The 288,358-nt window shown below is 39.3% G+C and overlaps 1 protein-coding gene across 5 annotated transcripts; it reads left to right on the top strand.

The window, feature by feature from the left end:
• Nucleotides 1-113,751: 113,751 nt before the first annotated feature.
• Nucleotides 113,752-253,088, top strand: CENPW (centromere protein W). 5 transcript variants are annotated; one of them, XR_010883758.1, is made up of 5 exons: nt 113,752-114,110; nt 119,298-119,411; nt 169,235-169,385; nt 180,772-180,927; nt 181,420-182,324. XR_010883758.1 is itself a non-coding variant. In XM_067293758.1 (4 exons), exons 1-4 carry the CDS (start codon nt 114,018-114,020, stop codon nt 251,546-251,548), a joined length of 381 nt encoding a protein of 126 aa, XP_067149859.1. In that variant the 5' UTR covers nt 113,752-114,017; the 3' UTR covers nt 251,549-253,088. The 5 variants fall into 5 exon arrangements, 4 of the variants coding, with proteins under 4 accessions (XP_067149859.1, XP_067149861.1, XP_067149858.1 ...); XM_067293758.1 differs by lacking the exons at nt 180,772-180,927; nt 181,420-182,324 and adding an exon at nt 251,526-253,088; XM_067293760.1 differs by lacking the exons at nt 180,772-180,927; nt 181,420-182,324 and adding an exon at nt 208,910-208,941.
• The last annotated feature ends 35,270 nt before the right edge of the window (nt 253,089-288,358 follow it).

Below are 288,358 nucleotides of genomic sequence, written 5' to 3'. Positions count from 1 at the left end.
TCCATGTATTTGCTATTTGGATGAAAGATCACATTTTCTAACTGGAAAGATCCAGTGGTCCTTAAGAGTGTACTGAAAATATATGAAAGAAAAACTGATTTGTAAATTAATGAGGAAATTCAAAGTGACCTATAAAATACACATTCACAATATACTGCACATTCTGTTGAACAAAATACATTGAAAAAGTTATGTAAACTGTTTGGTACCATGAGCCAACATTCAAGCTAATTTTTAAATGATTGTTAATTTTTTCTGGACAGTTAGTATGATCGTCAGGAGAAACTTGAAAGGTTGTAACCTGCATCATTAGTTTCATTCACTCTGACTTGTCATTTGAAGGGAAGATACTCTTTATTTTATATTGAACTACAGAAGACACCTAAGAAATTAAGAGAATTAATCCTTTATTGTAGTGGTTATCTTCAAAGCTTGTCTGCAAGATTTTTTCCACAACAGACCCGAGTGCATTAGGTTATCCAAAGAAAAACTGAATGTTCGTGATTCCTAATGTCAAGAAAGGCCAATTCATCTACAGAGCTCTGCTAGCCTGTGAGCACCTCTGATGCTAAGACTAAAATGTACTCATGGCATTTCATTAGAAATGGAAGGTAATTGGTGCTTATCACTCCACATCTAAAAGAGGTGCCTGCCTTATTTAACTCAGCACTGTGATGAGTTATTCAGAATGAGAGATGCAAGAATAACATTTAATTTTTAGGAAAGCTTTATCTTATTAATGGCAGTCCTTCACAGGAGTCATATGAGAACTGAGATGTCATTTAAAACTTACTGTCCTTCCATGTCACCTTCAGGCACGTTTTGCCAGATCTGAAATCTAGAGAAGTGTTGACACTACTCTCTCACTCCAGAGAGAATAGACCATTCAAAACCTGTTCTATCACTCAGCAAAGCTGTGACAAGGTGAAGATAAAATCATCACAACATTTCAGAGAGTCTGTCTTAGCCTTCTTCACAGGATATGACACATCAGCACAAAAAGAGAGGACAGGGTAGTGAGGTAACTCCAACATATGCCTGGAAGATTATTTTCAAAGTTTTTTGTTTGTTCTTCTAGAAATGAATTCCCACTCTATGATGATGGATATTTTTGGTCTTAAAGGTAAGAAGTTAGACTATCAGATTACTGGCTACTAAATATGGACAACTGATCATATTGGCTATTCCAGCAGCCTGTGTTTTTATGTCTGTGTTTAACTCTACCTTTCTAGCTTCACTGCTGTGGATGGATACTGGACTGCTATTTCTAGATGAAATTAGAATAATAGACGTTAGAGATGGAAAAATACCTAATGCCCTATTCCTCTGTAGCTGCCAAATAGACTGTATTAAAAAAATGCAGGCAAATATCTTCCATGGCAATCTTTTACGATGAAATATTACATCCTCTTTGTAGTTTGGGCAGAGAGCAGGAAATCTAACCACTTCTTGGGTTAAGATTTTGCCCGTCTGTATGCTTGGTACCCAAAGCTTTTATTATGGTACCAGTTGCTTTTTGCTTTGTAGATTTGGAGCATCTGGAAAGTTGGATAGGATTGTTTTTGCAGTGTCCAACCAATAGTCTGTTGTGCTAATACCTTAATTCTGAAAAGGGGATCAAGAGTATTTGTTGAATCACAGACATTAAGTACCCAATCTCGAAGGTTGCTTTATTTATAACTCAAACCTCAAGTGCTGTAATTTTGCAGTAATCGCTGCCTTAACGGTAGGGGTGGTGCTGGACACCTCTGTAGTTACAAGGGCTGCATGTACTTCACTTTGACTCTGTCAAAAATGTAATTGTTCTGTATGGGACAAAGGGGGTGCATTTCTTCCTAATAATTACTGTCTGGTGGCTGTCTTATCAGATACGTATTTGCATTGTTGCTTCTGAATTCCAACAGTTCTTAATACGTGATTATATGAAGTATGGATGAAATACACATAGGAAAGTATTCTTGTCTGCCAGGTATCTCATTATTAGAAGGCTTTGGGTGTGTGTGTGTGTTTGTAAATCTGGACTCTATAGAAGTAACTGAAATGCTTCATTTAGGTTATTGAACCTGTAATAGAAAGAAAAAAAAAACTTACTTAAGCTGTAACAGCTTAATTGTTTTTCAATTGCTTGTACTTTTTCTGGCATTTAAAGAAAAATGTCAAAGAATAAACTATAAAACCAGATGTATATCTCCTGAGATTTAAATTGTCCACTTTCCAGGGACATGGTTTAATTCTCCTCCCACTTAGTAATTTTACACTGGCGCAAGTCCTTTGGATAAGAAAGGGCAATAGACCCCTCCAAATTATTGTTCTTATTTTGAGCTGGAAACTATGGAATCTCATGAAATCTATAATCTCATTAATTATGATTATATATATTTATTTTTTAGTTTTGAAAGCTGGGTAGTCTAATTAATGTCCTGGAGGTGAGCCAGAGGAAGACTTCAATGTATGCAGTTTTGCACACGCTTAGGTGCTTAGCCAGCTTTGGAAATTATTATAGGTAAGGAATTACTGATGACCAAGCTTTTCCACTCTCTTCCCATTCCTCCCCCTCTCCCTTTCCCACATCTTTACTTAGATTTCAGTTAGTTCAGGTGTGCTCTGTTACATAAATGTCTGCCTGAAAAAAAACACCTTTGCTTTGTGCTCTGAAGGTCCTAAGACTTTGGTTCAGCTGGTCCTTGTGAGAAAGGGGTTTCTGCCAGTGCTGGCCCTTGTCAAGGTGAAGTAGCAGGAGCCTAGAAAAGGTAAAGGGTCTCCTCTTAGCATGTGCCTAGGTGGGCTGTTAAAAGGGAAAGAAATCTGTGCCTGTGTGTCATAGGCTATAAAAGACGCACGTTTTCCTTTTCTCCCCCATCGTGGATGGAAGCCAGAGTTGGTCTGTTGCATTGCTTTAGTATGTGTTCATGCCTTTCCTGTTGAAATATTACATTGTGCCCTGAGGCACAGGGTTTAAAAGGACCAAAATGTGACATGTGCTTGGCTCCAAACGTGGCTGCTTCACTCCAGTAAAACAACCCACCAGCCTGCAGGTGGCAAACCAGCCCGTCTCAAACCCTGGCAGACCTATACTGACCTCTGACAATCTGAGTTCTCCTAATGATTGTGGTTCTTCTTCTGGGAACATACTGTGGTAATTCAATCAGGTAAATGATTGGAATCTCTATTTATAATGTCCAGTAGAGCAATAAGGTGGGGTAGGGATCTAAAACCCAAAGGAAATAGGCTCTGTTTATATGAATTGGAAGAGTCTGAAATCCCAAGGTCTCATCTTGTTCTAGTTCCTTTGTGGATTCACCTTCCTCTTTCCTATTCATTACTTATGACAGAATGAAGTTTACCAAGACCTTTCATCTTCCTGACTCCTGTCCTAGAAGCAGAAACTCAGGATGAAGTAAGATCTACGCCAGCTTTGGTTTCTCTTCTATTCTCCATTGGTTGTCATCTGAATATTAACTACATCGATATATATACTATAACATATATATAGGAGAAACAGACACAAAGTATGTTTTCTACTAAAACAGATCACTTTATTTAGTATGGAAACCATGACCTTGCCTGTTATCATTGGTTTAAAATATGACTAATTGTTTGGACAGACCAACAATTTAGTTGGATGGTTGACTAAGGAGCACAAGCTGTTTAAGAGTCAAGTAGTTGATTTGGATGTTAAAACATGATCAAATATTATTACAGTCGTGTGCGTGCCTGAAAATTGAGGGGAAAGATTTTTTTGTCTTTTTTTGGCTGAATTCTTGGCTTTCTTGGCCGAGGAAATTGTTCTGTGTCAATCTGATTTGCAAAGAAATTGCTCAGTAGAGACCTGTAACTGTTTATTAGAAATGCTGAGGTAATACTGAGATTAGGGACCTTTTGTTAAAGATGGAGGACAGAAATTGTTTTCCTTAAAGAGTCTGTGGAATAAAATGAACCTAGACTAGTTCTAATTGCAAGAGAAGAAATTTGAAACTGAAAAATAAAGGGTCATTCATACAGATATTTCCAAATCCATTTCTAGTGCAGCTAAGATTTTGGGAGGGGGTGATCTGTCTTTTTCTAAGGTTATATTTTTCCCTTCTTACGCTATCTTTAGAAATCATATAGCAGAGAGCAGGGCTCTTTGTAATCTCTTTGAATATTTTGAATAAGATTAAGCTTTCTCAACCGTTCTTAATTGAAGAATGATGTAGTCATATAAAAAATCCAAGAACCTTTTTGTATGCCGCTCTATCCCCCTCTGTTGGATAAAAGGGTCAGTAATATGTAAGAAAGTCTTTGGCATTTTGACTAATTATTTTGCAAAATCATAACTTCATCTTGTAATCAATTTGATTAAAAATGTTAATAATAGAAAATGACTTTATGCATGCTGATAGGTCTTGCCAACCCACAGTCCAGCAGGCAATAACGCTTCCCTGTGAACTGCCTTGGAAGCTATAGGTATGTTTAAAGAAATGTGTAGTCATGTTACCAGCCACCTCCTGATGCTGTAGAACCCCCAGTGTTTCTATGGTCCTCAAGCTAAGTGTCAAAGATCAGAGATAGCAGAGCTGTGGGCCCTAACAACATACAAGCACTCTTCCTTCTTTCTTCTTTTTTTATAAAATTTCTGCTTTTGAAGTTCAGCTGGGCAAAGTGCATATACATTAGAATTGCTGCGTAACCCAGAGTTGGGAAGCAAATCTAGCATTTCCCAAACAAAGGCAGGAGACCAATTTTAGAACAGGAGAACAGTCTCTTTTCCTGTATTTTGCCTGATGGGATAATTGACATGAGCCTGGGGAAACAGAGAATACTTTCCTGGTTACATCTTGAAGGAGAGCAAAAGTATTAAGAAGGACTTAAAATACCATTGTGCTTAGGCCTTAGCTAGCTTTATGAGGCAGGCTGCAACATGTACATGAAGTGATAACAAGTCAGCAGAAACAGAAGCAATGCAGATAAACTTGTTCCACAAACCAAAGATTTTCAGGCTGATTATAGTAGAAATCCAAGTTTTTTGTTTGCTTGCTTGTTTTTGTTTTTGTTTTTTTTTTTCCAACTAATTGCAGCACTATGGCTGGCATAGCCTCTACTATAAAATGTGGGAAATCAGTTTATAGAGCTGTATTAGGAGGTGATGTGTCAATTATACCATTTTTTTCTAGCCTTGGGCTGCCTCATATTAGAACTACTTTCAAGGACTGTTCACATTGTAAAAGGGGCTAGGTTGTTGTCTCTAATGTACCAAAGAGCTAAGTAAAACTGAAGCTTTGAATGCACATTTCTACCTACTTGAACATGAGGGGATGTAAAGTCTGCAAATGAAGTTTACTGCTAGCTAAGAGACTGAGTGGGGCTAAAAAGAAGGCATTACAGTAACACACTATTTAGAGTTTAGCCGTCTGATTATACTCATCATTTCTTAATCTGTCCCTGGGTCTGGTTATAATTTGCATCTTGAGCAATCATATTGCATTTTGCATTTGCATAATGCATGTTATGTTTTCTTTTTCTATTGTTAAACCTGTTTTCATCTTACACATTTTTCATTCTTCTGCAGCCCGTAGCCAGTGATAGATGAGAAGGTTCAAATGCAGAAGGTCAATTAGATTATTCAGTGTCCATCTCTGCCAGCACAGGATTATTGCTTTCATGGTCTGTTTGCTATTGTTTTGTCCAGTCGATTGCTAAATAGGCTCTATTTATTGGACAAAGTTTTGCCACCAATAACACCCCCCATAACCTTAATTATAAGAATAGAACAGTATGGGGTATTATTGGGTGGGAGATGGCCTCATATGGTCAGAAAAACTGACTGTTTTTTAACTCTTCTTATTCAGGTCAGACTCAGTATGTTTTCTCTAGTCCAACAGATTTACTGGTGAAATTGAACATCTGTATCAACATCACTGTTCAGGTCCTGCTTATCTAAATCCTTTTATTCCAGAATATTCTCTTATCAGAAATCAAGTTGGCTATTGGCATGGGTCATCATTAACTTGAAGGCTCTTTCATTTATTCAAGAGCATCAAGTCATTATGGGCAAAGGGAGTTGCAGTTTGCTTTCCTGTGGTTTCAAATGTAATGGTGTATCTAGCAGAGAAGCCTTTCTTAAGGAGGTAGATAAGAAACTAGTGAAAATTACTTGCCTACAGAAGGAAGTAAAGTTTCACTGGCAACCACAGAAATAATAGAAATCAACTGAACCAAAGACTGGGAGTAATGCCATATTGCAAACATCATTATGAAAATGACTTAGTATAACCAGAGTGCACATTTCAGTAATCTTAAATATAATAAAATCCATAATACAGGTCTGGAGCATATATAACTCAAACCAATTTCAGAACAATTTTCCAAGGTTAGAGTTTAAATAATATTCTATATTTGACGATAAGGATAGTAGTTTTAATTATTTTAAAGCAGACTTCTTCAGAGTCTTAAGGTCCACATACCAGCCTGTTGAAATCAATGGAGAGATTCCCTGCAAGCACTATACACCTGTCCATAATAAAATATTACCTCAATATATTCTGCTCATGCAGAAGCTATAGCATTTTTCGGTTAGCTGAATAAAATCACATAAATATTCTTTGGGGTAGTTTTTATTTAGATATAGCTCTTAGAGCTGATTTCACATAAATATTACTCTTACACGCTTCATAAGGAATCCTAAGGAAGAACTAAATTTCTGGCAGGATTCAACAGATACTGCATCCAATATAAAAGAAATGTACAGCTGCATTTCTCTTCCTCAGGGAGAGCAGAGCCTTCTTGCACAATGTAGCATGAACGAGAAAAGATAGCACCAAGCTTGTCTGTCAGTTGTCCATGTCTAATACAGTGGTGACAAAATGCTGACAAACAGCTGGCTGTGAAACTCTTACACATGAAGCATTTACAAAGCTCATCTCCATCTTCATATTACTATGAGTAGTATGGGCAACTATGGGATTGTTGTGTTAGTATCAGATGGTAGATTTCTTAGGGGATCTAAGCACCTAAATCCTGATTTATAGGTACAATTCAAAATCCATGCTGTCTACCTGAACTTCTATTTGTTGTCATGCCTACCACAACTTCAGTCTTCACGTAGCCGATCTTTTCAGAGCACCACCTACATCTGAGTCCTTGCAGGAATTCTCAAACAAATCATGTCTTGCCCTATCACATCCATAGGATTGCCTTCGTAGTTATCCTCAGACTGAATCTCCCTTTTGCAAGGCAGCCATAAACTAGATTTTTCACGGTGCATCAGACAGATGTTACCTAATACACAGAAGGCTGATCTGAGAAGAGGGATGTGTTTGCAAACTCACGCACTGTACCTGTTTAGAACAAACGTTTGAATGCCATACTCTCATATCTGCCATAGGCATTCTGCTCACTGCTTTAACTGGTGTGTTAAGATGAGTCTTTCTCAGTTTCTCTTGTTGAAGCCATTTCACTTTGCACAGTCCCCTCACCTCATAGGTGAGGGAGAGGGAGCAGGTAGACCTGTTTTGATGCAGGTGCTCGCATGTGATGTGGGGGAGTCAGGACCTAATCCTTGCCACAGATCGGGCAGCATGGAGATTTGAAACAGGTTTCCCTTCTTTGTAGAGAGTGATCTAACTATCAAGATACTGAATGGGAGGCAAAGAAAAGAACAAAGTATCTTTTTGTGGCAAAGGGTTAAATATGCTTGAGCACCTAGCTTCAGGAGCAGATTCAAGACTGAGCAGAGGGAGAGAGATTTTTGATGTCTCTGACTGCAGTCCTGCTCTGTTCTTTGGTTTCTCCAGGCCAGTGTAAATAAATTCATGCTCAGTGTGCTAGTTGCTAGGAATACTATTCTAAGGCATCTAATTCTCCCCAGGAATTGTATCTTGACTGTCTAAATCCTGGCTGAGGAGTCTGCTAGGCAACAGGAAATCTACAAATTAAAACATTGCAACATCTAAGTCCCTGGCTCTACCCCAGCTTTGCTGGGGGACCCAGTTTTCATCTGTTTGCCTATGAAAAATACACTCAGATGTGTATCCTTTCTCTTGCATCATTTAAATGATTCCTCATGCTTCCCACCAGTTATTACTTTTATTACCCATGTGCAGTCACTTTACTGCTCATTTTGTTCATTGTAACTCAGCTAGTAGCACTCTTGTTCCTTGATCCCCCCAAATGTATGGTTTAAGGTCCCACATTAGTAAAAGTTGCTTACATTTAGGTGGGCTGAGACCTCCAGCTCCAGCTCATTTACTGATTGCAGAAACGGACTGCCCTTCTTGATTCACTGGGTTGGATGGATTCTCCTCTTCCCCACCTCTAGTCTTTTTTCCTTTCATGTAAAGAAGGTGAAAGAGCCTGTGTTCCAAGTGGCTTGCTGACAGCAATCAGTATGACACTAGTTGTCTCTGCTTCTGCCTCCAATTAACTCTGCATGGTCCTCTCTTTATGAATCCAAGAGTTGTTCGCTGTCCTTGCCCCACAGCTCAGTAACAGCAGCACTAACTTAGTGTCAAGAAGGAGCTTCACTGCTAGAAGTGTTCTCTTTGAGATGATGTAGTAATCTGTGGTCCTGTAGTCTAAACACAGAAGTACCTGTGTCAAAGTGTCAAGTATTCAAGTGTGTGAATGGCTGTTCAGAGACCCTGCAAATTCTTCTTGAAAATCAAGACTGAATCTTCTCAACATTTTTTCTCCACTGAAAAACAAGTCTGAGTGTTCAAGGAAATTTGTAGGCATTGCCACTTGGAAGATTCTGAAGTACTCAGAGACTCCCAAATTTTATTTGCCAGGTTGAATCCATCTACTCCCCTCCAGACCTTTTTTGGTAGAGAGAATTTTCTTTTTTGACAAAAGGAGAGGAAGGTGCCTTGCCTTGGTTGAAGATCAAAGCCAGTCTTTTGAAGAAGGCATAAAACAACAAAAGTATCTAATAAATGGTGCTATTTATTCTTAGGATATATTTTAGTGTGGGCAGGAGTGTGTGTGCCCTCCCTGTTATTGATTTCTCTATTCTTCTGTAATAGTGTGATACTCAGCATTAAATAAGCTTTTCTTTCAGAAGACATGCCTGCAGAAATATGAGAGTGAATCACTGATATTCTCACTAGGTTTCTCATGTTGACACCATAACAAACATTGCTCTGGGGAACTTTCATCAGCCTTCTACACTAGCATATTAAGAAACAAGCAAAATCTTACCAGAAAACCAGTGTTAATATTCATGATTTCTTAGAAATAGACTATAGAAATGCTAGTGTGGGGAGAAGACTACCTCTGCATAAGGATATATAGTCACCCACTGAACCTCTGTTACTCAGAATGCAGCAAATGGCTAGCTTCTTGCTTAGCAAGCCTATAAAGTAACCTTTAAGAATAAAATAAGACAGACCCAAAAGGGCTTAGAAGGGATTTAGGCACTTCCAGCTCTAGCTGCTTACCCAGTCTGTGGGACACCCTGTTTGAAGGACTGGGGGAGTGTGGGGGTGTGGGTGGTTACCCCACCTTCTAGGAGAAAAGAGTTACCTTTGTGGTGTAGTCTTCCTGTTGATGCTGTTGCGTTTGGGTTCAAAGGGTTCAATTATAACATTCAGAGGAAATATCAGAACAAGTAAGGTTGTCTCACCAGGCTGCTAGACCTCTCCAGAGATTGTGGAGAGCTGGAGTCCCATCTCCTCCTACACCAAATCTTTCAGACAGAGACAGGAACCCAGCTCTCACCCTCCCAGGTGTCTATTCCTCAGCAAATACTTCGTCCATGTGTAGCAAAAGAGCTTTTGTACGAGGGGATACCCTATGGAATGGAGAGAAGGTCATGTTTCTGAGTAGTAGGATGTGAAGTTAAACTGAGAAGCTCAATTTCTTGTGGGAGAAAGGTAAATCATACCTTTTTATGTTTAAAAACATATGCAACCAGTGCAGTGCTCAGTGTTGCAGTGTTTCTGTTCTGCTTGTGAAGCTGGACCTCTGGTCTGTGTAACTGGGAGACAAATAAATTCTGGATTTGGAAGGACTCGTCCTGAGCCACAGGAATAAAACTTGTTTATAGCGCAAAAGGTAAGATTTACTGAGCACTGTCATTATTAATAGTATAAACCTATGTAACAACTTACTCCTTTCTAGCTGACAGTTCCCTGGCCCATGCTAAGCGTCCTGGACTATCATCAAGGACATTGTTATGCACAACATATTAACAGTATTGCTCCAGATTTTGATTACATCTCTCTCTTTTTTCTTTTCCAGTTTCTTGTTCCCATGTCTGCTTCTTCCCACTTGGCTTCTTCCCCTCTCTTCTGGCTATTTGGCTGCCAATTATTTTGTGTGTGTGTGTGTGTATGTATGTGTGTGTGTGTGTGTGCTGAACTCCTTGGCTCCAAATTTGTAAGCAAACAAACTGACTTTTACTGTTTCCTGTCTCTGGGCCCCATGAATGGCTGGCACAGGCAGACATAGCCCTACCTACTGGCATGGAAATGGCACCTTTTTCTGCCAAGGCAAAATCTAACCTTCCCAGGAGAAAAGGGACTGCGTCCTTGGCCCACAGGAAACCTGAGCAAGCACCAGACTTTTGCCAGTACGACTGTACAGTGAGCATGCCCTTACTGTTTGTGTGCTGCTGTGTAATTGCTGCACCTAGGGCCAGCTATGACATCCTGAGAGAAAGGCAAAGGCTAGATTGCCCCTTGACTGATGTGTTGAGCGTTCCCAGGGGAAAGGGTGGTGAGTAAAAAGGCTGGGTTTTGTTTTGGGTGACAGGGAGTGTCCCCTTTGCTTTTTGAGAAACAGCACTGTGAAGGGCAAGGCTATTACTTACATTTTTATAAATAGAGAGCTATACAGTAAAAATTCTGTAAGGTTGTAAATAATGAGAGGATTAGCATTAGGTGCCTGAATTCAGTTCTGCAAATAAAATTGGTTATGAAAAGTATTTCTGTTTGCATTGGAATGAAATTGCTGAGCCATGACATACCCGCTCCTGGGCAGCCTGCTCTAGGTGACCCTGCTTGAGCAGGGGGTTGGATCTGAGGATCTCCAGAGGCCCCTTCCAACCCCAACTATTATGTGGCTCCCTGATTTTCAGAAACGGCAGAGCCATTCCAAAACTGAGCAGCCCAGTGATTAGGACACGTGCCTGGAGCCAGGGTCAAACCTTCCACTGGCCTCTTTATTGCCAGGATCTGAATCCTCTGATTCTCCAGACCAAGAGATCAGAGTCTGGCACAGTATTTGCAAGCTAGAGCTCACCACTCCTGAAAAAGACAGTGTTAGATTGTCAGCTACTGTAAGTTAGCATTGAAACCAGAGGAGCTTAGTAATATACATTAGCCTAGTAATATACATCTGCTTCATAAAATATGCCAGATTTAATGATAATAAAGTTCTTTAATTATTGTAACTCCCCAAACTTTAGCAGTCAACAAATTTAATATGCTAATAATATTTGTGACAACAGGGGGCTTCCTTGGAGCTTAGAATAAGGCTGGAGATAGAATCAACTATATTTCCTGGCTTTTGCTAGTATATATATTGCATTATATATACTATATACATAGTGTGTATATATATATCTTATATATTTGAAGAATCATTACACCAAAATCAAAGGTGGCTGGAACAGTCTGGCAATTAAAATTGCCCTGTAAATTCAATATAATTCAGCTGCATAAACTAGGAAGTCTAGCTGCATAATTTAGATCTAATCTAACCTATAATTCACAGAGCGGTGTGTAAACTGCATTAGAAAAAATGGATTCATTTAAAATAAGATGTGATCTAAAGCATCTGATTTTAATAATTGGACAAGTGCTGAGCCAAAGGCCTAGATTTTCTGTTTATCAGCAACTTTTGTTGCTTCATATGCAAATTTGATAATATAATGAGCGTTGGGGCCTAGTTTGTCCTTGAGTGTATGTGCAGTTCTGGCTGACCCCAAGGACAGACATGGGATATATATATCCAAAGGCAGAAGTGGGCCTCTTCATTTGCTCTACATAAATCTCAGTCTTTAATGACTTTAGGCAGAATGTTCAAATACTTAAATGAACATTATTCTTGAACATGAAGTTTTAATAGTGCACATTTTAAGTTTATCATCAACCTGTATAAATTTATAGCAGATGAGGGTCTGGTACATAATACGTTATCTGCTTTGAAATGAAAGCCTATTCCATGATTATGGAATCAATCTTGTATGTGTTAGTTCTTTCAGAAATAAAGTCCTAAGTTTATAACTTGCTGGGAGAAACTAATGATGAACAATACGGGTAAAATGATTTATACTACAACTATATACAGTTTAGGTACAGCAGCTGCAGCTGCCACGGTCATTTTGCTTTTAGCTTTCTGTCAGTGTAATTAGAAAAGTATAGCTGGAGTGCTGTATTTTAATTGCAGTGTTAATTTCTTGGGCTACACGTTAGTTGCACGTAAAAGCTGAAATCTTTGTAGTGGGAAATGAAATAGTTACTGAACACGTTTGAAAGCCTTAAAATTCAGAAAAATACCAAAATGTTTTAAATGTGTATTTAGTCAAATATAATTTCAATAGCTTGAAGTGTATAATATGGCCACTTTTGTTTTGGATTCAAAATAGCTAGCCTTTGCTTTCTGTCTAGAAACTGTGCACCATTGTAGTAGGTTAACTTTCTCACAGGACAGGATGGAAAGGAGCCACAAAAGTGTAAAAAGCACTTGTAATCTTATATGAAATAAGTGATAAAGAAAACCCCAACCCATACTATTTTAAGCAAGGCTGTTGTTGGCTTTGGCTCTGTTGCCTGACAGTGACACCTGCCGGGGCCAGCGAAGCCCTGGAGCCAGGGACCCGTCCCTGCAAGTGCCTGTCTCTGAGTCACTGCAGCAGCTGAACTTGGGCTAAATTGGAAACAGAAATACCAACTGTCATGTCCCCCGTACGCTCTGCTTTTAAGCCAAATGGTAGATGGAAAAAAAACACTACCAGATGTTCTTATGTTATTAATATTATGATTATTATTATAAATAATATTCCTTATTGGCTGGATTTCACTCCTGGCACATCTGGAGCACACATGCTTGGGAAGAAAGCACCGGGATCCTGCTCCTCCCCGCCGTTTCCCTGCCCACCTGTAAAAGGGGCCCGGCAGACCCCCAGGCTGTGCGTTCTCCGAGGGTGAGGGGGCGAGAAAGCCTGAACTGGGGGTACGCATCCCAAACCGGGCAGGGGTTCACGCGCCTCCCTGCCCCCTTTGCCCTTCCCTTGGCCGCAAGACGTACTGCCGTCCCTCGAAGGAGAGGGACCCCTGGGCTGTGCGAAATGCCCGCAGGGCCTGGCGGGCAAGGGGACAGGGTCTCTGCCCTCCCTGGCAAATAAATCTCTGCCCGCCGGCATGCCCCGTACCAGCCTTTCTGGTGGGCTGGTTTGGGTCTACTGGCAGCCCCGTGTCACTCACCGAGTCCGGGCCTTCCTCCTAGCTTCTTCTTTCCACCAGGGCTTCATCCTTTCACCCACAGCCCTGCTGTGAGAGCTGTGTTCCTATGTAGCCCTGCTTGGGCAGGCTGCGAGAGGCTGTTTGGGAGCCCCTCGTCCTCAGGCCGATGCCCCGGCAGCCGTGTCCTGGGGATGCCGTCCTCTCCCCACAGTGACCTGCCGAGCTCCCTTCGTCTTTCAGCAGATCCTGAACCATCCACCTCACAGGCAAGCTGATGGGAATTTGTTATTCACTGTGTTGGAAGAGTTTGAAAACTTTTCCTCTCTCAGCCTCCTTTTCATGTCTTTCTGATGCCTACTAAATCCATTTTCTTCTCCCTGGGTTACCTCTGCTTTTCTACCATGAAAATACAAACATTTATCTCTTTCCAGGAGCAAATGGGGCCATACTGTGACTCTCCAGTGTTATTCTAATAATATCAGTACAGTTCTTCATGGTATCAGTGGAAATTTACTGGCTAAACCTCCCTATCTACCCTTAGACCTGAGACTCTCCAAAAATATTTCTGTGTAATTTTTCCATTTCACTGAGAAATGGACTGGTTTTGACAATGAAAATTAAGAGTATGGCATCACTCCAGTGTGGGTCTCACCGTAAGCTCCAGCAAACTCTGGGTCTTAAGGATGCGCCAGCTACAGACAGTGTTTGACATAAGCGCCAAACCATTGCTGGAGTGGAAATTATCCCATTATTCTCAGCGTAGGCCAACTGCATAAGAGAACAGGAACAAGAAGAAAAATAGTGGAGGAGGTGATGACAGTGGTTCATTAAAAAATAATAAAATACTAGAATACTATTAACTGTCGCATAACAGTATTTGTATATCTCTAAGCTGAGCAATCACAGCTCCAGTATAAATAAATGGAACTTTATAAATGGACTTCTGCAGTCATACTAACTGTAATAAGACAGTGTATTCTTAATTATTATATTGTGGTGACATGCAGAATGAGTAAAGCACTTTCCATGCATACAGGAAGATGCTGCGCCTGTCACTACAAGTTTACAGCCTACAAGAAACAAAGTACATTACTCTGAAGTCAGCCCTAGGCTGAAAGTGCTTTCCTCTTCCTCATGATGGAGTGGAACTGGGACATGCCAGGTCTGAGCTTTGCTTGTTATGTTTGGGGAAGAGCTTTAATCAGCTACAAGATGCTAATACCTGCAGGGGCTATTTTTGCTACTAGGCAATTTCCTTCAACATGCCACATGAGGTCTACCTGCGGGCAGTATGCTAAGGCTGGCTGTGTGCAAGGCATGTATTCCCTCTGCCCAGCTCTCTGCTGGGGAAGCAACAGTGCCCAGGCTGCTGGGGGCTCTGCATGTTTTCCAGGCGTGATAGCACCGACCCGCTTCCCTTCCTTGCATTCCTGGCCGCAGATGGGAGAAGTATCTGCCACAGCTACTGAAAAAGGGTAGTATCTGCTGTGACCAGAGCGGTACCTCCCAAAGTCAAAACACAGCAAGTGAAACCCTGGCCAAAACAGCCAGCTGCATTCTGGATGAAATCCTGGCTGTGCTGTATGCATTAGCTGTTTTTTTTCAAAACAAGACCAGTTATCACATCTGGCTTCAGGTGCTTGGGGTCTGTGTTGGAGCTATTCTTCTGTCAGTGGCTACAATAATAATAATAATAATAATAATAATAATAATAATCTGTTTTATCTATGCCTTGAGCAAGGATCATCCTATGCAATCAGCTTTGCATGCAATTGAGGTTTTTGGGGTATATCTCCTTTTCTATCTGGTAGGTTTGCCCAGACAGAATTAAAGATTTTGCACACTGGTCATGGGTTTTTCAGTCTGTGACTATGTGGGGACACTTGGGCTTCTGGAAATGCTTGAGAGAAATGCGAGGGTCATGCACAACTGTGTAGCACACCTGGGGAGGGGGGAACCCCACACTTTGCAGAGAGCTCATGTGTGGGCTGCTGTCTGGGAATCCTGGCTGGACCTTGGCAGCTCTCGCAGCTCTGAGGTTGCAAACTAAAGCAGTTCATCCCTACAGGGTCTAGCTTGGTCCCTTTCCTTTCCTTTCCTTTCCTTTCCTTTCCTTTCCTTTCCTTTCCTTTCCTTTCCTTTCCTTCCCTTCCCTTCCCTTCCCTTCCCTTCCCTTCCCTTCCCTTCCCTTCCCTTCCCTTCCCTTCCCTTCCCTTCCCTTCCCTTCCCTTCCCTTCCCTTCCCTTCTTCTTTCTTTTCTTTTCTTTTCTTTTCTTTTCTTTTCTTTTCTTTTCTTTTCTTTTCTTTTCTTTTCTTTTCTTTTCTTTTCTTTTCTTTTCTTTTCTTTTCTCTGAGGAACTGAATAAACCAAGTATGTGTTGGTAGAAGTGGCTTCTCCAGCCATCTCGCTTTCCCCCAACACACTGCTGGAAAACAAAATCGGTGTTAGTTTAAAGCCATAAAGAAGCATCAGGAAATCTTTTTTCTATTAAATCAATGAGGTATGGCCATCAATGTGAATAAGTCATAGACATTGTGCTTGCCACCTGAGAGATGTTCGCTCATCCTACAAAAACAGAGAAAAGCAATTAGGCTAAACAGTGGGCAAATGGAGGGGTAAGTGTTTGCTTCTCTCTTCCTTTTCCTGCTGTTTTAGAACACAGTAGTTTTCTGCTCCAAATGGAAAATAAGCATCATTACTGTATTCAGCCTTGTTTTGTGTTAGATGCTTGTAAATCTTGCTAATTAGCTGTAGAAAACATAAAAGCTCAGCATCATGTTTTAATCATAAACTCCTCGGGCCACTGATGTTCGTGTTGTTCCCTGGATCCTCATTTCCATGTACAAATTACTGAGGCCATAACATTTTGGCAGCTCATCTCTCATGCCAATGACATTTCAAACACAATTATTGTTTCAGTAACTAAGCCACAAGCATACACCTACAAAAAATAAGAGTATAACATAGCAATGGAAGGTTCCCCATCCTTGTATTAGTGGAATATTAAAGAATCTTCAAAGTCATTAAATGCAGGTTTCAAATACAAAGCCTGGCTGGCAGATCAGTAAAACGATTTTCCTCTTTTCTAAGGAGCTAAAGAAAAGTTCCCCAATCAGCAGAGAAGGAGGATATGAAACTGTAAGCATTTAGACACCAGCGTTAACATGCTGAGAATTTCTGGGGCAGTCTAACAGGTCCAAGACATTATGGATACAGCTGTGAAATCAAACCTCAGCTGAATTCTTATCCAAATCATCATAAATGAGGTCAGCATCTGCTAAGACACTGGATAATAATAGCTTGCTTAATTATTCTTTTGGCCTGTAATTTAGTCCAGACCAGCTTTACTAGTGGCAGTGGTGGAGGGTATTTTCCAGTTCTTTTATGTTCCTGTGATTAGTGAATAATGCCCTCGGTATATGTGCATGCATCTAATTTTCACTTTTAACTTTAATGCAATTTAACATTGTCAAAATACATATTATTCTTTGCTTCTCCAAATTTTGCTTCAGCACTTTCAAAGTAAATATTTTGCTTAAGAATGTGGAAAGCCTGTGCCTGCTTAATGATGCTTTCTCTGATGGGAAAAAAAGAGCCCTTCCCTGCATCATGGCAGTGCAGCATCGCTTCGGAGACCCTGGTGCTTGTTTCAAGGAGGATATAGCCACAGTACAGACTGTCCCCCAGCTGCCCAGCCTGTCCGTCTGCCAGCAGTGCCTGCCCTGGGGCAGCAGCGGCCAAAAGGCATAGGTATTTGTGTCTCGCTTCTATAGTTTTCATTTTGAAGCACACATTGGTGCCATTTTCTGTCAATGTGGAGAGGATGAGACCGTTCTAGCCTGTGACAGATGAGCAAGGTGGACAACCAGGGATATCTGCTTTTGCTATTTCCATTCAGTTTGCCTTAGCTACGGCCCAAATAATAAAGGAGGAGTGGGATAATGGAATATGAGTTTCTCCTTTTTTTTCCCCCTCTCTCTCTATTACATGCTTTGTTCGTGTCCCCTGTTTTTTAAGAGAAAATACAGCAGGTAATCCACCTATTCAAGATTACAAAGGATGTTCTCTCCTCCTGTGTTCAGAGCTGGGAACAAAAGCACCCTTCAGAAGTAGGATCACAACCCTGGACTTCAGGAGAGCAAACTTTGGCCTCTTCAGGGACCTACTTGGAGGAATCCCATGGGTTAGGGCCCTAGAAGGAAGGGGCCTTCAAGAGAGCTGGTTAATATTCAAGCATCACTTCCTCCAGGCTCAAGAGCGGTGCATCCCTATGAGTAGGAAGTCAAGCAAAGGAGGCAGGAGACCTGCATGGATGAGCAAGGAGCTCCTGGCAAAACTCAAAGAGAAGAGGAAGTCTACAGAAAGTGGAAAGGGGGGACAGGCCACTTGGGAGGAATATAGGAATGTTGTCAGAGTATGCGGGGATGCGACGAGGAAGGCTAGGGCCCGTTTGGAATTAAATCTGGCTAGAGATGTCAAGGACAACAAGAAGGGCTTCTTCAAATACATCAGTAGCAAGAGGAAGACTAGGGAAAATGTGGGGCCTTTGCTGAATGGGGTGGGTGCCCTGGTGACGAAGGATGCAGAGAAGACAGAGTTACCGAATGCCTTCTTTGCTTCAGTCTTTACTGCTCAGGCCAGCCCTCAGGAACCCCAGACCGTGGAGGCAAGAGAAGAAGTCTGGAGAAAGGAAGACTTTCCCTTGGTGGAGGAAGATCAGGTTAGAGATCATTTAAGCAAACTTGACACACACAAATCCATGGGCCCCAATGGGATGCACCCATGAGTGCTGAGGGAGCTGGCGGACGTTATTGTTAAGCCACTCTCCATCATCTTTGAAAGGTCATGGAGAACAGGAGAGGTGCCTGAGGACTGGAAGAAAGCCAGTGTCACCCCAGTCTTCAAAAAGGGCAAGAAGGAGGACTCAGGGAACTACAGGCCAGTCAGCCTCACCTCAGTCCCTGGAAAGGTGATGGAGCAGCTCATCCTGGAGGCCACCTCCGAGCATGTGGAGGACAAGAAGGTGATCAGGAGTAGTCAGCATGGCTTCACCAAGGGGAAATCATGCCTAACCAATCTGATAGCCTTCTATGATGGAATGGCTGGCTGGATAGATGAGGGGAGAGCAGTGGATGTTGTCTACCTTGACTTCAGCAGGGCTTTTGACACTGTCTCCCATAACATCCTCATAGGGAAGCTCAGGAAGTGTGGGCAGGATGAGTAGACAGTGAGGTGGATTGAGAACTGGCTGAATGGCAGAGCTCAGAGAGTTGTGCTCAGTGGCACAGAGTCTAGTTGGAGGCCTGTAGCTAGCAGTGTCCCCCAGGGGTCAGTACTGGGTCCAGTCTTGTTCAACTTCTTCATCAATGACCTGGATGAAGGGACAGAGTGCACCCTCATCAAGTTTGCTGATGATACAAAACTGGGAGGAGTGGCGGATACGCCAGAGGGCTGTGCTGCCATTCAGAGAGACCTGGACAGGCTGGAGAGGTGGGCAGAGAGGAACTTCATGAAATTCAACAAAGGCAAGTGCAGGGTCCTGCACCTGGGGAGGAATAACCCCCTGCACCAGGACAGGTTGGGGGTTGACCTGCTGGAAAGCAGCTCTGCTGAGAAGGACCTGGGAGTGCTGGTGGACACCAAGTTAAGCATGAGGCAGCAATGTGCCCTTGTGGCCAAGAAGGCCAATGGTATCCTGGGGTGCATCAGGAAGAGTGTTGCCAGCAGGTCGAGGGAGGTGATTCTCCCCCTCTACTCAGCCCTGGTGAGGCCCCATCTGGAGTACTGCGTCCAGTTCTGGGCTCCCCAGTACAAGAGGGATGTGGCACTACTGGAGCAAGTCCAGCGAAGGGCTACACAGATGATTAGGGGACTGGAGCATCTCTCTGATGAGGAAAGACTGAGAGAGCTGGGCCTGTTGAGCCTGGAGAAGAGAAGGCTGAGAGGAGATCTTATTAACGTGTGCAAGTATCTGAAGGGAGGGTGTCAAGAGGATGGGGCCAGACTCTTTTCAGTGGTGCCCAGCAACAGGACGAGAGGCAACAGGCACAAACTGAAACACAGACGCTTCCATCTGAACATGAGGAGAAACTTCTTTACTGTGAGGGTGACAGAGCACTGGAACAGGTTGCCCAGAGAGGTTGTGGAGTTTCCTTCTGGAGATATTCAAAACCTGCCTGGACGCGATCCTGTGCAACGTGTTCTAGGTGACCCTGCTTGAGCAGGGGGGTTGGACTAGATGATCTCCAGAGGTCCCTTCCAACCTCAACCATTCTGTGATTCTGTGACCCTTCAAGATAGATAGGTTACATTTGCTAAAAAATTGGATTAAAAAGTCACTGATCATGAGTTTCTGGTTAAGTCTTATTTTTTGAGCTGTTTTCAGGCAAAAGTGAAAATTGAAAGCTGGCAAAATTACAAGATCAATAGGGTTTACTTAAAATGACTCACCAATTAGCATGTCTGTGGCTTTTAGTAACATTGTATTCTTGCCAATCACACTGGTTTAAACTTTCCCTCATATATAAATTACACACCCAGAACCATGTCTCTTTTCTCTTCTTTTCTTTTCTTTTCTTTTCTTTTCTTTTCTTTTCTTTTCTTTTCTTTTCTTTTCTTCTCTTTTTTCCTTAATTTCTTTCCCTTAATTTTCTTTTCTTTTTTCTAATTTTCCTTAATTTTCCTTAATTCCTTTCCCTTTCCTCTTTCCTTCCCTCCTTGCCTCACCCCTTCCTTTCCCTCTCCCTCCCTTCTCTCTCCCTTCCCTTTCCACAGACTCCTGCATTGGGTATCTCTGAGTGAGACTGGCCTACAGGAGAAGCAGATACACTAAAGTGTTGGTAGCATGTGGGACTGAATCAGAGACCTAGGAGAGATTATGAAAGATTATTTTATGAGAAGATGTGTGGCCAAAATTTCTCGTTTCAAGTTCAAACTCTACAGGGGGTTCCTTTTAGAGGATCAAGGGAGAGTTGTGGTCTCTTCTTTTTTTTTTTTTTTTGAAGCAGAGCTAGCTCCTGTCATCTGTGCTTTTGTCACCTTGTGATTGAACTACTGTGGAGAGCTCACAGGAGGTTACACCTAAGAAGTGTTTAGAAGAAGAAGGTGCAGAATGCAGCTGATGTTACATGTGGATGGTTGGACTCAGAGCATCATGTACTAGCAGTTTGTGGACAGCTTTAGCTTGCACCAAGTCTCAAATCTAGTGTAAATTCTCTGCTTTAACTAAAACATATGCAAACAGCTTGGAGCTTGCATGCTCAAGAGACTGTTCTCTGTTTTTGACAGTCTGTGTGTGTGTGTGTGTGTGTGTGTGTTTGTGTGTGTGTGTGCGCGCACGCACACGTGTGCACGTGCACATGTATGTGCATGGATTCAGCCTGATACTCTTCATGAATCTGAGATACACAATCAAGTTACTCTGGCTTAGTGAGCTAGGATACATCAGCTGAATTGCAGTAACTGGCTGTACATGTGCTCTTTGCCCATGAGAAATGTCAGACAAAAATCCATTTATTTAAACCTCAGTGAAGGCGGTTAAAGGCACTGTGTTTTACCTTGCATTTGCCATGCACGAAGAGTGCTCACACAGACACTCACCACATGGTAACTCATTAAGCAATGGGAACCTGATCATGTGTCTGAGCCCTTGTTCAGTCTGAAATAGGCCAGATTTGTTGACCTTCAAGGCACACTGCAAACCACATCATTCCTGATAGGCATTTACAGAGGTTATGAGCCTGGGGAACATGTGGTTAAAAGGGAACTAGGCCATGTATCTACATGGTTTCATTTTATTCTTTTTCTTTTCCTGTGTGGCACATTATTTTATTTGCTATGAAAATGCCTACGGCAATTGGACAGGCACTTTTCTGTGTGAGAGAAATCTAAAGAAATTAAAAGTTTTCAAGGGGCTTAAACATCATCTTGTGTTTAGCTAAGATGAAACTTAACAACAACCTGGACTTAGATGAGTTTATATACAGGAACATAAAACTCCAGGGTGGTCTTAGAGGGTCTGCTGCATCCACACTTCATCTATAGAGCTCTAGCTATTTTTTACACTGTGAGTTTGCACAGGTGTCTGCATAATTTGGCTTTGAATATACTCATTTCTTGTGACACCAGACGGAAAAAATCACATTACACCAGCTTAGCCTGAGATCAGTTTGCTGGGTTGGCAGTTAGGAGAACATCTCTTATGAATTGTTCTCATCTGATATAGAAAGCGGGGAGACCATCAGACTCTGGACCCCTCAACACCATTTTTACAGACTTACTTTCCAAGGCTGACCTGCCCTGAAAATGACATAAGAGAAGAGCCCACACAGTGAGTCAGTATTGGAACTGAGTTCCTGGCGCTCAGTCTTGTGTTCACTCTGCTAAACCACACTGAGATTAAACCAAGAGAGGCAAAGAGGGAGCTTGGATGTGAGGGAATTTAGCAGGGAACCTGCCTTGACTCATTAATGGAAAATTTTGAAAACAGACAGCAGCAGTAATTTTATTATATTTTTTCCCCATGCTGAAACAATTTGTATAGTAGAGTCATTCCCTGGAAAAACATTTCTTTAATTTATCTTCTTTAATTATTGCTCATCTTTAGCAGCATCTGGTTCTGATATTTTATTAGAAAGTTTGCATGTTTGAACCAGGCCTGGGTGGTATTTCATTTTTTCTTGTTTCCATTTTCTACTGTGATGGTACTTCCCATGGTGGGAAGAGATTGGCTTTGCTTTATTTCATAAGGCATAATAAATCATACAGACATTCTACTTTAACATCATTATTACCATGTAAGCATGCTTGGAGACATATCCGGCAGATTACTTAGTATATTTACTTGCGGTTAGAATGCCAAGCATTACAAATAGCAGATTGGGTTCCTGTTGTGAAGATGTGCATGCTGCTTAGGGGAAGACTTACTTTCTAGCCAAGATCTTAAAAACTGACTAGTGATGTTGAGTAGCTTATGATGTCCAAAACAAAGCCTGATTTTTGAGAGAACTTTTTAAAATTGGACTCCTTTAATATGTCTCAAGTTGTGCACCCAAAGCATGAGGTACTGAGCATCCAAGTCACTGCTGAGATTTTGAGCTGTGGTCTCTATGAACAGCTGTGGACAGAAGAGGAAAGGCTGCCGTTCTTATAGGCAAGTTCCTCCTCTCTTACTGTTGTTTCTCAAGACCAGCTCACAGCTAACTAACAAGATGTTGCTTAGATTTTTTAAGGCTGACAGTCTTATGTTTTTGCTGCTGATTCTTTCTCCAGCTAAATGTTGTTTTCTTTATGAATGATCATATATGGCTTCTTCTAAAGTAACCCAACAGTCTGGAACAGAAATCATCTATCAGGTAATGTTAACTCACCCGTAACAAGAAGTTTACCTGAGTTTCTGAATGGGAGAAAAGTGTCTTTTAAAAAATCACAGATATAAGCTACCAGAATTTTAGAATGAACTAGTGTATCTGAAAGAGTAAAATTGAGATTATAAAAACAGCTATTAAAGGAGATCTTTAGACAGAAATAAAGAAATGCAGATGTCAGTTGAAGTTTTCCATACCTTACAGTATTGTACTTTCTTTCCAATGGCATCTGCTTCCTCAACATGCTGTACTGGATTTTGTGGTGTATACTTAGTTTGTGGTCTGCCTGTTTTCCTTATCATGCAATGTTTTCTTCTGGTTAGATGATAGAATTATGGCCAGTGTGGTAAGGGTAAATTAAATATGACCTAGTAGTCACTTGTCCTTATACACATAAGGCAGTGAGCACTCACTGTTGTCCAGCAAGGACTATGTGCTTCTTACTGATGCACAGCTATAATGTCCACTGAAATCTCAATGAAATTTTGTCTTAATAAGCAGTTTGGTTTTGGAAGAGGACAACTGCTAGTCCTAAAATGTAGCATGGAAAAGTTGTGCTGTGAGGATACGCTCAAATGTTTACAAGGAAGATATGCATTAGCACATCTTGTTACTGCCCTGGAACTGGAAGGCAGGAACTGACCAGGCCTGGTGCCTACTGCATTGCAAATGTGCTGCAAAATAATGAATAAGATAATAGTTTACACATGATTTTGAGTGACTTACTTAAACTAACCTCACTTACTTATTTGCAGTGGAGCAAGAGTTACTAGGTCCTAGCAAGATGTGGTAACTTCTTCAGCAACAATTGTGAATGATTTCTCATGATGGTACAAGCCTGGGCTGTGAGTCTGTTTGAACTGGAACCCACTCATGCTGATTGCAAGGAAATCAATGCCTCTGCCTCTTTGGTGTGCACTCGGCTATTGGGCAAAGCCCACAGCGGGGGAAGAAAACAGGCTGGCTCAGACACTAGGCAGTATCTGATGCTCTTCTTAAAAGAAGAGACATGGAGAAGCCAACTGCTAGAGCAGGACCAGGATGAATCAGGACCAAGTGGGCTGTGGATTTTGCAAGGTGACTTCTATATCTGCAGTTCCACCAGAGTTTGCTACTGGGAACAGGGTCTTGAGCCTCATCTTGGGCACTGAGCCTTGCCCAGCTGAGAGAGATTTCAAGAGTTTGGGTCTCTTCTATCCTTGAGTTGCCAGGGGCCGCGGTACAAAAGAAGAGGTTTCATGAAAAGGTCCAGCCATGTTTGGATGCCTGTGGACTTTCCCTCAAGGATGTTGTGATAAATGGTGCCCACAAAATGACAAAACCTCTTTCTAAGTACTGTTACCTTTTTCAACAAGCATTTAGAAAACGTACAACTCTTCTCCCATCCTCCAGGTTATCCAAAGCTCTGCCCTTTTGGCAAATAACGCAGCTCTGGCTTCTGCAGACACTACAATGAGTGCCTGAGTCTCAGTCTGGTGCCCCTGAACAGCTCCCCAAGATCTCCCTTGGCTCTGAAAAGAGAGTCCTGCTGCCACAGCCAGAGCTCCTTTGTTCTTCTCTTTTGTCAGACTTTTGGCTCCGTTTCCCCCATCCAGTTCAGTAGGCCCTGCAGGAAGCTGAATTGGACTCCTCCAAGCCCATGACTTTCCCATTGTCCTGTGTAAACTGCAGGGCTGGCCAGGTTCAAGCCATTTTTCTTCCCTTCTGATTGTTTTCCTTACAGTCTGTTATTAAACTTACCAAAATATTTGTGCAATAAACAATTATTAGGCCAACACACACTGTCAAAATTATTACAGAGTAGCTCTAAGTCCGTTATCCTGCACACTACCTAGCCAAAAATGCAACAAGTTATTCCCTTGTCCATCACACATATGGATGTCCCTAGGACATCATATTTATAGTGACACAGAATGATTAATGTAGAAGAATGCCTATCCTGACATCTACGCTCTTATGCTCAGACTAAGCCATCTATAGGTTCAAGGATGTTTTCAGGAAGGTTTTATTAAATGGATTTGAACTGGGGACATGTGGCAATGTTACGTTTTATTCTTGGATGATTTTGATCTTGTTTCACTGATTTTGGAACAACGGTGAACAATTCACCCAGCTCTGAGGCAAAGTACAGATAGGCAGCTCAGCTTAATCAAGGATATAAAATCAAGGTACTGGAAGGCAGCTGTCATCTGTTCAATGGGCTGTGTGAAATGCACCATGCTAGAGTCTCACTGCACTGGCTAGAGAGCATAAGCTTTATATCCAGATCACAAGAAAAACACATCTCCAGAGTCTTTGCTGGATCTTAACAGGCAACCCAAAAAGAAGACAAGCACAGACACTAAAGTGCTCTTTCATCTCTAGTTGAGTCCCATCCAGGACCTCCCCTGGGACAGAAGTACTTTTTCAGTAAAGTTAGATTTATGGTGAGTGTGGAGGGAGGAATGCATTATGGAGAGGAGAGTCTAGAAATCCCACTCATATTGGAAATGACCTGGCCTCCCACCCAAATGGGACTGAACCCACTCCAAGACATTCCTCCTGTCCCAGATACCCCATCTTGGGGGATAACAAAAGACTTCATTTTCCTGGGCTGCCAAATGAATCATCTTTTGCCCCGAAAAACACACTAAAATAGAAAGAAACAAAAAAAGCTTCCCTCAAAAAGGTAGAAAATGGTCATGTAATTAGTAAGCCGGATTCTGCACTGCGTTTTATGGCTGTCACAGATGTAAATTTGGCCTTGTGGTTGAAATGGCAACAACTGTAAACTTCAAAGCATAAATTCCTCCACACTTTTTTAATAAGCTTCTACCCTCACCACCAGACAATCTAGATGGTCCAGCTGAGTTTCTCAATTTTCAGTACTTTCATGCGTGAAGTAGAAGCTGTTATTTCCCAGTCTTGTTTAGGACACAGCACTCATCCATTAGAGGGAAGTTTTTCCATATTGCTCACTGACAGGATATGGAAGGAGTGAATATTTTGCTGGAAAGGCCACGGATTATTCCCTAACAAATTGAGTATGGTATCTGTGGCTTTGCATGAACATCAGCACTTATTTGTCTCATCGTAATCCAGAATCACCGTGAGATATCTGCTCACCACAGAGGACGTGTAGGCAGATTAGTGCACTCTTTCCAGGTATTTTTCTCTCGCTTTCTGTTGATTCACTTACTTACATAGGAATCCTAGTGCTAAACCTCAGTAGAGCATAGAGTCCCCTCTTGCACTGTCTTCCTTTTCAGCCTTCTTATGTCTAAAAATAAGTGGAGAAAGAAATAACTACACCGAGAAATTTCGGCTAAAGGTCCCTTGGCTCATTCATGGCTTATTTAGTAAGCACCTGATTTACTGTCAAGAATTTCTTTCCTTTCCTTTCCTTTCACTCTTTTTCTCTCATGAGCCTTTCTGGTTGAGTCCTGCTGAATTTTGATTGTATGCCACTTGGATCTTGGATCACACCTTCACAAATTTTGGGAAGAGACTGCTACATTTTCAGCTCTCAGAAACAATCACAAACAAAAATAACCCATATTTATTAAACATTTATTAAATAATCTATTTAATAAATCTAATTGAATGATGTGGGAACATTTTGACCATGATTGAGGTTGACTTCAGGATCATAACTCATGAGTTGTTTCTGGTCAGTACCCTGGTCTATAGCTCCAGGAAGTTCCCAGATACAATGAAGAACCATCAGGATCTAGGTCCAACTCATTGTCGTACCTAGATATTTCACCTGTTCTTGTGTCAATAGTAGTATACTTCTCTTTCAAAGGGGCCATTCCCCACTTCCTCCTTATCCTATTCCAGTTTCTCTGGAGAAAGTAAGGGAACCCACTGTTAGCACTGGAGACTTGATCCCAACACCCCAATACTTCTGATTGTAATTGCCAATAAAGGTGTAGCTCAATGCTTCATTAAAGCAAGTTTGCAGATAACAAGTAGGTCATCTTGGGAAATCTGTCCACTTGTAAGGCAGGTAGTGTGTTCTGAATTCATTTCCTTTCCTTACTTTCCATATCTTTGACTGGACCTGCATTAGAGGTGTTAAGAACAGATTAGACATACCACTCTCAGCTGTATTTAGCCTGCCTCAGAACAAAAGGATGGAGTAGATGACTTCTTGAGATTCCTTCCAGCCTTGTTTCTAGGATGTTTATGAACTTACTATGCTAGGATGAACACACTGTGCATAAATATTATCCTGGTCTTTATGTAGGTTGCTTGTGAGGCTGTTTATTCAAGTTGGACCCCCATACTCCTCCTGACCATTTTTAGTCTATACATGCTGACAGTGTTCTTCAACTCAAGATGCTTCTGAATCATTATGCCTACTGCACATTTCGCTTTCATTCATTTTATTTCCTTTTCTTGTTAGGATGTCCTCTTTCTTGTTTGGATGTCCTCTTACATATTTTGATTCCAGGAATCATCTTATCCCTTAGTTGCTTTTTTATTAGTGGGAAGATCTCAACTATAGTTCAGTTAGATCATGCCGAACAAGAATAAGGAAAAGCTTTCAGACAGGGTTCCTTCACTTCTCCGAATATAACTTATTCTGGAGATTCAGCTTTGCTATTTTAGGTAATAATAATGGGTGTATTGATAAAAATCCTATGCTAATTGTTTCAGATCATTGGGAAGCTTGTATTAATGCAGTAAGGATAGTAATGCCATGAGTAACTACCATCCTTATTCAGCTGAGTCTCCTTATTCAGCTGAGCAAAGTTAAAACTTTGGAAAGTTGGTTTGTATCTATTCTGTGGAGTGATTGAGATAAATAACTGAGATGGCTTTTTTTTTTTTTTTTTTTTTTGTTGGTTGTGCCAAAGTCCTAGATAGATCCACAGAAGTAGCGTTTAAAAGGAAGAAGTGTTCCTTCCCATCACATGGTAGGAATAGCTCCTGCCTAGGTAAGCCAGATGATGTATTTCAGAGGAGAGACTAGGACACTGCAGCATCAGTGATAAGTCTCATCTACTGAAATGTTAGAATTCTCTCAAAGATGTATAGAAAAGCCATTTCATTTTGTCTCTGAAATTTAATCTGGCCAGCTGACTGAATGGATTGCAGAGCTCTAGTTTTGAATGCCTTTATTTTGTGGGGAGCTGTTGTTTTGTAGGGATGTTTCTACTTATGTCAAATAAACGTTATTGCTATTTAATATAGAAGCCAGATACCACTGTCTGCATCAGAAAATGCTATATTTTTGGTACACTGGGATGCCAAGTGTATATGGCTACATGTATATGCTTCCTGAAGTCTCTGTTCTGGTACCAATATTGAATAAAAGTACTATAAATGTCTTTAGTGGAATATCTATAGCTAGCCAGAACACTTATACCTGCAAAAAACTCTTATTTTGCATTCTTGACAGATCAGAAATGCAGTGAATCCTCAGAAAAAAACTTCAAATCTGTAAGAGTAGTGAATAATTAAGGTGCAGATTACTTTTTTCTAGGAGAAGAATGAATAAGGTATTTATAAATGACTTCTCCTGGTCTGCTTCAGTCACAAATATTGTCTGCAGAGTATGGGGCAAGTTAGCTCCAGGCACATGCTCCCTGTCCAGATTAGGAGAACTCTAGGGGCACTTTGCAGTTCCCTTCTGGGCCCTAAGCCTGGGTTTCCACTGCATGGGGTGGAGGGGACCAGTCTGCAACTGGGTCTGTGCTCGACACAGTGTTGGATGTAGCTGGCATGAATACCTACACAGAGGAGCTAGGAAGTACTCCCAGGTCCTGCAGGACAGACATGGGCAAAATGCCCAGTGCTTGTAAAATGTTTTGAAGCAGAGATAGATGATAGATAGCAAATCTTGCATGCTTAATACTTACAAATTACCTTTCCAAAGACACACTTCCTTCCTTTCAGCCAGCTGTTCTGCCTCAGCACTCTTAGCTGGTAGTCTTCCAGAGCTGCAACGAGTTTAAATTAATTTCCTGAAAAGTCCTGCTCTTTGCTGCAGTTTTCTTATCCCTCTATCCTGAAGCTCTTTTAACTGAGTCTGCTGTGCTTTACAAGAGAAAGTTAGTTGAACTAAGGCATTCTCAGCAATTCTTGTTCTATTTCATAATAAACTTTGATGAGAAAAAGGCTGGTCAGTCAAATATCTTCACCAACCTTTTCTGCCTATTGTTTGCTGTCAAAACAAAATGTTGTTGAGCATTTCCTTGTCATTTGTATTAAGTGGGTTTAGGCAAGGGCTCAATCTAATGCTTAGCTAAGGCAATAGATTTCTTTCATTTATGGGCTTGTGGGGGCATTGAATGAGCCCCCAATCTGCATGTGTGGGTATTTTTGCCATGGAAGTTGAAAGCTTGGGAACTGAGGTTGGAGCCCTAACACATGAGAAATGAAGAACAAGAATACAGTGGTTAGAAATGGGAAATCTCTTTGAACTGCACCTTCACCATTTCTCTGCTTCTCAAACGCTCCGGAAGTCTGCAGCAACAGTGACAGCTTTTGATTGTTTGCTGCTGAGGCCGGAAATGCAGGTACTCAGCACATAGGTGCTCGCACCACTCCCACTCATCCTGGTGGCCACCATGTACTGGGGGCATGGACTGTGTATGGGTGAGCAATACAGTACCGAGGGAGGACAGTCCTCAATCTGGTGTGTAAGATAATGTTCTCGGTCCTCAGTTCTGTCAGTCTGCTTGGGCAATCTTGCACACAGGTCTTTACCTTACTCTTCATATGCCTCAGTTCTTACCTGTAAAGTGAGAATAACAACATCTTACCTAGGAAAACAACTATACTATACTACAGCAAATGTCCGTCCAGCCCACTATTTTCCCTCTGATAACATCCAGGAGCAGATTCTCAAAACAGAAGTTCTTGGTCACAACCTTGGTGATTTATGTGGGAGTTTTTAAAAGGTGACTTAGGATTTTTCTATCCCATCTCTTTATCAGTGGAAGAGACAATAAGTTTCCTCCTCAGCTGTCATAATTCACAGCCTGGCATATTAACTTAAAACATGTCATTCTCACTTCACCTAAATGCCCTGGTCTGTGACCTGTGACAGATGCATGCTCTGATTCATGGTCTCTGCTGCCTGGTGACTGATGACTCGTGGGAACAGTAACCTCTTCAGCCACTGCTGCTAAATTTGACAAGGACTGTGAATCAGAGCCCTAAAATAGGGCAAGTGAGTGAATCTCTCTGCGCATCTAGCTGTGATTATGCTTCATGTACATACACAGACTTCACACACAACCTCCCCTTCTAGGTTATTTGTATAACATAATCATCCCTGTGTGTTTGAGAAATGTTTAACCTTTCCTTTAAACCCATCTGATCATTTTATTCTTATTTAATGGCAACAGCTCTGAAGTGTCACAGGTGAATTTATTCCTAAAAATGCCCTCTCCAACTGTGCAATGCATTTATTTCAAAGTCTAATGGCCTTCCTTTCCTTTCTCACTGTGCAATCTTTATTAGGGTTTTCCATGATTAATTCTGGAACAGGAACATGAAAGGGGCAGCTCTCCAAGAATGGCATTGTCTGCATTCACTCTCACATGGATTTTTTTATTTATTTCTTTGTTAGAAGATATTTCATTCAGAGAATTCCTGCTGAGCTTTTTATTGCAGAAAATTAGGGATCATAAATCGTCCTTCAGAAAACCATAAATCCAGTACTATTGAAACATTCCATGGGCAGAGCTTGGCTCTTTGAAGAAATCACTCCTTTTTCTTGTATAATTTATGAGCTTTTTTTCAGCATGGGGGGATTTATGCTTTAAATTGCTCACCAGGGTTTTACTGAATATAATTTGCTAGCAAATTTATGTGAGCCAAATATATTGCATTTTATCCACAATTATGAGCAATAAAATTGATGGGGCTTTACTTTTCATTTTCTTCTGGCAAGCAGAGGAAACATGAGTTTATCCTGAACTTGGAGTGAAGTTTCTCAGGGATACACATGTACAATTAAAAAGAAAAGAGTGTAGTCAGCAAAGCAGAGGTGCCATTTTAGAAACTTTATTTGGTGTATGGGAGTAGGCAAGCTAGATTTCTCATGCTCCAAAGGGACTGTAAAACACTGAGGAGCTGAGTTAAAGCCACTGAAGCCTATGACACACATTGACTTCTGCAGTGTTTGAATCACACCATTGGGAGGGAAGGTGAAGATAAGCTGTGTAAGAGCTGCTTGTCTTTCCAGGTCCCTTTGGTTCTATTTTCTGTGATATTTTGGTCTTCACTTGGTTCATCCTGGTATATTCAAAGGCACAAAGCAAAAAACCTATCTTCTATGATTTTTTACTGTATCTAAACTGTATTCATTTCAGTGTGCCTAGTTTCCTTAACGATTTTTCCCACTGATGCAATATAGGATTAAAACTCCACGTATCATTAATCTCCCTAATGCAGAACTGTCTTAAAATATACCTATAAAGTGCTCCATGCCCTGATTCTTGACTGGGCTTCTAGATGCTATCTTAATACATACAAAGAACAGGCCAGGTTTCCAGATACTGTTTTCTCAAAATGAGACTTCTAAATCCATAGTTACTCTCATAACATGGTCTGATGCAAATCTCACAGCTTTCTTCTCACTTGTTTTGTGACACATCCCCAGGCAGGACCAGCTTCATCCACACCAGGTATTAATATTCCCTTTTGGCCATCAGGTAGGAAACCAGAATTGTTCCTGTTATGAGGTTGGGGCGCAGGGCAGTTACTGAAGTTACTCAGGATGCTTTGATAGCTCAAGGCATTGAATTTGAACCTCCAAAAGTCCTGAGACATCACCCTCAAAGCTGCACTCGAGTTCTTTGGGGCCACAGTGCATTTCTTCTGCCTCTGTTTTATATAGTGGAGGCCTTTTTCGTGAGAAGATTTTGGGGCAAACAGAAGGGGGAGATCAGAAGCCTGAGCAGAGGTGCATGAGGCCCGAGACGTGGTGTTTTGAGCAGGGCTGCCTAACTCCTGGCACAACTCCTGTGGCTCTTGGGTTATCCAGGGAACAGGGCGGGGGCTGATCTACCTCATCACCTCGCAACAGGAGGGAAATCTCCTGCTGTCCTGAGGGAAGCATTTGGAGGAGGCATCCTAAGAGGGATCCTAGTAACTTTTTCCTCCCTTTTTGGCCTCCTCCTTCCGATTTTATATCAGGAGGGTTCAATTTGGCACAGAACGGCTACCTTGAGGTTTTCTTTGCATTAACGGAAAATTAAGGCTGCAATTTCAAATGGGCAAATCACAGGAAATTCAAAGTTTAAGGCCAACACACTCTTCCAGCTATTTGTTCCACAAAAGTCCAAACTCTTGGTATGGCGCGTTAACAGTGAATTTCCTGTCTGGCTCATGCCTATTTTTTGCCATAACCATATTATTATTCAAACTTCCTATAGGTTCTGTACTTAATGTACACAGAGTGATGATCGCTGGGGCCATAATAATGAAATATTACTTTCTTAATGAAATTTCAGTCCCAGCTCATTTCATTGCTGACATTGAGGTGACTGCAAATAAACACTTTCCAGAAGAGTCAGTTAAATGGCTGCATAAGCAATTTATCAAATACTGCAACATTTAAATAAATAAAAAAGAGGTATTCAAGTGTGGTATATTACTGCCTGTGGCTTTGTTCCCAATAAGCTCACTCCTTGTCTTTCTAATAGTTAGATTCCCACTGATAGAAAACAAATCTCTCTCCAGCTTGGAGAATTTTATCAGATTTATCTCTGAATGTCAGATCAATGTGTAGGAAACAAATGGAGTCAGCAACATGATTTAAATTAGAAGTCTAGCAATTTACAGTCTCCACTGGTTTCTCATAAACCTTATTAACGTTTGGCATTGGGTACCAAGGAACTATAAATAACATTCCAAAAGAACATTTATATCTGCTTAGACTCTCATTGTATGTCTTCAACACAGCTTAAATAATGTCAGTAATACCTTCATCATGAACAGGAAATGAAAAAGTTACCCCATACATGTTTTGTCTTTTAATCAAATATTATTTTCTCCTTAGAACTGCAGAACTGTTTTCTTTTTTATTTTATTTTATTTATTCAAAACTTATGGCTACAATTTCCACTTGTTTTTCTAGATCTCAGCAGGGTACAAAACCCTCCCATCTGAACAGAGCTGAATAATTTCTTCACATCTTGCTGTCCAGTCCTTCCCTCCTTGCCCTTAACCTTGGCTGCTGTTGCAGGCCATGTTCTCTCCTCGGCCACGTGGGCAGGGGCAGCAGCGTGAGCTGGGTGAGGAGGAAGAAATGTGCTGCCAGGCATTTCTAAAATCAGGTCTGATGGCAGTGGAGTGGGAGATGAGAGAGATTTATAGGTACCCTCCCCAAGCTGTCCCCACTCATATTCTTAATGCTCTTTTTTTTCCCCTCTCATTTTAGTCTTTGTTCCTGTCTCTGTGGAACAATTTCATTTCCTTCCTTTGAAAAACAGACCAAGATTTTTTTTTTCCACCCAACACCTCCCAGTGCTCCTGTCCAAAATTCATCTCTGTTCTAAAACCATCTGTTCCCAATCCCAGGCACAGTCCTTGTTATTTTGATTGTCTCTCTTAGCTGGAAGACTAGTTCTTCAGGAAAAGATGTGGAATCGCTGCATGTTTATGAAGCACTGTGTTAGGGCCAGGCTCTGCCTGTAACAAATCTCACCTAGGGTGGGATTCCTCAGACCAAATGTCAACATCTACACTGTAAACAGCTGAGCCAGTCAGCAAGGCAGCTCCTCATGCTCAATGAAAAGACATGGGCATTTTGAAGCAGTGATTTACCTCATCTCAAAATAAACATCTAAGTGAGGAAGACAAATTGTGCCCCACAAATGCCAATTTCTCTTGAATGACTGTAAAGGAAGATTGAGGTCAGCAGCCAAAATATAAATGTTTAAAGCTGGGTGAGATGAATCACACCCTAGAGTATACACGACATATTGTTATTTCAGACACATTGGTATGGGCTTTTGTTTCAAACAGCAGAAGGTACCTGACTGCCCTGGAGGCACGGTTTAATCCCATGTCTATAGCTTCCTACCATACTGAGTTTACCATCCTGAAATGCAAGGAGGTGCAAACAGGTACATGTGGGCAGGAGCCCCTTGGGATGGCTCTACATCAGGGAAGGTCTCTGCCATCATAACAGAAACAGCAGCAGCAGGTACAACTGCCCCTGCTTTCCTGTGATGAGCAATTGCACTTTTGGGGAAGATAAAGAGAAATGCCACCCCAAAGTAATCAAATTACCTGCAGCAATGTGAATGAAAAGTTGTTGCTATAGAGAATATCTTTGCTGGGGCAATTGCCTCACTTCTGCAAATGAGGCAATGGCAGTTCTGCAACTTTTGTTACCTTGGAGGCCGAAATAGAAATGATACTGAATGCAAGCTCTGAAATATAGCTGTGGAACAGTGGCATACTTGCTTGATCCATTGTACTGCAAGAAAACTCAGTGTCTGTGTAAAATGGTTAGTTGTAAATGGTCTCTACACCCCCTTTCCCTTGAAATTTGAGAATTTAGTGGGCAGAAATGTCAGCTAAAGGGAGATCTACTTTTGCTTGGTCAGTGAAGTCAGAGCGAATATTTTGTGGTGGAACTGGCACCTAATCATGTTGCTGATATCAAGTAGCCAAACAAAGCAATAAAAAAGTAATAGAAATAGTGGAAATATATATATAATACATGCATACAATATATACAGTACCTATAATAATGACAAAAAGATTAAAATATGCAACAGAGCTAGTGGTCTGGAAAAGAACAAACAGTAGAAAGAAGCAAAAATCCAACATACATTGCCCATGTGGACACTGTAAAAATAGAAATAATTCTCACAGATATGCAGAGTGGATTCACTTGAACTAATTTTACAGTCTTACCTAGTCCACAACCATAGTCAATATAGTCAAATATACAGTCAATGCAGTCAAAGAAAAGAAATAGTTATGTTGGGAGAGCTATTTGTGTTTAAGATGTCTGTCTTAGGAAGAGGTGAACTGTATTTTCAATTTGTCTGTTTCTCCCCATTAACTATAAAGTGAGTTTAGGCAACTAGTCCAGGTGCAGATGTCTGTTGACATCTAATAGGGGGTGCGATGAGGCTCGCTGGCAGCAGCGGAAAAGACGGCACAGCATGCCGGGAGCGATGCGATGGCCTTTGGCTGTGACTCCCGGTGGAGAGCTAGGACAGCGGCTGTGCAGCCAGCCAGCCCAGCACCCTGTCCCATACAAAATTTCTCATCCATGAAGCGAATCCCTGTGGCTGCCCTCAGCACCCCGCACAGCCTCGCGCAGCCCCGCTGGGCAGGGCAGCCCTGTCTCTGAGGCAGTGAGGAGGTTGGCACACAGCTGTGAAGCTTCACTTGCAATTTTTATGTTTTTAGCCTGGATCCTAGTGAGGCGCTTAGATTCAGAAGGGTCTTTGGATCAAGAAAAATGTGCCCAAGGCAGAAAAGGAAAGAATACAGACAAAAGCTAAAACCCACAGAAATGCTCAAAGAAATATTTCGAAGAGGTGGCAATTAGATTTAGCTCCTCAGAATGATGTGATAGAGTTTCAAGGGCAGAAATATTTGACATTCAGTAGCACAAGAGCTGGTGGAAAATTAATTCCAAGAATGCCTAGCCATAAAGCCAAATGTTTCTTCACCTACAGAAGTCAATTGCAAGAAAAACAAAACCTTTAGCTTGACCTTCAGACAACAGTTAGTGGCTGATTTATGGCTGCTGTTTTCCAGAAACTGGACAATGCTTATGAAGATATTGAGAAGCCTGTATAATAAATTATATTTTCTTTGAGCCTCAAGGGATGTAGCCAATTTTCCACTTTAAACAAGCTCCACTAGGGTGTCCTTTTGTTAGCTCTAAGAATTAAAATCAAACAAAACAACAGCTTTACTGTAACATGTGGTTTAGCAATGGACCTGAGGCTACTACTCAATATTAAATCTCCACAATAAAAAAGAGGAAAAATTACACACTTTGTTACAGAAATTACATGATAACTTCATTAGAAACCTCTTTGAAAATAAAGCTAAGTACATGGTAACTCAGTTTTCCACTACCAAGTTATCTCCTCACTGTGACTATTTGAGGGGGATTGTTGTGTTCTGTGTGGGAGTCAGAAGCCATCATTGCAAGATTCCTATAGGACTTCATTCAGAGTTATTTTTTATTTTTTTAAGCTTTATTTATTTTATTTTTTTTTGCCCAGAACACTATCATCTTTAGTAGCAACCATTTCTAAAAGTGTCTTCAAAACTACATGGCACTCACAGTGCAGAGTTTATGCTGTCAACGTACAAGTGGGATTTGTGACATTTTTTGAAGTGCCAAAGTTCCATTTTCAAAAGGGATTTAAGAACCTAAGAGCCCAGCTCAACCTCTCAACTACTGCAGCATAATAGGTTACCATGTGTCAGCTAAGTAGCAATACTTCTCCGTGCGTCTGCTTTCAGTCTGTGGCAGCTCTGAACTTACCTCATAATATGAGAGGTTTAAATTAGGTCAAATTACATTGCATTTGTATCCACACAGACATTTACTGCCACTCAGCTTATGCACAACCTCTGGTAACTTCTGGCTGGACAAGTTACAGTAACCTGACCATGTGTTTGATCTCTAACTACCACTCAAAGTCAACAGGGCTTAGTAACAGGGGCACTTTTGAAAATTTTATTCAGAAACGGGCAATTGTGTGTGAAGCACCCATGTCTTATTTAAGGAGATCCTAGCAATTTTAGGAATACAACAGCAGGCAGCCTGTAACAGCATGATACTTGCTAAAGCAGCTGCATATCATCAGATAATCAATCTGGCATTTGTCTTTATGCTACATTATGTGATGAAACACCTTCATTTGCAGGTTTACTGCTTGAATTTGCTTTAAAACCTTTTCTGTGGAAAGTGTATAATTTGTGTAATGACATAGACAAGGACGAGGACTCTTTAGTTCATCACAGGCCCACCAAAAATCCCAGTAACAGAGCAGTCCAACATGATGACTTGCAAGGAGAGTTCAGCCCTGGGGACCTCCCAATTCAGCTGCCGTTTAGGGCACAAGATGTTAATGCTGGAAACACAGAAGACCCTGGACAAAGCGTGCAATAAGATGTATCTGAGGGGGTGGGTGAGGTGCTAAAACAGTCTGGGTATGGCACAGAAGAAGGTTGCGGTTGTGTGCAGACATTGCAACATAGGTAAGTTTTACAGAAAGTTGTAGAAGAGCAGGGAGCAGTGCTATAGGCACTAGGCAGGGGCTGCACTGTCATTTGCAGTTGGGGGCTTACTACAACCCTTTCTCACAAACTATGCTGAGAGAACTCCTACCTTTCAAGCAGCAGCCCAATGCTCAGAAACTACTGCAAGGATGGTACCATGCCTTTATTCATGGGGAGGGACAAGCAATGCCCTCTCCAGGAACTAAAAGTAATACAAAAGAATTAATAAAATCCCCCAGTGTTAAACCAATGCCGATGAAAATAGTCTTTAGAAGTTTCTTATACTTTCACTCTTCTTTTACACCCTGGAGAAATGCAGCTATGCTACCTTGACCTGGCTTAGATACTTGATCAGACAGGAAATTTAAGTAATATAAAAATAAGCCCTGAACTAGAGAGGGCAAAACATTTTTCACCTGAGAGCTGACAGGCACAAGACAAGGACACAGAGAAGCAGGCCTTGGGGAGCACCTGAGGTATTTTAGAGCAGCCAGCATTTCCATGTGGCTGGTCACCCATGAGTTGCTGATTGTTTTTCCGACACGTTTCTGAAATGGTCTCATTCTGGACAATTAACACTTTGCTTTAAGAAAACTAACCAGCCCTTTTATAACCCTGTCATTGTTCTAGAGACAGCAGAGCAACAATGGTTGAAACAAGGTGAAATGCCTATGATTTGTGTGAGTAAAAAGGCTGTCTGTAGAAACCATCAGAATGTGGCTTTGTTCAGAGATATCTTATCCTGGAAGAATTTCCTTTTACAGATACAGTCAGGAGTTATTATGCTCCTGCCAGCTCTATAAGCTTTGGCGGCAGATTACAGATTTTTAGCAATTCCCTATTGCCTTGTCACTTTGCTTGGCTAGATACCCAGCTCCTGGGTTTGCCAGTGGCCCAGAAATCCTGTATGAACAGCCACTCTTCCTAAGTGGCTGGTTCTGCTACGCTTACAATGTAGAGCCAGCCTGCACATTTACAGGTGGTGTCTTGCATCTGCAACTTGTTGGACTTGCAGTAAATGCTCCAACCAACTGACATTACAACTGGACTGAAATCAGACCTTTTTGGATTGCCAATAAAAGAAGGCCTCCTTATGGTATATAGCACACACACATTCCGATTCAACCTGACTTTAATTCTCTACTAAAATGAGAGGGACTAGGTATGAATGGATTCAAAGTGAATATCAGAGGATTGTATAGATTTTATAGTTGATCTTCAGTCCATGTTGATGAAGCAGATTAATATAAGCATAACAAATTTAGAAATGGGGAAACTGATAGAGACATTCATGTTCAGTACCATTCAGGTCCTTAAGTTGTCAGGTGAACACTTAAAGAGAAAAAAAATCATTTTTTAAAATAAAACTAGTCATCTGCAAGGTAAGGAGAAGGCCTAAAGTGTCTCACACTATCCAGAAGCTTAGCAGTCCTGCTCAGTGGCTATTTGTAAAAAAATATTGGTCTAGTCCTGTGTCCCAAGCCACACAGGGAGTCAGTGAGAAGAGCCAGGTGGGAGCTAAGGAGTTTCTAATCACTGCTTGTGTTTTTCCACTTCTAAACCAAGTTTCTGGTCTAAATATAAAGCGAGCTGTCAAGTAAATGCACTCACGCCATATGCTAGAAACATCACAAAGCTTTGTTGGCCATATAAATATTGCTGCACATGGGAGCAATAAGTCTTTCTTGAAAACCAAATAACTATTCTGATCTAAATCAATCAGGCCTGTGAAAGACAGAAAATCCTCCCCTTTCAGGAAATGGCCATTCTGTAAACGTTAGGAATATAACAGAGATTTAAAAAAACATACTATTTGGCCCCTCCCCTTCCCAGATCTATTGTTTTTAAGTGTGAGCTATGAGTCTTCTTTTGCCAAGATTTTAGTCCAGAGGAAACATCCCTGCCAGTGATATAACCCCTTACAGATAGGAGTCCTTAACTGGAAGACAGCCCTCCTGGCCGATGGTGTGATCACTTCAGAGCTCATAGTGAGGTGTCTGTCAGATTTTCCCTTCATTTTCAAGGTATGACATTTTGAGAATTAACTTCAGGAGAAATAATTTTTAGAAAGTTGGGCAGTCACTGCTTTTTCAGATGCATAACGTAAGATCTAAAGGTAATGGTATGTCTCCATGTTCAGTTTCTAACTGCAAAATCCACTGAAGGCATAAGGACAGTTGTCTCAGAGTAGGTATAATTTGCTGGTTTGATTTAAGAGGAACTTTGGAGCCTTTTGAGCAAGTTATTGTACAAAAAAAAAAAAAAAAAAAAAAAGGCACCATATCAAAAGGAAGCCCATACTTCAGAAACATTACCCGTACCTCAAAGATAAGTAACAAAGATGCATACAAGGGCAGGAACTTTCACTTTTATTTGTACAACACCTTTTGTGACAAGATTTACTAATTTCTGACCAGAACTCTTAAATACAGTGGAAATACAAACCAATACTGATAACAAGGATACACTAAGGTGGCCATAGGCAGAGTGAGGGAGCTCAGCTTCCTCTGCTTTGCCAAGGCTTTTTCTGGCCTTTCCTCATAGCTCCTCCTCCACTCAGGTCATCCCGGGACAGGTTTGCAAGCTGTGACTGCGTCCCTAATGACACCCCAAACGACCCCGGCCAGGGCTGCCGCGGCTCTGTGCGGGACTGGCATCTACATATTTCTCTTTAAAAACAGCTGGCTTCCTGCAGACAGGAATGAATGAAGCCTAATTAGCTATGGTTTGTGTCCGGTGGCTGAGCAGCTTGTGTGTCGGAGAAGGCACCAGCCCTGACTGAAACCCTTCCCGAGGTGAGAGCATTTCTGGGACTTGCTCCCGTGCAGACCCGCCGAGCTCTGCTGACTGGTGTGAGTCTGCTGCCGCCTTTCCCTCGCGCTGGGCATGTCTCCGAGGCCTTGAGGACCTTCACGAAAACTTCTTCTCCATGGCAGTGCTCGCTCAGACATGCCTGCAATCAGCAAATAGGTTCAAAAGTTGTTCAGCGTGGATGGGAAGGACGGCAGGCAAGTGTGCATGCCGATGGAGTGGCTGCATTTGCTTTGTTTCCAGGGAAGGCAGACGAACAATTCAGTGTTTACAATTTTAAATATTATGATTGCAAATGCAATGATCCATGTGGGATAATATGAAGGAGAGAACTGAGGGTCATGGGTTGAGCTGGAAGAACACAGCACAGTGAAAGAGGGGGATTTGCAGCTGGAGTCTTCAAGTTCAGCCACCAGTGTGGTTATCATTAAATGTTGCAAACAGAAGCCAAAATAGGATCATGTGATAGCACAGCTCAATTTTTAGAAGTGGTTCGGGGTTTTTTTGTTTGTTTGTTTGTTTGTTCAACTAGCATCTGACCGCTTCATCCTTATCATGATGTCCTAAATCTACTTTGCATATAGAAAGTCCTTAGCAAAACTCTTGCATTCTGATCAAAGCCAGCGTAGGGAAAAGGTTAAAGCGCAAGTTATAATGCACGCAGCTTCAGTGAGTTCTGTGTCACATATGCATGTATGTATATAAACAAAATCCTCTCTGCATGATGCACTGACAGCGGATAAGATTCATGAAGTGTCCTGGTCAGGAAACAGCGCTGCACTGACAAACCCGTGCAGTGCTCTGTGTGCTGAGTGGCATGAAATGCCCAGCTGCAGACCAGCACCGTCTCCCAGGCAGGCCTCTGTACTAGTGACTTTGCTGAGCCCTGGAGCTTGCAGCCATTTTTTTCACATCTTGAAAAAATATTGTGAAATCTTTTAAGATTTTTCTTCAATAGTAGCATAAAAAGAGATTACAATAGCCCCATTGCCTGTTTATTCATTACTTTACCCCCCTAATGCTCCCATGCAACTCACTATTAAAGCACTGCTGGAGCCACAATGTATCTTTCTGGACACAGAAGAGAGCTGTGCTTTGCTCTACATCCTCACCACTTACAATTTTTATTTGGTTTCAGTGGACTTGTCTTTCTCAGACCCTTCTCCGTATTCCTGTTGCCTCCCTGTGCATAGATGTACCTTCAGACCCAAGGTCTTCTGCCTGTCCAGTACCATACGAGGCAGAGTTACCCAGGGGAATCTGCCTAAGCATGTTTCATGGCCAAGGCTGATTAAGCTTGTTTCTCTATGTGAGTGGCTGTACAGCGCCTGCACGGTACCACTGAACAGAGCTGCACTGTGCTGCTTGGGGAAACTCCAAGATTGGGAGTCTGTCTCTAGGCTCTGCTTAGTTATTTTTCTCCCACAAATTCCTTCTTTGCCTTATTCTCCCCTTCCCTCAGACCTTTTTCCCTGTTCTGCTCCCCATCATTGGTGATACTTCCTCCTTTGTTGCCTAGACTCTAGTGGTTGCATGTATTTGTGCTCAGCTACCTGATTATTTTTATTTCCTTTCTTCCTTCTACTAATTTCGCCATAACTCAATCCATCTGCTACATCTGACTGATGGGTGGATGAGAAGGCTGTTTTTCAGTTTTTTTTTTTCTTTCCTCCTTAAAAGGGCAGTGTTTTACAGAACTCAGCATGAGAGTTTCAGTGCTGTCTAGAAATTTCCAGAGAACATGTTCTGTATCATTTCATTACCGCTCAGCTATTTGCTGGTTATTATTAACAAATTTGATTATGGTGGGTCAAATTGTATGTGAAATATACAGTGTTCCCTTTCCCTCGTTCCTCCAAATAGCTATTTATGCCAGTCATGTACTGTGCTCCGAGCCAACAACAGTCCCAGGGCTGCCAAGAATGCAGTTGAAGCGGGAGTCTCCCATATTTTCAGCTTTCCACTTGCTCACTAGCCAATGTCCTCAACTTGCCTTGACTACCAGCTCCCTCACCCCCATGACCTGCTCAGCCCATGAAGTGCTCTCCTCTTCATCCCCAGGCCCTCTCTCTGGACAAAGGAAAGGAAAGAAAGTGGGAACGCAGGTGCAGAAAAAGGCAGCTTCCACACTAGCTGTGCACCGCTCCCACTCCACCAGCAAACGTTCCTCTACTGCTGGTTGGCACCTAAAGCTGTCAACGTTTCTCATTCCTGCAGGATCCCCTGCTCGATGCACAGTGATTAGTCACCTAAACATGCTTCATGGTTGTTCTGCCTACAGATGGCAGGTGGCGATACCAAGATAAGCTTTGCAGCAGTTCTCCAACTGTGGATGCCAGATGGTGCTTCTTGGACAGATACAACCATAAAGCCATCTTTTCCTGACTCAGCTTGGCTTCCACAATCTCAGCTGCTGTCACAGCGCTGAAAGACCGTATCACAACAGCTTGCTCATTATACACTATGCATTTTACGGATGGTTTATTATTTTTTTTTAATGCAGATGTACAGAGAAAGACTTCCTGACTGATAGGTAAGCATAACTTTGAGGCCATGTGAAAAAAACATCAAAGCTTAGCACTTTGATTAACTTTCCTGAATGCTGGATTTGTGTATAGCAGAGAGGAATTCACCCCATAGCCTGTGGGGAAGCTTCGTTTTTTGAGTAGCAGAATGATCTACCATCTCAAATATTCAAGAAGGACTGAATAGTTGGCCAACGTGACTGGTGGCACCTCTGTTTTGTCCTGTTCTTTACCCCGCACTGATTTGCTGCTGTGAAGTGGAGTCAGAGATGAACCCCTGGGGTGCAGCATCCTCCCATGCATGCAACGAATCTGCAGTTGTTCTTATCTCATGGGTGATGGTAGTGTGTGGCCAAGGGCAGTGTGTCTACCAGTGAAGGTGGGGAGGGTTCAAGGATTTCCCTCCTGCAGAGGTTAGGAGAATTTCACCCAGGAAGTTAAGAGAGTGCCTTAATAGTTAAGTGAAACCTCTCCAACATTAATTCAGCTTTCTGGCTGACATTTTGACACAACATATATGATGGAAATCAGCATTTTAATTTCTGCAGTAACTGCCATAATGCAAAAGCATTGTTCAGAAATTTTCCATTACTGTCTGGAGTGTTAAGTTTTTATGGTGCCATATGCATTTGCAGTATGGACAAGTTACAGTTGCCATGGGAATGTTAGTCATGAAATTCTTGATGTCTCTGGGCTTAAAAATCTCAAATGAATTATAAAGGAGGCTTGTTTGCATTTCATTCCCTTAGTTAAAGACAGAAAAGAGAATTCCCACAACTCTTTGTGACAAAATTTGCCAAACAAACACCCCTTCCTGTTAAAGCTCTGTTTCACTTTTTTGCCAACAAATCTTTCATATATCACTTTTTACTACAATGAGAGTAAAACTTTCTTTTGGACAGGTCTGAGGAAATGCAATGACCTTTCAGTCACTATCATTTTCCCACTAATATTGGTTCAATATGAGTTCTGGAAAGGTGAAATTGTGTTCAGGATATGGAGTGAGAGCCCTGCAAGCTAGGATCTATTGCTAGTTTTGGGCAACCTTGAGCAACTCCCCTGGCTTCTGTTTTTTTGATTTTGCCTTCTGTAAAATGAAGCTTTTGCAGCTTATTCACCCTGTTTTTTTCCTGGGTCTACTCAATAGCAAGTCTAGAATGCTGTTGGAAGTTTGGATGAGGCTGAGGTAAGGAATTAAAAAATGCAAGTTATTATTTATTCTGTGTAAGTCGGTTATGCCAGAATATGAGGACCTCAGAGCTGCTTTGGGAATTACAAAGGAGAATTTTTCCCCCAGAAAGGTATCACAATTTTCTGTTTGAAACCTATGGTTCCCCTTACCTCAACTCCCACTTCTGCTTTCCCATTAGCACACGTTGCCTGGCATTCATCAGGATCCTCTTCTTCTTGTTCAGTGAGACAGTCCCCAGCATGCATACTACTGAAAGGTTTCATGCCCTTGTCTGTGCACTGAGATTTAGCAGTATCTCATGAGAATTTCTTAAATTCTCACAACATTAAGTGGGAGAGGAGTTTACTGTTATCACAGTCCAATGATGTTTTTGTTTATCTGGGAACACCTCTCTTTCAGAAAAATTTTTGGAAAGTGTCTGAAACTTTCAGTCCCCTCTCCCCCTGCCCCCCCCCCCCCATTAAAATTACTTCTTCATCTCCATTTGGCAGCAAAATAAAAAGGTCTCGGGCCTGAAGACAACAGGCAACCCCAGGAAATCAATTCTTTTTTTTTTTTTGCATGATAAGAGAATAGTTGCTGGAACAGAAACTGACCACAGTACAGCCACAGTACAGCTCTTTCGAGTTAATCTGCTTCCCCTATGGACCTCGTTCCACAGAGCAGATAACAATAAAGGACTTAACAACAGGGAATGTTGTGTTCAGAAATGCACTGTAAGGCTCCATGTGTATTTGAAGAAGACCGCAACAAGAACTGTAGGGTCTGAGTTAACACTCCTAAATGGTGTTGGTTGTATGGGCAGAAAAAACTCAGGTTAAAGCGTTTAGGGTGCCTAATAACCCATTATCCTCAAAGTTGTAGTTTACAGGCTAGGTGCACATATGGTAGGAGTGCATTCATAGCATAGCAGGGTATTTGCAGGGCTTGCAACTGCAGTATAAAAAGTTATTTTGCACTCAGGAAAGACATAAGGTTGTGTTTCTATTTTAAGCATTTTTAGATGCATGTATGAAGTGTGAAATCATACTAGTGACTTGCAATCTTTGAAAACTGCATTAAAGCCAGTTTCAGGTGGAAAGTCTCTGCAGTATACAGCTAGGGATTGTAGGGGTGAATTCAGTATGTAAAACAATACAGAAAGTTTGGGAGCCACAGGCACTAATCCTTGGTTCCTCTAGGGGAAGGGTGTGAGATTCCTTAGGGTAATTTGCTGGTATTATTGTACAGTGGTGTAAGGGTCACAGGTCCAAGTGAGTGGGTTGAGATGGGCACTTGATTTTCAGCATATACATGTATGGATGGGTAGAAAGAGAAGGGACATGGGAGCTGTGAACCGAGGTCACAGAAGAGGCTGAGAGCCAGAGAGAGATGGTGGGAAAGGGGCATAGACTGAAGGTAGTTGAAAAAGTGAAAAAGACAAAATGAAAGAGGGGAAAGAAAATACAAAGCAGAAAAGAGTAAAGTATAGACAACAGAGACACAGAAAAGTTGGAAAGCATATAAGACAAAAAAGAACAAGACTGATTAATGAATTACCTAGTCATTAACAGTGACCAAGAATGAATGATAAAATACTGAGTGAAAGGTGCCTCCAATCTCTTTTATCTTTCAGAGCTCTCCATTATGGACCCTGGCATTTCAGAAATCTGGTTAAATTGAGGAGGTTGGACAGAAAACTGTGGAAAGTAGGTGTCTCCGTCAGCCCATTTCTACCACTTTGTGCATTAATCACTAAGTTTTGTAACCAGGAAAAGAAGCATTCATTTTGGGAAGATGAAGAGGCAAGGCTTGGATATGAAAAAAGGGTTTGGATGTAGCTGTACTGGAAGATGGATCCAGTGACCAAATGTGAATGGAAAAAAAGACAGAAATGCTTTACCCTTCATTAACACCTTTCAACTCATTTATCCCATAGCGCTCTACAGATATGTAATTGTGACTATGGGACCGATCCAAAGTTGATTCAAGCAAATAGGGTGTCTTCAATGAGCCTTGTACTGAGGTTTGTTCTCTTTCAAATGAAAAGAATACTTTAGATTTAACAGTTTGGGTTTGATTCTTAATAACACTTACAATGTTTATATTTATATATTTTTGTATATCTCTCTCTATATATTTTATGTTTTCATTTTCTGAAAATAATGTGATCAAAAAGGTGGAGGGGAAGTTGGTCTAGTGTACGTAAGTAGGACTGGTTTCTGAAAATGTCAGACTGAGATTTGTATTACATGTGAATTTGTATCTGAGAAAAATCAACACAGAGTAAAAAGAAGAAAGAGTAGTAAAATACGACTGAATTGTGCTGTGAATAGTATTGTTAAATGAGAACGGAATGTGTGTTCACAGTCAGAGGAGGAAGCATTTCACCATCCTGAGTTCCTGAAGAATTCTTATTTCTTAGTTTTGGATCGGACATCATTCTTCCAATCACTCCCCAAACATGTCCTATACCGGACAGTGTTAATACACCTTTTAGTTCAGAGAATATGGATTTTCAATATTGAATGTTATCTGAATTCCTAAATGTCTGTCCTTTCAGGGTTCCATTTACATCTACTCAAGTGGCCTTAATTTAATGAATGGGATTTACATGCTTGATTACAAAAGTGAAATTTGGTTCACTGGAGCAGACCCTTGGCTAATATAGCTTCAGTGGCATTGTGACATCTCTGCCAGTCAAAGGTCTGACCCATAAAGTGCCAGTGGGCTTAGTCCCCTACCAAATGCTGTGTGCCCTTAACATCTTCTAAAATTGCTGGCAGCTGTGTTAGCCTGACACCTGACAGAATTGTTTAGCATCTTGAAAGCCTGAGTCCTAAACTGGCTTCATAATGTACTCCTTTTGGCTAGTTTGCTTTGTCTCCTGAAAAAAATCACAGGAAAAAAATCATAAAAATTATTTTACAGCTGGAGATGGGACATAAATGGAGCCTTTAACCAACCCCATCCCCTCACCCAAATTTAATGATTCGTATAAAATGGAATGACATCCAAACCACCCTCATGTTGTTTTTGTTTTTTTGCAAAACCAAAACCTGAGTGATGAGGTTTTGCAAAATTCAAACCCAAACCACTCCAGTTTGTCCATTATAGACATGAGACTAAACTCAGAACCTTTTATCTGGGCCCTCTATTCCCTCTGGACTTTGGTGGTTTGGCTAAAAATGGAACCTGGATTTAAACCATCCCTGATTTGGGTTTTGCAAATCACAACCTGACTAATGTAGTTCTTCAAAACCAAAACCATAACATGGCCTTCTTGTTCCATCCCTAATTAAGTTAAATGCTTTGCGTCCAGAGCATTATGGAGACTGAAATGTACAGAAGAATATTATCAGCATCAAGCAACCTTTTATTTTTTCATTCCCAGAGGGCCTGATCCTGAAATCACAAAGCCATCTTGCCTGGTCAGATCATCCTTGTGGGCACTTGAAGACAGACTTCTGCTTTGAAGAGGGCTATTGTTGCTTTCATTGAAAATACGGAATTAGCTTCCATTGAATTCAGGAGCAATGAACCTTTTCTGACTTCCTGTGTTTCCTGGGTACTTTGTTATGCCATGTATGTGCAGGTAATCCAATCTTTTCTATTTCAGGAGGGGCTGAAATTGAGCAAAGTTGTCCATGGTTCCTGTCATCAGAAGAGAGCAGATCTTTTCTTGCATTACAGTAAGGCTTTTTCAGCCTCATACCTCACCGAACTCCGGTATCAGAAGAAACCAGACTTTCTGTACGGCATCTTTTGGCATTTCTTACAGACTCTGCTATCTTGCCACTCTTCCTAAGAGAGTGACTCTTGGGATAAAAACAGCCTATGCATCTTCTACGACACTCCCAGAAATCTTCTTGGGTATGGCAAGTTCTGCAAGGATTTTATGAAAGCCTTAGTGCATCCTGGATATTTTGCTTTCGATGGATGCATGTCTTTTCTTAGTTTTATCACTTTCTCTGCCTTCCTTTACTGCCATGAGCAGGGCTCCAAAGGCAGTGTTTTTCAGCCTCTGGTCTGTAGACTGCTTTAAAAAGGTCAGTAAACGGTAACTAAGAAAAGCAATCCTAGTGTCAAGGATTTAATGCAGTATCATGTACTCTGCCTCTCCAGCATGACATTTTAGAGGGTCTGCAAATAGAGAAAAGTCTGAAAACCACCCTCTGTGTTCACAGAGAACCCTCCTGGAGATTTGGGAAGGGAGAGCAGTGCTACAGGGAAACCAGCTCCACCCTGGCTCTGCAAGGAAACAGAGTGGCCTAGCTCTCTCCCTGTAGAGAGACCTGCTGTTTTCTTAGTAGCTATGCTAACAAACCAAGAATCCTTTTTCTAGGTTTGTAGAATTGTTGCATGCTAAATATGAGCTAATGCTTCACTTTATTTATTTAGCTGGATCCCATTTTCTGGTGCTCTGTTTTTTTACTTCATGCAGGTAAATTGTTACTTCTCTGTAAGCGTTTTGCTGTTGTTGATGTTCTCTGATAATTTTTCTTTTTTTCTTGTGTGAATTTCAGTGGATCATTTAGAAGGAATAATTGCAAAGGAGAGATTTTTAAGAACAACATAGGCAGATTAAAAAAAAAAACAAAACCCCCAAAATGCGCTTTAAATACCAAAACTGTGACTTAGCAGTAACAGTTTTTACTGTCTACTCCAAATGCTAAGACTTGTGTCCTTTTTGCAAGGCTACAAGCTACTCTGAGGAAAAACAATCACAGAACTGGAGCAAGTTGGACATTTTACCAGATAGCTGGCACAATTACAATTATACCACAAGTCAGCTTGGACTAATAAGTTGAATGAAACTCAAAGCTCAGTGTCTTTTTTCGCCCTAAGCAATGACTTTTATCCAGTATGTTCTCTTAAAAAGAAACAGGCTAAAATCTAAGGACAAAAATGCAATCCTATGTGTCTAAAGTTAAACAACTAAACCCGTGCCGGCCGTGCCCCCCTGCCCTGCCCTCCAGCCCCAGGGGAGGGGATGTTGTGGGTTCTTTCTCTCTTTTCATCCACAGGGCAGGGCAGGAGGAAGAGGAAGAGTTTTGTTTCATGAAAAGAACGAGAGAGGGATCTTCTTCCTTTCTCCTCTTCAAAGTCAGGGAGGAGGAGGGAGTTGAGGTGGGGGTAGGGGAACAGAGGGAGGTCATGAGAGAGGGTTGTACCTTCTCTTTGGCATTATGGGCTCCCTCCAGCGAACTCCACCACTTTGTTGTTAAAACAAGTAAAACTTCCTTCTGCTGCCTTGTATCTTCCTGTTGACCCAGACCATCTCCCTCCTATTCTTCATTCAGTACCACCAGAATGTATTGCTCTTCAGCTGTCCCACCTGTTGGACAGTTTGCAAGGGTGGGGTGGAACAGTAAATGTGCATGCCTTATGTGCGGGTCTCTGTAATACTGCACATCTGGGTAAGATTAAATAAAGCCGGGGCAGGAAGCTCCAGTATAACAAATCGTACAAGCCATAAGAGCTCAGTTTGGGCCCTGTGCATATGTTTTCAATGCTAATTTGAAGCAAACCTTTTCAGATTCATGCTTTAGTGTCTGTCCTTTTGCAATGTCTAGAAGTGATGTAACCCCATTGCCTTTCATCCTTAGGACCATACTGTTGCTTGGCCTGTCCTGTCCAGGCTCTTTATACAGAACCTTATGGTTAGCAACACTGACATTTTCCAGTCAGATCAAACTCCTTGCATACCTCTTTGTCAGGCTACCACTAGAAATTAGCTCTGGTGCGGAGCCAGGCCCAGCCCTAGAAGTTTATGGAGGTGGGGAGGAGCCCAAACCTGTTGAGATTCCCTATATGGGCTTGTGTACAGCTGCTTTGGAAGGGGCTGGGCATGGGTAGGTCTGAGTGCCATGTTGCTTGAGCCCCCTGGCAGGTACCCTGGGCTCGGCTCCTCCTGAGCATGGCAAGGAATCTGAGCCCAAGCAACAGCTGTAGCAGTGTGGCTGGAGTTGCAGAGCTATCTCTTGCTCCAGCTGCTCATGGCATTGAGCTAGCCTTTGTGAGCTAGAAACAAGTTGGACAAATGTCAAGCCATGGAAAAATATGACTGTTTCAAAACTTGCTGCTCTAGAGTAAATGCAAGGTAAAAACATTGGGGGGTTATGTAATAGAGCGCACTATATCTGGTAGGTTTGATTTAGAACAGGCTGGATAGTATTTTGCCACTTCTCTGCCCTCCACCATAAAGTCCAACTTTTAACAAGGTTAGGATAAACTCCTAGGGAGACCCTCTGATTATGTCCAGAAGCTCAGTTCCCTGGTTGCCCTATAGCTCTCCTCTAGGTATGAGCAGAGAGGAGCCAAAGGGAGCACCATCAGCTGAGGGAAATGAGGATGAGGACAGCCATCCTGAGAGATACTGATGGGGCAGGTCAGAGAGGAGAAGTTTTAGAGTTTAGGCATTTAGTTTTTCAATGAGAAAAAATGACATAGAAAGAAGTCACCTGTGAGAAAATTCCCTTCCAATGACAGTTGTGGTAGAAATATTTTCAACAAGCCCGTGCTCCAGACCTGCTTAATACATTTGATCGCGTTGCCATGTAAAGCTCAGTTCTAAAAAGTTGTTGAAAGCATTCCTTCAGAGACGAGCTGTCCTTCCTCCCATCTAGCTGCCATGAAAAACAGGCTTTCCGCTATCAGATGCAGAACCTTTGAGGCAAAACTGGCTTGAACTATAAAGTTAATAGCATGTCCATAAATAAGTGAATTATCATCAGACATTTTGGTGGATCTCTTAAAGTATTTATTTTTTAGGGGCAAATTGTGTAATGGGTTTTCCTCAAACCTTAAAGTTTTAGTGGGCAACAAAGAATGTGGAGTGGAAGCTGCTTACCAGATGTTTCACAGCCTTGAGAGATAAAAGGAGGTTGTTTTTACAAATATAAATGGTGATATAGTAGTCTGCACTGTGTAAAATACATATTTTTATTAAGTCATTATGCAGTTGGACAAATAGTTTTCCATAGTTCACAATCAGAACCTGTTTAACTTGCCTCGATTCAATTGCCTGAATTTTTGCCAGTTCTGACTGCTTCTTTTTCACCTTATGATGCTGGAAAACTTGTTAGGATTTTTTTAAAAACATCCTTGATTTTATTGCTTTAGTCATTTAAAATGATATCATCTTTTGAAACTTAAGATTAATCTAATAAAGTTGATCTCATTAATAGAGTGCAAAAATATCCTAACACTCCAAAGTGATTAATCAGATTGGGGAAATGGCTTACTGCAAAAGACATACCCAAAGGTAACAGAGAATTCAGTCCTGAACTCCTGTAAATGAACTTGACTTGAGTTCAGGAGTGCTGCACTAATTTACTAGCTGTTGTGGAACTGGTCCTTAATTTTTAAGAGTCAAACAATTAGTATAAATTGTGTGAAAGTCTTTAAAGCAGTGGAACAGCAAGAAGGTAAAGGTCTATTTTCCCATATGATCTACCATCTCTTTTAAAATTTTCCATACTATGTTCACAACGTGAAAACCTTGAAATCTTGTTTCTGTTTTCAGATCATAGTAGATAAAGAAAACTCAAGAAGCAGGTAACATGCTCTTGCCAAAAGCAGTTGGGAGCTTCCTGGTTACTCTGGTCTCAAACAGGTTTTCCCAGGAGTTTGTTTCCTTTTTGGGTCTGTAGGTTTAGTTTGGTTGTGTGTGATTAATGCAGTCAAACCATTTAGAGCCTTTTGGAGAAAAAGATTTCAGAAGAAGAAATGAGAAAAATATCTAATTTTTCTCTAACCCCATCCCAGACCAGATTTTTTTTTACAGCCTAGTATTAGCAGGATGCCTAATTTTTTTGCTATTCAAAATGGTTCTGTCTTTCATCTGCTTTGCATAGATGTAGGTGACCACAGAAAGCAGAAGGATGTGAAGTCTTTGCCTTGATCTTGCAAGAGAGGGGTGACAGGAGCCTGAGCAGACAGAAGGTGGTAAGTTTTTGTATTAAATCACCTTTAAGAATACACATAAGGTACTTGTTTTTATTAAGCGCTGGAGTCAGGTGGCTCACAGTAAAAATCATGGGCAGATGAATGAACTGGTCTGGAATAACAGACTCCCCCAGGCTTCTGTCTGCAAAATACAGGTTATTTCTAGAATTGAAGCTGAACTGAGCAGTACAATGCTGAAGCATTTCTAAAAGCTTTCTGCTACTCTGGTTGTGATCAGGAGCGAAAGCACGGGTCCTGAGATGCTATTAAAAATCATAAAAAACAGCTGGTAAAGACTGCTTGCAAAAGATTTCTAATCCAGGGTTGTGAATTCTATAGCTTTGGTTAGGCCTAGCTTTGAGAATTAATCAAAACTGAATCTGAAATTAGAACTGTCAGACTTGCCTGTTGCTAGTGCTATGAATTAAAGCAGCATTATCTGTATCAGCTCCTTGTAGCTTGTATGATATCTAATAGAAATTGCAAAATTGCCTTGCGCCAGAAAAGAATTATTCTGATTTTAACATTATGTGACCACACAGTTTGGTTTAGGCAAAAGGTTTAAATTAATTTAAGGTAGAAATTAAGACAACGTAATCCAGTACTGTGCTTTAGATGGTGCACCATCTAAAGCACACCATCAAATATAAACCCCACACATTTTGAAAATAAAGCTCTAGTTCTTGAATTCAAACCTGTGGGATTATACTCTACAGTTTTGACTACATATTATTTGCGAGATTTAAGGATCTTCTGTGTTTTCTTCCTTTTTATTTTTAATCTAAATGAGAAATAAAGCCATAGAAATAAATGGAGCATTATTCTTGGCTTTGATTCAGTTTCAGATCCAAACCTTGAATCCTCACTGAAATGTAGCAGGTAGGATCTAAAATGCTGCTCTCTTGAACTGTCTTTGGTTAGAATATGCTGCATTTCACATCAATCAATGCAGTCACTGCCTCTGAACGTAGCATTTTATGCATGAATAACAGATGAGTTTTAAAAATCCAAGGCTGTCTCAGTAATTTGTTACATGGGAAAAAAATATCAAGAGATATTACTAGAGAATATAATCTGCATAATTTTGATATCCTGCTAAGAATGAATGGACAAAACATGAAATGAGTAAGTGGATCTTTCTTCCTTTCTTTCAACCAGCTAGGGAATCAGAAGTAATTTAAAGGTCTCAGAATGAACCAAACAAAGATAAATAATTGCAGAAGAAAACTGGATTTCCTCCCATGAAAATATGAAAACAAGAGGAAAGATTTCATTCAGGATAAAAAAGAGATCAATGAAAGTTTATTGCTGAAAGGTAAATCCACCTATATTTTCACAGAGATTTAAATGGGGGCCCAAGAAACTTTAACAAGCAATGGAAGATAAAAATAAAGAGATTAGACACATCTTAAAATAATACTCAAACTGGTATCAGAGTTACATTTCAATGGGAAAGTCTGAGCAACAAAAGAATTGTATTTGTTGTTTGAGAGATCTGTAAATAGTATTAGGAAAACACAACTGCTTCAAAATTACATATTAGATGACCCTAGGGCAAGACAGTTTGTTGGTGTATGATTTATTAGAAGTATCTTGTTTTAAATTCTTTTTATTTTTTAGTCTTCTGTTTCTCTGGAGTAGGATGCAATCAGCTTTGTGCAATGCCCCCAGTCATAATGTCACACATACAGCAATAAGGCCCTTAGAAGCAATAGTTAGCATATCGTGTAAGTTATTTTTTATTTTTTTCTGAATAATCCTATGAAATAGTGGCTTTGTCACTGTTTCATTTTAGAAACACAAATTCTGCTGTGAAAGATGCATCCACTTCTGCATTAGAAAGTGAGCAAGGAAAGTTACAAAGTGCAGAACAATTTAGAATATGAGCAAGACCTCTGAGCTAGAAGGCTGATCTCATTTTGTATGCTCCCCTGCCAAAAACGTTTAGCAAGACTGTGTTTGGGTTTGAGTCTAGCGTGATGCTTCATTGGAGAGATGTCTGGCAGCTCCCAAAAGATCACAGGGGATATCAAAACTCAAGCAGCAAGATCCTCCTCCACGAGTGGAGGATTTAGATAATATTTTCTTATAATCCTTTGGCGTGGTTTACTCGCTGACTCCATGCCTGCTTCTCTAGAGAGTATATCCATTGCTCTGAGAGTCTTGCAATTACTGAAACACCAGTGTGTTGCTTTTCATAGTGCTCCTTTACTGAGCTCTACAGATAGTCTTCCCAGGCCAGCCTGGAACATGTTTCTCCTTTAGACAAAGGGTCCTCTGCCTTGTCTATAATTATCCTTCTAAGACCTTTCCATAAAGCCCAGTTCTTTGCTACTGAAGCCCTTTTAGCTCATTCAAGTTCTTTGTGGTATAGCAAATATTTTTTCTGCCTTTCCCAGGAAATGTATAGTCTCCGGGATCCCTACCCGGCAAGTCTAGTTAATGCTGTTATGAAAGAGTCTCACGGTTATCTCAGGCCTGGAGAAACCTGTGATCCAGCCTCCCTGTATGAGGCCATGTAGGAACATGAAGAAACGTCCTGACAAATTGTCCCCACACTTAAAATTTCCAGTGTTTTCTATTGCCAAAGTGCTTCCAAAGGCTTGGCCGCAGCTGGAAACATGTAGGCACAGTATTTTCTATTTAGGAATTACATAGGAAATTCTATATACATTGTGATAAGAAATACTACCTATTATATTAAATTTAGGTGAAATTTAGGCTTTCTGGAACTAAGTTATTACAAATGGTAGGTCAATGCCCTGGCATCTCAGGGGTTATTTTGCTGCTCTATACACACAGACAAAGCCGTTGTCTCCTAAGGTCAATAGCAAGAGGGCAGACGAAGCAGCCTTCTGAGTTTTTCAGTGTTGACTGTTTCCATGTAGCTCAGGTGCTGCTAACGCTGGCCTCTTCTGTGTAAGCACCAAAGGGTAAATTCAATTACCATGTCTCCTCCCCAAGTGAGGTAACCAGACATCCCAGACTCTCTGCTTGGCCAGAAGACCTGTGATTTTTAATAGCCATTAAAAATATATTTATTTTTTGCTGTTCTTGGCTGATCTTCTCCTTTCATGCTGATTAACAATGCTCTGATCTTTTACTACTGCCTTTTAGTAACATAACAGCCTTCCAAGATGGAAGAAGGCCATGCTATTCCCTTAACTAGTGTTTATGTACCCTGTAATAATTTTTCTTCCATGGTTGCTGCTTTTGCTAGTTTTTTCAACAACCTATTCCATGCCTTTTATTTTAAATGTAAAGGCACTTCTCTTAATTTTCCACAAGGTCTTTTATTTCCATTTACTTTAGAGATTTGGGTGTTGCTTCTTCGTCTGCAGTCCTTGCAGACATTTAATTTACCAGTTGCAATTTTATGACATTACTAACAATGTCTCCTTTTGTCCTAACTCTGATATGTATTCTTTTGATTAATTTCAGACTCTTTTCTGTTAACATGGAGCAGCATGGCTCAGGGAGTGGGTAATGGGAAATGAAAACTTTTGCAACTATCCCACTTCTCCATGTCTAGACTGGGGAAGTTAGCAGAATGTTTTTGTATGAGAAGGTTCTTTTTTTTTTTGCATTTGATCACTCTAATTTTATCCTTAAAAAGTGATTTTAATAGCTGTCGGAGTGTGACGTTGCTAATGAAAATGAAGAGATTGCTATTCCATTCTACAATTAAAAACAAGCATGTGCAGTGATGTTATTAGAAGAAAAATTCTGCAAGTGTAATTGATATTTTCCTTTCCTATATTCTATTTGTTTATAGTGCAGCAAAACAATTTACAGCTAAAACAATTGCGTGTAGCAGGCAGACTGTTTCAAATGAAATCAAATTTGTTTTTCCAAGTGGCACACTGTGAGACCTGTTGAAGATTTAAGTAGCAGACACATATATATGGATCCCTTTAATGTGCTGCTTTTTTAATAAGAAACCCTACATGAATGGAAACTTTTGAAAATGCACTGTAATCACAGAAATGTTTCAGCTTTTGCAGGTGGGCAGAGGAAATTCTACTTCACTGTATAAATCACTTAAAAATGTCTTAGCTTGCAAAGCTTCTGAACTCTGCTCCCTGAAGTATCAATGGATTACGGGTTTTATGGAAAGAGACTGTGGATTTTGGGTATTAAATAGGAAGATTATGAGGGGGCACATGGCACACACATGAAGAAGACCTTGTGGATAAAGAGATTTATGGAGTGGAAGATTTTTAGTCTCCCCTTCATGACTTGATGTCTTCATAAAAGAAAAAAGCAACAAATACTCCTCTACCAAAATAGGTTGCTCTTTGGTACTGCTGCTCTTGGTGTTTTATCTCATATTCTCTTGGTTTAGCTTTGTATCAGTAGGTTCCACTCAGGTTAAAATTTGCTGGAACTCTGATGCTTTTGTTCTTACTACAGGAAGAGTTATCTTAATGTCTCTGTTAATGTAATGGCAAGGTCACAGATGTTAGTGGGAGAAAGAGGTAGAAAAATGACCAGGAGCATTTTATCTCTATCAAAACACTTTTGAGAAGCATCTTTGCTGTATGTTTGAGTCAACCCCTTTGGCAATGACCCTAACTACATTTGGAGTCATTCGGTGGTACTCATCTGAACCTAGCAAGCTACTGCTTGTGAAGGTTTAGGGATGTTCTATTTCAATGTTGGTTAACAATAAAAATCTATATTCTGTTTTTAGTAATAATGGTCTTGTTTTGTGTTCACAGAGTGTCTGCAGGGTCTGAAGCTTCGTTGTGCTCAACATCACATGTGAACATAGAAAGCAAGAGGTCTGATGGTCTTACAGGTCGAAACAGAAAGTACAAAGCAGGGGAAAGGCAAATATCCCTGTTTTACAGAGAGGGAACTGAGGTCCAGATACTCCAGAATTCTTCCTTCTTTGTGCATCTAAATCTCACTGAAATCAGTGTGAGGTAAACACCTAAACGCCTCGACACCTGTCCTGGGAAACCAGGGAACATCACTGCTGATATTTGGCTGCTCATGACAAAGAAGTGTGAGGGCAGCAAGTAGAGGCCTGTTTCCAAGATGAACAATTACTCTGCTCCACCAGCATCACTGGAGCTCAGAACTACTTCTGAGAGGCACTCCTGTGCTCTGTTCACAAGGCTGTGCCATTACCTAAACCCAAAATTAACTGTAAAAATTGAGCTGAGTAAAAACTTGAAAGATACTTGAACCAAGACAACTTTTTCTGTACAAGAATGAGCTTTATTCATAGTGAATAAATCTCACAGGATCAAACCTGTAGATAGTGAAAAGTAAACGAGATGTTAGCAATCCACTTTTTAATCACATCAGACAGTTATTAATAACAGAGCAGGAGGACAAAAGGAATAAGTTATGCTGAGTATCTTCTTTTTTTTTAAAAAAAAGCTTAATAGAAATATTATTTTGATTTGCTTGAGTTGCTCTTTTCCTATCCTGCTGTCTTCATCTTTCAGCTGCCAAGGGCAGAATGATGTGATTCACAGACTTTTTAATTGAAATTGTACACAGCCAAATCAAAAGACTGCTGCTCCCTTGGAAGCTGATGACAAAATTCCCATTGACTTCAACAGGAGCAAACAGGAGTCTATCAATGGATAGAGAAAAATACAACATCAACCCGGGTGATCCAGAAAAGGGCCTCTTACATCTGTAGGACCCTGATTAATGTCCTACAATACCTTATCTTACTGGCTCTTGAATACCTGCAGATTTTGCAGTCATCTGCCTTTCTTGAGAGTCTGTTCCTCTGCCCAACTGATTTTAACTTCTGATATTTAGCCTAAACGAAACTCATTGTGTCAGGCTGTTCCAGCTTGCTTTGCACCTTCTCAAATGAGGACTATTTCCGTTAGTATATTCTATATATGGGAAGGTCTCGTACAAAATCTGATTTGAATTTTTTTTTTTTGTTTTAAAGATTACACCAATGTAGATTCCCTTCTGATCACCTTCCCTCAAATCTTTCATGATTTACCTATTCTTCTATGAATATTCAACACTTTCTCCTACCCTAAATGCATCTCTATGTAGAGTGCTGGATGTATGACTGTAGCCTGCAGGAATAAAATGCCTGATCCAGGAAGGTGCTGAGTGGTTTAGTGTGATCCAGCAAAGCACTTAAACATTGCTCAAAAATAAAGCAAGTGAGTAATCCCAGAAGTAGAAGACAGTGTCAGTCCTTACATGCTTTATTACTGAGTGCAATTCAATAGACCGGTCAGCCTCCAGCTAATAAATGGGAATGTTTGCAGTGTAGCTGGCAGTACCAGGGCTGTCAGACATACAGAGAACAGGGAGACCAGGCCTGTCTAGCAGAGCTTTTACAACGTTGACAGAAGGAAGACTTTTTCTTTTTCTTTTTTTTTTTTTTTGCGAGAGATGCTTTAGTTAGGTGTGTGTTCAAAATCTACGTCTGAAGCTAATTATGTTGTCTCATTTTGAATATTACTGAGATGCCTGGCTGATCACTGAGCTTACTAGAATGATCGGTGATCATAGACGGCAGTATAGATGGGTTATTGCCTATTTTGCCACTCAGGAAAGATGTTGGGTTGATTAGAGCCAGAGACTGAGGCTAACTCAGTAATTCTCAATCTCTTCCAGACTGTGACCCCAAGTCACAAGAAGAGGGAGTTTCAGGATTCCTCTTCTCCAGTCATAATAAAAGAAAGGTGTTTCTTGCACATGTGTATGTTTCCCTTCAGACTTATCAAATCCAGTAGACTGATTTAACTATTATTTGTCCACTGAATGGATTAAACATCTGCAACAGAGGAAATATCATCTCTTTCACATTCACTTATAGTGGAGTCCTCCATGGCTTTGTAAGCCAGTGATCTCTAGATCTACCTCACTGCACTCTTTTACACCTCTCTGTCTGAAAGCAGCCTTTCCAGATATTTACATTCTACTAGATTACCTCTAATTCTTCTCTTTTCTCTGTGATAGTTTATCCTTGCTGATTTGTGGAGAGAGTTGGTTCATATAAAAAACAAATAGAAGATTTTGCAATTTTAATGTGAGTGGGTTATCTGAACATAAAATAAGTTTGATTTTCAGGAAGAACAGCTAAGTGCACATTCAAAGTCTACATGATAAGAGATCCTTGCCGTGTAGGCAGTTATAACTCCTAACACCTTTTTGATGCTGTTGATCAGTTAAAATGAAAACAATCGAGTCAGTTCTGCTAAATCCTCAGCCCTCGTGCTTTTGGTGAGCAGGGCAGGACAATGTACTATTGCAGAGAACTGCACTAAATATCTGCACATATATTTGTAAATGTAGATGCACTGCAGAGCAGCAGATTTGCTCATAAACATATGGAAACTGCAAAAGGAATACTATGTCCCCCTGAGGAAAAGTTTGTTATAGGCAATCCATATGTTCTTTTTGACAAACTTTGTTTCATTTTATAAGTGCAATTTAGGCTATTTTGGTCAGAGACCTCGCTACCCTGTATAGTCAGGTCTGCTGCCTTTACCCACAATTTCCATGTTCGAAGTTATTTTTCCTGGTTGCTTTTCCTATTTGTGACACAGAACCACAGGCTGAGGACATCTGAGAGGTAGAGATGGGGCAGCTATTCAGAAGGAGGAGGGTTGGCACAAGAAGGGTCCAACTCTTCCCTGTTCTTCCTTCCAGTCCTTTTGGGACTGAGATGTTTATAGAGTGGCAGGAGCACCATATATAACAGTATATAATGATTAACATTCATTTCCGCCTCTCAGTGGCACAGAGCCACTTTCTCCCTTTCTCCCTGTAATACCAGTAATACTACATTTGTGCTGGAATAACTCAAGGCTTTTTATGCTAGTTGTGAAATTATATAGACAGATGTTGATCTCTTTTATCCAGGTATACTCTCTCTGAAACCAGTACTTCTCCAACCACCTGCTCTTAATGCAGTAATAAAATCTTGAGGGAGAGAAGAATGATATTATGCTTTGTCTAAAATCCTAAATCAGTTCTCAATGAGCCATACATTAAATTTACATTCTTCTTACTATCCTGAATAGTGTGACATTTTTTTCTGGTCTGCTTAAATGTATCAACAGATCTGTAATTGACAATAGCAAAGCACTGCATCAGATCAAATGATGGGTAAAATGCAGTTTTGCCTGGAAAATTTCATAAAGACTTTCTTTCCTCTCCTCCCTCCAAGTTTTCAAATGATGCTGTATAATTGACATTTCCCACTGGGTAAAAAATAACTTGTTCAGCTGAGATAAATTTGATGTGAGAGAAGAGAGAGCTGTGAGAGCAGTGAGAAAAATGCCTCCTGTATTTATACTAAAACGATGCTCCAAGGAGTTAAACAAAGAAATTCAGATTTCTCCAACATCTGCTTTGTATCAGCAGAAACCAAAAGCTCATAGCAGTCTGGCTGGATCATTACACTGTGCCTGTGCATGTGTGCATTTTAACTTCCCTTGACATTACCTGCGAGGTCACTAGCTTGAAGATGCTCCTATTACTTCACACACATACAGACACACACAAAAAAAACTGTGTTAGGTGTATTATCTTCATCTGCTTAGCCTCCTCATCCTGTTTATTGACAATATAGTGAGCTGTGCCATCTCTTATGATCAGTCAGGTCACCTAATTTAGGTACCTACCTTTTCCTATAGCAGACCTTTAGGAAATGTTAGGTACCAGTCCCCACTCAGACATCTCATTGTATACCTTTCTTCTGAGGACAGGTGCCAAATGGGAGAGGGGGATCGGAGAGATGCTCCTTTCACATAGCAGTGGCTACAGTGTTCTCACGGGCAGCAGGACGCCTTGAATGCTAGGGGCCGCTCAGCTGGACTAGGAGTGAATTCGTCTCTTTTTTATCTTGCAGAAGCACCCTAACTGCCAGGCCATACTGCTCTCCCATATGAGAGCATCTGCTATTCCATCTGTTGAGGGTGAACCTCAGGAAAAAGCAGCAAGAGACATCTTGACTTTAGCTGATTAGTTAGATCACTTGATAAAGGGAGGGAAAAAGCTGGGGTTTAGACCCTACTTCTTGGGATGAGCGTGCATTTTGCTGCAGTTTGTCACTGGTTTGTTGTGGATTAAAGAAAAAAGGCCTGGGAGAAGGGACTAGACCTTTCAATCATCTCCCCCCAGGATGGGTGCCCTAACCACCAGCTTATAGTCATGTTCCCTGTTGTCTTTTCTCTGGCTGCCTAGGTAGCTCTTCTGTGTCCAGCTGTGCTGGGGCTCAGTTTCAAGAGGGAGAACAAAGAATACCCTTGCCCCACGCACCCTATGATCTGGTGGTCAGAGCACTTTGCTGGGAGTGAGTGGACTTAATCACTTTTAGGCTGATCAGTCCCTTCTGTTTCCTGCCTGGATCATTTACTATCGGAAAGGCAGATACTGACATCAGTTCGGACTGTCTTTAACTCTTCATGCTTCTCCTAGAGACTGGTGCAGTGTTTAGGTGCAGTATTCCTGCACCAAAACTAGCTTGCAGCAGACCTTTATGTGCCTGTCTCTCTGAAACACGCACTTATGAACATAAAGAAGTGAATAAAGATGGAAATGCCCAAAGAACACTTAAATAAGAAAGCCAAATTAATCTGGGTTAAATAGTGGAGGCAGGACCAGATTACCATTTGTGCAAACCTGCTCATGTCTCTAAGTAAGATATAAAAGGATGAATCCCACCCTGATCATCTGCAGAATTTCACACACAGTGCCACTCAGGATATCATCCTGAAGTGCCCCTGTCCTTGGAAGAAGCTGAGACTCTTTTAGTCTCTTGGAAATCCATATAAGAATTCTTGTTGGTTTAAAAAGAGGCAGAACATGCTTTGGAGACCTGTTTCTGTATTCACAGAACTGGGCATGTGTTTTCTATGGTTTCTAATTTCCACTACTTTGGTTTCATTTCTCCTTCTTTGAATGTAGGCAGGGCTTTCACTTGAAGCTTTCTTGGTTTTACTTTTTTTGGAAATAAAAATTTCAAGTCACCCATGAATCTTATGGCTTCTTATATCAAGAAAAAATGCTTAAATATGCTCCAAAATATTATGTGTGATATGCTTCCAAAGTTACTTTTGGTCTAGCTAGCCATCATCCTCGTATGTTATGACATATTTTAATTTTTGCTAACTTTTCAGAAATGAGCTGAGGGTGTCCCAGTTCAGTTATTTATTTTTGTACCTATATATCCTTTACAATTAATAATATTCGAAAGATGCTTTTTGGTTTTCCCTCCTTCCAATATAGGTCATTCCTGTGATGTAATGGTGGGCAGGTAGTTAAAGAAAGAGAGAGAGATGTATGGATGTGCTGTTTCCACACCTCTGTAGTGTGTACTAACCAGAGCAGAACGTTTCAGTGACTAGTGCAAGAATGACTTTGGGCACCCAGATCAGATTTAGGCACGCTCAAGACATGGAAATACCAGGTGTAGTCCCGAAGGAAAAATCTCCTCACTCAGCAGGAGATCTTCCCTGGGCTTCCTGGCCTCCGCAAGCTGCTTGTTGAAGCAGGTCAGCAGAAACACTGAGGAATGACCCCGCAGAGAGACACGTCAAGCCTAGTGACTGAGCCGCTTTTCTTGACAGCTGAAAGCAGTGGGTTTGAATTCCTTATTTCATGAAGTGAGCGGCTTTTATGCAAAGAAAAAAAAAGGCAAGAAACATCATCTCTTTCACTGATGCTTGACTTTCACCAGTTTGGAAACAACCAATGATGTTTCCTGGGCTAAAAGTAGCTAGTGAGCATTGCTCAATTATTTTAAAATCAGTGTGGATTCTGCAGGACCTCCTATGCATTCCCCCCTCAGCTCTTTCCTCCCAGAGCGGGCAGGAGTTTAGAGACATCATCGTTCTCACTGTTCCCAGTGGGGCATTTCTATGCTGCTTCCCACTAGGCACATAGATTTTTTGGACCATCCTTCAGAGGGACATTGCACTTGCATCCTATCATCCAATGTATACTTTTGTGCCTAATTCTGGGGTTTGAATTCCGCTCCCAGGGCTGGGAACCTACACACTGGACAACACAACACCTAGCTTCTGTGTCCCTGTGTGTCTCCTCCCTGCTTTTTTTGGATCCATGTCTCAGTACCTGTTATTCCTCTTTCTTTTCCAATTGCATTTAATCTCATTTTTTGTCTATGCTTTGGTTCTAAGGACATGTACTCCTGCAATGCAATATTGCGCTGTTGTGCAGATCAAGAGAATGTGCTGCACTAGTGGACTTGTAAGCTGTTCCATTTTAACTTTTAATGTCAATAATATGTGATTAGTAAAAGCAGAAGAAAAGTTTTTGAGAACTCTTTGGAGAGCCTCAAATCAGTGATGGAAAGCAGGAAACATACATTTCCTATCATACGATTTTTCTAATTTCCAAAACATATATAATTATGGCCAGTCCTGTTTAAATTATACTCTGGAAAAAATTATTTAAATAGTAGGCAATTCCACTGCATTAGAAAAAAACTTATGGCTGGATGAGGGAGGCTGTGTCTAGCTGCCTAGAAATGTGGTTGAAGTTCTGACCCTGCTGAAAGGATCAGAAATCTGTGTTATGCCTGCTACGTGATATTTGCATACAGCTGATCAGGGACAGTTTTGCTGGGAAGGATAGAAGAGGAGGGCAGTAGTGGGAATAGTGGTGGCAGCAGCAGTGGCTAAAGTTAAAATATTTAGGATGCTGAAGGCAGCTTTTCAACCTTCCTGGTGCCTGCAGAAGTTTAGGAAGAGCCCATCTCACACTTGCTTGACTTCTTTAGAAAATCCAAAGGATTATTCCCTTTCTTGTTCTTCAGAATGTTCTTGATAGAGCTGGATGGAAAATTGTGCATTTCAAATATTTCTGATGTGTCTTTTTATTTCTTTATGAAATGTGTTGCCATTTCCCTATCATTCTCTTCTGAAGGAAGAGGACATTCTTAACACTTCTCTCCCATAATGCATTGTTAATGCTGAGAAGTTTGGATGGTGGCATTTTAATTAGCAGACAGATAAAATATATGCTTGGAAATACCCTTGGATTATATTTAACCCAAAGAAATGTATAAATTACTACTGTAGCTGTTTCCAGCCCTATTGGCACAAATTTAGTGGACCCCAATGGATGAGCTGGTTTCAAAGTCAAACCAGCTTCTGCAGTCCTAACATCAAGTCCCTGTAAAACAGTCATGTGCTCAAAAATAAGTAGAAATATCTCCTTCCTTTTTGGAAAGGCCTGGGAGATGATGCACAAAGGGAATTCCTGGGAAGCAACACACCAGTGCTTGAAAGTGTGCATGGGGGAAATGAGTGCTACCTGCAAGCTCTTGTATCTTGAATTTTGTACTTGTGATTCTGTTTTGGAGCCCAAGGCAATGCCTCATTTTGTTGGGCCTTTGAATCTTCAGCTGTTTCCGTATAAACTATGCCTGGGTGAAGGAAAGTATAGAAAATGGCTGGGGCATCAGAGAAAGGTAAGATACAGGGATACCTAAATGGTTTTTGCTCTTCTCTCGTGGCAGAGACCAACAGGCCAAGGACGTCTGTGTTAGCTGATTGTCTCCAGTTGCCTCTGTGCTCTTCATTTCCCATGCATATGCAGTGTTTGGAAATTTGTAATTCATTTACTACACACATTGCACCTTTGCACTAGTTCTAGTCAGTGATGGCCAAAGATGATGATGACTTTGATGGAATTTGCTGACTGAGGGATGTTTAGGTGACACAGGTTGCTCTCAGTTCATGTAGATCTCCTCACTGCATACCTACAACAAGGTCTTTGGGAGAGCAAGGGAGTGTGGAGATGAGCTATTCTTTGTGCTTGAAGTTTAACTCTGCTCACTGAATTTGAGGTCTTTGTTTTGGTGGCGTTGCCTGAGGAAAACTAGCACTGCTCCTGCTGTACTGTGCCAGTGGTGGAGAGGGCTCCTCAGGGGTCATATCTCAGACAGATATATTTAGACTTCGGTGTAGTACCTTTAAACTGTTGGATAAACCTCACTGATTCTGACTACCTGTGTACTTAAACAGAGGCTAGCTTTATGTGCTGGGTTGGACTGGTGCTATAATGAACACTAAATGACTTAAATTCCTTCCCTTCCTCCTCCTTTTTTAAATCTGACAATATTTTATTTTTAGAAAGAGCACAAAGAAAGCAATGGTGAGGGGAAAGAGGAAACTGCTACCAGTGCTAAAATCTTGTTTTAAATTATGGACATAGTAACAAGATGCATCGCCTTTTCTAGTTCTGCAGATTAATGATTGATTTACCAGGAAATGTGATGTTATCACAAATGTGGGACCTAATTTGGATTTTGTTGCTTGGGAGTTGCCTGGGTGGGAAAGGAAAGTGGGATCCAGCCTTTATTTTTGCTCCTTTTCTCAGGCTTGGAAACGTACATGTTCAAATAACATTTGTCTTGCTCCATTTGCACGTCATTCCCTTTTGCTGAAACAGACCAAACAATATTAGTACAGGAAAGCCCAGACTGCACGCTTACTCTGCTCTGTCAGGCAGTAGCTGCATTTTAGAAGGAAACCGCAGTACAAAAGTGGGGTCTCAGGTTCCATACAGTGTATGCAAAGCAGTTTCATTTAAAATGTCAGGTTTACCTTGGCAAAACCACTCTTTAGTAGGGATTAAGGTTGCAAAAACCACTGAATCATACTCTATGTTTCCGTGTGCCAGGTCACAAACATAATTTGTAATGTTGGCCCTTATCCGTCATCACATAACGTCTGGCATACTTTTTCTTTCCCCCACTATGAGTGGAATGAGAAGGTCTTGGAAAATCATCTGTCTGAGTAGCTGTCCTGATACAATTAGAAGGAAATCTTGAATTTCATCTCTGGAAGATTATGAAGTGAAGGGGGAGGAATGGGATGGGTATGGCAAATTACCAGAGCTTTTGGTACATCAATCTGATCATGACCCAAAAGTTTGAAGCAAAAAAGTGGGGGTGGCGGGGAGGTGGGGATCAGACAATTCAATTCAAAAAAAAATGTGTAAAGATGACCTCAAACAGCCAAATTTGGATCTAAACATGAGTTTAAATTTCAAGCAATCCTGAACTTCTGGGATATTTAGTGGTGGGAGTTCAGTTTGGCATGCATCTGGTGTCAAGGAATTGCTTTTCTTTTTAAAAGCTTCTCAGAAATCATAGTGAATGAAAGGCAACTCTTAGGTGGGAGTTGTAGGGTAAGGGAAAACAGCAGACAACTGGTTGGAGGTTATAGCTATAGATTAACCAAACGTTAGCAATGATGATCTCACAAGTTAATTTACACTATCTTTTTGCCCTGCGTCTCTTCACATCCGCACTACAAGTCAAGGACTGCTGTCCTTAGCCATGCTTATTTCATGACACCTGTATGTTGCATACAGTCTGCTTTTGCTGTATTATTCAGAAATCTGCAATGGCTGATCTAAACTACCCTGACACCTGTGGAAGGGCAAGAAGGACCTTATTTCATACCATGTATTTTTCTTTATGCAGGGGACATTATGCTTTCAATAACTTTCAAACAGACCTGCAAAAGAAACGGTGTACTTCAAACTTTTGCAATAGGCATGTTCTCTCTCTCTCTCTCTCTCTCTCTTTTTTTTTTTTTTTTTGGTCAGGAAATGTGTTACCATTTTTTCCACCAGCTGTAGCATGGGATATTAGATGCTCTGAAAGCAAAATAAATGCTTAAGGCTTCCTTCCTCTGGCACTTCATTAATGCCAAGAAGGAAGATGGGTAGTGTTGCTTTAATTAGCAGACTTTTGTTAAAAGAAGAGGTTGGAAATACCTGATCACAGTTTTACCCAGCTAAAGAAACACAAAAATTACATCCCAGAACAGAACATTGCCTCTAGCAAGGGCAGCACTTACAATATATTTGACTATACATGTCTTACTTTACAATTTTATTCCTGACTCCTGCTGGGGACTGACTTAGGCCTTGAAACATGAGGACTGTGTTTCCTGTACTAACTAATTTAACTGCTTGGTGGCTTGGCATCACTGGGATATTTTCCCCCCTCTCTAAACCTATGTAATGTGTAGTCTTTTGTTAGGTTTATCAGATATCTGTTGCCAGAATATATGGTAAGTTTTTTTTTGACGGTCCTGATTCTTTACTATTCAACCAGTCCTGCCTAAACCGCTTTTCTTTTGTGTTTGCTATCAGTCTTTGCCCTCTGAAAATCACAGTGTTTGGGCACTGACAGGGTAGTGGTCTGTGTGAATATTTGGTTTCCTCATGGATATTCTAATATCCATTGAATTTCCCAGGTGTTCATTGATGTGTAGAAGAGCATGTTTTGGCTGCATGAGCAGGAATTTCTTTACCCATTGCTGTGATGGATGTTGTCAGCATAAACACAAAGGCATTCCTTCATGTGTTGGGTGTATGTTTCTTTGTAAGGCACTTCTACAGCATACTGTTCCATGAGAAAATGTTATTCTGAACCCTGGCAGCAAGTGCCTGCGTTGTTTCTTGAAATAAGAAGTTTTCTAATATTTTCTTTATGTTTTTATCTTATCATCATCATTATTACTGTTTTTATAATTTATGTAAATGTTTTAATTCTGTTTTGAGTTCCCTTGAGCTCTTCCCTAGAACTGTTCTGGTCTGCTCCGCAAGCACATCTTAGACGGCAAATTACAAAAAAACGATTTCTAAATGGGATGCATTTGGGGTGAAGAAAGAAAATTGTAATTATTCCAATCAGGATTTGAGCAGGCCACCAGAATTAACAGTGCTGCTTTTCCGAACGTGCCACTGTTTTGATTAGCTTATGTGCTTATACAATCCCCCTTGTGGCAGTGACCATAACTAAATGCTTGCAACCTCAGGCAGACAGCTATTAGAGACCATCCACAATCAGGCAGCTATTTAAGTTTTCTTCTCACCCAAAAATCTACAGCACCCAAGTGATGCCAGCTAAATGTTTGCTTCTGTGGGAGTGTTATCTCTTCCTACCATTCAAAATACTTCTTTTGCAAAACAGTTTATATTCGATCTATTAATAATGTTTTGAAAAAGTGTATTCTTCAGCGCATTCCTTTGGGAATGCCAAAACCAGCCCTTGCAACAAAAAAAATCCTAATCTCACTGGCCACTTGAGGGAGGTGGTGTGTTGTCTGGATGGCTGAACTGAAACCAGTTTTCTTACTAGCTTGCGATAGAAATAGCAAAGTTTTAAATACTTTGCGGGCAAAAGGGAATATTGGACTACAGCAGTGGCTGTTTTTTCTCATGAAGCCACTCCCCGTGCAGTCTATGATAATTCATTTGTCACTAGCCAGTTTCTGCTCACTGAAGGGCATAGGGTCTACAGAAGAAAGAAAAATAAAGTTGGACCAAGTCTTTGTTCTCATCAGAAATGAAAGAAAAAGCAAAATCTAAGATAGGGTTTTAAAAGATGACAGTATAAAATGCAAGATTACAATGGCCATGAAGTATATTTTTCAGAATAGGATGTTTACTGACTGGCCTGAGCTCAAGTAAAATTATAAATGTAAAAATTCTTCATTCCTCTAAGTGAGTTATGTGTAATACTCAGAGACCTAACCTTTTAGCCCTTCCTCTGTCTTCCCTTCCGTCCCCCGGATGTTTGGCCTGGCGGTGCTGCGGAAAGGCTGAGGTAAAGACAATACAACTGTGATACAACATTTTCACATCTGAAAGACTTGGAAGTGAGCCTAGAGTTTGGGAGAAATTAAAAACTGAAACATTTCAAAATTATTGTCAGATCTGGGGTTTGGGCCCATCTCTTCAAATAAAATCAGGGGGGAAAAAAGCCAAGCAAAGCAAGCAGTCCAGTCCTCTAAATTAAAACTCTGTTTGTGTGAGGAAGCTGTGAAGAATGGAGGAATTGTAATTGCCCAGCTAAACCAGCATTTTGTCACCAATGATGGCTAATTTCAGATCCTCTGAAGAAGGTATTCTAAACTCTGTAGTAATAATAATCATAGAAAAGGGAGCTCGAATGGACTGAGAAGTGGAGAGAGCAAAACTGAATAAAACAGAACATAAGGTCTTACCAACCCTGAGTAGAACAGAAGATTTTGCCTGTCTTTTCTCATGTTTATAAGTCCTAGCGTAGTGTTTGGACTTTCCACAGCAGGATGATGGGTCTGATTTATACTCAGACAGCAATCCTTCACAACCCTGAGATCCTTTTCTGTATTTGTCCACCTAACCAGTTGTTCTCCGTCCTGTATCCGAGAAGCTGATTCTTCCCGGCTACGCGTAGTACCTTGCATTCTTCCTTGTTGAATACCATCCTGTTTTTTCATATAACTTCTTCAGTTTTCAAGATCATTCTCAGCCCGTCAGCATGTCTGAATCTCCACCTGTCATATTTATTGTCTACAAATTTAATAAGGACATTCTGTATTCCATCACTTAGATTGTTCATGAAAATACGCTCACTAAATGAGATTTTCCCTAAACCCTGGTTAACAGAGATTGGCTTAAATCTAAAACTGAGATTTAATCGTTCTCCTAAAGCTCTGTATCTGCTTACTAGAACTCAGGATAGTCTTCTATATTTAATAGAATTTTAATTGGTTGACCTTTATGAAACCCTCCCCAAGAAACAGGATACTGAAAAAGTGGGTAAGTACAGACTTTTTTAAAGATGTCCTTGTAATTGTGTAGCCTGTTTTCTAATAAGGTCAAGAGGACTAATCTGTTTGGTTTAGAGGAAGCAAATCAATGAAGAGATTAAGGCATTCTAAGAACAAGAAGGCACTTATGAATGAGATAATTCTCTCTCTTCTGCATGTCATTTAAACCTAGTTGATCAGGGACATGAAATCCACAAACGGAAGCCTTGAATTTATTCAAAGAACTATCCCTATAGAGCATCAGACTTCCTACCTAAAATATTCTAGATTTAGGAATCTGTGCTCAGTGTCTCCATAGGTTATGAGCGCTATGGAGGATTTGTGTCTCCTGTTTATCTGTCACTTTTACTTTGGCATCAGATGACAAAGTTTGAACCCGAAATCCAAAAATAACTGCATGTTTGCAGATTACTAAGAGACTGAAGTCTTCTGGGAAGTGTGGTTCCTGAGTGACGGTTTTGACATAAATAATGTTCAGCCTCCATATTAATAAGAGCATGTTGGTGAAGTGTCAATAACAATATCCTGTAGCTGAATAAATTACAATAATCTTCTCTTCCTCACCAATAAAATAGATATTTTCCTACACACTTATGTCATTTTGGCTGTTAATTTTGAAAAGGTCTCTCTTGTCTTATATTTAGCTGGCAATATTTTAAGAGGCTGTAGACCCTCCTATTCTCCTTCACATTTTTCTGCATCCTGCGCATTTAACTGATGCTTTCTTCCATGAGAATTCTTCTGCTTGTAGAACTCCCTATTGCATCTTAACCCAGTCATTTGTAGCTGCCTTTTTTGAGTTCCTAAAATACACTTCTAACAGGACCTAGAAACACTTGTTATTCCCATATGAAGGAAATAGACATGTTAGGTAACTGACAATGAAAAAAAGTAATAAATAAAAAATGTTTAAAGTGCTCCATACAAAAATAATAGTTTCAATATGGATGATGTAAAATATGCATAGTATATATTACTTTTTGATCTCCACCAACACTTACCAAATAGTTAAAATATATAGACAAATACATCTAAGCGGCCAGCAAACGATACTGCAAGCAAGATACTTATCAATCTACTGTGTTTTTTAACAGAGTTAAGTTCTAGTTTGCCTAATACAGACTTTCTTAAGTATTGTCTTTCTCTAACATCGTAGCATTTCCAAGTAGTTGCTTTCATTGCTACATAGCATTAGGTAAAGGCAGAAAACACTGTCTGTGTTGTTGAGTTCATCTGTCGAGGTTTCTTGGGCTTTGGTTTTTAAAGATGAAAGCCAGAATAGTCTAAGAAGTTCATTGTCTCCCTCAGAAACATCTACTTTTTGGCATTCTTAGTAGATCTAATGATCAAATAACATACTTCTCTAAGTAAGGAGGCAGTTCTCAGTTGCTGAAGCTCTAGTTTGTTTGGTTTTAATAAAAGACCAATTAAAATGTTGTTTAGAATCAAATTTTTATCTGAATTATTTTATATTCCTTTAAAAAGGAGCCAACAGCAGAAGGCTGCACCCACTGAATATTAGGAGTAATTCTTTTATTAAATTGAGGGACTAATACTTTATCATCCGGCTATTAGTTTTACATCTCAGAAAAAAATCTTATAACTCATATAACAGTACCTGTAAGTAAGATGTCTAACACACACAGATGAATAACATGCAGACATACATTCCTTAACTATTATAAGAATGTAATCAACATTCTTGTCCACTCAAAGATTAACACATATGTTATGAAACATTGTAATACTAAAATATGCACACAGGTATTTGATCCAAAAATATTACTCTCATAAGCCAAGTAAGACTTATTGGTATCTAGGTACTTGGAGAAGAATAAGCATATGATTTGTGTGAGCCCTTTTCTTCCTTTTTTTTCTTTAATGTGAGATACCTAGATAAGTGCCATGAAGGAGCAAATTTAGAAAATTTGTCATCTAAAAGACAATGTGATAGCAGCACAGCAGGGTAACTCAGAGTGTAACCTGCTAAAGGGTTCATGTGGTTTATGTTTTAATTAAACACACACACACACACGCGCACACACACACCCCTTAGTTGAAGAATTCATTTGTAAATATAACCGGTAGTAGTTGTGCATTTTATTATCCCTTCTTCTGATTAGCTTGTCACTTTATCCTTCATTGTCTGATCACTAAAGAAAAGGGCTCTTGTATGGCTGGTGTTAAAAATCATTTTATATTCACATCTATTCAAGACAGTAGAGAGAAATTAGACACAGCAAAAGACTTCCGCTGTGAGCTATGGTATGGTGAGATTTGTTACACTTAATGCAGAAACACAAGCCATTCTAATGCCGCTGCAGTGCACACACTGTTTCCAGAACTGATTGATGACACTTCCATATATAGTTAGGAGTAAGATGTTGGTTTTGAAAATAGAATTAAAACTTTCCCTTTTTAGGAGCAAGCACTTTGGCAACACAACCAGCCCCAAGTACATTAGTTCTTTTGGTCAAAACATTAACAGGGTACTTTGTTAACAAAATGTTCAGGTCATGATGAGGTCAAAGCATGAACTGTAAGACTTTTTAAGAGCTAAATGTTTCCAAATAGCACTCCAAGTTGAAAGTGCTGAAATTAAAGCTTTTCTCCTGTAAACAGGGTGTTGCTGAGCTGAGTAGATGTTGTTTATTTTTTTTTAAATTACGCAGCATAGGTGATGGGACTGCACAATGACATGTGTCCCCTGAGAAGATGCTATCAGAAACACTGGATTGTAGCAGCAGATTGCTCTGAAGAGATGACAATAAAGACATACGTGCATCGACACTTTCTGTCTCTCTTTCCAGCTTGATTACTATTTGCATGTTCTCCAAAATGAAAACTTTGTGCAACAGCATATTGGCTCAATGGTAGACATGAATCTGATATTCTGATCTACTTAGTAAAATAACAACTTTTCCCCTTGTATTCATGCCTCTGGAGTGAGGGCTAGATTCTGCAAATGCCAGTGGACATTAATTCCTAGTGGGATGGACTATCATGTAAGTGACAGCTCACTAGTTGAACTAAAGGTAGCACTGGCTACCCCATGACATTGCAATGAAAAGTGAGATGTGATTTTGGATACTGTTTTAATGTAGAAATTATTTTACTTTGTTACTACATTTTTAGTGGCGCATTTTGTGCAATGCAGAGGGTAGATCATATATAACATTTACAGAGTATCTACGGAAGTACAAGGTAGTTCTTATACAACTAAATCCATTCCTTACCCTTCACAAGAACACGAATCAGCAGCAACGGTGCAAGGTCTTAATGTGAAACAAGTCTGAAAAGAAAAGACATGGCTATGAGCCTATGAATTTTGAACAGAGAGAAACAGAAATGAGTGCAATTGCCTAAGCTCTGCAGGTGAAGCCATCATGTAGTCTAGGTATGTTTCCAAAATTGTACACGAGTCTGTACAAGTTTCAGATTACCCAAAACATTTCAGGTTTGTTTTGTTGTAAGAAAAGATTCAAAGCATGGGAAATGCTTACCCAAATGTTTTTATGGACCCTGAATCAAGCATGATAATGGTAACTCTAAAACCACCAGAACTGCTGCTTGCATCTAGAAACATAATGTTATTATAGTAGTGTGTCTAATTTGCTTTGTACACCAGAGAAAACTGACATGAAAACTGTTGAAATAAATGGCATTGAGCTAGCATTGAGCTGTTGGTTTTGCCTGTTGAGCCACCAGTGGCTTCTCAGTAGAAGTTACGGGGCTTCGGCATCATGGGCTTAAGAGACGGAATTGCAGTTTTGGAGACTGACCTGGGTTTTGCCATGGAAGCAATGAAGTTGAAGAGAGCGTAAATTGGCATGTAATTTGTGTAAGATAATATTTTTGAGAATATAATATGAAGTCGTAGTGCTGAGAGAAGATTTTTTTATTATATATGCTTTAAGATTTAATCTAGAGATTTCTGCACTTAGTGTTTACTCTGCATTTATCCCTTTATGTTATAAGAGTAAGCAATAGGTAAGAGAAAAATATGATCTAGTGACTGAAAAACAGCAACACTTAAAAATTAGATGAAAACAAATAGTTTCCATTGCTTATTTCTAATCTCCTGACTTAGAAGTGATGTTCAGTCTAATATACAGAATAAAAACTACATTCAATGAAGATAGTGTCAATAACACATTTCTATTTCTTTCTTTGCTGTTGCAGAAAAATTGTCAGTGGTCTAAATAACTTTTTAGTTTTAATAAAAATATAATTCCATCTTCTCCTCATTCCTAAGTACAAAATTATGTTATGTCTCTCATCTTGGATCTTGCTTAATTTGAAAAAGTCTGCCTTATTGACATACAATGCTAATTAAAAAATACTAATAATACTACCAATAAATAAATTAAAAAAAAAAAAGCTTAGACCAAACGGGGGAATCTGAAGAATCACTGACAGAGCCACGGACAATGAAAGCACCACCATAAAAGGGAGGCTATTCTCTGGGGTTTCCATTTTTAAATTCTGTCCCTGACTTCTATTGCTTCAATACAGTATTTCGAAAAATTGAAAAAAGAAAAGGGGAAAAACTACATTTGGAACATAGACTTAACTATAGGAGGGTGCAGATCTGCAGCTCAGAAGTGGCACAGCTCCTCTTGTAAATGATACAGCTGTAGCTGTACAGTCACTGGTGTAGATATATCCAGCTACCTGTAAATGAGTTAGCTGGATGTGCGTGTGTCATGGCCAAGCCACTATGCAAACACTGAAGAGAGTTTCTGGATGGGGTAAAGCCGTGGCAGCAAGATGTGAGCCATCTGGGAGTTCCCCTCTCCACCATTCAGTACAGTGTGGGAGATGCAGGTGGTTGCCCTTGTGGTAACAGGGCGAGTAAGAGGGATAAAATTATACTAATATGTTATGACTGCTCTTCATACAGTAGTGAATGCTAAATGTAGTTTGGGGGTCTCAGTGCAGCCATCTCTGCTTACCCAGTTCCAGGTGGAAATACTTGTAGTGCAGTTTGCAGCAGCAGAAGAGCTGTGTCAAATTATGCCAGCTAGACAAAGATAATGACTGTTTCAATTTTGGTCCTGCAAATCTATCCTCAACTTTATAAGTGAAAAGAACAACTGAGATAACTTTAGCAATGACTGCTGATAAAAGATGTATGAATAGGATACACAAGATCTTGGACCAGTCTAACCAAAAGAAGTTTTTAAAGCAACTAAAGAAGCATGTTAACATCCATTTTATAATCAAGAATATATGTCCACAAATTAAAAGTTCGTAACAAACTTTACAAGGTACAGTCAGGTCTAAACTGATGAACGGTATCTGCTTTTGATTCCTGTTACCCCAATGACTTCAAAGCAGCTAAGGAAGAAGTAGATGGATCCTTTTCTCTTTGAAGTATCAGCCATAGAACTGACATTTGTTCTGTTTATGCAGTCCCACCACATCATTACCGCAGTATCCTGTGTAGGAAAATGCATTGTCAGTGGAAAGGAGAGATTTGGTAAAATGTGACTGTTCTTGAGGACTGATAGATTAACCAAGACTAGAAAAAGGCATCAAGTGGCTTTACTTAATAACAGTATCTGGCACTCAGCTTCCCAAAAGCTTCAAAGTCTTTCTAAAGATGAAAAAACTGAGGTGCCCAGATCAGAGCAGATTTGTATAAATTCATCCAGCAAATGTTGACAAGCTGAGGAATGGAAATCCAGCTGTCTTGAATGCCATGTTCCTTGTTCTGTACACTAGGCATCTGAGTTGTGCACTGAAGTAAAATAAAATTGAACTATTTCTTCCTTAGTTCTCTAATGGGAGTTATCATAGAACAGACTCAGTGCTCTCAAGGCCCACACAGGCTCTGTGCTGGGATCAGTAAAGGCAGTGTATTTCCTCCTTGAAACTTTCCCCTGCATGGCACAGATCATTGCTGTCAGCATCTCTGTCTGTGGAATATTGAATACCAGTTTTCAACTCATAAGGACTTCATTATGCACCACAGGCTTTGGTTTTCCTCTCTCCCTGCATTCACCCTCCTCAGCGGTGGCAATAGTTCAGACCAGATCTATCACTCACAGGATCACCTGAACCGGAAAAGCACAGGCAGGATTTCAACACACTCACTCTGTTGTTCACCACCTCCGTGTCCCTCCACCCCCTCCATGCCTATTCCCAACTCCTGTGATGGCGTGCTGTGACCCATGGCAGGGCTACAGTACTGTCCTTCAATTCTGCCAAGGTTACAGCCAGTAAAAGTCAAGAGGAAACAAAACAACACAAGAAAGATACATCTCTCTCCGACAAAATGACCTCTCACAATGAATGGATACTGTTTCGTAGCAGGTGAGAAAAAATAAGAAAAGCTCCTTTATCAGTCAGCTCAATCTGGAGAGATGGAGAATAAAAGCAACCTTTGAAATAATAAAGAAAGAAAGACCTGGTGGGAACATTTGTAGCATAGCTTACATTCTCTTCCTAACCTCTGCTGCACAGTCACTGCCCCTCTGTCATTTACTGCCAACTTTTCAACACAGAGGCCATTGCGTTCGTCCGAGGTATTGCACTCTCCCAGAAGTCCAGAGAAGATGAAATGGAGGCCAATACCACAGGGTGCCCTGGGGTACCTGGAGATAGACACCCACCTGCAAACACGGTGGCTCTCTGACCCAGCTGGGCAGTGGCTGGATGTGCTCTACATGCCCAGCTCATCCAGCCGAGGCTGAGGACCACGGCGCCTCCTCCCGCGTGGGAGCCCTCGGCCCCAGCGTCACACGGGGCTGCACTGGTGGCTTTAACGTCAGTTCATGTGCGGAGCTTGGTTTCCCGGGTCTAGCACACTTTTGTCTGAGAAACAGACAATTAATTTATTTGTATCCCTTTCCTCCCATTTCCTGCGCATCTGGGTTGCTCGAAATGAAGCAAGTCTTCCTGAATGAAATTTCCAAACCTGCCTCTCAGCAGAGGACTGGAAGGCTGAATTCTTCTATCTGCTGGGATTTTCTTTTTCTTTCCATGAGCTAACACTGTAAATCCCACAGCAAGGCATGAATAAACACAAACTAGGAAGGATTAGGACGTACTATTTAGTGAATCATGACTAACGCAGCCCCATCTTGCTTTGTCTGAAAGCATGCCACAAAAGTTCAACAAATATTATTGTGAAATGAGCCACAAACTCTTTACACACTTCAGAAATGGCATCTTTACCCATTTTGCCTGGCAATAAACAAGTGTATTTAGTTTCTGGTTGAAGGGAAAATCTCTAAATTTAAAACATTTGATAATTGACACAAGACTGGAGTTTTTAAATTCTTTTCCTCCCTCCTACATTATTCCATTAGAGCAATATAATTTAGCAGAAGATTCATAAAGTCAGAGGGGTTTAATCAAGAAGAGAGGCTACTTGCTTTGCTTTTTGCTAAGAAAGCACTCAGCAACGATTCCTTCTGTGAAGTGATAGAGAGATTTAGAAATATTACTGGGACACTCTCCCATTCTTGGGGACATAATTGTTGTAGATGTCAGTGGGAGTGGAGAGTACATCAGGAGCTGTTTACTGGTGCATACAGAAAGGGGAAAGAAGAAATTCTTTCTTTTTCTAATGTGACCTGGGGGGATCCACCCTTGCCCGTTCCTTGTTCCCTGACCTAGCATTTCCCCCCAAATCCTCATGTGTGATGTGAAGGGTCCCTTGTCTCTGCAGCAGGAACCTGATTTTGCAGAAGATAATCTTGAAGAAGGGAAAAGGAAATATTAGAAACAAGTGATAATGCTGATACAGAATAAAAGTTCTGGTTAAACCACCTGTTCTCACTGGAATTTTAACTCTTCCATACTTCAGGGCCTTACTTCAGGTTTTTATTTCCTCCCCATTTGGAGGAAAGTTGTCTTTCTTTCCACAAAAGATATTCAGTAAATTTCTTCAGGCTCCACTGAACACTAGCCTTTTTACTCTGCTAAGGAAAGCCATCGCCAGCTCAAGAGATCCTGGGGACTTTTTTATTTTGATGACTCTGTTTTAAGTAGAAACACAAGGAAAGACTCAAACAAATGGAAATTTATTTATTTCTAAGGTTTGTATGTATGTTCAGGGATATTTTTACAGGCCTTTACAGATTCTTCTATTCCTGACATCAATATTCTGAAATAGCTTTTTCAAATAGCATGAATCTATTTGACTGTTAGTGATGCTGTCATTTTTCAACAGTTTTGTTGTGCTAACGTGACTTTCTTCTCTGAATTTTTTTTACTGTTACTGTATACTCTGATATTCAAGAGTTAGCTTGCGTGCAGTACTCAGCAAGGATTCATGCAGTGTTTTAATGATGCTTTTGTTTTCTCCTCTATTCCATGTGCCTGAAATATGGAGCTGACACTTTCAGAAAGCAGTCTGAATTCTCCCAAAGATCAATTTCCTGAATGGTAATAGTATTAGTAGTTAATTTAGAAGCATCAAGGTATATATATAGCTAGCACTGGTTTTCCTCAACTGTTGTACTTTCTATTTATTGACATCTATTGCTGTTTTACTGTCAAATCCATCAGTATTGTGAATTTCTTTCTAAAAGTTTCTGCACACAGGATTAGTTTTGACAACTCTGAGTAATTTTGTACCATCAGCAGACTTGGTTACTTCATTACTGACCTATTTTTTCTCTATATTTATGAGCACAAGTTACATAGATTTCTATGGAGCTACCCTGGTAAGGTCTCCCTTGTGAAAAATGACCAGTTATTTCTGCCTTGTTTCCTACCCTTTTAAATCATATGAAGTCTTTCCCTCTTACTCCATCACAGCTTAGTTTCTTTAAGTGCCTTTGTGAGATGCTTAGTTGAAAGCTGTTTGGGTATACTTAACCAGATCACTTTAGCCAGATGCTCACCAACTACTTTGAAGATATAAGAAGTACGTAAGCTATGACTTCCATCTACAAAAACAGTTTTGATTCTTCCCTGTTATTTGAATTTTTTCCATGTGGCCACTAATTCTAGATTTTATTATAGTTTCCATAGTGTCCCCTGTATGGAAGTGAGACTTATTGATCTACAGTTCCCTAGATCCTCCCTGGAGGCTTAAAAATGGTGTCACATTTGTTGCTTTCTATTCCTCTAGCAGTGAGATTGATTTTAAGTGACAGATTACACATAACATTTTCACATTTCACGTGTGTTCCTTTAGAATGCCTGGGTGCATACCATCTGGTCCTTGTGATTTGCTACTTCTCATTTTATAAATTTTATTCAAAAATGTCTTCTGACACTGCAATTCAAAACAGTTCATCAGACTCAGACCTCTGTAAAGAAAGCCTCTCTTAATAAGGAAATATTTAATGTAACTTTTCTTCCGTGGCCTTATCTTTCTGAAAAGCTTCCACAGCTCAATCATCTGTTGACTCTACAAACTCCTTGTCATGCTTCTTGTTTCTGCTGCATTTGAAATTCTCTTAATTTTTTTCACTCTTGCCTGTATTTCATGAGAATCTTCATATTTTAAATATCCTCACGAAACTACAGATCTTATGTTAATTATGCAGTAAAAGATTGCATTTATGACTAACAATGGCCAAAAAAGGGGATACTAACTTAAAAAAGAATATGCTAATACCTTTTCTTTAAGCCAGCGGACTAATTCAATAGTTTTTTTGTCACTCAGTGTTAATAAAGTACAAGGCATAACATTTCTACTGAGAAACTACTAAAAATATTGATTTTTCACAACTGAAAAATCATAAGATTTGTTTCCTTCTGCTTAATAGAAACAAAGGATTACAGATACCAGTGTGGTTCATGTTCTGTAAATGAAATTATTCCTTTCCATATGTGCTGCACATTACACTATTGTTGCAATACATAGATCAACTTTTTTACTTGGCATAAGATCACATATACACTCAGACATGCAGGCAGAAAGCTACAAAATAAATATACAGCTTTGCCCCTTTCCAAGTGCAAATGCTCCGGGCTTTTTCAGCATCCATCGGATTCAGCTCCAAAAGTGAGTGTTCTAGGTCATAGAGCTCAATTTGTCATGAAATAAAATACTGGAGACTGTCATGGATGAGTGCTGTTATGGGAAGCTAATCTGACTTGGACAGGAGAGAAACTGAATATTAGCTTTTTGGTGAGGGGGAAGAAAGAAAACATACAGCTTATGTTATTCCACTGCAAGGTCTTCCCCATTAAATCTACTTTATCACAGAAGTACCTTTAGACCAGAAAGATGAACTGCCAGGAACTCTATTTGGAGGCCACATGCAGGCTCCCAGAAGGAGCTGCATTATGGCAGCTATCCACACACAAAGAGATTTATGAGCCTTTGCTGCTGTTTTTATTGATTTAGCAAGTTCAGAGCCACTCTGACAATGTTACTGGCTGGATTTCACATTTCCATCTTGCACTCTTGCAGCCTATAACCAGACCTAGAGTTATAGACCAAGAAGATACTAAACAGAATGAGATTAATTGGTAAATATAAATTTAAATATCAATTGCTCTTTGTAGAACAGCTCCCAGAGGATTCTGGGATCAAGAACAGAGGTGGATAAAAGCACAGATAATAGACTGCATATATGCTTCCTATCTTTCCTCAAGCCATGAAGCTGAAAACAAGTATCTGTGCATTATTTCTTTGTGTCCTGTTGCAGCAGTGTGGCTCTGCTCACAGTAACGGTTGGTGTTTCTTAGCCCGGCTCTCTGCCATGTCAGCTAAGGACATCTGGATTTGGTCCTTTTTAGCTGCATAAAAAAACCCACACAGATACACACATGAAAGAAAAGCCTGGTTACCTGGGTTTTTCAATTATACATTTACAGAAAAATAGCTCCTGGATTTAATAATGGTCAATATGTAAACTATAGAACTGAAATATTATATGAGGGAGAACAGGATGTCCAGATGAACCTTCTTGGCTTCTTCTGTTGCTTTACTGCCTGTGGCTTTGTTTTAAAGAGAAAGTATTACCTCCAGGTACTGCTATTAAGTGCACTGTGCAGTGAAACAGGGTTACTGACAACTTTTGGCATAGAGCTGATTGTTCTGTTAATATCAAAGACCTATGGGAGTAGATCCAGGAAATGTCAAGTACGATAAGATGTCTCATCCATAGTGTTTGCATATTTAATTGCAGTTGTTCAGAAGCACTAATGATGCTTTTTTCATGTGAGATATGCCTACATATGATGCAAAACTCCCCCACCATAATTCCCCATTTCCCTCTCTCCCTCCAAAACCAGCCATAAATGAATCAATGCTTTCCAAATTCAACACAAACCAAGCCCTGTCTTTTTTCTACCCTGGTCATTCATATCTCATCCATCTAATCCCCTTGAGAGAAATGTTTGAGCAGAACTTTCCTCCATGAACATACTCTACACAGGAGTTAGAACTTGAAAGAAAATCAAGAGCTAAACCAAAATTTTTCATATTATTTTTAGTCTCTGGAATAAATAATTTTTCATGAAAATGGTCAAGCATTCCTTTTGTTTTCTGTAATTAATCATCTTGCAGAAAAAAAGTGGGAATTATTTATTTGTAAAAGTTAAAAGTTCAGAAGGAAGTTGAAAACAAACATAAAATAAGCTAGTTAGTTAATATTCAGACTGTTATTCATCAAGATTTCCAAACTTTTTTCAGGAGACTTATTTTTGAAAATAGTCCTAAAAAGATTTACTATGTTTTCCCTATGTTTTTCATTCGACTATATGTTGAACTGTGTAACACTCATCTGCACCTACTTACCAAATGGTCCGAGTCTGTTTCAGAAGTTTTTTCCTTACATTATTTATAAATATTCCTAGTATTTGTATTATTTAGGGATTGTATAAATAATGATTTAAGGTTTGCTCCTAGCTCACTGATAAAAACTATTCATATTATAGAGCCATGAACTGATTTCTGTGGCCAAGGATGGCTCTAGCTATTTCACTGCAGCAAATGAAGTACATTTTGCTGCCCACTTCTGCATGTTTGCAGGAATTTCAGTATGAAGAAATCTGTTTGTTTTACCTGTGCTCTAATACAGTAATGAAGATGTAAAACAATTAAAAGGTCACTTGTAAATTTGGAGTGGATCTAAGAGCGTTCTTTTGAAAATTATTGTCCTAATAATAATAACTTAATAGACTATAGGAAGAAGAGGCTTAGGGGAAGGGAATCCAGTGCTAAGTAACCACATCAATCAATTAGAAGTCATGACTGAAACTGAGAAGCCTCATTAGGTACATTTATTTTAATGGTTAATGAACATGCCTCATTCTTTAAGACAAAGTTACTTGACCATGGTGTTGGAGAAGAATGAATTAGGCTTTAAAATAAACCAATATTAACTTTGGTCCTACAACTTTCTAACAACAATTTAAATGCAATGTATTCAGCAGAGATAAAACCCACAGCTGTTTACATTGTCAAAGAGTTATCGTGAAAACACTTAAACACCGATCAATTTTATAATGCTTCCTTTCTTCTTCTGTCTTGCTAGTATCTGCCTATGGGTCAGGCAGGCTTTCCCTGAGAGACCTCCAGTCATCTGCTCTGTATAGCTTCCTGCTTTGAAATTTCACTTGAGGGCCTATTACCCAGTAATCAACACATTTAACATGCCTTGTAAGTTTGTTTTGCTGTAGTGTCTCAATCAAAATGCTCCACAACACTAAATCAAATATCCCATCAAAGAAATTATTTTAATGCTGTTACCTTTATCAGACAAATGTGTAAGTTTGTTTTAAAAAGTAGTTGGACATAGACTCACGAGAAAGGGTTGTGTTAATAAGAATTCAATGGACAGTACCTTCTTTTAATGAAGTCGAATAGTGGGCACATCATAATTTTGCTTAGAAGTGAGAGTAGTTCGAGAGGCCTGTAAATTGCTTAGGCACCTTGTTTACCTTTTTGAATAAGCCCATCAGATGGCACTGCTGCACACAGTCTTCCACATTGTTTTTCAGCCCATATGAGAACGTTTTTAGCCCTACAAGAAAAGGGTTTTGTTAAGTCTTTTTTTCCTCCAGATGCATGCCCTCTGTGGGAGCTGTGAGAAGCAGTTTTTTTTTTTTTTTTTTTTTTTTTGTCTTTCTGCCATAGCTCGCTCACTAGATACAGCTATGTGTCCTTGAGAATCAGGCGTAGGTGTTTGAAAGCAGGGTGAGATTCCCAGAGTGGTGCGTAGGTGCATTATAAAATTAGTTGCATTAAGACAGGACTTATATACCCTTGATAGCAGTGGCAAGGCTGCAGAGCCATAGCAAAAGGGAAAACCATTCTCCCTCCTCCCACTTCTTTCTCTCTTCCCTGCCATGCCAGAGCACCGGATCATCTCTCCACACCTTTCCCACTGGTTGGCTTGTTCTCTCCAGCTTCTTGAGATCAGGCCTTCTTGGGCCAGGGGAGGTGTTAGGGTCTTCATTCAAGAGAAAATGTGGAATATGAAGAGAAATAAAGAAACATTGGAGGAAAAAGAAAAAGTGTAGCTTGGGAAATGGCCCACCTGGTTTATTCTACATTGCTTTGGCTCAGACAAGGGGAGCAGACTCCACTTGTCTGCCTTAAATTGAATGGCATCACACATACATGTGTCCTTTAAATTCACTTCATTACTTAAAAAGGAAAGAGATTAAATGTTGATAAGAATGTGCTGTGTTAGCTACTGGGAGACCCATGTGCTGTTGCAGAAATAAATCAAAATATAAAACTTCAGACAAACCAGATGAGTAAAGAGAACAAATATACCCTTGCCTAGCTTATTTAAGAATTCAATTTTGTTAGAAATCCAGCAGAAAGTTTAGTAAACAGTCAATTTGATGAAAGCAGTCCTATTACCTACTAGCAATATCTCCCGCTTAGACTAGCTGTTCTTGTTTTCTTTGCCTCATGACAGCAAACAGGCTTGAATCATAATAACAAAGATTCCAAATGTCCTACAAATTGATTTCCTTTCCTAATATAGTATCATCTTGTTATGGTTATAATAGAACATTCTCTGTGGCAGATATTCAGCCTCTCAAGAAAAAGCCCAATCATACGAGATCCTAAAATAAAGCTGAGGAAATAAAATGTGTGTGTGTGTGTGTGAGTGTGCGCGCGCGTGTGCACGCACACACACATTCGTGCTGGGAGGACATAGATCATCTCTTGCCTGAAAAGTTGTATTTCAAAATATCCATTATTTATTAATCCAATCATAAGATCAGTGATTTACTCAGCTTTCGTATTTATCCTTGGGAAAAATGCCATGCTAGTCAGAGAAAGCACAAGAAATAACCCATGCAGAAATGGTTTATCCAGTCATTGGAGGCACCAATATTCTCTTTAAGAAAGAAGCCCCAAAATAATTTTGATGATGAATGGCAGAGAAATTAAAGTAGCAAATACTGGGCCAGACCTTCGGCAGGCAGAGTTCCATTAGTGTAACCGTACAAATATGAAACAGGAAAGAGCTGATTCGCAGAATAGATGACACACATATAAAGTTGGCCTAACTGAGTGCTATGGATCAGATGTAATATTAACATGAGTTTAGATAAAACACATGCCAGATTCCTTCCAGTTCCACCAGCTTTAGCCTGACTTTAACCATCACCTTCATCCACTTGTTTCAATTGAATCAATTCTGGTTTACACCAGTCTGGCAGGAGGAACAGGTCCCTTGCTATGGCCAGATACTGCAGCAGTGAGCTCAGTGATAGATCACAGAGCTGATTCTTATGCAAGAAAAAGTTTAAACTCTTTGCAGGTCATTTGGTTTGTCTGCACTCTTGAATTTAAATTAATTTTGTGCTCCTTTGTAAAACACTCATTGCCTGGTAAAAGAAGTTTGACATAAAAAATCCCATAACTGCCCAATCTTGCAAGGGAATTGCAGCACTTGTATCTTCAGGAGAGTGGCTTGCTTAACTGTAATTCCCATATCTTGACCCCTGAGTTTCAGAAAGATCTTCTCACTTTGCCGCTTTTACTGGCCAGTGGGGTTGTCCTTTCCTCATAATGCCTTCTTTGAAATAGAGCCAGACCCTGAAAGGCTCCCTTGAAAATGAGAAAATTTCCTGCCAAGTGCTCCACGGGCAACATGGCACGCCAGGGCAACTGACACCACGTTTTGTGTCCCATTGTAAAGGTACAGGCTTTCTGCAAAAGGGGCCAGGTGGAGAAGAGGCTTTCTTTTTCCATATGCAAACTGATAAAAAAAGGTCAGTTATAGTCTCACCGTGAACTGCTTCGGATTACTCCCCTCATATGCCCATTCCCAAGACAGTGAAGGCAGCAAATAACCCTCTACACATGAGTTAATGTTTCAGCAGACTCACCAATGGGCCCTACAGGGAGCAGGCACAGTGCAGCTGTCTAGTAGGGTCCAGCTGAGCACATGGTATCCTGGCTGCAGTACCAATCATTTTAAACTGACTGTGACCTGAAGATACAAAATGCTCATTAGAGGCCTTAGTAGCCTAATATCATCAGTAGATTGAACAAAGATGTTCTAGTCTTTGCCAGCACAAACATTAATAAAAGGGACCATGTCAATAAAAGTTTCCAAGATGAACCCATAGAATGAGGCACTTATAGACTATTATAAACAATTTGCCCCTTGGTGGTTGTCCGTTATCAGGCCTAGTCAAAGCCTTGATAAGCCTTGCCTCTTTAGGAATCATTAATTTCCTTGGAAATTTAAACAGCTGTCACTTGTGATATTCTTCAGGTGTACATGTGGGAAAGATTAGCTAGTGTTTATAATCCAATCTGTTCATTAAGCGCCTACCCATGTGGAACCTCCTTCGCAGGCTGAGAGTCCGGCTTGCAAATCTCCCACAGATAATTGGAGGCATCCATGAATTATGCGAATGAGCTGTCGACAACAGGGATTGTGTGGCCTTACTCGTATCAGCTGGTCTCAGTACAGCACTTAATGATTTCTCACAAATAGGATTCGGTCTCTCTAGGCACATGTGCTTAGTCCTTAGGGATGAGGAGAGCCAGGCTGGGTATTTACACTTCCTGCCAGAGTTGCTGTCCTTCCTGCTTGCGCTGAAGGACAGGGAGAAAGTATGTTCCCACTGGAGGGGCTTTAGAGCCCCTGGAGTCTTGGAGCATGTACATATCGGAGGGTTACAGTCAGGGAGTAGGGCTGCTCCACAAGCGGGAATGAGCCAGGAGCCGAGAGTGGCCCCAGCGCAGGCCATGCTCTCACTGACAGGCACCATCCCACAGGGTCTGGCCACAGCGGGCAGTGTTGGGGGCTAGTAACAAGGTCCATTGACAGGCATAGCGAGTGATGAACCAGGGCCAGGGCCCACCCAGTGGCTCCAGTCAGGAGCAAAAGGAGACGGTGCCAGAGACAAGGCTGGAGACAAGCTACAACATGGGTACAAAGTCCATCCAAGGAACAGGGCCAGAGGCAGGACTGCAAAAATGCTACAGCATATGACTGAGGTGTCCATCCAGGAGATGGGTTATCTATAGTGTAGGTGCAAGGTCCATCCAGGAAGCAGGACCAGGGCTATAGGCACACCTATAGCATAGCTCAGGACAGGAGTGGGTGCTCAGGCCCTAGCTGACAGGGAGCCCCTGGGCCCAAGGGCAGGATGCGTGGATGAGTGTCCCAAGTGAGGCTAGTCAGGACCATTAAGGCCTATCAGTGCATGCAGGGCCCTGACAGTTACCTCGCAGGCCCTAATTCTAATACAATGCATTTCATTGCATTATAGAAAGATGTCATGTCAAAGAGCAGACTGGCTCAGCAATGCTCAGTTTGATTGAACTATTTCATCATTTTCTGCCATGCTAATTCATTGTAGTCAACTGGTTTATCACTGGAACATGAAACAGAGGACTTTGGGGCAAATCTTTCAAGAGCAGCATGGGCTGTTTTAACAATGTCATTAAACTTACTGATTCAATTCAAAGAATGGTTACATTTTAATGTTTCAGAGTAAGGACTTAGGATTTGACAAAGGAAAAAGTAAATAAGGCAAACTGCATATTGGACTACACCAGGAGGAGCATGGTTAGCTGATCAAATGAAGTTGTAATTCCCTTCTGCTTGGTGCTTGTGAGGTCACATCTGGGATACTGAGTCTAGTTTCAGGCCTGCCTAGTTTGGGAGGGAGAAAGTGGAGGGAGGGAGAAAAAGGAGAAACTAGAGGTCCCAAGCTGGTCAGGAGCCCAGTGCACATGACCTCTGAGGAGAGGTTGAGGGAGCTGGGCTTATTTCTCCTGGGAAGAGGAGCCTAAAGGGTGATCTAATAGCAGTCAAAGCAGAGTTATAAGGACAACAGAGCCAAACTCTTCTCTTTGGTGGCAAATGATATAAGAAGGGTTAATGTCACAAACTGTGGCTTGGAAGAAGGACATTAGGAAAAGCTCTTTACTAGGAGGGTAGAGTATGGGAATCAGGTAGTATGTTACTGGAACTAGACTTTTCTCAGTGGTACCCAGTGAAAGGACAAGAGGCCATGACTACAAAATGTAATACAAGGAATTCTGTTGAAACGTAACAAAAAAAAAATGGCAAGGATGATCAAAATCTGGAACCCTGGAACCTTAGAACAGGTTGCTCAGAGGAGTTGTGGAGTCTCCACCTTTAGAGATGTTCGAAACTTGACTGGACACAGCCCTGAGCAATCTGCTCTAGCTGACCATGCTCTAAGAAGGTGGGTTGGACCAGATGATCTCCAGAGGGCCCTTCCAATCTCAGCCATTCTGCGATTCCCTGAAGTTTGTCTGTTGGTGATAGATTGGTTAGAATTCGGAACCTCGCTTTTTTCTAGTATATGACAGATACAATCAACTTTTGATTATCCAAAAGTGGATTTTCAGGTTGTGCATGAAACAGGAACAGACACATCAAAACTAGTTCAGTGGGAACCAGGTCAGGACCAAAACAGTCTATCTGAGTTTATCTGGTGCACAACTAACTTGGGTCAGTATGACTTCAGTGCTTTTTCTTGAGTATCCCCTCAAAGTACAGTCTGATATTTTATATCAGCTGTATTTTGACATTGAATTGTATTAGTTCTGTTGTAACCCTAGGAAATCCAAATGCAATTTTATTGAAATATCCCTACTAAATCCATCATCAGAATAGTACAAATTTGGAATCTGTTTCAAAATTAGGTTTTCTTGGTTTTATACCTTATTTTCTCTCTGTACCTATATCAGATTATGCTCAGTTTTTAAGACTACTAATTATTCAGGAAGCCACTTTTCATAAAAGGATAGCAAGTATAATCTACACGTTAGACCATTACGGAGCTCTTACCTGACTCTTTTCCCAAGTGTACCAGTGCGGTCACCACAAGCTCTTTGCACTGCTTCTTCCTGCAGCTTCTTAAACATAAAAGAAATCATCTAACCAGTTTTACCTCACTTTCAGTAATTCATATTTCTAGCTAATTTCAATTTTAAGGTGCCCAGCTCCCTTTAAACTGTAGTAATTTAACATTGCTGTTTCAGAAACTGAGGAGATGCACAGTGCAGGCTCAGGAAATTACTCCACATGGGAAGACCTCCAGAACCATGTGGATCTGAGATAGTGAGAGTAATGTCAATTAGTTCAATGCTAAGACCCTCCTCTACCTGCTTTTGTTTCAGAGACAGAAATTTACTCTGTAATCATGGGCTTGCTTTGAAATAATACATATTCTAAAGATTTATCATCAGTTTGTATTTTGAGTTCTGGACTCTTCTTTATCCCCTTTTTAAATCTGTATCATAACAACATTTGTGTGTGTTACAAAACCCTTAGATTTTTTTTCCTGCTTGTTTTGCAGAAGTGCAGATTGCATCTACTAAGTTTGCTTTAACACAGAGGTTAGAACTGATGTAGGGCCCACTGCAGCTATATTGGTCACATAACAAAACACAGATCTTTAGATCATATACACTGATTCCATCCATTGATCTTTAACTATCTATATGAAATTACCATTTTTCAAACAAAAATTGAAATGACTGTGCAGGGTGCCCAGGAAATACTCAGCTTGAGGATGGCCATTATTTTTGCACAAAGTAATGACAAATATAAACACCTGAGAGGCTGAGCCCTACTGTTCTTTTTGACTGTGTAAGAGGACAGTCAATTTTTCTTCTGCCATTAAAAATGTATACCTTGCTGGAAAAGCAGTATATGCCAAATTGCCCTAAAAAACAGCTGCACCCCGAATTCTGGTGTTTGGAGTGAGTCTTGTTACACTGCATACAAATTTCTGTTAATTTCTGTTAAGCCTAGTCACTTTGCTTTTGACAGAAAGAGGGTTTTAGAAGAAAGCTTATCTTAAAAGCTGTTTACTTTAACAACAGTAAACAATTTATAAGAACAATTTGGCTGAAAGAGGACCTAACTGCTCCTTCTCATACATGATCTTATCAGTGCATCCTTGCTTAGTGGCAATATCGCTTAACACTATACTGCAGTTACGTAATGTATTTGCTGCTCTGGGAAAAGTTTCTATCCCAAATGGAAACCAGTGCTACATGAGCCTGTTCTTTTGGTCTTTACTGAAGACAAGATAATTAATCTGGTGAACTGAAGGGGGAGAAGGACACTACTCAACCACTTTTTTTTTATAGAGACAGTAGTTCAAAAGGGCAATATACATTGAAGGCCTAAGTCAACCCTAATACTGTTTCAATGACTCAGCTGTATTACACTAACACTTAGAAGGTGAAAAATGAAAGTTTTTTCAAAACCTGCATATATTCGGGGAAAGTAATAGTACATCCACAGCATGATACATGCCCAGGTTCAGTCTTCATAGTGCTTAGTGCAAGACTGGGGGCCTCTTTCTCTTCCTCTCATCAATGGGGTAGTTCTGCATAATGCCAAACTGTCAATGGGTCTTAAGAACTACATCAGCAGAAGTGAGTTCCCAGAGACTATCCAGTCAGTGGAGATTAGGCTTCATATCTTACTTGCAACATGACTTGTGAGGTGGGGTAAGGAATATGAAGAATTGTGAACACACCAGTTGGGAGAGATGCTTAGAGTTAGCCCAAGAGAAGTCCTGTGCCTGGTAGTGGGGTCTGAACTCCTGCCTCCCTCTGGAGCTTAGGCAAGAGACTCAAGGTTGAGTGTTGAGGACCTCCTTCATTTACAGAGGGCTAAGGTCTCTCTGAGTAGGGCACCTACTTTTTAAAACACAGTTGGAGGAGATGCAGCTTCTTTCAGTTCATATAACAGAAAGCTCCTATAGGTAATGGAAGATTTACCCATCTTGCCTCTTTCTGGTAAGAATCAGGCCCACATCTTCCACTCTCACCTGCAAAGTCAGATTCCTCCAGGCTACATTAATCTTGTGCTCTTTTCTGCCCTTTGGCAGAACATCTAGATGAAAAGCTGCAGCCATTGCTGGCCAGGTTTTTGGAGAAAGGTGGTCATGCTGTGCTATGGGCTGAATTCAGTGCTCTATGGGTGTTTTAAGCAGGTTGGAATGGAGTGCAGTGGTAGACAGAGGTCCTTACCTGTGGATCATGGTGGAACATAAGCTAGATCATGCCTCACAGCTGCAGCCCTTCTGTGGATGTGCAGGCACTTAGCGAGCTTTTAAGGCCATGAAAAGGCATAATAGAGGTGCCCATTAAATTTTAGATGCATTCATGATAAGGCAGCTTTCTTCATCTCTTTCTTGGACTTAAGTGCTGTCTATGTTGCATCCTTCTCAACAAATATGAAGCAAATTTTTTTGGTATAACTGTGTTATATTTTGATACATTCAGTATGAGCATTTTGATGAAGTTTCGGAATTCTGTTTCCAGGATGAAGTTTGAAATTTTGATATATTTTCTTTTCAGTTCCTCCCTTTTCTTGGCAATTCTCTCCTAACATTAGATTAAAGTATTTGCATTTCTGAACTGTAGCCTAAATGGTTACAGCTATTGAATCATCCAAGGCTAATCAGGATGAATTATGGTATCTGGTATTTGAATAGACTTAGCTCTCTCTTTGCTTAGCTTTGTAAATCACTTTGCCTATGTCTATACAACCTTTGACATGAAACCACGATCAGGGCATGCTCCCTGACACAGCTGCCTCCCAGGCAGCACACAGACAGCCCAGGTGGCAAGCTCAAGGCTGTGGGATGACACATGTCTGGAAGGTCTCTGAGGTCATCTGGGGCCAACCTTGCAGAGTTGCTGTCTTTCCGCAGGGTCTGTGAAGCTGGTGCTGAGGCTGGTCTCAGGATGGTTCTCCAGGCCACAGCGAGCGCTGGCTGCTCCATCAGAGAGGGGAACCAGGTGACAGCAAGGCCAGCAGGGCTGGGGCCTCCCCAGCAGGGTGAAGCCCCACGGTATCCAAGCAAGGAGCACAGAGCAGGTCCAGTGATGGTAACCTGGATTGGCCAAGAGTCCAGATCTCCAGAAAAGTCCATAGTGATGAGGCAAGTTCATGGTCAAGCTGGGAAGTCAAGCCAGCTGGTCATGGTCAGCGCAGGGTTGCACTTAGGCATAGCTGCAAACATAGCTCAGGCAGTCATCAAGCATGAGGGCCTGAGCTTAAAAGCAACTTGTGAGGAAAGCGAGGGAGACCCCTGCTTCTCACAGCTGTGTCCACACAGCTCTCATTCAAAGCCATACAGCTACACCAAAAGCTGGCCCTGAGACCATCCAGCCAGAACCTGGGAAAAAGGTGGGGGAAAGAGGTTGCACTCAGGGCCCTGAAAGGCAGTGTAGCCTTGCCCTTGGAGATAGTTGATTGTAAGCTATTGTGCAATACTGCTCTTCCATTTTGAAGACAGGTTTGCCAAAGTTTGCACTGCACTTTGAAAATTCAATACAGCGTGTACACGCTAAGGTTTCTTATCTTACATCGCACTCTCCTTGAAAGCCCAAATGGGCCTGACCTATGACCATGTTGTTTCGTGGGTCATAAATCTGTGCAGGATAGACCATATCCAAAGACTATCAACTAATTTAAAATAAGCTTTCAATACTTGCACATAACAAGTCATTTATACTTTCTACATACAGCTGAGTTCCTCTGAGAGCAATTCATGATTCTCTCCCCATAAAAGCACCCAGAAGTCCAAATTTTCTCAGACAGATTGCACAAGTGCTTTGTTTTTCTTCCTTACCACATTTAACCACGGTAATAATATAGAAGAACTTGCATTTTAGGTAAAGGATAAAAACAATAGATGTTTGGAGAGTACTGTTTGGACTCACTGCAATTATCTGCAGTCCAGTTACTCTCTCTACCTTGTCTAAATGCTGAGTTGTGAACTCTGTGGTTTTGGGATTTTTTTCTTTTTATTTAAAGGCTGCACTTACATTGCCTTTGATATTCACACAAAAGAGTGCCTCCTGACCAAATGTTGTGGAGTGGCTTGGGGCTGCACTGTTTAAATCTCTGGCCCATTTTGAAGGATGGATGTTGTCCTTTGCTGCACATCAGCAGTGTGCAGTGTGGTACAAATACAACCTCTTCATTCCTTGCACACAGACATTGTTGGTCATGTTAGCACATACCTCAATCTTCACTCATCTCAGATTTGAGATATGTGCCAGGAGAGCCAGAACTGGGATGGATGATGTACATCCTGTACCTCAGCATGGACTGGCCCCAATCTGTGCTTATATTTTTCAGCCAAAAGAACTGTTGGTAAATATTAAATCAGAGCATGAATGCAGATTATCTTGTATTCAGGGGGAAAGAGGAGTTGGCATAGGGATGTTGATTAGTGTTACACAAGGTGGTTCATAAGGTCCCTGACTTGCAGTGACAGAGGAGCTCCGGCATGCATGTTTATGAAGTGCACAACACTGCAGTTCTTCTTGCTCCTTCAGTCCTTGAGGTTGTGGCTGCACTTTTCCCCTCACCTTTTCATTTATACCCTTCCCATGTGAGGCCCCACAAAGCTATAAGGCCTCATTGTCCACCTTCTCCTAACCCTGACTATGCTGGCTGTTCACAACGCCTAGGGAAAGAAACTTGCTGGGATCCAGTCTGTGCAGGACTGATCTCAGTTCCCAAGTCCTGTTCCTTCCACTTAGGAAAAGCATCACCCACTGTCTCCTTGGATGTCTTGAACCGGATGCCTTGAAGGTGATGCTTTTGGCATTCTCTCCTTGACTTTCTTCCTATTTGATGTCTCTGTAATTTTTTGCTGTTTTTTTTAAATTTCATCATCCTTTATCCTGCTGGATATCTGGTATTAGGCATGAACTGAAGTCTGTCTGTAAGGGGAAACCCAGTGAGAACAATGGTCATAAGCAGATGCCAAAGGAAAAATAAGCATACAGCAAGCCAACAAGCCTTCCCTGAGGACTCTCCCAGTTTTCTGCTATTTCCAGCTGAGGGATTTCCTGAACCAGATGTAGTTTCTATGTACTTAGTGACCCTTAACAGATTTTTCTTCCATTAACTTGTCTAGTGTCCCCTTTAGCCCATGCACAATGCCTACCTGTTGCATGAAGAACCACCTCATGTTTGGATCTGGATCTTACAATCTTCACCTGATGCTTTCTTGTTCTTGCACTGGAGGAAACAGTGAATAGCTGATCCCTATCTACCTCCATGCCACTTATGATTCTGTAAACTCTTCATATTTCTACTCAGTGGTCTCTTTTCCAAAATAAAGAATGATGGCCTACTCAGTCATTCCTCACATCTTTAAATGATCTTTAAATGAGCCACCTTTTAAAAGTGTAATTCAATTTGTTGGTTCTAGAGCTGTTGTTTATAGACAATTTACATTCTCTCAGGATAATTAATGTTTCAGGGATGTAGAGTTAATATTATCAAAGGTTATCTCCTTGTGCTGACTCCACATAGACACAAAAATATCCATAGCATTATCACTTCAGAAGTAATTGTTTATGATATCCTTTGAACCGTCTTGTAAACTGGGCTAATAGGTATCTTTTACCTCTATACCACAAAGACATTCCTATTTGTATAAACTTGGAGGCTTCCTGTAATGCAATACAGTAATTTCACAGTTTAATAGAGCATTCTCTTGTGTCTGGTTTTCACTTTAATTGAAGCAACATACTAAAAAACAGAGCATGACTGAAAACTCTTGGAAGGTACAATTAGAGCTACAGCAAACATAAGCCAACTGCCTGCAAATGCTTGCTTGTGTAGTTCCTCTTGCAGCAACTGTGGTAACAATACAATGTGCGTGTAAGCCTTCATGGAGGCTTGTCCTGAAGGCTTCAGAAATGCTTATTTAAGTGTTGCTGCACATAAATAACATCGCCTCCCATGATTAAAATTTGCTGGCCTTGAGCCTTCTGTTTTGATTTTTGCTCATTTGTGAATGTAGAGCCCACACTGTCAAAGACAATCTATTAGGACTCTCTAAGAGATTTTCTTAACTGCAGTAGGATAAAGGATCTACTTCATGTGATCAAATTGTATTTTTGTAAATGGTATTTATTTTTATTGGCACATGCATCTCTATCACTTGTGTCTCTTTAGCTATATGTAAATCTATATGTAACTATATGTTTAACTAAATGTAAATCATCTTGCGGATGCCAGCATCCTAACAACCATGTATGTGAAACAGCTTTCACAAATAATATTTCTTGCCCTTTGACCTTTTAAAAAACAAAACAACCAAACAAAAAATCCTCCTATAGTTTAGATGTGATCTATTTAACTCAACAGGGGGTTTCCAGGACTTGGGTGAATTTTAACTATCCTTTTGACATAAGTCAAGCTGTGCAAAACAATGAAATTCTGATTGGTGTGTGGTAAAACAACTGGATAGTGTTACAGTTTCCTCATTAAGAGGTACTGGAGTTAAGCAGGGGGAGTTGAACTTTCTTCTGTATTAAAACAACAAGTGTGGGAGACAGGGAGAGGGAGCAAGAGAAAGGGAGTTCACCTTATAACAACAAAGACTTAACATGCAGTATATCAAATCTCCTGAACTTCATCCTGCTTGGTAGTTTATCAGACAACCAAGATGAATTAAATAGCAAAGAATGATTTACATCAATCCTGATTTCAATCTTCTGGCCTAATTTTCAGCTTCATTCTTTTTCTATTCTGTCATTTCATCTCTGTGTGTTCCCCCTCCTCAAGAGAAGTTCACAGTTTATGCCAGTCTTAGTGTTCAAAATAGATCCCCTAGATGAATAAATAACAGTGAAATTGGGTGAGATGTAAGGCAGAAGTTTTGCTGACCTAGTGATGATTTCCCATTGATTCTAATGCATACAAAACTTCTTGCTTCTTCAGAATTGTGTCCAATGTACCCTAAAAAAGGAATGTGGCTTAAATATTCTCTAGTAATTATTTTTGTCAATACTAATGGCACATAACTACTGTTAAAATAAATGACAATATATCTGTAACATTTTGCAAATAGCAAAGAATTTTCAGACCACTGAGATGTGAATAAACCTTTTAATATGAACTGAGACTTTCAGCCAAACTTTACAGAAAGCCTGAATGAAAATCTGCAGGGTAATACTTCAGTTTACAAAATTAACATCACCCATGTGAAGGGTCAGTTATGAAAAAAAAAAAAAACCCACAACTCTCAAGACCAACATTCAACCTATTGAATTACTTACAATCAGTCCCAAAATAATTCACTTTGGAAAACCAAATGCCTGAAGTCTTGGTATTGAGGCAAAATGGAGACACTGAGAAATTCTCGTGTGAAATAAGATGAATGAAAGCGAGTCAGAGAAGGTAATTATGAAATAAGTGAGCAACCGAACTAGCGAAGCCTGGTGAAGCCTAGCTCCTTTATAAACAAACATTGATTAGCTGGGTACAACTTCTTGGTTAAGTTATAACAGACTTCTTTTCAGAAACAGCTCTAATTCAAGGGTTTGTAAGTATTCTTGCCAGAATAGTAAAGTGCAGAGTGCAATAATGGAGTTTATGTAGAGAAAATGTAGGCAGTAGTAGAGAAAGGAAGAGAACCTGGTTCACTTGTGCTGGAATAAGTTTCAAACACCGTCAAAAGGGAGCAGATTTTACAATCAGGCTCTGTGCCTGCAGTAGGTGCCTGCAATGGCAAGCAGCATAAGGTTTGTCTTCCGTTCAGCTGCTGGATCTCAGAAAGCTCATAGGGACTTCATATCTTAGATACAGTTATCCTTCTGGACAATGGCATTGAAAATTTGCCACTGAGTTAGAAGTCAGTAATAGAAGGCTGACAAGCAGACTAGAGCCCAATCTTAACCACATGTTCACTTTCAATAAAATAAAAAAATTTTGCTCAGTGATACTCTCTTAATGCTTGGAATTGCTGTTTCCTAAACAACTTATTCACTTGTGGGTTAGATAGGCCAAGGTCTGGGCTAATAGCCAGAGTTTAAAGAGGAAAAGAGCAGTCATGCACTTAATTTTTCCTTCCTAAATTTCTGCTTTTTGATTTATCTTGGTAAGTGTTTCATTGTGGCAAATGGATGTTCTCCGATTACTTAGCCCTGGCATGCAATGCTTAAATATGTAAGTTACTTGGAGCAGGGACCTCATGCCTCTCTATGGCACCTAACACAACAGGACATAGGACTAGCTGCAACTGGTGGACACTATGGCAGCATAAATATTTAATCAAAATGGTACTGTATTATCCTGCATGTTTGAAATTTGGCCTGCATAGATCTTCTCAGCAGTCTACTGGGTCTATGCTGAGGACGCAAATAAATATGTTTCTCCAACAGAAAAGGAGTGTATTTTGCATTGCCTTGGGTAACATAGTCTGAGAAATTCATTGCAGGTGCTTCCAAATGTCTTGTGTGACTGGACTTCTCTGTGGTGTTACTAGGAAAAAATGGAGAAATTGTTAGCCTCAATATTTGACCTAGTGAATGCATATGACCCAATATAAGCCAATATATAATATTCAGCAAGGTATACTTAAGCCCATACCTAAATACCCACATGAATAAAGTCAGACACACTTTTTAGTATCTTGTTGAATCTGGGCCATACAGAAGCTGAACTCATCAAGTTATTATCCACATCAACTTCCAGTAAGAGAAAATTGATTTCCAGAGTGTTTCCCCTCTGGCTGTTAAAGTTGAAAAAGAGTAAGTGATAAAATTCTCCTTCTTCTTCTTCTTGGATGGAGGCTGTGCAAGTACTTGCTTTCATTGAAATATTTTCTTTCTGGTATTAAAAGTGTGCTTTGTGAGTTTCATGATTTATATCAGATAATGTGAAATAAAGACCTATGGTTCTTCGTATTATTTAGTTCCTGAGCAACAGCCTTTAATAATGTCAGAAATAGTCACATAGGAGGATCATAATAAATACATTAAATAATGAATAGATGAAAATCAATAACAGGAAAGCCTACTGGATGTGGTTGAACTTTGTAGCATGTCTGTTCTTTAAGTGGTTTTGCAGTCTGTGGAATAATCCTACATTTTATACATGGAGTCTTTAGCTTCAGAGTAAGGCCATACTGTTTTGGAACATAATGGTTGGTTAGCCAATGATGATTGGCCAGTATTTTGATGTGTATTTTGTTGCCACTTTTGAAACGTATCAGTTTTGTAAATTCTCACTTACAGATTGTGCTTTGTGCTACATGGATGCAATACAGAAGACTTCTCTATCTGTGGGTCAATAATTTCTCATTTGTTCAGAGATAAGTGAAACTTTGGATCATAGTCTTTTAAATTTTTTTTAGGTGACTGAAGTTCTCTCTTAAAGTACACTGAGTGCTATCTTGGGATTTATACTACCACTATTGTTCCAGTGTTGGAGCACAGCTAAGTCATTCCTTTTACTGAACTTATTATGCACAGTATGTTTTAAAACAGTCTGGTTATCTGAAATTGTTAATTCAGAATGCCGTCTGGCTGGAATCTATGATCAAACACTATCGTGATGTATAAGGTCAGAAGCATCATCACTTTACTATTACCAGACATACATATAAAAAAATATTTTGACTATTAGCCACATAAGGAATCAGAATTAATTCTCAGAACTCTAAGTCTTCTGGGTACTGATGGTGAGAGAAAACATCAGGCTTTTAAAATTATACATCTTCTGACTTACTCTAGACAGATCTGCATTCAACTTCCCGTCTTTAAACATATCTCCAATGAAACCTGCTGCTAGATCAGATGCTAGAGCTAGTCTAACTTGCTGTACAGAGCTTGGGGCAATCTCACTTGACTTTATGCTACACAGCAGTGTAGACAAACCACAGTTACCAAGAATGCAACAGCACCATCACTGCTGTTCTATCTGCATTGTGATAGTGCCTACAAGCCAGGGAATCATTATGCTGAATTCTATCCAAACACCCAAGTGTGACAGGGTTTAATCATCTAGTTAAGGCAATGATTTAATCAGTATGTTGAAAGCAAACTGTGATGACAGTAAAAGAAAAATGGGTTTGCATGGCTTCTTACTTTGTTCAGATTTTTATATGAAACGCAGAAATAAAATAATAGGAGATATTAATGATCCTTTGAAGGGGACAATTGCTTGATACCTTCAAGATTTTGATAATAAAGGGACCTTATGGATTATGCACAGCTGTAAATGACTGGCTGAGAGAGAGAGTGGAATGATTTGGACTTCAAAGATTGCAGGAAACACTCATTTTCCACATTTCCTTAGTGGAAGTTATGTTGTTTGGATTTCCTCAGGCATCTCTAGACTGGACCAAATTATATATATGTCTTCATCCTCATGTCTGTGAACAAAGCCACTCTTAAGTTACTCTTTCATCAAATTTTCAGTAACGTGAATTCTTATGTAGAATACAGTCAAACTCTTCAGACACCTAAGGAACCTAGAAATATTATTTCCCCACTTTCAGAAAAGATGGACCTTATTCCTCACTTCCCTGGTCTTAAATGAAACCTTAAAGGCTTCATTTTGTATCTCTTTATTGACTTACTGGTCAAGAGAGACAATTCCTCTTATGGACTTTGTTTCTGTGTTGAGTACCGGCAGCTGCTATCAACTTTGACAAATGGGAGTTCAGAAGACTGGACTACTGCTAGGCTGAGCAAGGACTTTGATCTCCGTTTGTCAGATAGTGTTCATCTTTCTTATTATGAAACCTGAGCATACTACTTAGTTTCCCATTTTAGAGTTATGCAATGTTTTCTTAAGACTATTGTTCAAATCTTCCTCTGAGTTGTGAAGTAAAAGGTAGTGCAAAGGTAAAATCCATTTCACAATTCCCGACAAACAGTAAGATTTCTGGACATGAAAAGAACTGGCCACACATTTTTTGGCTGGGGACTCCTGAAACCAGATGGTATATATTTTGTACCTAAGCTTATTCAGCATTTACTGCTGGCTGCTATATTAGTCCTGGCAGCTGCCTGGAAACCTCCTATCCCCCTGAAAATTAACACCTGGTTTCAGAAATACTGAAGTACAAGTGATGGAAAAACTATCTAGCTTCACAAAAGGAAAATTCATGCATTATTAAATGGTCTGGAAATTTGTTAGCCCAGAAATAACTCCTCTTCTAGAAGGAGCAAAAGGTGAAGTTACTGAAAAACTAACTTTGTCTCATAGGCAAAATTCTAAAAATTTAACAGATATAAAGTGCCTGTAAACACAGGCAGAGAAATAAATATTATTATGCATGTTTTAAAGGATTGGAAACTAAACATGGGCTTTAACAGGGTTTTCAGACTTGGGTATCTATCTCCAAAGACCTTGACAAGTACTTTGATGTTTTCAGTTCTGAGAGCTCTTACATCACCAGTTTGTTATTAAATATGTCTGCAGGTGTTCAGATGTAGGCTAACATGTTTTACAGTTTGGTCTTAACATCTTAGAGTCAGCTACCTTGTCTGCAAAATGAGGATCATGATTTCTGTACCAACTTTACTGTGTTTTTGTGGTGTCTAGATATTTGTTTGTAAAGGTCTGAGAAATGGTAAGTATTGCTAAAGCTACCAACATATATGGAGGGTAAAAAAAAGGACTAGATTTTTTTAAAAAGTGTTGAAGTACCTTAGATTTTGTGTATTTTAGAAGGAATTAAGGATCATTCCTTTTTTTGTTCTTGCCTTTTTTTTAATATAAACTTAGATCTGAATTCATCCTCCTCAGCTTTAGAAAATAAGTAGATTCTGTGTATGTGAATGTCTAAGGGAATTCACCTCAGTCTTTTTGCAACGTCCTTTTCCTAACTTCTGCATATGCTCCTACGCCTGCTGGTCATGGGCACAGAACACAGCATGCAGTACGATGCAAACTGTGTCACTCCAGTGGGGCAGGTAATGCAGTGGCACTTGGTGGGGCTGAGAGTTCAGGAAAAAAAACACTCTTTTACTTTGGCCACACATCAGCTTCTTGACTTTCACCAGACAGGTCCACTTGAATGATGAGGCTGTAAACCACCTCTGTGATCTTCAGTGGGCCCAGCATACTTTAGGAAGACATATCCAGATGGTATTTACAAAGTGGGAAAGAGGACATACTTCATACAATCAAGATGTATGGTAGCTTTAATCCAGCACTGTGATGCTTCAGCCCTGGCTAGAGATGACCTCAAGCCTGTGTGATCCCCTAGGATCCTTCAGCCCCAGTTTATGATGTGTTCCCCATTCATTTTCCATGCCTCTTGCCTCCACACTTGTGGTGTGAAAGGTTCACACCACTGAGGAAGATGGTTTCAGACATCCTATATCCATTGTGCTGAGCCCAGAGATGAAGAGCCCATGGCATTTCCAGGTTGCTCAGATGTTCATCTAAGAGCAGATTATTAGTCTCACCACCAACATAAACAAGACCTTTCTGCAACAGTCAGGAAACTAGATCACAAACACACGGAGCACTGAGGTGACCTGCTGGGCTCAGGCAGTGCTTCACACACATCAAGGAAAAACAGTCAAATGCAATGAATGCCAAGCCCATGTTGCTCATATCTTGGAGACTGTGAAGATGTGCAGGACCCTGCCTGTGGGGTGTTGTTCCAGCTATATAGTCCAGGATGTTTTCAGCTAAGAAGTTATAATATCACAGAGTCTTTCTCTCTCTCTCAATCCCCACCACCCTCCTCAAAACCATAGATATGATACAAGCTATGATATGATATGATACAAGATATGATAAGGTCTCACCCTTGGCAACTCATGTACCTTGTCCTATATCACCACCTCTCCCCCTAGAAGTTATTCACAATATCTTTGCAGAAAGCCTTCTATGTATATGCACTTTTTTTTTAATGTGTTGCCAGAATCAAGATGCAATTTTTCATGACTATCTGCCACTGCTGTGAAAAATCAATGGAGTAGTGTGCCTGATTTCTCCTTCTGTTGAGGAAGTCACTTTCCAGGCCCTTATGCATCGTGCCAGGGTGTACACCCTGGCTTACCCAACGGTCATGCGAAACAAGTATTATTGATGTGCTCTGGGTCTTAATGGCTGTGCATATTGCTGTGAGCTGAAGCTGCAGTTAGGGAGGAGATGAGGGAAGGTCAGGTATTATTGTTGACTTGAGGGCTGGGAAATTTCTCCTTTTCCCTTTTCTTCTCCTGCTCACAGCCAAATCTATGCACTGGTCAGACTAGATAGAGATTTTGACAGTGTAGCATAGTGGTGCTCATTTGACAGTCCTAACGTGCCTTTGTTGTTCACTCTTGCATCACTCACTGAGAAGGAGCTGTCTGTCAGAAATAAAGCTGGGTCAGAGGTGATGTCAGGGATATAACTCATGGAAGTAGGACGAGTATGTCCATATGTCCTTCCATAGCATTCTGTCAAATAGAGAAAATGCTGTGAGTTTTCAACAGATGCAAGAAGCTTTCTCTTGGCGTTCTTAATTGAAGCTGTTGTTATTCTGAAAGAAAGAGCTACGTGGAATCCCAGACAGCATATGGGATACGAGAGGCTGAGGGTTCAGAAAGGGCTCGAGGGCCTGAAGGGAACATTGTATTTCTCAAGACAGTTCATGGAAAGCAAGGTTCAAGGAGCAGAAAAGTTGCAATTAGTAACTGTCAGCTTCACATGAGACAGGAGGATTACAAAACATGAGTTCCCAGAGACCTCTCATGTTGCCCATTGACTATAAAGGAAAGCTGGGCCTGCAGTAAACTCAGGCAGATTTTGCTTTAGCACACAGATATATAATTTTTAGACATTTGCCTGGGGCCTGTTAGGCATTACTGTATGAATCCCAAGTAGTCAGTAGTTGTCCCATTGGATGTGGGACTTCGGGGATCCTGCAGACCCAGACTGATTTCATCTCTCATTTTGATCATTTATTTTCTCATGGGGGCAGGTATTACATTTGATTATTACATTGTTCAGCTCCCTACACTGCTTATTTTCAATGGATGGGCACCCAAGTGACAGGCAGTGACTAATATTTAACAGAATTCCACACATTTTGATTTTGAGCTAATCACCTATTTTTTGACTGCTAATGCATGTCATTAAGTTAAGACTTCAGAGAGCTTAAACTCCATCATTAAATTGACATTGTCTTCAGTTTTCAAAATTCAATTTGGTCAACATTGTTTGTAAGTCACACTTTCACACTACAAAAGCTTGTAGATAACCTGGGGGAAAAAATGACATGCTTTTTCTTAATAGCTGCAATTGCTCTTCTGGCTGTGCAATATGTCCATACTTTGATATTGGGGTTGGTGTCTGCCTCTGAATCTGTTCATAGGAGAAGACACACACATTCCTGAGTTGTATTCAGGTACATTATTTTACAGATATGTAGTTGGGCTGTACATGAAAGCAAATGGAGAAGGTAGAGAATGGCACAGTTTTGTAGCACACATTTATAAAAATGTCTTTCCAGCACCCTTGTGCTTGCACTCCACTGAATTATGTTTTCAGTTTTGGCTTTGACATGTGAATGAGCACTGATGTGCTTTCCTTGCCAAATATTTTACTGATCTCCGAGTAAGTGTAAAATTACTGATGCAGCTATCGAGGATTCCTTTCTTTTAGCATTTTTGTTGTGCTTCAATTAGCAGTCAATTGGAGGAGACACCTTGTAAATGACAGGCTCTATTTATTTAACATATTACATAGTGAAAATACTGTTACAAAGATAATAGATGCTGAGGTTCTAACTAATGCTATAGATTTCAAAAAATATTCTGCTTATTTTGCATGCTGTAGATGTTATTTAAGTTGAACAAGATGAAAGATTGGTTGTATTTCAAACAAGAACTTTATTAACATGAAATTCAAGATAAGAATGTGAATTACACTTAAGATACATCACTAACTTCTGAGCATGTTGTTTCATAGAAGCATAACATCTGAGAAAATCCAGGTGTCTGAGAAACCAGATTAAATGTTATGGGCATTTTATGTCCTAAGTCATAAATGTAGCTTGAATTGTTTGCATCTAAGGGAAAATACAAATACATGAAAAAACTACTGCAAGTGATTAGCAACTACCAAAGAAAAGCTATTAATGTATTTCCTGCTGGGAGGAAGAGTTAACTAGCAAAGGGAAAAGTTAGTAATATAGGCAAAATATCCTCACTGTCCTCATTGACTTTTGCATAGCTATGGGGTAAGAATTTCACTAATAATTTTCAGCAACTCATTAACTTTTAAATTACAATTCTATACAAATCCATAGCTAGCCAGGCAGAGACTATATCACCCAACTTTTTGGATCACATAATAGATTTGCTTTTCAAGTATTAAAAACTATATTAAAGTATTAAAATTGCATTTAGAGTTGGAAAAGAATGTCTCTGTTCTACCTGCTTAGAGCTGTAGGGAGGTGCCCTAAGAAGTTTTTCTGTTCAGGTGTCTATATGTAGATTTGCTGACCTGAGAAGATAACAGACAAATCAGGACTGATGCTGGAAGAACAGTATTTGTGATACCAGTGCATGGATCACTGATTTGTGATAGGCCAGAATAAAGGTAACAGTGTATAAAGCTGCATTAATTATCTAGTTGTGCATATAGTGATTCAAATCCACTACAGGTTCAAGTCAGATTTTTTTCTATGGAAAATACAACACACACATTGCAGACTTCAGTGTATCAAAGAAGTGCTAGAACTTTCAAAAAGAGAACTTCCAAAATCAATCTTGTACTTTGTTGTGAGTAAATATTCATGGGCCCAGAATGTAGAAGTTCCCGCTTAATTGCTAAATTCAGTTTTATATATGTATGGAACAGTGTCTCCACAGGAATAAAATCTGTTTCAAAGTCCTGGATCTAAACATTGCTGTTAGGAGAATTCAGATCTTTTGCATGTATATCCAAATGATTATGTACAACATAATCTCCCATAATCTCCTCCTGTAACCACTTACTTGCAAGTTTAATTTTGTTGCTGTCTGATTGCTGCTGTAATATTGCACTGTTAGTTTCCATGAGAGTAAGGCAACATCTAGTTTCAAAATGAAACTGTTTTTTTGGGAGATTTAATAAGTTTCTTCTCCTGTGCTTGCTCCCTGACATCAAGCACCTCCTTCAGTGTCAGACAGTATAATTGTAAACTCTGTTTAAAAATCAAAAACAATTTAATTCCACAGCTGACACTGTCTAAACTAAACCAAGGCAAAATTATGGAACAAAATGATAATTGTTTACAATGGCTGAAGTGTAGTGCAGTAGCAGTGGACCGGATTGTATCTCCATTTGTCAATTGGCACTGCCTACCTCCTCTTCTGTATGATACCTTTGCGGTGAGTGCATTTGCTCAGGGAAAAGCATCCTTATGGGCCAGTCCCTCCTTAAACTGTGGGGCTGAAGACTGCATTCCCCACCGCCCAAAAGTAAGCCCAAGCCACCAGGCTGTTGGAAATGCAGAGAAACCTGCTTCCCATTCTTCCCACTGAAGCACAGTCACTGCAGCAAAGAGTGCAAGATTCAGGATGAGAAAAAAAAGTACAAGAAACTCATCCTGTAGGTCAGTGATAAGGGCAGTCCCCAAGCACAAAAGGGAGCTGTGTTCTGGACCGTGGTCCTAGCTAGTTGAAGCATAAAATAGAAGTCAGAAGCAGTCCTGAGAACAGGGACCAGCCTCCTTGTTCAGTCTGGCTAAATGCCTGTTTAGTTCTGACATGTAACATCTTTTTTAGGACTCTGACTTTCAGCCCTTACTGAAAAAATATTCTGTTTCCATGCAACCGTTACTATATCACTCTGTGGCTACAGGTATAGTATACCAAACAGAAGAAGGCATAGATCCATACACTGGCATGTAATAGTAGTAACTTTTTTATAGTATCAGACTACCAGGCACAGCTCTGGTCTGAACCAACAAGCACTCTCCAAGTCAACTCCTGGACATAGTTCAGAGGATGGGGCATGGCAGGGTTTGTTCCCAATAGTCAGGATTGATTAAATCACCCTATTTTGAGGGAGAAGAGGGTTCAGCCATAGGTACCTGAGATGTAGGATGCCTCTTGCTCTTAGGATCTGAAACTAGGCATGACATTATATTTATTAGTGTAGATTAGTCTCTGAGATCAAAATAGAGAGTCTTATTCTGAATGAACAAGCAGTTTCTGCTGTTTAGGTCTACTAAAGGCAGCTGACTCATAAATAGGGAACAGATGCATAAAAGAGTATTTCTAATTGTCTTCATACTGAGAATCATGAAGAAGAGCATTAAGGTTGTGAACTGTACATCAAGATACTAATGTCTGTGGCTTCCTTTTATAAACATAGATATTTCAGGACCATAGGATAAAGTCCTTCTAACTGAGGGCAACTGGAATTTTGTCATCTACACAAGTGTAAGAATTGTGGCAGACTGTAATTATTATTTTGGAAGTAAAAATCAATTTACTTCTTTTTAAAAAATGCATTAGACAAAATTAATTAGGGTACAATCCTGGTAAGGACTGAAATCAGTGAGAGTTCTGAGTTCACTAGGTACCCAAACAGGATTAATCTGCTCAAAATATAATGTTACAAAGAGACATTTAAAGTGTATGAATTTATGAACATGTGTTCTATGGTATATATTTTTTTAATCTTCAGAGGCCTTTCAGAGGCCTCTAAATCTTACTTAAGAAAACTGGCAAAGTTTTGCTTGAAAAAAGAAGGCCAGATAAAGCCCTAAAAAGGGATTGCTCAGATCAGAATTACTGGTTGTCTCCAGCTGCTTTGTTCTGTGCTAGTATTGCAAAGATGCCATAAATTAAGCTTAAACGGAGAGTAAAGCTAGGCTTACAGCTGTTTTGCTTACTTGAAGCAGTGCAAAACAGCTGAGCATACCAATGCATATGGGCCTTCAGTTGAATCTGATTTACATTAGAAACCTCCGAAACAACAGTGTCTAGGCCTGGCTTCCCATATCCTTGTACAAGCTTAATTTTTTTCTCTTTCTCCTGATGGCTCTTTTCCAGGACAATTTTCACATAACAGAGTGAAGACACAAACCTAGTCATATCACTGCATCATCAGATAAAAGTGGGAAGGATGCTAGAGAGACACAAACACATCTTTCAAAACAGAAAATGTCTTCAGACCAGTTTGAAAAACATTCTGGAAAAGAAAGAAACAAACAAAAAAAATCCTGATATCAAACATATTTATTCACTGTTCAAAGCAGGGCAGTGTTCAATATCGTTGTGTTGCCATTAAAAAAATCTGAAGGACCACACTCCTGCCACACTTTAAGGCAGACAGCTAACCCTGAACAGCAATTTTATCTTTTTCCCTGAGTTGCTTAATGGCAGCTTTCAGTAGCTAGCTTGTATAGGGGCAAAGTACCATTGACCAGAATGGTAACTAATCCTAGTTTAAGGCCACCTGCTCCGCAGGATCTAAGGGCGCTGTTCCATAGTACATCTGGGAGCTGATGTGTCACAAGGAGCCACAGCCCAGACCTAGGTGAAAATACTTGTTTAAGGAACCACATCAATCTTATTCAGTATCAAAAAGATCACTGTTTATTGAAAAAACAGGCATAGCCTTTTCCAAGGCTTTTTCAGGTTAGGTAGCTTAAATGCAAAATGTGTATTGACAACACCTGGGATAAAGGCGAGAGTTAAATCTTATAGTTGACTTCTGCTTTCCAAGCGTGTCAAGTAACTTTACATTGCTTTGACAAACTGTACATTTGTGTTATGATTCACTCTGTGTTTTTATTGGGTTAATTTTGTTATAATTGTATTTGTAATGATGCAAGAAGTGCAACTTTCAGTTTAAAATAGACTTTTTTCTTAGCTTTTTTGAAGTTAAGTTATGATACCTAAATTTAGGTAGGTAGCATAATTTGTTTATAGAAAAACAGTATGACACTTCCGTTAGTTAAGCCAGTTCTAATAGTTATTGTACTACAGTGTACACTTCTGTTGTAACAATACGCTTACATAGCAGTTTTGGGGTAGATGAAGAACACTCGATATGGCTACTCTTTTCTACAGACAATATGGCTATTCTTATAAAAAGGCTCCAATGCAAATTCTTACAGCAGGGCGCAGTATCTTGCCTCTGTGCGAGGCAGCAGCTACAGCTGCTATCTTTTAGTTTTATTAACCTGAATTGTTACACCCTCGCTATTTTTCTTTGCGTCAAGCACTGTTTGAAGAAAGTATGCTTGTTCTCTAGGAAAAAGAAAAGATTGTATCAGCAGTTGTTTATTTACAAAATTGTGGTCGAAGTTGTATTTATTTAAGCAATACTTACTGGTGTTGTTTTACATTCAGTGCTGTGTATACAATATCTTTCACTGTGTAAACTACTACTTCCATTTAATCACATTTGAAACTGCAAATGTTATCATCCCTATATGGCAAAATGATTCTAAGTGGATAAAAGAATTTTTAGGTCAATGGATAATTAATGTTTGAAGTCCCTTTCTATATGCTGTGTAGCAAGATTTTATTAAAAATCTACATTTCTCCTAAGAATAAAACTTGCAGTTAACTAGGTGAAAAAAGAAAAAAGGTTTAGTAATTCTTATACTTCACCATATTCTCCAATGAAGTACTTTTTCCCTTCTCTATGCTACAGCAGCAGGAATTTTTAAAAAGATATTTTTTATTCCATTTAAATATGCAACTGATTCTCAAAACCACTCTGGAATAGTTTCAGAGGCTTTCCTATTTTTTGTTCATTTTTGTTGTTTAAACAAGGTTTGTTTAAATTTAATTTGTTTGCAAATTCAGGAAGAAAATGTAGCATAAAGTCATATTCAGTAAGATTTCTGTGCACTGAAAAGGAATATGTTTCTGTAATGAAAGAAATTATGGAATAATTCTGTCATTCTCCAGAGAGTGTTTATTCTTAACAAAACTGACATTAAAATTTTCAAACAGAAATTTTCCACAGAACAGTTGGACTTCATCCATCCCACTCTTGATAGCTCATATTAGATCATTACTTTCTTAAAATAATTTTGAAGTCCAATGCATTTAAAATCTTCTTGCTAAAGAAGATGGCTCATTGATTAAGTAAATAATAAATAAGCTGTTCTGCATAAATTACATTACATCATCCTCAGGTGACTGAATATTCCTTTTGGCAGTTAACAAATTCCTCACTTCTGAAAGTCTGCATGGAAAAAATGAATTCAGATTACAGACTATTTTGAATGGATTCACATTTTATCTGAAACGTTCTTTTTTAACTCCCTGATTGGTTATGATGGTAAAAGATAAAAACAAACAAAAAATACATGTTTTTCCTCCCCTCTCTCGTTGACTGCAGAATACATGCTTACTTGGGGCACAAAAGACCACTTCTCTTCTATTATAGACATATTCTATGTATCTGAAAATTAATATCCGAAGTCTTGCTCCAACACAGCTGGCATTCTTCTTTCTTCCACCATGTTCACATGTAAGGATAATATTGTGGCTTAGCTTTTGTCACATAAAGGGAGATTTAAGTTATCAGCAATCAATTCACCCTCAAAACTTCATTTGAAACCTAACATATCTGTCACTTTATTGGACCTCTTTGAATTTAGTGTGCTTTAATCCACATTCAGGGACATCAAGGCAAATCAGCTGGCAGGCAGGCATCCCACTGGTGTCATTGATAGTTAATTTTAAAAAACATTTAACTGTATTAATGTTTTTCATTGCAGTGCCCCCCCAGACCTGTTCCTGCATTATTTTAGGGGAGTAGAGGATTAGCTGCAATCAGAAACACCAGCAAGGTGCAAATTTTTTGGTGCAGGGGTTGATAGCTCAAATTTGGATCACCCATTTTCCTCTGCAGTCAAGGCCAGAAAAGAGCTGGAAGGTAGTGGCACAGATAATCATTCTGTCACTCTGTAGTATGTCATTTTGCATCTGAGAGGAGACATTACCTGAAGAAAATGAACAAAGAAGAAGGAAAATGCTGTTGCAAATCAGAGTTGTGTCCCTCAGGACTTCAAGGAGTGTCTTTCTGACTCTGAAGCAGACAACAGGGAACAACATGGTCCTTGTAAAAGCTTGTGAAAGCTAATGTCTCTTGGAGTGAGGCTAAAAGATGTTTCTACCCTTCCTGTGAAAAACAAAGTAAAGAAAAAATATTAAATTCAGGCCATGTTGTGGCCAACACTTTTGATCTACCCTTCCTAATAAATATTATTAAAAAGTTGGTAGTTTAATATATATATGAATATATGTGTCCATGTATTAATCTTTGAGTTCTCTGTTGATGTCCATTACTATCAGTTATGCTAATTAAATCAGTTTTCAGTAAAGCAAGATCCCAGTGTGCATCATTGAGTTTTACACTCTCCTTCTTTCTCTTGTTATAATACACGTGCATGAAATAGATTTTTTGGAAGGGAGATAACATATATTGTTCAGAATGTTGTTTAGATTTGTGAAAGTTTTTCAGATAAAGTAGTCTTTTTCTGGGCACGTCTGGACTAGTTAAATTATTCCTAGAGCTGCCTGAAGTTCCTTCTGGCTTGTACATAGCCCTAGAAAACACAAAATCTGATGATGAAAAAATTGCTCTTTCTGGAATTTGGTGGAGAAAATGTGTCTGGCATAAAGTGGGTGGGTCTGCCTGAGCAGATATGGGAGCAGAACTCAAATCATCAAAAAATCTAAAAAGGTCATCACAAAAGCAACATGAACACAGTCAAAGTGGATACCCCAAATGATTGGTTTTGGTACTGTTTATTCATCTTTAGGGATTCCATCAGAAACATCTAAACTAGATAGCTGTCTCTTATGGAAGTAAATGGAAATAAAATATTGGACATATATATCAATGTGATCCTGCATTAAATTATTTCAAAAACAGTGAAGGTGATCCACATTTTGTTGATGGCAAGTCAAATGCATGGTAAATATCTCTGAAGATAACAGTGACTACATAGCTGTGATTTGTATGCCTTTACTTTTTCATGAATGAAATCCTGAAAGTTACACAGGCCCGTGCAGGAGTCAACTGACTTTTGGCAGCCTTACACAGCTTTAGCAGATCTGCTACATGCAGATCTTCCTGTAAAACTGAAGCTCAAATTGTAAACCTAAAAATCAGCAATTAGTGTGAATTTCAAATATAACTTTTGGGGGTTTTGCCTTTCTTAATTTTCACTGTTCAACACTGGGCCTGAAAACATGTAGAAATATGGCAGAATAAAAAGTCACTTTTAAATATCTGATCCTAGAGACTTACTTCTTCTCTTCATGAAACTAAAAGGTGAATACCAAACACATCTTTGAGCTTCTAGAATTTACTACTACAATCAAATTACTGTCATTTTATTAATAGTGACAGCCACAGGAGAAAAGTTTCTTGTCAAAATAGCCATTTCCATGTCCTTTTTCAAGCAGGACATCTACTTCAAGTTCCACGAAAGGGAAGAAAATGTACAATTTCCTCCTTTGTATTTTCTCTTATTTTTCTGTGTCTCCACCTAAAGTTTCAACTATATCTGAATTATCATATATATAACATAGAAATAATATGCAGATGTAACAGGAGAGTTGGTCTGCATACCTTCAGCCATTAAGATCAAGCCTATCAGCTATATTATAGAAGAGTTTACTTTTGCTGGATTGTTATGTTCTGTTTTAGGGATATCTTTTCATCACTGAAGAAAACATCAAAAGATTTTAGCCTTTGGCATTCAGGTCCAGGATATGTTTCAAAGTCTTTCATCAATCACTGAAACTGGATTAGTACCAGAAAATATTTAACAATTACTATCTGACCACAGAAAAACTGAGGGACCTTTGGCTCAGCAAGAATCTATAAAATGTGATTATTAATTTAAAAATATTACACATTCAAAATGAAATTCTTCAGCTTTCTTTGGGAAGGCTGACCCTAAAATAATGAATTGATGAAGAGCTGACAAAGAGTCTGACTGAAGATAATGTCAAAATCCTGAAACTAAATAATTACACTAATAGTTACAAAAAGCAGGCTGGGGAACCAATTTAACAATTTGAGATGAACTTATAAAAGTTTCTGGTCATAAAGGAAACACTGCTTTTCAATTTAATTTCCAAATATTATGTGTACTTCAATTTACAACTTATTAGAAGACTGGGTATAATTAAGTCTTTAAATTCATCTATTTCCTTATAGAAATAGAGAACAAAATGTTTACTGGTCTGCAGTTCAGTAGTGATGGCCCCAAGCTAGGCCTCCTTTTAGTCACTGAATCGTATTGAGCTGTTTTCAAGAAACCCACATAATGAGGAAGCAAAAGTGACAAAATTATGTTGCTGAAATTGCCTTTATTCAAAAAACATTGCAAAATTGTTTGTTTCCTTTAAGAAGTCAGACCTGAATGGTGACATTTAAATTGCTAAATTTTCCTAGAACTCATCGTCTGTATCAGAGCTAGACTGTACTTTTAAAACACAGCTCAGCTTTGCTGGAAAAAGGGGGAAGATGCTGTGCTGTAGCTGAAGCCACAAAAAACATTCAGTTCATGAAATGAATTAATGTATGCTTTAAAACTGCAATTGCTAAAAAGTGAAACCCCTTAAATCCTTGAAATACTATTTGAAAAGAATATAACTGCTAGTAGAAAATGGATGCAGAATTGCTGCACTTTTTGAATAGGCAAAACATGAGAATGTCCCTATATTGCACAGAATTACCTCTTTTCTATGAAGCTGCATGAGCATGACAAAATTAACAACTTCAACTTTTTCAGAATTCATTGCAAATATATTTTACATGATTCTCTTAGCTGTTTAAATTGTACTTCATGATAGCATTACATAAGATGGATTCTATCAAAAAGATAGAAAAGGAAAACTTAATGTCATATGTTCAAAATCAAAACATAATGCGAGTTTGCAGTTATATGATTCGCTGTATTGTAATCATTAATCATTTTTTAAAAAGAAAAAAATAAACAGTTGTAATTTTCATGAAGTTTAGTCACGCAATAAATTAAGCCTTAACTTATAAAACATTTTTGTCCATTGCAATGCATATGTACAGCAATATAGTTTTTTCTTGTTCTACAATACCCTAGTATTAATATAAAATTACTCAGAAATATATTTACAGAAATATTTATTGATAAAGAGAATAAATTAAAAATATATAACAAAGGAGAAATTTTAGCTATTGAAATTGAAGTTTATGTCCACTCACTAGATCAGACCTTAAAATTTAACATTTTTACATTGTATCTCTTTGTTCTCAATTGCTTGCAGTAATTAATCTGTCATAGATTTTTCAACACATAAGGAAAAAGAAAACCTGGTACATAAACAGGTTTGAGCCACCATTTTTAATTATTATGTTCTATAACTAAAAACAAAGAATAATCCTTTAAAAATATAAAATTATCAGAAGTCTAACAGTATTAGACTTAAGAATAAATTTTATCACTTAATCAAAACTGTCCATGTAGAAAGCACATGACTAAAGTATCTATCACTTTATGCTGGTCACTGCTCAGTTTCGAATTTGTATGATATATTTTAATAGTTTTACACCTATAGTGAAAGTACTCTTGCAATAGATAAAGTTTGTAAAATGATTGTCCATATCAGTTTCCTACAGACTGTATGGGACTATAAGGCCCAGTTCTCAGCTGAGGCAAGGTCCAGTGGAACTGCTGATTTATCCCAGCTGTAGATTTGAACCTGTTGACATACTGAATTATTGTTGATCCCACTGCATGTTTCTATGTGTCGATTACAAGTATCACAGTATATGACCTTATGTAGCTCCTGGGTCATATTCATGTTCAGAAAACAAATATTTACTTCTGTCAGTGCTGTTGAACCAGTAACTATGATAATTACAGTTAAACTACAGAAAAGAAAGCTATGTTTTAGTATGCTTATCCATTAACAGAAAAAATATGTTAGACCCTGATTTTTGGGATCTGCATCGTTGTTGGTGATTAATGGCAAATGACAGTCCAAGCTGAAAGAACAAAGCCTGATTTTCAAATACCCGACAGCATATGAAAAACTGGCAAATCTTAAATTCTCTCCTGCTGTCAGATATCATACTTCTATTTGGACCACATTTTGTGCATATTGCAAAATTAACTAAAATACCAAATCATACGGATGTAATATATTTTAATACAACTGATTCATATCTGGGTGCTTTATTGGAAATATGTACCTTTAACTGATAAATATTGAATGTATTAAAATAAAGATAATATATTTATCTTACTGACTTAACAAATTTACAAACATCCCACATGCCAAAGAAAACAAAAAAGTGATAAATATTCTGAAAAACTCCATACCTCAGTATGAAATCCTGACCCTTTCTCCAACTAAGTACACACAGTCCAAATACACTGAGAATGCCAAGCTACAGAGGCCCCACTGTGGGGAAACCTGTATTTCAGTCAGCGGCATCAGTCAGCCAAAATGGAAGTGCAGGGGCAGATCACAGAAGAGAAAGGATGACACTTTAAAGTGGTGGCTGATTTCAGAATGAGTGTGTGTCTCATATGCTTAGCTGTTAAAGCACCCGACAGCATATGATTAAATCAATGCCATACTTCTACTAATGCTCTACTTCATCTGGCTTTATGTGCAGAATATAACTATTACTTTAAGCTAATTTTAGGATAGGTTTACGGTGCTAATTAGGGTCCTGGTCCTTCAGCCTAGACACAGACTAGGCCATTTGGTGTCACATCTCCCAACAGCGTCACCCAAGGGAAGGGGGAGAAAACAGGCTTGTACAATTCCCTTGACTTCTACAGCAAAGAGATTCCATCACGGTTGCGAGATCATAATCAATTCAAAATTAACAGGTCAGGGCCTGCGGCTTGCTTAGGTGGCACGGTGGTGGCACACCCGACTGATGGAGCATTCCCTGTTTGGGGACGTCTCTGCACCTGTCAGTTGCTGTCACGGATCGCCTCTGGATGCTGGGTTCAGAGCCTAGGCAAAGGCAGTCAGGAGACTAACATGTCCACTTTTCCCCAGTTAGTTAAAAAGTCTGGATGGAGATTCTTGGTAACTTTATGTTATGAAAGCCAGTGCTAAAATAAATACAGCTTCAGTCTGATGAAAGGGAAATGGTTTGACATGTAGTTGCTTGTGAGGGAAAACAGCCTGCCACATCAGCCCTCTGAGGTCCGCGATTTTTACGAAGCTAGCACCAGCTCTGGGAGCTCTTCCCAACCGCCTGGGGTTTCTCACACAATCCCTGCGATGGGACTGTGCATTTCAACCCAGAAACGTTTGCTTTTGGGGTGTGACGGCCTTCGACCTGCGGAGGCAGCTGGAGCGGGGGGGGGAGGGGGGCGGGCGCGGGGCTGCGAGACCGCTGCGGGCGGCACCGCCCTGGCCCCACCCGGGGTGGCCGGTGCCGGGGGAGCCAGAGCCGCCGACACAGGTAGCCTGCCGCCTCCTTCCCTCTCAGCTTCCTCCACAGCGGCTCGGCTCGGCTGCTAGGGGCAGAGGCGCCTTACGCTTCTCCTTTAATTACTTTATGCGCTTCCAGGGAAACGCTTCCGCTCCCCTTCAATCCCGGCAACACCCCTGCTCTGCCCCGGGAGAAGAAAAACTAGCAGAGCGCAGCCCGCGGCCCCCGCCTCTGCCGCCTCTGCCCGCAGCAGCCCGGCAGCGCCCGCGGGGCGGGGCCGCCGCCCGGCCGTTGGGAAGTGCGTCACGGCGGGGCGCGCCTGTGCCAGGGCGGCGGATTCGAACGGTCGCGAGGCGGGGAGCGGTTGAGCGGGAACCGTTGGGTCCTTTCCCGGCAGCAGCGGCCACAGCGGGAGGAGGAGGAGGAGGAGGAGGAGGAGGAAGAGGATGATGAAGCGCACGGCGCCCCGTAGCACTTTGCGGAAAATAATAAAGAAGCACAAGCCTCAGTTACGCCTGGCGGCTAACGCCGACCTGCTGGTGAGGAAGGGGGCGGGCGCGGAGTGGCAGTGTGCGGGCCGCTCCACCCCTCAGCGCTGGCGCCTGGGGCCTCCCGCCTGCCTCCTCCGGGCCCTGGGCTGGGGGGAGCGCCTGCTCCAAGCAGCCGGCTGACTTCCCAGTTGCTCGGGCGGGCGGTGAGCTCATGGGCTGAATTCTCCAGCTCCATAATGAGTCCCCTGCGGGGCTGGGGTCGTAGCGCAGGGCCAGGTGCAGCTGTGCTGTTAGCCGTGGCGAGCAACTGCTGATAGTCCTGGCCTGCGGCCGGATTCGAGTCCCGTTGCCTCGGTATGGATGGGAAAGGTAGTCCCTAAATGCTTTATCCCTGGAAAGAAATGCACCGACGGGTTGCATATACTGGAGCAGAATGAAGTTGGTGAGAGATGGGAGTAATGTGATGTCAAGTTACTACTAATGGTGTTTCTGCAGTGACCTATAGGCAGAGGGCAGGCAAAGTTTTGGGGGAGACAGGTAATTGGTTAGTCTAATAAAATACTATTTATAAGTAGTCATTGCAGCTTTCTGCTTCCTTGATGGCTACTGCATTATAGCTTTCCTTCTGACAGTGAATTTGAGGATTCAGAGACAGGCTTGTGCATAAACATTGTGTTACCCTACACGTACACACTTCTGTTCAAAGAATTTGAATGTTGGCACACTGAGAAATAGGAATTTGGACTAAGTGGCTGTAATACAGATGTTTGTTGCTGTTTATATAGAGCTTAGAGTGTACAGATATCAGTCAACTGAACTGTGATTAATGAGTTGCTTAGCTGTTAAAGCATCTTGTATCATCACGTTTCTCCAGAAGTCCACCTGAGTAATCTTTCTCTGAAACTAAGAAATGAAAAGTCTTGTTACTAATCAAAAGAGGAGGTTGAAGTGTTGGGATTCTCTTAATAGGTTAAAATCATGTGCCATAAACACGTAAGGATAGCAGAGCCCTATGGCACACTTTCTGAAACTGAGATCAACAAAGTTGCGTTCCTTCTGACCTGCAGTAAGGAATTTATGTCACACAAAGGGTTTGTGTCACTGAAAAAATTGCTCAGCTGCAGCAAGGGAACCTGACATCAAGACAGCTTGTGGTGGCTGCTGTACTGAAAAAAAGGATACATGCTGAAAAAAGATATATTTTTTTGAAGTGACTTAATTGGCCTAACTTCATTTGTTTTCAAGTGTACATGACAGTTGGAGGACATGATTCTCACTGCAGTAATGCATACTGTTCACTTGCATGGTTTCTGACTTGAATTCTAAGTCTGTGTTTCATGTGTGTAAAAATGGCATCTAGCAACATCTTGAAGGTTGGCATCTGGATATATGAAGCTAAACATAAATATACTAAATAACAACAAAATATGCATATAATAAGATTAATATAGATGAATACGATAATTATGTGGCAGCATTTACTCTTGAATGTAGACAGTACCTATTTTTGCTAATAATTGGTCTAATAAAAATATGATTTCCTCCTACTACTGCTGCTATCTGTGTAATATTTTATAGACTAAGGACCTCTCAAAGCCACCAAAGCTTACTTAATGTAACAGTATTAAACTAATCATTCTTGCAGAATCATTAATAGATTTTTATTTATTTATTTTTGCAGTCATTAGTAACACTTGACCTGTGTTTCCATGGTCATGTTAACATAGCTTCAAGTTAGTGCAGCTGTCTGAAAAGGGGTAGGTGGGGCATCCCTCCAAATCTTGGCCATTGGTTCTCATCTCTCCCTTGTGCTGGCACTAGTGTTCTGTGGGCTGCAAAGGCAATCATTGAGTTGAATTGACTGAAACTAATGAACAACAACAATCTGACCTGGCTTAAAATACGGCTATGCAAATACTCATGCCAGCACAAAGGTTGAGATGAGAACAAATTTTAATAATGTGATGGAAGCTTAGATTAACTCTTTCGGTGCTGTCAGATTAAATGGTCTTTAATGTTAGGAGGCTTGACATTTTTTATTTTACCTTGCGTCTGAAGGGGAATGAATGTTCAAGTGCAGTGATTGTGCATGATGTTCTTCAAACATGCTTTCAGATATCATCTCTTTATTTCTTTGAATAAGCAAAACTCCAGCTGTGTTGATTTCTGATTAAAAAAAAAAAAAAATTCCTCCCCCAAAATACACAATTTAGGTCTTGTAGCTCAACAAGTAACAAATTTTGAAAGTGTTTTTAGCATCTCTTTCTGTCTTATTCCCTACAAATTCTATAAGAGTGATTAGATTGCATATTTTATAAATTTATATACTAGCTGTTTTAACAAGACTGAACCACATACATTTTGAGTAGACTACTTGTGGCTTCTGCAGGAAAATATGAGAATCAGCTATTTCAATTTGAAGGCTGTTTTCCTGAGTGAACCATGCTTATTTTTGAATCCACTGTAGTACTTAGTCTAGTGAGGAGACCTGCCTGCCTGGCTGCAACATTATCCTATTGCTTTTGGGATTTTTTTGTTTTTGTTTGTTTTTTCTTTTTCTGACTCTTTGGTGATTGTTTCTCCTTGATAAACCCGTTATGTCCTTACATTGTCATCTATGAACAAGTCTGAAAAACTAACCGTAAGAAATCAGATGTTTTTGTAAACTATCTGAATGGACTCTTTTTTTTCTTCCTCCCTTTCACCTTCTTTTGCTCAAATCTGTTTTTGAACTTTGAAGTTTTGTCAGGACCGACATACTAAGTGTTAACATCTTTCTCCATGCACAATATTGTTAACAAATTTCATGAAACTTTCTCAACAAGGTTTTTTTTTTTTTTTTTTTTTCAGAGGAGTGTTATAATATGCTGAAGATATTTCAGGTAGGAATAGTACTGAGGTTTCTCCTGTGTTCTTAGAACTCAATTATTTCCCTTTTTAGAAATGAGAGGTAAAGATTTTAGTACTGAGGCCTGTGGATTTTTTTTTCCCCACCAGAATGGTCTGAGAAGAAAAAGCTATGCAAACTTTGTACTAGCTTGATATTATAAAAGAAAAGCAATAACTCTGCTGCTTGTCTTAAGCTAAAAGTACAGGTTTGTATTTGCATTGCAAAAAAGTGTGAGGTATTGTATTGAATGACCACTTTTTTCTTTGTTATGGGAATGGAGTCTAATCAAATAGGTGCAGACTGTAGGCAAAATATCAGTCTAATATATTTTTTTTAAGTTATGACAGCAAAATAACGTGAGGAGTCGGGCTGAACAGGTGTGCAGAAATCATTCTGCAAGAGTGTTGTCAGTTTCTCGTGTTCTTGAAACTTTCAAAACCAAATGCTTATTTTCTGGGAAATAAGTGCACTGTTGTGCAAGGTGATTTTCATAAGTAATTCAAAACTGTTTTTAAGTTTTGTACTGAGGACAATCTAATACACGGTAAAGCAATGGCTTTAAACAAGTGTGGTATCACTTAAGTACTTGTCAGTAACTGTCACATTCATAGTATTCCGGCATTCTGCCTTTCATTAGCCTTTCTTAATTTCCTTAAAAAGAGACTATATAAACCCCAAATAATCTGGAATATTTATTAACATGTGGGTTCTATTGTAGTGTGTTCTGATTTTACTTATGTAACGATGTTTCTTTTAAACCAGTATGAGTTTAGGGGAAGCTTCTCAACAAAGGGCAATTCACTTTGAAAATGAGAAAGTAAAGGTGCAGTGAGTCTGAGAGAATATGCAGTTTTTAAAGACAGTTTTAAGATTAACACTTTTGCCTTCAGGTATCTCAGAAGGAGGACTTTAAAATATGGAAAGCCTCTCTCACCTCCCACAGGTTGGTTTCAGAAATCTAATTTCCATGTAGATAAGTCTAGTAGTCTGATTTGAAAGCTATTTTAGTGTCGCTGCTTGATTGTTTTGGATAATTTCAGCATGAGTAATTAAGGAAGAGGTTAAAAATAATGTTGATATTCTTGCTAAATAAGTCTGCAAGAATGTCTGCTTTTTTTTGTAGTAGATGCTCCCAAATTATGCCAGATATTACATAAATGTTTCTATTGCACTATTTCATGTAGTTCAGCAGATTAAAAAATACAGTCGCATGTCATATGAACACAAAAATGCTGGTCCTCTAAAAGATTCCTTTTTCTTGCGACCCTATTGCCAAAGTATTTCCTATATATTCCACATTGTATCTTTCCTTGTTATAACTTTTTAGACTTTGCAGGTCAGATATGATGACAGAATAAGTATATCACTTAATTCATATAAACAAAATAAAATTTGGATATATTTCAGTAATATTTTTGAGCTTCTGGTGGAAAGAATATTTTGTACACTTTACATAATAAACCCATGGCAAAGTTAAAATAACTTGTTTGAAGATTTAATTTGTAAGAGGCAAAATTACCCATTTTAAAGTTGAACTATAGAAGAAAGCTAGAGGTTTGGATTGTAGGTTCCTTATTAAACAAGGATGCTTTTGGGTGGCAATTCTAGTACAAGCTGGAGCAGTTTCTAGGCTGCTTAAGTTTTTGCTGCTTCACTACTAGCAGAGCAGTGTTCTATTTTGAACAGAATGCTGCCATCCCTATTATTTTCATGTAAAGAGGTTTAGTGGTGAGCTTGCAAAAAATGGATGGAACCTCCTGATAGTGGAGAACTTCTTGTGCTGGAGAAATTAATTTGTCATTTCTTCTTTGCACCGGAAAAGGGCAGAAGCTGTTGAACATGTCTGTGGTCCACTTGGTGATAAAGCAGGGATGAGATGAATTTATTGTTCATTAAAGTCTGACCATTTTAGTCACTGGAAGCTGACTATAGTAGTACTAGCAAGCAAAAAGGCTCCTTCTCATTCTCGTCTTGATATTTGCATACACTTTATAAAAACAAAAAACCAAAATGCCTACTAATATAAATCAGGTTTTATTTCTGTTAGATCAGATGTCATCTGTGATTGTCATTTCTGTTTAAGGCACTTATACAACTTAAGTATACAGAATTTAAACTATATTCATAACAGTCTTGCAGTAATACATATGTCTTGGGTATTTATTAGGGCTTGAGCTGAGTGGTGTTTTGTTTTCCTGAGAACACATTTCAGGAAAGTAGAAGCAGCCTAGTATGCAAATCATCTGTCTCAACAACGAACCTTTAACAAACATTGCTTTTTTCACTTAAGTAAACTTTGTATGAGTAGTTTGAATCCTTCTTGGTTTTGTTTTTCTCTTTTAAAGGTGCATTTGAACTTCTTACTGTTTCTCCATCGACTAGCAGAAGAAGCCAGGACAAATGCTTTTGAGAGCAAAAGTAAAATAATCAAACCTGAGCATGCTATAGCTGCAGCAAAGGTAATAAAGCATTTTTAATATTTTCCTTTCTTGTTTAATGTAAAATGCATTAAGACAGGGTGTACAAAAGTTTTCTATGATAGTGTTAGTGTTTTTATTTATAATCCCAAAACCTGCAACAACTTAACATTCTTAGATCCATAACTGTCATAATTCTCTGTCACCAAGACATCAAATGAACTCTTCCTGCCCTATTCAGTATAGTCCTCTTCTTGCTCGTTTTTTTTTTTCCCCTATATTTAAATCCATAATTTCAGTATGTGGGGTATGTCTGCATGTTAGTTTTCCAACAAGCATTCATGGAGTGAAGGCCGTGTGGCCAATTAGCGTGGTGCTGAGCAGGCATTAATGTGTCGCAGGACTGTCTCTGGTCCTGTAGCTTCCTGCTGCTTTCATGGTCAATGAGAGTTCGTCTCTAATTCAAACAGGTAGAATGAATTCACATCTGCCTATGAAAAGCTGTGACTGTCAAAACTAAGACTTCTTTTGTTGCCATTCAATGTCTTGGCTTTGGGATAGGGAAAGAGAAGTCTAGGCTCTGGGAGACCAGGACAGGAGCAAGTTCCAAAGCTGGAGGATTTTTATTTTAGATGATGTTATATCAAGGAAGCTTCGCATTGTGAACTGCATGTTATCTGAACTGCAGTAGCAAAAACGAAACTATGGAGCAAGCAGGGAGTAGTTCAAAGAGGTTTGAGTATCCTATTTGCACCTTAAATTCATACCTGCTTAGTCTGAAATGTATTTTGAGTGGATTCTTGCAGCATTGTGAGGATACTACTGGAACAAACAGGTACTTCTTGTGATACTGTGTTCTGTAAGGGGGGGTTAAATTATGGATTGCTGTACGAATAGCTCAGCATAACAAAAAGTACTCTTTGAGTATCTGTAAAGGAGGAACTCTCTGCTTTATTGTACCTGATGAGAGCTTTGTGTGTATGTGAAAGAAGGAAAAAAGGAAGGGGTAAATCACCCTTCTTTCCCTAAAATGAATTAGTAGTGTCAAAGTATGACTGAAATCCTGCTATATTCTGCAGTTCATTTTACTCATTAGGCTGTTTTACTTACCTAGGTTTCATGCAAAAACTCAGTCTCTTTAATTTGCGGAGTTATCTGTTCGACCACCTTAGTACTGCTGGACAAATGGAATAATAAAACTGAATATTTGGGTCCATTGGCTTCTGTTTATCTTTTGGTCTTTTTTTTCTGGTAAAATGTTTAGTTTGTTACTATAGTAATAGAAAGTATCAGAAATATATACAGGATGTGTAGGGTAGCCAAGTTAATGTTGCAGTTGGAATCTTATGCATTTGTAATTTCTTCTTAACTTCAATCTTAACATTATTTGAACATTTTTGTGTTCCATTTATTTCTTTTTAAGATGAGAAGAAAGGAAAAACTGCCCATATTTTAATAATGTTAACACTTAAATGGTCCCACTTGGACTTTGAAGTTCACTTTTTGACTTAAACTCCAAACCAAAAAATGTCCTTCCAAGGGTCTGAGCACTCTTGATATAAAAAGAAATAAGGCATTACAAACAAAAATTGAGCATAGTAGCTGTACAATTGCACATCTTAGCTTTTTCATTTGTCTGGTACTAATGGGATAAGAGCTTTAAGGAATCTGCTGAGGGCTTGACAGAGCTATTACTACTTTTGACAATCATTTAGAAAAACATTATTTTAGAAAATTCTTGGTTATGAGCATTCATTTTGTCAAACATTTTCTAATATGGCATATGTCTCTCTGCTTTTGCTGAATTCATAACCTTTTTCCTAGACATTTACCCTTGATCACTCCACTCTAGGAGGCAGATTGTTCAGCTAGATGAGCCTTTGGTCTGAGTAGCACAGCTTTGTTCAGGCACTCTTGCTACTGCCTGAACTGTATATGTATAAGCAGTGATAATAATATCCTTTTTTTTCCCAGGTTGTTTTAAAGAAAAGCAGAGGCTAAAAAATGGAACAATGGAATTTCAAATCTTGGGTTTTTTTGGTGTGTTCTTACTAACTTGAGATCCTGTGAGCTGGCTTTTGCACTTGTGGAATTAATTACTTTTATTGATGTTTATCTGCTGACCTTCCCTCTGAGTATCCTGCTGTTTCTTTTAAAACAAACAAACAAAAAACCCCATGTTTTCATACACTTCATGTATAATTTAAAGATGTGTGTCATTTGTAAGTGCTATAAGTAATAGTAACTTTTCATTTAAATCTTTTGGTGTACCTTATTTCTTCCAGCACAATGGAGAGAAATACCTTTACCATACTCACTGAAGTACAATGTGTCATTTTTTAATTTACTGTTATACATTTGGAGCATTTTAAGGAAAACAGTAATAAAAATGCAGGTTTCACTTAATCCATTATAGATTGTGCTGTTCAGAACAGATTTACTAGCTAAACAAAATGTTGGCTTTCAAAAGAAATGCTGTAGAAGCTATTGTATTAAATATCTTGGCTTTGATTTGTTTATAAATGTCTTAATATTTTTAAATCACTTTGAAAAGTAGGCTAAAATTTCTGTGTTTTGGGGAATGGATACATATTCTGTATTTCTAAACCAAGCTCTGAACTGTTAAGCTGGCCTACTGTTTGATGTGGTATGTGAGACAACTTGGTGGTCTTAATTCAGTTGGTGTGGACAGATGCATGTCATAAAAAGTTTCTGACACAGCTGATGTTTTTGAAGTTAGATCCTGTAGAAATAATGAAGATAAGTTGGCATGCATGCTGAACTACTTCCTCCCCCTTTCTGAGTGTCATCCTAACTTGTAGAAGTGTCAAAATGTACATTAGATAAAAACATCTTTAATTGAAATTGTATTCTATTCCTAATCTGATATTTTTAAATAAACCATTGCTAAACACTTTACAAATCTTTTAATAAAGGTACAGTTGAATCTTACTGTTTGAGCTGATAACACTATTTTGTGGAATATGTGGTAGCTGATGCTTCATATCACAGTGAGCTATTCTTAAAATAAAAAATTTTTGTAAATCACGTATTGAAAAGTCTAATTTTGTTTAACACATCACCGAGTATATGTTAGAAACAAAGCCAAAAAATTGCATTTCCTAAATATTTTTGTAGTCTAAGGAAACTGAAGCAATGCCAGAACTTCGAACCTGAATTTGATATCATACCCAGGTACTTAAAATACTCTACAACCTGAGAAGTCTCATCCTTTTACAGTATACAAAAAGGAAGAATGTCTATTTTGACTTTCCTTAACACACAGGGCTTAGTTCAGTATGCCTTTTAAAAAGGTTGACTATGTTCCTTATCTTCTTCACTGTGAGGCTGACAGAGCACTGGAACAGGTTGCCCAGAGAGGCTGTGGAGTCTCCTTCTCTGGAGATATTCAAAACACGCCTGGACACGATCCTGTGCAACGTGCTCTAGGTGACTCTGCTTGAGCAGGGGGGTTGGACTAGATGATCTCCAGAGGTCCCTTCCAACCTCAGCCATTCTGTGTTTCTGTGATTGTGCTTTTCCTTCTCTTACTCCCTTGGATTCCACAAAGCTGAGAATGTATCCGATATTTTAATCCATATATGTGGAGGGTATTTGGACTGGAGTATGTTCTCAGGAATAAGAGGTAGCTGACTAGGTATTTATATTTTTCTTTGTAATTACTCTCCATGATTTAAAAAAAAAAAAATCATTACAACACTAGGCTTTCCTTCTTTGGAACTATAACTTTTCCCTGAAATATTTTCTTAAGAGTCTTATATAACTGCATACCTCTCCTCATTGGACAGATGTTTGAGCGTTTTGACACCCGCTTTAACTTTTTATTTTTGAATTGCATAGGACCAAGATCCTCTTAGAGCTTAGTGGAATTTTCTCAGTGTGGTGATAGTAGTAGGTGGATGATCAACTACCATTGAGAAAAGGAGGTGAGGAAGGGTTAACACCAGCTACCCCTATAATTTTTTTTTTCTCTTTTGGGTAGAGTGTTTTTGGCCCAGATTCATGGCTAAGAAGGTGTGGGTTTCCTTTTTTTTTTTTTTCTCTTCTTCTTCTTTTAATGGGAGAGGGGCATTTTGCTATATACTATAAAAAGTTTGAGACAAAAAATGTCATATCACTAGACTGCCAGTACTCTGTGAACGTTTAGTAATAGCTGAAGAGAGCAAGTATTGAGCAGACCAGAGAAAGAAGCATGTTTTACCTCTTAATTTTTAAATAAATACTTACTGAAAATTAAGGTGGTTGATGTGGTTAAGCATTCAGAAATACACAATGCTATTATGGTTTTCCAATAGCCGCCTCTTTTTGAAAGTTACACTACAGAGTTAATTATATTCACATTTGGTAGCTCTTCCTGCACACCTTCACATATATATGTATGGTCTCTATCTGGTACTCCTTGGAGGTTTTTGTTTTTAAATAAAAATTCCTTACAGCAGGGTGGTCTAAATATCTGTAAACACTTCCAATTAGTATATCCTTGGAGGGTATACTAACTTAATGTTTGGGTTTTTTTTTTCCTCTGCCAGTGACTATTTAAGGATTGATGGCTAATGACAAAACATTAAAACATAAAGTTTTAGAAAACATCTTTGTAAACTAGGTGTTTGAATAGAAGGCCCAATGGAGTTTGATTCGGTTATACTCATTTGGGGGTTTAGTTTCTGTGTTGATTCTCTGCCCTTAGAAGGAAAAAGGGAAATGTTATTGAGGGAAGAGCCATGCTGAGGCATTAATAGTGTTTCTGTTCTACTGGCCTGCTTTCCTGAACCTTGAGAAATTTAGCCTTTCAGACCTCACTGTTGAATATTCTTTGGTTTCAAAGGTAGGAATGAAGAGATTTGGGGGAATGAGATAAGTAACAGGTGCTCAGTGCAATTGTGAGTCTTCGTTTCTTCAGGAAAGCAGGTTAAAAAGTATAAATAAATAAAGGCATACTGGGCCATTATCCAGTCTTTCCATTTTCTTTTTTCTGCCTCTTTGAAGCTTTCCCAGTGTTTTTCTGTTTCACATCCCTCCCCTCACTTTCACTATGACTGCCAACATGAGAGGAAAAAGACAAAACAGAGAATGGAAGAATATGGCGAGAGCATTTCTGGTGGCCCTGGTCTTGACTTTCAGGTTATAAAGTAGCTGATGTTAGTCTGCGAGCCAGTGGGTGGTGTCACAAGTATATAAGGCAAGCAGGCACAGTAAAAGAAGAAAAGTGCTTATTGATAAGCAAGTGGCTATGAGGGGAGAGTGTTTTCCCTTGCTGGAGGTGATGCTTTGGTTTTCTCTCGTATATGGAGTGGCTGATGAAATAGGATCTGCTGTTTGCCATCTTAAGCCTTCTCTTGAGGAGTATGCACTATTCCAGCTGTCAGGGTCACATCAGTTTGCTTGCAGAGAATGCTTTATGAGTAGCTGTGAAAAATTTAAAACTGGATATATGCATTTTTTTGAATTTGTAGGGCAAATTTAACACTTTGAGTGTTATAAATCACCTGATTAATGGATTTAAAACTATAGACAAGCTGTGAATATTAAGAATGGCATGTCAGTGAACTTAGATCTGTGAAGCAATTTAGCTGCTTAACACCCAATGGAGTCAACAGGAATATATGAACTTGTATAGTTTTGTGGGTCGAGGCCTAAATAATCACTTTTCTATTTGAATCTAAACTTTGATCATTAAATCTGGTGTTTTAATTCAGGCAATCAACACAGCTGTTATAGAGGACATTCATTCCTTGGAGCTTCATTGTACTTGTGTGTAGGAGTGCATGATTGCTATTAAAAAAAAATCTTGAGTTGCAAAATAAAAATAGGAAATATTCTTCATGCTATAATGATACAATAAGGGAAAAAAAATAGAAATGTGTAGTCTATAGCAGGAAAGTTCTTTTTCTAGCCATAAGGTGGGGATAGAGCAAAAACTGTTTTTTTCTTCCCTGCAGAAACTTCCCATTAGAGAACATATTCTGTTTATTCTTGCTAAAAATTATACTGTACATTGTGACACTTCCAGATTTTTTGAAGGCTACCAAGGCTGTGCTGCTGACAGATGCAGGGCAATTAATGTTTAAAAAAGTTCTTGTTCATGTCAAAAAAGGATGTCCTGTTAATCAATACTGAGAGGGTAAAAGTTAGATGTGCTAGGCTTTGATGGATCTTGAAGATTTTTCTTTCTTCAAAGTTCAATGTTTTGGCATTAAATAGCTTTCTGTCTTAGTAATAGGCCTACAGTTATTTGTACAACATGGCTACATTTTAGAAACTTATGTATTCCATGGGCAGTTTTATGCAGGAGCTATTTACAGGACATTCCTCATATAACAACTTTAACTGTAAACATATATCTAGAATTTTTGAATTGCTGATTCTGTTAGTCTTTTATCAGTTTAAAACAACGAATGATAGGGCAACAAAGCTCTTAAAAACACAAGTTTTTGAGGTGACTTATGAGTATATATTTAGGTGTGACATTTCAAATAAAAGTACTGATTACAGTAAAATAAAATTCCTTTTTCAAGAACTGTAAATTGTATGTCAAGTTTAAGTTCTTCAGACTGGAAGCACTGTGTGTAGTTGTCATATACTGTTGTTGTATACTGTTGTATACTGATACTATATATACATACATTGGAATATAAATTCTCTAATATGTGTTAATGATACTGGTAAGTGTACTTACAATACTTGGTATGTGCACTGTTACGTGTACTTATGTGTACTTAGGATTGTGTTGTGCTGGTCTACATAGATATGAAAAAGCATAATGGAACACATTTCTTACATGTTTGAGTTGTCTCAGACCCAGGATGAGATGATGCTTACAGCATTTTTGTTGTGTTAAACACAAAACTTTAACTTTTTGAAGTAGGTGAATAGCCTTCTCACCTGACAGATCTTGATTCTACAGATGTAGTCAGTCCAAATTCATCTTTCTGCTGTTTCATGAACAATGGTGAGAGAATATCAGTTTCCTTGTAGGCTATATTCATCAAATTCATATGGGGTTTTATACATAATATTCTCCTGTGTGCTGGGATGTTAACATTGTCCTGATCAAACTGCTGAAAGATCTTTTAAGGTCGTTTGATACCTGTAAGATCAAGTTTCTTACTGGGAAGGTCACTTTCCTGGGAAAATGATTTCAGTGCGTGCACAGCTTGGGTAAAGTGTAGAAAAACACAGATAAGGTCACCCAAGCAACCTTAATATCACTTCTGGTTTAAAAAACAAATGTAGACACAGCCTTGCTACTTGGTAATACTGTGATTGCAGAGGTTAAATAAAATCAAGAGCACTTCCTACAGTAACGGCTTGCTCTTGATGTCCTACCATTATATAGGTCAGGCTATTGTTTCAACAATACTGCAGAAACATAGATTCCTGTTTTGCTTTATAAGCATGCAGAAAGCACAGAAAGATACATTTTGGCAATTGAACAGATACTGAATCAAAAATTTTAAAGGGCAAACACTTCCACACGAGTATAATAAAGAGTAGGTTTGGATAGGCTGGAGATTCTAACTCATAATACCAGCTTAAATTGTTCAAATTGTTTTTGTGCTAATTCCTACAATCGACAGTCTAATGTGTTTTTTTTGTTGTTGTTTAACTTAAACAGGTAAGTACTCACACAAATTAGGTTGTATAACTGAAATCTTTTTTTAGTGAGACTTGTGCAAGTTTTATGAATATACCAGATCCTAACAGATCAAGAATAAAATTAAGATACAAGCCAATTTTTTTTTAATTCTTTTGTATAGCTGAAACTTTTTTACATGAGCAAGCTTCTATTCTGTGCTGTTTGAGGGTACTCACAGAGTAAAAGCCAAAGTTAATATACTGGTGATGGATTACATTTAAACACATTTAATTTTGATATTCTTTAGTTTTGTTTTTACTCTACAAAATAAAATTATATGTGTACTATGCTGTTTCCAAAATATTACTGACTTCTGAAGGTTAGATAGCAATTAAAAATGAGTTAAAGAAGAATACTGATTTAAAAAAATAGGGGAGTAGTGCTAGGGAAAAGAGAAAGATAGCCGTGGTAATGGTTGTCTGGCCAACCTTAACTGTGTTCTTTAGTTTCCAATATTTGTTTTTCATAATTTGTTTTTCAAGTGGAAATTCAATTTTGTGGGTTCCCACACTTTCCAGATTGGAAGGGTTGGTTTTCTGGGGGGAGAGAGAGGAGTAGTAGGTTTCATTTAGTCTAAGTAACAGTGTTCTTCTAAAACACTGGGTTATCTTCCTAAGGTGTCATCAGGGTTCAACATAGTAATTAATTTTGACAATACTTTTCCTTTTGCCTATTCTGGAAGGTTTTTCCCCAAATTCAGTATGAAAATATCTTGAAATTCAGATTAGAAGTGGACCGAAAAACTTCATCTTGCTTGGTCTAAGAAGTTTGCAGGAAACTTTTCCATAGTGAGTAACGTTTTGCAAAATACACAACAATATACGTAAATTTAATGTATCTGCTTTTTAATAATTCAGCTTGGTTTTGTTTTCTGTGATTGCTTTCCTTTTCTTTTCTTGATAAGATTTAAAAACTGGAGAATATAATAAAGTTTTATTTTATGCCAGCAACAACTTACAAAAAAACCACTACTGCCAAAAGAATGAACTATCAATTTCCTCTGAGGCACATTAGTATTCTATATGTAAAGCTGGAGAATAATACATTTTTCATTTAAACATTTAAGTACTATTCATGACCAACCAATTGTTCAGCCTTAGCTGTTTGCTGTAGATTACGGAGTGTATATTTACATTTTTGGCTGTAGAAATTAAGAATGAGAATCCCTACTCACCCCTCTCATGTAGTATTTCTTTTTTTTTTAGAAGAAAGTAGGGAAAGTTGCAAAAGATGGTTAATTTAAAGGTGGCACTGAAGCTTGATGAATAAGTACTGTAGTTACTAAAAAAATCTTTCAGTAGTCTTAGTTTTGAAATGTGTACTAAGTTCAAGAGAATTTAAGGAAAAAGCTACAAAGAACCCATCAACAGCTAGGTGAAGCTTTCTTTTCCCCTCATTGCCTGAAATTTATAAAATGGGAAGGACAGACTGAATGTTTGGTTAAAAATGGTTTCAAGTAGGAAAAAACACAGTCTAGCCCTATCAGTAGCATTACTTTAGATTTATATAATGTATTGCAGACAAATGTTCCAAAAGTAGTTTGGATCCGCTGTCTCAGAGGATACCTTCTGCTATTCACTGATGGGCAGGAGAAGGCTTCAATCTCACAGTCAAGGGGGAATATGACACTTCCACTGGTCTCACCTGTTGTAGCTCTTTGGTGTGTGCTCTCCTGCTAGCTGTGGGTGTGTGAAGAAAGGGCTGAAGTAAGGAGCTGCTGTGGGCAAATGTCCAGGTCTTTGGAGATGCACTGCTATATCCGTAACATGCTGAGGGAATTTCCCTGAAGTTCAACACTGGAAGATCCTTGGTTCTTTTTACATGAAAATATAGTAGGTCCATTCTAGAGAATTTTCCAGCTTTTTTAACCTTTCCTGTAATTTTCCTGTGTTTTATGGACATTTATATAGAATATTTTCTTTGCTTTAGTTCATCCTAAATTATGAGAAAAATTCAAAAAAGAAATGTTCCCAAAACATTAGTCTCCAGGGAGAAAACAAACATAGGAAATAGTAACCCTAATATGAGCTTTCTGAAATATCTTCATTTACATTTCCCTCTTCACTTTAAAATTTCCATATATATGTAGCATAAGCACAAACACAAGGAGATTGTGAAAATAGGGCCTAGGGTTTAATGATGCTTTTTGTTGACTGCAGCTTTTGAAGTTAAGTGTCAATGAGGTATGGAATAATTTATTGGCTTAAAAAGGTGTTATTGGTACCATAATTTTAATCTTGGACCTAGAAACATGAAGAAATTTAATTGTTATAATTCACACTGCTGTGCCTTATGTTGTACTTTTCTTATTTGCTAAACAGCTAGCTGGCAGTGCAGCTATAGCCAAGAGTTGGAAGAATAGGCAAGATTAAAAACAGGATGAATGCAAGCACAGCACTTTTATTTTTGGCATATTATTTTCATGAACCTTGCATTTTTGCAAGGCTTTCCTGGAAATAAAATGAAAACACCTTTCCAAATCATCTTTATTTGGGTAGAATGGATGCTTAATTACACTGAACTTCTCCAAAACAAGCATACACATATTGACCTGAATTGTGCCTTGGACACTTCTGCTAACATGTTTTCCGACTTGTTGCTTGCTCACTTTCACTCATGAGGGAGGATGATGGGATAAACTGGATACGACTTTCTTCCAAGGATAACTCTTCTAATGGCTCTTTTTGTGAAGGAGTTCGTGATGAAGCAGAAGACCATGTATCTCTAGAAGACGGTCTTAGAAATTTGGTGATTTACCAAAAAGGCATTCTTCTGTGGGGCTAACTGTATTTTTAAAAGTTTGCTACTCTATTATATGAAGACCTTCTTTGCATATGCAGGATATTATGCATGTAACTTCTAAGAAATTCAGGTTTCTTTTTCTAATTTGAAAATTTATATCTTATGCACTGTAAAAAAACTCTAGGTGAAACTTAGACTACTTGGGGCTATGTTTTACTCTCTGAAGAAGCAATCAATTTAAAATATCAAAATGGTCTGCAGTTGAGAATGGAAGGGATTTTTGTTAACTATTTTAAATTTTTGTTCATGTTTTTTGATAACTGCAGGGACTAGTGGATATTTTAAAGTAAAGTTTTTTTGCTAAATATTTGATATTGTGCCCCTTTATTCAAGGATGAAAATCCAGTTATGACCCTGAAAGGTCTTCCAGTTTCCATGACATTCTTGATATTTTTAATGCAGAACACTAAACAGTGTTCCTTCCCGATCTCTTCCTCTCCTCTCTTCCCATCTCCCAGGTTGAATACTAAAGGGAAGGAAAGGGAGGGGATGGATGTGGCTACAGTTCAAAAAGAAAAGGAGTTCAGAAGAAATCATGTATTGGTTGCCTCTTATGCAGCTTACTAACTTTTGCCTTTAGTGCTGTAAAACATTTACACTGGAACCTAAGCAATAATACTATCAGGTGCCACGTTTTAAATAGAGATTGTGTCCAAAATTGTGGAAATACTTCTCCCTCCCTGCCCCCCCTGCCAATAAATGATGTCTCCTTGCTAACAAAAAAAAAAAAGAAGCATCAGATCCAATATAAAAATGGACAAGGATAATTTGATTTCTTCTTTAGTGTGTTTATTATTGACTGAAAAGCATTTTGTTTCCTTTTCTATATATTTTTCTCTGAGGCATATGTGTTCTTTTGAGCAAATTTGATTGAAATTTTAGAAGATGGAGGTTTAAACCTGTACCACAACTGGGATGTATATATTTTACTTATGTATTGTATCAGTTAAGAAAAGAAACTGACAGGAAGCTATTAAACAAGCAAAGTACTCCTAATAGTAAAGGAACGTTTTTGAAATTTCAAGCTTTTTCAAGTTTTCTCTTGCAAAATCTGTGTAAAATTACAATGTTTGTTAAAAAGCTTGTATACAATATTTTTAGAGCTTGATAACTTTAATTCCTGTCTGCATCCCTCTTGCAAAGAAATGTGGACCATGTTTGTGACATAATTTGTGTAACAAAATATCTTTATTTTTGAGTTAATTTAATTTTTACATGCCTCTGTTACACAGGAAGTATAGATTTAATAAAAGTCATGTGTTTAGAGCAGTAATTTTTGCATTCAACATAGATTATTTTTATGTTGTAACTGTTTGATGTGAAGTCTGAATTTACTGTGAGCAAGCTTAGTAGTTACAGTATGGATCTAATCTTCCTGTATCAGTACTGCCGTGTTACCAGTTATTACATTGGAAATAAATCTCAAGAGGTTAATATCAATTTCTTTGAACAAAATTATGGTTGTACTTTTGATAAAAGATGTGCTCACAATCCTTTTTTACATAAGTTTCTTGTACTATTCTTGAAAACCTAGAGAAAAGTAAATTTTGGTCTCTTTTTGTAATTTCTCATTTAAATAGGTCTAGCATCACATGAAACACTTCCCTGACCTTTTGCAATGTCAGAACATGAAACAGAGGAGGAGGATATCCTATGGTGTATAGGACTTTAAGGTGCTTACCTCATCAGCATGAAAGGTCCATAACTAATCTACACCAGAGACATGTGAACTCTTGGAGGATAACATTCTTGAGGATATAAAAAAACACATCAAAACATTTTCTTTGAGAGTTGTTCAGCATGTAATTGGGACAACAGTGCATGTGAATGTTTCTGAATTCTTGCCGTGTCATGTTTGTTGTCTGTATCCATCATTTTTCACACTCCCCCTGCCCCTGTCTGAACATTTTAAAGGCTAACACTGGGTTGATAAGAGAGACAATCACATTCTGCTTCTTATGGAAAGTTTGGGTGGTAGGGTTGTTCCTGGTATTTTCCTTATAGTAAGATCCAAGATTTTTGCCTACCTTGTTAATTGTGGATATCTAATAACATAGAAACATCATGGAAGGTAGCTGATGAAGAGGAAATTAAACTTTTTTAAACATCCTAAACGTGTTTGAAACTGTACCTTTACACTAGTTCAGTGTATTCTTTCTTTAGTCTTATTTGAACTTTTATGAAGCCAATAGAGAAACTAATTATGAAGACTCAAGCTCTAGCACTATGCAAATATGATGCAGTTCTACCTATCCATCGTATACAACCATATAGCTGCTGCTATGATAGCCTTCTCCTCACGTGAGTGCAGCTCATGAGCTTGTAGCTGAGTCTCAGGTCATGAAATGATGTAGAAGTCTAGGAGGGAGTGTGTTACAAAATTTCCATCCAGGATGAAATTTTCTGTTTCAGATTATTTTCAGGATTGCTCAGTCAGTCCATGTGTTAGCAGCATTTCCAAATAAAGTTTTCTACTATCTTTACGAATATAAGAATTTCCACCCCAGCTGGGGAAAGGAGAGAAGGGAGTGACTTATTATTTTTTGTTGTTGTTGTTGTTGTCTCCAATCTGGACTTCACATACCTAAGAATGAAGCTATCAAATCTTGGGAAACTTTGGTTATTACAGATAGGGTTGAGGCTGCTGCAGATCTAAGCAAGATAATCTATCAGACCAATTCTCCACACTGTTCATTGGCTTCCTTTTAGTTATGGAAAGAAACCCCAAAATATTAGACCTTATTTTCAACTCTCCTGGCAATGTGATCCTATTGTATTGTAAAGATTGCTTAATAGTGTGGTGGCAACCAGATCAGCCACTCCATTTTTCTTCACTTCCTTCACTTTCCATTTTCTTCACTGTCTTCTTAATTTTCTGAAATGATAGAGAAGCTGTATATGTTACAATTTTTGGCGGCAGTGGCCTGAGATGAATGTGTTCCATAAATGTGAAGGCTCATCATAGCTCTCACTACCTTTTGCCAGAGCTACCAGGCAGAAATCCTCAGCACTGGGTTGTTTTTGTATTAAATAACTTCAGAATTATCAAAATATTCACTGCGTATATAAATCTGCCTCTGGGATGGTGATGAGCAAAAAGAACAAGGTCACACATTAAAGATGTACATTGCATTGTTTAATAGATAATGCTCAGATACTATAAAGATAGAAGTATTGAAACCTATGGAGGATAAATGCTATCTAATAGCAAAGCCTTCACAGATTTGTATTATCTTAATGCATATTATATATGTATAATCTTTTTACTAACACAATTGCTTGATGATAGATTTAAAACATTGACCAAAGACCAGGAGCACAAGTAATGTTCCAGACACCATAAAAATCATGTAAATGAGCCAATCAAAAGATTTATTAGCCATGTTTAAATCTTGAAAATAACGTGATTTTAAATCTTTGGGTTTTCAGTGTTGCAATTTTGTATGTGAATCTGTCACTGACTGAAAGTATTCCCTATTATTAAGCCAAAAAAAAAAAAAAAACCCTCCAGTACTGAATCTATGGACAGTTGCCAAAAATAAAGTTCAAATTATCCTTATTAGGATATAGTAATCTGCTATTCAAACACGTGCTAGAATTGTTAGCTCATATACTATACAGTATATCCCTTGAGTAGAAGAGCAAGACAACAGAGAAAGGCCTCTTAGACAGCTAAAAATTCATTTTTATCTTGCTTTCTTATTTTTCAGGTTTAGATATCTTTTTCTGTTTCTCTAATAAGAACTTAGATTATGTTGATCTTATGAGAATGTCTCATGTGCTGATTGATCAAATTTTTTAGCATCTGTGAACTTTTTAAAATTAAGCTTCCATTTTGATTAGAAAAGTTACTTTTAGACAGTAAATGTATCTTATTTAAATGTTTCCTTACAGCTTTCAGTATTCTAAAACATTTTTGAGTAGAAAATTCATAAAAAATTCTTTTTATTGTGATTTATTGAAGAATAATTCACAGTTTCTTCAAATGTATTCACCATTCAGAATTGTTTGTAGAATATTCTTAGCGAGTCTTGATTTTTAGCTCACCGATCAGCAGTCTGTTCTTGCTGATTGCTGTATGAAATGTAACAGTCTGTAGTTGTCCAGTTAACTTGGATGTTATGTTTCTTTGTCCTGATTCAACATATGTAATAATTCATAGCTGTAAGCTTGCAGAAGATAGATATAAACATGCCTTTCAGTAAATGCTTTCTGAAGTGTGCTTAAATTACTTACATCCACATTTGTGATGATATCATTTCAGTAACTTAGGAGAAGCTAATGCTGACATATATTTCTTTAAAGATCTGAATTACTATTCATGGAAAATATTTCACAGTACTTGGTTCTAGTTGCAGAGAACAATGTAAATGTAATAAATTATACAGCCTTACTGAAATTCAGATTTTTTTTTTGATGGAGTAAAATATCATATTTGTACAGAGCATAAGTAGATAAGAAATTTGACCAAATGCATTGGAGAAGACCCCTCCCCTGAGGATAATAAGTCTAGGAAGAACAGATGTAATCTCTAATACAAATGGTTCAAAGAACTGAAGCCCTTTGATCTGAAAGGAAGCCAAGTGCTAAAAATTTGCGAACAATAATTTCTTTACCATACTATGCCCTCTGTTACTTTTTAGACAGGCAAGCTACTTTCCCTGTTTATCTGTCAGCTGTCCTGCAGTAGCATCCAAATCTTAGTTCAACTGAGGTAAATAGCGTAACAGTTATTAACTTTTAAGAGATCAGTATTAAAAAATGTAGAGCTGTGCATCTTGTCTTCAGTAATAAGAACCATTCTTGTCACAGGCTTTAAGCATTAGATTTTCTTCGGGGCTTAGCTGACTGTGCTTTGCAGTTGCTGAATGCAAATTATCACTTGGCTGAGGTAGAGAACTGTTTAGGTGAACTTTTCATGATATACGTCATTTTTAAGATTGTTAACATCTTTTTCCTCTAGGTACGTTCTAGGCCAAATTCCTCTCATTTATGCTGTGTAAATCCAAAGTCATACAAAATGATCTATACTGCTGAAATGAAAGCAAGATTTTGCCCCAATAGTTTTGACTTCTGCATCTTGCTCTGAAGTGTGATTTCCACACTGCACTTAATTTTTCTCTGATACAGAATGTTAACTAAGTAACAGCATCTGTACTGCTGCTGAATTGAAGGTTTTGAATATGAGGCTTCTGCACTGTAAGAGATATTTTTGGCAAGTACGTACCTTTACCACAAAGTTGTTGCTATTATGGGATTGTTTTAGTCATATGCTGAAACTCATTTTCTTAAATGCACTTTTAATTCATTCTTTGTTTTGTTTTTATTGTTTGCATAAGAATACCACATGCTAATTCACCACATGATGTGTATGCACAGTCCAAATATCACAAAGTCAGTTCCAAAGTCCAGACATTTACCAGTCTCCCTCTCATAAAGCATATAATGGCAAAATCCTTATTCCAAATTCAAGTCAACCAGAACTTTGGAGTATCTTCAGAGTAAAATACTTTTCAGAACAGCTGCAGGAATCTTGATATATAACCCACAGTGGGGTGGACACAACCCTCTAATACTGAAAATATATTACATAATTTACACATGATGACAAGATAAACATTTTTATAAGAATTTCTTCAAAAGAAGAAGGAGTAACAAAACAACTAAAAATAAACAGAAACACTTTCCTGTTCTTTAAAGCCCCCATTGGGTACAGCCATAATGGCAGCCAACACCTTTCTGGCACAGAGCCCTGCCAGTTACTTCATCCCAAATTCAGAGAGACACAAAACTCAGCTCTTCTTCTGGAACTTTTCCAAACATTTTGGGCGTTTGCCTTCCTGAAACAGGCTGGGGGAAGGAGAACATATAATCCTTCTCTTGCTTCCTGCTTATTAATAAATTGAAAATGACATAGTCTACAAACATACACTTGGGTCCCCTCCTTATTTTGCTGGACTCCTCAAAAAGCATAAATCATCAGAAGCTTAAGCATTATTAAATATTTTATACCGATTATTTTGTCCAAGATCACACTGTTCTGTTATATAAACCAAAATTAATGCATTTTAAGGGTGACCACTGTTTTTTATGAACACATCATGAACTATATAGAATAATGTCAAAATAAAAAAAATATTTTTTTAGAATTTCCTGAGCTTTTAAATGGCTAATTTTGCAGCAGCTTACATCCAGAATTTGATAAGGGTTTAGTGTATAACCCTTTTAAACCAATTCAGTTTCAGTGTGTGTTAGAATGATAATCAATAAACTCACAAGCAAAAAATTAGGAGAACTGTTGCTACCAAGAAAAAATGCTGGAGAGTTCTTCCAGAACATAATTTTAAAATCCATAAATATTGTAGACTATATGAAAGAGAAAGAATGAAATTTTCACATACACATAGATACACATGTATCTGTACTCATATATATATATATGTATAAGAAGACATGTCTAGCTAGCTCTTTGAATTTCTGTCTTGGCAAGGTACGGCCTCAGAGACTCCAGACCCATGTTTTTAATTCTCATAGCTGAGAACCATAAACAACTTCTGAGTGAAAGACGAGCTAGAGTGAAGTTCAAATGTGGATTCTCGAGTCCCAGAGGATGGATTCTGCTATATACAACTTAAAAATTTTTGATCTGTTTCTCTAGTTCACACTGGTCCTTATACATCACTCCATCATCAAAAAGAGGTAAGAAATAAATGAGTTCCCAAAAGCTAAAAATTCTGGTTGTAGAGGATAACCAGCTCTGTGCCATCTCATTTCACTTGCTTACATCAATGGTCCTAGCACAGAGTGAGGTAGAGGTGACAGATGAAATGACTGAATTGCTGTTGTACTGTAGCTATTCTCAACTGTTCAATGGCATTATGAGTTCAGTCAACATCCAAAATAGGATAAAAGAAAGTTCAAGACTGCTCTGAACTACCCCAGAAATATTAGGCTAGACTGTCTTTTTGGTTCTCCTGTTCTTCCTCACCTTCTCAGGTCAACCAATAGAGAATAAGTTTCCCTCCTGCCTCCACCCCCTTTCACCCAAAATATCTTGACCTGGTTTGTTTGTTTGCCTGTTTGTTTTTTTTAATTGCAAAGTGTGATGACTGGCCATTTATGAGGGGAAGAGTGGTGTTCCATGTTATTAAGGTTATCTGGAATGTGTCAAAGTCAGAATCATTACAAATTCAGTGGGAAGGATGACTGAATTTACCCCAGCTCCTGCACTTCCAACCTTTCATCTCAGTGAATCTGAGTGAATTTTTTGAGTGCCAGAAGGTTTTACAGTCATTCCTGGTGAGTAAAACATCTTCATTTTGCCAAGATATGTTACTCGGATATACCTTTGAATCAGATCATACTTAAAGCAAGATATTGTCTAGGAGACCTCCACTGGAATCTGTTTCTGAACCTTTCTCTGAGGAATAAGACTTAATTGTGCTAACTACAGGAAAGCACAGTTGCTCTTCTGAAGCTAACAAAGGAGAAACTCATTTGATTTCAAAAAGAGGTGCTGTCTCCTTTCAGTTTCATGCTCTTGAATTTTATTTGAATGCACTTCTATTAAACAGAATTCCACATTGTGCTGGTTCAGTTTCATTGCATATCTAGAATATTTGGAGAAGTCTTATGATTTTGTAAAGAAGAACTAAGGCATTGCTTCTTAATTTTCTTTCTGACCCATTTTTTACCAGACTGTTATGCTGAGCACATAAGGTTTCAGGCATTTGTTAAATTTTAAGTCAGTTAGATTACCAGGCATTATGTATTTTGGTTCATTTTGGGAATCTAGCTGTTAAATATTTTATATTAACACTTGTTTATCTAAATGTTTGTGTTAAAGAATGTAGTTGTACTTTTTTCACCTTATAGATATTACAAGTGTAAAGAACATTGTCGTGTGAAGAAACATGAGGAGCTTGTCCTATATGTATTGAAAGACTGGGTTAAAGGCCATTGCTTTCAAGCCTTAGCTCCTAAAGTAAAGAAGTTCTAAGTCAGCTTTTAGATATGATGAACGGGATTTCCCAAAGCACACCATTTTAAAGATGGGTCTAGATTCCATTTGTTTAAATAAAATATGCATGACATATAGAAAAGAAATAGTGGAATGACAGTCTAGACACAGCGAAACATTAATTACAACAGAGTAAGCTAAGTTATGAACTTTTTTCATCTCACTGTAAATGTGAGGCAATTTACTTTTCTTCTATCTTGATTTATATATAACATAGCTTGTAGCATGAAATCAGTTTCTAAGCTTTCATGGTGTTTCTTTATTATAATATTATCCTGCTCTAGTTTGTTTTGATGAGTTTAAATCTCTCTTTAAAAGGTCATATCACCCTGTAATGACAAACATAGGTTTTTTGGGGTTAGATTATTCCAAAGCATAAGGAAGATTTTCATCCTGTATCATCCTGAATGACTCTCACTTGATTTTAATTTCATTCTAGGTGGACAACAAACAGGTTTGTTGACCCAGAGTTTTCAAATTTTAACTAGTGGTCCATTTGGAGTTGGGTAAATTTGCTTGTTTTTAGATTGCTGCAAAGCCACAAGATAATTGCGTATCCGTGCTATAATCTTTCCATTTTATGATTATTTTGTTCTCTATAGAGATGGAAGAAGGAGATACTTGCAAAACAAGATGTTTTTCCAGAAGTGCTTTAATGAAATTAAACCTAAACATTATACATTTTCAATAAATTTCATTTCCTGAAGATCCTTTCACTTACTGTCTCTCTCTTACTCTGAAAAATATGCTTTGGTAACTGTAATAGAGGACACTTCAATTAATAGCTCTTGCTTTAAATAACAAAGATTGGTAGCAGGATGTTCTTGGTTCGGGGACTGAGCTCTGGATCTTGCTTTATTCAAAAATCTCAATTCTTGAGCTCTGTATTGAGATGGATATCCAGTCATAAGAGATTAGTTTATTTGATGATCCCCTATTAAGAGTTTGCCCTTCTGTGCTTTACTTCAACTTGCATATCTTCCTTGACTTCCCTGGGGCACTGGAAAGTGCAAGAAAGAAAGAAACATAAATTCTGAATCTGATCTGGCTTACTCAGGCAAATTTCCCATTAGAAAATACAGTTTTTAATCATAGGTATTTAAGTGAAGTAAAATACTCCATCATCTAGCATTCTTAAATGCAGTACTAAAATTGTGATATGCTATACCATTCCTTTGGATTTAAAAATATCAATAAAAATACTAATGTTTGACGCAGCAAAATAATTTTCTGATGTTAGACTTCGGCAGCTTTGTGTACTATCATAAAGATTAAGTAGATGGCTTAGTTATAGCTCATCATTCCTGGAGTCTGCTAAACTTGTAATTTGCTGAAGCTGCAAAACCTTATACCCATTTTGAGGTTTTCATGGCTACTGTAACTAAACATATTAGATATAGCAGAACAGTTGCATTAAAAGCATTGCTGGAAGCAAGTAGAAAATGCTATAGTGTCCTTTTCTAAAGAAATTACATCTGCATTACTTTCCAGTGGGCATACAAAAGTAATGGATTATAATACCTATCATTAATTAATAAAATGGATTATATAGCTATCATTATAGGTATTTTATTTGGATAATGATTTTTTGCCTTTTAGAATTATTTAAACATATTAAACAGGAACTCTAGTCATATAAATGCTGGCTGAAACATTTCTTTTAACTCTCCCACTTTGATAAACTCCCATAATCAAATCAAATGAAGTTTTCCTGAACGAAGGAAGTGAAGCTGCATCTTTCCAAAGCTCTGAGTATGTTTTTTTCAAAGAGAAGGGAAAGCTTTGGGTTAAACCCTAGTCATTATCTCGCAAATGCAATGCAAAGCCTTTCTGCCAAACAGGTGCAAGAAAATAATTGGGCACACTGAATTCTCTATGATATGTAAATCTTCTGTTTGCAGAAGTTGACATATTTTGTAGTGGGAGATTGGTCAGTCAAGCAAATAGTAGTAGTTTGAAAATATATTTGAGGAACTGATGGCATGGGAGTCAGTAACGAAGGATAAAAATTATTGTTTGGTCACAGAGGCAGTACTGTTGAAATAAGAGAAAGAAACATCCAGTAGAAGAAACTAGTATGGTCTTGCCCTGATGGAGTTTAGGAACAGAAAAGCACAAAGAGATGAAGCAGCCTTGAGTTAATGTCATAGATTTTCAGTAAGTTCAAGAGGCAGGGGAATAAGTCAGGAGAAGGCAGTAGGTTAGTACTTAGAGACAAGTCTGCTTCAATCTTTGTACAAAAAAAATTTTTGATTAAATTATATACAGTTTATATAAGAGCATTCCCCCCCCCCCACACACTGCCTTGAACATTCATTATTTGTCATTTGACTGAAATTCTAAGTTCTGCTCCAGAGGAAAAGCAGGGGCATCATAATACCATAAAAGAGAGGATTACTTTGCTTGGTGTTTATGAGAAGTATTATAAGAAGATTCATTTCCTTGATTTTTTCAGTCCAGTTTCCTAGATTTTAATTGATCTGATAGATATGGTCAGAGTCTATATCAAAATTCATAGAGACTTGGTTGCGTGAGGAATTTCCAAACATTTTAGTTCTAATTTTCAGACCACCTTTCTTGAATTTGTGGGTATGGCTGAAAAATACATATTTTTCAGCAAAATGTTAACCTTTCAATCAGACCTGTGTACAGCCTGCAGAATTAGGCCCTGCTTTAAAAGGGGAAAGTATCTTATCTCCTGTTACACTTAGCTGAAAGTAAACCAGAAAAAAATTCAACTTTAACCATTTTAAACCAGATGATCCTTTTCATCTGGAGTAAGTTTATCCTTAGGGGGACTACACAGCACAGCCCTTAAAGTAATACCTCATTAAAAATCATGTATTGAATAACCACATTTTCAAAAGAAGCATTTCAACTGATTGCAAGAATACAACTGTCCTTGCAAAGTCAGCATGCAAGGGGGGATCATGCAGATTACGACAGACATAACAATGTGAGCCTTTTGGGTCAATTTAAGGAAATGGCAAGAGTCGTAGTGGCTGGTTGCGCACCTATTCAGTGAGACCACATAATCATTTCATCCTGATGATATCATTTCATCAGCATGCTGGTATATAAGCTGCTTTTTCCTCCACACATTTTACTCATCTAGTTATAGCTTTCTTTAGACAAGTAAAATGATAGCTTTTTCCTCAATAGCAGAAAACAAACTAAGCTAAACAAGATCCAATTTGCTGTGCAGTAAGGATAAGCTGATGAATTATTTTTCCATCAAAAAATACAGTGTGACAAATTCTCCCTCTTATGGACTTCCAGGAAAACCAACAACAACAACTTGTTTTTAAAAAGCTGCACTGTGCATCACTTGAAATAGTCAAGATTTCTCTGCAGGGTTGTCCATGTACAATTGCAAAGCATCTTATTGCTTTAACTGATTTGTTAATTTTCAGGCTGAAAAAAACCAACAACCAAGTTTGCTTTCTTGTAGCCACACCTACTAGTTTATATCGGAGGCCAAACTCCTTTCCCTCGCTGCCCCACACACAGACTCTTCCACAAATTAGAAAACCTAGTAGTATATCCTGACTGCAGAATGCAATGCCATGGGGAGATGCATTTGGGCAGTCCAGGTGTGTCAGCTCTGCTAGGCTGTAGGGTTTACACCTATTTGGGAAGCTCTCTCTTTTTAATTTATTTTTAATCCAACCAGATATTTGATCTCGTTCAGTCTCCTGCAGTACAAGGATTAGAATGACTTGTAGGGATAGGGAAAAACTGGAGAACTATCTCAACTAGCACTGCTGCCAAAACTCATGAACCTACAGTGAGAAAAGCACAATCAATTAATTCTGGTTAAGTTCTGTGCTAATTTTACATTGTTTATACTGGTGTCAGAGTTATCTTTTGAAGAGATAGTTTAGGTGTTGTACCATGTGCATCACTGTGTAGTAGATGGAAAGTCTCTAGCCTGTATAGTGATATACAGCTCACCATACACACCCACACATAAAGACGGATAAACAAGTCCCTGCATTTTAAGTGTCTTATCTGGGCAGTGCTAAGAGTTGTCAGCCTTCTGCAAGGGAGGCTTGGCCCTTTCTAGTACTGAAGTTTATGATTTCTCATCCCAGGCAGTTTTCCAGCTGTGAAAAAGCATAGGGCAAATATGCACATACTATGCAAATGAGCAAAAAACACATCACAATGTTATAACTCATGAGAAAAAAAGGTTAGTGCAGTGATATTTCTTTACTCTTTTTGTATCAAAATAGCTGTGAATGCAAATAGTTATCAAACTAATTTTTGTGGTGCTGCAAAAGATGATGATGATGTTTATAAAGTTTATAAAGACTGTAGTCATGGTTGGACCATGGAAAGAAAGACAAATTGCTTAGAAAGAAATGGTAGGAAATTCTGTTTATTTTCAGACTCTGGAAACTAGGCTCCACCTTACTGCTTTGGTTTAAAGGTAATGTAGAAGAAGAATTGAAAGTGAATTATCTTTCCTGTAGAACAAGGTGACCTGTGAAGAAAAAAAAAAAAGACTGAGGAGATTGAACTAGATGAATTGGCTGACTAACAAAAGGATATTCCATATCAAATACTATTTTTTACTTTCTTCTAAATGAATTTTGTAATATTCATATAGTGTCCTTTCTAAGAACTTTACTCTTAAGGTAATGTGTAAAGTCTTTCTGTTTTTGTCTTCTGATTCAAAATATTTTTTTGTCTGCTAACTTCTGCTGTTTAAAAATAGGGTTATACTCTGCTGAAAGTCAAACTTCTGTGTTATTACTGTTTTTGAAACTTTTGAGCTGGTACAATTAAAGTATTTGGAACATATATACTTCCAGAAGAGGAAATATTGTTGAATAACATCCACACATAAAGAGAACTACTTTGTAACAAAGTTGTGCTTTTGCTAATACTAAAGAACAAAGTCAGCAGGTATTAGTGAGTCATAAATTCTAAAGAACTGCACAAAGTAAAATTAGATCAAACAAGACAATAATAGAGGGATGAAAGACCTATAGTGAACTTTTATGAAACAACATTACAGAAGTCTCTTCAGATATCAATATGAATATTGTCTCTCACAGTGAAATGATATAGGCACCCATTTGTGAAGGTATCAAACACTATTTCAACACACAAATAATTATTTTGCTTAAGAATTCTGGCTAATCATTCATTTAAATGCTTACAAGAGAAGAATAGGTCCCACTTGCCACTCACAGAAATGGCGGTGGGACATGGCACATCAATTCAAACACATGACTCCAGGAGGAACCTGAAATTTGATTCCTTTTTTTTTTTTTTTTAACTTGGATGGGTAAACCAAGATAAATGGCATAGAGTTCAATGGAGTTGCAACAGTGTACATTCGGATACAAAATCTGGTCGAATGTTTCTATAAAAAATGAGGAAGCAGAAAGCAGCCAGTGGTGTACCTTTTGTCCTCATTTGCAGACACGTGGATTGAGAACTTGCTCAAATGCTACCAGAAACTTCCTTACCATAGGCAGCAAAGTCTGTATTTTAATCTCTAAAGAACAATGGTCTCTTGTTTGTGGTTTCAGCCAGTTCAGCTGCTTTGAAAATTTCTTGTGGTTGTAAGGAAAAGTGTTTAAAAACTATGGCTATTGCTGTTATGACCTGGATTTAGAGGGAGGGGAGAACATGATGTTGCCTGTGGCAACTTTCTTGCTCAGCACTATTGACTATGAGTCAGTGAAATTCTCGTCCACTGCTCTGGAGTTGTAAGAGTTCAACCAATAAATCCAATAGGACTACAATCTGCCCTTGAAAAACTGGGGTTTACTCTGATGAAAGCCAGAAAAAGTGAAGGATGCAGATACAACTCCTTCTTTTGCCAAAGGAATTTGTGAATGTGTGTCTGATAGTAGATTTCACCCAATGCTGTGGTCAGACTGTGCCATTTTCTCCAGTAAAGGGTCTCTTCATTGGTCTTTCTTGGATATATTTTCTGAAACTCTATTTGAAACTAAGTATTTAAGTGACATGCTGGCCATCCTTTCACCGTTTTTGGAGCATTCAGAGGTATTATAAGGGTTTTGCTTTGACTTCAATGGGTTTAGGAGTTTATTGCAAGTCCTTAAGGTACTTAGGTGAAGCAGTGCTTAGTGAAACACTGCCTGCTTCTTAAATGCCCTACTATGGTGTGGAAATTTCAGACTCAGGTTAGGTGTTCAGGCTTTTTAATCGTTGCTGTGGTAAAGTTAGGCACAAAGGAAGTGATCTTGGGAAACTAGATTCAACAAGGAGTTGCCTGAGTTAGCTGAGAGCAGGATCTAGAAGTTCTTTCTTCAAACAGAACAAATTCATCAGAAGAGACTGAGAGAGATTTGCTCATCAGTGGCCTCTAGTCGACCATATAGGGCCATCAGCTGGGACCAGGCAGACTGAGATGAAGTTCCAGTTCCACTTCAAGAACAGTGGAGACCTCATCAGCTGTGGCTCAGCTTCACATATACGGACCAGCAGAAATTCAGTTTCCTCCAGGACTAAGTGGCAGCTGGATTGTTGGAGAATATCAAAGATGCCAAAATTGTAGCTTAAGTGTGTTAAGCAGGGAGGCAGACACCCATGTACTATGGAAGATCTAAACCTAAATGCTGAAACCTACTGAGTATTTAATCTCATCAGCAGAAATGCTTTGCAAACTCTGCTGCTACCTTTGAGTGAATTTGTAGACTATGAGTGTTTGTTATCCCAGCAAAAATGCATGTAGCCAAGTACTTGATTAACCAAATGAATCTTTATGTCCATTACTACCTCCAGTTTGTACTGCTATTTTATAATCCTGGAGAATTATTTGTTTTAAAACAATACAGTAAGCCATTTATTAGAACTATAATTTACAATCTTTGCCACAGTACGCTGTAGACAAACGGTGTTACTGGAAGAAACAGCACATTGAGGAATTATTTCCAGCTTTTTGTAACACTTTATTGCTCAGTTTTTCCATGCAAATGCTGTATATATACTGTCATCATCCACACATTAGGATTTGGAGGTTTATAGGGAAAACATCAAGTGTTGGGTAGAGTCCCAGTTATATGAATATGGGATAATGTTCTGTGGGGTGTTATCGCAAGAATTTCCCCACAACTATGCTTATAGGCTGCATATTTATCTAATTTGCTCAAGGCAAAAAGAGCTGGTGTCATCATTTGTCTTGGAGGTTTTCTCATTGTTATATTACAGCTCAAGAAGACAGGAAAAAATAATTTCGACCTGAGGAAAAGCTGAACAAAATGTCATGCTTTCTTAGGGAACATGGCTAAACCTTTTAAGGCTTGTGGAATTAGATTTAGGAACTCCATATTGAAATTTGGTTTTCTTAGAAATGGTTACACAAGTCACCAAAATAAAATAAATTAAAATTTAGACTTTTTTTTTAGTAGGAGTCCTATTCAGTCACTATAAGGTTGGGTGGATAATTTATACCACATAAACTTGTGAATTCAGCTTTTATCTTCTCCCTATTAAAATGTTATCGGTGAGTTCCCTAAGATTTTTTTCAAAGTTTATTTGTTCTAGATTAGCTACGGAGTATATACTCCTGTTGAAGGCCCTGCTTCCTACACCTCTTCCTCTCTCACAGATCCAATGACAGTAATTAAGTTTTAGAAGATGTATGTCTTTTTTGTAATATGTTATCCTTGTTAGTGATACTAGTCTCTAAGTTGTTTACCAACTATCATTTTCATAAACAATAGTTAAGTTAAACTTTTTATTATCATTTCAAGAGGTTCCTACTCCCCACTGTTTGATACTGTCCCTTTGCTTGTCAGAAGTTTTCAAGTCCTCCATTACAGAACAACCACATTAAAATTTGCATTTGACGTTTGACTCAACTGTCAGGCCAAGAATGAGTGGATGTGAAATGGGAGATTATTGAAGGGGATCTGCCACCAACAGAGACATTTTCTATTCTTCCAGCAACTGATTCACTTAGGAGATTTCCAGCTGCTTGTTCCGACCTTTCTTTCAGGAGGTTTCTGAGAACTTGTTTGTTTACTGTTTCAAATTGATAAATTTCACACAAAAATTTAACAACCTCGGATTTTATTGAGTCACATTTTCTACTGAAACCAGCCAAGGCTAGATTATCGGGAGTTAGATTGTACTGGCCTTGTGAGGTACACAAAAGGGCAGAGACACCATAAAAAGGAATTTTTTTTCTCTGTTTCTTCACATGTATTTCCAGAACAGAAGTACTGGGCTATGTTAGGAGGAGTGTGGCCAGCAGATGAAGGGAAGCTATAATTTCTTCTCTTTGGTGCTGGTGAGTGTGTTTATCCAGTTTAGATAGGAAATTAGGGATTTTTTTTACTAGGATGGTAGTGTACTGGGACAATTTGCCCAGAGAGGTTGTGGAATCTCTGTCATTGGAGGTCTTCAAGATTTGGCTAGACAGAGTGATGGGTGACCTGACCTAGTGTTTATAGTCCACCTTTGAGCAGGAGATTGGACTTAGATGACCTTCAGAGTTCCCCTCCAAACAACATTTCTGTGATTCAAAGTCCTGACTACGCAACCTTATTCACATGGGTGAACAGGTGAATTGTTTCTACTAGTGAGACTTATCACATATATAAGTGTTCACAAATGTAACCAGGATTCTCACAGCTGGAGCCAGAAGGTGAAAGGGCTCCATGAACCTAGTACTGCTGTCAGTCACGCTGGATATAGTAGGCAGGAATTTTTTTTTTTTTTGGGGGGGGTATCATCTCTATCTTAGCGTTCTCCAGCCCTAGCGAGAAGTAATAGCTTTATCCATGTGGAACGTGGGGAAAGGAGTGAAATTTGTTGTGCAGTCCACGCTGTATAGTGGTTCTCTCCAGCTCCTTATAACACTAAATCTCTGATCCTTCTGCATATACCTTGCCATATCAATCTCTAAGGCTGAGAGAATAGTTTAATCCTTCTTTCTATGCATGTGTTGCTTTTGCTGAGGAGAAGAAAAATAGTGTCTCCATGGTCCTATCTGAAGTTCCATAATGGGAATCTTTTTCCCACTTCTCTGGCTGTTCAGAGGCAGCACTGGCGAAGAGTTTAGACAGCAGCTATTCAAACATGACAAACAGCAGTTGGGTAGCTTCTGCACAGTGATCTTTTTTCAGCCACATCATGAAAAGAACCCAAGTTATTCTTGGCTGTCCTCTTCACAGTGTTCAGTTTCTGCTTTTGTGCCTTCGCAGAGCAAAATCCTGAGAGGAAGAGTAGGGAAAAGTAGCAACTCTCAGGTTTATTACCAGAGTTTCTGCAGTCTGGCTGAACAAACACAAGCATTTTTAGCAGAAGTATGCACAGATAAAGCACATTTTAATAGGTAAGTATTCTATAAACCAGAATTTTTGGGTCTGTCTATACCCAATTACTACCATGTAATATCTCAATATGTCAGCTGGCTTTGAAAAAATTTGGCTTGGTGGTTGAAAGCTGCCTAATATCTGTAAACAGGATGTGCCCAGCATTACCTGGATAAATGTCTCTTGCCAAAAAAAGGATTTGTGCCCAAGGATTAGGTGACAACAGTTTGGGACAGGAAACTAATTTTGAAAGATGTTAAAAAGAAAGGAAGGATTTTGAATTATACAGAGTGGTCCAGGGCACAGTAACTAAGAAGAATAACAGATTTAAATGTAACATAGGAAAATTAGGCTGAATTACAGGATTTTTTTGCTAACAGTCTACTAAGCTGTAGAAATTTTTCCAGGAAAAGTGGTAGAATACCCATCCTTTGGGATGTTTAAACAGAGACTGGACAAAGCTCTTTAAACCATAAAATAAGGAAGAATCTGGCAATGACCTGTGAGATGGAAAAAATGAACAAATAGCTTTTTCTATAACTAATTTCCACAATTCTATGAGAACCTAATACTAAATAGTTAAAAAATTAACTGATGCAGAAATATTGTTGTAAACAGAAGATTTATCTGGAACCACTGACTGGGTTGCCAGTAAATCAGTTCCATGGCTGAGAAAACTTTTAAAAGAAATTTCTACACCATAAAATTGTTCTTAGTTGAAAACAAATAAAAGAATTATTTTTAGAAAATTGTTATTTGAATGCATGTTTTTCTCCTTTGCCCAGTAAAATAGTGCTTTTTTGTTTCCTAATGGTAACCAAAGGAAAAGGTGATCTCTGAAAAATCAATGTCATTTTATGAGAAGAAAAAGAGACTTTCAGAATACAGATATAAAGGTCTTTGTCTGTGTTCACAGTATATGTGGAAAACCCTCATGAACGTAAACAGTATTTAGATCCTGGATGGCCACTGTGTGAAGGAGTGAGATGGGGGCGGGCCTTAAACTTACAGAAGGCTGCCTCTAGCGATATGATTTTTTTCATAAGAAAGTCTAAGTGAAGGGAAAGTTGGCATTTTGAAATATCAAAATAAATACAGTGTTAACTTTTGTGTGTGGGAGGAACTGGTGAGGGGCAGGATACAAATATTCAAGAAAATAATGGTTACTGCAACTGTTTTGGGAATCAAAATGTCAAAAGGTTTTTGACTAGGAGATGAAAAGTAGAATAACACTTTATTGATTTTGTATGGAAGGTCTTCAAATACTTGTATTTTGCATTACTACCACAGTTAGATGGTATTACCTTTTGTTCCTTTCCTGGGCTCTGTGTTAAATAGAGCTCAGCTCTGCCAAAGATTTAGCCCTGAATTTCCTCTACCAGAATGAAAAGATCACCAAGATTTTTTCTCAAAGCTCTACGAGGTAGTGGTCCCAGCACACTATTATTTGTGAAATGTTTTCAATTTTCGCGGTATGTATTGAGACCATTTTGGCCACAGTTAGTATATTTCAGTCAACCAAGGAAATACTCCTGCTAAAGTGAAAGAGTGAATTCTCCCCAAGGCTATATGCATCTCATTACCCATGATTTCCATTAAAGAAAAAAATAACTAAAAACATAACTCTAGAATTAAAAAATAAAGTCAACCTTTCTGTCACTTCAGCCAGTCCACTATTGAAAGAGACTCCTCTGTGCATTTTCACATCTCCGGCCTAGTGGGGAATAGAATTTTAAAGGGTTTGAAACTATTAGTTTAATAATATTAGAAGGTTCTACAACCACTTTTATTGTGAGTTAGAGGATATTGACTTTTCTTATGATTTCCCTGTTCCAGCAATCTATTATTAATTAAAACATTGTGTGCCACAGTCCTTTTCCAATTCCCTCTGCCATTTACTTTTCAGTTGGCAATTTTTTTTATGTATTTGGTGATGACAAAACCATTTTATTCTCATTCTTGCCATGACAAGCAACCAGCTCTATCCGTAAGGGAAATCTGAATGTTTAAAAAGAAATTAGATCTATCTGTATGACCATGTAAGCTGTCCAAATTGCAAAGCTGGTTTCTCTAAACCTTCTGTAGTTAGATTTTTGTTCTGAATCACTCTCTGAAAGAGCCTTTTCTCAATGTCCACTTTGGATAGAACCAAAATAAAAAGAAAACTTAAACTGGAATGACAACAATACAGGTGAGAATTAGGAAAACCTTTTAACACAAGAATTATGAACTGTTGGTTGCCTTGACAGGTTGTGAAGCTTTTACCAGATTGGCATTTTATAAGGACAGGTTAGACTAATCTCTCTTAGGAAGAAAAAGGTAGTTGTTGTTCTTGCTTTGGGGCAAGGAATAAGCTAGATGACCTCTCAAGGTCCTTTCCTATTTTTGAGTGAACCTATGGGCCTAAGTCTTTTAATTGACTGTAAATCAAACTGCTGAGTGGGCTAGATGTCCAAAGCTGGGTGGTATGAATACTCTCCATGCAGGCCTCATACTTATTAGACTCTGTTACTACACCGTGTCGTTAAATTTCAAGGATATTTGCTGAATGCAAAGTGTGCTTGTCATTCATCTCTAGAGGCTGGTTCACACAGAATACAGCAGCTTTCTTTTATTCCCAGTTACTCCATTCACTTCTAGTTACTTCAAGTGGCAGAGATTTGTACTAAGCAACCAAAAGTTCCAGCTGTGCTATAAAGCTGATATGGTTTCATGGTTTTATCTGTTTTTCTTCAGATATCGCAAGTTTTAAAGAAAACAAATACAAAAAGAAATATTTGATTGTAAAGGCAAATAATTATAAAAAAATTACATGCCAGTATATTCCTGGGGAATTCTAAGGCAATCTTCTGTGTGGGTTATGATAATCTTCATGTACCTGAGTATGTAATATTGTTTCCAAAAGTTCTCTATCAGTTCAGTAGATTGAGTGGAACTGCTCTGGAAATGAATCAGGCTTGAGCAGTGACTGTCTAAAAGACCTTGCAGAAGTTGGAAAGTTGCCAAAACAGAAAGCATAGTTGCATTATTAAGCTGTTTGTATGTTGTTATAAAGAATTGGATTCTATTTTTTTCATCTACTGCAAAAGGATAAAATGTTGGATATTTTATTCATCCCAAATCCTTTGCATGTGGTTACTATATCTGTATGACTCATTTTCTCCTCATTTGACAGGAGAGCTCTGCTTTGCAGAAAAGGTGAATACTCATATACATCATTGGAATCACTGATACCTGTGCTTTCAATCTATGAAGTGCTATGCCATGCCTGATATTTTGACAAATTTAGCCATGAGTGTCTTAATTTTGACATCAAAAATCAGTAGTTTTTCTTTTACACCTGTGTCTCTGACTCAGTTGTGTGAAAGTAAACTCTTATACTAGTAATTTGGGCAGCATTCAGATACCACAATGATAAGCACCATAGAAGGGCTTATGACGCAGAAGGATAGCCTTTTAAATTCAGCATCTAACATTAAGGTGCCTATTGCAGACAGAGAAGTATAGTATTAGCACATGTTTTGTCTTTAAAGCTACTATCTCCCAGAGTAGACATTGCATAGAAATCCATCTACCTTTCTGTAGCTTATGTTCCTCCTTTGACTCACTGAATTCCAAGAGAACCCTGATCAACAGCAAATGTTATTGAGAAAAGCAGTGAGAATTAAATAGATATTACCATAACAGAAGCTAAGGTTGCAGCCGTTTTCAGTTATCAACTCTTTTGTGCTCCACCTGTAAGATGGGGAAATTGTGTTGGGAGTGTGTTGAGTTTACTCTGAAAGCAAAGGCATATGCCTGGAGGAAATTAAGCAGGTTTTGAGTTGTAGGTCATCTGAAAATTACCCTGAACTGGCATCTGTCTAGCATTTTCTTATTCTTACCCAGCTAAAAGTAGTTGCCTAATATTCCTTTGCACTGAACATACTGGGAGCACAAGAATTATTCTATCTTTGACTACTTGCTTCAATGACTTTCAGAGTGGTCTTTTAAAACCATTGTGATAGGTAAGCGCTTTGTTCTTGATGGCCATGCAGAATTAGACTTTGAAATGAAGCTTTTGGTCTAGGAAATTATACAAGTGGTCTCACAGTATGCTGGAGGGCATGGAGTTTGCCCAGGAAAGGACATATATAAGGTAAGCCAGAGTGGGAAACAGAGCCCAGGAGTTCTGATGAGCACCTCCCTGCTACTTGCCCATGGTCTCTTTGATGCTCGCTACTGAGAGCAGAAAGGATAATTTAGTAATCAGGGGTATTTGTCTTCCCAAGGAACATAGCAAATGTATGCTAATGTGGCAACTGTGTGCTAATTTCAGTTAGTTTATATTCCCACTACCTTGCTTATCTGAACTGCCTGCTTATACAGACTAGAAATAGAAATGTTTTTTGTGAAAATTTATTATTTTAATACTTTTTCTATCTTTGGGTATTAGTTGTGTGAAAGACTTACTGTATCATTTTTAAAACACACGCATACACATACACACACACATATATAAGAGCTTGATTTAAGTGACTTCTTTTTTCTGCCATGTTCTCTTCTGAACAAGACTATCTGTACTCATGGAAGCAATTGTGTAAGACATGGTGGTTACCACCACTAACGTTGCTAGCTTCCAGTCTTCAGAAACAGCCTTTTCTGCGAATCCTGACTTGATTAGTCCCAGGAAAGCTGTATTTTGTCAGATTTCTTGGCTGATTCTCTTCCTGATGTGACCTCTCCCTTTAGACGTGTCAGTGACATTGAGTTCTAGTGCAAAGCGTACTATAAAATAGTGGGATCACCACAATGACACCATGGCAGTGCTCCTCTAAGACAGAGAAGATTTTCTTAACTAATGAGTTAACAAGATCATAGATCAAAAATAAATTGGGACAGATTCTGTTCCATATGCTGGCCTCTTTGTGCCTCAGGAATTCAGTTGCATCTGGCCAAGTGAAAATTTCTCAGCAGAAGAGAGCTCTTAGTAGATGTTAAGTTGGCATAGCTTTGAATATTACCAGGCCCAGCCTATATAATGCCAGAGGATGCAGAGGATAAGACTAGAGTGCTACCGTGCTCCAAATGATTTCAACTGACAGATTGCCACTTCAAGGCCTTTGTCATTTGGTGTAGGTTAGAACAGCCTGAGGGTTGCTCTAATGTACCCTGACTCTGTGGCAGATGCTGGCAGAGAATAATAGAGTCATAATCAGATCTTCCTGATTACCCACTTTCTCTCCTGCCCTGATCAGCTCTTGGCCACAGCAAGAGCTGTGCCTTCTGTGGACTCAAGAGTTGCTTTCAAGACAATTGTACCAATGTTCAGTATAGTGGGTGCAAAATTAGGGATCAGAAGTGGAGCTAGGTAGGATAAAGGGTTTTTTTGTCTTGCAAAAAGTATGTAGATAAAAAGGCTATTTTCTACCTTGATAAAAATCCAAGGATGTTTTCAAATGGTTCATGAATAGTGAAAGAACAGAGAGTGTAGACTAGCCCAGAAATTAGGGCATTCACTTGAGATGTAGAGACTCAGTTTTTCCTGCTTCTGACCAGGTAGGTGAATTAGATTTTTCACATACCCTGTCAAATGCTTTTCTTTAAGTGAAGGAAAGATGCTAGGTATTTTTTTATTATTTTGCATAGAATGGTGAAGAAATCAGATTTATCCTTTGAACCAAGAAAGGACACAATCTTCCTGCTTTCAGCAGTGGAAGGTGGTTAGGAACAAACTTCAAAAGCTTCCACATTTTGTTTAGATAACTGTGACATATACTGAGAGGAGGGTTTGTTAATCTCAGCTTTCTCCTTTCTTTCACTGACTCCATCCATCCAGGGTGACTCAGCTCCTTCCTGCTTTTGATGCCAATTTCCAAGGGTTTAGTGGAGTCTCTTGGGCTTACTTTTTCCTCTGCTTCAGGCATCAAGATGCCTTTTGTTCCCTGGTTCTGTGCAAGAAGATCTAGGCTGTTCAGTCTAGTACATTATTTTCTGCTTTAAAATCCTGTGGTTCTTTGATTTCTATGCATAGCACACATTTTAGAGTGTACTCAAGCCTTAGAAATGGATGAAAATAAGCATTTTGTACCACAGGGTCTATACAGTCTCATATTTAGTAAGCAGCACAATTTACTTCATAGGGAACTAAGTTGGTCAGTGAGTGAAATGAGCTGGAGAGCTTCTGGGACCATCAGCAAAGCAACCAGGCATGGCCTGAAGAAGACCAGTGGTCAGAAAGGACCAGCTTTTCTCAGCTGTAGTTCTCCAAAGGAAGGTATTAATTGTCCTTTGCCGCAGCACACAGGAGGACTCCCTGTGCTGCTGAACCCCAGGCTGAAAAACTAATACATGTTCATGCATCAGCTACTTTTGAAAAGACCCATATATTTTATAACACATCTATCATCGAGCCTAAGGCTCTATACTTCTCAGTCCTCAGTGGGGATTGCAATAGTAGATTACCTTGTCCATCAGAAATCTAGTAAATTTTATTAGGAGTCCTTTTTAGCAGATCATGATTCAGGCTCAATTTTAATGTAAGTTTTCTTCTTTGGATTTGGATGTTTAAAAGCTGGATAAATTATGAAAAGCAATAGTGCAAAGAGTGATTATGTCTCAAACTGACAATAAATGGGAAATGGATATTTTAGGGTAGAATTTTGTCCTGAATAAAATTGTGTAGAAATATTTATGCAGAGTGAAAAAACAGAACAAATTCTGGTTTCCCACAGAAATTTTATATTGTTTCATGCAGCTGAGAAGCATTTAAATGTCTGATTGCTTTGTAAGAGGGAAATTGTGCTGTTTAGGAAGGAAGTGAGCCTAGAAGCTTTCATTTAGTCATACTGAAAATGTTTGTTGCAATAAAACTATAGGGTCAGATCAAAACATTCTAGCACCTAAGGTAGGTCTTAGATGAAGTTTGACTGTCAAGATACAAATTTCTATCCTGCAAACTGAAAACTTAGTTGAATTTAATTGTCTACATTTCCAGAACTAGTCCAGTCCCAACAGAGTTAGTCTGCTTAGCTCTTAGCTCACATCTGTGCCTGTTTTTGGAAGAGTTAAAATGACTACGCTTATATTAGTAAATTAGACTGTGTTGAGAATGTTCCTGGACCTGGTAACTCAGTCATCTAAGTGTTAAATTGTTAGAAAGGTTAGAAAGGTGGTTTTGACTTGGACCAGCTCGCAGTATCTCAAACAATTCCTGAGTGCAGTATGGATTTGCAGAGTCTAAAGATCATTCAAAGATCTTAGGCATTTGGCTGTGGCAAGCATGTTTTGGAAGATGAGAATTTAGCAGTATGGCTATAGGCTGCTTGATGACAGTTGGACTCAGTGACAGAAAACAGTCCCAAGCACATTTGATTTATTAGTGTAGATGTAGCCAATGTGTTTTCTATCTGTCTCCTGAGAGGCTTAGTTTGGTAGGTGTTGCTAGAAAAAGTAAATACCTCCAATGTTGGGATCTTCAGAAAATGAAATTATAGTTGTCACTTCATTCCCACAATGTTCTATTTTCCCCTCTCCCACAAAAGTAGTTCCCAGTAGGCTATCCTGGTATGAAATACCTATTCAATTCCTTCCTGACTGAGCTCCTGAAGGAATTCCAGTCTGCATTCCCCAGCTGTGAGGACTCAGGACAACCCTCACACCAGCCTTTTGTGGGAGGAATTGGGATGCTGAAGCTGAGACAGTCTTCACCAACTTTTTGGACAAGCATCACAGAGCAGAAAATAATTTGTTCCATCTGAGAGAGAACATAAAGGCACATAGGCAGGAGTCTGACACGTAGCAAAGTGAAGAGAAATTTTGCTATGTGTTGGGAAGACTAGGGTCCAGACCTTGCTTCCAAGACTGTTTCTGTATTTTTAAAATCACTGGGAGATGGGACTGATGATCAGGTCTCTCTCCCTAATACAAACCTTGAACATATGGGAGTTTCTGTTACCTTCAATAACCCTTGTAGCTGATGCACAGTACCTTGGCCCTGGGTTTGACTTGTGGCCATGTCCATCTCTCCTTAGCTAAAGAAGAAGTTTCCTTCACAGAAATAGGTAGTTAGGAGAGAGTGGTACAAGGTCAAATGTCCAAAAACTCCTAGCTGGCACTTATCCAAAGTTAAATTTAAATACTACTGCTTAGCAATGTCACAGACACCTTTTGACTGGTTGGGTTTGAATGTTCAGCTCCTTTCAGCAAACACACAGAACTCAGAATCGTTAGTAGGTGCCTTCCATGCTTCTTGGGACAAATCCTATTGTCTTTATTTAATTAAATCTCACACAGAGGGTGATGTCCTGCCACACTGCATGTCACATGCTGCACATAGTTTCACTCTTTCTCTCCTAGAGTGCTGAACAGCATGAAGGTTAAAAGAGTGAGAGAAAAAGAAAAGCCAAAAAAATAAATCAGATAAATCAGATATTGGTGATGTTGGGGTTGCTTCCAGTGTGATATCCAATGAATCTGCCTATCCCTAGTTAAACACTGTGGAAGCACACTATAGTAATCCATAAGTGCTCCATCTTTTCCTGATCTGTGGAGCTGATATCAGAGACAGCTTTTTTTTTTGGAATATATTTCTGAAGCAGATTTCTCAGTGGCAGTGTTTTCACGCTGAAATTCATGGGAATGGCCTTAAACAGATTCTGTTCTGAGATAGGCGAGTGCTCGAAAAAGTAAGGTAAAGCACTGGTACGCATTTCACAGATAAGTTGACTGCAAATCCTAGCACGTGTTCCAAGAAATTTACATTTGGATTTCAGCACAACAGCAGTTACAGCAGGGGCTATCTAACGCTTCTTGGCAGGGAATTTGCTTGATACCAAGGTAAGATGTGCCAAGGTCAGCTTGCCAAAATACTGAAAATTGAAAAGTCTGAAAAATGTGAGAACCAAGAGCTCAGCGGTAAAGCTGGAGTTGCTACGTATGCCTGTGGAGGTGCCCAGCACCCGTGCTTTCCATTGAAATCAACAAGGGGATTGAGGGCTCAAAGCACTACAAAGTCACCTCGAGTTTCAGAGGATCAACCCCAAATGGCGATGACTGTATCTCTTGCAAGCATCCTTAGAAACAACTTTACCTAATAGCTTAGTGGGTCGTTCTTAGCAAACCAAACTGCACTAAAAGGAATGTCTCTCTGTGGGTTTTTACAGCTTATGTAACATTTAATTGTATAAATGTACTAGCACATGTTAATCTCTGAATTCTGGCTGAAGTCTTTTGATTTTTTGACCCAGCTGTCTGGTTCACACTCTGTACAATTTTCCACTTGTGGTCTAGATTGTAAGTCAGTTAGCACTCACAACAGGTATTCTGTTAAAAAGCATTTGTTTACTTCTGTCTAAAATTAAACCCTTTTCAATTTAAAACTGAAATTAGGACTTGGAATGCTTTACATATAGTCTTAAATGTTGCCTTGTTTAACGGGATGTTGGTTTGTCCTATTCAGCTAAAGCCTGGAGAGAACACAGCTTTCATTATGTGTTATTCTTTCCAGTAGACTTTTAACTCATACAGTTTGTCTGCAAATAAAAAAATACAACCTAAAAAGTGAAGAAAAATGAAACTAATTTGAAACCATGTGTCTTTAAATTTTTCCATGGCAGCTGTACATCATGTCATACTCTTCACAACATGATAGTCTAATGTGTACTATCCATGTCTTTGAGTTTGACCCAGATGAAACTGGTTGCTTAGCTGCAGCCACAGGGCCCCAGGGATGGGCCAAAAAAGACAATAAACATGCATCTCTGGCTCCTTGGTTGCTTGAGTGACTTTGTATCATCGGACCTTCAGTTTAAGAAGGAAAACAAATTCTGAAATAGTAGTGTCTCCTGGATTTCTTCACCCAGCTCTGACTGCAAATAGTAATAAATTCATGTATTTACTGTATCACTGAGGCCCACTTTAAAAAGTGTTTACTCTGTGTTTCCAAGAAAAAAAGTTGTACAAGTGGTTACTATGACAACCACTGGCTCTGAAAAAGCATTTAGCTTTATAACCTTTTGATTCTCATTTTAAATCATCCTCCCAAATTTTGTTCTAATCTTAATTTAACTTTGTGTGTCACAGTGACAGGCTGGGAGAGGATTTCTCTACCAAGGGAACAGCTTCAGTTTAAAATGCAGTACTTCATACCTTTGCAGGTGGAGTCACATTGCAAGTAGTGACAAGTGTGTTAAAATCTCTGGGTATGCAGTTTATACCTTTCAGTCTATGTTACTCTGATCAGATGGGATGCAGAGGACGTAGTAGTTATTGAGGTCAAAAAGAAAAGGAATTGAGTGCCTCTAGCAGGCATTTATTTTTACTAAGATGGTGGACTGTGGAGCTATTTGGGAGAGCTCTGTTCAGCAGATTGAATTTCTTTGTATTTCAGTTTCATGCTAACTTGCAATATTTTGTAGATTTGACATCATAAGTCCTAGCCCTGAAACAAAGCAAAGTGAGGAAAATTGGTGGTAGGCAAACATATTATCATTTTTAAAGGTATATCTGGATTTCTTGATTAGTTCTAAAGCTAGAATTCATGTTTTAGGGCCGAGTTGTTTCATCCTTTCTTGTGACTAGTAGCTCTTGATTTTTTACTGACACGGTTGTGTCTTTACTACAAACCAATAGTTGAAGTAACGCTTCATGATTCAGGCTTCTACTGCTGACTGCTCTCTTCCTGCAAATGCTTTGGCACTACTTCTACTCACCAGTGGATGACTTGGATCCATAGGAAGGAAGGAAGGGAGGGATGGAAAGAAAGAAAAAAAAGGAAAAAGAAAATAGAAAAAGAAAATAGAAAAAAGAAAAATAAAAAAGAAAGAAAAGGGGAAAAAGAGAGAAAGAGAGAGAAAGAGAAAGAGAGAAAAAGAAAGAGAAAAAGAAAGAAAAAAGAAAGAAAGAGAATAAAGAAGGAAGAAAAAGAAAAAAGAAAAAGAAAAAAGAAAGAAAAAAGAAAAAGGAAAAAGAAAAAGAAAAAAAAGAAAAAAGAAAAAGGAAAAAAGAAAAAGAAAAGCAAAAAGAAAAAGATAAAAAGGAAAAAGAAAGAAAAAGATAAAAAGGAAAGAAAGAAAAGCAAAAAGAAAAAGATAAAAAGGAAAAAGATAAAGAAAAAGAAAAAAAAGCATGAAAAAGAAAGAAAAGAAAGAAGGAAGGAAGAAAGCATAGCTTGCAACCTTTGGAAAAGATATATTCTCTTTACTTTCTAGTCAGCCTGCCAATATAGCTAATTCTGCTGAGAATATCTACACTCTAGCTGTGTCTGGAGATGTCTGCTTAATGCAAGGCTGATTTCACCTGTTCCCATTTTTAAAATCAGTTTTCTCCACATACATATATGCACAACAGTGTGTGGACTCATTGTTTTCTCTAGGAAGTGGACTTTTGAGGCAAAGACGAGCTAGAAGTAAATAACAGCTGCCTTTCAAAGGCTTAGTGACCAAGTCTGGACACCAGCTTACACAGCTGACATTACCTAATTTAAGGTTTTCTTTTAACCATGCAAACAGTTTTTCATTTGCTAGAAAAAACTAATTATGATCAGATGTCCAGAATTCCCCCATCACAACCTAATTAATATCTTTAATTACAAATAAATGGGTTATGTGCCCTAATGTTTCCTTTCCTCTCTCTCTCTACAGTGACTGGGCACCACACAGGCAGTAAGTTTTCAGCACAAGGGTGGTATCTGGTAGGGCACTTGTGAGGAGATGCGGGAACTGTCTTTAGTAGTGAGCTGGTTCAGTTTGCCTTCCTGTTGAGGTTGTTAAAAAAAGACCTGCTAAAGTAGACATGACAATCTTTTGCACTGTGGCACCAGTGGCACACTTATGTGAGTCGCTGTAAAGCTGCCTGATGTTAATGCATTTGCCACTACTGATTTAGGCTGAATGTGCTCTTTTATTTATACATAAATATGCAAGTATACATATAAAACAAATAAAGGAATAATACCATATGCCCAGTCTCTACCATTCCCTTACTGGGCAGCACTGTTTATTCTGTTAGTTAGTGAATATTATCAGGACTTATTGCATTTTTTTAGATAAAAATATTAAATTTTTCAGTGTTAGTATATCCAGTTTATGAAGAAAGGGAAGAAAGATTGCTATTAAAATAGCCTTTTAAAATTATGTTTCCCAAAGGAAAATTAAGGATCCTGGAAAATGTTTCAGTCCCTTTCTTGTACCATAATCTAATCCTGAAGGATGCTCTTTGATTCTCTTCTGTAATACTTTGTTTTTTTCCCTCTTGTTATTTTATTTTACTTATTCCCACAGCCAGCTTCAAATGACCTCAAGAACACAGGGCAGCTAAAAGATTGCTTAAACTTCTTAATACTTTTAATCCTTACTTGTTATAATTTGATTACTGAGACAGATTTTCTCTCTGGGCCTCATATTAAATCACTTTCAAGTTGAAACAAACCAGAAATCCTTTCAACTTAACAGAGCTTGTATTCAATATGAGCTAGTCAGATGTAGCACAGAGACCATAGGATGTTGCATCACATACTTCCCGGGTTTTAAGTACAAGGAAAGCAAAGTCCAATCAATGTTACATATGAACTAACCTTCATAGAGTATCTTATTTTCAAGAACAAGCATACATAAGTATAGTTTTTGAACTGTATGCATGCATATAAATATGTATGTATGCATGTAGATATAGGATTATAAACAATAGAAGGAACTTTTTTGATAGTATAACCTTTGGAATTGTAATGCCTTTATTGTAATAAGAATGACCCTAAAATGCTTTTCTTTCATGAAACTCATTCCTTACCTCATCAACTATACCAAAAAATATACCTTTTTCCATGACATCTGTTCAATTAGCTGCACAACATCATTTAAAAGTGAGGAATTTCATATTTTCCTGGGAAAAATGTGGTAAAACAACATCACTTGGAATTCAGCAATAAATATGACATAATATAATGAAACCAATGGCTTCATCACAATGAAAAGTTAATGGTTTTGCCACAGAATTTAATCCTGAAGCTTCTGCATGAAAATGCTCCTGAGATTGTGGGTTTGTCTACCCAGCTTATCTGGTTGATTAGAGCAAAGTGTAAACATACCTTTCTTAACTTTCTGATGCTCAAATGCAGTGGGCTTGCAAGGTTCAGCTCAAATGCAAATCTTAATCAGAGTTGCATTTGTTAAAGAAGGACTGACGAAAAGAGGTGTCCAGGAAGGGAAAAATTCAATGAAAAATTAAGGGGGTTCATCTGCTGGAGCAATCTTGGGGGGGGGTGGGGGTGAGGAATGGCAGAAGTTAAAACTTTGAGCAATAGCCTTTAGGTAAATTAGTTTTAGAGAGATTAATAAGGCTCTCAATTAACAATCATTTGAAGATAAACTTTCACATGAATGTTCCTCTCCCTCTCTGCTGACCTCCTTAATCATCACCCCGCCATGGGTGCAGGATCTGGGTGCAAGGGAGGACCTGTAAGCTTAACTCTCAGTGCTGATGACCCCCTGAGGCTCCGATTGTTGTTTCATCTATAGAAAACCTATTTTTAAAAACCAAAAAGCTGTAGTGAGAACCTCAGATTTCTAATAAACTGCCTGGAGATCGAACTCCTCCCCTGGTCGCAGAGGGCACTAACACCAAAGTGCCGTGCTGCAGTGATATTCGGGAGGGCGAGGCTGCGCATTGCTGCAGTGTGCTCTCCTGGTCATCTCTGACTTTATGCTGCAGCTGGAGTGGGTCATTCTGCCTCTGAACACCAGCTGTAATGGCAATATATGTCACGGTAGAGATCCAGCTAAGCCGCTTCCAGAATTGAGGCCATATTTGCTAGGGATGTTGTCTACATCTGCATGAGAAATGCAAATCCCTGCAGCCCAGTACTGTGGTCTTCGCAGAAGAAAAGCCCTTTCACCTTTAAAATACATTACTAGACATGGACTCAGATTAAATCCCTCAATCCAAAACCACTGAACTCTCAGGATGATCGAATCCAGACTCAATCTTTGCTGTTTTGGCCCCTCAATGATATCTGTGCATCACTTACAAACATACACAGGTGTTCTATTAAAAAAGAGGGAATCTTAAGTCTTTTAATGAATGTACTGATTTACCTTTTAAAGTAGTTCCATTCACACACAAGTTGCATTAACGCAACAATAACAAGAAAAGCCCCTTCTTAAATTCTAGCTATGTGTTTCTTTTGTTTCTGTAGCTTAAAAACAGCAAAACAGATCCCTTTGAAAATCTGCAAGCATAAAAATTGGTTCCAGGCTAGAAGTCTTTATGCCAAGTTACTTCTGCAGTTTAAAATCTAGAAAAAAGGAATTTTAATGAAAGCAATCACCAATTGTTAAGTTTAATGGTATTAGTAGGTGTTGCTGTCCTATATGTAATGGCTTTGAACTAGGAAAATGTAAAGGAATTAGTGACTGCAAACTCTAGATAACAGACTTGGCAGTTTGATGTATGTTTATGGATCCAGTCCTTCAGTCCTTCACAGGCAAAGCTACCGTGAAAGTCAGTGGATTTTTGCTGGGTTAGAAGCAGGTAACTGGGCATAATATTACTTATTAAGCAAAAAAATCTAACTTTTTGAATAGTTAAAAATTACTGACATTTCTTATTTTTCAAGCCAAGCTAGCTAATTATCTTATTATTAAACATGAATGTACTTCCCTTGGCTTTATGAAGCCAATGTATTTTCACTTGGGATATTAAAATTAAATTAGTGGCTTTATTCTTTGTTCATTGCATTGGTTCATCTTCTGCACATTCCAAAGAGCATGACAAGTGTTTGCATGTGGGAGCCTTTTACAGCCCCTTTGCCCAGAAATAAGGAAGGACAAAAAGTAAGAGCGGGAGAAGCATGCTTATAGCTGGAGCAGGTTAGGAAAGCACACCTGGAGGACTCAAGCAGTCCAGTGGTGTCCAGAAGTACCTGAGCCAGATCAGGAATAACAGGAGCTGGACTTGGCAGCAGGCTGGCTGTGGTTGTGCAGCTGTACCCCAGCTCATCAGACACAGCATAGGTAGCACTAATGACGCTCTCTGTGCACACGAACCTGCTGGCGGCCCACCAAGCAATCTTGCCAGTGCTCAGCTCAGAGGTAGCTCTGGTAGCTATAGCTGAAATGCATGGTATACATATGCCCTTAGGTGCTTGCTGCCCACCTCATTCCTACATTCGTCCTTTAAATTCAACATGACGGCTCTGGCGCCACCTAATTCTAACAGTTGTGAAGCCTGTAATTGCCTTTGTTATCATCAATGAAATATCTTTACCACCTATAGGACCTGACTCAGGGTCAGCTCAGAAAGGAGTCACTCATTCCTCAGCTCTTGCAGATCAGGCCTGCTGGGGTGTGTGTTTCCATCATTTTAGGCACCTATGTAGTCTTCACAGTCACTGGAGAAAAGCAAGCTCTTCAGATGATGCAGTCTCCTAAGTACAAGGGCACCTGGCCTTGTAACTGAAATAAGTGCCTGAAGATAGATGGGATGAAACTGGGCTGAGGAATGTCTTCATCCATCCTGGCTGCAGCACCCTTTTTTATGTATTTTCTGATCATGCCTCCTGGATCAGGTCCTGCACAATATATGTCATGTATCCAGTATTATCACTTCTTCCACTCCAGTGGCTCAGAGTTAGAGCTCTCACCCATGCTAAAAAACACATTTTGTACAGTCTGGAGGATATTTGCTATTGGGATGTCTAAAGCTTTTCTCCTGTAGTTTCCTATGGAACAGGCAGCTGCTTACATTGCATTCTCTGGCACTCAGACAGTATCCACACAACTTTACAGATGATTGGAACCAGTTATTCATCTGAGGGAAGGGTCCAGTCTCCTTCCAATTAATACCTAATTTCATGTTAAATAGTCATTTTCTTATGGTTCCAAGTCTATGTCTTTACTCTCCTAAATGTATATCTAACCAAATGTATATAACTTAACGGTCTTACCCTATAAAGTCAGATTCACTTTTACTCTCTCACCAAATGTATATGAAAATTTTCTCCAGTCTTTGGATTGTCTGTTGTTCTTGTCTGTACCCCCTTCATTGTTTTGACGTCTTTTCTAAAAGATGCACCAGAGCAGTGTGCATCAGTCTAAAATTTATAGTGCCCATGCTGTGTGAAGGATAAATTCATCTCTGTAGTCCTGGACTGGTTCCCTCTTATACATTCAGGGATTGCATTAGCCCTTTGTACTGTAGCTCACATAAGGAGTTTAGCCCCAGCTCTCCACCTGCTGATTCTTCAGTTCTTTTCTGTCACTTGTTTCTGGGATACAGTCTTTGCAGTCTGTGGGTCTGACTTCAGTCTGTTGCTTTTAGAAGTGTAAGATTTTCAGTTATCATTAACAAAAAGTACGGCTGTTTTTATTTACTTCAGATGAATATGTTAAATATCATCTGAAATAGTGCTAGTTCCCTGGAACCTCACTAAGAATAGTTTGATGTAATTATTATACCCAATTGAAAACTACTCTTTGAAACCGCTCAGGTATTCCAGTCTTAACACATTTCACACATATGCTATTGTATTGATTTTGAGATACATTCTTTTCCACAGAAGTTGAAAAGTAAGCATTTTATTATGTCACTGTTGAGAAAATTAGTGAATACCTTCTGTCAGCATGATAAAGTGGTGTGCAGAGATTGATGTTTTTGTTAAGTTATTATTCATTAGTTTCTGGTAACCAGAGGTGAAAAAATCCTGTTAGACTGTTCAATTGTGTTCACCTACCTATAAGTGCATGTATTAATCTGATAGCACAGACTAATGCCTATAAATATTTTATCTCAGAGAATTGCTTTGAAAACAAATCCATGTGTTATAAGGAATAGGATACTGCTGCTAACCTTTGCTCTTATACATGCTTTGTGATAAAATTATGAGCTTTTTAAAATGTACCAGTTATTCAGACATAACCTTTGCTTTTGTTGAATTCTACTAATAATTTATCTTCTATGTAGACAAACAGAGAGTTTATGGGCTAGATAAAGTAGCAGTTTTATTTTAAGCTGCTGCATTTATTAGACAGGACTAATAAAATCTTCAATGGATTTTGTGTGTAATTGTAGAAATTTGTAAATGCCGCTCAAAATTATGAATCAGAGGCGATTAGACAGAGTTAATAGGCTAGTCCAAAGGAAACTTGAAACTAGTAGGTTTCTTTACATGTGATTTAAATTATTTTGAAGAGTTAGTTTAAGAGAGAGAGTGATGGAAAGAGGTGGGGAGAGATTTCTGGAAGTTCTATGGGAAGGGGGTATAGTAGTGACTAAAACTGCTAACTTTATAGCACTTTATGGTATCATCTGTATTGAATCAGGAAAGGACTGGGAATTATCAGAGAATTCATCTTGTTTCTGATTTGCTTACAAAATGTCTTTGTTTACTCAAATTATCATTTCTTCTTTTTCCCCTTCTTAAAACCAGTCTAGGTCCCAGTCTCAGCACTGAATGCTACATCAGAATTGCTCTCCAGGCTGTTGAAATTTTCAATCCTCTGTTCTGCGTGGAATGAGCAATACTTCCATTGCTCAGGAAATCTGTATGTGACTCACTGATCTTAGAATTCTTGTGAAAATGAAAAAAACATGGAAATCAAAATTTCATTGTAGGAGAAAAAATATATTTTCTGAGCAGTTACTCTCACAGCAGAATACCAGGGATGTGGCAGAGATGAAAATATTGAATTGCTTGAAAATGAAGCAAATACTTACAAAAATAAATGCAAACTAAAGGTTGCATGTTACCATGGCTCTAAATTGTCCTAGAAATGCAATATTATCTTCTTTAAGCAAAGAAATAAAGTGCAGTTATACAATCAACAGAACAAGTTTTTAAAAACCTGGCATGAAAATCTATGTAGATATAGTGTGGCTGACAGAAAACATGCTGAGTTGGAGTTTGCTTTCAACATCTATGTGGCTGCCAGAGTACTATACTCAGAGATATTTAGGCCAGAAGGGACATTAGATCATCTAGCCTGACCTTCTGTGTATCACAGGCCGTCACATGTTACCTAACTGCTCCTGTATTGAGTCCATCAAATCTGGCTTCAGCTGCCATCGCTGGTTCTTGTTAAACCTCTTTACTAGGTTACAAAGAAAGTCTTTGAGTTATAATATTTTTCTCAGTTTTCTGGTCCTGATTTTCAAGCTATAGGACTTTTATCTTTCATTTTTCTTTTAAAGGTTTATTTCCTTATAATATTCACTGAAAGTAAATTTATAATGTCATCAAAACAGCAATGCAAACGAAGACCCTGAAGAGAACATAAAAATAGCAGCACTGCATCAGAGCAGGGGTCGATCTAGCCCAACATCTTGCCTCCAACAGTGGCCATAAGCAAACGTCCTGAAAAGAATATGAACAAGGCAAGTGTATTGGATAATTTTCTTGAGTACTGTCTCGGCCTCCAGTTAATTTCAGCTTGGGAGATTTCTTGAGACAGTTGTGGTTTCTCTCTTTTTTATTACTCAGAGGATCTCTCTTCCAAGTACTTGTTCAGTCTTACCCTGACCCACCTTCAAGCAATGAGCCCCACACATCTACTTCCTTTTGCATTAAGAGCCACTTCTGTTTGTTGATTTTGAACCTGCCTCCTATTAGCATCACTAGATGGTTCTTAGTAGAAGAGAAGGTGAAGAGCAGGTCCGGATCCACTCATGATTCTAGTGGACCTCTGTCATAACCCCCCATCAGGCACCTCTTTTCCAGACTGCAAAACTGTCTCAGTCATTCCCGCTGTGAAGCCATCCGTACCTTTGGCCGACTCCGCAGCCCTTCTCTCAGCCTTTGCCACTTCTACTCTGTTCTTTTTGAAATGCGGCAATCAGAGCTGCATGCTGTATTCAAGATGTGGGCACACTGTGAATTTATACAGCTGCATAGCTATGTTTGTCCTCTATTCCTTTCCTAATCATTACCAACATTCAATTTGCCTTTCTGACTGCTACAAGGAGTTCTTTCCATAGAACATAATCCCAGCTCTTTCTCCTGAGTGGTAACAGTCAGCTCAAAGCCCATTATTTTTTATATGAAGTTAAGATTATTTTTCCCATATCACTTTACATGTATCTCCATCGAATTTCTTCTGTCATTTTATTGCTTACTCAGTCTCACAAGATCCTTCTGCATTATCTCAGTCTGATCCTACAAACATTTCCATACATGCTTTACTTCATGCACTGTGAACAGTTCCATTGACATAAATGGAGCAACACCATTTGCAAAGGTAAGCACTTTCAGAGAGCTGTGTACATATAGCCAGCTTAAACTGTGGCTAGAAAAGCCATGATGGTTTTAAGAAGCTGCCAGTTTATGATGCAGCTTCCAAAAGCAATTTCACAGAATTTGCCAGTGACAGCTTAAGCATGGGTAAATTTATTGTGCTTTGAGGCCTACAGTGCACAGTGTGTTTGTATTTCATAAAGACAGAGCCTGGCTGTGCACGGTGCTACATGATGGGAGGACAAGAAACAATGGGCATAAGTTGAAATGAGAGAGGTTCACACTGGATATAAGGTAAAGCCTTTTCCCCATGAGGAGAGGCAGGCAGTGGGGCTCCACCTGGGTTGCCCCAAGAGGTTGTGCCAGCTCTGCCTTTGGAGGTTTTTCAGATCCAGTTGGACACGGCCCCGAGCAACGAGGTCTGACTGCGCAGCTGGTCTGGCTTGGGCAACGGCTGCACCAGAGACCTCCTGAGCTCCTTTCCAGGAGCTCCACTTCTTGATTTATCCCATGATCCTATGATTTCAAATGCATATCAATAAATGCTAGTGGTTAAATTCAAATCTTCTTTCAGAGGTAAAGATAAATATAAGGGTTTGATCTTTTCTCTTTTTCATAGACAAGTACTGTCAGAGGCAAATCTGCCTCTTTGCAATTGCCACTTTGCAAGCAGGCTGGTCTCCAACTAGCACTGGTTTGGGACTTGGTTTAGAGTGGTGAAGTACCAAGCTGCTAAAGCAGAGCTTGAGAATAGCACTGTGAAATGTAACTAAGTCCCTTATGTTTTGAAGCTGCTGGTCCCTGGTCCCCTGATTCATTTGAATCCAAGATAGGCAAAGAAGCTTGTTCTTGTTTGTACCTGTCTGTATAGACATACCCTGCAAATAGTTTAATATTTGAAAGAAGATAAGTTCAAATGAACCCTTGGGACCTTATAGGAATTCTTTGTTTTTCCTTTCTCAGGAGTGGTCAAACTGGATAAAAATAATTAGTGCACTTCAAACAGAGAAGTGTTTGCTGAAAGAAAAGGCAGATACTTTTCTTCCATGCCTAAGTGCATATTTTCTGTGCTGCTAGTGAGACATGACTGTGATCAGAGATGGGTGTACATGTATATAGAATGCATGACAAAATTTCCTTTTCACCCCAAATAGCTTTGAAAATAATATCAGACAGAAAATGTAGAAACAGAGAGGCAATCTGTCTGTACAGTGTCTCATTTGGCTATTCTCTGAGGCTAGCTGGGACAACCCTAACCTACTTTACATTGATTAGAAGAGTCTAAATAATTGCCTGCACTATATACAGCTTTCCTCAGTGCAGGCCTTTGTATCTTTTAGGAATTCATTTCTTGCCTTCAATTATTTGGACTCCCCCACCCTGGCTCCCCTGGATCTAAGGAATGGGGAGAGAGAGGCAACATGTCTTCTATAACCAGGCAAGAACGTTCAAATATAAATCCCAGATTTAAGGTTGAGAAAGGAGAAAAAAAATCATCTGAAAATCCATTTCCTGGAATGTTTTTTCCAAGCAACGAGTTATATTTGTCCATGTAATCCATCACAAGTTTACCTTCTATGACATAATCTTCAACATGTTACATGAGAACACTATAATTTGAAGGGCATCATCCAGACTCAAATGCTTTCCTCCCACCTACTGTCCCCCTTTTAGAAACAGCTTCCCAGGAAAATGTACTGATGTTTTCTCTGAATTACATAGTTGTTTAATACGTAGTTTGAGTTGTCTTCAACTCTCAGTCAGTTTTCTTATGACAACCACTTGCCTGGCAAGTGTGGCAGGGTGAGAACAGTGCTTCCGGATGGCAGGAGATTCAGATGCAGTTATGAATCTTCTCTGATTCCAGTGCTAAATTTTTTAAAGCCAATATTTTGTTAAAGAGTTTATTTTGGGGGAGATGTAGAGCTCTCCTCTCTTTTCAGGATTTATTATAACTGAGAGATGGTCAAATTTCTGTTACAGACTTGGACAATTCATAATTTCCCCAGATTTTGAAGTGCCCATTAATTTTGGACAAATTCGCATTTTTGACCAGCTTGAGAAATTTAAAATCCATTCAGGAGCTGGTAGAACTGCAGCCTGTATTCACTTCAGCTGGGCTAGTGGGTAACTCAGCTTTTCTGAAAATAAAAGCTAGACTGCTTCTATCTGGGCACCATATTTTGTGTGTGGCCTTAACCATTTGAAGACTCAGCTTCCCCCCTGGGAAAGCTGATAATCACCTAACACACCGTTTGAAGTGCTCTGGAGCTATATATAATTGTGGTTGTACAATGCTTCACAGTCCTCAAAGTGAAGGTACTAATGAAGTATAAAAGTATTACTGTGCAAGCTCTGTGGGCAAAAGCTGTTGCAGGGAAGAGTCTCACCGCTCCTGCTGTTGGTTGGCAGAATAGGCCAGAGCTGCTCCCAAACTCCACAGGGACTGGACCTGCGAGGGTAAAGACCTGTCTGCCACTGCCAGCCAGGGTCAGGGAAGAGAAGCTGAAGGAGAAACATCTCAGTTGCCCTATATTATCCTATATTCCACTATGAACATTTTAAAATCATTAAAATCAAAAATTTTAATACTTAATTTATATTCTCAGTGTTAGCATCCAGAACTGTTATTATCCTTAAGGTGTGAAAGAAGAGCAAAAAAATTAGTTTGGATATGTTCATGGGAGAGGAGTCACCATTACAAACACCTTGGTCTTGCTTGGTTAGGCAGTGGAAAATAATCATAAATGGAGAGAGAAAATGTTGTTTGTATCTGTGGGTCCAGGACTGTGTTTCAATGCTGCGGGACTCTAGGATCCTGTAATCTCAAGTGAAAGGCTTTGTGGAGATCTTACAGCAAAGTGTTTTTCTCTGCTGAGACAGGAGAAGTTCCCTTTACATGTCACTTGGAGCCCTGAAAATGCTACTGGCGTACCATCAGGAAAGCCACTGCAGGGAGATGGACGAAGCAACATTTCCCATCTGACTGGAAATGGGCCTGAGCACCTTCCTGGGCAATGGTGTGCCACAAACTGTGAGTAAAATGTAAGGGGAACTGGAAAGGGGGATATAACCATGGTGTGGATGAACTGAACGCTGATTCCAGAAGCTCGGGTAAAGTTTACAGCTAAAGTAGCTGTGGGAGGGGACTTTTATTTATTAGCTATATAAATTATTGCTGAGCTTTTCCAGCTTGGCTCCATGCTCCTTCCCCACTGCCCAATGCAGGCTCTTTTATACATTGATTTAATGTTTGTAAATGAAGAAGCATTTACCTGCAAATGTTGGTGCACAGGCAGGTATCAGTTTTTATCCAGGTTTCTCAAGGGAGGAGATTGGTCTTGGTATCTTGATTATTTTTAAGTGAAATATTTGAAAATTTGAACCTGACATTCTTTGCTGGCAGGAGAAGTACAGCTGTAACAAGTGCTAAAGCTATCTGTGTCCTAAATCCTAGAAAAATTTGTTGTGGTAAGCGCACCCAAAGTTTGACTGATGAAATTTTAGTTAGCCCCTAGTCTAAGAAGTAGTCTTAGCCCTGTTTCTAGTTGTTTCTTATTTACAAACCTAAACAGCCTGGTTTTTAGTGTATCTATCTCATTCTTTTCAGTTTGGCTACATCCTTAAATTTGCAAAATTATTACATCTCAAGTTGCTTGAGGCAGGTATATGCAAGTCTTTTGGCTCACAAAAACCAAGCCTGAGGAAATATTGTCAAATATCCTCATTGCAAATAATTACCTATGCTTGAAAAAAGAAAAATAAAAAGTAACCATTACACCTGGACAGGCAGTGTGTAGTTTGGGGTGGATATTGCATCTTAAAGAAATTTGATTTTGAATTTTATTTTTGAGAATCCTTTCAGGAAAACAGATTTTATGCTGGAGCAATCACAACAAAAAAAAAGTAAAGCAAATTTTGAATTTGTGTTCTGTGAAATTTACACCAGAAATATAGTTATATGTAACCTACTCAGAGAAAGAAAACATATCATGTGGCAATTATAACTTTCAGCTTCAATTGGGGTTAAACAGAATGACACAATCATGCTTTGTAATGATGAATAACTTCTATAAAACAAGAGTCTCTTCACCATCAAGCTGTGAATAGAAAAACAGGGCTATCAGATGACATGTTCAAGGAAATCCAAGCTGCTTGGAAGTGAAATTTTTGTCAAGAAGGAAGAATTCGGCCATTTCTCTGGGATAACCAAACATGCAGTAGCCTGGGTGGAAAACCAGGAGTTCAGTGTGCTGGATGGGCTGCACACACATAACAGATGGCTGCACAGCCTGTGTGCAGCAGGTATGGTACCTGGTGGATGTACAGAATTCATCATACAGATGCCGCAGAATTGATCTGTGCATGTGCAACTAGTCTAACCAGCCCAGAATACATCTAATTGGATGTGCAGTGCATCTCTGCAGTGTGTGCATAGTAAGTTCAATGCATCCTGGATCTCCTGTAACGCATGACCTTACATACGGTGCATGCCACATGCGGCTATATTTCTGTATGAGATTCATGGGTCTGGTAACCCCGAGAACAGAAAATTAAGAAGCTTTTTACACTAGTGTTCTGCTCTAGTGAGAACACACAAATGAGAGATTATTTCTATCTTTAGGGACTATATTGCATAGTTAACTTCAGTGGAACTTTCTGTCACAACCTGTTGATGATCACCATCCTCTTTTTTGCAGGTGGGCTCACACCAGTCTTTTAGGATTTCTTTCTGTGTAGCTGAACTGAGCAAGACTCATACATTAGACCGTTCAGTTACAGAAATCTGCATACCTGTCATCAGTTAATTTTTTCATCGTTTATTCTCCTAATGAACATGAGATATGCTGAAGCTGCTTTTCAGTTTTTGTTTAGTTTAGCTTGTACTTTACACAACTGGGAGCACTGTAGCTACTTTTTCTGGTTAAATGTTGATACTGAACAATCAAACATACTTTGCAGTAGAGAAACAAATGATTTCCATATGCATACAAAATCCCTAAACAAATCCATCAAATATGTTGTCTCAACTATTTTTCTTCCAGCACTGAGAGAATACTGGCACACAACTAGTATGCAGCATCTGGTTAGCTGAGAATACATCAATATCTCTGATGTTTAAAAATTTTTCTTTGAAAAGTGAGTCTTTCCCACAAAGTATGAAACTCTCCATCTACAGCATTTGACTATGATACTCTATTTGCCCAGACTTTTAGTATGCTTGACAGGCAGTTTAGGTAGGTTTATACGTAGAAAGTACTTTACTTTCAGTTCTGGCAAAAAAAAAGGATATTTTTGGATTTTGTTTTTTGGAAATTGTAATTGCCATATTAAACATTTGTCATGTCATACGTATATTGTTTATGTTCACAAGACTAGAGAAAATGGTTTGACATTTGCCAACCAGACTATTCTTTATAAGTGTTCCCATTCTAACTCTAAAAAGAAGCTCTTGGCGTTGCCAAAGCCAGTAGTGATATTCCCATAGACTTCAGCTGGCTTTTATTTCACCCCACAAATTTAAGACTAGATTCCAAAGAGGATCTAACTTTAGATCCAAAATTTAGATCCTCAGAATCTCTGTTCAGCTGGTGTCTAAACTCTCTAGGCACCTACATTTCTGTTGTTAAAACTATCCATCTAACTATAAAATTCTCTAGCCGATTATTACCTTTGCCTTGAGAGCGCTAAGCAGTTTGGTACCTATTTTAGACCTGCTCCTCAAAAAGAATCACACAAAGGTGTTCTCCAGGCAGTCTAACCCCTGGTGCTCGATCTGGTAGCAACGTCAGGGAGCAGCTGAAATTCAATAGACAGGCCTGTGCACATGAGGATGAAGGTGCTTTCTTCAGCTGCAGCTCCACTGCTTGAATACTTGCACTAATGCATGTCCTGGGTCTCCAGTTCTATTTGTTGCTATTTCTCTTACCTGAGGATGTTGTAGCACTAATTCAGGAGTCATGAGAGTGTGATTTCGTGTGGACTACCTGAAGAGAGAACAAAGAAATAGAGGAAGAACAAGAGTAAACATGTGCTGGAAGAATACCTGATTTCTGGCTACCCGCTTAACTCCACTGCATGTTTTACTCAGGGAGTTTAATACAAAATTATGTACAAAATTATGTACATTGTCCTTGGACCAGGGAGAGAAAGCTTGGAGCAGGGAGAGAAAGCTTGGTTTGAATCTCTCTGATCAATGATTACTAGGTTCCAGAATTACATTTGCCAAATTTATATTTAACTACTCCTTGTAAAGTGAAACAGCTTCCTGCCTCTGAGTACCCACAGGCTTGGTAGTTAATAGTTCAGGCATTTTTGCAGATGAAATATGGGTTCAGAGCACCTAAGCAATGGGAGAGGACTGAACTTTTGGCTTCCTAATCTAATTGTACCTGTGGTGTTATAAGGAGAAAGGAGATCCTGCCATGCTTGGGCTACCAGGGGAGTTGGGCGTGCTATACAGAACCACTGTACTCCTGCTGGGTGCACAAGGGCTTCTTTGTGCCACCCACTGCGGCTCCAGAGCTGCCTAAGCACAAGTGGTGGACACCACCTGAGGATCAGCAGCCGTGTTGTGAAAACTTCAGGGAATTATGGAGGGAGCACCTATGTGGAGAAACAGCACTGTGGGCTGAGAGGTGTGGGAGAAAATCCTGCTGGAAGGGATGGTCTGAATGTCAGCTAATGCTTACCAGACCTTTAATTCTTTTTATCTCCAACCTTGTAAAGAACTTAAGGCACCCAAAAGACAAAGTTTGGAAACTATCCTATAAGCTGATACCATTAAAGAGCAAACAAACAATGAATCTGTGATCTAATCATCTCCAGGAATTTTCCAGAGTTTTCAGCCGTTATGTAAAATATTTTGCCTCCCTAATAATAATTATAAACTTCTTAACTAGACTGATTAACTCAGGAACAATGAAGTTTAGTCTAAATTTATACGTTATTCAAAGGAAAGCAGCTCAGGAACTTGCTGTTCAAAGGGAAATTTGTGGCGCTATCTTATACAGAGCTAAAATTAAAAAGAAAAAAAAGAAAAAAGTCTGTGTTTTACATTAAACCAAACCTTTTTGATAAGAATGCTGGCCTGAAGCAATTTAAGCCATGAAAAATGAACTCTCTGAGCACTCCTGTCAGAGTCCAGTGATGGAATGATCCCCGTAAATTCTTAATCTGCCTTTCTTCATGGCAGGACAATATAGTTCTATAGAAAGGAAGGTCAAGGAACTGAACCTCCACAGTAGGTATCCAAAAAAGCAATCAAGCTAAACTAGCAGGGAGTAGATTCCAGCTGAACTCTGTGGTGAGGAGCTTTTCTCTTCCACCACAGGTACCTTATAGAAGGGAAGATTCCTGGGACTAGTGGTTTAATTTCTCTGGCTACCATGCTAATCACATATGTCCCATAATTACTGTCTTTCTTTCTTTGCCCCAGACTGTCATTCTTCTGTCTTTTAGCTCCATCCAGCAGGCAGACAATGTGGACACAAAGGCTGTGCAAGCTGGCGAGGCACCTGATGGAACTCCGAAGCTCCATGACACACTACCCCATGCCCCACTCTCTCTTTCAAATATTTAATTTGCATTCTTTCCCAGCAATAGCCAAATGCTCAGGGGCTGCTTTCCATTTTCACCTCGTTAGATTATATGACTGAACATAAAAACGACTGGGAGCTGTGAACCAAATCAAGCCCCTGCAATGTGTGCTGCAAACATGCCAATCATAGTGATGACACAAGGCAAGGATTTGGCAAAAGTCATGCATGACATTAATGTTAAGTGTGTGTTTGCAGGTTAGACCAGTGTCAGCTTTATAGCAAATCCTTTATCTTACATACGGAACAATAATGGATTTCCCAGAAGGCAGAGTAAATAATCCTACAGCAAGCTCCAAACAGAAGGGTTCTCAGACCAGAGGAAACAGCACAATGCTGGTCAAAGGAAATGGCCAAGGGACAGAGACTTCTTTCCATCCCAGTCAAATACATTGCTCACACACCTTCTCTGGCTTTGTAAGATAGAAGAAAAAGAAACAAATTAGACTAAACCCTAAATGCTTGTAAAGCTGTTCAAGAAGCTTTCAGATATATTCAGAGGGCCACTGCCCTACTGAAGCTCTTTGCTGACAGAGTAAGGACATAGGACAGACACAGGTGGGAACGCTGTCTTTGCTCTATGTCGTTCCTGGACCCCTGGATGAGAGGACCACCCTTCAGACCCCAGCATCCCACCTGCTTTCCAGGGCAGTTCACACTGCAGACCAGCAGCGACAGGGCCGAGAGCCTGTGGCCACTTCCAGGCAGACCACAGCTTGTGAACAAAGATAACAGAGAGAGCTCTGGGTCTGGGAAGAAGAGCCATTTGTACAGGTCTGTGGTGACTTGCTGAAGAGGAGAATGAAGAAAGCATGTCTGTGTCTGAGGAAATTAATGAAATAATGACAGAGAATATGAGAAGTAAATAAGCCTCTAAAGAGTAACTTTTAGTTTGGTGGATGACAATGAAACAGAAGATGATACAGACATGCACTCAGAAAACAGCATGGATCCCACTGAAATAAAGTCATCTTTTGAGAATAGAAAGGAAAAGATGAGTAAAAAAGTAAAAAGTTTAGAAGAGCTGTTGTTAAAAGAGAAACCATTCTGTAACTACTTTAAGTTTAAAAAAAAAATGTTTCAAGATGGCCTACATACTATAGTGTCCTATATAGTATCCCCATGGTGTGCACTGGTATATACTTGAGTTTTAAATTGAGGGGAAAAAATGAAAGGTTTTTTAATAAGCTGGAGTCTGGGATACCCATACAGTAATTCCTTTTGTGGGCTAGTATCTCAATAACAAGGCAAAACAATTAGGGAATGTGCAAGATGGTATAATCAGGTTAAAAAATGTAGCATAGCATTTATTCCACTTTTTTCTTTGTCCTATTCAGCTGGCTACTTGGGATAAATAACACTTTAAAGCATTAATTTCTGTGTGGCATAGTATTTGGAGAAGTCCATTTTGTTTTGTGAAAGTAAAAACTGGAAAAGGAAAAAAAATAATGTGGTGAGAAGATATATGGTGTATTTAGAGTTCCTTGGGAGAAAGGAGGCTTTCTAAAATGAACGAGAGGGAACACTCTGGGAAAAACACACCCTGTGCCTTGCTGGCCCCATGCTCCAGGATTTCATAACGACTGTAGTTAAAGTGGCAGGAAAGCCTTTCTCTTCATCTTTGAAAAATGTGCCTCCAGCCTTCCTGGGAACCCTGATTAGGCAGCTGATTTGAAATTAATCTGCTGTGTGTGTTAACTGTGAAAATATACCTTCAAGCGTTTGACAGTTTTTCTGCCTGGCTTATAAGAGATGTGGCCCTCAATTGCGCAATTTGGATCGCAATTTTCCTGTAGCTCTAGGATATGTATATTTAAAGGTCTGATAAGAAGTGGTGTCTAGACATCAGGTCAGAGAGTCCATTGCTGCAGAGGTGTGAAAAGATGGGCAGGAGAGAGGGGGGGGGGGTTCAGAGAAGGCAGTCCCCGCCAGCCCTGTGCAGGTTCAGGGGAATATTCATGAGGGCACATCTACTTAGGGCCTGAGGAGGATTTTATGATGCCTGACAGTTTGCAATTGTGATTCCTGGGGGTTTTGTATACGCAACACTTCTGAAAATCAGGCTGCTTCAGACATGCAGATGCACAACCAGGCTGCTGAACCAGCTGCCAGCTGGACCACAGTGTCTGTGTGTGGGCTCTGCGCCTGCCACACACACGCATTAGCTCTTTCATTGTGGGCAAACTAAGCTGAACCACCTCCCTCCGTCGTGACCCACAACTGCCTCCACCCCAGTGCACAAGGTGGGCTTACGTCCTCCTTGCTGTATGATATATGGCAGCTCCATGCAGTGACACTTCCCCCTTGACTACTTCAAGTGGGAATTTGGACACTGTTGAACTGGGCACAGGCTAAGAGCTTTCATAAAAAAGAGATTTGCGAGTAGAGCTTATAATGAGACTTTTGATTTTTTGCTGCTTTCCTACTTTCATATCAAAATTTTCCGTGGATATTAGTTGAACTCCCCATAACTCACAAGCTTAAAGAGCTTTGCTTTAAAGAAAAGAGCCTGCTTGCCTGGTGAGCTTTCTCCAAGTTAAGCTGTACCAGCTCTACTATAAATCTAAATTCTTGCATTTTCTTATATATTCTTTGGCTAGGACTCACCCATATTCCTTGATTCTTAAAACCAGCTTGATGGAAAGAGCCGAATATGTAAATGGCTCATTGACTGAAAATCTAGGCCAGAAATTTCAAAGAAAGTATTGTCAAAATCCTTTAAACTACAAAATCATAACTCAGCTACTTACAAGTCACAAAACTATCTTCTAACATTTCACTTTATCACCAAGCACTATCATCTTAAAAGTGACTACTGAAACTGACCAGCTTTATTAATGACCTCATAGCTGATAAATTTTGCAGCTAAGTGTCTTACTGTCTGTGAGGTAATGTTAAAGGAACAGATAAGTGTGTCTGTCTGACTGGCTTTAAGAATTGCACTTTTGTGCACTTCCCTCTCTCTTCTTTCCTTCGAATAACGTTATAGCCAATTTTTTATCTGCACTGTTAAATACAGTTCTCCAGGGCATGTAATAAACAGAACATAGAATATGCTTTAGTGTTCTGGTTGAACTGTAGATGGGCTCCCTCATAAATGTAGGAAGCCACTCAACAAGTTTTAAACAAGAGGAGGAATTGCTGCTGAAAGGAATGAGCAGACTTGCAAGCCATGACATAAAAGTCACCTGAATAAGTAAACACAGCTAAGAAAGTACAAAGAAATGGCTAGATCTATGTTAGCAAAGGAAATTGGGGACCTCTGAAAGTGGTTCAGTGAAAAATGTCTCCAAAAGCAGTCTTTCCAAGCAGCCTAGTTATGGAAGAATGGATTGTTGGCTTGTGAGCCAAATTTCGAATAATTCTGACATAGCAGACACACAAAATTTGGGGGCGGACGGTGTAGAGGGAATGGGTCCTCCAGCAATGAAACCTGCAATATATCTCCCCTATTTCTTTTGGGATGCACAGAAACAGAGACTGGGCCAAATGGCAGCAGGCCAGCTATCTGTTCCTACACTACCAGTCTCTGACTGGCACCAAAAACTTCACAGGAAAGTACATAAAATATCATAGCAGGCAGTTAGAAATAACTTATTTGTAGGAAAAGTTTCTCCCTAATCAGTTAATGTTTGACTTTTGCACTAAATGTTATCTCACTTTCTGCAAATGTTTTCTCCTACTGCAACTCTGCATATGCTCATTACCCATATAAATATCTCATCTGTTTTTGATTCCTGTGAAGATTTTGGATTCAGTGGTACTTTACGGCTGTATTTGCCTTTAATGGTGTTAAATATTTTGTCTGATAATTTTGTTGGATATCCTTCTTTCTTCTATTTTTTTTCAAATGAATGAATAGTAGGAGTATAGTTGGCCAGAGCTCCATTAATAAAACCAAATTCAAGTAGAGGATGTATTTTTGCTGGAATGAAAATTGCTTTATAAAACTGTCAAATTCACTATAATTTTGTTACAAAAGAAAACTAGAAAAAACATTCCAGAAACACAAAAAACCCCCATCTTCCATTTCACTTTGAAATAATGTTTCTTTTCAATATTACTTGATTTTTTAATTATTATTATGTTTTTAGATTCTCACATGAAATATTCTAATTCTGAATCAAACTCTATTTTCAGAATGTTCGTTTATAAACAGCTCAGAAATTTTCAGTTCTTACTGTGATTCAGAACAACAGTTTTGCGATATTAAGCAGGAATCCTGAAATGGAGACCTAGTCCTCAGCTACAGCTCTAAACTGATGTAAACAAAAAATACTTCTGTGGACCATTCATTGTTCCCTTTTATTCACTCTTACTTTCAGTGTTAATTTTTGAAGTGTTTCATTGCATGGGAGTTATCTGGTGTCTGTAATAACAGTTAACACCCATCTCTGGATTTCTGCTTTTACTCCATCCTTCTGGTATAAGGTGGCCAGAACTGAACAAAATTATTCCAGATATTAATGTCATATCAGGGTATTCACATCTTCATAACTTTATATCATGATTTCTATACTATCCTTTATTGGTTTGATTATTATTGCTAATTAGTGCTTATAGAACTTTATTAAACAAGCTATATAGCATACACACACACACACACACACAAACAGAGCTTTACTCTGTAGTTCTACTCTCCCAGAGGGAGGCTAAGATATTTTTCTTGCCTGATCACTGTTTATTCATGAATATCTTAATTCTGATCTTCTGTGGGCACTACTTGGCATTTACCACCTTCAACTTTTATGTGCTGTTTGTTGTCAGGGTGGGAAAATTTTTAAGCATTCCTTCTGAGGAATAGTAAGACCATAAGAAGGTTATGGCTATGTATCGCCTTTTTGCTCAGGGGATGAATAAGGGTCTGCATTTACCCTGGAGTACCCACTTAGCAGTCTTCCATCTTTGGAGTATTATGTCATGGTTTCCATTTAATACTTCTAACTTCTTTTTTGGGGTTTCCGGCAATGCTCCTTTTTCTTCAGTGCCATGGGTTACCGAGTAGCTTGGTGTGTTATCCCTCTTTAGGGAACAGAGGATACTGCCTCCAAACCACTCCCAGCTCTAGAAATGGACACCTGTCATATTTGATCTACCCTAGATCTAGACAGCAGAAAAATGAATTGCATAGTACAGCTACGTGCAATTAATGAGACTAGCTAGAGGAAGCTGACAGAATACAGGTGTTAGCTGTGAAATAGCCTGCTTAAAAAGAAGGAAAAAAGTAAAAGTTAGATAAAGATTTTTACAGTCCAGCTGCGTGCCCATCTCCACGGTCACCCATCTCAAGCTGAAACTTGTCATGGGAGATAAACACAGGATCTGGGTATTATTCAGTCATTGCTTCTGGTGGGCAGCTTAGGCACGTCAGCCTCTTACTGGCTGCCCTTCCACCTGCCATGCAGCTCAGCCGCTGAAACCAGTGTCCGAGGCTTGGAGGAGGGTAGGAAGCATGCCTTCTTCCTCTGCACCCTCTCCCATTGCATTAAAAAATGCTAGGACTAATTTTTTCCTATTCTGTGTTGACATGTCATCAGCATGGTTCAGAATTTTGGGGCTCATCCCCACACTTGTCTTGGAAGAGTGAGGTAGACTGGGCACTCACATGTTATGGAAAACTCCATTTCGAGTCATGCCCCTGGCTCAGATGCAGCAGGAATTTGAATCCATATCCGAGGTGAGTGTCCTAACAACAAGATTTTGCCTAGTATGGGATGGGCATGTATGTTTTGTTCTTCAGTCTCATGGACCTAGGAGGCCCCTTCACACTCTTCAAAGCTAGCACAGACCTACAGGAGGTTTCAGGTTGAGTGAACTGAGATTTAAAAAATCCCCAATAGTGTTACAGAGATGTCTCAGACCTCCATTAGTTACCCACTCACTTACACATGCCACATCCTACATCTCTGCCCCAGGCACTGTGTAGCTACAGCTTCTAATTTAACTCCTTTCCTGGGCTCAGCAAAGAATTTAATAGGCACAGTGAGTCGTTTGCTCTTACAGCACTTGGTACTTACAGATCTTGTTAAAAAGAAGTCCTCAGACTGAGGGTCCTCATACCTGAACTCATTCTGTCCTTAATACATAGATGTGACAGGGCTACCCCGTTGATCAAAAATGTCTTCTGCCTCCTATCCTCGAACTCCCCTGTCTGCTTTAATCTCTGTTGTCTCCCATTTTAGATTTAGTTCATAATCTCATCGGAAGCATGTAGCATAGCATCGGGTGCCTAATCTGTAACACTAATATGAAACACTAATGCAAATAGTGGTAATTTTCAGACAGTAAAGAAAGAAATTTTCCTGGTCTCTCTCTTTTATAAATCCTTAAACTTGGTGGTGACAGTGTCCTGTGAATGACCAGAATCCTACTTTCCAGTATGGTTTCCCCACAGTGTGGCACTTGCAACCCAGAAATGCTCCTGTTCCATGGAGCAGAGCAGCGGCAGAGATGAAGGTGGGCGTTTGTGAGCATATGCAGAGAGACAGAGATCTGCAGCCTTCTGCCAGTCTTTTGAAGTTGGTTGGGCCCAAGCTACATCTGTTTTGGAAGCTGTGAAGTGACTATTGCTTAGCTAATTTAAGCTTGGTGCTGTACTAACATATCTGTGCATGTCTTTTGCAGGCAGTGTTTGTTGCGCGTATGGTCTGGAGACTGCAAAATGGCAGTTAGGAGAGCACTGAGCCCAAACTAATAAGCCCTGTCTGGCAGTACAGCGCAAATTGCCCAGACAACGAGAGACCCAAACCCAGAACTTTATGAGGAAAGCAAGGCCACGATCCTAAAGTGCTGTTGTTTTTTTGTTTTCTGTTTCTTTCAAAGATGACTCCGTGCCACAGTAAACATGGCTACATGTCTGCCTGCGAGCTCTGCTTGCTGGCGAAGGGAGCTCACATCAGCCTGCAATCGGCTGCGTAGACGTATCCTATGTGGCTCCCACACTGGAGCTGGCTCCCGTCCGGCTCACTCAGAGTACAGGTAGCAATCGCTTGCATCCCTTTGCACCCATTCCTATAGACATGCCTGAAGCAAGGGGACATAGGCTCTACAGGCATTACCCTTTTGCTGAGGTGTGAAATGCCTTTTTGGGTCCGGCAGCCATACAAATTCAATGTAATAGGTTGTAATTGGGCATGTCGTGGCTTGTTTGAACCCTTAATACAACACAGGGTTCATAATTTGACACAGATATATCCCATTCTGTCACAATGGTAGTTTGCCAAAATTTATTCGTTTAACAAGGAACATAGATTCTTTTAATGTCTGAAAGCTAATGAGGAAGGCTTTTCCAAGTGCAATGTGTTTATATACAGCAATGCTAATTTCTATTTCAATTCTTTCTTTTTTCTGTTTCTTTCTCTCTCTCTTTCCTTCTTCTTTCTTTTTCTCTCTCTTTTTTCTTTCTCTGTCTTTCCTCTCTCTCTTTTACTCTTTTTCTTTCTTTCTTTCTCTCCTTCTTTCTCTTTGCAGAAGAACAGCTATTGCAGAAGGAACTGAGGACCGAGGACAGCCTTCCCTCCCAGCCCCCACTCTTGGTATAAGCAACGAAGTAGCCCACTTCCTGTACTCTCCGTGAACTTCTGACAAATAAATGAAGCCATATTTGATAGGAACTCTTAAATGCTTCTTATGTTGCTCTTTGGAAAAGCTGGTAAATCAGCATGCAAAGAGACCTCAATGATTTCCCAGTTTATGTTTCCAAAAATAATCTTTCATCCAATATTGCAGAAATTGGACTTTATAGTATGGAACGGTGCCCTGTATTGGAAACAGCGAATGAGTGACCTTTGTTACTGCAAGTCAATTAGTGAGAGACAATTGGAATATCGATCTATTTTCTTCTTTTAAACACTTTAACATGTTTACAATGTTGTTACATTTTTCTGCATTATTTTGAAAGTCCTCTTTGGATTTTATCCATTCTTCCTCAGAAAGCCCTTCCTACCTTTATCTCCCTGCTGTTGCTGTTGCTCTTTTAGGTTGGCTACCTCTTGAGTTCTTTGTTCTTTCCAAACACCACAGGTTTGAGAATCACCTTCTCTTAAGTTCCTGCCATCCAAAACAGCCTTCTTGTATCTCCGCTTCAATGACTCTCCCCTTATTCCAAACCTCAACTGAAAGCACAGTTTCTTGGCTATATTAATATCTGCTCCCTCAGACATTAACCTGTAATTCAGTGCTTTAATATCTTCACCATACAGCCCCACTTTTTGTAAACCACCATCTTGCAACTTAAATGAAGAAGACTTTTTGTATAACAACTGAAATGCTGTTCAAACATGTGGCATTTGGTTTAAACGTTTTCCCTGTGTGAATTTTTAAAAAAAGTATGATATGTACATTTATTAGAGATGTTGCGCTAAGAGGAAACAATGGCAAGCTCTGCTCTTTTAGCTATGCTCAACAGCCTTTTTAGGGTGGTGGGAGGGGGTTATCTGGCTCCTTGCTTTTTGCTCTGTCAGGAAGTCTGAAGATTTCAGAAAGAGCTGTACCATATTGTGTGCAACAGAAAAGGCAACAGTATTTCTGACTATATGAGAGTGACAGGAGATTTCTTTTTGGTTAATGAAAAGCAAGGCCTTCCGGTACCATGGTGAAACCATCTACCTATAGTATATTGATGATGGTGGGATGAGAATGTGATGATACTAAACATGCATCTAGGTCTGTTCCCTTAAAGTTTTGATGCTAAATTCTGTTGTACAACAACTCATTGTTCAGGAATTGCTTATATATTTTACTTAACTACATGTGGGAGATTTATATAATAAGTTACCCGAAGAAACAGACAACATTGGAGACAAAATAATTTCTGTTCCACTGACATTGAACTGAAGCTAAATTCCAACAGAAATGAAGCCATGGAAACTGTGGATTAGGTCATAACATAGTTGAAACACATCTAAAGATAATTCAGGCTTACTTGGTCTACCTAAAATGGCAGAAAAACATTCAAAGACTAAATGAACTTGTTATGAATGCTAAAAATTTATCAGCCCTATATTCATCGCTCCACAAGAACAATAAAGTTTTCTGCAGCCTTTTTGCAACAGTCCCTTACAGCTAAAAAAAGTTGTCCTAGAAGGAGAGAAATGAATGTGAGGTGATGAGAAAGAAAAATTGCTATGTAAGTAGTATCACTTAGAAAGAACCCGAGGTGATGAACAAATTTCAGAGGTGAGTTTAAAGGAACCTATGACATCCGATCTGTATTCACCTCTTTTGGAAGAGCTTTTGTACTGACATTAACAGTAAGGCCCTTTGTGCTACTGCTGATATTCACTTTTATCGCCCTACCGTTTCTTGTGCGGTTTGGAGCAGGTTTAGGTGGCATCATAGGGTAATGGTCTCACAGGGTAAGTCTATACTGGGTTTTGTCTGCATTTGAATAGGAACTTTTCCATAATTAGTTATTTGTGCTGATATACCATGGATTAATAACAGTGTGAATCAGGAAAAAAAAGAATACTTTTTCAAAAACAACAAAAAAAACTTGGTATTTTTATTAGGAATAATCAAGATATGGGCATTTTCAGTCAGCTAGCACAGTTTCCTCATTGTTTCCACATGCTGTTGATTTGTTTGTTCAAAGATTTCTTTGGAACATGATTCAAATACTAATTGATAGCACTTGTTAAATATTTTTGTAGCTTCTGAAGCCCATCACTTGAGGAGATTTGCCATTTGCCATTATCCTGGTTTCAAAAGCCTATACCAGGAGTCACACTGCTGATGCCGGGCATCTCACACTGGTATGTGAGAGCGCAGCAAGGGGATCTTCCCAGGGGCATGGGCCACAAAGCTCTCCGTCAGGCGGGTTCGCGGAGGGGATCGCTAGGTCTGACGCACGGTCACCTCCCAGCATGGTGCCTGGGCTTGGAGTGCATGGTGTGAGCACGGGTTGGTGGTCAGCCTTGGCCAGCCAGGTAGGAGCTGGATTCAGCTCTGTAGGGAGTAGTCCCTGCATCTTCAGGTTACAAGTCTATTTTTAGGACTAAAAGAATTCGGTTTCTAGGACCTGTCTTAAGTATTTTTTCAAGCGTACATTACAAAGGAGCATTTTGCAGGGTGGTGATATGAATGTCTGCATTACATTTCAAAAATCCTTCCAGGAAGCGCAGTATCCAAGTAAATTAACACCACGTGTGTGTTCTGCGGGCCCGTGCATCAGTCACTAACCGCTCCAGCCTGCTGAGAAAATGTACCAAACTGCAACTGAGATCTTTAATCTCCTAAGGAGAGAGCAAATCTTCCACCAACCCAGATTCCTGTCTGAGCTAGCTGGAAGTTAAGAATACCATTATTATGAGGTGAAGTGGAATCCTCTTTCTTTCCTCTGCGGTATATAGGACTGTTGAAATCAGCACAGATATGAGTTAGATTTCAAGGTTCTACCACCAAACGGGTGTCCTTGACAGAGATTTTGCTCAGGTTTGCTCTTGTGTAGAATGAGTGTGGGGAGTTGTCTTTGTATTAACAAATGCATTTTTCTATCTAGAGACAATCTGAACAAAACCTTATACTTTTCATACAATTTTTTTCCAGAGTAAATTCTCTGCAGGCATTTACCCAGAATATCATTAACATGGAAAGAGAAGCTGAGTTTATTATGCCCAAATGTTACACTGGTGTTTACAGGAATCCTGATCTTTAAATTTCTTGCTAAACATAATCTATTTTGTGTATGTTAACATAACCCTGTCTGGGACTTTAAATAATAACAGAGGACTATAAAAACTGAAAATTCTTTTTTTCAGCTCATTAGATGCATTTATAGATTTAGAATATTCTGTATACTCCATTTTCTACTCCAGTATACAAAAATTAAAAGCCTTAGAATTTAACTAGCAACACAGAGCTAAACAATGTTTTGTTTATGGCCTGTGTTGTATTAACATAGTTGTTTTTCATTATAGGGTGATGTTGGATAAATGATGAATTTTGTTGACAATATTATCAATTATGTACATTCAAAATAAAGCTTTACATTTTATTACTAATGGAAAAAAATGCTGGGCCAAATTTAAATTGTGTAGCTTGACTGAATCACTGAAGTCATCAGATCTGCATCAAGGTTGAGATGGGTTGAATCCCCCCTAGCTAGGGAGAAAGCTCAAAATTTTGGCACTTAATTAGGAGAAACACACAAACATTTAAATGCTGATCTTAAGTAGGATTAGACAATGAATACAGAGTTCAGTTTGTGTACTGAACAAAAACTGACTTTCAGAGGCTCCATTTACAGGGGTTACTGGTTGATCAAACCCTGGAGATTTGCCTGATGGGAGGATTTCGACAATAACTCTGCAGATCCTCCCCACCCCACTGAGGCCATGGATCAACAGAGCGTCTGTGCGCTGGGCATCCCACATCACAGATGTGCTCTCAAAGTGCATTTTCCCCCAGCAGTCATGGCCTGGGCAGCATACCATCCTAGCATGGACCAGGCACTTTGAAACTGCCTCTCCCATTAGTAGAGAGAAATAAAGCAGGATGTGTATCAGATTTACTCTGCCTTGCTGACATGTGAAAAACACAGCTTGCCTTGTTTTCATTAAATTTTTACCTCATACAAATTATTCTACAGGATTGAAAGAGACTTGCAGGGCCACTTAGTCTAATACCTGGATACCCAGGACTGCTTCCTGACTCCCAAGTGGGCCAACATCAAGGTGTGCACCATTTCCTTCATTGTCCCTTTCTTGCCCTGGTGTCCAAAGGAAGAAAAACTGGAGACCCGGACTGGAAATGTGCTCTGGGTTGGTTCATGACCTGGACAACCAGGGGAGAGGTCTGGGAAGTGCTGTGGAGGAAGGCACCTACCCACAGCTTGTGCTTGGCCTCTCACCGGCAGCTCTGTGGTTTAAAATCTTTCATAATCCACCATAAACTAGTGGCATGTTCTGTTCCCACTACTCCTACAGGAAGGTAATTACAGAAATTTGCCTTTCTGAGAGCTGGAAACCTACACCTAATTTCCAGCCTGAATTTCTTAATGGCTGTCTAATATCTGTTTGTTCTTATGCCAGCTCATTGTCTTTAAGCTTAAAAAGCTCTTTTCCTTTTCTGGTGTTTATTCTCCAGCTGTATTTACAGAGAGTGATTGTATCCCCTCTCAGGCTTGGATCTGCTTCGCTAAATAAGCCACTCTCTTTTAATTTCCTCTTGTAAAATAAACTCTGTTGCTTGGATCATCCCAGAAGCCATTTCTGCACCTGTTCTGGTATGAGTTCATTTTTCCTGAATGTGGGTGACCAGCACAGCGAACAATGCCTCAGATGAGGTTTCACTCGGGCCTTGTATTGGTGGCTTTAATATTCCTAGAAATACTTTGCTGGATTCATTCTCAGATCACGTTACCTTTTTTGGTAAGTGCGTCCTGTGGTTCATAGCCATCCCGTGACTGACTGATATATCCAGGTCTCCACTACTAAGGAAGTAGCCAAAGAGTTAACTATCAAGCCTAGAAACTCACAGTAGCCCTCAAACTTTTAAACTCCGGTTATGTGATCCTGACTTTCAAAAATGTACAACTAAATGCCCAGTTGCAGGCCATGAACCAAAGCAGTCAAAGAGCAGATGTTGTGTTTATGATATCAAAATCACTTTCACAGTGTCATCTTAGATCTGGCAGTACATGCATGTGCAGAGATGTAATTTTTTCTCTAACCGCAGTGTTAGACAACAACTGAGATGATGGTATTAATTAAGCAGTAAAGTAATGCCAAATCTGTGTGGGACGTAGGTAGTTTTAAAAGGATTAGGCACTTTATAAATAAAGTACATCTGGAAAGTAAAGCTTCTGGTACCCCGAAGAACTCCCTTCCTCCCACCCATAGAGTTCCTCTTTGGCGGCGCTCTCCTGGCTGAATGAAATTCAGTCAGCAGCAGGCTGACTTCCCATCACTTCTCTCCTTCTGAGCACCTTAACCCAAATTTCAGGGGTGCCTAACTCTTGCAGTTTCTCAGGATGTTTGATATTGTTTAGGATTTGTTTTGCTGAATGTTTTGTGTGTGTGTGTGTGCGTGTGTGTGTGCGCGCGTTTTTAAACAGAGGACATTTCAGGTCAGCCAGTAGATTCCCTAGCTGTTTCAATCTGTGTCTCAGTGGTAATAATACTGGTATAAAACTGTTTGTTAGTGCTTTAAAATTTCAATATCTTTCCTGTGATGATGGATTTAAAAGCAAAATATTGCTATTTGGTTAAAGAAAACATGATCAATATTTTCTCAAGGTGTTATATCTATTATAGAGCTGACTCACAAATATCCATGATATAAAAAAATATGGAATGCCTTTTTTAATTTATGGGTCCTTCTGGACTTGTGCCTTCTTTATAATCCAGCTAGAAATCCAAATTCATGCTTAGTACCATATGTACCATAGAAGAATCTTAATAGGAATTTACTTCCCATCCGATATTAGAGTACATATATTATAAAACATAGAAAAAATGTGTAACATTTCTTTTTTGCCTTGCAATGGCCCCATACTTTCTTTGCTATTTTTCCCCTTCCAGAAAGTAACTCTAGATACCAAATATTTGAAAAGTGGTTACCACCTGATAAAGAAAGGCAACACAAATGAAACCATCAATATTCAATCAATTGTAGACATGCTAAAATATTTGTATTTGGAAAGCAGTTTTAATATCTGCCATTATGGCAATGACCTAAGTGAAAGGGAAGAGGAGTGTGTGTGTGTGTGTGTATGTGTGTGTGTGTGTGTGTGTGTATCTCTCTGTTTGCACACATGTATACATATGTGGTTGGAATGGAAGACCCTGCCATTTCCTTGCTGACTTTTTATTTAGCTGTGGTCATCAGAGACAGGATGAAGTTTCTGCTGCAAAAAGAATAATTCAGGTCTTATTACCAATAGTAATAATACTTGCTGGTATTAAAAACTCCTAAAATCTGGGCTGGAAAGGATAAAAATAAATAAAAGACCGTATAATAGGGGTGCTAGCTGCCCATGCCAGGAGGAAATTGCTTGGCAAAAAAAATATCTGAAATCCTTTAAAAGCTGCTTTGTTTACCAGTTTCAGAGTGATGCTGTCCTGACTTCCAGCTGACTAATGGCAGCTCCATGGAGAGTAACATCAGTGCCCATTCCTTAGTTATTACCAATAATATATCACTCGGAAAATAAACAGAAAGATAAATGACAGGACAGATGTCTAATGAGGCAGAGGTTAAGGAGTGTTAAACTGTGCTGGACACCATCCGACATGCTGGTGTTAAATTATGCTGAATGTCCTGAGCTCCCTCCCCATAAAAGGTCAATGCTCTGGGTATGTTCTTGGATGATTTATGAAATCAAAGAATGGACCACATGCCTATCTCTCTGGGAGGTGAGCAGCTTGCAACATTGTCAACCACAGCCCCATAATAAACCAAATTTAAACATCACTCAAAACAATCCATCTTTGTCACTTACTCTGTTGCAAGACCTCCTCTGTCTTGTTCTCACCAGCCAGCCATGACATGGTGTATTGTTATTGATATATGTCCCTGTAGCTATTTTTGAAGTCTGTGGTGTCCTCCACTAAAGTTAGAACCCCCCTGAAAATGGCTGTTTCTTTTGGACCAGGTACAACTTGCTCAGATTTTTTCCTCTGCTTCCATTTCTTTTTTTTTTATAATGTGGCTGAGTAGTTGGCATTTTCCTGTCCCCAAATCATCTGTCCTGTATTTGTAGAACAGGTGAAAATACGTTATTTATAAACAAAATATTTTCATTTTGCAGCCACTGTTTAAGTGCACCAGGATAAGCTAGTTTTAGCCTTCATGCATCAAAAGTAAGATTCCCTATACCTGAAATCTTCCTGAGGTGAGTCTCACATTGTTCTACTGCAGGAAACCATTTGTATTGCCTGCAATGCCACCTCTATCAATTGTCAATCAGATATTTGCCAACTGTAGCTGGTCTGAGTACTAGAGGCTCCTGCATTTTCCTTCTTCTAACTGGTGCCCATTCTTTCAACTTCTTTTCCTGCACCTCAATATCTACTTTCTTTCTGATGTAAAAGCAGTACATAACTAGATAGAGCATATCTTGGGTATTTTTGAAGTTGCAGAGCTATATAATTTTCCCCCTATTTGTATTTCCTAAGATACTTCCTAAGATTGGCTAGATAGGTCTAGCCATTTTGTATGAGTTACTAGAAGAGGACTTTAGAGGAAGAGAAGCAGATCCTCATAAGGCCATTTTGGCTTTAGTTCTTTACCTGTGGAGTGGGCATGTGAGAGGTAGGTGCTTCTATCTTTCTTCTGTGTCCTAACATAATCAGGGCGAAAGGGAGGATCCTGGTGAAGGAGTGGTGTAGCAGGAATCAGTTTTCACTGCCTTTTCAGATGTCTCATTGAGAAGCTGGAGGTCTGATGTGGTGCAGCTATTTGAAAGCCCTGTTACCTTAAGCAGTTTCACAAACACTGAACATAAATACAGCGGTTGAGGGTGAGTGACTTTCCCCTTTGAAGAAATCCTAGACAACGCCTGCCATCAGATGCTGTGGGTAGCCCCAGTCATTGTTCAAGAGAGGGGCAGCAAAAAGATGAGCGTCCTACCTCTTGCCTGTTTTTTCCTCTGGGCTTTTAGTATAACTTGGCACTAAAAATGACGTGAATTTTGAAAAAGGAGGAGTCACAGTAGTGGGTCAGTGCTCTGTGTGTTTTCTGCCATCCAGAGGGAATCTCTCACAAACAGGCCAGGGGATCCTGACAGCTGCTGGCAGTGCTGTGGAGCGGGGACACTCCAGATGGACCAAGTGATTTATAATCCGAATAAGTCAGAGAGGTGTAACTTAACAACTGTTATAATTGGAAAATGGGACCAAAAGCACTGAACTTGTTAGAACTGCTTGGACAGAAGTTCTGGTAACATTTTGTGCCAGTAAAGCTGTGTTTTTCCTGGCTTTCTGCTTTACTGGTCACAGAATAACAGGACATCCCAGCAAGCTGGAGGAGTATGAGGAATGTCTTAAATGAGATCAGATCTAAGAAGTAGAATGTGTCAGAGAACCAGAGGTGTGGTGAAGAAGACATGAGGACACCAAAAAGAAATCCAGAAAACAAAACTTAGTTTTTGCTGATTCAGTATAGTTAGGAAATTCTCCTGAAAAATGCACAAAGAAACTAGGTCAGATACCTTCCAATCTGACCAGTTACCTGATTTAATTAAGAAAACCCTCAGAACCTGAGCTGAGCTGAACCAAGAAACCAAGTAACAAATCAATAAAGGCTTCCCCTAGGATAAAAGAAAGCATAACTTTAACATATTTATCAGTCAACTGGAGTTTAACGCGACCACTGAAATCTCTGAAGGGCAATTGCATTAAAAATAACAACAGGTGGATCTTTCCTTCAAAATGGACTTAGTAGTGTTTAGCTCTCTGCAAATAGGTAGCTAGTTGCTTGGGCTGATGGAGGAAAGGTAGTCTTGTGAGGCTAAGTACATCGTTCTCATATGGTCTTAGGTATAGAAACTGGTGTCACTCTACCATGCTAGTTGAAGATCTGTAAGACCTAAGCAGACAGTTAGCAACCCCTCACTCTGTTTCTCCTGTCTTCTTCCTTTTGTTCGTTTTTGTTTGCTTTCATGCTTGTGAAGCAGGTTACTCTGCCCAGCAGCCCTTCGAGTTCTTCAATGCTAAGGTAAGTGAAATCACTTCAGCCCACTCCGACCCATACCCAGACAGTGAGACATTTTGTTATTCTTGTTTCTCTCGTTTTATTTCCACTAAACAAACAAACAAACAAACAGCAGATAATGCATCATTTAAAGTAAGAAGACATGAAGTAGGATTTATATTCTAATGGCCACCAAGAGGGAATCTTGCTAGTGTCAGAGGTCAAATACTTATATCAAGAACACTTTATTCAGTAGCAATAAAAAATTCATCCACACACCAATAAAAAAGCCCTCTGGGCCTTCATACAGCTGCGGGTATTATATGTATTCCCCTATATGAGAACAATAAGTATTTTCCTGTGTTTTGTTCCACATGGGCTTTAAGATTCTGTAACCTTTTTGTGTTTTCAATGAAAAAAAGATGAGATGAGGCCAGTTGAGCAATAGCAATTCTAGTTATAATCTCAGTGCTTTAAGTCTTTTCCAAAAAAGTGATTTAGAGTCAGTCAACAGATTTGAGTGTCTTCCAGCTTTGGGATACAGGTCATAAACATTGACACATCATAATGGTATGGCGAACTATTATAATGGTGCCTGGTAGCATGGCTGTAGCTAAAGAGCTGTCAGCAATTTAGAGCTGTGTAAAGAAAATTTGAGCATGAAGTACAATGGGTGAATTTTGGCTTTATGCCTGTGTCATCAAACAGCAAAAAAAGCACTTTTTAAGAGTTCAGTTTCAGTGGATGTATTTTTTCTCTCCTTTGTTTGTTGCCAAAAGGGGAGCTATTATTTTAGTGAAAAATACTTTCCTCTCTCTCTTTCTTTCTCTCTTTTGAGAAGGGAAGCCTGTGTCATACCATAGCACTGAGCTACTGAGCAAGAGCTGAGGACAGGAGGGTAGAGAAGGGTCAAAGAGTAAAATGAGCTGTCTGTTTGGAAGGGCAGAACTATATCAATAGCATTCTGAGCACTTGTAAATAAGAAAAAAGGATGCCCCATAATAAAACAGTCAGAAAGAAAAGCTGCTATAATAACTTACCATGCAAAAAATTGTCCAATGCCCCACATAAAATATTGTGCTTGCTTACCTGATGAGATAGAGAATGAAGGAGAATGCAAGGTTTGATTTTGATTTAGAAAATCCTCATTTAGGAGTAATTTCCTGGAGATATTCACATATGCACATTAAGTCTAGCATAGACTAGTGACTGTCCTAGATTAAGGAACCATTAAGTTAGTTCAAAAGTACTGAAATGCTTCTGTAGAGCAGTTGAGGCTAAGTCTACACAGATGCCAGTTCATTTTATGGTCCAAATTAGCCAGAGGAACAGAGGGTATGCAGCTGTGATGGTCATTCTGTTTTAGGAGAAATTATGTTGGGAGTCACCACTAATATAATAAGAATGGTTCTGGGCTGTCTGTGATAAATGGGTATATTGAAAAGTGATTTCACGGAGGTCTTTCAGCTGTCTTTTAATGTGACATAGTAGCCAGAAATGTGGAGGAAAACCACATGGCCTTGTGACCATCAAGCCATTCTCACCAGCTGGACAATGTGTTTGAACCAATGCTTAGAAACAATGGCTACAAGAAGAGTCTTTCCCTCCATACACTTCCACTGCAGTAACTCTCAGCAGCCCTCTCAGTTATTGCATGGGGCAGTTATTCGAAGAAGGAGTGCAAGGGATACAGTTGTGCTGATGTCAGACAGAGCTTCAGCACCTTCTTTAATCAAGGCAAATAAGTTGCTACAACTTTAGGAGGTGCATCCCTTCTCATTAAAAGCAAAAAGTCGGATCACTGAGTTTTCCCCCTTTTCCATTTACATATTGAAATTTGATCATTTTCTTCTCATAGAAGAAGATGGAAAAAATCCTATTGACTGTAACACTAGAGTTTTTTTCCCGGGGAGAAAGATTGCCTTCTTGCTTAATTCTTAACTAGTTTTTGTACCCAAAGCTATAAATCTTTCAGTCCCAGTTTCCTGACACACTCAAATGGAAACTGAAAAAATCCTTATTTTAACTTTTATTGCATATCAAATTTTGCTAATGTTTCTTTGCCAACACAAATGACTACAGGTTGGGAAGCAAGACTGTGAAATGGCTGAAAGCTGGTGATATTCACTTAATGAGCAGTACAGTCTTGCTCTGAAATGCTTTTCTGATGGCAAAATTCAGATCACGTACTTGTAAGACTGTTCAAAAAAAAAAAGAGAGAGAGAGAAAAAAGAAAAAGAGTCCAAGTGAGAATTTTCACAGCTCCAGTTAGCAGTTTCAGGACAGATCTACATTTTTGTGATCATTTCAAATTATTTCGGCTAAAAGTTGAGTTGGGGGCTGTCTCCTCTGATTTAGGGAGGAGTTTTGTCTATTTGTTTGCTGTTTACTCCCACATAATTAACGTAATCTGCTTGACTTTCTGTGGCCCACAACAATCACCTTGCAGTGTCAAAAAGCACGAATAGGGGCATGTAATATAAAATTATGAGGAGAGGAACATTAACAGTGTTTTCGGCATTTCCTTGTGCACTCAGCAACAGTTCATGTGTCACTGATTTAGCGATGAGATCGGTTTCAAGATGATCCAGCTGTAAATGATTACCTGGTCATTCAGGCTGGAGAGTCAGAGGTGCTTCGTCCAAAGTGTTAAACAAATCACCTGGATTGTTGAAGTAAGTCTGAAGATGTTTTATACAAAGTGGAACAGTTTCCAATGAAGCAGGATTAAAACTTCCCACCTGAGAGCACTCCATAGACAATTGGTAGGGCCACTCTTGTGTAGTTGGAGCTCATATTCCTGCATTGACTCAATCCTCCAGTGTTTTAGGGGCTTTTTTCAGTGGCTTTGAGAGGAAAGGAAAACAACCCAGCAAAATTAACCAGCTTTTTTTTCTGTTTAACTGCTGAATCAAACATCAGGTATCTCCACAGACCTGTGTGTGACCAGGTGAGGGGACTTATACTCCATTTCTGTCATGGCACACATTTTGCTATGTGTGCAAGGAAAAGTCACTGAGACCTCAGTTCAGTAAGACATTAAAACATGAATTTGGGGAGGTCTATCATGCCCTTAAAATCAAACAACTGGCTCAATACATTGCTGAATTGAGGCTTTAGCCTCTGGGAAAGGGATGTCTTTTTATCTATAAAACGGGGCCAGTATTTATTGGTTGTATTTTACAGGTGCACTGCAGATTAAATTAAAACTCTAAAGAGACTTGAGATCTGGGAGAGACACTATGTACAGGACAAAGTTCTATTAAAAACATCTTTTTGTGATGACTTTTGGCAGTAGCTTCACTACCTGCTTTTACAAAGTATTCGTTTTATTTGTCCAAGTCCCATAAGGAATAAGATGCTTGGACCATTAAATCTGACAGTTCTTTGCATAATTTGGCAAGGATTTGGTATGGCTGTGTGAATCAAGAACAAATGTTTTTACACCCTGCAGTGAGAAAATGCTCAGAGCATTGAATGGAAAGATATTGGATGTTTTCCTTTGGCACTATGAATTTCCAAGTGAGTTCTTCTGCCAATTATTGCATATTAGATCTATAAAAAATAAATAAAATATTTAAAAGGTGTTAACTTTAATGGCATTGTGCTCTGCAATTGCATTCTGAATAGAAGGACCTGGAATGGCAAATGCAAAGGCTTGATTTAGCTTGATGTTATTTCTGCAAAACTGATGAGCTAAATGGAAAGTAGGAGAATGTATCTTGAGATAGCAGAAGCCAAGGAGACAGTTTTCCCCACTCTCCTTTTTGAAGGATGTCTGTAATAAAATTTGTGGGGATGCTCTGAGGATATTGCCTCTCTGGGCTGCAAACTCCATTTGCTCCTGATTCACATGTCCATTCCAAACTCAGACCGAATGCTCCATCTCCTCTCCAAACCACCACTAATGTGACAAGTTATTCCATGAATAGCTGTAAAAATGAACCCTATTTTGCTGTGGATGTGTATTTTGTTCCCTTTATACCACAGTAATCTTAGCTCTCCTTCAAGCGTCCGTCTTTCCCACCGCAGTGCCTCACGTTCTTCCACTCATGTACATTCCCTGAGTTATTCTTCTTAGGTCTTTTCTACAGTCCCCAGCACCTCCAGCCTCACCATGTTTCCAGTCCCCCTTCTCCCACACCCTTTAACCTGTCTTCCTTCTCATCCCCCCTGTTTCCAAACTGTGGGCCAGACAAAGTTATACAGAGGCTACTTCCACTTGGACACTACTGTGATTTTTTTTTCCATGGTGCTGAGTTATATGAAGCTGAAGCATTTTTTAGGTTGAGGATTTCTATCTCCTCATCATGTTTACTTGAAATGAGTTATCATATTCCAGTGCTATTTGGATAGCATGTAGCTGAATGGACAGGCAGTGTGACTGCTGAAGTCCCTTTTCTCGAAGTCAGTAGGATAAAAAGAAATTAAAGTGTCTCTGTGTCCTGTCTGCTGCATGACAGTCTGTGATGTCAGAATGGATTTGGCTTGAATTCCTTTTCTGAAGTACACTTTTTTGCATTCAAAGGTTTTATGCCTTGGCCACAAATAGGCCGGGAGAATAGACATAGTCCAAGTGCTGTGCCAGATTCTCTCAGAGGTATTAGACAATAGATCCTCGAGTAACCTCACTGCTTGAGCCCATCTCATTTACCCGTTTGCCCACCAGTCCTCCAAAGCCTGGTGGCCAGAGCCGACCTCAACAATAGTTGGTTCCCTGAACTATTTTCAATAACACCTTTCACCTCCATGCATCAGTTTGCTTAGATAGACAATGGTTGTTAAATCCTCCTAATTACAGGCCTACCGTCAGCACTAATTGGTATTGGCAATAGGACTTTATAAGGCTTTATTTGAAAGAAGCTTTGTAAGCTCCTTACTTTCTTGGAAAATTGTATCTTGAATCTTGCCAGTGCTTCAATGTAAACAAGGATACTGTAGTAGTTTAGGACACAAACTGCTGTGTGGACAAGTCTTCCCAAAATGTGCCCTTACAGCCAGAGAGAGCCTGCCTGATAACTACAAAGGCATAGAAGTGTTTTTGCCCACTTTAATTAATTATTTTCAACCCTGATCTCTGTCAAGCCTAGCCCATATATCCTCCTCTGGGACCTCATTTTCCCTTCTTAGAGTTTCCTTGGAATTATTTCACTGAACAACTTCTGTTCTGACACCATGAGGGAAATGGCAGTACCTGTTTAACTTCTATATTTGGTGGTATTGAAGGAAGTTCAGGCTTGTGTTAGTAGGGTATCATTTGGCAGCACTTACTTATATAGAAAAAACAACAGGCAAGAAGGCAAAGTTCAGATTTATTCACTCCTGGGCAATGCTACATGCTCTCATGTAAAAAGTTTACATTCTGCAAAAGTTTAAGATTAAAAAAAGACTCTGCCCACACTGAGACAAATCCAAATATTTCCAAGTTTTTGAAAGAATATCTACTTTTTTTCCCTCATCCTTCTCTCTTTCCCCACTGGAATAATGAAAATTGTATGGCATTCTGAGTTCTGGGAGACTGGAAAATCCAGGTTCAAGTTTTTTCTCTGATCAATTCAATCTGTGATTCAAACCTCACCCTCCCACACCCTCAGTAAACTGTAATTGCCAGGAAATTACTTAATTAGAAATTTAATCTTTATCAAAACTGATGTAGTATTTCCATGGGAAGTTTTGGTTTTGACAAATTGATGTTTTCCCAAGGAAAATAAGTTTGCTGGGGAATTCCTGGTGGGTTCTTCTCCAGAATGAATGTTTAACAAGGTTGGGTGGACATTTTCCACCATTTCTGAACCCTAGAGCCCTAGATGGAGGCCATGGAGTCAGCTGACTTTTTCTCCTGTGCAGTCTGAACAAAGACTGAGATCATTCTTTTCTTTTTCTTTCTGTATCTCTTATGTAGGTGTGTTTGGAGTAAATAAGACTATATTGGAGTAATCATAATAAAGTCTGCTGCCTATCAAGGTTTTAGGCTAAGCCAAAGTGAATACATATGAGGTCCATTACCCATAAAATCATAAAGATTCAGTGATCCAATGACTGCTTCCACATGGTGGGATTTGAAATACAACTGAAATCAGGACTTCACTTCTCTGTTCTTCTCTTTTTCATTAAAAGTAATCTTACATTAGATGTTTTCTATAAAGCTTCTATAAAGCCTTTTGGGCTACAACTAAAACCAGCCCCAAATAAAAATCTAGTCTGTATATTTGTTCTAATAAGCTCTTAAAAATAACAAATCAGACTCAAAATCTAGCAGTTGAAGCATTTTGGGTGAAGATGAAATGAACTCAAAATTGGACCAGAACAATCAGTCTAGATAATTAAAATATATTGTCAGATATTTTCAATCATTGTCACAGGATGCTGTAGCAGCCTGCACTATAAATGAGCCTAAAAATAATTACATATATTTACAGAAGATAGCTCTATCAGCAGCTTTTGCAACTGATGGTCAGGCTCCAACGTCTGGCTCTGCAAGTCCCTAAGCTGTGGTGTACTGGAAGGAATGCCACAGGAAAGGCTATTTTAGAAAAGCTGTCCTCTTATAATATTTCTCTACCATCATTTACTGGCCAATATTGTAGACATGATCCTAGACTAAAGGGATTTTTGTTCTGACAAAATGCAACCTTTCTTATTCTGATGATAGATATTAAAATAATATGACTGGCAACAATATAGGCATTTAACTGATTTTTCAAATGTTTTTCTAAAATAGTATGTGATTCTGAATATTTAAATATCTGTCATTTCTTTGGATATTAGAGTGATTTAATTTCCTAGTTAGATTCATTTGATATTGCTGTGGCAAATGTTTTCTTGAGTTTTCTAATTGTCCTAAAGCATTTCTAAGATTCGTATGGTTTTTATTATTATTCTGTAATTGGGAATTTTTCATAAGTTAAACTTGCTTCACATGCTATAATCATTATACCTTGATGTGGTCCAGAACTTGAGCTGTATGGAGAAGAAAAATTCTGTTTGTGGAAAACTTTAAAATTTGTTTTGTTCTAAATTCTAGTGCCAAAATGCCAATAAAAAAGCTGAAAACAGTTTTGTAATGGGTTGTTTTCATTTTGACTTTTAAAAGCGTGTACTGTACCAGCAATTAAAAGAAGTAATTTACAAAAGAAAAAAATCAATACATTCTCCCCAACACAACAAAACAAGAACTTTTGACATTTTAAAACTCTTTTCTCCTTCAAGACAATTTCACAAAATGTTTTTATTTAGATAGAACTGCATTTTCGGACTGCAAACCTGTTCCATCAAAGTTTATCTGAACAGCTGTAAGTGGAATCATAAAGAAACCTAGAGCCAGATTCAGCTCCAATTTCTAAATTTTCCATAAATGCAGATTCTTGGATGCTGGTTTGTGCCACTATAGGTAAAAGTCCTCATCAGAAAAAATGCATCCCTATTTGGATTCTAAATGTGTTCCAGGCTGCTTCCAGGTCTTTGATCAGTTCAGTTCAGTCCCTCGTTACGTATTATGGTAATGTATTTCACATTTTTCTAGGCAACATCAATGGCATTTACCATTCCATCACTGAAATTCTGTTACTCTGAATAACCACTCCAAATAGATTCAGACGAATGGCCAATACCATTATCACCCATACTTTGCTACAAAATCATATTATAAGAGTTATCCATGGGATGTTCGTACTGAGATCTGGAAGTTCTCAGACAAAAATCCCTCTCCCTGTTGCCAGGGCAAGTAGACCACAACACTGCCAGAATGGTTTCCTTTAAATGCAGTTGTACCTGTACACAGGTGTGGGTTTTTTTGCCAGTCTCCTTGCATGACCATAAATGTACAGTGCAATGTAACTGATACCAGTGGATTAGTGAACTATCATCTGTTTTTCCTGTTTCAGTGCCTCTTAGTCCTGTCTAAAAAAAGTTATTTACAGAAAGTTTAAAAAGCAAACAAGAAATCTTTCCCTTCAAATGAATGCTTAAGATTATGTGATTGATGGCCTGAGAAAAGCACATCCTATAGCTTGAGCTGTCTCTGACTGCCCTTTGGTAATCTTCTGGAGAAGGAAACACACACACACTTACACGCACAGTGTTGGAGCTTAAGGTTTTAAAGGCCACTCAGTTGATGTAATTTCCATTTTGTTTGGGAATGTTTCTATTTCAGTACTTACATCATGCAAGAAACTAAGAATGTATAAACATCCCTTGAAAATCTTTGTAAGTGGTTTACTCAGAAGTGAATGTACAACTCTATTTTTTCTGTCATCTAAATATATTTATAACCCATAAGCTCTTGAACCAGCTTGCCATCTATGCCACTTGGACATATTTAAGGGAAGTCAATCCAAAGCTGCTGAAATTAGGAGAAATTTTTCAGTTTAGTTTTGTTGATTTTTTATTTCAGCTTTATTCTTTCTAATTTATTCCTCTTGTCTTCTTTTAAGCAAAAAGTGCATAAGGCCTGATTTATAAAGGTGGGTAAGCATTTTGTTACCAAAATGTTTAATATCATCAAATGATAATTATTATGCTTTTCATCCTTCTAGTACCTGTGTTAAATTCCCACAACTTATTTAGAAAGATTACTGCTAATAATGAGGTAAAAATCCCAAAGATATGGGATATCAAGGAAGCATTGCACTATCACAAATATTGTTGTAAAAGTAGACCTTTTTGGATAAAGTATTAGTAGAGTTTGGGGAGTTGTGGGTAAAAGCAGTAGTCATTCTTCCTTCAGCTCCTTCCCTGCTGATCTAATTTCATGGTAAATTCAAGACCAACACATTGTGGTAATATTTTATATGTTAATGGGTAAAATAGTCAGTTAAAATGAGAGCTTAGTACTATGCTTAGGTCTTTACAAGAATATAAATCCATAGCAATTGCACTGATCTTTGCAAAGTTCAGGTATAAATAAGATGAGAGTTTGTCAGTGTACAGTATTCATGTGCTTTTTAAAAAGAAATGTCATAGGCTGAAGTCTTTTAAAGGGAGGACTGGATTTTCATTTTGAGTTATGCTTCATACATCAGGAAAGAAATATTGCTTACACAGTGCTTTCCAAAGCAGAAAGTCCTTTCCAAAGCAGTGTGAAGGAGGCAGTTGATCAAATTTTCCATTGTGCATTAACAGCAGGTCATCAGGAATGTTCATTTCTTGGTGGCAGGACAGATTCCTGGACTAAGGAGACATTTTCAGAGTCATCAATCTAATGTGAAATTTAACCTATTTCATCACAATAATATTTTGACACCATAGCGATCTACCTACTTCCCTAGAGGAATTCATTAGTTGTCCCTCTGCCCACTAGTGCCAAGTTAGCTAGCCAAGCCAGCCCCCCACACAGTAGAGAGGGTGGGAGATCTAAGTGTGGCATCCACAAAAAACAGCTTTCAGTGTAGCATATTAATCAGGGAAAAATACAAAGAAGATAGCTGAAGTTGAAGGACATTGCTTTTCTCTACTTTGCATTACATCTCTGAATTCTACCTTCAGGTCAGCCCTTATAAAACATAATAGAGGAGGATGCATCCTGTCTTCTCTTTGCTTTCAGTTGGACTCATGAAGCATGAAATGGTGCAACTAAGGAAAAAAGAAAATAGAAATAAAGACTCTATGATACAATAATTAATGAACTCACCTGAGTTCTAGTAAATTATATCATTTTCAGAATTCATCTGACAATGACTGAAATCTGTGCCTGACTCCTCTCGATGAGTTACTTCACCATAAAACAGGGGCACTGTTATCAGCTCTCATGTTTTAGTCCCAAGACTAGTTAATTGTTCCTTCATATGTAAATTGCCATGAAATAATTTCATCACAAAAAGTGGGAACGGCCTGAATATGTTGTGGCCTGGTGTTTAGGTAGCCTTCTGCCTCCCCGGAAGAAGCAGTAACTGAAGACAGGTCTTCCAAATCATTACTGACTGCTACGTTCACTGGTTTATCAGTTTTGAGAGGGTGTACGTTAAAAAAAAGAAAGGAATATGAGAAAAAAATATCAGGAAATTACTTAATCTTGCCTTATTTTTTGTGGAACCAAATCCAAGTTAGGAGAGGAAATACTTATTTTATGAGCCTTAGGTATACCAAACGAACCTGCAGGTTCTGGGAATGCCAGAAGCATCTTATTGAACTGAGTTCTGCACACAATCCATGATTATCAGAAAAAGACAGACCACTGGCTGCAATTGCCTATTTTATTTAGTTCATTAAGAACTGACTTCATGTACTTCCTCAGTGGAAGTAAAGGCTAAACCTTTAGTGAGTTGTAATTAATACCTCTGCCATGGAAGGTGAAGTCAGATATTGCACAATACAAATCACTAACTATAAACAAGCACTCTTTTGCTTAGGGATATATTTGCTACCTTGTATGAATGCAATGAAAATAAGCATCATGCCATGTTTTAAAGACAGTTAGTCATGCAGCTTCATACACTTCAAGTTCCAAGAAGGCAAAATTCCCTTTTCATCCCTAAGTGAGTAAACAGTGAAGTGTTGTATGAGGTTTGTATGGTTAAGAACGTTCCCTGTTTGGCAGCTCTTTTTTTTTTTTTTTTTTTTAAACCGATCAGTCAAGCCCTTTTTATTTCAGAAGGATTTTATGTTTTGTTTTCTTTATAAGGAAGGTACATGATCTATTATCTAGCAAGTTGCCAGATTTAACAGAAACAAAGCACAATCTGCTGCTTATATAGGACTGCTCTGAGTCTCTCTCATATGGAATATAGAATGGAAAATTTCTTGTGACCTTACTCTTCAGTTTCACAGTAGAGTCACCACTTCTTCATAGCTTCATAGTGGTACTATTGCCTTCATTATGAAAAAAAATGAATTCAAAAAGGTTTGCATCCTATCTGTCTGAGAGAAATTATTTTATTCTCTTCCATGGTGTCCCTTACCCCTTGCTCACACTTACATCTCACCACTTTTGGGCCAATGTTTTAAGAAAAAACGCTTTAGCTTGAAAAATCTCTATGAGAATTCTTAGCTATCTCTGAAATTTATTCCTATAGGACTCTTGAGATTTTCTTTCCTTTTGAATAAGAAGATATCAAGAATGAGAATTTGCCAGCAGCCATGAATCAAGTTTATTCTTTAATGAGAATGTTGATTTGGTATGGAGGATAAGGAGGAAAGATCTAAGGGAGAGAAAGAAAGTATTCTTTCTTTCTTGAAAATGCTCTTGAAAGGGCAGAAATTGGATGAACTTAAATAGATGTAATCAAGTGTTCATGAAATAGTGTTCATGAAAAATGCTTATAAAAAATGTTCATGAAAACAGGGTGATCAAGTGTTCATGAAATATTTTAGGGAAATCTTAAGAGAAAATTTACTGAAGCACTGCTCATATTTATGGAGGCAGATGAGCCATGTTATCTACATTTTTTCTTTCCTGAAATATAATTAAGGGGATGTGAGCACTTTGTACTCTTCTGATGATCTGGATATGAATAAAGATTCACACAGCAAGACATCCCCTTGGAAGCTGAAGTAGCAATAAGGTCAGGGTCTCTCCTCTCTTTCACCAGTTGCCACTAATAGCAAAATAAGGCTCTGAACTGGATTATCTTTGCAATTGGGGAATCTACTGGGATTTTTGACACATGTGATAAACTTGACATGTCAGGGCAGTTACAAGCTTGTCAAACATGAGTGTGCAATCATGGAAGAGCTTTCTACTGGCCAGCACTGACCTTTAGATGACATTGATAAATTCTCTTTTTTTCACTTCTGGGTGTCTTTTCTTGATCTAGAGGTAAAATACTCAAATGGGCTGAGAGGGTCTCTACTCTAGACTGCATTTCCACAGGGAAAATGAGTACTGCAACAAGACTTTCTGTTGCCTGCTTGCTGCTCATGATCCAAGTCTTTCTCCTCTGTTTTCTCTTTTGTTTTTGAAGAGAATTAATTCCTCCTCTTCCCCATTTCATTTGGCAAATCTTTGGAAGATAGAATTTCTCCCTCTACATTTTTGTGTTCCCTAGGGAGACTAGGCTTTCTGTGTTTTTAAAATTCAAAAATTCTGTACTTTGCCTGCTTTGGGTTTGGAAACTCATTTCAGACTTCCTCAGTGAAAAGAACACTGAACTACTGCAGAGGGTACTTCTGCTTTCATTCTGTCAAGATATTTAAGCAGCAGCAAGCCTGTCAAAATATGTGTAAGAACCAATAGCGCTTCTGAAAACTAAACTAAGGTTTTTTTTTTATTATTCTCTTTCTGCAGAGAATGTGGAACCTTTTACACACACACACACACACACACACACACACACACACACACACACACACACAAATACCATTGGGGAGACAGAAAATGTTAAAGAATTACTGATTATGAGCACCAGCTGCCCCTATCCTCAGTCATGCCCTGGATCTCATTTGTGTTATGCTTCTAGCCTTCAAGCATCGTGTCTGTAATGGAGCTTTTCCACAAAGATTTCAGCTTTTTCAGTGCAGTTGCAGAAGATGGAATTGCACTGAGGAAAAGGGAGCACAGTGTGAAGCAGAATTTTCTTTTGAGTGCATTTCCTGATGGTGGATTGCCTGGATATTTCTCCTTCCACTCCCCAATCCAAACTGTTCTTTGTTGTTGCTCTTGCTGCATGGGTATACAGTCCTGTAAATATGCTTTGAAAGTCCTAGGTAGCAGAAGGAGCCGATTTCTCTACTCAAGCCCAGATTTTTGCATGGATGTCTGACCCTGGTCAGACAGTGCTATCATCACCCTGGTCATTTCAGCGCTATCCAGCACTGAAAGGACTTGATCCTGCACCCACTGAAGTCAGTGATAAATCTTCCATAGACTTCAGTGGTTCATAAAAGGCATTTATTCCTTTTTTGTCTGGGAGTCATTCAGTCATCCTCAATTACGTAGGGCCAGATACCTATGTCTTGACTGGATGGAGTCACAGAGAAAAAGAACACATCTCAGTGGGAGGTGATCTTTCCTATGTTTAACTCAAAGTGCAGTCTTCTGACATTATGAGATATATGTATTATGTATGTATGCATATATAGGTATCCTATATACATGAAATAAGTCATAAATGAAGATATATGGCATAAATCACACCTATAACCTTTTTATACACACATATATATGCATATATGTGTTATATACACACATATATTTTTCATATGTGCATGATACTGACATTGTGCTCTTCTGTAATAATGTCCATATGCAATCTGCCAAAATGTGATCCTTAAAGATCGTAGTTCTTTTTGCAAGAGTAAAGCTGCTAGCTGCAGTGTATATAGCTAAGTTCTAATTTGGCAGTGGTCTTCATTTCTGCTTCAAATCCCTCCCTCCCACACATACACATTTCCAGTCTCTTTTTTCTTTGTTTGTTTGATTTTAGTTCCTACCCTAAGCTATTTTGTAATGTTGCTGTGTTGAACACAGCAGCTGTTTCATGAGCATCTCACTGAAAGAGAGCACAGTCTCACAAATAAAGAGGAAGAAAACAGGGAAGCAGACTCTGTGAGTTGCTCATTTTGGAGAAGAGAGAAAGGAAATTATGTAAATAAAAACATTCATGATGAGCCTAGAGGCGTAAACCCCTCTGGCTTTATACCAGCCACTTGTGTCAAGCAGTAGGAAGACACCTGTCTACCACCTTGCATAAATTTGAGTTTAAGTTCTGGCCTCAAATGCTGAGTTTTTGCTTTTTCTAATCTACATTTAGATCACAGCCCAATACTTGTGATTGTCAGGCATGTGCAATGATCACTTTTGTACCAGTGTGCAAACATACCCATGGATCACTGGTTGGATTCTCCCACAAATGTGCTTTCTCTTTTTTGTAATGCCCCCTTCAGACTGTATTTCTTTTCTTTCGTCCCTACCTCTGGAGTTCATTTAATGCTTAGCTCTTCTTTTTCTACTATATTTTCATTTGAGTCACTTATGGATCCAATCCAAAGACTGTTGAAGTCCACAGCAGGACTACACTGGCTTCAATAGACTCCTAGGACCAGGCCCTTAGTAGGCATTTAAGAAAGAAGTTAAAGAAATTGCTCTGGGGCCTAAAACCCATTAGATATTCATAAAGTAGGTATAGTGATTTTGTTTCATCTGCTCTGTTTTGATTAACATGCCTTTAGCTTCCCACTCTGCTTTATTTCATTAAAGATTAATTCTGCAGGACATTATAAGTCTGTAACAGCCTTCCTTCCTAATTATTTTTCATTATCTATAATGTGGTAACAGTTATGAATCACATAGGTTTCAGGGATTAATAGATTTTTCTTCCTTTCTGTCTTCTGTTTCAAGATATGAAACAGAAAGCAGAAGCAGAAAGAAATCAGATTTCCAGGCCACTGTCAGAACGTGCTTAAGGTAAAGGAAGGCAGCACTGCCAGCTTCTCATGCATTAGCATCACTAAATTCCACCTTGAAAGGCTTAAACGGGCAGCCTGGCAACTGCCAAGAAGAGCTGCTGTTCTCATGATCCAGTTAATCTACCCCTTAGGGACTCACAGCAATTACATGAGTTAGTGAGGTCCAAATGAAAAACCCCATAGACAAGGGAAAAGGGAGAGAGAGCAGACTTTTTGCAGGGCTGAATATGAGCTGTGCTGTAAATGTTCCTCCACCTGCAGTTTCAACTGAGGGGGCTTGATGCTGAGTCTGCAATTGCACCAAGTGCTCCCTTTACATATTGTGTGGGATCTGATAAATTTTTGCAGGATTTTTTCCAGCTGTGCTCTCATCACATTGATTTAATGGCCCTTAAGAGAAACCATAAAAGTGCTTTCTGGTTAGTGGGCCCCAGCTGTTCCTCATAGTATTGCATAATACAGCAGGCTGAGTTAACTATAGATTAATGATTATGAAATGTCTTGCTTAAACATATAATTTTTCAAATATACAAGGCATTGGACTAAATGTGGTTCACTGAGGTAACAAGATGACTACTTTCAAGAAGGAAAAAAGCTTAAGAGGTGAGGTATATTTTAATCTAACCAAGATAAGATTTTCCATAGGCCAGCCATGGCTCTTGCTAGTCAGTTATATATGTGAGCCATATGTGTGCATGTATTTATGTGCATGCATGTTTGTGTGTTTCTCTTCACATGTGTGTTTCCCCTTAAGGACTGAAGGGTGATGGTTCACTGCTGGAAGCATTGCTCTGTTTTCATTACCAGGCAGCAGTGCAAGAAGCCAACAATATAATTTGAGGATTATCAGGCACTCTGATGAGGCTAAGAGCACTGTGAGTCAGTAAGAAACTGAGGACTCCTACGTCACTATGTCATCTGAGCTTTGCTGTCCGGCAAGCTGTGGTGCAACTGAGGAACAGGGTAACGGGCTAAGCATTGGGGCCTCATCCTACTCCCGCTGAACTCAACGGCAAAACTCCTGCTGGCTTGAGTGGGGAGGTGGGGCCACTCTCTATGCAGAGGAAACACACTGTATGAGATGCTGCTTTACCAAGGGGCTCATTTATCAAGTTTCATAAGAGCTTAAGATCCTCTGTGGCCCCTGATCACCGTAAAGGGATAACACGTGTAGCATAGCAAGGACGTTATAAAAACAAGAGTCCAATGTTTCATTTTTTGATAAGTAAGCCAAAAAGAGTATGCGCAGGAGAGCTAAAGTAGCATTCACAGATTACCAAGAGCAAACCCATATGGTACAAAAGGACCGGGCACAACATTGTTTAAAGTAAATAGACCTGCTGAGACCCTGGATTGCTTCTATCCCTCTGCTTCACTTACTGTTATGTAGCATTTCGGTGGCTGTAGAAGTTATACACGCTTTGCTCAAAAACTACAGTCAAACTAGAAAATGAAACATAAATTATATAGTTCATATAAAATAGATTGTGGAAAGTCAACAGCAATTCCATTTGCAGGCATAAAACCACAGAAGCCCGAAGCAGTCTCTGTGTCCTAAAACTCAAGAAAGCCTGAATATGACCTATAACATCCTGAAATCAGGTGCAGATTCATTTCATGCCCTTTTCCCCTAAAAGTGATGCAGCTTGTGTGAGTTTTAGTGTGGTATAGTCCAAGCATCTTGTTTTTTCAGGTGATCTTGAACATGCAGTGCAATATGAGACTCAGGCAGCAATATTAAGAAACCCAATTAAAAGGGATTTTTAAAGCTGACAACATAGTTTTTTTTTTTTCCAGAGTTGTTAAAAAGCAAACGAGAAATCTCCCTTCTGAGGACTGGCAGTTCAGCAGATGAGTGTCCAAAGTTAAGACACTGTAGCATAGATTGAGTGTTTATTGTTCATCATCTGTTATGACTGCGGATTATTTAAAGCAATGAACCATGAGTTTTGTTCTTAGATCTGCCAAAGCTGGATAGTGAGGGCATGCAACATATCTTTAAGGTTGGCTGCCTAGATTAAGGCATTGAAATGATGGTTTATTGTTTTGTTTTGTTTTTTTCTCTCCTAAAGCTCTTCACTATATACCTTAAACCACCTAATGAGGCAACAGCAGCATTAGGAAGCTAATTATGGCTTGTTTGTATGCATTCCTGGCTAGAACTTTAATCTTAATGAAAGGGTGATTTTTTTTTTTTGAAGATGCAGTGTAAAATATAAATGCTTTATAGCTAAGAATTAAAGGAGATAAAGAAGAATTAAGTATTGTTGTCACCTGTATTTGTTGCTGTCATCAAAATTTCTGCCTTCTGTCAGACGAATTTTCCATTGCTTAAAATAGAGACGTGCTGTGTATTCCGAGAAATAAAGTAGTTTATTAGCAGATGAGTATAATTTTTATATTGGTTTACTTGAGCTTGAACACATTTCAGATATGTGCAGAGTAATCTCAGTCTTCTAAGACTTAGCTGGCTGCAAAAGGAAGTACATGGCTTACACACCTTTCCTTATGTTTACCTACAAAGCAGCAGCCTCTTTTATGTGCTTGTGGGAAAAGCCAATTGCTTCCTTCCTCCGGAACAGGAAACCACAGTCTGTTCATTCTGGCTGGTCTGCTATGACCGAGCATATTCCATTAACAGCTTCTGCTGATGGGAACAAGGAAAGGAGTTTACTCTGGATTTCTTCCTAATGCAGTTAAGAAACAATTAAATTACAGGTGTCAGTGATTAGTACAGAACCACTTGAAACACAGCAAATTCAGAGACTAACTCTCAATCCCACCTGCATGCATCAGGCATGAATTTGGTCCAGCAGCAATCACTGGGAGGGATTTTTTCCATCAGATGCAAATATGGGTTTTGGGGAAATCTGTTCATAAACAATCTTTGTGCAGGTATTATGTGAGTATAAACAGAAGTGGCTTAAAAGTTATACATATATAACAGTCAAGGAAGTTCAAAATTTAATTCATTCTGAATGATGGAGCGGGAAGGAGTCTCTTGGCGTGTTTTGTCTGGCTCACAAGTCCAAGCAGATAGGACCCTATGCAGAAGCTGTTCTCTTCCTGTAAGCTTAGGCAGCCTTTTCTATTTCTGCTTACCTGTCTAAAGTCAGCCAGTCTTATGTGTTTCTTTAGGGAGTGGTACCAGGGAGGCATTGACTGAAGCAGCAGTTACAAGTCAAGTGCAGAACTGATTTATCTCCCATGGATACAGTAAACAGTGGTGATATGTGAGAGTTCATAAGAGATTAGTTGACAGATTTTACAGCTTATTTTCTATCTGTGATTATCAACTTTTCCACCATCTTCCTCCATCTACTTCCTCCATCTCCCCCCTTTCTTGTATATCTGTTTGGAATAGTCATTAAAATATCCTAATGGTGGTGTGAATTGGAGGAAAAGCAGCAGGTTGCAGCTGGCCCTGGAAATTAAATGCACTTCTGGGTTAAAAACTGACAATGAATGGTGAGAGCTTTGATTAAGTGAGCTCTGAAGTGAGTGAAATGATGCTTTCCTATTGTGTACATATCATAAAACAAAACCCTTTGCAAAAAGACATGAAAAAGCCTCTTTTGAGCTGAGGAATATGAAATAAGAGAGTGAATAACTGGAAGAAAATTTGTCTCATCTGATTGTTTTTCAATGGCTTTGCTTTGGGTTCAGCCTTGCATCTATATAGATCATGTGCAATGAAGCATGCTGTATAGTCAAGGTTCTGCCTTCCAAAAATAAACGGAAGATATTTGAGGGTGGGCCAGGGGGAACACAGTAACCAGTCTTCAGAATGCAGCACAGAAGCTCAGTGAGGTCTAGAGCAGTGATGCAAGGGATTAGCCTATTTCACTGGTGCATCTTGTCAGCACCTAACAGAAGCCCTTGCAAAGTGGCTTGTACAGAGTGAATTAGAACAAGGGCCATGGTGACTTCACTGAGCTAAACTTCATGCATGCTGGTACAGCAGGAAACAACAGGCAAACTTTTTCAGGCCAGAAAAACAGCCCAGACTAATCAAGAAAGAAATACCTACTGCAAGAAAAAGATTACAGAAAATCATTCGGCTTCATGGACACAGAATGGCTGTGTAAGTACAAGTCCTACTAATTTCATACTACAGTGCTGTTGTTATACTTTAATAATAATAATGTGTACTGGATCATTCTGAGAAAAGAAGGAATTTATGCACAACTCCAGCAGTCTCATAAAGGGACCATATTAATGGGACAATTCAGAGACAGGCCCAAAGGGTGATTTGCTGAAAGAGACCTTTCTAATTAAATCAACTTGATTATAAATAGGTGTAATATTGTATCTGTAAGGAAAGGCTGAAACTGGAAAAAAGGAGATTAAATACTTCATCTGGAGCTAGAAATGTAGTATGTCTCAACAGAACCATTACACCCTGCAAGAATACCCATATTTTAATCTGGTTATTGTCAAGTTTGGATATAATGTAAAAATCACGTCATAAGTCTAACAGAAAATTCTGTTTCAGCTTACATATATATACTATTATGAGGGGGGGAAAAAAAACCAGATAATGTGCTTACGGCATTGGCACTTTCAGTAGGCAAAAGGGCACCTCAGCCTTTCATTCAGAAACTGAAGAATGAGGGCAGTACTGGTAATATATCTGCCAGTAATATATCAGAAACCGGTAGTAAGAGGATTTATGAAGTCATCAGCACGGTCATAGACAAATGAAGTGTTCTAAGACTGCTAATTAGGACTAGGTTTAGTTTAAACATGGTTGGACTGCATGACAAATGTAACTTTCCCTCAGGTCAGGAAGAAATGACATGTTATGAAGATGAGTCATTCTGAGGAAATGTTTTACTAGTAGCAAAGATCTTCGTTACCTGATGATCAACTAATTTAGTCTTAATATTTATGAAAGAAATCTATCAGCCTGCCTAAACTGGACGTTGAAAGGTGAAATAAATGTGGGAATGACACAGTTCTACAAATCTTGATATTAAATAAATAAAGATGAGTCCCAAGCTAAAGATTTTGGATGCAAATGTTTAAATACTCTTCAGCTCAGTGTCTCTCCTTTTCTTTACAACACATCTACCCTATTGGGTTTCCAACCATTGAAGGAAGAGAATGACTAATCATGGTACTGTGATCCATCTCTATTCAAAATGCCAATTAGATGCAGAAGGGCAGTATAGGTTGGAGCTCCCAATAATTGTCCTATCACTTTTAACAGGATTCCAGAATCCCAACATTCATGTTGTGCAGAACCCTCTCAGTACACAAAAACAGCACCAGCATCTATTTGTCTTCACCAGCACTAGTGAAATTCACTGAGACTTGTAGACTTATTCTTGTGCCAGCCTTCAAAACAGCAGAGGTTTGGAAAATCTCTTCCCATCCTGAAGAGCAGCCAATTTCCCTTTTTTTTAATCAGTAAAATGTATTACATTTTAGTAAACAGAACACCATTAAATGGATGGGTGGGCAAAAGTCTTTTCAGTAATGGAGAGAATGATATAATGCCTTCGTGAGAGAAGGCAGCTTTGTTACAGTGTCACTATTTAATAACTGGACAATTTGATACATTGTCTAGCTCCTACGAAAATGTCAGAACCTGCTGAATAGGTGAATTTTTTATTATTAAAAAAAAGATTCCCTTAGCATTTTATGAGCGGTCTTTACGGTATGACCAGCCACAATGTTTTCTTAGATCAAAACCACAACCCTTCAGAGTGTTTAAACTATTCCATCCTTCTCAGCGATATGCTAACTCCTGAAACAAGACTGAGCACTAGTGTAAGCAAAATATATGTGAATGGCACATCTGATTTATATGTGCTTTTGAGAAATTATATGCCAAGTGGCTGAACTCACAGTGAATCAAAATCCCCAAGTGCCTTGCGCAGGATTTTCATACTGAATAATTCAGACTGCAACCACAAACTGGTAACAATAAATCTGGTAAATTTTTTTTTTTTTTTTTTTAGTTTTCTACAGAAGAGTTTTTAATATTTAATCTTTTTGAAAACCTAACCTGAATGAAAGTAGGAGACTTGTGGATTAGAGGAAGAATATCTCAATTCAAAATCATTATTTAAAATGTAATGTGTTTTGGAGAAATAATTTCATACTACTTCAAATGTACCAAAATTATATAACGGAAAGAAATAGAAGATCCATGGAGTTTCAATGATAGTCATCAAAATAAATCATTAGAAATTTGCTTGAAACTTCATCCAAATTGATCAATCTTAGAGAAAATTGATTGGATTTAGTTTAAAATCCTAAACCAAATCAGTTTCTAAGTTCTGGTTTTAAGTAACATTACAAATGTTTTTCATAGCTTTAGATTTTTTACAGTTTACTTTACATGTATCCTCCGTGTATCCTATAAAATCAAAAGGCAACACTAACACACTTGGTATAGATTTTCTTATGAACTACTAGTAACACAGTATAAGGACTTAGAAGCTGCATGAATGTACAAGCTAATGCAGCCAAATGAATTTGCTGAATATGCATTTTAATAATGTTAACAAAATAACTTGTACTTAAATTTTGGCTAAATACGCTTCCAATGATTTCTGTGGAAAGAGCGGTACAAATAATCCAAAAAGCAAGTATACAATTAGTTTTTCAAGTCTCGCAGATAGCAGGCATGATTTCAAAGTGGCTTTTTGTCATGATTTCTATTAAAAGGTTTCACATTAAAATGCTTTGCAGAATGTAAAACAGACTGGTTTGGCCAAAGTCCAATGTTCAAGCAATTTTAGAGAGCTATTGTTAACAGAAATGATCACTTTGGTAAGCTAATGGCAATTGTATGCAAATTCTGGAGTATGCCACAGACTTACTATTTGTGGTAAAATTGTGGCAGCTTTCTTAACAAGACTGACGGAAAATTGCCAGTAGCAGGAATTGCTGGCAACCTCAAAACTGCAGCTGCGGTTACGCTCTCAGATTACTGAGAAATTATAGCAGAGTTTGTAACAAAACTTTAAATTATTATATTGAGAGAGAAAGTGAGAGAAGAGACCCTGAAGAGATAAGTGCAAAGGGAAAGAGAAATACCAGTCACCCAATGCTGAGTAGTCCTGTTTCAACTCAGCAAGGACAAAATGGCTGCTGGCTCAAAGGCAGGTGCTCTTGCTAATTGTAAGTAGCTTTAAACTGTTCATTTGTCATATTACCACAAGACTCAAACTCCTTCCTTGTGGAGGAATTAGAATGATTTCTGGCCTTTTGCAAGGATGATGACCATGGCTGGGCTTTCAAGGAGGAATAGGTCAGGGGGATCTCCCGGTCCCTTCTCATGCCCTGATCCTCCACTGAGATCTCTACTCAAGCCAGAGAATGCCTGCCATGTGTAGGGATGTATCCTATCCATCTGCAGTGTCTGAGCTGAAGAATGATAACCTAGAACCAAAATCTAAAGTGGTGAGAAAGAGTAGATGCAAGCAACTCCATCTGATCCCAGGCACTTGGATCTTACCACTGCACTCACAACACCTTAACCTTGGAACACCTCAGAAGAGCTTCCCTGCATCCTTGAAGACTGACCTCAGAAATAGTTCCTTTTTATAGTTTCTGTCAAACCTGGCCAATCCCACAGAGCTCAAATCTCTTTGGTCTTTTTCTTGTGCATCTTGTGCATGAATAAGATTTCATGGGTATGAGAAAGCTGACTGAGAACAGTGAATGTAAATCTAATAGAGCACTGAAGCAATTGATTAACTGAGAAATGAAAGCCAAATGACTTGGAATGTGCATAAGAGAACCAAGAAAAACAAAAAATTAACAGGAATTATATTAGATTACACACATCAACTTTATTTCTTTTTAGTATAATGAATTCAACTTTTAACCCCACCATTTCTTTCTCTAACAGTTATCTTTCAGGGTAGTATCCATGAAATTCCTTAGAAAAAGATTTCAGGTTTTCCTTTATTCAATTCTTTAAATTGAGATGCTTGTTTTTATTTTGCGTATGGCTGAAACTAATTCCTACCATGATACCAAATGACTGAGCTAGCTCAGCTTTTTAATATCAGTGTGTCTTCTACAAGGAAAATTTGCAACTTTACCTAAGCACTAGAGGGTTCCTCATTCACAGAGATTATCTAATCCAAATAGAAATTTCTTGGTACAACAAAAAAATGCAGCAATATTTAAAGCCCGTGTTTATAGTTTATATATAGTATCACTTTCAATAAGTGTAGAGGAAGGACAATTCAGCAGAAGCAGAAAGAGTTCAAGAGTTGACCTGGAATGGCTAAATCTGGGCAAAATCCAGAGAGAGGATTCTGTGCTTGGGAGCTGATTGGAAGAGCTGTGAATGGGTGAGAATACAGTCTCTGAGTCCTCTAGCTCTGAAGGCCACAGGATTTGGTAATTCCTATTACCAGCCACTTTGGATAGCTGATACAGTCAAAAGACGTATCAGATATAGAAATCTAGTCAAATGTCGTTAGAAATTTAACATAATCAGATTTATGAGGTGACAGCTAGGTCATAATGGCCAAACTTATAGCACCAGAACCTTGATTTAATTACCCACTGTGAAATCAGACATTCACCATGTTTCTTACTCACATCTATATGCTGATCCTAGAAATTCTTAATTTTAGGACAATGCTATAAAGTTAGATGCCAACTTGAAAGTTTAAGGCTTTAATCTGTTGGTTGAGATATGAGCTAAAGTATATGTTTAAAAGAAGTGATATATATTTTGAATACAAATTCTAGAGGACAACTCTTTGTCTTTTATGTCCCTAGAGTAGAACTGAAATAAATGAGAATAAAATACGTTCTTGACTGGTTAATCCAAGTTCAAGTTTCCAACTAAAAGTTTAGGCCAGACATTATCTTGCAAGATTTTTAGCTTTCTAATGACTATACGTAGGTCTTTGCTTTTGGAGTTTATGACTGGTTATTCTAGAACAATGTTGCTTTCATTAAATCGTCTAAGAAAGTCATCTTTCTACCTTGCTTCAATCATTTCTTAACACGATGGTATTTCACCAGACAATGTTGATGAACTAATTTTTTTTGTGGAAATATACTGGATTTGCTAAAACTTTCATTTGGTTTGTGTGAATTCATTCAGTCTGTGACTTATTTTTCAGCTCAACAGCCAAAATGGAAATTATAGAAGGTTTTATGGTTTGAATTCAGAATTTTTGTCAGTTGTTGCTCTTTTTCTCACTTTATGGATGAGAAGACCCGTGTGGAAATGTTTTTTCTTCAAGCCTGAGTCAGAGCAGGGATGTTAAAGCGAGGCTGTCTACCTCCTAACCACCAGGATATCAGGAATTCTGGGATGAGCTGAAGCTAAATATTTTGTATGAACAAACAAATATTCACAGGGACAGAAGGACAAGTCAGAATGACACTCTTGTTCAAAGGCGAGTGAGCGCCCTCTCCAGGAAGACAGGATGTTCGAAGTGCAGCTCATATCAAATAGATTGCCCAAACTACAGGCTATATGCCATCATTTTCTTCTCTGGCTGGTGTGCTTTGTTTTGTTTTTCTGGAATATTTTTTAATGTGCCTTTTGAATCTAGTCCAGAAAAGCAAAACACTTCATTCTGGAAATGTTAAATTGAACTGTTTTGAAATTTCTGCATTTTTTTCTTATTAATCAGAAACTTTTTTGTCTTTGAATTTAGTTCTAATTAAAGAACAACTTTGGTTCGAATAAAATTATCATTTTTTGGTGAATAAATCAGTCATATTAAAAAGAGTGGGGGGCCCACATGAGTCCTTCCCTGTGCTCCACATGGCCCAAGCCAGACTGGCCAGCCATGTCATATAGCCATGCCATATAGTACGTTTACCACAATACAGATGAGTGGTATGTGACTGTGACCGGGCAAAGAGAAGAGTTTCCTTGCATGTCTCAGATATTCAGGAGAGACTGGAGGCTTTTTGCTCTTTAGGAGAGCCGCTGGGGCCCAATCCAGGTTGTTTTTAAAAGCAGTGAGAATCATAGCCTATTTTAACAGAAGTGAAGCCTGTCTGCTGACCCTGAAATATATTATCACGAGAGCAGGTAAAAGGGCCAAGATATCCACATTGTTTCTTTGATTCTGCAGGAGCCTGAAGCCACTCACTTCTCATGGTTTTCTAGCTGTGAAGCAGGCAATGGCTTACAGAGCATTGTACTGGGAATATGATGAGGCTTAATGAGCATTTGACATGCTTTGATGGTCTTGGAGGAAAAACAGCACAGAGGAGGAAGCTATTGCAACTGTTTCTACTCCTTTTGTGAACAAACAGAGGAGGTGAGCCCTAAAAGCGTGTCTGCAAAAGCCCCCTAAATATGGAGCCATCAGCTGTTTCCAGCTGGGGGGCTGGGCCCCTGCTCAGGAGCAAGGGAAAAGCAGTGACCCTGAGCTCCCACCCCTGGGCCTGGGGGCATCTCGAGGTGGGAAACGCTCTTCCAGCCCTCTCACTTCTCATATAGTCATAGTCGCTGCTCTTAAATGCCTGCATCCCATTCAGCTGAGTTGATGGGAGAGATCTGCCTTTTCCAGGGTGAAAGTGGAAACCTTGCTGATTATCCAGTAGGAAAGGTGGCAGGCTGGGTAGAGCTAGCCCCTCAGGGCTGTGCTGGATGTATTGTAGCTCACCAACTCAGCTCAGTTTGACTATGCATTGCTTAAAGCCTCACATTAGACAGATTCTGTGTGTGTAAGGAAATTTGTTTTAAAATGTATTTGCTCTCAAGAAAAGACCTGTCTGCCAAGTTTCACCCAGAAAACATTTTTGCAGCCAAGCTATAAACCCCTCCAAGTAAGGGTACGCAATGTGGCCATAGACAGAGCTTAAAGCATAATGGCACCAGTTAGCTCCCTGAGAATGCCACCTTTATGATCTGTTATCTTCCTTTGCCAGCTGCAGTTTGACGTTTCATGAAAGCTGGGTTGGGCAATTCATTTTAAGCTTAGTTTTGGACTTAGTTATCAAAATAGGACAGTAAAGCTCTCAAACATGCTGTATGTTCTTGGAAAACACTGCAGAAAGACAAATATTTCACTTGGACTGAAAGGAGATATAAATCTCACACAGAATGCCTGTCAGCAAATTTAGCTAATATGCTAATTGTCTGAGGAGCAGACTGATGGGATATCCTATCTTAAGACCCTAATGTGGAAAAATACGTATCTGTCTTGTACTGTGAATGTCATGTTAAGAAGATTCATATAACCCCTGAAATGTTTGTGTAATCACAGAAATAGTTTTGGTATTTATTTATTTATTTTTAAAGCAATAATTTATTATCTGTATCTGTTAGTTTGGCCAGAGAGTTCAGAAACTGAATTCTGACTGGGATTAACACTGGGACCATTAGATATTTTTGAGCATATTGTTTTAATTGATGACAGCTTGCTAGCAGAGGCAGTATTTATCTAGAGATTACAGGGCCAGTACTAGGGCATGATGAATTCTGCAGAGTCCCATTTCCACGGATTACACAAACACATCCCAAGGGACATAATGATCGGGGGTTAATCAGTCCCTGCCGATGTAGTTGGAAGCAAGGACTCCACCAAAGGCCAGGCAATGCATAACATGTGCAGGCTAGCTCGAAGGAGATGCTCTTACTCCCTTCCTGGGTACACCCAGTTTAGTTGCCTCTTTCCAGGCAGACAGCTGCCTTTTCACCACTGAGAAGCCTTTTGAGAAATACATGAGTGTAGTGACTGACTACCAAATCACCTACAAGGGGATGCCAGGGCCTGCAATAGACCTGGCTGACAGCATCTCTCTGAGGAGGCTGGGAGGAAGGGTGAGGGTTTGCGGAGTGGAGGGAAGGGAAGGTTAGGGCAATGCAAACTACCACCGATGAAGTGTTTCTGTTGTGTGGTATCACCACTATGATGTTCCCTGGTGTGTCTTGGGGGAATGTGTTTGGGAGCTGAAGAAAGCTCTTCTGTTAGCAGTGGAGCATATTTTTAAATCACTGTACATCCATTTTCTGTCACATTCTAGGCACTGTGGCTACCCTAAGTTCTAAAGCTTTATAAAAAAAATCAGCACTAAACATGGAAAGATGGTCATCATACCATTAGCATGCCCAGTACTTTGGAACCAAATTCAGCTTGTGTTGTAGAAAGTCCGAGAAGGTCTTATTTGTGCCTCTTTCCTATTGAGGACTGTGGGCCAAACACTGTTTGGAAAAGAAATCCTCAGGATCAGTCTGTCATCCTCATACACTCCTCACATCTGGTTGTACCTTTGGTGTGATTCCCTATGACAGAAAGCAGTCAGCATATAAAGTTGATTTTTTTCCAAAATATTTTGGTGGCATTCAGAGCAAGTACAAAGTGCAAAAGAGAAGATAATTCAAACATTACAGAGTTACAATTCTCCTTTTCAGTATTAGCACACTGCTGCCAAACATACCTGGCCAAAGTCTGCTTGTTTTGCCCTTGGCCAGTCCCACTGACTTTACAGCAATAATTTCCAAATTGAATGCTTCAAGGTAACCATACCTCCTGCTGGCTTCAGTACCTCATTAGCCTCATTTAAGCTCATCATTTAATGAGAAGACTGCACACCTGAGGAAGCACCTGGAAATAAAATCTGGGAGCCCTCCTAGCTTCTTGATTATTAATGGACTAGCTGCAGAGATTTTGTACAGCTGCGACTGAGTTATAGACTGGAAGATTCATTTTAATTTTAATAACATAAAAAAGTTTTATCTGTAGCACTATGGACTTCCACAAGTTTTTTTTCCCCCTGCTCTATGAACATTATAATGAGCTACAGCAATATTGCTATGCTGTATTTTTCAGAGTTCCATGAAATTTGGAGTATTTGTTCATGTCTCAGAATGAAGACCCTAATCTGATGAGGCTTATTCATGTCTCCTAACTTAATTCACCAGAGAAATATTCTTTAAATCAGGAGGATTCTCTCTGAGCACACACAGAACATATTTTGATTTGGTTTTGCATTTAGCATTCAAAATATTTTTCAGTCTGACAGTGGCTGCACCTCAGTGAGGAACCGATGAATATATGGCTCAAAAACATAGACACCTTTTCTGAGCCATTGATATGACCTTCATTTTCTTATTCATTTAACAGAGAACTAGAAGGAGTCATTTTATTTAACTCTGGGGGAAGAAGTCTGTGGTTGTGTCAGACATGGATAGTTTTAACACAAAAAGAATGCATTCTGAAAGTTTTTGTTTTGGTTTGGTTTTTTTTATGAAGAAAGTGATATAGGGTTGTAAATGAGACTTGCAACCTGACTAGAATTTACATTAAAATGAATGTAGCAAACATGCTTAATTGGAACCACATCCAAACTCCAGTTACTCTGATGGAGATGACTTATAGCTTTAAAAGTATGATTCAAAAGACTCCCTGCTAGACTGTCATATGCCTACTACATTTTTCTTCTAAGTAGCCACCACAACTACCAGAGCAGACAGTAGATGTCAAATCCTGTCTGCTGCTATTCTTTCCAGAACAATAATAGAGATGCGGAAACAGCACATGGTTTTCCTAAAGTTATATTAGACATATCTGATCTTCATGTTTGCAGTAATCTGACTTTGGCAGGCTTTTTAAAGACGGGTTAGGAGTATTACATTAGACAGTGGTGCTAGGCAGCCAAACTTATGATATTTTGCAGTTCCAGAAAAGAAAGTTCAACACAGCCAAGATCTGAACAGGACAGATATTTTATATTAAAAGAGGCTGGAAAACCTAAGAGAGAAACTTCCAAATGTTGCCCAAATGAGCAATTGCATTGACAACTTGCGTGGAGCTGAAGGTCTAAATCAGATACGCATAAAATGGGGAGATTTTAATCCCTTTAATATGGGAAGTATGCCCTGTGGGGGACTACTTCTCCCAGCATGCAACTGCAAAATGTCACAGCGTTCGGCCACTCTTAAGCAGAATGGTAGAAAAGCATGCAAAATTGCTTTGACACAAATGGTGTTATAGACAAAGTGGAGACCATTGCTCAGACACTGCTGGAAAATAAATCTCTTGACTGTGTCCAAAAGAGGTGGCAGAGATGTGAAATTATGCTGATAAATATTTTTCTCTAGTTGTACATCATTTATAAAACTGTTTCGAACTCATTGCAGTTGATGAGTTATGATGCTGTGAAAGAGTAATTTATTACAAAGGTGCTGAAATTAGTCAGCTGAGAAAGTAATTTTTATTTTTTGGCAGGGAGAACATTGTAGAAAATGATATACTCTAAAAACAAAGACAAATAAAGGAAATGGGCAACAGCTACACTTTAAAATGGAAAATAGGCAATGTTTCTAAATACCGATTTAAAATTAAAGGGTGATGCAACAAGTATGAAATGTTTGGGGGTGTGGCTTTACAAATTAAACTAAAATCAATCAGACATGAAAAAGAAAATGCAGGAAAAATGCAAGAAAACTTAGAACTGTATATCTTCCATCTGCTGCAATATCTTGCTGTGACGCAGCAATAGAGGGGCATCCGGGTTTCTTTCAGATTCCAGGATTAGTCACGCTGAACTCAAGAGATCATCATTTGTCAAGTACGATAATTTATTAGGGATAAGAGGTTATAACAAAGCTAAAAGTATAGTAACAGGACTGAAAATATATATACATATCAGAGCTCTACAATTAAGCCACAGATGCACGGTACAACAACCATTCTCCCCCTTTCTAATGGGCCACCCCTCCGGTTTAGTTTTCCCTGGATTGAAACCATGGATGCATGGTACGACGAACGTTCTTGCCCTTTCCTTGAGGGCCACCTCAAGGGGTATAGTTTTCCCCGGATTGATCTCACCATGGTGTTGGCATCAGGGGCATCCCTGCTGATGGGTGGGTTTTTGGGTCTGCAGGCCAGGTGACAGTGATCCAAGTCCATACAAGGGTATGTGGCTTCCTGTCTTTTATATCCAATCAAACAATGTCAGCCCAGGGTTACACAACAGCTGTAAGGCCTCAGTCAATAATAGCATGTATATCAACAGATGACCTAGTGCTCAGCCCACAACAGTGCTCAGTGGATAACACAATACGCACATCAACAGGTCATTCAAGGGGAATTCCACAGCACTGAGATGTTTATGGTGCGAGTCTGCGGTGTCACTTCCCTTTTCTCCGGACTTGTTTTGTTCAGCAATCATGGGGTCGTTAGAGGGTGTGCCACTAAGCTACAGCAACCCTGTAGTGCGGTGATTCCGGCTGCGGTCACCCAGGGTTTCTTAACTCTTGGGAAACCCCCCAGAGCAAACCCCTCTTCTGTGGGCTGCACCATCCTGAGTCCCAGGCTTGTCTGTGTGTCACATATCAATTGCTGTCTGCACATGTCCTTCATCTTCCAAGATAACTTGGAAGCAGAGACAGATGCTGACTCCACGTGGGTGCAGATGTTTCATCCAGTGACAGGGTTCTCCAGAGTCCTGTCTTCAAGGGCACCTTTTTAGGGGAAGAGTTCATAGCTTCACTTTGATGCCGAAAACAAAATTTCCAAATTACTATTTAGCTGTTCTGCATGAAGTGACTGAATGCACATGTATATTCCTAGATAAAATCTACAATGAGGTTGAAAGTACATACATAGCAGTGATTTGGCATGAAATGTTTTTACGAGGCTGTTGTGGTATTCCTAAAACAAACATTGTAAGACCAGAAAATACAATGAATGTAAGATTAAAAAACCCGAATATAGCAACATATATATTTGCACATGAAAAGCTACCAAACAACCTTACCTCTGCCCCAAAGTGACATGATATGTTAGGTATGTATCAAGCATCTTAGTAAATTATAGTCCTAGATTAGATCAAAATGACTTGATTAAGGATTCTAATTCTCTCCTCCTAGTAATTATGGAGGATGAAGTTAAAATTTTTAGGTGTTCTCACATAAAACAGATATAGTCATGTTAATTTTAACTCATTTCTGTGAACTGCTTGAGTTTATAATGTGATTTTTTTATTAATATGTACAGTAATCATGAAGTACAGTACATTTTTCATAAAAAAACAGGTAGTAAATAAAGGACAGATTTAGCTACACTTCAACATTTCTTTTTGTTGAAGAATTTCATTTAAAGATAAAAGATATATGGCCATTTCATACATGAACACTAAAAAATTCTAGAAGAATGTACCAATGTCTTATTTCTGATTATTAGAGAACGTTTCCTATTCAACTCTTTTGATCAGATATGCATTTGCTCTTTTAAGCCGCTTTAAAGAACACAGCAATGAGACGGTTTGGCTTCTGGTTGGAGCGCTGTTGACATTAGTTGTTGACAGTTCCCTCCAGCTCACATGCTCACCTGTTTTCCTGTACCCCATATGCCTTCCTGCTATCACTTTTTTTTTTCCTAGTCATACATTGCAACTGCTGCCTGTCTTCTTCTGAGCAGAACTGATGGAAAGAGTACTTTTTTCATGAATCTCAGACCTGGAGCATTTTATCACCTGGAATCTCCCTCAGAAAAGCACAGGCAAAAACTTTCTTGGTTTCAAAACCAAAACACGTGGGAGGGCTTTCTCCAGTGCAGGGCTCACCCGACCTTGCGGCAAGAGGCACCCAGGGGCCACTGGTGGCTGTGTGCCCCCCAGATTTCCCCTGACTATTCCAGGTTTGGGGTGCCTCAAATGGTGCCTGACAATGCTGAGAGAAATGGTCTTGAGACAGCCAAATTGGCTGAAAATGCTGACCAGAGAGCTGGGGAGCAGTATGGGAGGGTGATGAGAAGGGAAGCTGTGGTCAGTTTTAAAAGAAACCTTTGGGACCAATTTCTGAAAGAAGGACAAGAAAGCTGCCCCCTCCTGAAATGGCTGCCAACTGAGGAATTTCCTGAGGAAGGAAAATGACAGTGATTGTGGAAATTCCTCTGGCATTGCCTCTACCAAAATTACTCTGAGCTTGACATATGAGGGAAGTCTGAAGAGGCTGTTCTATGATTTAAATTGGTTAGGGCACCAATGCAGTGCTAAGTTTATCTAAATAATTCTTTACATCAACTTCAACTTGTCAACAAATCACTTGCAGATTCTCAAAAAATTCATTCTATGGGCAGGCCGTTTTATAACTATTATGGGTCATAGATTGTGCCTTTAGTTGTTGAAGTGGTCAAATCCCTCTATTTCAGAAAACTGAACTTACTCTGACCTGCTGGCCCTTGAGGTGCTGAATGCTTGCACCCCTCCTTAACTTCAGTGATGTTCATGGACGATAAGGAGTATCACTGTCAAGCTGTTCTAATTATAAAAATGGAAAACTGATTCTCAAACTGACTTTTTAAATTATCTGATCAATAATTATGCATTTCTTCCTGAATCCTTGAACTGGTCAGTCTTCCTGTAAATGGATGTTAGGATATTAGGTGATGAAAAGCACTGAACAGCCACATTAGGCAGAGGAGATGTACTTAAGAGAATAGAACTAAAGGGGACATGTTCAACATTAGAGATGGACATCTCTGCAGGGGGTCCTGCAGAGTGTAAATCTGGTGTAAAGTTGCAGTTAGATTTCTGTTATAAATCATCCTCTCAAGAAGCCTGACTCTGCACTGACAACAAGCCTGGGCGAGGTTTATTTTTTGCGACTCTCTGACTCCTGGCATAGTCTGTAACATTCAAAGTCTTTAAATCAGGACTGGATACTTTTCTGTAAGACACACTGCAGTTCAAAGAAGGGTTATAATCTTCATGCAAAATCACTCAGTGATTTTCTTTAACTTTCTTTAACTCTGTCATGTTAGAAATAAGATTTTACAATCATGGTAATTCCTTTAGGCCTTACGATTTCTAAAACACGGGGTTATCATTAGCATAGCTAACTAAATGGAAATATGCCTAATTTAATTTTGCTGACTCTCCAGACTTGTTGGGAAAGACACAGCATACCTATTTGGCACCTAAAATGGGAACTGTATAAATTTTAGGTGTTTTGTCCTCTGGAAAGCAATTTGAATGTCCTATAATCCTATGAAAGTCTCAACCCACATGCTCTTGAAGCTCAATTGCATGTCCCTGCTCAGCTTGAATGTTTCCTGTGTACTAAAAAGTAGGCACCTCTGAAGGTGTAGAAGTTCCCAGCTCTGGGGAGAACGGTGGTTAACTCCTGTATAAATTGCCACAATCTGAAGATGCATCACAAGAGGAGCCTAAATTTGATTTGACTACACTGTCTAGAGAGATATGATGTACTGAGCATGCCTATTGCACCTGGGATGGTACTGAGTCCAGCATAAAACACAGCAGACATGGTTATTTTCATTTTAAAAAGCCCACACAAGTGGTGGTGGTGGTGGTGGTTGTGGTGATGGTGGTGGTATCTCTGTCTGCTGAATCATTCTAACACCTAAGTTGGAAACCTGTGAAGGGGTTCTCTGGATCCTGTGCATTTATGCCATTTAGCCATAGGTAAATCCCTTACCATAACTGCTCACTTCATTTTGGTTAAATCCACCAGAGTGTGGGTTCCTAGGAAGTGCTGAGAGCCAGCCATTTGCTGAAGTACTCAGAAATGGTGGAGGATCCAGCACAGGATAGCTGTGGTTTGTATATTGTTCTCAATAAGGGTGCTTTCCTAACTGGCAGCCATAATAAAATTACATAAAAGATATTTCCAGCTGAAATCTGAAGTACTCTGGTGGTGTAAGGAAGTACTGAAGAAATACCTCACCATGGTTCAGTGAAGAGCATCCTATTTGGAACAAAGCTGAGAACAGAGACAAACCTATTCTTCCTTCAGTTGAAGATATGACTGATGGAAACAGACCAATCAGCCAAACCACCCTTTGTGCATTAAAAACAGGGGAGGGTGAAATCCTAACAGTATCAAATGCAATGACTACGTTTCCTTTGACTTTAATGCATCAGGTTTTCATTCAAGGAAACTTGTCAGATTACCAACAATTTACCTGACTAAGCTGCAAGATGAAGAAAAAATGTTTCCCTACATATTGTTATTATATGTCTGATAAAATGTACTACTTTTGCAGAAAGGTAGAGCTCTGAACTAGGTTATCCTTTTGATAGCAGAGAAGGCAAATTCCCTTTCCCCCAGGAACCCAGTAAAAATGTTGCCATTACAACCTTTCCTACTTATGGAGATAACAGTAACAAAAGAAAGGTCAGTCATGAGTATTTAATAGTTTAAAGTACAACTTCAGCTCTCCTGACATCTGCATAGACTAAATGAGTTGTTGAAGGATTTGAACAGTTTTACAGAGTATATTAAGTTTCATGACTTGCACACAAAAAAAATATTCATTTGGTTACACGTAGGAAATTCAGAGCCAACAATGACTTTGGGATTTATTAAAAGCAGGCCACTGTTTTAATGAGAAAATATTTTTATGCTATGAGCAGTAATGACTTTTTTACAACTCTTGTAAAAACTCAAAAGAAGAGCAGAGAAGATTCTTGAGATGGATGGATTTTGCTGCTCTTGATTCAATTAGTAGAATAAAATATTTGTTTTTAAATGAACACAGCACCTGTTTCTTTAGCTAGCAGGAGAACTAGAACCTTATTTACTATTTAAAATGTGGAAATCATCCTATAAAAACTAAAGATGAGCAGGTGTTAACTGGCACTGTTTGACTTATTACTTGTGGATATCTTGAAATTGTCCGTTTCTAATAGAACCATCAGCTACCTGGCAAGATGTCAGTAATACAGCAAACTGTTACTTGAACTAGTGGTAGATTATATTTCGTTCTGTCTGTCACGCCACATTAGCCTGCCATTGTAGTGTCTCTCTTGGAACTGCCCTTTTGTCTGGATTTCTCCTGATATACAATAAAGTTTCCAACCACACTGAGAAAGGAGTTTTGTTATATGGTTCTGCTCAGACAAACTATTACTCTCTGTGAGTCTGAGAACAGGTTCCCTCCCATCCTGTTCAGCTGAGCCAGGTAATGGAGAATTGTACCCACTTCTGAACCACTTAAAGAAAATACCCAGGCTGTCACAAACAGCTCAGCCTAATGGAGTCCAGCCTTAGCTGCTCTCTACATGATGTTCATTCCAAATCCTCTTTTCAAAACTTCAGAAAGATATCCTTCTTAGAAAGAAAGAAAGAAAAAAAGAAAGAAAGAAAGAAAGGAAGGAAGCTGACATTTAGACAAGGGATTTGACTAAATGCTGTCTTTACTTTAGCATCCAGTACTCAAAGTATTTATCTTCCCATTTCTAGCAGACCTGGAACATTCAGTGTTGCAATAAACTCCGTCCTGCTAGTGTGTCATAACTTTGTATTCTGCAGAGTGCAAAATTTGGACTGTAATGTGACAAACTTGTGTTCATTTTTTCATGGATCACTTGCACTGCTTTGTGCTCTGTCTCTACTCTACTCATAGTATGACTGGAATAATACAGTATTCTGAATTCGGATAAGGTTATATAGTTACTTTTCCATATTTATTGGAGACAAAGATATGGAATTTGGGAGAAGGCTCTACTTGTGGTGGGAACACTGTTATAATAGAGGGGTGTTTCCTACATCTTCTTCATATGTGGATAAAATCCCATGTAATTCCCCAACTACTGGTGCTTTAAGCATCCCTAAGGTGTTACTCCTCCCTAAATGAGAGCTGTTATGTGTACCCTATCTTGTATTGCAGCTTCCTCAGGTAAGTCTCATTCTGTCCAAATATACTTCCACTTGTGTTGAAATAAACTAATTTCTGCCATCTTCTCCTCCTCCTATATAAATCTGTCTCTACAGCCACACAAATGGAATGTCCTATTTTTTCTGAGATTTTCTTATGGATTATCTCATAAACTATGGCAAATATTTAACTTACATTTGGTGCCTGAGTCTCTACATCCATAGCCAAAGGTTTGGAATGGTTAGTACTAACACACATCCAGCTACCTCATGGCAAACTCTCCTCCTAGTTTCTGCTTCCATCTTGTTTGTCTCTCCAGTGTCCTTTGATTTGATTATATGCATTTTTTTTAACATTCCTATCATATTGCTGAACTTCTAATGAAATCTATTACAATATGCACCTGTAACCCCTTCTGTCTATATATAGCTTACCAGGATAAATCTTCCCTCTCTCCCTCAACCTTTAAGGGATAATGATGCATCTCCACTCTCTTCTATCTGAAGCAACCATGAAAAGTTGCCTATTTTAGGGAAGAGACGTTGACAAAGTTAGTATGTATGATACATGTTGTTCCTAAAATGCCCAAAGGGACTTAGCTGGGTAAATTTACATCAACACCTTCTGAGCAAATAGTAGATGATATAGTCTCCCTTGATGAAGTCACCTCCACCCATCCAAATAACTTCACAAAGTTTTGGCATATCAACAAGTAGGTACGGTGGGATGAGAGTTTGCAGTGCAAAAGCTACTCTTCCCAGTAACTGTTTTTGTGTGTATTTGTAAACTGGGGTAAATGTGGGATGATGCACAATGCATGCTTATGGGCAACTTTTACAAGGCAGGTGGTCTAATATGAGCTTACTCCATGGTGATTTGTTTGTGCTCCTGTATCTTAGAATGCCACTGTTACTTTCTAGATCTAAACAGTGAAAAACATTTCAGACACCAGAGCTGATTCTTTAATAGAAAGCATTATAAAGGATGAACTTGGTGTTATAGCATTAAAAATGTGTTTTCAGAAGAGCTCCTTAACTCTTTCTCCTTTAGACTTGTACACAGAATTGGTTTGAGGCTACCTATGGAGACAAAGTTAGGAATACATGGAAAAATGCATAACTTCTATAGTAGTTGTAGTCGATTTCAGATACCCAAAGAATGAGGTACAGTTCAGCATGCCTGCCCATTGCTATTGAAGAGAGGAAGAATTGAGGCTGACTGGCTGGGAGAAGCTCTCTCACTGTTTCACTCAGACTTTCTCTTACATCAGGATAAGGCTATACAGCCGTACTTTAAAATCGTTTGGACATTCAAAGGTGCACACGAATGCTCTGTGTGCATAATGTGCATAGGCACATGACTTACATTCATTTCAATGGAAGTTAGGAGATTTTGGAATTCCCTCTTCATCTGTTTACCCATGCACCCTGTGAGTATATGCCTTCAAATCAGCATTATGTTGTTCAACTGGGGGGACTGTGTATGCACATACCTGTTATCTAATCTTTTCTATGCAATATAAAAAAAATACAAGCTCACCTAATATCCCTTCTGCATCAAAAGTGTGCATCTATGCAATATAAGTGTACATATATTTCATCTAAAAATATGTTAAATGTTATCTAGGTTGCAAAGTCACAAATACAGAAATTAGGGGATGTCAGTTGTACTTGTATATACTTATACTTGCTACTCAGTATGTGGCTCCAGACAATTGTTACAGCTGGTTGTTGAAGACCTGCATATCCTATGCAGGATAATTTAGCTCCTGGGCATTCCTGCAATTCTCATCACCCTGAATTTCACAAACTGAGATGAAGTAGCAGAATGTAATTATTATAATATTAGGTTACAAACAGAGAACCAAGATACTTCCTTTTTCTTGCCAATAAGGAACACTGGGAAAAGTGAGAGTCTTTAAAAAACTGTTTCTTTTAATCTGGTATCGCAAGCACGGGAACAGATTTGTCATGATTGTATTTTCTATTACAGGGTATGTAGATACTTGATTTCAAGAGGAGTATAACCAACAGAGGTGTAGTAGAAGCCTTTAAGATAAATAAATTTACAGTTCTTTTGGTGTCTCCACTGTTATGCTAACATTTTTGGGGTTCTTTAGTTTAATCTTAACTCTGTATTTTCTGCACTTAGAAAGCTACTCTGGAGATTATTGCAACATCTCTGGAATCATTTCTTTTTTTTCTTTAAATTACTGATATTTGCTTTCAACTTTAACATCTTCAGAAACAAAGTACTTGGTTATTTCTTGCTTTTAACGGTAGGCATATATATGTATGTATAAAATATACATATATACTAATACGTAGGCATTTCCAGATGCTATAGCATGTCAAAATGGAGTTAAGGTACACTGTAGACATGAGGAAATATAAAGAAAAGCTATGTGCTTCAGGATCACGACATCTTTTCAAAACTAGTGAAGAACTGCTGCCAGAACCTCCAGGCTGATTCTCAAGGGAGAGGTGTGGAGAAACTTCTGGCTCTTGATTGAGACTTCAGCTCAGTGAAAGTTAAACCATTGAACCCACAAGGAAACTGTTGCCAAAACCACAAAAATTGGACTTTTTGCTGAATAGAGCCCATAGAAAGTAATCTTTCATTCTGAGTTTAGAATGCGACGGATACTTCATTTCAGCTGAGCTCAAAATCAAAGTCGTACACTTTGCATCTTTAGCTGCTTGAAAAAGGAAGATCTTCAATGACAAAAATTCTTTCACCCTCTCTGTAGACTTCATTTAATTGTGAACTGTTTTCCACAGATGGCAAATACATAGTAAGTTCGCTCCATGACACTCATATAATCTCGCTTAAAGTAATATATTTCTTTGTACCTCCATACAGGCCGCAAGTGCACACACAATTTAAAAGAGGAGTTTAGCCAACAGAAGTGTGGTAGAAGCCTATAGAATACCAAACTGAATAATCTCCAGCAATTTGAACAACTCTTTTTGCTTTTGCTAGGACCTTCTGAAGATAAATACTCATCCATCCAGCTCTCTTCCTGTTTTGTAATGTCTCCCTGTCTAATTTAATAAATGCTTTCTTGCTGTTTCTTGGCATCTTCCAGAACAAGGAATGTAAACTGAAAAAACTGTGGAGACTAGTGTTGGCCCAAGATTCCACAATGAATAATATCAGGAGACACAGAGACGAGTTCGTCGGCCCGTACCTTGTGCCGCAGCGTCTACTAGGGAAAGTTGCTTGATGCTGTGTGAAGCACGTGCTTGTTATACAATAGTTAGCACATGTGAAAATCAGAGGGAAAAACAGATGCTTTAACAAGTCGATCACTAAGCCTAGCACAGTACAGGAAAAACTGTCAAAAATAAGAAAGGGAATGCTAAAGGAAAATAGTACTGCACAACAACTATCCCAAAAGAATTATTGGTAGTATTTAACCAAACTTTCTTTCAGTCAGGTAGAACATGCCAGGAAAGGGCAGTAGCTGCTGGATAAATATCATTTGCATATTTCTAATCTATAGCCATCTTTTACTGTTTAAATGAATGAAATGGAATTTGTGCTGTGAGAGTTGTTCTCCAGAATGAGCACCACAGTTTTCAAAGTGTAAATTGTTTACAGTTAAGACAATTCCTTTTTAAATAGTATGTCTCAAAAATGTACATAAAATTCATCTCTCTACATGGAGTGGACTTTCTAGCATGGTCCTGAGATTTATTTTCTGTTCAGTCATGGAAGAGTCATTGCTATAGATACCCACAAACAGGTATACTGAAAACTCTTATTAACCCTGCTTCTGGGTGGCCTTGGAGATCTCTGAAGTATCTTCAAACTCTAATATTATGCCTCCATGCAGGTTTGTTCTTCAGAAATAGCTCAATGCTTGTCTACGTGTTCATGTGCCCTAGTCTTGGAACTTTGAAATATCACAAAAGTGTATTGTATTCATAAAAAATCAGTATTGAATGGTATTCACCCACAGGATACAGATCCCTCTGCAGAAAAGGAGAAGATTTAAGGGGAAAACAGCTCCACATAATGTATACAGAACATCATGGTTTCTAGCACTGCCCCTGGGCAGTATCTGTGAATGAGTTCAGTTTTGTGTATGTATCCACCTATTTGTAAAAGAGCGCAATGCTACTACAATTTGTTGAGAAATGATTTGAGAGTTCTGAAGGAAGAGTGATGCCTTCTTGTTTATCCATATCACAGGATCCAGGACTGACTATATAATAAACACTTTGGCAGCTCAGAGATGAGGTAGATCCTTCAGAGACCCTTCAAAGGACACCCAGAGGAGTCACTGCCCCTACAGCCTCCCTTCTCTGATGTCCTTTCTAGCAAGGCTCTTTGGGGTAAATGACTGGAGTTCTTGGTCTTTCTCTCTCATACGCCTATATGAGCAGGGTTTTGTGTGGTTTTGCTGCTGAGGCCCACTGGATCAAGAGTTCTCTTGTGCTTCTGGTGGCCTACTTAGATGATGAAGTCCTAAGGTTTTTGTTATCTTCCGTTACTGTGTCAGGTTTGTGTTCCAACCATTTTGAACAGTAAAGAGATAGTACTAGCTATGCATATCCCAGTGAAAGGCAAGTAACAAGTTGGCTGTGTCTTTCACAGTGAAAATCTTATTGTCAGCATTGAATGACAACCGCAATATGGGTTATGTTCTCAAGCACATGTGTTGCATCTTCTTCATGAGTCTGTGGTTTTACTGGCTTCAAAACAAGGCATTGTAGCCAGTTTGTGTGAAAATCTAGTTTTCTGAAGCTATAATGATGGGGTTTTTGACTCTTTTAAGTAGGCTGTTCCTAATTAAGAGTCCTTAATGGACTCTTCTATTAGTGCTCTTAAGACTTATGCTCATTTTCCATACAGAGATTTCACTTTTCCTCTCATACAATAGTTTTTCTATTTCACTTGGATTTCCTTCATGGCATTTTCCACAATTCTGTCTTTGCCCACTTCTTTTAGAGTTATTGCAGGATTTTGACATTAGGAATACATTTAGAAAGAGCACAGCCCTCCCTAGATCCAACATTATCAATACTCTTCAGCTTACATGCCCCTTTCCATTCATATACATACAATCTGTCACCTCTCCTTTTGACTGTAAGTTACGGTTTAGTGGGGGAATATCCTGCTCCCTATTTGATACCCTTCATCTTGCAGTGGGTGGCTAGGCATTACAAGAGTAGATCAGCAGTGGATTGCCACCATGAAGTGCTATTCTTTCAGAAAATAGACACCTGGGTTTTGTGAGACGCCCTGTAATCACTGGAAAAAAACATTAAGATAAAGGTAACCAATTTATTTTATTAAGATGTAGTTTATTGCAATTAATAATCAGCTTGAAAAATAAATAAAATAACGTAACATAACATAACAGGAAAGAACAGAACAGAACAGAACAGCTTATAGCTACCAGAAAATTAGATCAGCCCCAGGAAATTCTCTCTGTAACATATGTATAAAAAGATGTCAGGATGCCCACACAGTCATTTTAGTTGCAATCCGATACTCAGGCTGGTGAGGTCCTATAATCTTGCCCTCAGGACAGGTTTGGACATAGATATGTCTTTTCTCCTGAAGGAGTCCATTCATTTTCAAACATCCACACAAGAGTTTACTATCATTCAAAAGCTCAACTCTTAACCAAGCTCTCAATTTTTTAACATTTACTTCCCAAGTGACTACAACAGCTTCAGTTTTTAGAAATAGCAGTGTCCTCTGGGCAAGGGTAGATGTAGCCATTTCCCAGCCAGGTGACAAAGAACCTCTTGAGCAATAGGGCACCATTAACCTTGGCTGTAAACAAGCCATTTAATTATTGTGAGAGAGATCCCCCTTGCAGATGGCTAGTGTGGGGTTTGAACATACCGAAACCCACATGTCATGAAAATACACATATAAATTGGCAACAATGGTCTACACAAGCATGTAAAATAGAGCAAGATGTGATCCATTACTAGCTCTTAATAGGGACTGGGAATTGCAATAACAAAGCAACTTGAGTGTTAGTGGCATAGTGGGAGTAACTGACCCTTAACCATGGTGTTTGGGGGTTGAAGAACAGGACAACAGAGGACATAGCCATTTAGAGAAGCTATTTCCAGCCCCAAACATTCTATAACCATGAATATGGGACTGAATCAAAAGCCTCTTATAATCTGCCCACATTACTCTGCAGATTCTGTACTTAGATTTAGCAGTCTCCACAATGAGCGTGGGAATCAAAAGCTGAGCTTTTGCACTTTCTGTACTTCATTCTTATCCCTTTTGGTTCCATGTGAAATATCCATGCCTGCCTAAGTGGTCAGAGATCAGGTTCAGCATAATTGATAGTAATATTTTCCAACTGCTGGGGAACATTTGGTTGGTCAGTACTTAAAAATTAGCTTTGTTTTGCTATGTGCTATACATCTACTGGTGTCTCATTGTAGAACTACTTCATGGGGCTGTGCTAATCCTTGTGCAGACACATAAATAATTACACCAAAAATCATGGATGAAATCAGGTCTTAGTGCTTTCCAGTTCTTTGATGTCTTAAGTGCTTTCCTGATCATTTATCTCTTTTGAACGTTAACCTTCTCATTCAGCACTCTTAATCCTGAGTTTAATTTTAGGAAATCATTTCCCATGTGGCCCATGTTTTATGGAAATATGCATGCTTTCTTTTCTCACATTGTTCTTTCTGAAGGTGTGGAAACGCGCCAACCTACTAATCAATTTCTGATGAAACTTTGTGACTTTATGAATTAGATTATGTGCTGTAGTTTCCTAAGAAAAAAATGACCTAGGTCATCCCTTCCAGTCCTACTGTATTCCTGTGAGATGGGAATGGCTGTAGTTCTTGTTGAAAGAATAACTTTGTTATTTATCTGGTTTCAGGTATTCATTTTATACCCAATTTATTTTTTTTTCATATCCATATGCTGGCCTCTCAGCTTTCCTTATGAATACTATTCTTGGAGGCAAATAAATGAACAAACAGAAAACAAAAAACTATGAAAATGAAACTTAGAATGTCATTTCTCAGACTGTGATAATTCCCACCAAATGGAGGACTCTTGCAGCATGCATCAAACATTCTTATATGTGATCTTTGCAACATCAGGTGTACCTTATTTGGGCCTTGATAAGTTAGAAGTAGGGATAAGAGGTGGCACAACAAGCAAATGTCCAAACCTTCCCAAAAGAAATGATAAAAAAAGCTTTACAGCCTCCCAAATCACACTACTTTGTATTTGGTATAAAGCACGCGCGCGCGCACACACACACACACACACACACACACACAAATCACTTAAAAAAATCAGTTTAAGAATGGCTTATAGTTTACAACAAGTTTTGGGCTGTTCCACAGCTCATTACTTCTGAGACAGGGTTTTTATGGGCTGAACATAATTGTAGGAGGTTTGATAGAAACCCGTGGGTGCAATGTAAAACGGCTGATCAACAGCTAGCAGGGTGGTGACTCTAGTGTCTAGAGATGTTTTAAGACAGAAATACACTCTTTTAAGCATGTACTTGTTTCTATTTCTCCTGGACTACACAAAACAAATTGTAAAGTTGTTATGCATTTGATGTGGATGGAGACAATGGTCCAGAACAGTCTCCTGCCTCTTACAGACTGACATTGTAATACTATCTAAGGAAGAAATTTAAAAATTAGAGTTAAAACAAGGAACTGTTCTCTGATACTAATTAGGTTTATATAAGGGATCGAGTTTGGAGCTGTTCAGAATGCTCCTATATTGGAATAAGTCTGTCACATGAAAAATATCAGTAAGCTTTCATTTAATACTGAATAAGTAACTTCACTGTCACAACAACAGTAGAGCTATTCTGTATCTTGCACTCTATTTCAAATTATATCTTTTGTCTAAATCCTTCCCTTGCTCCTGCTGCTTAGCTTCCTCATACTGGTTATGCAAACAGTACAGTTCTGCCTGTGGACGGGAGATGGATTAATGAGCAGATTTAAAGTGAGGTAGTCAAAGATGTACGAGAAGAACACAGCAGTTTATCATATGGGTGCCATTTACCAGGATCTAGGGGCTGGGGGAGGTGTAGCTTTCTGAGCCAACTCCCTAAAATGCCTTTTTTTGTTTTGTTTTGTTTTACTTTTTATGTTTCAGTAAGCAAAGAAAGCAGAGGAGAACTCCTTCCCTCATATCTTATCTCTGCCATCTCCAGGAACGTACTGGTAGCCTAACACATATACCACCTACTGCGAACACACAGGGCAGAGATTTGTTTGTGGCTTCTTTCAAAATGCAGTGTGCATGAGATACAGCTGCCCCCCGTTTTCAGTGTACTCCATCCTGCAAAGCATTTATTCCCCTAGGTACTTGGCATATCAAATAATTTTTTGTGTAGTTGAAACTGTGCCTAAGGGATGACCCAGACACGACTTGGCAAAGCTATGAAGCCATTTTAAAAGCAGCATCTTTACCTGCACTCATACTTGACTACTGAATCCCATTCAGCATTCATGAAAGATTCCCATCTTTTTTAAGAGTCCCGTCATTACAATAGCTATAGTAATATGGTTGTTGTAGCATCTTTTTAAACACCTCTTGGCTTTTTTTTCTGTGCTGGGATCCCTAAGTAATTATCAGGGACACTTCACAAATGATGTGAGCAATATTGCTGCCAGATATTAAGTCAAATGCTTTGCCACCATGTCATATGACATGGACAGTTCAAGAAGCAGTATGGTCAGAGAATAAGCTGACAAATTAAATAATTCTGATCTACAGCCTCAGCTGTTGTTTTGTGAATCGCTTGGTGTTAGTGGAGAACTGTAGATCCTTATTTTGGCAATGTAAACACCGCTGAGAGGAAATTTATAGCACGTCTTAGTGTTCTTGGGCACTTTGGTATCTGAGCACATGGTACAAAGTTCAGGCATTGCAGAGCTTCAGGGATGTTTTTTAAAAGCTTGTATCACAGATCTCTGTTGCTGTCAACCACACACGATAGCATTTTAAGGGCATAGTATGTTAATTTGTGTTCCTTAAAAAAACTGTTTATGAGCTACAGCACTTAAGTTGAAAGAGGTTTTGGTGATGGGACTCCACACTGTACAAATAGCAGTTCCAAGCCACTGTCTTTGAAGTAGATGTGGTTAAATTACTTGTTGTGAATAAAGTATCTAAAAGAACTAAGCCTTTTTTTTTTCCTGTTCACAAAATGTTCTTGACCTTAAGTTAGTTTTTAAGAATAGCTTTACTATTTGTATACACTGAGAAGTTTGTATGAACAACTTTTTTCCCACAAGATCAAGCCTAGCTATTTCACATGCATCTGTGGCAGGTCATTGATCACCTATGTTTCATTACATTGCTTATGCTGCAGAGATAGCTTTATTTAAAATATGAAAGATCAAAACCTAAGAAACAAGCAAAAAGGGAGCACATGGCAAAAGGCAAACAGGAGCTTTTAGCATTAATCGAGGATAAAGATCAAGAAATTAGGGAGTTTACCAGCTTGTTACATTCAGTTATCCTTGTTTGTAAGCCTAATGAAATAAGGCAATGTTGCACAGTACCTTAATTGCCTAAAACTGGGTAATGCTAAAGACTTTCCATTTCAGTTCTGAAGCCTGCATTTCACTAGCAGCTCTGTAAGCTCTCACCTAAGCTGTTGTGGCAGTGGTTTTCCTAAGCATGCTCCAATCACAACTAATAGCCTCAGAAGCACGAACAACAAATAAGGAATTTGAGCAGTTCCTGATGAAAAATTAATCTCTAGTTACTATTGCAAAAGTACTGGAGGGACAGGGCAGGAATCACATGCTACACTGATGAGGTTGCTCTTGGAGGATGCTCATCTGCGAAATTCCTGTTGCTTCTCTTCTTGGCTGGCCACTGGGAGTTTTGCCTTTTAATATTAATATTCACCGTTAGAGTGATTCTAACTGAATCATCCAGACAGCAGTTTCTATCAAATATTTTTAATAAGAGCTTAAGAAACATAGTAACAAAACAACAATCATGATGTGCTCCTAATTTCTTATGTTTGCCCCTTACTCAATAAGAAATAGTGAATCTAAGGGCTTTTGGTAACCATGGGAGCTTTGGAATTGAACTCTAAAATGTCAGGAAGTCACTAACTGTTATATGAAGAGGGATATAATGCTGTGCCTAAAGCTTAGGTTTGGGAGGCAGGAGATTTGAGGTTTGTTTCCAGCTCATTTGAAGGTTTCTTGTATCATATCTGGTCCTGAACAATCAAACTTGCATATCTAAATAAGAGTGTTCATGAGGCTGCTTATCCCCAGATCACCTGAAAGCAAATGACTTATTCAAAGCACCATTAAGGAACCCAGTTTTAAATACATTAGATGATGTGTATGATTTGCAGTGAATGTTAACACTCATTGCTTAATGTGTCTCCTTAAAAAAGACTCTGAACCAAGGAGACTACCTATTGGTAGACAAAAACTTTCAGCAGAGGGTTTGTAAGGTGGTGTTGAGCCCAAGTATATGTATTACATATCAAATTTAAGCATTCATCCATTTGATAAATTGCTCATTTTAGTCCATGCAGTGCTTTATGGAGAACATTTTGGACTCAGCCACTTGCCATTTTAGCTTTTAGTTAAATATATCAATGTTCTAATGGAATAATACATATAAATGTTCCCAACTTCCCAAGACTTCAGGGAAATACAATTTCTTACAAGATTCCTTACATACTGTGACAGTTTCAAAGCTCTGGACTATATTTCTTTGCAGCACTATCCTCACACATGCAAGAACATCATGGACAAAATCTCTAGGTGTTCCCTGTGTGCAGTACCTTTGGGAGAAGTTCATTGACACAGCTGACTAAAATCTACACATAAAGGCAATTTGGATAACTGAAAAATGTTATCCCATGGGCAGTAAGTTGCTTTGAGGTGTTTTAAGCAAGGGCAGCAGGGTGTATATTCAAGATGGACGGGTCTTGAATCCAAAAAGTCTAGCTGAATTAAGCAATTGTTATCTGGGATGAGGTAAGCACTGGTCCGTGTTGATTCTCCATCGCTTACACATCTAAATCAGTGATGAGTGTGAACCTAATGACTAAGTACCTGATACAGAATCCCTAGTAGTAACTTGTATCAGAATAAATTCTTGAATGTTCTGTTAACTATCCAGATGCTAAGTCTGTGGCTGAAATAGTGTTGCACTGACATCATTTACTGTTATGCTTTATTTAGATGCTTTCAGTTTGTCATTCTGGTAGTTCAGCAACTCCCAGAGATAGGCATTTATACAAAATACTAATGCTAGAGAGAGAGAACTGTGATCTTACTTGTAAGAAACTTGCTTTCCAAATGTAGGCTTTGTGAACTAAGTTCTGGATTTTTTTTTTTTTAATCTAAGCATGGTCTTAATACTAATTTTCTCATAGGACGCAGTTTAGAGAGCTGGAAAGCAATTCTATTGCTTTTTTTTTTTTCTTTTTTTTCTTCTGCAAAAGGCATCATTTAAGCAACTGAAGCTTCTATGCCATATGGTGTCGCATCACCACATTGCAATGCTAAAAACTTTGCAGGAAATAAAAAAAACTCTTCTCTTTCTTGAAGATGCTGAAAACCTCCACCTCTAATCTCAAATTGTCTAATTCTTCTGTTACAAATTATGACCAGCTTGTGACAAGATGTTGCCTCCTATTTTTCGTTAGCAAGTTCCATTGCCACACTGACTTTTTTATGGAAAGGTTATAAATTCAAATACTATTTAAAGCCATCCCCAATACTTTCACTGAGGAGCTTTGCTAAAAATTTTAACTTTGACAATTCTTGTTTTGCTCTTGTACTTTCTGAGTTCCAAGATTCAGCTTCTGCTGTATCACTTTGCTTTGCCAATTTTTTTTTTTTTTTAGCTCACTACTTACTCCCCAAATCTTTCCTGAGTGGGCTACTTTTTCAGTAAAGTCAGGAACCTTTCCATATGCATATTCCATCCTGATGATGGATACTTATAACAGGATAGATTCTGCAACTCTGTTTAAAGAAACACCAAATCTCCTTCATATGTAAGTCCTGAAGATCTTCTCATGGAGGACAGTGGAATACCAACTGGAAAATATCTGAGATATGGTTAGAAGGCCAGCTTTCCTTCTCCTGACAACAGCTATAGGAAACAATTTTCCCTTTCTCTTCCAGTCTGTATTTTTCAGTCTTTTTCTTTTCAGGTGGCTCCACTTTCTCTTCCTCTGCTCCACAGTACCCTTCAATTTCTTTTAATCTTTTTCTCTAACTTTTTGGTGCATCTAAAATAAAACTTGCTTCTTTCCTCCTGAAGCAAGTGGCTTTTTGGCAAGAGGGAAAGGTTGAAGGCATAAAGCAGCTGGGAATAGTGCATTTTTCTTTTTTTTGTGTGGCTTGGGGAAAATGTTTGCCAAACTGTTTCATTGCAATCTGTAAAACAGTTTATCAGTGAACAACTGACAATGAAAACATACAGTCTTGCTTATATAAGAGGCATTTGTCAGGTAGTTAAGTAAGGCGCAATACAATTCTAGTGCATTCATTACCTTTTACAGGGTTCTTCAAGGTGTAAACTCTTAAATCTTGTGACTTTAAAACAAAAGTGCTTTCACCCTCTTTCAGAAAGGTAGAGAGGGTACCCTGGGAAGGTTCTGTAACTTTGATATGTTTATATTTCCCACCAATCCTTCTAGGTTTCTGACTCCACACCTGACAAATAAGCAAGTGACCTTTTAGGCAAGTCTGTTAGGGATGTCTTGCTTTCAGTCTTCTGAACAGATACCACAAGGCTCAGCTCATGAACCTAAGTGTGCAAGAGTTTTACCCAAAAGCATGTTCTTTATTTCTTTTATTTCCCTCCTTCCCTCCCTTTCATCCTCCCTTTCTGGTTTTGGCATTAACTTTCCTGGCTATTTTAACAAGTGTAATTTGCCCCTAACTCTTTAGTTTTGAGTTCTAGTAGGCATGAACAGATAACATTGGTAAAAAGATTGCTGAAAAATCTTTTGAAGCTTTTTTTTTGGCTAAAGTGTCAGAGCAAGGCAGCCTCATGAATGAATTGTGTCTGATGACTCATTAGACAAATTAATCTAATTGTAGCCTATATTGTGGATCTTCTCTCAAAAAAGGACTCCCCAGCTAGGGATTCTATTGCATTTTTCCTAATATTTATTTCTAATTTATTTCTACCTGTAACAACAAGTATCTCAGAGCAGAAATGTTGACTATCTTGTAGAATTAAATATTGGCTTTGTTATTTCCAAATTAAGACACTGGCGTCATGGTATTCAATAAGTTGTATATGGTAAAGTTACTGAAGAAACCAAACTCTAAAACAAACAGAACCAAAAAGAAAGCAGTTTTGCAGATCTTGTAAGAGCATGGCAAAGAAGCAACTGGAAGGTTGCTACATAATTGAAAGTGACTGAAAGATTTTGGGATTCTCAAATTTTTGATGGAAAACAGGATGTTGTTTTTCAGTATAACTTTACCAAATATATTTCCTTTTATTGTCTGTGTGTAACACAATGGTCATTCTTCTCTCTTGCCTTTGACATTAGTAATGGCTACACCAGCATCAAAGAATGTGCATGTCAGTAGCAGTTTAAAATAACACAGATGTTAATTATATAATCACGTGCTCCTCTGTTTCAAAATAATGTAAACATTCAATATAGAAAAGAATTAGGGAGATTGCATAGTTAACTACAGAAAAATATAAATGCCTTTTGTAGTCCCACTTTTCCAGTCCTGGGGAATAGATCAGCAGTAGCCTTCTGTATATAGGCAAATCTATCAGGCTGTAGAACTTTTCCTATTTTTAAAAGTATTGGAGGGAAGCAGAGAGGGAGGGAGTCAGTGTTCTAAAAGCTTTAACAGAAATCAGTTTATTTTTTGTAACCTAAAGAACAAACTTTTGGTTGGAACTGCAGAAATTGAAACCCACTACTGGAGAAAGTGGTTTCAAAATCTGATTGTGCCTAGCTGTATTCATCCTGCCAAGATAGCCGAAAAAAACACACAGAGCAGACAACAAAGACATTTGTGGTAAACAAGGAACCTATGACAGCCTGTACACGATTCTTGGAAGGGGATGCTCTAATTGGCCAGAAGTTAGGCTCTAACTAGACGGAATTTTAGGTAAATAAGTGTTCTGCATCCAACAGATGCTGAATGCCCTCTGTAAGAGGTTGTTGTGTGCTACACCCTTCTGCAAAATCAAGTAGATTCTCTTCTATGAACTGAAAAGCCTAATTTTAGGCATTAATTTTAGGAAAGTGCAGTAAAATAAATGAAATAAAATGAAGCTCTTCATTCTTCTGTGTAAAGACTGGAAGTTTTTATGCTATTAAGTAATTACAGTGTTATTGCAGCAAAATATCTCCTGTACCAAAACCAGCTAAGAAATTTCGGAGCTGCATTCTAGAGCAAAAAGTGATTGACACTCCCCTTTTCTGAAATAACCACAGTTTTCTTGAATTGAGTGGTCTGCACTGGCAAACCTCATCATTGCACATCCAGCTCCTCTGAAATCTCTCTCTGATTAATTTATTGACCTTCAAGACTTTTTTTAAATTATTTTTTTCCATTACCAAATGTATCTCAGAGTCTCTTAACTGTTGAGACCTGAGGTCTTCATTTGTCCATAAGCAGGCCTTTGAACAGTGTTTGCAGAACAAAAATGGAGCATTTCCACAAGTATGGATATGCTACGCCACCTGACTTAAATCCTTAATACAAAGCTTCTCAGTGGACCGAAATACTTATCCAGATGTTGTCCCACCTCTCCACAATCCCTACTATGAAATATATGGCAAATTTTGGATTATTGTGAGGTATTAGCTCTGTCCCTTCTGGCAAAGAGCAGCACAGGGAACCTCTTCACTTTCCCTTAGGAGGAAACACAAAAGAGGAAAATGGTGGGAAAACAAAGTGAGGGGTAAAATATCTCAGAAAACCTTTTCTGAGGGTTCATGTGATACCAGGAGTCTGATCTTACTGTGATGGCTGGGACCTCTCTCCTTTTCCCACTGTTTGTGAGGAATTGCGTTCCTGCACGGGACAAGGAGCGCGGGGGTGGCGGGAGGCCCACGACAGCAGCCAGGGCCGCAACGGGCCTTGAGAGAGCAGCGGACAGACCCACAGCCTGGCCCCAGCAATGAGGGAAGGAGACTGACTTTATCTAGGGGCACTGTGGGAATGTGTGTAATTTATTGCATCCCAGGAAGCCACTAAACATTCCTGAACTGCGAGAAGACTAGGGGAAAGGATTCCCCCCTGCATAGGCACAGGAGGCAGGGGAAGTGGAGAGAGTTATTTGCAAACTTTTCTGCTTTTATTTTGTTGCTTACAGCAGATTTAAATTTTCTCTGTTCCAAAAGTGACTTTGTTTAAATATCTAGTCAAATAAAATGTAGTTTTAGAGTTTAAAAATCCTTTTGGTGTTCCCATTCTGAGGAAAAGGTGTACTCAAAACCACCTCAAACTTTGGGTGACTGAAGGTCACGAAGAGCAATGATGTAGCCGTTTCTGCAGTGATCTAATGAGGGGTCCCTGCCACTCAGCATCTCTTGAGACTGACACCATCTAGAATTTTTAAGGCTACATTAGAAAAAAGAAAGACAATTTCCGTTGAGTGGTTCTTGTTTTGTCAGGCTATATTAAAAAAGTCTGCAAATATCTTTGGAAAGTCTTTTAAAACATTCCTTTACCCAGTGCAGGAGCAGCTACATTGCCAGAGAGAACATGTTCAATCTCTTTTTAAGAACAGGCAGTGATAAAGATTTCACAGTCTTTCACATCAATTTGTTCCAGGGCTTCACAGTAGTTCCTATTGGAAAGGTTTCTCTGATTTCTGACCAAAATCACTCTTACTGTGAGTTTAGCTTGCAACCTCTTGTCTTATCCTTACCGGACATGGAGATCTGTGTATCACCTTTCCCTTCATAATTGTCCCACATGTGTTTGAATACCATTATTATGTCTCCTTTAGTAGTTTTTCCTCTGGAGTAAAAAAACCCAATTCCTTCCATATTTCTGTATATTTAAAATTCTTTGCTTATTCCTGCTGCAGTTTTCTGGACTCTAATCAATTCACAACCTTCTTTCGTTAGGCTCCCCAAATTGAATGCCTTTACTTCAACTGCAGCCTCGCTGGCATTGGGCAAAGCAGACAGACCACTGCATATGCTTTCAAGGCAGCAGCCTTCTTTATACAATCCAGTACAGAGTTTTGCTTTGCCTCAATACAGTGACACCATTAACTCGTGTTCACATCATGACCCATGATAGATCAGATATAGATTTATCTCCATAAATAGATACAGATATTATGTATGATCCACTATAAGCTCCTGTTCTGCAACTCAGCTGCTTTGCAGTTTTTCTCCATCCTGTATTTGTACAATTGATTATCCCTACATAAGATAAGAGCTTGGAAAACAATTCAATAAAAATAAAGAAATGTTTTTTTCCAAGCAGCATAGCTCTTGGCAACATCCCATAGTATATGGTTGAACTTTATTCCTGGTGGGAACCCGGCTGGCATAGAATGAGCTCCATTAAGTGTGCGATTGCATATTGATCTCTACTTGCCATTCATTGTGTCTTTAGGATTTTAATAATGGTCTGCTCTTAAGGATGAGTGGGAGCTCTTTGTTCCTTACGCTCTCATAAATGCTATTGCAATAACAGATTGCCAGGAATTTTTTCTCGTGTTGGAGAGCTAATTAGATTCAAGTATTTTAGGGAAGCTACAAGTTTTCTAAATAATACATATGCAAATGCACAGCAGGAAGAAGGGAAGGATAACAGTCTGGAGCAGTGTCTTAAGCATCATGATTGACAGACTCAATAAGCACATCTGGTAAGTAAGATGATGGCAGGGTCGGCATGCGCACACTGTAAAACTGTAAATGTGGTCTGTGGAGGATAAGGGCTCCTTAGAGCTGACATTATATTTACCAGGCTCACGCTTTTCTAGTGGGAGAGGCCCTTCACCCTCTACTGTAAACAGAAAGAAATCAGAGGCTCTCTCATGCAGGGCTGTTGGCAGATCACCATGAACTTGTTTCAGCCAGAGCACACTTCGGCGTCATGGTCAGTGAAAGTCTCTGAGCTTCAAAGGTAAGTCCCGTGCTCAAAGAGAGACATTGTGATGACCCAGGACTCCTGGCAGATTTGGTTTCAGTTACTGGAAGATTCTCAAAAAATTCAGAGGCACTTCAACTCCCTTCAGACTTCAGCAAAGAGCAGTAGATCTCCTAGACAAAGCGTAAAGTGTAGCACTAGCAGTCCAGTGAGAGCCTGCATCTTGATTTCACTAGAACAGATGTTATCTGCAAGTAATTAACATACTTGTCATCACCAGTGAAATAGATACAGAATTCTTCAAGAATTTTTTTATTCATCCTAAAGAAAAGTGTTTGTGCACAAAGCAAAATTTCCACATTAGTATTAAAATAACATTCAGTGAGGCAACTGGCATGTGTCACTTTTTCAGTTTCTTCCAGTTCCTTTTCTTTCCTTTTTTTTCTCTTTTCTTTTCTTTTCTTTTCTTTTCTTTTCTTTTCTTTTCTTTTCTTTTCTTTTCTTTTCTTTTCTTTTCCCAAAGAGCAGTGCTGTAACACTTAGACCAGAGCCGGAGAATACATTTCATCATTGACATGTATCTTTTAACAATGGAATATCTGATGGCTGTATTCTATGTTTCACAGATTTTTGAATGCCACTGTCTGCTATGTACAGAGCAGTAGCAGGTACGTATCCTCCTCTCATGAGTTTCACTGCAACGTGACCTCAGTGAACTCCAAAGAGCTGCTTTTTGTTTACATGGTTATGTGAGGGTCCCAGACACAGGGTCATGTATCATCAGTGTTCTCTGTTTTTAAAATTCTCTGACTTTGGCTTTGCAGAAGTCATAACCCTAATTAATTAGAATATTTTGTTAAAATAATTATTTTAAAGACCCTACCTCCAAGGAATCTTTTAAACAGCTTGGATGAAAGATAGTATCTATTCCACAAGTCCTTTGTATTCACTGTTATTCCTCCGAGTTATTCCTCTGTCTAGAGCATCTGTTTGTAAATAAAGACCTGTTCCACCAGATGTACTTCATCTCCCAGTAATCTAGACTTGCATTTGTGGGAAATGGAAAAGAATAACTTATTTGGAAATGTTTCAGAGATACAGAGTTGGTTAGGGTTTGAGGAGTATAGCTTTTGCCTGGCCTGCTATTTTCAGAGTCATCATTTTCTAAACCCTGACTATATAATAGGATGGTTCCCTTTACACAGCTCACTCTCACTAAGTTCATATGAGCTGCTGTTGTCTTAAAGAATTAAAATAATTTTGCGGTTATGATGCTGAGGGTGGGGTGGAGGAGAAATAGTCTCCGTTCTTGGAACTGCCACAGGATTCTTGTGTGATCTTGGTCAAGTCACTTGATCCTGAATTAGTTTATCTGTAACAGGACCCTGCTAATCACTTTTCCCATCTCTGTAAGCTCTTCAGAGAAAGGATTGCCTCTTACTACATGTTTCTGCTATGCCAGATGTAATGGGATAACTTTTGACTTGGGCTTCCATGTACGAAATAAATACTAATAGTTTATGCAGAGAGGTAGGAAACTTGAATTCACAGAATCACAGAATCACAGAATCACTGAGGTTGGAAGGGACCTCTGGAGATCATCTAGTCCAACCCCCCTGCTCAAGCAGGGTCACCTAGAGCACATTGCACAGGATTGCATCCAGGCGCATTTTGAATATCTCCAGAGAAGGAGACTCCACCACCTCTCGGGGCAACCTGTTCCAGTGCTCTGTCACCCTCACAGTGAAAAAGTTTTTCCTCATGTTAAGATGGAAGTGTCTGTGTTTCAGTTTGTGCCCATTGCCTCGCGTCCTGTCGCTCGTCACCACTGAAAAGAGTCTGGCCCCATCCTCTCGACACCCTCCCTTCAGATACTTGTACACATTGATAAGATCTCCTCTCAGCCTTCTCTTCTCCAGGCTAAACAGGCCCAGCTCTCTCAGTCTTTCCTCATAAGAGAGATGCTCCAGTCCCCTAATCATCTTTGTGGCCCTTCGCTGGACTTGCTCCAGTAGTGCCACATCCCTCTTGTACTGGGGAGCCCAGAACTGGACGCAGTACTCTAGATGTGGCCTCACCAGGGCTGAGTAGAGGGGGAGAATCACCTCCCTCGACCTGCTGGCAACACTCTTTCTGATGCAGCCCAGGATACCATTGGCCTTCTTGGCCACAAGGGCACATTGCTGCCTCATACTTAACTTGGTGTCCACCAGCACTCCCAGGTCCTTCTCAGCAGAGCTGCTTTCCAGCAGGTCAACCCCCAACCTGTACTGCTGCATGGGGTTATTCCTCCCCAGGTGCAGGACCCTGCACTTCCCTTTGTTGAATTTCATGAGGTTCCTCTCTGCCCACCTCTCCAGCCTGTCCAAGTCTCTTTGAATGGCAGCACAGCCCTCTGGCGTATCGGCCACTCCTCCCAGTTTTGTATCATCAGCAAACTTGCTGAGGGTGCACTCTGTGCCTTCATCCAGGTCATTGATGAAGAAGTTGAACAAGACTGGACCCAGGACTGACCCCTGGGGGACACCGCTAGCTACAGGCCTCCAACTAGACTCTGTGCCACTGAGCACAACTCTCTGAGCTCTGCCATTCAGCCAGTTCTCAATCCACCTCACTGTCCACTCATCTAACCCACACTTCCTGAGCTTGTCTATGAGGATGCTATGGGAGACAGTGTCAAAAGCCTTGCTGAAGTCTAGGTAGACAACATCCACTGCTCTCCCCTCATCTACCCAGCCAGTCATTCCATCATAGAAGGCTATCAGATTGGTTAGGCATGATTTCCCCTTGGTGAAGCCATGCTGACTACTCCTGATCACCTTCTTTTCCTCCACGTGCATGGAGATGGCTTCCAGGATGAGCTGCTCCATCACCTTTCCAGGGATGGAGGTGAGGCTGACTGGCCTGTAGTTCCCTGGGTCCTCCTTCTTGCCCTTTTTAAAGACTGGGGTGACATTGGCTTTCTTCCAGTCCTCGGGCACCTCTCCTGTTCTCCATGACCTTTCAAAGATGATGGAGAGTGGCTTAGCAATAATGTCCGCCAGCCTTATGAAGGGTTATTTTACATATCAACTCCTCAGCTCTTTCCTCAATGCACTTCTGAATTAAGCAGTGTTAACCTCATTTACAGAAGAAACTTGCTTTCAGAAGGTCTGAAGTCCAAAGAAAGCTGTGGCATCAAGAGCTAGCAAAAGGGAGAGACTGAATTTGAAACCGAGCTGCTCTGATTCCATTTTATTTAATCTCTCCTGCCCACATATCCTCCAAGTCCTTCTCTGCAGTAGACTCTGTGTTGATTATTGACAGGAGTGGAGTAAAAAGTGTCTGTTATGCCAGGACTCTGAAGCACTGGATCTGGAACAAGCCATGCATCTTTAAGTCTAGCTATTGCAGTGACATCTTGAAGCCACCTAGGGCAGAGAAGTTTCCTCTAAACAGAGCTTTCTATCCAACAAGTCCTTGAATACTTTTTGTGAGTAAATGATCCTTCGGCATGTGCTCTAATTAAAATCATATCAGGACTGTTCCACATTACCCAGCACAACCTCTGGAGTTGCTTCTTCACCTTCCTCCACCTCGCCTGCTGAGCCCTGCTTGTTTGCATTCCAGCCTGGCGGACAGTCGGTGCAGCTGAACCCACCTAAAACAAACCACATGAATAGGATGAGGAATGCCTGAAAGAATTAAGTTGTTGTACTTCAAACTGTGTGATATATTATAGCCCAAAGATGGTCCGGCAAAGGAAATTATTTGTACAGCAGGCCTTTAGGTACCATGATGAAGGGCGGAAACAGGGAAGATTAAATGATGGCTTCTGCAATTCTAATCACAAATCATGCTTTCTCTTTGACTGTGAGTGATGCTGTGGTCATGACAAGAGGGTTAGTTATAAAGCTATAAGGTTGACACGGGAGCTCTATATAATATCCTTTTGTCTCAACTAGCAGTCAAAGAGCTCTAAATCTTGTAGAGTCATAGAGTTAGAGAAGAAAAAGATGCTATGAATCAATGATTTTAGTGTAGATCTGCTTATTTACACATTGAAACGTAGAAAGCCCTGCTTCTCTGAACAGAGGGCAGGGCAAAGAACTCAGAGACAATCTCCTTCCTCACAGCACCAACACTCCTTTCAGCACTTCCCCAAGATTTCCGTTAGGCTTCTATTATGTCCAATTCCATTTAAGCTATGCTGGAGCTTTATATCTCTCTCTCTGTATACTTCTTCTGTATGCAGAGATTACTCCGTCCCTGCTGGTGGAAAGGAAAAAAGAAAAAAAAAAGAAAGAAAAATATAAGCAAAAACACCCTTCTAATATTTTTTACTGTCTTCTTCCTAGAGCTTTTGATGATCTAAAAATATCATTGCAAGTGATATTACAGGAAAATTTTCTAATCTGTAAATTTCAACATAAAATGAGTTTTAATTTTAGGATTAAGCACCATCCAAATACCCTGCCACATGGTAGAAAATCTGTCATCTGTAATTAAGAAAGACTTCAGCAACCTTGGTTTCTAGAGAAGTTCAGGTATGACCAGACCCTGAATAAACACTTGAGCTAGGTCAAACATCCAGCAGTTGTTGAATCCACCTCATGCAGTTGAGTGACTCAGTTGGTGAAGACCCTAGTTTAAGGAAAGATGTTTCTCATCTTTGAGACATTCTTCATGGGGGGTTGTAGCAAGTCATTTAGCTGCTCTGCACCTTGACTTTCCCTTTGAAGGTGGAACTTGGCCTGACATATGAAGGCTATAAGCTCCTCAGGGCAGAGATCCTCTCCTAATGTATGCAATACATTTCATGGTTGTGGAATATAAAGAATGATGAATCATTTGAGTACCAATATTCAGCCATGTTTTTGAAGCCCATATATAGAAAGGGTTGGTTTTAACAATAGCCTAAAACACTCCTCAGAAGTACTGAAAAGCAGCAAAGTAGTTTCAGGAACTGCACTGTCACTTATGTACATAGTGAACATGTGTGCACAGGAAGAAAGAGAGCTTCTGCCTCAATTAAGCTTTTGGGTTTTCCAGAAAATGTTTAGGATTGCACAGCTCTTCCATGACAGTGAACGCTAAAGAATTGCCCACACACCCCCACTGTAATCACAAATGTCAAAATAGTAAATTATGAGTTGTCCAGAGAATCAGGTTCTTTGTGCTCTAGTCAGGCTTAACATGTCACTAAGTAGATTTCAGTTTCATATGGGCTAATGCCAAAAACCAAAGCAAGAAAGATGAAAACTACACTTGCACTGTGGATGGGAAATTGTGGAGTCTCAGTGGCAGGTACCTGGTGGGCTAAAAATGTTATAGCAGTGGAAACTTTAATAACTACTGTATGGCAACAACGTGCTTGTTTTGTGACTGTCTATGATATTAAACCTTTGAAGACTGCAGTCAATAATGGCACATTCAGTATTGACAGGGTGTTTTGTGCCAGGAAATCCAGGCTGCCAGGAGCAAGTGGTTAATTATTATTGAATAGACAGGCTTCAGAGTGTTTCTGTAACCCACTCTATAGAGGGGTACTATGGACAAAAGCAACCCTCAGGTGTAGGTGTCAGAAAAACAGTTTGGGGAGAGGTGTGGGAGGGAAAAAACATTGTAAAATCACTATGATTGGAGCATGCCTCTCTTGAAGGAACAGTTAGAGTTAAACTGAAGTTAATTTAGTTAGAATGAAGTTAAACTTGAGAAGAGACTGAATCTGAGCTGGCAATGGTAAACAGAGGATGGGAGCAGCTGTAGAAGTTTTCCTGCCTGAAGGAAGGAGTTACCCTTTATAGCTGTGGCCAGAAGTTTTGCTTTCAAACTTTTGCTTCTTCCAAACAGCCTTATTCTATCCAAGATGACCGAGTCTGCTCTCAGTTAGATGTCTGTGAGGAAAAACAAAAGTACCTAATGAAAGCTTATAGGAGATTTGCAATGGGAGTCCACATGCCTTTTGATCTTTTTTGTTTTGTTAAGTTAGGGAGATAAATGAAGAAATTGTCTGCTGCAGCTACAGGTTCAGAATCCTCCAGACTAAAGGTGAAATATCTGATCCATTAACACGAGTAAGTTCATGTATTCCTTCAGAATCCACCTGAAGTGCCCTCTTCTCAAAGTGTTCAAAATCTATGTGTTAATTTGGTCTAGTTTCCTTTTAAGGAGAAATGCAATGACTGAATTGAGCAAGGCCATGCTACCACGAACAAAATTTATAAGCTGCTGTTTCTTCTAAAGGTGTGAAGTAATTGAATATTGGTCATTGGGCTGAATACTATAATATCTGGTGCATATGCTATAAATAGTGCTGCTAATAAGACTGGTAACCATTGCTATAAAAATGTCTTTAGCAGATACCATCCTACTTCAGGTAAGACTCTAATGAGTTGGTTCTGGTGATATTAGCATACAGCGCAAAAATTAGAGGTGCTCTGAATAGTAGAGTAAACCTTCATCTCTTGTTGAAAGTCAGCTCATTTAAACACAAGCCTTGTTTATGTAACTGAACAGAAGGCTTTATTCGTGATAAAGAACATCCCATAAAATGGATGAGAAGAAAAAAAAAAAAAGCTTAAATAACCAGCTGATCAGAAGTTCCCATTATAATTGCACGGGTATTATGTCTATATGTGTTGACTGGAAGGCATTGCAACTGAGTAAGAAATTATATTATCTATGTGAACTGTATTAGCTAAGTTATATTCTGACTATTGTGCCCAGGTTTTATAATAATGTTTCCAAGAGGAGGGTGACATATTAAAAGGAGTCAAAGTAAAGCAACAAGAATTATGCGAGTTCTAGAAACCCTTCCTAGTAAAAAAGACCTAAGAAGTTCCATCTGTTTCAGTTTATGTATGCCTGGAGGTGGTTTCCTCACAGCCTATTACCGGGAGACGATAGAGATTTATAATAGGAAAAGATATATATCAAGATTGAGTGGCTTGATATTAACTGAATTCAGTTAAAAAATGCATGTTGTCTCTCTCACTTTCACTGGTTGCTTTCTATGGCCACATCTACATGGGAGTTCTTTGGGTTAAATGACTCAAGACTCTTCCTGGATTGTGGTAAGAAAATACAAATGGCTGAAGTGGTTTGGAAATTTTCTGATGAAATAGTTTAATGAGAAAATACTGATTTATTGAAGCTGAAATCTTTTGCAAAAACATCCCAGGTTTGAGGAACTCTAATTGAACCATGGACAAGATTCCAGCAGAGCAGGAACAGTGGTTTCCCTGGCTAAACCTGTTCTGGTAAATTAAGTGTTCTTGGGACCATTCTCTGGTGTTAAAGCCAACTGGCATGGAAGAACCCGGGTCCATATTGTGAAGATCTCTTACTCTCCACAGCAGGATGGTGACATCCAGTTTACCTGTTGGGAATGTTACATAGAGTGTGCCAGTTTCCAGACCATACACTGGAACTGTTTGGTAGAATGGCAGCTGGCACTGGCCAAAACCATACCAGGGACTGTTCTGCCATTTTGTTAGCAATAAAGTTTCAGTGCCCAGGAAGAGTTCTTGACACTGTTTCCTCAGCTAGAGCAGACACAGTTATGGTGTGCTCCTGGATATCCCAAGCCTCCAGGATCTGTGGTTCCAAGCTTCCTCACACAGTGGGCAGACCTGTGAGCTAGCTGGTCTCCAGAACAAGAGACTTTGAGAAGTCCAGCAGCAGCTCCTCACTGAGACAGACAAGAGAGAACTTTGGCTGACATCCTCCAGTAGTCCCGAAGGTATATTTCACTTCAGAAAAACCTGCACCTTTGTTCCAAAATGAGAACAAAATTCATAATCTTAAAAACCTTGACCTCCAAAGTTTCATAGGCCTCTGAAAGTCACAGCTCTCATAAAACCAAATCAGAAGTTTACTTTGTGAAGCTTGGAGAAAAAAAAAATGCTTCAGCTGATGTTCAGAAGAGTCTGATGACCCAGGAATAACTCCACTGCTGAGTTTCTAACCCTAGAGGACTTAGGGGCTTGATTTTCCAGTCTTGAGTGAGTCTTCTAGAAACAGAGTCACTCAGAATCATGAGTAGCTTTGGAAAATGTGAGACAGAAGACACTAGTGTCTATACTCTGCAGGATGTATATTTTTCTCTTCAGCTTGAACTGCAGTGGCTTTGTGTAGCTACTAAGTGCAACTGCAGTGAAATGAAGAATGCTGGAGACTCATATTTGGGCTATGCCTTAGATACTGCCAGCATTATAATATGCCAGTCTGAGTGGCTAACAGCTGAACCCAGAAGTCCCCATGGGAAGTGTGCCCTATGGCCTAGGACAACATATTGCACTTGGTATTTGCAGCTTACGTGCTATCCCACACAGAAACCCAGCAAGCTGCATTTTTTAACAAATAGTTTTATATGCCACATCCTCACCATTGATCACTCTGTCAGTGACTGCAAAAAGATTTTGTTAACTTGTTTAGACTGGTTTCCCCACTGCTAAATAGCTTTTGCTATTTGATGTTTGGTCTTTACAGCTCTTATGGTTAGAGTGATAGAATGCTTCTATAAAAGTATTTTTTTTTTATTTTCATTTTTCTCAGTATGGAGGAAGGAAAACTAGGCACGAAAGAATTTAAGGAAATGAAATTTTTATTACCCCAAACTGGGCATAGTAAGTCACTAGGGTTCTATCGGAAAAATTAAAGATATTAAAAATTCTCTTCAAATTCCTTGGGGAGGGGTGTTAAAAAGTTTATTAATGTGGATAAGCTCTTTGTAAAAGAGTCGGTATCCAGTACCAGCTCCCCTCCCCTTCATTACTGTGTGGGCTGCCTCCTCTGCTATGCACAATCACATAATACCCCTGTGGCAATGACAGCGGTTGCTTACACAGAAAAGTAATACTAGGAAAGTATTTATGCATTTGTACTGTATTGAGTGTGATAAATGTTTTTCCCTTTCTGAAAAACAAAACACTTGCATTGTCTGCTTTTGTTCTTCATCTCCTCCCATCTGTTTTGTTTCTTTTAGCTGGAAAGAAGAATAACAGCTGACTCTCTGGGGATTGCCAGTGGTCTGTGGAGGATTTGAAGGCTCCTATAACATCTTTGAAGCTCCTTTTAAAAAGTAATTCTGTCTTAGTTCATGTGAAAAGTTGTATAATTCTTTCATCAGATCATAATTGTTGCAGTGAAAGAACTAGACCTACTTTCTATCTCTGTCAGTAGCGAGGGTTTTGTGGCTGTATGGCCCACTGGACATCCAACATTTTATGTTTCCAGCCATGGAGAAAGACCAAACGCATTTGTCTAAAATGCGAGCTTGATATGAGAGTGATATAACAGTCTCCTTCACCCAAAGTATCAAAGCCAATATATCATTTTAGATTGCAGTAAAAGCATAAAAATTATCTCAATTGCCTGTGAAGAGAAGCTTCTGAACATGGATCTCAGAAATTCAAATGCAGCCACTGTACGTTATTTAAAACAGATCTGAAATCATGTGGGACTTTCCAGCTACTACAACCCTGATTTTTTCGGTAGAAACACAAGGTCTTTGATATTTTGAATGGTGAATTGCCACAACCAGTAGGGATGTCTGGGTTATGGTTGAGCAGTGTGGACCATTTTGATGTTCTGTCCTACAGAGGGCAAAATTACAAAAAAATTTAACTGCATATCATGGTGAGTTAATCGCAATTGCTTGGAAATGATGACAATGCAAAATGAAATGATCATGAGCTTCTGTGCCTTTAGCCATGGAAATTTCATAGAAATGTAATCTGCTGAAAAACATGGGAGTTCGCAGATTGTTGGGGTCATAGGAAGAGAGCTATAACTAGGTCCTGTAAAAGCTCATTAACACTGAATAATTCAAGGTTTAGTAAATACAATATAAATACAATTTAAACAATAAAAGTTATCTGGAGCTGAAGCACTCATATTTTTTTTGCTATGGCACTATTGAAAAAGACCCAGTAGGATGCTCCTTACAGTAGCACATTTTTACACTGAACAAGGTTTGTCTAGCACAGAGACCAAAGGGGACATGTGTTTCAGGTTTTTTCACAGCCTTTATCAGTTCGCAGGAACAGATTTTCATTGGGAGCTTGATTTGGCATGACTACTGATGTAAGACACCACAACTTAACTGCATCTGCCTAAATAAACACTACAACTATTTAAGGGGCAGCTACTACACAAATTGGAGGTAGAACCTGGCCTATAAGGTAATCAAGTTATTATGAAACTAATACATCCCTTGTCCCTTCTATTAAAACCAGAAGCAGGAAGACAAGTTTCTATATGACAGCTTAGCCCATGAATAATATGTTTTTCTTTTTACATAAGAAGTGTTTTTTAAATTTTAGATTATAATAAAGAACACAAAGAAATATTCCTTATTTTATTAGCTGTACCAAAGTCATGCTGGCAAGTGAAGAAATAATAAACTAAAATTGCTCCATGTGTTTTCTATTATATAATCAGCTGGTGGTGATGCAAAGGACAAGCCCGAACTACTCACTCGCCAATCTGGCAGTTACAAAACTCTGAACCAGAAAAATGTCATTTTTTTCACTGGAAAAGACCGAAGTATAGTGTTCAGGATGAACACAACCCAGCTTATGGGGCATATACCAATTTAATGTGAGGTTTCTGTGACTGGTATTATGGCATGGCGTTACCAAATAATGTTTTGTTTAAACTCAGGGAAAAAGAAATGTTTTTCATGTGCATTATTTGTTATGAGCTAATGTGCTCTAAATGGTGAATGGTGTATGCAAGGCACTCTGATTTTGTTATGAGCTAGTAAGATAGAAATTAAAATAAGTCTTTCCCCAAGTTTCATTTAATTTGTTAAATACATTTTTAAATACATTTCTTTGTCTACAGGGTATTATTTACTTGCAATACTTCAGATGTAACCATGTCTGTCACCAAAAGCTTCTAAGGAAATTAAGCTACTGTAGGATAAGAAGCAAGAGCTTCACAGGGACAAACAACAGGTTAAAAGTTGGAAAGCAAAAATTAGGGATAAAGGGTCAGTTTTCATAGCAGAAGAGATTATCCATGTAGTACCACAGTAATCTGTACTTGGGCCTGAACAGCACAGGCTCAAGTACAGATTTCATAAATAATTCATGGAAGAGGTGAACAGTGAGGTGACAAAGATTACTGATGATGCTAAGTTATTTAGGGTAGTAAAGCTGCCTGTGAAAAACTGCAGGGGACCACACAATACTGAGAGACAGAGCAATAAATGGCAGAAAAAAAATCAATATATATACATATAAGTGACATATGTGGAAAAATAATAACCCTAACCTTATATAGAGAATGATAATCTTTGAATTGGCTGTTATCATTCAGAAACAAGATCTTGAGAGATACAAAAATATCGGTTCAGTGCTCCATCGTGGAGAATTAAGCAGGTGACTTTGTTCTTCCACTGTATAACGAATGCCGTGGGGTAGCCACAGTATGTGCAGCCTTGCTCCTCCCCCACCAAAGAGGACATAGAAGGATGGGGCAAGGTGGATAACATGGGTGTTCAGAAGCACAGGAGGGTTTCCATACAAGGAATAATAAAATACTCTTCTGCACAGAAATGAGGTGACCGAGAAGGGGTACGACAGATAGCTATAAAATCAACAGTTGCACAAAAAAGATGATTAGGGATCACAGCTTTAATATATAGGGTGTAACTCAAGATGCCCCTAAGCTTCAGAACAGCCTCAGGTGGGAGAACTGTCCCTGTACACTTGCCCTGATCTTTGCCTCCCCTCTTGGCCTTCACTGATGGCCACACCAAGAGACAAAATATTGGGCTCACTGGCTATTTGCTCTAACCTACTGCAGCTCCTTGTGTAATCATTAGCTAAGACCCCTTAACAAGCTGAAATTTTATGCTGGTGTGGATAACATTGCATTTCAAAGTGTCTGGGATTTCAAAATCACAAAATGTTGTGATTGAGAAGCCTAAGGAGGACATAGTCAGATATACTCCGAAGAATCTTCCTGAAGGGTGTTAAGATGTTAATAATCCTGTGCTGTTTATTAATGCCCTCTGCCCGAGTTGCCTGCCTCAGCAGCAGAGCCAGCAAAACACGACAAGCGTGCTTGGCTTGACTGCTTCCACACAAAGTGCTTAAAGCTTTAGTTTGCCATGGCAGTAGGTTTAAACTGAGATAGCAAGAACTGCAGTGAGTGAGCTGGAGAATGGCATACTTTGCTGTGGGGATGGATACTTCAAGGTGACAGGTGAAGTGACAAGGTGGGGATATTTTAAACTCCCTCATCTAGATTCCTTGGAGCTCATCTAATGATATCCTTAGTTTCCAAAACATCACTGGCACTTAAACTACTAAGCTACTCACACATTTTTAAAATGATCAGTACGTTGAAAGGTAAAGCCCCTTTCCTGAGGACATTTGGAACTGAGGTTTTGTTGTTGTTGTTGCACACGAAATAATTTAAAGTGAATGAATATTTTGCTGTGCTCATGTGCGAGTAGACAGGCTACTGTGATATACAGTTTTAATCAACAAAATTTATTCTAAGGTATTTAGTCCTGTCAGTATTCGGCTACAGCTATGAACATGCTGCAACCTAAAATACCAACTAGATCATCAAGTTATAAATGTATAAAGTATATAATTCTCATGTACACACATCCTGTTGCTTTAGGAGGAAGAGTCATTTTACCATGCCTAGACAGGGAAAATAGGTATTATTGTGAGTATTTACCTTCATTTTCTCCTCTGTATCCAGGAAAATTCATAACATGGTGTATTTTAGCTTTCAGTGTAATACAAGTATGTATAAATAACCTACAGAATAGGTGTAATATATAGACTTATCTGTACAAGTCTATGTGTGTGTGTCCTTGTTTGTGTATCTTAACCGTGGAGTGGTTTATTCTCCCCCACAATATGTGTATAAATGTATATCTTCAGCATATTCTGTCACATTTAATTAGACAGAATGTATCAAATTCTAGTAACACTGACTCATATTCATAGCTTAAACTATTTAAAATCACATGTTTTTAATTTTCCTTAGTTGTAGATTTTTTTCAGCAGACAGAAAAACAAATCAATTTAACTTGGAAGATAAGTGCAAAAATTTCATTTTTCAAGTTTTTCTTTTTGATTTGTGGTAGTATCAGAAGAAAATTAGTATTAGGCTCAGTCTGTCCCAAAAGAAGAATCAATATGTTTGTTGCTTAGGTCCTAGTATAAGGATGACCATAAAAAAGATGAAAATGCCTAATTTGCAAATCGGAGAAATACCAGCTTGTTCTATGCAAACATCGCATGCTTTAAAGTTTTCATATTGGCTGCAGCAATTCTCATGTGGGTCATATGTAAATTGCTGATATTTCTCTAGGCAGTTTGCATACCCATCTCCCTAAATCTGATGTCTGGTATCTGAGACCTCAAGATGTTTTGTTCTTAAGAAATCAGGTTGGTTGTGGTGGCCAGCCGTTACATGGATCTCTACCCTCTCCTACCCCACTAACAATAAAGGCAGGAAAGAGTGTCCTCTTAGCTGCCTTTTGGCTTGCAAGGAGTCAGAGGTTGGGGAATCCCTTCATTAACACATTTTACTGCTATAATTTAAAAACTGTGGTAGAAGGCATTGACTCTTAAGCTTGAGAACTCTTGGATGATGGAAAATAAGGGGTATGTTTTGCCACTCAGAGTACTAACTTGAAGCTTCAACCTCGTTGCTAGCATGCATTTTGAAAGGACTCTCCTGTGTGGTACACATCCATTCTCTCTTCCCTGCCCATGGCCCGCAAACCCATCTCTATTCCTCCAGTGATGACTGTGTTATTGCACAGCAACTGTGGAGCTTTATGAGCCTCTTTTTCTGGCTCTAAAACCACAAAAGCCTGAATGTTAAAAAGATTTTGAGACTTGAGTTGACCATTTCTCTTGTTTTTTCACTCTTCTTCACTTCCCGTGTCTGATCAGGATTGGAAACGGAAGTGTTGAAAGACTATACTTATATATTATTTATTGAGCACTGACACTGTGCTTGGAATTAAACGACTCAGTGAAATACCACAAGAAAGACTACTTTTATGGTATTTCAGGCCTGACCAGAAAGAGAAATTACTGGAAGTTTCACAAGAATACCCTGTTCTTGCAAGACTTCCAGGCCAGTTCTGAAGATCAAAGATGGTCAGAGAGTTTGGATGAGACCCAAACGAATGTTCAGATATTGGGTCCTTAGCCAAACCAAAGTGAACCTCTGAATCCTAAGGTTTTCTCTCTCTTCTCTCTTCCATCCTTCAGTATTAATAATATTCAGGTTGCCTGACTCAACATGGAATTTCTATGTGATACCTAGATTATGTTTTGGATTCTTCCTGTATGTTTTCCATGCTCTATTAACAGACTGTCAGAAACTGGTTTTAAATGATTTGTTATGAAAGCTAGCAGCTCACAATCTTTACAGCACTAATTCATACCCCAGTGAATGTGAGCTGTTCCTATGATAGGTATTAAAAAGAACGGTTCCACTATTTTGTTACAGGAAAGAAAGGGTTACTTTTAACACTTGAGCAAGGTTCAGCTCTTGCTGAGTTGTACCTTGCATGTCTGAGTCAGTATACTACTCCACACCAAAGAAGTGACAAAATTTGAGCCCCTGTGATTTTTTTAAGCTTCCTGACACTTACTGTGGGGTAAGTGTTTGCAGTTAGATACTGTAGTATGCTAACTCACTCAATTTCATGTCCAAGCTTGTCTGAGTAGCTGTACCCACATTTCTTTTTTATAAAATTAATAAAGTATAAGGGTAGTATAAGGTCAGCAAATAAGTGCAAGAGTAATTTTAAAGTAGTAAAGTCCTGCTCATGTGAAATGTCACAACGACTCTCACATATTCAGCCCTTGCAAACTTCTCTTGGCTGGTTATATCATTGAAGAATTTTGCATATTGCTTCTCTTGTGGGCCAGCGTTTCTATGATATTTCAGAGTTGTTGTCCATGGTTGCCATCACATGCCATGACACATAACAAAAGTATGGTTAACTACTTCAAAGACCTTGTCATCTACGTGTATACGGGTACAACCTTGTCACATTGTGGGTAAGATATATGACAGGATGCTGTTCGACTGTTAGCTTTGCCGCAGTTTGATTTGTGACTTGAAGTATGCCTGCCACTTTTGCATGGAACAATTTCTCCATCTGTGAAGGACAGGTATGTGTACTTCCTAGCTCAAAATATTTTGGAATCTATGTCTGTAAAGCGCTCTAGAAAAGCTGCATATTGTTACTTGATTTTACTATAAGAACAATTAAAAATGCCACTAGCTAGTCTGGTGTGGCAGCAACAACAATTTAAATTTACAGAGAAAGAATCAGCCTGGTTACAAAAAATTAAATCTGCATTCCTGACTTTAGAGACTAACTTCAGGGAAGGGAAGGAGAAAGTTTTAAAATGTTAATACTGGCTCTGTTATAATATTCATGAAAGTAAAGTCAAAGACTTAAAAATACTTGGATTTTGCTTTTAATAATGCACTGGAAATCCACAGGTACAGCTTTAATGAAAATGAAACTGAAGTGTGGGCCTAGGTGCATATGTGCATCACACAGTGTGCAGTAAAAACTTGCTCTTGCATAAATAGATATTTAGTGGTCAAATTTCCCTCATTTCACACAAATAATGAATAGGGTCATACGGTTCAGTTGTAAATCCACCAGCTGGAAGTAATGAGATGAATTGTCCATAACAATATGAAAAATATATGTGCCTACTCTAAGTCAGCCCATCTGCAGAGATCCATGTAGAAGGATAGTAGAACATTCTATATAGATTTACAGTAAAACAGTCTCTCATGATATTGTAAGGAGCTATGGGGGCCTAATCTTTTCATTTGACTATTAAATTAGTAAGGGCAAAGCCTACATAATACCAATGGTATTAGTCATGTCTGGCGGGGCATCCGATACCAGATGTCACTTTTCTGATCTTTCATGCTCAGCCCTTACTGTTTTTGGCACATGAGAGTTTGCATCTGAATACAATTTAAGTTATAACAATACAATCAGCATGGCTAACTATTTTTGCCTTTGTCTCTGCTATTTTGGGAGCTGGGTTATGGTAAGTCTCTGTTATTTATTCTGAAAGCCTACTCTGTCCCTGTCCTCTTGCCTCATGAGGTAATGCTGGGGGATGTCAGGGAGTGGTGGTGAGGAGCTGTTGTTTGACAAGTGCTACTGGTTTTAACAGAATTGTTTGTTTACTGGCTACACAATTATGCATCTGTTAGCATAGCATAGACAAAATAATGTTGACAGTAGAATAGAAGCTTTTGTTGGTAGAAACTATTATGACTTAAGTGGATTGTCTCACTAGTTGAAGGTGAATGTACAATATAACAGGAGAGGTTTGGTTTTTTTGTTCAGCAGACACACAAAAGCTTACAGCCCTCATGATCAGACAAAAGGAAATATATGTAGGGGACTGTGTGTGGATGAGCATAGCCTGCTCTTCTGACTTGTTATAAGATAAAGTAATCTCCCTTTATGCAGATTATTTATATTTATTTATGACATTCTTTGAAAGGAAAGACACCCAAATGCTTCTGGGCTATGGCCCAAAGTAAATAACTTGTCATAATATACATTGCAAATGATAATGTAAACCACAGGAAACCCAGGGAGGAGATGCACATACATTCAATGTACATACATTCCAAAGCTGGGAAGTTATTGAATGTTTAGGCTTAAGGAGCAGATAGTTTTGATTGGGGATATTTCCCTTGTTTCTGTCTGTTAGATGTATTACTCTGCATGAGTGATATCCATTGTACTGTGTTTATTCTTTTCCGCTTTTGTTCACTAATCACTATGATGTCTGCTCCTTTCTCCAAAATGTTCTGTATAATAAATATGTTGAGTCTGACATGGAATGGATGGTAATGCAGCATCAATGCCCTCTGGGGTTAGTGAGTGCTCTGGTTATTTTTGTGTCTCTCTGTAAGCTCACGATTCAGGCATTTGTGTAGAAGAAATCTTGACTCAAGTTCAATGAAGAGAACTTGCCACTAGGGGAGCTGGTAGCCTGGGTTTGAGCAGTGACGCCAGGAGCTGCATCTTTACATTTCTTGTTGCATTCAGGCTTGTTGTTCTGTATTCCAGTGTTTGACCCAAAAAATAACTCAATAAATGACTGCACATGAGATGAATTCATTCAATGTTTTGTTAGTGATTATGTATATATAGATGCCTGAGACTTAGGTAGAAGCAAGATTGCTTGGTTGTTCAATAAGAAAAACTCATTTCCAAATCTGTACTTTGGTGCTCTACAGTAATACATTGAGTGGGAATTTTAGTGCCTGTTTACTATTCTTCCACACCTCAATCTTATATTTGGATGACTTGGTTAAAAGTTTGAATCTTGAGCCAGCTGTAGATAAATCAGCTGTGATCAATTTGGCTATGTCTGTATGAGTAAATTAAACAGTGCCAGAATACTGACACATGATGACTTCTACTGTTAATTTGTTATCCTGCTTTCTGGCCCAGTTTTGGCCTGTGCCAAGAAGCACTCTTTCAAGCAATTTTCAGACATGGTTTAGGAGTTAGCAGGTGTGAGCAGGAGACCATTTCTAATAGGAAGTTTGGATGCAACGCACTTTGCTATGCCAGCTAGGTAGAGAATGGTCCCTGGCCCATTTTATTTGGTAGGAGGACGCAGTCTTTGAGTGGAGCATTGGGCACTAACTATCTGTTGTATAAAACAGACTTTTTTTTTTTCTTTTGATGGTTTTCAACTAGCTATTGCTTGAAAAGTTTCTCTTCTCAGATACAAGCTTCATAAGTTATTTTTTAAATATTTTTTAAAGAGATATGACCAGCACAATCTGTTTTTCCTTTTAAAACAAATGCAAACAAATTTCATTGTGCTCCTCAATTGCTATGATTTGATGATTAGTTTCACGTATCATGTATTGATTTTTTGTTTCTCCTGTACAAGAAGAATGCTTCTTTAAGAGTAGATCCATGTTTAAAAGGCATTTCAATCTATCTTTTTTGTTTTTCTTCTCGTCTAATTACATTGCATGTTCTTGGAGCCAGAGCTGTCTACACATTGTGACCATCTTGCATAAAGTGCCTAGTGCATGGATGAGCTGTTGCCCTCATCCTGTATTCATGTATCACATCCATTTCTCTAGCATTGAGTTGTTACTACACTCTGAAGGTTTTGATCCTGTATGTAAAATAAGCATCACACTGAAGACTTACCTAGGTTCTTCTTTTTTTTGAGTATCCCCAATAATGAAATATATCAGGAAAAGACACAACTGGGTTGGGTCTGACCTTCTACAAAGCCCGGAAGAGTTTGCATCTGGTGTTTTGATTCAGGCCCCCTTTTGTAGGTAGTAAACAGTAATCCACAGCAGTAAGAAGATATTGCAGAGTTACCCTGAAGTGAATTAATTTCAAACACGCCAACCTACTTTTTCTTTTTTCTCTTGGATTAAAAAAGAAGTTACCTCCCACAGTCTTGAGAACTAGAAGCCAAGAGAGATTTTTTTTCCAGTGTGCTGTGCAGTTTTTCTCCCCTTCCCTAAAGAGACAGGATTATGTAACCTAATAAATTGGGCTCATTACAGAGCCACTGACAGACAGACATATAGGTTGCTGCCAATGGGCATGTGTGATGAAGGTGAGTGTGCTGAGGGGGTGGTGGAGCAGTGGATGGAGCACTCAGAAACCATGTGACTGGAGGAGGTCATGCATGTTGCATAAAGCAGAGGGAGATAAGGATGTCAACAGCATGGAGGGTGACATCCATCAATCAGCTTCTTCATTATAGCAAGAATGAGCACTGTGGGTCCTTGGGAGGAAGAAGGAACTAGTGATCCCTCATCTCACAGGTGGCAACTCTAAAAAGGCTAACCTTTCACATTTCCAGGGGCAGGCAGGATGAAGAATGTGTTTTTAATGAATTACTCATAATCACACACACACAGAGACTACACAATATCCTACTTTCATATATATTTCCTTTTCAGGATAAAATAATTAAATTGAAAAGTCTCATTATTTATTTTTAAAAAGCATAAAATTGTATCTTACCAGGAAGCAATTTTTCAAGTCTCTAATCAAGTAAATAATTCTCTGTAATGAAATGCAGAGAATTATTTTCAGCATTTCTATTTCATTCCAAAGATAGAAGAACAGTAAAAAAAGGAAATATGCCAGAAGGTAACATAATTAAATGAATGCTCATGGCATTTTTACTCATCCTAACCATGAATTAGATGGTTAATTAAATCTCAAGCTTCAGTGCCTGAAGTATGAAAGACTCTGGTCCTTCCACACATTCAAAAATATGCCTGGGTACGTTGTGTAGGACTTTTTATTCCCTTCTGAAATGTCTGTTGCCATCAGATGTAGAATACAACCTACATTTTTAAAGGCAAGGAAGCGAAAACAGCACAAAACATTAAAAAGTTATCTTTAGCTGCTCTCCAAAGATGAGCAGGACAAGATGACTCACTGGTAGAGCAGGTATGTGATTCTGACTCTGGAAAACTCATGTGAATGTGGTCCCTTTGCTCCTGGGAAGCAAACCCTCCAACTCCAAGACATGCACAATGATATACAGAGCTGCCAACAGGGCCAGAGCATGACCTTGAGCACTAACACGCAATTGCATATGTTGCCAGCTTGTTAGTATGCTCCTTTCCTTGGTTTTGGCCAAGATTAAGTAAACAATTTCCAGGCACAGTCCAGGAATTAGCCTAGGCAAAGGACTGTTCCCATTTCAAAGTTTGCAACCAGAAGTTTGAATGAATCAGGTGTTTTTATAGGCACTGAATGAAACCATGCAAAGTTATTTCCTGTCTTCTGTAAAAGTTGCTAGAGATAAAGCTTGCTTGTGGTTATCAGAGCCAAACAGCACCGGACAGCTTTGAGTCACTCATAGCATACAATGAAGAGAAGAACAGGCTTGAGATCAGGACCCTCCATGCTTTCAGTTAGCCTGCCTAAAGTTTAGGCTTAAGGGTATTCTCACCTGTCTGCAGGCCTGTGAGATGTCCAGCTTTCCAGGCTGATAAACTTCAGTTACCTCTGCATGCAGTAACTGGAAGTATGTGCTTCCAGAGGATGGATGACAACGTGGGTACTCTGAGTTACCCTCTGAATCTGTTTCTCTCATTTATTCTAGACTAATTTAGAAAGGCAACTTAGATACCAACCAAATCTAAATTCAGAGAGAGGTCTAAGTCACCATCTGTTTCTCTTCCTTGACCATGTAGGGGGTCTAGAATACTCCTCAATACTTAGAAAGAAAAGAGATAAAGACAAGCTCAGGTACTGCTGCTCTGTAATGCTGCAGGGTTTACAAGAAGATCAGATCATTACTCTCACTAAACTTTCACTGATGTCAACCTTCTCCTTCATAGAGAAATTGAGATTTGGCCCTGCCTGCAAACTAACTCCCTACTGTTCCAAAGTAGCCAGACAAAGGAAAAGTAGATCCGTAGTTATGAGACAGACTTTTTCACTCACTTCTCAAATGATAGCCATGTTTTGCCAGATGAAAGGAAGACAATGAGGAAAAACATTACAGAGAAAAAGACCTCTTCAACAGAGAGCAGAGTTTCTTGTGTATCATTATTATCTCAGCCTTCACCTCAGAGTGTGTGCAATAGATTGGGTTCACCTTTTTACCTCCAAAAGCATCAGTAATCAATCAGGTTAGAATCGAGAAAGAGCTAACAGAGCCTTCATTTCTGCCGATCATTAAAAATGACCCAAGGGACCAATTTTCTGTACTTTTGTTCAGTTTCCTTCTGATTCCAGTCATTAAGAATGAGATACACATAGTTATATGGGGAGACAATGAGAAAAACTCTCCTCTTGCTTATGCTGGTGGGTTCTGTTGAAGTTGATCAAGTTAAACTGGGATAAATGAGAGGAACATTTACCTGACTTTCTCTCAGCAGCTTGAACTCAAACATACATGAAACAAAATTCCTTTCTCAGTGAAAGGTGCCTCAAATGAAACCTGAAGTGACTGAATTAAATTGCATTATAGCCCTGCAAAGATCAGGAGGTCAAATTCAAATTTAGTATAAGCAGTTGTAATGAAGTTGCCCACACACAGTGTCTATTCATTGTCTCAGGGCTCTCTCTAAATTCATGTATACCGTTAATAAGTGCTATAGACCTTTTTACAACAGTGATGCTGAACTGTATTTTAACCCAGCAAGTGAACTGAAATGCTAGGAAAAGACTTGACCATTCAACAATATAACTGTATACAAGAAATTTTGTGCCTCTGCTAATGGAATGTGCATTCATGTCATTTAAACAGGTAATAGTTTAATAATGGCATTTCTTCATTAGTAAAGGATGTATTCAGATGGGTGCAACAGGAGAAAATATGTCATCTGGCTTGCCAAATAGGTAAGAATTCTTTCTCAGCCATGCACATTACCATACAGTAGAGTCCATATGCAGTGTGATCTGTCTGCACAGAGCAGTTTGCAAAGTCTATTTATTTAAACAGACCTCAGTTTAATAAATCACACTCTGCATGCTGAACGCTCTAATGTTAGCGAGGCCTGAAATGATCTGTAGATTTGGCCATTTGGACGCATGTACTGGTCATGAGTCAGGTCTGATGATATATTGCTTTGCTATGATGTAATTTGTCATGCAAGAAGCTTCTGAAGTAGCATGCCATGTTGTAGTTGGTACCTAGGCTGTGAAGAGAAGCTTGCAAAAGTTTTCAGATCTTAATTATGTATCCCTGACGAAGGAAACACAAAATACCATCTCTGTCAAAAAGCTAGGCTTCTCTTTCTTTTTTTTTTTTTTAAAGGGGGGATGGTGTAGCAGACAGATATTTGATATCTGTTTATATTCTTTCTACTTGAATTCCTTCATTTCAGAGTCGAGGGCTATCGTCAAAATCAAACCTGTCAGTTTGACCCATGCAAAGACACATGCACTGCACTAGCTTTTGGGATGGGAGAGAGAAGTGGAGAGAAGAGGAGGTGGAGACAGAAAAAGAGAGGGCAGGAAATAAAAACAAAAGACAATTACAAACATTTCCTGGAGACATGTGTTTTCAAATCCCCCTCATCCACAGGCCCCTTCCTTCCCTCAGCAGCGTTTGTGAGTTCTAGTTCCTACTGAAAATTGATCCTGTGCGTGTCTCAGTTGGGCATATGAACCATGCCAAATCCTTACTGAATGTTTTAAGCCCTGAGGAGAAGTGTACCTTGCTATCAACCACAGCAATGTAGACCATTCCTTTACACTAAAGAGTGTGGAAAATGTGCTGGAACAGACAGGAAAGCAGATCTAAACCATACACCGTTTACATGGACACCTTCATCTTTGGCTGTATGGAATACACCACCCTTTCAGGAACTATTTTTTGCCTGGAGCAATATTTTAATGCTATTGCACCTGGAGTGTCTTAGTATAATACAGTTACTTGAATGTAGTGGTCATAATTCTTTGTTCAACACTGTCTGTTTTCCTAACCATTGAATACTAGAATACCTGCCCTGAAAAATTCTATTTAGCCTGTTAGGAATCATGAATATAAAATATTAGCTGTCTCAAATATATATATAAAAAATAGTTATAGCACTGTCCTTTAATTATGCTAGATCAATAGCTTCTCACAGGCTTCTAACATCTAACAAAAGCTTCTGACATCAAAGAATTGCAGGTGACAACACGAAGCAGCCATGCAGAGACTCTGACTAATTTAATAATCCCTGTTATGTAGTTCCTGATGCTTCCAGACACTCATCTGGTTTCCTGTTCCATTTTCACATATTGTGATTTGATGTCCAGATCTCCAAAGCCAGTACATAAATCCAGTGGTCCTGGATTCCTAAATCCTAGTTAACATATTTTAAAAGAACGAGTTGTGTAAGTTGATCTAGTTGTAAAATGTGATATGCGATCTCTCCCCCTCACTTCTCTTTCTTATTTATTTAAAGAAGTACAGTGAGAGCTCATCTCATGTTCCTTAGTAGGCATCCTATGAAATAAGAGAATGATGACCTTCTAAGGAATCTGAAAACACTCAAAACTATCTTATTCTGAAGTGGAAATCAAACTGAAATTAATCCTGAAAAGAGATAAAACATCTGAAAAAGTTTGTTTTCTTTTCTGATCAAAGAAAATTCGTGCTTCACATATAAGAATAGAATATAACTATTTTTGAATTTGCTAGTTTAAAAAAAGTAATAGCGTTTTCTACAGAAACTGTACATCTTGCTAGACTAGCAGTGCAGTTCTAAGCCATTCACTGGGTACTTTAGGATTTCTGCCAATAACTGGCCTCCTATGGGTCTCCTCGGAAGTGATAATTTTGCTCACTTCCTTGTTTACCAAGAGATCAAAACTTTTATCTGAATTATTGTCATACATTCTTTAAAATTCAATCTCTTGTGTTAATTAGTTGTGTAATCACATCTAACACTTCTGGAGATGGAGTAGAACAGGATTGACTTAGTAGGTGAGAAAAGATCAAAGCAGTGCTCTAACAAATTATTATGGTAATTAGTGTTAGTTTTGTAGTTTATCTCCAGGGGGTCTTTTAACAGAAGCAGTGAGAGCTTGGGAAAACCTGTGTGCAGGATAAGCATGCACTTGAAGAAACAAAGCTTGCCAAGCTCACAGGGCAGTCTGGCAGGGGGATTGGAAGGGAGTGATAGAAGAGGAAATTAAAAGGCATATCAGGTAGTGAAGGGATAGAAGTGATCCAAGTGTGCTACACAATTTTCAAGATGCAAAAGACCCACTGGATCTCTGTGTTCCCCTTCAGCCCTGCAAAAGCCTCTAATAACTCTTAGATTTGTTGAGCCTTAGCCAAAAGGGCAGCTGTTGCTGGGTATTTCATCAATCACGGAAGCACAGATGTCAGAGCTGGACAGTAGTCCTCCCCCTGCTGAATCCCCGTAAGATTGTTATCTCCACTACATCTGCTGGCACTTGCTACAATCTAGTTTTAAACAATTCAAGCCATGGGTTATACCACTTCCCTTGAGAGGCTATTATGCTGCCAAATAAGGATGCTTCTCATGGAGAAGGAATTTCTCCTGGAGCTGCCCAGCATATGGGAGGGAACATCCCCCTTCCAGGAGGTGCAGCACGCACCTTCCCGTTCCTGCCGTGCTGCTCTGCGTGCTGGTGGCTGGGGGATGTGGACTGTGTAGGTGTCTGCATCTGGGCTCCTCTGGAGTGTGTATCCCCAGGGTGTGCTCCTCGAGAGGCCCAGATGTTGCCATCTATGCACGAAGGATATGGAGACAGGGAAGGAACAGACTTTGCGTTGCCTTCAGCCCGTGTGGTGAGAGCTCTTTGCCTGGGGACCATAGCAAAGGGGGTAATGCAAAACCTGTGTAATGCACCCAGTTGCACCCTAGTCTCCTCCTGCAAGCATGCAACAAGCCCACCCTCGCTTGCTCCCCAGTGTCTGCGGGCAGCGATCAGCTCCCCTTTCTGCTGCTATGCTTGTTACTGCGTGGTCCGTAGAGGTCCCCAGAGATCATTCCCGTGGAGATAAAGCTGTTTCTTACAGCTCCCTGGGAGAGGGAGGGTTATGCTGTTCACCACTTGGGGAGGACAACGCTAACGCTGCCGACAAGGACAGCACAGTGAGGTCCCCTTCGCTGGCCTGCTGCCGAGCCTGCAATCTGCCTGCTGCTGCATCCCAGGCAGCCGGCTGGCTGGCAGTCCTGCCGCCTGGCTAACGCCCGTGAGATTGGCAGCACTCGCCTGCCAGGACTGAAACCGCCACTAGTGAACAGCTCGTTATTAGTGCTCTGCTTTTCACGGCAATTAAGTCAAGAACGGCAGCACCTGTTCCTCTCACCTCCCTTGCGGGAATTAACAGGCCGTATGGGAAAGGGAGGTGGGGGGGGGAGCTGGGGGGAGACCTGCCTTGCGTCTGTTAAAGACAGATAGCATCACCTCTGAGGTTCCTCGGGGAAGAGGAGACTTGATGAATTTACAGGATTTTTGAGGAGACCTGCTTTTACCCTGGGGGTGGTGAAAATGTCCCAGATAATTTGATTTTAAGTAGATGTTCACTTCGTGCTGTTAGTCCCTTCCATTGCTAACGCATACTTACGCCTTGGTGAAAACCACTGAAGAGACCCTGACAACACCTCAAATCTGTTTGATAATGAGAACATAACTGCCTCAGTTTGGGTGAACAGTGTTTTAATCTGTGCTGCTTGTATGCACAAAGGCTCTGAAATGGACCTCGGGTTTGCCTAGGGATTTGCTGTGTGTATCTATTTAAGCAGTGAACCTGAAAAATGGCATAACTGTTCATCTTGCAGAGAATTACCTCATTCTGTCTAATCAACCTGACGGGACAAAACAAACCAATCTTTTAAAAAGATGTAGTTTTTTTCCAGGAAGATGTGGATATTAAGACAACATGTAGATGCTGTTGGTTCCAATTAAAATCAATATCTGTCCTGATTTGCGGCTGTTGTCTCTGTGACAGCGAGGGGGCTAGATAAGGGGACCCATCTGCTCAGCTTTCCCAAAGGGGCTCCAAACAAGTGAATGACCTGCAATGTTTATTATTAAGTTTTCAAAGGGAAACTTGTTTTGGTCTAATTGAAGGAATAATATGAAAGGGGTTATTTCTGGTCAGTTCCCTGCTGTTTTCACTCCAGAGAATATATTCCAGGTGTTAGCTAGGCAATGCTATGATACAGTATTGACTTTCCCTTGTGTTTAGGCATGCTAGTGCCAGTGGACCAATAAACTGCAGCTATGAATGTAAAGCCAGCCCTTTCAGAGGAACTTTTTGCTAACTATTTAGTAAGCCAGATGGTTAATGACTGCATTCATTTTCAAAAGCTCCATTCTCCGGGAGCAAAGCAATGTAATTTTTCTACTCCCTTATTCTACTTTTTCATCTATTTTATTTCCCCTCTTTTCTCTTGTACTCTTAGCAAAAGATTGATTGTGAGAGAGTGTCATTTTGTATTAAATCTCATGTAAATATCAGTTGCTAACAGTATCTCCTCCTTGCCACAACAACAAACTTCATGGGTAAAGTCTAAATAATAGGAGAAAATGTGGATCTACAGGTTATATAAGTGTGGTACGTGATAGATGATCTTTATTGTATGATTCTGTAATGATGTCATCCCTGTATCATACATATTGTTCATATGTGTGGAAAAAAGAAAAACAGGTGCAGGGCAATGACTCAGTCTAAGTCCAGGAAGTGAAATGGTTACAGAGTGCAGCCTTATTTCTTCAGGTTAGGTCACCCAGGTAGAACTGTAATATACTGAAGAAAACAATCTCAGGCAACTGATTATTTTGTGTTATAGTAAGAGCTGGTAAGAACAATGATTTTCAATCTGGTTGCCGAACTGAACAATTGGAAAAAGATATTCAGTTCAGGTGAAATTGAAATAGAAACTCTCAGAACTTTTTGAAAAAAATTGAAAAATGTCTTTTGAAGTCAATCCGAAATGGTTGGTTTGACTTTATTTTTTTTTAAATACTGTTCTAAGTATCTGAAAAAATAAAAAAAAATGCAGCTGTCTTTTCAAATAACATCTTCTGACTTCTCAAAATTCCTCCTATCTCCTTTTTTTTCCTTTTGGTGTCTGCATATCTTAAATGAATATGGTCTGATTTCACAACAGTCTTGCCTTAGATTCAATATACTGATAATGAACCTATGTGCTGCAAAAAAGACCTGTGAATTCTCTGCATAGGAAATGTAATATGAGACAATAGAACAAAGGACTGTTTTTGTTGATAGTAGTAAATTTGCCTTTAAAGATTTATATTTGGTCATCCCAAAACTATTAAGGGAATTTGGATCAAATTTTCTATATTGTTTTGTCTTGGGGAATATGGATGCTCAAGTCATAAAAATACAGAAGAACTTACTGTCATCTCCTCCCTGCCCTGTATTGTCATAGTGAGGGTATCTCCCACAAACAGAAGGAGACCCTGTTTCGTTGCCTCCTCTGTCTCTTAGATGTTGAATTCAGCTGCTCCTCTGCCCGCCAAGAAAGTGTAGACAGCAGTAAGTTGTAGACAACTGAGAAAGACGTTCTTAATTTCTCCTGATGACACTTCTTCTTCTTACTACCCCTGAAGCAGTGACTAGGTCCCATGTCTGACCCTTCTGCGAGTAAGATCATCCTGGGCGAGAGCAATAAGCCATCAGCTATTGGATAAAACAGAGAAGCTGCCATCTCTCTGGTGGGGTGATGAATCTTGCTTTTTATTTCTCTTGCTTTTAACTTCACTTCAAGCAATCTTACCCCCATTTTTTGGTTTAGTTGACAAGCTGAAAAATTGTTATTCACACAAACTAAATGCAGCCACTAAATTTAATGCATTAAATTGTTTTAGTTCTTTTAGGGAGAAGGATAGGCTCTGTGTAAATTTTCCCTTGGCCTGCAAGCTTCTTATTTTATTGTGCCAAGTCAGTTGCACTGCACCAAGAAGTCTTTATTAATCAAACAAAAATCCATAATTCTCTGCTGTGCTGGTGTGAGGAGATGGGGAGAAGCTGTGATCCTGAGCCAGCCATTGTTTCAGCGCAGAATGCTTAGGTGATTGACAGTTGCAAATTAACGGGAACAATTTTTAGACAGGGCTTGTCACATAAGGGCCGGACCATCCTGGACATGCTGACTGTGCTTTAACTTTTAAATTCCATCTGGAGTTTAGACAAAGAGGCCTGGATGAATCCTGCTCTCTGTCCATTTGGCTGTCATAATTTTGATTAACCTGATTCTTCATCAGGAGCAAAAAGTAGCTGGCTTCAGTCCACGCAGACATCAGGAAAATAGCTGCCGTAATGGCCCAATGATCTCCACACAAGAGATCCTGGGGCTAATCTTCTTTTTCTCCTATGTCTAATTAAAAGCTTCTTTTCTTGTTTATATTAACAATTTTTACAATATTTTGATTGAATAATTCCTTTTGGAGCTGCGGATAAGTCTGAACAATATTCATTTTTCCAGAACAGGTGTCATGTAAGGAGGGAGAAAAGGGGAAAAAGGAGAACAGAAGTGTGAGGGAAAAATGAGGTTAGAAAAGAAAGAAAGAATGTTTTTCAAAAATGAACCATGAAAGGGAACAACAAAAGACTGAGGACGTCTGCCTGCCATTTTACTGCCCTGCCTTTCTCTAGGAAGTAAGGGATCTAGGGCAAATTGCACTTATTTGATTTATTAGAAATGAGTTTCATTTACAAATAAATGTAAAATAAAATTACAATATTTCCATTTTTGAATAACTATCACTTTAAATATATTTATATATTCTACTATTTTGTGTGTTTTGTAGTAGTTCCAAGTAGGCTGTCAGAGCTAAGAGTTCACTCCAAATTCTAATCCAAGTTTGCCTTTCCTTGACTTGAAATATTGGTGGATCACACAGAATCACACAGAATCGCTGAGGTTGGAAGGGACCTCTGGAGATCATCTAGTCCAACCCCCCTGCTCAAGCAGGGTCACCTAGAGCACATTGCACAGGATTGCATCCAGGCGCGTTTTGAATATCTCCAGAGAAGGAGACTCCACCACCTCTCGGGATCCATTTTGGAAATCAGCTGGAACTTGGGTGCTGCACTGTACTTATGCTTCAGTCAGCTAGCCAGAAAAAGAGAGTGAATAGTCCCTTACGGGCAATACATGCCCCCTTCAATATCAATATATGACTCCCAGAATATACCTATAAGACACATTTGTACTTCTCTTTTCCAAAGATTCATCATAAGTGCTACTGATGTGTAGAATACAAACTCTCTCAGTTACTCTTAGAAAGTAATTGCACCTACTCCCTGCCTCAGACTTGGATGATGGATATGAAATCTGTTGTGCAAAGAAAGGAAATTTGTCTTCAGCCCAGGACTCTGGTGGATCAGACTGTGCTAATCAGTCACTCTGAGGTGGAAAACACTTTTGTCTTCCGATAGGGTCAGCCACGTTGTCTTGCTGCCCTCATGCCCCCACAGTCCCTTTAGGTTTTGCCTGACAACCTCCAAGGTTGTGACAGGAACCAAAGCCACCCAGGACATGCTCCTGGGCTGCAGCTGGCTGGGAAGTGTACACTCACCCACTAAAACACAGTGGCAAGAAAAGAAGAGGAGAAGACAGGACTGCTCCTAAGGAGTTAAGCTGATCAGGTTTTGCTCTGAATTCAGGGAAGAAAAGTTCTAGAACTAGGGAGATAATTTTTGTTTCCTTCTTTCCTCTTCTTTTTTTTCTCTCTTTTTCTCCTGCTTCAGCCCCAATAGCACTAGGGGGCTGAAGCACAGTCTTTATTGCTGAAGAGCACAGTCATTTTACTGAGTCTAGTTACACAGCGGCAAACTCAAATTCCTCTTGTCTCTTTTGGGCAGCTTGGACTCATTGTGTGGATCATGCAAGTGGGATTTGGCAAAGAGCCAGGAAGAAGAGTAAATTAAAATGGTCACTTAAGGTCATGGTCATAAAAAGCCGTAGCTCTTCTACTGCAGATTTGCCAAGGCTTTGGCTCTTTTGTGCAGGTTTCAGTGGAGCAAAAAAGTACAACTTATTTTTAGTGAGTCAGGCAATGAGTGATATGGTGCAGTGGAAAGCTATGGGCACTTTTCAGCTGGAGTTGAACAGTTGATGACTTTGGGATGGCATCTCAACCCTAGCTGTTTGTTCTGACAGGGGAATCAGGGAATAGAGGAGAAGAGAGGGTCATCGACATTTTATTCTTATTTATCTCTGAATAGAAAAGACACAGGCTTGGATGATACATGGGGGTTTTCAACAAACTGCTCTTGCAGATAAAACGCTCATACTTGAGAGAACACATGAGAGAGCTGAGATTAGATTTACAGTTTCTTTGCAAACGAACAGCCTACAACCCAGTTCTGCTTTTTCCCTTTATGTGGTAAAATTACTTATTACTCTATGAAAGGTACAGTGGAACAAGCATGAGAAGAAGAACCTTTAAATAGCTGGGAAATGTGACCCTCAGTCTCTTCTCTGGGGCCAGCTATCAAAATCTATTATTTCCTGTCTTTTCCTCTGCATTGCTCAGACTTGGAGTAAAGCTACAATAACTTTGGCTGTTTTAACAGCCAAACACCTCCCGGGGCCCTGGCTGTTGTATAGTCCAAGCTGATGCCCAGATGGCCACAGGTTCCTCACTGCTGATGGGCAGGCTAGCTAGACTGCAGTTAGTGTGGGTATACACATCACTGCCCACCTGGGCCTTAATGCAAGAGTTTCCTCTTGGGACTCAGAGGGAGATAAAAAGGTAATGTTTGGTCTTAAGTATGGCTGGGACAGAAGAAACAGACATTGCAGCAGTTAAAACTCACATGGAAAGAAACTGAGGTGGAAAACTGTTCAAACCGCAAAAATGTAGGTCACTGAAGCAGAGAAGCTTCACCTAGACATGGGCCTGAACCAAGCCACAGTGCAGGACTCGAGAAGTACAAGGGAAGTTCAGCACCATATCTCACCTGCATGGCTAGCTTTCACGTGTCAGTAATGTGCTAAATCAACACTTTGGATTCAAACACCCATACAAACTTAAAAGTATTTGGGTCTGGGTCAAGACCGTATTCTAGCTCCCTCCCAACCCCCATCTCAAAATCTCCCACTGTCTGCAAAGTACTTGCTTCAAAACCCAGCCGATAAAGACATCTGAAGTTTGGGAGCCGTCACTTCCAGCTCCTAGCTTTAACACACTACCCCAGGCATAATCTTGACATGTACTTATGTGAAGTTCACTGAACCATGCTACTTAATAAAAGTCCCATAAAGGTACAATCTTGTGCTTGGAGGAGACTTAATTTATGGACACACAGAAAGCTGTGTGTGTATGTGTATGCACTCTGTAAAAAGTCCATTAGCCAAGGTGTAAGTGAAATGAATCTGACCTCTGTGTCATTAACATGCTGTCTGCAAAGGTGCCACTTCAGAGCATTCCTGACCTCACCCTAAACCCACAGTGAAAACTGAAAGTGAGAACAGGGTTAGAGGATGATTTTTTTTAAAGTGAATCAAGCAGTGTTTTGTCTGAAGAGAGTAAGGATAAAAAAGTAGAAAAAAAGTAACCCAAGACCATGATAAATCTTGGTGTTTTTCCAAGTCTTACTGAAAGCCCTAGCCAAAAAGTAAGAAACAGTATCTGAAATGTTTGTGAGGGAAGGCGGCTGTGCCAGCACTCGTCCAGCAACATCTGAGAGAAGAGAAAATTTTATGTGTGATTGCCTTAGACTTGTTGCCATTATCAATTAAGCTTAGAAAGCTCATTTGATATGCTCGGCCATCCTGCATGCTTTCCAGAAAGGCAAGACTTCTCCACAGCTGTGGCCCTGAAGATCTCTGAAATATTGTAAGGAAAAGAAGGGAGAGAATGTAGCCAGCGAGGTGATATTGGATGTGCTGTACTTTTCCTTGAGAAAAGCCACCTTGGATGGGGGCCCAGAGCTGGCACCTGGTGTACGTCATCATGTGGTGCTTGTCACTTGTCAATCCCCAATGCTTCCTGTGAGTACAATGCAGTCTGGTAATGAACTAATCTTGTTGCATTCTCATCTCTGGCAGAGGGCACACTCCTCTCAGTACTGAAGATGTGCTAAACAGCCCCCTCATGAGTGGCTTATGTCTCATTCATGTGCCAGGAGGTTTGACATGGTGGATAACTATGTCATGGAAGAAGCAGTGACAACTTCAAACATGGCTTTTGCTCTGTGACTTTGTTAGTGTGAACATCCATGTGCTTTGAAGTTCATGGAAAAATTGTCTAGCCCATATGCACTTTCACTCAGGTGAGACACAAGCCACATGCTCAAAAGCATCACTTTGCTTTAGGTTCTGTGTGCTATCCCAGTTCTCCCTCTCCCCTTGTGCTTCAGCACCCAGCACACTCTTTTAGCAAAGGTACTCACACGAAGTCTGGAGCAGTCTATTCATCTGCTTCCAGTCCAGAAGATGGTAAGACATGCTGGGTTGGTATTAATTTACTAATAGGTAATATTTAGTCTCCCTCTTAGACATAAAAAAAGTTGGTTGTTTATAGGAAATGTTGAGGGTGAGCTCCTCAGAAGCACTCCCAGTAGAGCTAGCTCTGTTTCATAGTAATCGAGCCATGTCACTGCAGTTTTAGAGAAAAGTGAAGTTGACATAGCTTCTAGCATCCTTTCAAACATCATCCCATAAGGGTTAGTTCACACTTTAGGATACTTGAGCCCTCCAACCCTGGTCCTGTGAGTGTCGGTTATGTTAGGTCCCTAGAACAGACTAGCAGAGATGTTGTGATTGCTTCCATGAGAGTTCAACAATCTGACTGAGCTCATGAGTTGCTAGGTTCTGGATTAGCATCATTTAGACTAAAAAATGGGGGAAAAAATCACATTTTGGGGGAAAGAAATACAATTCTTCCCCAAATTCCCATGAAGCCCAGTCCAGCCCAGCACTGGATACAACTGTGGCAGGAGACTGGCAGGAGGATGGAAGAGATTTTGTGGTGACCCAGCTGCCTCCTGAGACACAGTATGGAACATGTGCTCCACTAAGACAGGCAAATAAAAGATATTATTAACCTACCTCACAGTAGGCTGCGGGGACTTTTTCTGCCATGCCACTTGATGAGGCAGAAACCTTTCTGTAGGAAAGCAGTGACACACCAGCGCTGAGTGGTGGGATACCTTATTTTCTCAGATTGGGGCTGGCACAGGGACAGCTCCTGTCCTTACCATACCTCTTGGTGTGAAGTCTAGTGATAAAGAAATGCTTACAAGTGTGTTAGCCACATGCAAGACCTGCCTGTCCCTCGGTGTCAACGTTCCTCAAGCTGTCCTTTGGGAGCTCTCTGGGGATAAAGAAGGAGAGAAAGCTCTGCAAGCTTCTTTTAGGGAGATTCATTGTCTTTTTGCAACTGAAATGAGCAGGGATTTGCGACCAGAAACTCTAGAGCTAAGGAGGTATTCAGGATGCTGTGACTACAGCACTGATACATAACCCATTTCTGGGGGGAGGCATCTATTGCAGAGCCCTACTAGGAGCATCCCCAGGCAAACTGTGAGGGCCAGCATTTCTTCCCTTGAGCACCAAGGCCCACTCTCCACTCAGAGCTGTGCACGCCACAGAGGTACCTGGTAGCAGCGTAACATGCTTCAAGGAAGCATCATAGCAAAGATCCTCTGAACTTCCTTTCCTCTCTTCTTCTAATACTGTCCAGGAGACTGCCATCTCCTGCATAGTGTGTGCAGGATATAGTAGGCCAGAGCTGGGCATTTCCCAGAAGATGCAGAGAGTCTGTTCAAACAGTGTCAGAGAGGAAGCTATAGGAAATTCTGTTTCAGTCCCATATGGCTGCTAGGGAAACTATACCTATCTCTTGCAACCCCTTTGCCCCTCTATGCTTTCACATTTTTTTACTGTTAATTATAGGCCCTTTTGAGGCCAGTGGGTCTAATCAAAAAATGGAGGCAAAGTGGCAGGGACACCCCCTGAATAAATTGATCCTTGAACTTTATTAATGATAGTCTGATCTTGCATTCATCAAAACATCTGCTCCATTCATATCCAGCCAGCATTTTCAGAGGCTGATCCAGCAGAACAGGCTCAGGTCACCGTTACAGTGAGTCTGAGCTGTGAACTGCAGAAGCCCTATGCCAGGCACAGAGGTCCCAATGTAAAAAAGATGGGATGTGTTATTAACAGGCAGTCTCCTCTTTGTTATCTCCAGGCAACTGGGCAGCGAGAGTAGAAATAAATCCTGTGCAGATAAATGTCAGTCATTTTTTACAAACAAACAAGTGGATTCAGCAATAAAAAGAGTAACACTTTAAACATGAATTTTGGACCGTAATTCTCATCAAGAGGATTTGGTCCTTAGGCACTTAAAGCGTTAGATGAATAGACAGAATGTCTGAAATGCAAAGAGAGAGGAACTGGCCCTCTTTTAAAAATATTAATGACAGTAAAATTCCAGTCATCTTTCCTTTAAATAGACTGATTAAAGAGTGAGGGGACAAAATGCTGTTCTTTTGAACACTTACACAGGCAGAACTGTAGGCAACAGAGGAGTTTTAATGGAAAAAAAAATTAAGGCAGTAGTTTCACCTATCCTTTAAATCAGCATAAGCCAGCACTACTACCACTGTCATCCACTATTAGTCTGTTATTCACACCTCTTTCCCATCACTTCCTTGTGCTGGCACAAGTGTCTGTGGTGCTGTTGATCTGGATCAGCGAATTGATCTGTATTAAAACTAACCTGTCCAGAAAAGAAAAAAATGTTGGTTTTAGCCATGATTATTTCCTTAAGCAAGTCACCACACCTCTGAGCCCTGCCTTACAAACTTCACTTTAATATTGAATCTGTCCACCAAGGAGCTGTATCGAAACACAGCTCAACACAGGGAAGGCAGGAGTGTGGGAAAGGATAGGCGTGCTCTTTGCACAGCTGTGGTGGCTCATGTTGGGGTGTAGTGTGTGGGGAATGGTAGCAGTCAGTGCCTCCTGTGCCAGGCACAACGAAGAGGACACTCGGAGCCTTAATTCTCTGTTGTGGACACCTGCCATGGCATTTTTGCTCTGTTGCTGTGTCTGACTCCCTTTGTGGATCTTCCCTCAGTTGGTTTTGAAAATAGAAGTTAAGCTCCTAGTTCAGGCAGACATTTGGAAAATTAGACATTAACTTGCATTCAGCCAGGCAAGTGGGTAGCAGAGCTGAGACCAGAAGCCACACTGCCAGACCCTGTCCTGTGATTTAATGGCCAGACTGATGGCCTTTCAAATCTGCCTGGAGAAGATGCCATGCGGCTAAACTTCCACGGTAATTTGGAGGCTGAGGAATTCATTATTAGAAGTTAACTTCCATAGCTCTGCTGATAATGAGCTAACCTGCACTGGGACCACAGTGTCAGTTTTAAAGATGATCCTAGCCAGTGCTGGAAACTGAAGCACATGTAACTTGCCTGCCTGAATTGCTTTAACACTGAAACATGTGTTGTTCCTGATTTTAGAGCTTTGGCAATGTTTTTCTCATTAAGGGAGATGGTAACTGCCTTAAAATATCCAAAACCCAACATATTTATATCTGAACTAAAGAAAGTTTCACTCTGAGCTGCTGGAGAAGTGAGCATGTGATGAACATCTGTGTGCTCTTTACATTTTTTGCCAGATCTTCTGATGCAAAGAGAATAAGGAATGGAATTAATCTGAGTAAAAACCATACAGTGCTTCCCCAAAGGCAAAATGTCCTATCTGAGTTTTGTTCTGTGGCTAGTGTCGGAGGCAAGAAGCCTTGATTTCTGGGTTGTGACCTTCTCTGACACTAACACATCATGTGCAGTGGGTACTTCAAATTTTAGGAGGTAGCCACTTCATTTCAGAAGCATACTCTTTGCATTCCTTTTTTTAATACCTTAATTCAAAAACCTGTTTCCAAGATGATGCATATGATCATTTTCTTTAATTCAGATCAGAGATACAGGTATCAGGGCCAGATCTTTAGCCTCTCTGTACTTCAGTTTACCTTCCTTTAACACTGATACAGAAATGCTATCATACTTCATAGAGGTGCTCTGATCTTTATTCAACAGGAAATGCTTTCAGATTTCTGAAGGAAAAAATTGTTATACTGCCTGTACAAAAAAATGGATTATTGCATTAAAATTCAGTACTACTGTTGCACTATATAAGGTTTCCCTATTGTCCTAGTTTTTCCTTCTTAATTCCATTCCTTGGCTTTGAATATCTTTGACATCAACGCAAAACCAGAGGTACACTGACAATCTTCCTTTCCTTTTGAGAGTTTTTTTTTCACGCCGTGTTTGCATTGCTGCTAACAATTTCTTGGTGGAGGTTAAGGAAAAATACCACTCTCCTCTTAATGAAAGTATGTAACATGATGGAAGTATGTGATTTGTTACTTGTATTGCACTGTGGTTTGTTAATAGCTAGGTCACTTTTTTAAATCCATGATTACTTCAATGGCTATTGATTTTTCGTAGCGATGTTGAAATTTCAATGGAGTAAACAGGAGCTATTATTCAATCAATCAAATCTTAAAACAGCTGTAAGTTCAGGGTCAGAAACAGCTAGGATCAGAAACTTCAGTAAAACAGCAAGAAATCCAGCCTTCAATATCTAAAGAAGTAGACCTGTGCATTTTAAAGTAAAAAAAAAAAAAAAAAAAATCAGATTTTTCCCCAAACCACTAAAGTGTAAAATAATATATTTATCCTTTTTTTATCCTTAGTATATGCTACACTTGTAAGAAGTCTGTGCTTCTTTTATGAGGCTTTTTCTTCCTCTGTAAAGAATGAGCTAGAACATTAGCATAGACTCTGAGTACTGCAGCTCCTGAGTTTGTTTTTTGTTTAGATCATCTGTGCTTGTTTGTTTTCCTGAAGGTTTTCACTGGGAGAAAGTTACAGACATTTGACATGTTCCTGCATAAGCCAATTAGACTCCTCAAGCCCACACGTTCTCCTTTTCATCTCTTTTTATTTGAAATATTTATTTTTATTTTTTCTGCCTGGAAGCTTCCCCATGGGGCTGGGAAGCAGATTACACTTTTCTGCGTGGGCTGCATCCAGTTGGCTGCAGGAGATCTGGATCCTATCTTTATTTCTGTGGACTAACCTACTTTGGGCAAGTTGTTTCCTTTGGTCCTTTGTGCTCTTGCTCACCAACTAAGATTAGAAACGGTTCAGGGCAGAGCTGCCTGAAACCTTGCAATGAGTTTGTGCAATACTTTTAGCATGGTAGGGTTCCTCAATCAGTGATGGCCTTAAACTGTTGCTAAAGGACAAATGAGAGTAAGATCCCTACAGTTGTTTTTGATCCACATCTCTGTCTCTTACATCTCATCCCTTATCTTCTCCGTTTGTTCTTTCCTTTTGCCCCCACCAGTTTATACAGTTTCCTTAAATGCTTTCCTTCCTGATGGCTCTGGATCCCTCAGAATATCTGAACTAACATCACCATCTTTTTACACTGAACAGCTTCCCTAAAAAATGCAGTGTCAATGTATCAGGAGCCTAAGTACATGCCTCCCAAGACTGTGGCAGTGAAGAGGATCAATTCTTGCCTCTTTTTCCAGGGTGGGCATTTTTCAGTGCGCCTGAGTCTCTGCAGCTTTCCTCCTTGCAAGATCACTTTCTGTTTGCTGCCAAGAGCACTGTGTGATTGTAGAGCACTCTGAGATCCTAACAGTGGCATAAACTACCCCATTTTGCATGGGTAAACAGGGGTTCACTAAGCAGCAGGTAGGGGATGACCAGACTCATCATTTGTAACAAGCAGTGGAGCTGTTCTGTTGACCTGTGGGCAGTTGCAAGCCAGTGTCTGAACCCCTGTGGAAAGCTGTGTCAGAAATGTCTTCCTGAGCCAAAGAGCAAAGTCAGTTCACAGCCAGAAAATACATCAGGGCCAAAGGAAGCAAACGATGTGAGCAGTGGAGGGTGCATGTACTTCAGGCCCAGGTTGGCAAGTTGTTGCCTGTCCTCAGCTCTGTCTGTATCCTGGTGGTACTTATTTTTGCAGGAATATGTCCCTGTCCTTTGCACCTGGTGCTGCTGTGGTTGGTTAAGTCTGATCCTGTTTTCACACACTCATCCATTTCAGGAGATGTAGGACAAAACGTCCTGGATGATCAGGTAACTTAATTTTAAAATAAAGGCCTCAAATTATACTAAGCAGAAATAACCAAAGGTCTTGATTCAAAATACAGACAGTTTTTCTTTATTTCATTTGACTTTGGAACAGGACCCAGCGTCTATTTTTTGATGTCTATACTAATGTTCCTGCATGCTGTTAATGCAGTCAATTGTTCTTCATATCTAGAGCTGTCCTGCAAATAACTCAGGGCCTCCTGACAGACTGCATGAGTAAAAATTAGCACAAGATTATTGGAGGCACCAAATCACGCCATGGACTTGTTGTTTGGATAATAAAGTTCAGAGGTACAGAGGATAATCTCATCAGAGAGACAGGGTGACCAACTCTCAGTTATCATCCCTCTGTACACTTCCTTTTTAGCTAATTAAACCTTAATTCTTCACAGGAAGCAGTTTCTGCAAATTCTGCAATAGCTTGGCTTCATATTATTTAACATATCTCTCTCATTTTTATCTGGAGAAACAGGAAAAGTGAAGTTCCAACATGTAGACCTAAAGCATTGGTTTATCTTTCCATTAGTGTATTACTAGTTCTCATCTGACATAGTATGTGCTCCATACTCCAAGAATAATGATATATTTTTTAAACAACTACTCCAGGATAAAATTGTGGATGAGCTTTGAAGCTGGGGAGTTTCACTATACATGCTATTTCCTCTCTTTAGTACGATAGGGAAAGCACTCTGACTCTTTAGATTTTACTTTCCACATCATTATTCACTGCCTTCTTTGTTTGAATAACATTATTTTAATGTTCCCAACATCAGGCCTTCAGAAACCATCACGTTCTTTAAAATACCAATAAACTTGGAGTCTTTTCGTCTTCTGGTGGCCCCATCTGTAGGTTTTATATTTTCAACTTTTCTTCACAACCACAGAAGTTAGAAACCATTTCTTCTAATGGAATGGAACATGACAGTTTCCTGTAATCATATGACTTCAGGAGCTAGGGTTTTAAGAAAAAAACAATTCTCTCCTAATAAAATCACAAGTGTTGGCAATTCTGTTCCTGCCTTTGACCACTTAATTTTTGTAGTAGTCTCCCAGCATAGTATCAAAGCAGAGCTGACTTTCCTTTTCAGAAAGAAAATTTAGTTTTGCAGTCAGCATTTAAATTTATAGAAGAATCAGTCCTTGCTGCTCACCAGTCTCCTATGTATGCTGGTTCAGCAGCACACTTGTGAATGTATGTGTTGACATGAAGAATCCATTCATGGCAGCTCATGAATCCTGTCTGAAATTATGAACATTCTGTACAAGTAAGGGTCAGAGAGAAAGTCCTTTTTATGCTAAGAGCTTCATCTATTTTATTCAGTTTTATCTGTTATCTTGGGTAAAATTCCCCAAGCTAATGGCACAGATTAATTCTAGCAAGATTTGCTGACTTACATGCTTTGCCCTCATAATTAATTTGCTTCAAAAAGAGATATTTCACCCAAGTGAAAGTGTTTGTTAGAAAGAAGATTACCTGTCAATGAATATGCCTGAAAGCTCTTCATGATCACCTCCAAGGGCTGATCGGAGAGATCTGATGACAAAGAGGAATGTTTATGGAGAGCAGCTCCTTGTGCAGAGTAAGCAGTGCTAGGGTAGGAGCTCACTGAAGCACAGCTGCCTTCCTGACCCTGGTGTCCCCATGCAGATGGGCCCGCAATGAAACAATGAATGACAGAGAAAAGGATTTATATTCAGCTTGTTGGTTTATTGGCTTTCAATATCTCTTGCACTTTGTCTGTTAAGTAAAGAGCTATATTGTGTTTAGAAACTGTGTGAAAAACTCAAAGGTGAGTATATTATACACCACAGCTAAGGATTAAACAGGGAGGGCTCTGCTTGGCATTCTGGGAGAGCATTAGCGTTAGCTCTGGGGGTCTGTGAAGAACCAGCAGGAGGCTCTGAAGACAGGCTGTCGGATGATGATCCCAGCTCTCAGAAACGAGGAGAAGACGGACCTGAACTGCAGTGCCCTGCTGTGACATAAGCTTCTCCAGAGGTTTATGGGTCTTATTGCACAGAGGTGGACTCTTCACACAATGTGAGATCGTGTCCAGCCAACAGGGAAGCACAACCAGATCTGGGGTTCAAAGAGAAAAACGTTTAAAGTTTTGTTAAATCAGATGTTAGAGCTTTACTACAGCATTAACTGAAAAAGTGGATGATCTCCCTGTGACTTCAAAGGGGATAGTGACTGAATTGGGCAGTGAATCCATGTTCACCTAAGCTTTCTCTCTGTTCCAGTTAATGGCTTCAGTTTCCATTTTATCCTGTTGGTGGAAGACAGGTTTAATCTAGCAGCAGATGCAGAAAGTACCTTTCTCATATAACACACGCGTGGTAAAAGGGAAAGAGGCAATTTTCACAAAGCATCTTACTCAAAAAACATTAAGAAGGTGAAACACAATGAAAATTTATCTGTGAAAAAGAACAGGAAAACTGAATATCTTCTAATTCATTATTTGACCATTCTACATACTTGAAAGCTGGACTCTTCTTTAGATAATTTTGAGAAGCTGACAACCTGTGTCATTGAAAATATCAGTATGTCATAGACATAGATGTGTCCTGACTAGTTGTTTTATTACTACTTTATCATGTCATCTACAAGTGTTTTGAATGTTTCATGTGAGACTTAGGCCTGATTCAGACGAGAGTAAACCAGAAGATTGAGCCTTTTTTTTCTCTTGGACTATTGAAAGTTTATTCAGCTGTTTCTGATGTCTTTAAACTAATTCAACCATCTGTTCTATTTTTTTTTCCTTCTATGAAAATAGACTGATCTTGCATACTGCATTTTGGTGAAATACTTATTTTAACTTCTTGTTGATTTCATGGGAAGAGAATGTAGGCTTTACATGGAATAAGCATATCAACATATTCCTTCTCAGCATATCACTGTTCAAAGGCTTTGGTTTTGTAAGACTGTTTTCTTTACCCCTTCAGAGCTGAAAATATTACTCCTCCACAAGCACCATTTAAGACCTAAGTGTCAATGAACCAGGCAGTGAAATGACAGTTACTTAAACAGCCCATGATTCGAGACAGTTTTAGGAAATTCCTAACACTTTGCGTCCTATTTCTTTCCTGGATACAAAGGGACAGATTGTGCCTGACCTTGGGGGACGCACAAGAAGGGAGGTGGGAGGAGGGGAGGCTGACAGGCACATAGTGCTTTCCCTTTTTATTTTCCTTCTCTGTTCCCTATGCGTTATTCCCTTGTTGAGAGGCTGGATACAGTCTCTCTTCTTGAGCTGTAAGGAGCACAAAGACTATCTGGGCTAAAGTAACAGCAATTAATACAAGTCTTGCCACCGAGTGCAATAGGGCCCAATTGTATCCTAAGCACAGAATTGGTAAAAAGATACGGAAAAAAAATCATTCATGAGACTATCTTGTCATCCTTGCTTCTGCTATGTCTTAGACCTCTGTGCCTGTCTGCTCCTCTTGCCTGCATAGCCTACTGTTCGTTCTCCATGAATTATCTTTGTCAGAAACTTGGACCATAGTTCAGCCTATGGAAAATTGCACAGTCTGGTCAAAGCCCTTATAACACAAGAAATAAAGGGAAAATGTCTCTGTGGTCTCGTGGTTAGGACTTTCAGGAGAATGGGGGAAGCTCAGGTTAAGGCCTATCTGCCTGATGCAAAGCAAGAATATCCCATAGCCTCTATGCTTGCCTTAGCTATTTGGATATTGATTAAATCTAAAGTGTATCCTTTACCTCTCTTTCGTTCTTTCACTCTCACAAAGTTTCCAATTCATTTTGACTTCAACAAAAAAAAATCTTGGAACTTTCTTGTGAGATAAAAGGGTTTTCTCTCCAGCATTAAGGGATGTCTTTGGATGTAACAGTTGTAAAGAAGTAGATGTAAAGAAAATATTCTTGCCTGCTATTAGTCATTTGCAGTCAATACCTTTAAGTTCCTCAGTGCTCCATTTTGGTCCAGTAATTAGGAAGCCAGGACAATTTGCAGCAGGTTTTTGACTTTGTGCTTGCAGTGTCATATTGCTGCAATTTGAGTCCTAGAGGCATGGTATGCAGTATTTTCTGTATTTGATAGAAACTCTTTTTTCTGTCGCTCCTTTACCCATCACAGCTGAATCAGGGTCCAGTAAAGATTGGACCTGGCTGAGTTCTATCTATAAAAAATACCACCAATAGTAGGGATGTGGAAGGCGGAAAGGACTCATCCTCTCCCTAGACTGGAGTGTCTGCCATTTGTTACCCTGGTTTTGCCTCAGAAACCAGAAGGATTTCTCTTTTCCTATCCAGGCTATTGCAGATAGAAATAATTGTCCTTCTCTTATGTTGGAGCAGGGAGAAAGCTGCTTTTGACTGCAGAACTTTATACAGGAAGTCAGGCACAACTCAGCTCCATATTGCACTGTGTAGGCTTCTGCTTTGAGCTCTGTATGAGGGCTTCACTTGAAGTTTATATAAAACTGCAACTGATACAAAGCCTATATCACTTGTTAAATTTTTGCACTTGCCTTTCAGTGGATACTCTAAGTCTGCTTTTGCAGGACACATTCTTTTTTCTGCCTAGCAATTTTCTTCCATTCAGTTAAAAAACATCTGCCTGGTTTTCTGGATGTCACGCGGTGCCAGACAAAGGGCACTGTAAGGGCAGATCAGCAGTGCAGTACCTATACAATGAATGTTACACATCACAGGCAGAAATAAGGAAACCCTGATTTTGGGCATATGATGTGAGGGCTTTTCCATCATCAGGGACAGCCTGTGGGAATTTAAAGGATGCTGGTTTTGTCCTCTCACGCCTGATAATGAGCAGTCTTGGGTCCCCCTACTTGAGGTGAGATCTTGGCGCCACCACAGCTGAAACATCTGCTGTGGGAAAGTCAGAGAGCCACCTTCATGATGGTCTTCCTCCATGAGAAAGCTGCCGTCTATGAAATTCCCCTCTCTTTTCCATGCTATGAAATCTGTTGAAATGTAGGGGAAAGTTCATAAACATTTTTCTTTGAAGCAGAGAGGTAGAAAGTTATCTAAGGAATGATTTTTGATGAGGATTATTCTGGTAGCTTTGCCTGAGTGAAATCACTAATGACAGGGACAGAGCTTGCTTCTGGTTCTGCCTGTCTGTGGTGATCTGAGTTTTAATAGCAATTTCAAAATTGAGATAAAATGCATTTGTGTTCTCTAGTGCTCAAACATGGTTTTAAAAGTCAGTAAGTTGATAGGTTTCTACCCAGGATACTTTCTTTTGCTATGGGAACACTAAGCAGATACCATGCAAATGGTCACGTCTCTTCTGATTGGCCATGAGTGAGTCCAAAATACATGCAGAATACTCTTTGATGTACAGGAAAGGACTTTCAAGCCTTAGAATTTGCTATGAAGGTACTCTGCCTTGAAGGTCCAGTAATGAAAGGGGTATATGCTTTGATTTAAAGAGAGGCTTTAAAACATTCAGCTTTGTATTTAGATGCAATTAGGACCACAGCATGCTGCCCATTCAGTTTTCCCTGTAATTATTGTCTTAAACACAGTACTCTCTGGGCTTTTGTTCGAGAATTGCTGCTTGATATGATTTCCAGGATGCTGCAGGTGTGCACCTCCCTCAGCAACAGCTGATAACCGTGCACATTTGCACTCCTACATCACCCTGTTTACAAAACAGTTTTTCCTCACCTCTTCCCTATATATTTAGTATTAGACAATTTATCAGTTTGATTTCTCTTACAGAAGGTGAAGTCAAACATTTCCAAACCTGGTCATGCACATATAGGAGCCTTACAACTAAATTAGCCTTCACATTTCTGCTAATCTGTTCAAGAGCCTAAGTAAGGATTTGAATTCAATGCCAAATTTTTTCCACAGAAGCTTGATAACATTGGTCTAATTGCTTATCTAAACCAAACAGCTCTAAGATACTGACCCCCGCTCTGAGACACAGCACTCTTATCAATCTCCCTAAGTAACACTCCAGTCATCACACTTTTAGCTGAGAGATTAATAACAAATGAGTGTTCTGAAGAAAAAAGCAATTGTTCACACTCCAGCTTGGCCTTACTTATGACTTACTTATGGCTGTAAGTACAATGCTTGACAACTCTTAAGTGGCTGAAAGCCTAGATAAGTTTTAATCTAAAGCATTATTAATCGGGACAGTTGTCTCTAATACATACAATGAAGAATAATAGGGAATTATGGCTTTGAGCACAATCATTTCAGGTGACTGGGGCATTGGAGCTGCTGAGTGGTTAGACCTGGAGGACTGAAATGAAGCTTCTAGGCAGGCATTGGAGAGAGAGATGGGAAAGGTGAAGCTGAAGGAAAGGAAGAGAGAATGGATACGATGGTGTCAGAGATGTTATGTGACAGACTGGACTTATGTTTCATTGACTGCAAGGAAAGAAGAGACTGTTGTCTTCTGGTATACAACAGAATTTCGTAGAATGACTATTTGTATGAATTTGGCTCTATGCAGCTCTTATCAAATTACCCAGACTAACTCAGAAGTAAAAACAACTGTTTCAATGAAAGGTACTCCTTTCATTATTTTTCTCTTCATAAATATAAAAGTAGAGCCTTCTGGGATAGGTCTGCATGATGCAGTACAACACTGGGTAAGGATTCATCTGGGAGCTTCCACACAAGTTTGAGTCACTTTTCAGCACAGTGCAGAGATACTGACTTGTACCTGGAAACTGTGTTCCCATGTCAGTACAGCATTACCCTTGGGCTGTTTGGTCCTGCTATTCTTTGTCCACCCTGTTTTCAGATCTATGCATAACGCTGCATTGTGTCATGCAGACAAACCTCTGTATTCCTCCTAGAATTCATTTACACTTGAATCCTATGTCTCTTGTTTCTTGCAGCCTTTTCTAAGAAAGTGCAAAAGGTGCAGCCTGGCTTTTCATTGATTAACAGATACTGTGTTAGTGGGATCTAGCTTATTATAAAGAATAATGTGGTGCAGTGTTAGCATTCATATGACACTGGACTAGATGCAGATTTTCATGAGGCTGAGTAAGCCTATGACACTGGTGAAATACTTCATAGTTAAAAAGGATGATCAGATTTTGGTCCATTCCTTAGCCATTCTTAGAACAAAAAAATTGTTCCATGTTTGTAATAATACATCAACCTCAGTGAGAGATCATGGGATAAAGTTCATATAATCTGAGTAACCTTTTTATTATTCATCTCATTTGCTAACAAAAGCTTTTGTCTTTTCATTTCCTGCAATGTTTGTTATTCCATTCCATAATTTCCATACCATACACTGTGATTATATCATAAAAGGTTGATATTCTGGGCTAAGGCAGCCTCCAGCCAACACACTATCCTGAACATGGTTGTTCTTCCCAGAAGCTTGGCTCCTGGTTGGGAATTTCTGTTGTTCTTAGTTCCTGGATAATTTCTATTCTCATGATAAAGCTCATATTGGTGTCAAGGTCCAAAGAAGATGCATGCCTCCAGAATTTTCTCCTGGAATCCTATTCAGTGAAAATAAATAACCGAACTGATCATCAGATACTGATACCAGCTGTTGGCCAATTTCCTCTCACAAAAACAAGATCAGTTTGAAATTCATGAGGCACCATAGCTGTATCAGTTTGGAATTTCTTGAACTGAAACCAGGGTACAAGCCATTTTAGGGCTTACATGTCCAACAGCTTTTAAGGGGGCCAGTATGAAAGCTTTTTAGATCAAAGGGATCTTCAGTTCATGTGCAATTAATGTTAGTGCCATCTGGGAGGAGTATTGGCAAAATCTAGATGGAAAATTACATTCCAGCTATAAGAAAACACTATTGGAGGCTTGTCTCCAGATTTTGTTGTTGAGGCTAGCCCTGGCAGAAGAGTCCTTGACTCCATGGTGGGCAAGATGCTCATGAGGCTGCTGTTGGGCGTTCTGACCTGAACCCAGAGCAGTAGGGTATCCTCTGTCCAGGAGGGAAACATTTAACTCTCTCTGAGAATTTTGTTCCAGACTTTCAGCTAGTGAGTCTGCTGAATTATGCACCGCGGTTTTCTACTGCAGACTGTTGTTCCCTCAGGAACAAAGTAGAGACTATTCATTTAACACAGGACTTCGGATTAGACTGAAAACCTGGATCCCAGAGGAACAAAGCCATACTCTATTCAACGTGTCACTCAGCCTCTTCCCACATGCTATATTGTTACAACATGAGCACTGTGGCTGGAGTCT

The sequence above is a fragment of the Apteryx mantelli genome, chromosome 3 (assembly GCF_036417845.1).
Source record: "Apteryx mantelli isolate bAptMan1 chromosome 3, bAptMan1.hap1, whole genome shotgun sequence".
Taxonomy (NCBI): Eukaryota; Metazoa; Chordata; class Aves; order Apterygiformes; family Apterygidae; genus Apteryx; species Apteryx mantelli.
Note: the sequence above shows the minus strand (reverse complement) of the source record. Positions and strands in the feature narration are given on the sequence as shown.

Coding starts and splice junctions, on each gene's coding strand:
- CENPW (XM_067293758.1), top strand. CDS start 114,018: ATGATGAAGCGCACGGCGCCCCGTAGCACTTTGCGGAAAATAATAAAG. Junction 114,111..119,297: donor CGGCTAACGCCGACCTGCTG/GTGAGGAAGGGG, acceptor TCTCTTTTAAAG/GTGCATTTGAACTTCTTACT. Junction 169,386..251,525: donor GCAATGGTGTGCCACAAACT/GTGAGTAAAATG, acceptor TGTTTCTTTTAG/CTGGAAAGAAGAATAACAGC.